Consider the following 288,358-nt stretch of genomic DNA (forward strand, 5'->3'; position numbering starts at 1 on the left):
TTGACGGCTGCTTTTCCGGTCCCATACAGTAAGGAACTTCACTCTCTATAGGACCTCCACTGTCGTTTTACCTTGTTCGTTCAGAATATTTAACGTTTCATGTCGCGTATTGTTCATTTACTGTTAAATCGTCACTGTCAAAAGACTCATGAAATAAGAAAGTCTTCAGTTTCCGCTTGAAAGCCTTAATGTCTTCAATCATTCGAATGTTTCGTGGGAGCTTATTATATAGTCTCGGGGCTGCATATTTAAAGGCTCTGGAGCCTAAAGCAGACATATATCTAGGTTCCAATAGTTTGAAACCATCTGTAACTATTCTCGTGTCGACACGATTTTGTAAATAAAACAACAAAGTTATTCTAACGTTACATTAGGACTCCCTCCTTACCACTTGCATGGGACAGGTAAGGTCTGTTGCAAGTTTTCCCTCCTCTTTTATCCGTTTCGTATCCTGACTTATTGTGTAGTTTACGCATGCCAGAGCATTGAAAGGTTTTATAGATTCATTAATCTGTATTAAAGTGTGAAAACTCATAAAAGTCACTTCCTAATCAAGGTATGATATAATAATATACCTCCAGGTAAAAAAAAATGGGAAAACAATCCTAGCAATGTTTACCTTCTAAGCAATGTGACGTCATCGCGTCTTCATCATCTTCTTCTCCGCAGGATGTTACGATGCGAGAATCCGGGTGCTGATCACCCACGTCACCTGTCTCCTGCAGGTGAGCGTGGACCTGCTGGAGATGTATGAGGAGTCTGTCTTGGAGTATCTCACTATGGAACATGTCCCTCCCTCTGAGTAAGTTGAATCTCTCTCTCTCTCTCTCTCTCTCTCTCTCTCTCTCTCTCTCTCTCTCTCTCTCTCTCTCTCTCTCTAACAGTTTACAATTATATATGTTCTTAAAGAGATTTAAAGTCCCTAGCTCATCTCTCTCTCTCTCTCTCTCTCTCTCTCTCTCTCTCTCTCTCTCTCTCTCTCTCAAACAGATTACAATTATCTATGTTCTTAAGAGATGTTAAAGTCCTGAGCGCTCTCTCTCTCTCTCTCTCTCTCTCTCTCTCTCTCTCTCTCTCTCTCTCTCTCTCTCTCTCTCTCTCTCTCTCTCTCTCTCTCTAACAGATTACAATTATCTACGTCCCGAGTATTTTGGATTGAGACAACAACGATATCTTTAAATTGGCCTTTTTTTTCATTATAAAATCTTAGTAGTTAAGAAAGCGTCATGTGTAATTCTTGAATTTACTATCAAAATATACTACACTATAACTCATCTTTGAATGTATTTAGGCAAATAGGTAATTTCTTTGGCGACGTTTGAAAAACAGCATTTTCATATCCATCTTTTCAAACTTTCATGAATTTTAAACCTAAGGGAATCTCATAACTGAGTGGACGTTTGTGCTTGTTTTCATATATTTGATCATAAAATTATTATTATTATTATTATTTCCAGGGAGGAGGAGTTAGAACAGTCCAAGCGTAATCGCTTCAAGAAAATCAGGCGTTACACGGCTATTGGTCTGGCTACCTTGGGAGGAGGTGCTGTCCTTGGATTGACTGGGGGTCTTGCAGCCCCGTTCATTGGTGCTGGATTAGGAACAATCATTGGGGCAGGTAGGTGTTCCATTTAAACAGCAAATGAATTATAAGTGGAAATTGATATCCTCTTTTTAGTGGACCTATCTAAATGGGTAGAGCATGAGGATTTCTGCGATGGAAAAGTGCTGCGAGAGATACAATATGTGGAGATTTATATCCGTTCCTTTATTGAGGAGAAATTGAAAGGGTCGTAGATTTAGCCTCACATTAAAACAGTCACTGAAGATCTTTTATTTTTTCTTTTATAAAAATAACTAGAAATTACCCCATTTTACTATATACTGTGAAGAGGACCAATGTGTATTGGTTGAGATATAGTGACTTATTTCCATTTTTTGTTTCTTTTATGGGCCTTTTTGAAGAAATATGTATATATATATATATATATATATATATATATATTTATATATATATATATATATATATATATATATATATATATATATATGTATATATATATATATATATATATATATATATTTATATATATATATATATATATATATATATATATATATATATATATATGTATGCATATATATACAGTATATATATAAATTATATATATATATATATATATATATATATATATATATATATGATTTATATATATACACTATATAATTTATATATATATATATATATATAATTTATATATATATATATATATATATATATATATATATATATATATATATATATATACAGTATATATATATGGAAATCTGAATTTTCTTTCATTCACGTAGGGGTAAACCAAGGGATCCAGAGAAACTTACTTACTTATCAAAATGTCTCAGTCTGATGTATTTGATTAATTTTCAAGACAATTAAATAGTACGTGTTTTGTTATACCGTTTTATACATTTCATATGCTGTTATGCACTGTTTTTGTAGGGCCTTATAAGCTATTATTTGCTGATCATGATATATGCATAAAAATTCTGTTGTCAGTAACTCTTAGAACTACAAATTATAAACAATCTGTGATGCCCTTATATGCATTACTGTATATGGTAGTATATTAGCCTCTAAATTATCAATGTATTTGCTAATTGTTCATTACTCTTGGATTTCATAAAACCATTGAACAATAACATATAAAATTTGCAATATTGAAATTAATCCCCATAAACACATACTTTACCATCTTTGGTATTCCAGGGGGTGCTGCTGCCATCTCTTCAACGGCTGGGATAGCGGTAGTTGGGTCCATGTTCGGTGTGGCTGGTGCTGGACTTACAGGTAAGAACTCTGTGTAAGGCTAATGTATTGCACAACCTAGATTATGGGGAGTTTAACTGTACTGAATACTATAGTGTATTTTCGTTATTAGATAGGGCGCAGTAAGCTACAATTATTATTGACGAATATTATTAGTAGTAGCTAAGCTACAACCCTAGTTGGAGAAGCAGGAGGATATAAGCCTAAGGGCTCCAACAAGGAAAATTAGCCCAGTGAGGAAAGGAAATAAGGAAGAAAATAATTATATGAGATGTAATGAACAATTAAAATGAAATATGTTAAAAACAATAACAACATTAAAACATCTTTCATATATATCCTGTTCAACATAAAAACATTTACTGCAATTTGAACTTTTGAAGTTCTACCGATTCAACTACCCGATAAGGAAGATCATTCCACAACATGTTCATAGCTGAAATAGAACTTCTAAAATACAGTGCAGTATTGAGCCTCATGATGGAGAAAGCCTGACTATTAGAATTAACTACATGCCTAATATTACAAACAGGACGGAACGGAAATGGGAATGATCAGTCGTGAAAGCTCCCTAAGTAAGCAATGATTTATTCATCTTGGCCTGTACTGTGTTTGTGGATTACACAACTTAATTGGGAATCCAAAGTTCATGTTATCAGAATAAAAAAATTTTTGCACTAGGCCATTAAAAATTATGTCACTGAATAATGTGGAAGGTGAAATGTTTCTTTGGGTCAATCTTGGGATAATTTTGTAAACTTTATATTCTAACAGATGAACAACTCTGATATAATTTCTTAGCATCTTTTGAATGATCAAATGAAAGGCCTATGGTAGTCTTTTTTTTTTTCTTTTTGTCTTGGACTAATCAATCCAATGTAATAAATACTATAATGGAATAAGGCTTTTAAGATTTTTTGAGGCTGAGAGATAATTATACCAAAGGCTAGCGTAGTTGAAAGTGTTTTTCACAAATCTGTATGCTAAGTTGTTGGGTTTGATTGACTGAGCCATCTATTTTGAAAATTGATAAGGGAAGAAACATTTTCAGCTGGTTTTCCAATTTATGTACTGTAGTTGAATTCTTACTACAAGTTTCCAAATAATTTATATTAGATAGATATATGGTGATATTGTTCATTAGATATATCATAGTCTATTTTAACTGCATGTTTTGTTCTCATAATCTTTTGGAAATAGGATATTTTAATGAGATTTGTCGTGTACAATAATTGTAAAATGGCATTTGCTATTCATGAAAACCAAGGTTTTGTGTTGGTGAAGGGTCTATATCTTAGCCACTAAACCATAGAAATCCCCAATACTAGATGCGTTTGTATCCATGGATTATTAAAACTACGAAAAAAGCACCCACAAAAATCAACCGCACTGTAGCCACCAGCTGCGTTCAAAGGAATGAGAAGCGGGAGCGTATAGGAGCACTGGAAGGTGATAGGATGTGTAACGGCTCCTTGCTTATCCTACCCCTCAGTGGACTAGACTGGGTAAGGTCTGTTTGGGGTGCAGATGGCTATGGTTATCTGAGGATACGTCCCTGATTATACACGATATCTTCGGATAGTCGTTTCCAGGGGTTGGAACCCAGTGATACCTGATGGTAATTCTCTTGTAATATCAATCGCAGAAATATTATACTGTAGAAGTTGCCAGAAGGAACTTCCATCAGGTCGACATGGCTCGAGCCCAAAAATAGATTTTTCCTATGTAAAAATCCCATAATGTTGCTTTTTATTGACTTCCTATAATGTCGGCGACTTTCCTCTATCAGATTTAAAAGTGCCCATATACTTAAATCATTACCTATATTTGATCTAGAGGAAGTACCTCAGATAAAAACAAAATGCATTTCAAGAATGGGTTCTGAAAATTGAATTGCCCCACATGATTAGACAAGGTATCCAGTCCCTAACCCCCCCCCCCCCCCCATCTAGCTCCTAAAGCCCTCTCCCATTTTCTAACCCCCTTTTTCTTCTCAGTCAGGGTGATCTCACTATATTTATTGAGGTAGCTTATGTACGTAACAAGAATTCCTAAAGCTATTTGTAAATAATGAAATGCTCTTGTTAAAAAGATTCATTTGATTCGTATTTTGCTTTCCTGTTATTTAGATCATTGTACCTTTCTGTTTGTATAAGTAATACAGTACTTGAAGTAGTATTATTTTATATCTGTACAATTGAATTGTTCTCTTCGTTTCGTGCTTTGCTAAACTTACCTTGTCTGTAGTATTTGTCTTCCTTTCCCATTACATTTTACATTATTCATTTTATATTTTGCATAAAGATTAGACCTTATGCCATTGTAATTTTGAAAATTTACAAGTACAGCCCACTCAAGGTTAGTAAAGAGGATTATAGATTATATCCTAAATCATAGCAGTGTAGTACATCGTTAAAACCTAAATATTTGGAAGTTTGAGGCATCAGAAACTGTTTTGTGCTTTCTCAGTTTTCTTCTTCTTCTTCTCCTAGGGTTTAAAATGCAAAAACGCATTGGTGATATTGAGGAGTTTGCATTTGAAAGTTTGTCGGATGGAAGCCACTTGCACATAACAATTGCTATCAGCGGATGGTTAACGAAAGAGGACCCTGCCGAATTTATGGAGCCTTGGCGAACACTCCATCATTCTCGGGAACAGGTGAGATTGTAATGTTACAAAAGTAATCTTTTTATTGGATGGGGAATTTTAACTCTTTTAGTATGTTTATTTGTATTTTATATCTGTGCATTTAGTCACAGAAGTTCCTTGCAAGTATAAAACATGATAACAACAGATCATTTTTAGGTGTACAGGAACAGCTAGTCAGTAATTTTTTTCAGCTTGGCAATTCTTTGTAATTTTGTATCACCACCGTGACTTTTAATTTGCTATTTAAGAGCTTTAAGAGATGCCAGAATTGTTACCCAAATAAGAGAAAATTCTTAGAATTGTAAATTTTAAATAAACATAAAAGTAGCATATTGTTGTATCACGATGTTCTTCATTTTCTGGTAGTGGAGGAAGAAAGAGATCAAAATGACTACAGTTTTTCAGTACCCTGTTGTTATTCCTGAGAATATGCAATACAAAATTTTTAATATTGTATCATTTTAAACTTTTATTACTTATTAACAAAACCAGAGTGCCCTTTGCTTTCTTACCATGTAACCCTCAACATTTAGGAATGTGTTTCTTTATCATGAGGAACAAAGGAGGTAGGGGTGTTTTCGGTGTTTTGCTCTGATTAGTCAGCTACACTTCTCTGAGGTTTATCTGTTCAGGTTTGCAATTATAAGAACAAATATTTATTATATACAGTGCAGTACTTTATTCAATTAGGATTGTGTAACCCATTATAATTTTACAAGTACTGTACATGAATTTACTTGAAGATGAACTTTGTAGTTTTCAATATTAAACTTACCCGATAATCATGTAGCTGTCAACTCCGTTGCCCGACAGAATTCTATGGAGGGATACGCCAGCTATCACAATACTAGAAGGGGGTGTACTTACCAGCGCCACCTGTGGCCAGGTACTCAATCATTTGTTGTTTACACCTCCTCAATTATTCCTCTGTCGTGCTTCCGGCTAGACGTTCTGGGATACGCTCATGGTCTTCGAGTTTATTCATGGATATTTGGTGAAGTATTCTCTTAGATTAACGGCTGTCGCATACTGGAATCCTTTTTATATTAGCTAGTTAGCTTTTATATAAACTCTGATTAACGGTTAATGAATTTTTGCTTGTTTTTTGGATCACCCTTTGACTTACTCTTTGAAACAAGATGTCTGACGTTTCGCAAGCTCCCTCCCATAGACGATGTAGGTCTTGCAATAGGCGTATTCCGAAGGTCTCGGTAGATCCTCACACCGCTTGTTCTGACTGTAGGGACAGGCCCTGTCTATTAGAAAATCGGTGTGAGGAGTGCGCCGGACTTTCGGAATTGGATTTTGTACGTCTTTTAAAATATTCATCCAAGTTAGAGAGAACTAGAGCTAGGAGAAGTTCTTCTCACTCTTCTATGTTTTCCTCACCTCATGATCCCCTACCTTTTCCTACCCCTGTAGTGGCTACCCCCGAACCTACTGTGTGCCCTCCGCCTGATATGTCAACTGTTTTGCGTGCTATTCAGGCTTTAGGAGACAAGGTAGAATCAGTGGTAAGTGACCATAAGTCTCTGATGGCCGAGGTTAAAGAACTGAAGGTCAAGAGTGCAGTGGGTGGAAATAGTGCCAGTGCTGTGACAAGTGCTAGTGTCTGTGCAGTGCCAAGTGCTAGTGGTGCCAGTGTGGTGCGTGAGGATTTTTCTGTGCGAGCCAGTCGTCCTCCCAGTCCGGGACCTCTTGCAAGCTCCCATGCCCAGGGGAGAAGCAATGTCGAAGGGCTTAAGGGTTCGACAGGCCTTGTTAGGCGCACAGAATTATCCTCGGTGGTTGCGGGCGTGTCTTCCTTAGACCGTCACTCCCACCTGCAGACGATTGAGCCCGTCTTCTCGTCCGCTGATCTTCATGCAGGGAAGAAACGTTGGTCTCAGGTCTCGAGACCACTTAAACGTAGAGTTCAGGCAGCGAGTGCTCAGCCAGGTTGCAGTCATTGGCTCAGCTCCGACTCGCCTCTGTCATCGGTCGACTGTACTCCGCCCAAGAGGAGTAAGGTTCTGCCTATACAGACCCCGACTGTGACTTTACCTCAGTCTTTTATCGCTTCTGCCGACCCCAAGTGGACCCTGCTTCAGTCCATGCAAGTTCAGCTTTCGGACTTGATGCGTGAATGTCGGGCTGAGAGTATTGCACCTCCTGCACTCCCTCCACCTGTTCTCGCTGCACCTGTGCTCGCCCAGCCTGCACCTGCTCCGCCTGTGCTCGCCCAGCCTGCACCTGCTCCGCCTGGTCGCAGCACCATCTGCCAGGCGTACGATGTTGAACCACTTTCGGAGTTTGCTGTTCACAGTGTTGTTCAGCCTCAGCCTTCTTTAAGGCAACCTTTGCTTGGCGATCAGGAGAGTTACACTCTTCCTCCTCCTCCCCTTGCTGCTCCACCAGTGGTGCAACTCTCGGTTGGGGTACAACAACCTCTCCCCTCCGTGAGCCTGTCTGCTGCACCAGCGCTGCACCGAGTTCAACCCTCATCTAGGCAAGCTCATCTACACCATGCACTTGCGCCTCAGGAGCCTCAGCTTGCTAGAACTTTACCTTGTTCTGCGCAGCCTCAACCTTCTCATGCTCCACTCATCTCTCAGGAACAGGAACGGACTACTCCGCCTCCGTCCTCCGCTCAGCTGGTGCATTCCTTGGGTGCAACTCTTGCTAGGAGTCAACCTCCTTCACCCTTGCACCTGCCTTCTGCTCCGACTGTTGTTCAACCTATGCAGTCTGAACCTCAGGTTTTCCCTCAAGTTGAGGAAACCTCTGCTGTTGTTCCTACCCGTTCTGACTCTGCGGTTCAGCATTCTGGTCCTTTTGCTTCGCTACCTTCTGCTGATGAAGTGTCGGATGATGAGGAGGCACATCTTGATCCCTCATCAGACGTGGAGGAGTCTAAGCTTTCTCCTTTGTCTGTTGATTTTAGAAAGGTCTTGGCTCTACTCAGGGAGCTTTACCCTGACCACTTCGTCTCTGCTGTTCCCCGCTCTCCTCCATCTGAGTTTTCGCTAGGCGTGCAACAAGCTAAGTCGTGCTATACTAAGCTTGTCCTAGCTAGATCCTCCAAGAGGGCCTTAAGGATCTTAGGGGATTGGCTTCAGTCTAAACAACACCTGGGCAAGACTTCCTTCATGTTCCCTCCAACGAAGCTCGCATCGAAAGGTTGCGTTTGGTATGCCACAGGGGAAGCACCAGGCTTGGGAGTTCCTGCCTCTGCCCAGGCTGACTTCTCAAGTCTGGTGGACTCGCCTAGGAGGACTGCGATGAGACGCTCGAAGGTTTGTTGGACCTTCTCAGACCTGGATCATCTTCTGAAAGGGTTGTTCAGAGCTTTCGAAATGTTCAATTTTCTCGACTGGTGCCTGGGAGCCCTCAGCAAGAAAACATCTCCTGCGGACAAAGACTCTGCCATGTTAATTATGTCCTGCATGGATAAGGCTATCAGGGATGGATCGGGTGAGCTAGCGTCGTTATTTGTATCAGGGGTGTTGAAGAAAAGAGAACAACTGTGTTCCTTCCTCTCAGCCAGCATTACACCGTGCCAGCGGTCACAGCTCCTTTTTGCTCCACTCTCAAAGTTCCTCTTTCCCGAGGAGCTAGTTAAGGACTTGTCGGCTGCCCTGATACAGAAGGACACGCACGATCTTGTAGCTTCATCGGCTCGTAAGTCTAAGGTTACCACCTCTGTCCCCAAGACTTATCGCTCTCCAGTGGCTGATACCCCGGCCACTAGGTTCATACCGCCCTTTCGTGGTAGAGCCCCCAGCCGAGGAAGCTCCCGTCCAGACTCTCACAGGGGCAAGTCTAAGAAAGGACCCAGGACATCTAAGGGAAAGCACTGACTCTCAGATTCTCCAGACAACAGTAGGTGCCAGGCTCAAGATCTTCTGGCAAGCCTGGGAGAAGAGAGGTGCAGACGCACAGTCTGTCAGTTGGCTGAGGTACGGTTACAGGATTCCATTCTGCCTCAAACCGCCTCTGACCACATCGCCCATCAACCTCTCTCCCAACTACAAAGAAGAGGACAAGAGGCTAGCATTGCAACAGGAGGTGTCGCTACTTGTGCGGAAGAAGGCAGTGGTTATAGTCCGGGACCATCAATCCCCGGGCTTCTACAACCGTCTCTTTCTTGTGGCCAAAAAGACAGGAGGTTGGAGACCGGTGCTGGACGTCAGCTCTCTCAACGAGTATGTCACCAAGCAGACGTTCACAATGGAGACGACCAAGTCGGTCTTAGCAGCGGTCAGACAGGAGGACTGGATGGTCTCGTTGGACTTGAAAGATGCATACTTTCACGTTCCCATTCATCCAGACTCCCAACCTTTCCTGAGATTCGTTTTCGGAAAGGTTGTCTATCAGTTCCAAGCCCTGTGTTTTGGCCTAAGCACAGCTCCTATGGTCTTTACTCATCTGATGAGGAATGTAGCGAAATTCCTGCACTTATCGAACATCAGAGCCTCCCTCTACCTAGACGACTGGCTGTTGAGAGCCTCCACGAGTCGTCGTTGTCTGGAGAACCTCTCTTGGACTTTAGATCTAATCAGAGACCTAGGTCTATTAGTCAATATAGAGAAATCTCAACTCATTCCCTCCCAATCCATTGTGTACCTGGGAATGGAGATTCAGAGTCGGGATTTTCGGGCTTTTCCATCGGCCCCCAGGATAAACCAAGCCCTACAGTGCATCATGAGCATGCTGAAGAGGAGCAATTGCTCAGTGAGACAGTGGATGAGTCTCACAGGGACCCTCTCATCTCTGGCCCTGTTTGTCGAGCTGGGGAGACTCCACCTCCGCCCTCTTCAATTCCATCTTGCAGCTCATTGGGACAAGGGCTCGACTCTAGAAGCAGTCTCTATCCCTATCAACCAAGAGATGAAGACCACTCTCCGGTGGTGGAAGCACAATCTTCTTCTCAAGGAGGGTCTATCATTGGCCATCCAGACCCCCCATCTTCATCTCTTCTCGGATGCATCGGACTCGGGCTGGGGTGCGACCTTGGACGGACGGGAATGCTCAGGAGTGTGGAACAAGGAACAAGGATTACTCCACATCAATTGCAAGGAACTGTTAGCAGTCCATCTTGCCCTGTTGAACTTCAAGTCCCTCCTGCTAGGCAAAGTGGTGGAGGTGAATTCAGACAACACCACAGCCTTGGCTTACATCTCCAAGCAAGGAGGGACCCATTCGAGGAGCCTTTACGAGATCGCAAGGGACCTCCTCATTTGGTCAAGAGGTCTAAACCTCACTCTGGTCACGAGGTTCATCCAGGGCGATATGAATGTTTCAGCGGATCGCCTCAGCAGAAGGAATCAGGTCATTCCCACGGAATGGACCCTCCACAAGAGTGTGTGCAACAGACTTTGGACGTTGTGGGGTCAACCTACCATAGACCTGTTTGCCACCTCCATCACCAAGAGACTTCCGCTTTATTGTTCCCCTGTTCCAGACCCTGCAGCGGTTCATGTAGATGCTTTTCTTCTGAACTGGTCCCATCTCGACCTGTACGCATTCCCTCCGTTCAAGATTATAAACAAAGTTCTGCAGAAATTCGTCTCGCACGAAGGGACACGGCTGACGCTGGTTGCTCCCCTTTGGCCTGCAAGAGAATGGTACACAGAGGTACGTCAATGGCTAGTCGACTTCCCCAGGACTCTACCTCTAAGAGTGGACCTTCTACGTCAACCACACGTAGACAGGTTGCACCCAAACCTCCACGCTCTTCGACTGACTGCCTTCAGACTGTCGAAAGATTCGCTAGAGCTAGAGGCTTTTCGAAGGAGGCAGCCAGTGCGATTGCCAGAGCTAGAAGAATTTCCACTCGTAGAGTCTACCAGTCTAAGTGGGAGGTCTTCCGAAGCTGGTGTAGAGCCAATTCAATATCCTCTACCAATACCTCTGTGATCCAAATAGCTGACTTCCTTATTCATCTTAGGAATGAGAGATCCCTTTCAACTTCTACAATTAAAGGGTATAGGAGCATGTTGGCCTCAGTCCTCCGCCACAGGGGTTTGGACCTGTCTTCCAACAAGGACCTTCAAGACATTCTCAAGTCTTTTGAGACGTCTAAAGAACGTCGTCTTTCCACTCCAGGCTGGAATCTGGACGTAGTCTTAAGGTTCCTTATGACATCTAGGTTCGAACCTCTCCAGTCAGCTTCCTTCAAGGATCTTACCCTCAAGACTGCTTTTCTCGTTTGCCTTGCAACAGCTAAGAGAGTCAGTGAGGTTCATGCCTTCAGCAAGAACATTGGTTTCACAACCGAATCAGCTACATGTTCTTTTCAGCTTGGATTCCTAGCAAAGAACGAACTTCCTTCACGTCCTTGGCCTAGATCGTTCGAAATACCTAGCCTCTCCAACATGGTAGGTAACGAACTAGAGAGAGTTCTTTGCCCTGTCAGAGCTCTCAAATATTATCTGAAGAGGTCTAAACCTATTCGAGGACAGTCAGAAGCCTTATGGTGTGCCATCAAGAAACCCTCGAGACCCATGTCCAAGAATGGGCTTTCGTACTATATAAGGCTTCTGATCAGAGAAGCACATTCTCACTTAAAGGAGGAAGACCTTGCGTTGCTGAAGGTAAGGACCCACGAAGTAAGAGCTGTTGCTACTTCGTTGGCCTTTAATAAAAACCGTTCTCTGCAGAGCATTATGGATGCAACCTATTGGAGGAGCAAGTCAGTGTTTGCATCATTTTATCTGAAAGATGTCCAGTCTCTTTACGAGAACTGCTACACCCTGGGACCATTCGTAGCAGCGAGTGCAGTAGTAGGTGAGGGCTCAGCCACTACATTCCCATAATCCCATAACCTTTTTAACCTTTCTCTTGAATACTTTTATTGTTGTTTTTATGGTTGTTACGGTAGGCTAAGAAGCCTTCCGCATCCTTGGATTTGGCGGGTGGTCTATTCATTCTTGAGAAGCGCCTGGGTTAAAGGTTTGGTAGAGGTCCTTTAGTAGGGTTGCAACCCCTTGTACTTTGGCACCTTTGGGTTGATTCAGCCTCCAAGAGGAACGCTGCGCTCAGTAAGGAAGACGAACTTTAAATAAAAGGCAGAGTAACGGTTCTATTCGACTTCCTTACCAGGTACTTATTATTTCATTGTTATTTGAGATAACTGTTATATGAAATTTTGGGATACTTAGCTATCCTTTAATCATGTACACTGGTTTTCACCCACCTCCCTGGGTGTGAATCAGCTACATGATTATCGGGTAAGTTTAATATTGAAAAATGTTATTTTTATTAATAAAATAAATTTTTGAATATACTTACCCGATAATCATGATTTAATCGACCCTCCCTTTCCTCCCCAGAGAGAACCAGTGGACCGAGGAATAATTGAGGAGGTGTAAACAACAAATGATTGAGTACCTGGCCACAGGTGGCGCTGGTAAGTACACCCCCTTCTAGTATTGTGATAGCTGGCGTATCCCTCCATAGAATTCTGTCGGGCAACGGAGTTGACAGCTACATGATTATCGGGTAAGTATATTCAAAAATTTATTTTATTAATAAAAATAACATTCTTACTTGATGTTGAAAACCAATTTAAAAATACTGGTAGTTGCTAATTACAGTATTTTCATTGATAAAAATCTTCAATTTTTCTGGTTCAACGAATTTATTACAAGGCTTTGTTTTCCTGTATATTAGGTGTTAAACAGAAGATTATACTACTGATGGGGGTCTTTTTTTTTTTTTTCTTTACAGTACGTTCTTCGTTACGAATCTACCTATTTACTAGAGCTGGGCCAGGCCATGGATTACCTTCTTCAGTTTGCTCTTTCAATGGCTGTTCAGGAAACTCTAAAATACACCATCCTTGCTGGTAAGGTCAATCTGGATTGCTTCTTCTTAGTGTAATTAACCCTTTCAGCACCAACCCCTCTCCAAATTATCCAGCATTCAAGTCCCAGTCTCTATTTTTTGGACAATTTACTCAACTCATCTTAGCACCAAAACTACAAGATAAAACTTTACAACTTTCAGTATCGTATAGTTGAGTAAATTTCCTATCCATTGATAAATAATGTTACATATTTGTAAAATTTTCATATGCAATACATAAATAATAAAAGAACTGGCCATAAATTACGACATATGGCGCCAAAAGGAGTACTGTACTGTAGTTTTTACCAAATTTAAATTACCGGTACATCTAATGGTACTGAAAGGGTTAATGTCAGTCTCTTTAACTTGTGTTCAATAAGAGGATTTCATGAATAATTTAATGCCTTTTCAAGAGGATTTTGATGCAATCTGATAGATTTTTAGTGACAATGCATATGATAGATATGGCAAAGCATTTATTAATAACACCTGTCTCTGGATTAAATGTCCCAATTAATTAAATTAATTTTTCACATTATAATAATTAATGAAAAAATTTCTGAGATCTAGACATTTGAAAATAGTGGAACACTTGGAATTCATATGATCATTTAGAGCTACTGTACTTACCTTTTTCATTTACCGGGTATTAAAATAGTAGGTTCATAGAAAATATATAATTTTCCGAGCAAGTTGTTGCCCATTTGAACTTTTATCTTTGAATTATTTTATTATAAATTTCACAGGAATCATATCTGCTATCACCTGGCCTACATCACTCCTCACATTGGCCTCGATCATTGACAACCCTTGGGGCGTTTGCTGCCGAAGGTCTGCGGAAGTCGGCAGACAGCTGGCAGAAGTGCTTGTGCAAAGGCAGCATGGCAAGCGACCCGTCACCCTGATAGGCTTCTCCCTTGGGGCTAGAGTTATATATTATTGTCTTGAGGTATAACAAGTATTTTAGATAACCTTTTCGTTCCATTGCTCGTAGATGGGTTAATGATATTTTTCTGGTGTAATCTGATATTTTGCTCTTGAAACTGATGGAGGAAAAAGAAATACTTGTAGGCAGATTGTTTAAAATGTATTTATTAGTTTTTTAAAAAGTGGTTGGAGTAAGATTTTAGTTCAGAGTGCATGGGGAATTAAGACTTTATCAGTTTATACTCAACGCAAGCATCAATTTCAGGAACTGGGTCGTCGAAAGGGAAGTGCAGGTGTCGTGCAGGATGCCATATTTCTCGGTGCACCAGTACCTGGGCACTGGAAAGACTGGAAGGAATTTCGTAAGCCAACGTTGTTCTCATTTTACAATTGAATTAACTCTTTCATTTGCCATACAGGAGAAGCTCACCAAAGAAGGGTTACTTTCCTATTCGACAGTCAGTGCTAATGTACCGTAATTATTCTCCTGAAGAATTCTTGAGCATTAAATATTGATAATTAGTAATTATATGACTACAGTATTTTGCTTTTTAGAAATTAATTCATTGCTCCAGGTGTCTGAAAGGCAATATAAACAAATTATTTGACTGCCATCTTTCAGTTCTCTAAATCTATAACAGTGATGATTGCATATGCTAAGACAAACAGAATTGGGATGATCTGTAGTGAATGAAAGGTAAATTCTTCCCTGAGCTTTGTAGCACTGTATATGCTTTTTCTTGCAATATGCACTTGCTTATACAGAAAGTCATCAACTTACAAAGTTAATAGGTTCTAAAAAGTTATTTGAAAGTTGAATTTTGTTAAAAATTGGCCCAAGGTAGGCTTCCTCTAACTCACATACCTATGATTTTTGGCTGGAAAAGTCAACAAATAGTACTGTTTCATATTGCTAATGTCGTCATGCTTACGGCATGTATTTCATTATGAACTTTTGATACAATATCTGAGATTTATAATTTCAGCTAGATTTATGCTTGTATCTCCAAACGTTAGTAAGTTGAAGAACTACAGTATTTTATTTCAAGATAAGTGTAATCAAAAGACTGAGGATTATAGATTTTTTTAGAATTTGAATGTAGTTTGACTTAATCGTCTTGATTTTACGTTTATTCAGGTCACGTCGTGTCTGGACGCATTATCAATGGCTACTGCTCAGGAGACTGGCTGCTTCGTTTCTTATACAGATCATCTACTGGCACGATGCGCATCGCGGGACTCTCGCCCGTTGACTGGCAAGATCGAAGGATGTTCAATTTTGACCTCTCTGATATTGTAACAGGTAAATCATATTCCTCTTTATAATAGCAGATGTTTTAAGGTAGTATGTAAATCATACAGTACTAATTTGTGTGCTACAGTAGAGTATTACTGTATAAAGTCAGTCCTCCATTTTCGGGAGTGTTAGGTAGCAGGGACAGGCGCGAATATTGAGAATTCACGAATGCCTGCTACTTTAACAACTTTATATTCTGTATAAAAAGTGTAGTACTGTACGTACAATACACGGTAAGGTAACTCATCGCCATACTTGTACTGTAATATCGAGGGCTGACTGTAATGTAATTCAAGACCACTGAGTTACCTAATATTCAGATTATTATAGGACTTTTCCAAAGGCTTTTTTTTCAAAATAAAAGTTGAAGAAAAGGAAAATTCATTCTAGATTGCATAACAATAAAACTCTTGAGTCTTTTACTGCATTTGGATACACATGAGACTTTCCCAAAGGATCCTGGAATGAATGTCATGTTAAGAAATTCCAAATTGAAATGCAGAGTTATAGTTTTTGCAATTTAACTTAACCTTGATAATATCTAAATAACCTTGATAATATCTAATTCTAGGTCACATGGACTATGCCAAGAAAATGGATGTCATTCTGCGGCTGTTAGGTATCAGAACACGAGACCCGATCAACGACCTAGATCCAAGGGTAAAGAAAAGTGCTTCCGATTATCCAGGCTTTATGTCTATGCATGGGAAAATGGTTAGTATTTGCTTCTTATTAAATGTCTATAGAACCTCTAAGTGGCAAAAGCAAAGAGAGGACCAAAGGAAAAATTTGCTTACGAACTCTGTGCGTTCATGCTGTATTGAACGAGGATGAACAAGCATGGCATAGTTTGAAATTTGGGCCGATTCTCATCAAGTATCTAGAAAGAAAACTGATAGAGAGAATTTTTTATCAATAATGCTGATTATTTTGCATAAGTGTTTCTTCATACAAGCATACGAGACTGGTTACAGGCAAGGTATGAATGCTTGGTGGGATTTGGAAAAGGATTTTAGGATGTATGTATTTTGTGAGGTTCTCCATTATTGCATCCAGTTTGTAAATCCATGAAAAGTAAATAATTTTAATTATCAAGTCATAAGACAATTTTAGGAGGTATAATAGGCTACCGTAGATTTTTACGTGGGAATCACAAATCATTTTTGGTCTTTGCCTCATTCAAGCATTTCTTAGCGAGTTAAACCGGAATTCACTTTGGGATTGATGAAAAGCACGGTATATTGTATTGTGGATTATGAGATAATATTTTGGGCATAATATCTCCATTGCAGTACTTCTTATTCACTTGCATTTTTAGTCATTTTTAAATTTATCACCACTTGGGTATAATTTGGCTTTCTCAACTCAGTACTAGTCAAAACATAACTGTAAACAGTAGGATGTTCTTATATATGTTAATAGATATTGAAAACCTTTGAATAATGTTGCTTATGGTAGCTGGTCAATTATCATATTCTTTCAAAATAGAAAAAAAGAAACTGGAATAAAGTTATTGAATATATAGTTATGAAAAGATTGTAAAAGCATCACTTGCAAAACTGAAAGGTTCAGTTACTGAGGAACTGTTTCACTGGAAAACAAAAGTAGCCCAGTTTCAGATAGTTTTCAAACCTCTATTTATAAGTCATACTTGAATGTCTGACATGCAGACTCTGATGATCAGGCAGGATAATGTAGCTCGAGTTCTCTGGCCTGACTAGGAAAGGGATGTTAGATGAAACAGAGAGAAAGGAATGGAAAAATGGAAGTACTTTACTCTACAGTGCAGAAGAAGAAAAAGAAGAGCAACGAGGGCCAAATACTTGCACGTTATTTTTATCATTGATCAGTGTCCTAGTTATTCAAGCCTGTTTGGCCGATTGGTATTTTTATTTCCCAAGCTTCTAGAATAGTCTAATCTCAAAGCTTCTTGAGGGACGATAACATTAATGCATGTTGAATTGATGCCTATTTGACAATGGTTATGTAATTCATAATTATTTGATTTTAAAGGACATTAGTGAAACGGAATGGTGGAGGCTTTTACTAATACTCTGAGGAAGAGGTGTAATTCTATTTTATGTCTTGTCAGTTTTTCTCTCTTTTGAACTATGGAGGTGGCTTCTTTTAATCATTTTTGGTAATTTTGACAGTTTTTCTGCAGTGGAAATTATTTTGTCTTCTCGATCTTTTGATTAGCGTCTAGGGGAATGATATCATTCCTTGTCTCTTTGTTCTTTCCATTGCTCAGTAGTAGAGCAAAGTTATATACTGTACTTATTTTCTGCTTTGTAGATATATTTTATTGTGTTTAATTTTAACATGGTTAAATGTTCTATAAAAGCTTTCATAATTAAAATTTTTATTGTTGATTGCAGGAGTGGAAAATAACAGTTTGATAACCTAATCAGGAATTACTTTAGCATGTTTGTAGTTTCTTAGTTAGATATTCAAGTTGAGTTGTTTTTTTTATTAACAACAGACTGACCTTGAAAGGAAAGTTAAGATGACAAAGGAGTCAAAATGAAATGCATTGTACAGTAAGTAGTCTGTGTAGAGTTTGGACTATTAACATCTGTATTGGTAGACTATTAATAGGTAACTACTAACCCCAAAGATAACTAGACTCCTTTGCTTTACAGGAGAAACCTAGCCTTCGAACTTCAACTTCCGATAGTTTCCTCCTCTGCGGACGGGATGCTCCTCTCACTCGCTCATATTCCACAGATGACATTCTCATGGCAGCTTCTGATGATAATCTCAGTAAGAAGATTTCAGAAGACACCAGAAGCAGAGCTCGATCGTCTTCCGACCTCATGCAGAAGAGCATCGCAGATGTTGGACGTCGGGGATCGGTATTGCAGCAGACTCTGAAGACCAGAGAATCTTTAGAGGCACTGAATTGCAGCAGCCCACAGCTCAGTGAAAGAGAACCAGACAGTAAAGAAAGCCAGAAGTCAAAACCTTTCTTTAGCGATTTATTTTCCAAGAAGCCTGCGCCACCAACCAATAGTGAGGAACAACCTAAAACACAACCGGCATTTGCTCAAGAAAGATTCAAGCGAAGAACTGTTTCTTCTAGTAATCTTTTCCTGCCGAGAACTAGCTCAGTCGGCAAGAGAGAATTTCTCCGTTCAAGCTCTCAGGATCAGGGCAAGGGCTCCTTTTTCCAGTTCTTTTCCCGCAAGCAGGAACCAATAGAGGAAGACCCGTAAGGAAAGGCTTTTATAGTCAATGACCACTTTCAGCTTCCATTCATCGAGGAAAGGATGAAATAGTTTTTGATAGTGCGACTGTATATTGCTCTAATGAAAACCGTAACTGTAAACCTCGACAAATAGGGCTGCACTCGTATTTCGGTGGGTGGAGATGGTTGTGAACCAGAAATTAAAATCACTGAAATATTACAATGATAGCTTTTTAACTTAGTCTTAGTCCTTCCAAGACTAAGAGAGTACCATGAAGTCAGGGACATTATATCAGAGATACAGCAATATTTTCTTAATTGTGCGTATCATGTTTACAGTGATATATCCTATATGAACAGTATAAAGACTATATTTGTATATGATAGAATATTTATGTAATCAAATGTTATATGAATATCATCTTTTATAATGTAATTTTTATTCATTCTCAAGTAACTATGATTCTTTTCCCAGTTGTTTGTACATTTTTATAGTGAGTTCCTTCAAAGTTACGACGAGGGACCTCTTTTCCAATTGTTGTACCGTTTGATATAGATTTATATTGTTTTTGGTTATTAGTGGCCAAAGGTTTCCTTTCAATAGAAGGTGCTCACTTTAGACCTCAAAGTCTCAACTTTGAGTTCTGATTGCCAATTGGTTCTGAACCATTACCTTAGAGTATTGTTATACCGTAGTATACGCTATAGAATAGCTGATAATGATACAGAATTATGCCCAATTGTAATGCATGATACATTGTAGTGTACTATCAGTTGTATGTTGCAAAAAACTTGCCTTGCCTAGAGAGAGCTTAGCACGCATACGCTATAGTCTATAAGAAGCACAAGTATGTACATGTAAACATTAAAGATGTCTCTATATCCATAAAGGTAGCAAGCATGCCTCTATCCAAACTCATTGTTGCGTGAAATATGAAACACTGATACAGGACTTCTTTAACCCATCCTTAGCTAACCCGTAGATGAATAGATGGTTGTTAAACTAGTTCCTACTCGTGCTGTAATCTAACGTCCAGCAGCGGCAGTGTTTGTTACCGTCATATCTAGCTCCTCACTGCACATTTACGAGTATGATTTTGTAGATTTTTGCGTCCACAATTCAATGGTCAGAGAGGGAGGGACACTGTGATAAGTAGCGGAATCAACATATGCTACAAATTTTGTACCATTGGATGTTCTGTCGTGTTATGAAATATCATTTGTCAATTTTCATTATAGTATTTGATTTTGATTTGACATCATTACTACTGAATGGCAAAGCACCAGATATGAAGTTTGGTAGGCATTTTCTAGTTCATTTAGCTCAACCTGATGATGTCATGATCTTCTGGCCGAACCATCATTTACACACGTTAAATGTTGGTTTGTTATCCTCTAGCTAAACTGGGTTTATTTTCATTATATACTGTAGTATAGTATGTATCTCATTTGATTACAGTACCATACTTGATAGTATTGTACAGTTTTCAGCGTGATATCTCTTACCAAACTTTAGAGGTCATAATTACTGCTCAACTCCCTAATTACTAAAGTTGGATGACTGCCATTCATAGGTAATGTATTGTTATTCAATTATAGTGGATTTTGGCTATGATAAATCCTGGCCAGATATGCACTACCCTTACCGTTCCCAAGCTATGATTTTTCAGTGAGAATCATTTATAAATATAATGTAGTTTTTTGAATGAGCTGAAAAAAACCTTTCATTGATTCATGTTTACTTTAAATAAGATTTACTCAGATAGTGAGCACTGCTTCATGTATAAAATCATTTCGGAAATATGTTACAACGGATGAGTCAAACCTTATGAACGTTATATACCTTCATAAGGAAAAGAAAATGTTAAGGCAAGATAAAACTTGGATTATTTCAGTCCCATACGACTTTTGTGTCACATGGCCTGGAGTCGATAATGCGTACTGGTTATTGATGTGCACAAGTAACTTATCTACAGAATTATGAATTGGTTAGCTAAGGACTTATTTCACTGGTTTTTGTCAGTCATTATCAACAAAACTAAACAAAATTCATATATTATTCATAAGAAAATACTGATATACTGTTATATAAATGCACAAGTCATTGTAAAAGAAAAAAAAATAAGTAAGATTGATCGTGGAATGGGGATATGATTTTCAGTTCATAGACTTAATTTTTGGAATAAACTTCGACCGCAACAAAATGATAGAGGTATCGTCTGAGAAAATCATAGCTTGCTCTTGGAACAGTGAGGGTGTAAAAGCACTGAGTGTCCTTATATATGTAAGATAAATCAACATGTTAAATTTGTAAAATGTAGGGTACAGTTGATTTTCATTTGAGTAAGTAGATGATTTTTTTGTTATGCACACTTAGTGGATTGCCAATGAATAATATTCACGTATTGAATCATTAGGTGCTTTTAAACCTGTTTCAAGAAGTCCGCTTTGTGGATAGGGGTTATTTGAAGTGGAGGAAATGTGTTGAGGGTTTCATGATGTTGTCAGACTTCTAGCAATTACCTGTTCGACATTCTTTCTTGTATTTTACTCTGTATTGCACTTACATCTTATTCATGTTTTACTTTTTTTTTTTTTAGAAAGGAAAACACTTGCTTTTACTTACTCTATTCACAAAAAAATATAGTTTTTTAGTTTTGCATAAATTGTAGGCTAGTTGCTTTTCCATTAGTGATATTTTATTTTGATTACTCTTACTGTATATATTTTATCCATGAGGTTTGTAAGACTGTGACTTTTACTGAATGCACTGAATGGATTAAGATTTTACCTGAGAGATACAAAGAATATTTTGCATATAAGATTGTAGATTAGTTTTACATAACCTACAGTGAAGCTGGTGTACATATTCAGATATTAAGTATTATTCATTGTTCCTCCCACGCACCGGAGCGGGTTGACTAAATGCCGTCATATGTACAATATGGTGGGTTATAATTTGTGCTGTAGTCAATGAGTACTTGTTGTCATTTGCCTCTACGACAAGTGACGTAGATACAATGAGACTTTGATGCCTGTTTGGAATAGCTTATAGTGTAGTTACACGAGACATGGCACTAGTGCCGTGAGAAACTGTTGACTCGACAATGTTACAAATGCAGAAGCAAATTAATATCCCCTAGGATCCTTTCGTTAGTGGAATGCTTTGTGTGGTGCAGGGGAATTAGCACAATTGCTCGGCTCTTTTTGCTATTTAAGAAGTGGGAAGCTTAATCACATTGTATCCAGGTATTTTTCCCATATCATCATCCCTCCACATTTGTCATTTGAAATAGGTTTTAGTATGTATATTGCAGCGCATTATTATTGTTTGATATAGTAATGAGCATCTCAATGTATGAGTTATTCAGTTACATATATTGTTATTGTGAATAGAATATTTTTATTGGTACAGATTTATTTTAAGCAAATCCTGGAGATGTGATGACAATTGCGTGATAGTCAGGTATGCGAGTCCAATAGAGAGGTTTGGTGAATGGGCCGAGACTGATCTTGTTTTGGTTGTGTTTCAGACTACTTAACGTTATAGTGATTTCTAACAAACATCAGACAGTTCTGATGTTTAGAGTTATTTATTTTAGCCTTTTGTTTGGTTAAACTTAGCTTTTCACAGATATCTAGCTATTTATTTGAAGTTCTGAATATGTTATATTGTTTTACTTTATTTTTCATTTCTTCTTATTACAGGACTGAGTTTGGCCCCTTGGTATGTTTCAAGGAAGTTTGGCTAATGAGGTGATTGTGAATGAATATGAGGTTAGAATGTAGGCAAAGTAACTCATGTGTATACTGTACACGTGTTGTGGAAATTCTATTTTATAGTGGCAGAAAATCTAATGAAAGTAAGTACAATAGGAAAGTTTGTTTTGGTTCTGATTTTTAATGTTATTTGGCTATTGTTGCACAATATTTAAGCTGTGCTGAGTACTATAATTTAATATACCATAGTTTTTCTCTAACTTAAATACAAATATTAGTAACCAGATTTTTAAGTTTTCAATATTAAACTTACCCGATAATCATGTAGCTGTCAACTCCGTTGCCCGACAGAATTCTACGGGAGGGATACGCCAGCTATCACAATACTAGAAGGGGGTGTACTCACCAGCGCCACCTGTGGCCAGGTACTACAGTACTTCTTGTTGACACCTCCTCAATTTTTCCTCTGTCGTGCTTCCGGCAAGACGTTCTGGGATACGCTTATGATCTTGGAGTATTTTCACGGCTTTTGGTGAAGTATTTCTCTCAGATTTCGGCTGTCGCTTTACTGGAAAACTTCTATATTAGCTTAGATAGCTATTATTTAGTTCTGATTAATGGTTAACGATCTTTTTGCTTGATTTGGAATCCCCTTGGCTAACTCTTTGATTCAAGATGTCTGACATTTCACAAGCCCCACCCCATAGACGATGTAGGTCTTGTAATAGGCGTATTCCGAAGGCCTCGGTAGATCCTCACACCGCTTGTTCTGACTGTAGGGAAACTCCCTGTCAGTTGGAAGATCGATGTGAGGAATGCGCCGGACTTTCGGAACTTGATTTTGTCCGATTTCTTAAGTATTCAACCAAGTTAGAGAGAGAGAGAGTTAGGAGAAGTTCTTCTCGCTCTTCACTTTTTTCCTCACCTCATGATCCCCTACCTTTTCCTCCCCCTGTAGTGGCTACCCCCGAACCTACTATTTGCCCTCAACCTGATATGTCTGTTGTTTTGCGTGCCATTCAGGCTTTAGGTGACAAAGTGGAGTCGGTGGTTAGTGATCATAAGTCTCTTATGGACGAAGTCAAGGAACTTAAGGTCAAGAGTGCAGTGGGTGGTGATAGTGCCAGTGCTGTGACGAGTGCTAGTGTCAGTGCAGTGCCAAGTGCTAGTGTCAGTGTCAGTGTGGTGCGTGAGGGTACTTCTGTGCGTGCCAGTCGTCCTCCCAGTCCGGGACCTCTTGCAAGCTCCCAAGCCCAGGGGAGAAGCAATGTCGAAGGGCAAAAGGGTTCGGCAGGCCTTGATCGGCGCACAGAAGTATCCTCGGTGGTTGCGGGCGTGTCTTCCAGAGACCGTCACTCCCACCCGCAGACGATTGAGCCCGTCTTTTGCTCGTCTGCTGAAGAATTGTCAGGGAGGAAACGTTGGACTCAGGTCTCAAGACCTCTCAAACGCAGAGTCCAAACCTCAAGAGCTCTACAACCTGGCTGCAGTCATTGGATCAGCTCTGACTCGCCGCAGTCATCAGTTGAAGGCACTCCTCCTAAGAGGAGTAAGGTGCTGCCACAACAGATCTCTTCTGTTAAGGCTTTGCCTCAGCAGACCTTAGTATCTGCCGACCCCAAGTTGACTCTACTGCAGTCCATGCAGTCACAACTTGCGGTCTTGATGCGTGAGTGTCAGGCTGAGAAGGTTACACCTCCTCCTGCGATCGCTCCGCCTAACCGCAGTCCTGCCTGCCAGGCGTACGATGTTGAGGCTCCTCAGGATACTTTACCACGTTCTGAGTTTCCAGTTTCCGGTGGTGTGCAGCTTCCTCCGCCTTCCTTAAGGCAACCTCAGCAATGGGAACAGGAAGCTTATACCTTACTTCCTCCGCTTCCACCTGCGGTTCCACCAGTGAGGCAACACTCTCTTGAGGTACAACAACCTCTCCCATCCATGAGGCAGACACCTCAGCTCTCGCTGCAGCGACCTCAACACCTTAGCCTTGCGCCTCAGGAACCTCAACTCGCGAGACAAGTTATGCGTTCTGCGCAGCCTCTACCCCAACTCTTGCAGCTCACATCTCAGGAACCTCAACTCGTTCCTCAGGAACTTGCTACTGCGCATCCGCTCACCTTACAGCAAGCGCAACCCTTGAGGCAAGCCACTCATGCCAGGACTCAGCCTCCTCCACCCATGCGCCTACCTTCTGCTACTGCTTTTGACCAGCCTTTGCAACCTGAGCCTCAGGTGTTCCCTCAACAGAGACTTGAGGAGGAAACCACAAGCGTTTTTGCTCCAGCCCGTGCTGATTCTGCTGTTCAGCATACCTTACCTCTCACTTCGCTACACTCTGGTGATGAGGTTTCTGATGATGAGGCTGCACACCTGGACCCCTCATCAGACGTGGATGAATCCAAGTCTTCTCCGCCTCCTATTGACTTTCGCAAGGTCTTGGCTCTTTTCAGAGAGGTATACCCAGACCATTTTGTCTCTGCTACCCCCCGCTCTCCGCCATCTGAGTTTTCACTGGGAATGCAGCCAGCCAAGTCATCTTATACCAAGCTCGTCTTTGCGAGGTCCTCTAAGAGAGCGTTAAGAATTTTAGGGGAGTGGTTGCAGTCTAAGCAACAACTAGGAAAGACTTCCTTTATGTTTCCTCCGACTAAGCTCACTTCCAAAGCGGGCGTTTGGTATGCCACAGGAGAGGAACCAGGCTTGGGAGTACCTGCCTCTGCCCAGGCCGACTTCTCAAGCTTGGTAGACTCTCCTCGCAGAACAGCAATGAGGCGCTCTAAGGTTTGCTGGACCTTCTCCGATCTTGATCACTTCCTAAAGGGTGTCTTTAGAGCATTTGAGATGTTCAATTTCCTAGACTGGTGCCTGGGGGCCCTTAGCAAGAAGACCTCCCCTGCGGACAAGGACTCAGCCATGCTCTTAATGTCCTGCATGGATAAGGCTATTAGGGACGGATCTGGCGAGCTTGCTTCGATGTTTGTGTCAGGAGTGCTTAAGAAAAGGGAGCAGCTTTGTTCATTCCTTTCCTCCAGCATCACACCTTGTCAAAGGTCCCAACTCCTTTTCGCTCCGCTCTCCAAGTTCCTGTTTCCCGAAGAGCTTGTTAAGGACTTGTCTGCGGCCCTGATACAAAAGGACACCCATGATCTTGTGGCTTCATCGGCTCGTAAGACTAAGGTTGCTACCTCAGTCCCCAGGACTTATCGCACCCCAGTGGCTGATACTCCTGCTACGAGGTTTATTCCGCCCTTTCGTGGTAGAGCCCCCAGCCGTGGAAGCTCCCGTCCAGACTCTTCCAGGAGCAAGTCTAGGAAAGGTTCCAAGGCTTCTAAAGGCAAAAACTGACTCTCCTCCTCTCCAGACAGCAGTAGGCGCCAGACTCAAGATCTTCTGGCAAGCCTGGGAAAAGAGAGGTGCAGACGCACAGTCTGTCAGTTGGCTGAGGGAGGGTTACAGGATACCATTCTGCCGCAAACCCCCTCTGACCACATCTCCCATCAACCTCTCTCCCAACTACAAAAAAAAGGACAAGAGGCTAGCGTTGCACCAGGAGGTATCGCTTCTGTTACAGAAGAAGGCAGTGGTTATAGTCCGGGACCATCTATCCCCGGGCTTCTACAACCGTCTCTTTCTGGTGGCCAAAAAGACAGGAGGTTGGAGACCGGTGCTGGACGTCAGCGCGCTCAATGCTTATGTCACCAAGCAGACGTTCACGATGGAGACGACGAAGTCGGTCCTAGCAGCGGTCAGGCAGGAGGACTGGATGGTCTCGTTGGACCTGAAAGATGCTTACTTTCACGTTCCTATTCATCCAGACTCCCAACCTTTCCTGAGATTCGTTTTTGGAAAGGTTGTCTACCAATTCCAAGCCCTGTGTTTTGGCCTAAGCACAGCTCCTATGGTGTTTACGCATCTGATGAGGAATATAGCAAAATTCCTCCACTTATCGGACATCAGAGCCTCCCTTTACTTAGACGACTGGCTGTTGAGAGCCTCCACGAGTCGTCGCTGTCTGGAGAGTCTCAAATGGACTTTAGACTTGACCAAAGAACTGGGTCTGTTAGTCAATCTAGAAAAGTCCCAACTCATTCCCTCCCAATCCATTGTGTACCTGGGAATGGAGATTCGGAGTCAGGATTTTCGGGCTTTTCCATCGGCCCCAAGGATAAGCCAAGCCCTAGATTGCATCCTGAGCATGCTGAAGAGGAACAGTTGCTCGGTGAGACAGTGGATGAGTCTCACAGGGACCCTTTCATCGTTGGCCCTGTTCGTCGAGCTAGGGAGACTCCACCTCCGCCCTCTTCAATTCCATCTTGCAGCTCATTGGGACAAGGGTTTGACTCTCGAAGCAGTCTCTATCCCAGTCACCGAAGAGATGAAGACCACTCTCTTGTGGTGGAAGACCAATCTCCTTCTCAGGGAGGGCCTATCGTTGGCGATTCAGACCCCCAATCTTCGTCTCTTCTCGGATGCATCGGACTCGGGCTGGGGCGCGACCTTGAACGGACGGGAGTGCTCGGGAACGTGGAACGAGGAACAGGAAACGCTCCACATCAACTGCAAGGAACTACTAGCAGTTCATTTAGCCCTATTGAACTTCAAGTCCCTCCTGCTAGGCAAGGTGGTGGAGGTGAACTCCGACAACACCACAGCCTTGGCTTACATCTCCAAACAAGGAGGGACCCATTCGAGGAGCCTATACGAGATAGCAAGGGACCTCCTCATTTGGTCAAGAGGTCTAAACATCACCCTAGTTACGAGGTTCATTCAGGGCAACATGAACGTCTCAGCAGATCGCCTAAGCAGAAGGGATCAGGTCATCCCCACGGAATGGACCCTCCACAAGAGCGTGTGCAACAGACTTTGGACCTTGTGGGGTCAGCCGACAATAGATCTGTTTGCCACCTCCATGACCAAGAGACTTCCTTTGTACTGTTCCCCAGTTCCAGACCCAGCAGCAGTTCATGTGGATGCTTTTCTGCTGAACTGGTCCCATCTCGACCTTTACGCATTCCCACCGTTCAAGATCATAAACAAAGTCCTTCAGAAGTTCATCTCGCACGAAGGGACACGGCTGACGCTGGTTGCTCCCCTTTGGCCTGCAAGAGAATGGTTCACAGAGGTACTACAATGGCTGGTCGACGTCCCCAGGACTCTCCCTCTAAGAGTGGACCTTCTACGTCAACCTCACGTAGACAGGTTGCACCCAAACCTCCACGCTCTTCGACTGACTGCCTTCAGACTGTCGAAAGATTCGCTAGAGCTAGAGGCTTTTCGAAGGAGGCAGCCAGTGCGATTGCCAGAGCAAGAAGGGTATCCACTCGTAGAGTCTACCAATCCAAGTGGGAAGTCTTCCGGAGCTGGTGTAGAGCCAATGCTGTTTCCTCCACTAATACCTCTGTGACCCAAATAGCTGACTTCCTATTACATCTTAGGAATGAGAGATCCCTTTCAGCTCCTACGATTAAAGGGTACAGGAGTATGTTGGCTTCAGTTCTCCGCCACAGAGGTTTGGACCTTTCTTCCAACAAGGACCTTCAAGACATCCTTAAGTCTTTTGAGACTACTAAAGAACGTCGTCTTCCCACTCCAGGCTGGAATCTAGACGTAGTCTTAAGGTTCCTTATGTCACCTAGGTTCGAACCTCTCCAGTCAGCTTCCTTCAAGGACCTTACCCTCAAGACTCTTTTTCTCGTCTGCCTTGCAACAGCTAAGAGAGTCAGTGAGGTTCATGCCTTCAGCAAGAACATTGGGTTCACATCCGAATCTGCAACATGTTCTTTACAGCTTGGTTTCTTAGCTAAGAATGAACTTCCTTCACGTCCTTGGCCTAGATCGTTTGAGATACCTAGCCTCTCCAACATGGTAGGTAACGAGCTAGAAAGAGTTCTTTGCCCTGTCAGAGCTCTGAAATTTTATCTTAATAGGTCAAAACCTATTCGAGGACAATCAGAAGCCTTATGGTGTGCAATCAAGAACCCTTCGAGGCCCATGTCCAAGAATGGGGTTTCGTATTATATAAGGCTTCTGATTAGAGAAGCCCATTCTCACTTAAAGGAGGAAGACCTTGCTTTGCTGAAGGTAAGGACCCACGAAGTGAGAGCCGTAGCTACTTCGATGGCCTTTAATAAAAACCGTTCTCTGCAGAGCATAATGGATGCAACCTATTAGAGGAGCAAGTCAGTGTTTGCATCATTTTATCTTAAAGATGTCCAGTCTCTTTACGAGAACTGCTACACCCTGGGACCATTCGTAGCAGCGAGTGCAGTAGTAGGTGAGGGCTCAGCCACTACATTCCCTTAATCCCATAACCTTTTTTAACCTTTCTCTTGAATGCTTTTATTGTTGTTTTTATGGTTGTTACGGTAGGCTAAGAAGCCTTCCGCATCCTTTTGATTTGGCGGGTGGTCAATTCATTCTTGAGAAGCGCCTGGGTTAGAGGTTGTGTAGAGGTCCTTTAGTAGGGGTTGCAGCCCTATATACTTTAGCACCTTTGAGTTGATTCAGCCTCCTAAGAGGAACGCTGCGCTCAGTAAGGAAGACGAACTTAAAAAAAGGCAGAGTAACGGTTCAAGTCGACTTCCTTACCAGGTACTTATTATTTCATTGTTATTTTGAGATAACTGATTATATGAAATACGGGATACTTAGCTATCCTTTAATCTTGTACACTGGTTTTCACCCACCCCCCTGGGTGTGAATCAGCTACATGATTATCGGGTAAGTTTAATATTGAAAAATGTTATTTTTATTAGTAAAATAAATTTTTGAATATACTTACCCGATAATCATGATTTAATTGACCCTCCCTTCCTCCCCATAGAGAACCAGTGGACCGAGGAAAAATTGAGGAGGTGTCAACAAGAAGTACTGTAGTACCTGGCCACAGGTGGCGCTGGTGAGTACACCCCCTTCTAGTATTGTGATAGCTGGCGTATCCCTCCCGTAGAATTCTGTCGGGCAACGGAGTTGACAGCTACATGATTATCGGGTAAGTATATTCAAAAATTTATTTTACTAATAAAAATAACATATTACTAATACAAAAGATATTAGTAACCAAAGTGTTAAGATTACAAATACAAAAGATATTAGTTTCCCAATTGTTAAGATTACAACTACAAAAGATATTAGTAACCAGAGGCGTTAAGATTACTGAAATGATTTTTCCCAGTGAATGATGTAAGCTTCCTATGAATATAGATAGGATGTGTATTTTTTTATTGTCAAACCATAAAAATTGTTGCATGGCAGAAGAAAATTATCATTTCAAAGATGAAGTTACGGCCGGTAGGCAGTTGTTTTTGTTTGCAAATCAATGCCTTGAATAAGGGAAAGAAATGGTGAAAAAAATAATTTTCTTCTTTTATGGTGGAAATTCTCAACAGTTTGATCCAGAGAGAATGGCATTGGTGGTCTTGACACTGTGGCAAAGAGGAAACTCAAACATTGCTATAACAGTTCTTGAACAGATTTTTTTCTGTAGTTTTTAGTACAGTACAGTACACTCTTCACTATGAAACAGTGCTCACACATATTGAGATTATTAATGAAGGTTTTAACATTTTTAACTGATATGGTATTATTTATTAGAGCCTGTTGTACCTACCTCCCCATTCAAGGTTGACATCTGCCCTAAAAACTGAAGTCAGCCTAGGTTCATGTAGACTTGGATAGTCATAAAAAAATTTGCCTTTGCACCTAAAGATGCTTTGATGTGAACAATAATTTTACAGATCCCTGAGATCCCAATCTCTCATCTGTAACTTATTCTATAACATTATTTTCTTCTTCACTTTCCTTAATACATTCTGAAATAGTGGAGGTAATGCAAAAGAGATAGATGTCTTTTTGTGTTCGGCCAAATCTCATAAGATTCAAATGTTCTTTTTTTAAAGTGTGCTCCTTTGGCAAAGATACTTCTCCTCACCAAAAGATAGAGAGAGTCTGCAATTCCTGCATACAGTATTTCCATATACTTTTTCAATACTTGTGAGAGAAAGAAAGCCTCAATATATATATCAAAGTTTGCTTTTTTGGCCAAGATAGTTCTCGCCAGGAGATAGAGAAAGCAGATTCTCACGCTCAGTATATCATGTACTTTTCCAGTACGTACTTGTGAGGAAAGTAATCTTCAGTTTTCACTTGGACATAAAAGGGTTTTGTTGAGAATATTAGCTTGATAAAAGGGAGGCTACTTCATGATGCAAAGAAGGATGTATCTGCAGAACATATTTTAGCTGATGGAAGTCTTAATTTTAAGATAACAAAAGCATTATGGCTTCACTCCATGATAGGGAACCATCGTTATATATTGCATTCTAAGAGAGAATGAACTGAAAGCTTTTAGAGATATGCCAAGAATATTTGAAAAAACTAATTCCAATATCTATTAATTTAGGTGAAGATTAGAATTTTTTATATTTTTGTGGTTGTCACAAGCGCTGCTTCCACATCATTCAAAATTATTTTGACTTGGAAAATAGTCATTGTGGTACAGTGTTAGAATTGTTGGATATTTGTAACATTCAACAGTACTGTACATATACGTATTGTATTATAAGACTATATGATAATAATGTCTAATAAAAGCTGTTCATTATTATACCGTACAGTTTAGTATCATAAGTGTGGGATATTGATAATCCTTACCAATATATGATGCAAAAGACTGGACGGGTAAAATTTGCTGATTGAAATAGTGTGAAAAAAAATTCTACAGTCCAGCATTAAAAAAAAGTAATTTTAAACAGAATTATTTTGGTAACCTTTCTTATTTTAGCTAAAATACTGAGAATTTATGTGAAGCCAGAAATAAGTTGCTATATTAACTGTAGAAGCTTTAAAAGAATCTTATAACTATTCAACTTTGAAACATTGTTGGGAAAAATAGGCTTGAAATTTAGTTTAACTAAAAGCACAGTAAAGGGCTTCCTCATTTCAAAGGAAAAATTGAGAAGTAGTATTGCAAACTTCCTAGGAAATTCATTAATGTATTGCACAGTGGTCCTCTGGTTGGTGATTTGTTAAACATTCTACTACCCTATTGGGGTTATTCATCAAAATGTCTCCTCTAATCTTTGTGATCTATTTGTAATAATGTGTGTAGACAAAGCTTATGTTCTGTTAATACTGGCCAAGCTACAAAGTTAGAAGAGTAGAATGCTCCAAGTATAAGTGCCCCAAAAAGGAAAGCAGCTCGATGCCAAAAATTGTTCAATGTGAAGTTGCCGAAGATTTTGTTGCTAACAATGAATTATTTTATTGTTACTTATGATGCCATAGACACTAATAAAAAAACAGAATAGACCCAATGAAGTCTCTAATAACTACAGTAGTACTTTGTCTGACATGTAATTATTTTATTGAGTTCAACTGTATCCAAAACATCAGATTAATACTATCCTTGTTTGCAGTGTTTCGTCACATAAGAAAAGCACCAATATCTTTTCTAGATTTTTTATGAATTATTAACATGCCAAGCCAGATATTCATTGGAATTTGACTCTTGGAAGTTTCCAATACCATGTAAAAGCTACAGTGATTTAATATATCCAAACAATACTGGATTTCTTAAATTGCATCTTTTGTTGAGAATATGTTGCTATAAGTCTCTCTCTCAAATGAACAGGTCCTTGCTCAGTACATAAAGTTGCACATGGGTTTGACCTCTTGGTTCATGTGTCTTTGAAATGCTAAAACAGTACTCTGCTCAAGTTTTAGAATTGAGTTGTTTTTCACTGTATTTTCCTCATGTGCAAAGGCATGGAGATGTGAAACATTATGCAAATTCTTAGTATTAGAAATTCTTAGACTGGTTATGTTGAGCAGACACTACTGACTTTTAGTCCAAAATGCATTCATGTCTTTGCATTGGTGACTCTCCATTTGACCAAGGCAAACAGTTGTACCAGAAGGTGTTTGGTCTTATTAATTACTGAAGACACAGTTCATCAGACGTTTGCTGTGAAAAACTTTCTATATCTAATATTGTAATAAATAGGGCATATATACTTTCTATTTTTTAAATTCACTGGTTGAATCTACTTAATTTTTCTCCACTTTTTGGTAGCATTGAGAGTTGACATGTGTGAATGATGCTGTGTTGTTTTTTAGAAGATTGTTTCAAACTGAACGGTAATTTATCAGAGAAATTACTCAAAATGTGATCAATTACAGTATGTCATCATACTAGACTCTGATAATGAAAAAAATATTTGCTGTGATTCACCAAAAAGCTTGAAACATTAAAAAGTTAAAGGGTTGAAATAACTTTCTGCAGGTTCAACATTAAATTTAATCAATATTAATTTGTTTACCTTCTGTGACATAATTGTATGAAAAACTACTTACACACTAGAGGAAAACATAACTTCTTTAGTCATAGATTATCCTGGTGTTGATTCAAATTCCAAACATGTACAGTAATTTGATTTCAAAACAAAATAGTTTGGATATCGTTTGAAAAATTGTGGCCAATTCATGTAATCTATTAAATCCATCACTTATTTATTTTGTGATGTCGGCCTTGGAATTGAAGTGTAAATGATATTTGTTTATTTTAATCTTTTTAAGCAAATTATATTTTTCCCCAAGCAAATTGCTTTAGATTGCCACATGGCCTCAATAAAAAGTAAGTAAATATCATCTGAGTAAATTTTAAAAACAGCACACAGACTAATGCTGCATTATTTCTAATAATAAGGAAGACCCTTACTGGAACATTAGGTCCCCAGTTATTTTTGTAGTAATTTGTAAAATGTTTAAACTGGTTGCCATGCAAAAGGAAAACGCAGTGTACATTATTCTTCTTTCTCACAAGGAACAACATGTGGTTTGTTGAAATATTTATGTTAATAAGGTACAATAATAATATTTGTGCAGTGTTTGTACCTTGTATGCAATGTCTTTTGTCAATTTCAGAAAATAAATGCTAAGCTATAGTTTGTTGGCAGTTAGCATACAGTTTAAAGCAGATCCTATTAAGCCTACTCAGCGACAAAACTAATAGAAAATAAGTGAAATTTCACATAGAAATCTTCCCCTTGTGATGGCTTCACAACTCACTTTAAATGAAGTACATATGTGTATTCAATTGTGAGTGCTTTGCATAGATGATATTTCAATTTGATCAAAATGTATCTGTAAGGAAGAAATTTTAAACTTGATGTTTACAGGAACATTAATTATTTTGTAAAAAGAATCTTAAGTTGCTAAAACCCTTCCTTTTGATCTGAAATATTTCATGAAATTTTACCATAGAAATATTATATGAAGGCTTGTTAACATTGTAGTAGTGATTTTATGCAATTGTTATTGTCATTTGATACAGTGGGAAAGTAACGGAGCTTACCAAAATAGGTTGATCGTAATTCTCATTCCTAACAGGTCGCCCTTTCCTGAGGTTTTATTTACTTTAATCAGAGAGCGTGAAGCTCTCTCATCAAGTATAGTAACTCTATTATAACTTTGCTTTGTTGAAAAATGCGAAGCATCAAAACGCCTCGCCAACCTTTCCAGGAGGATATCCTGGGTAGTAGCCCCTATGCTTCTCCCCAAAGGTTATTGCTTTCCCTCCATTTTCATTGGTCTCCTTGTCCCACCAAAATGTCAAGACTTATTTTACTTTGTTTAATTCCAGTTTAATAACAAATCATTTAAACCAGCCATAGGAATCTAGATGTTTGATTTAGTGGTGGGACTCAACCACATGATAATAAACTGTTTGATTATAATCCATGGAGACATGTTTCTGCCTCTTACTAAATACAATTACCTGCCCCTCTTTCTCTTGTTCTTCTGACTTGACCCAGCAATTGTCAACATTCTTTCCCTCAAAAAATATCTCCCAATACACATCCATTCTGTGCCTCTTTTACCTTCAGCATATCTAAAACTGTCTAATATAGTAATGGTCTCAAGATATAGCTTGAACTGTTTTCATAACTTTCTGAACAGACCTTAGACTTTTTATATCTTCATATTCCAGCTGCATATCTTGAGCTATTTCATATCTTCATAATCCTACTACTCAACATATCTTAGACTCTTTCATATCTTTACATTTCAAAAACATATTATAAGCCGTTTCATTTGTGCTCCTACGACATATCCTACTGCCTCCTGTCTTCAGTTTATGAAAATATTTATATCATGGCCTTTGCATATTTAGATTTTACTGTTTAAAAACTATGTAACCCAAGGATTTCTTATGTGATAAATTCAATTATGTATTTTATACATTATAATTTATTATTAGAATCAACAGATTTTAATGCATTCGTTAAAATATCCTTCATAATAAATACGTCTTGCAAAATTGAGCTGTGTCACAGTCAATTTAGCAACATTGTATCATCTTAAACTTTTTATTACTTGCAGTTTATGTATTATTGATTCAGTTGGCTTTCAATGCATTTCTTTTTTTAATAAAAATTATTTTCAACATAATACAAACTCCAATTAAATTTAAAGTAAATCCTATTAACAAATATAAATTTGCAAAATTATTTCGGCAAAGGTTTTCCAAATATATCAGAAACATATTGTACCAAATGCACCCCATCTTGACTTTCAAATCATACATTCAAGCAGATGATTTAACTAAATCCAGTAATGTGTTGTTGTCTAATTTTTTTATTTATTTTTATATTTATATACAGTACATCCTTCTGTAACACCCTCATGATGTACATTAAGTTATGTAAGTCTCCTTAATGCTTTTCATGTAATTTCAACAGATTCCAAAAGTTTGGTACAGTATATTAAGATGGATTCAATGGTTGGTTGTTTTGAGTTTAAGAACATTGGAGTATTCGAACAATCGAAGGAAGAAACTCTTGCTAAGTTGATGGTGAAAAGAAACTGAAGGTGTCTATTGTAGTTAAGCTAAGGTTTACTATCACATCATGTTTTATTTCTCACTTGTAAAGATTATATTTTAATGTGCTGTTGTTGAAATATATTTATTACCAGTATAGAACGAATGTAATATGCACATGTACAAGACAAAGGCACCAATAATTTATTTTCAAATCTCTCTTGTGTATGTATTCTTAAAGCATCCTTGAGTAGGATTCGTCTTTCTATTTTTATTTGAAGGTTAAAGTTAGTGCATCATCTTGGCAGAAACCGAGAGAAATCCGGAACCAAACAAATAGTACAGAAAAATAAAAGAACCTGACAAATGTTATGGAAAATTAACAGGGTACAGAAATTAATTATGATCTGTTACATCCAAAGGACATACTAAGGGTAAGTAAACTTTTGCACCCAGTGTGATCTGTACTGAAAATGAGAAGGGACATTTTGATATGCTGAGTGTTGAAAGAAAATTAACTTTTAGCTATAGTCTGGGCTGTTTGCCAACTCCCTATCCGAGGAGTAAATGACGTTCTTATTAATGTTGATAACTAGTTTAATCAGACCATAGATTTTACATTCTCAACTCATTAATATGGGTTGGAGAGCTCATTCCTAATGAATGCATTAGAACTTTAATATGACAAAACTTCATAAAAATTTACTAAATTCAAAATGTAAGGCTCTAACAAAATTGTAATCCAACAATTTGTTTATTTTGTTATAAGATATGGTCTTGCATTGGTCTATTTTATTTACCATGGCACTTCCATCAATTTTGGGAGGTAGCCAACAAAAAAAGGGGGTTATTTTTCTTCTCATTGTTCCTCTTCGCCTGATGAGGGACTCAGCCATGTTTGGGTGGTACTGCATTAGTGGAACCAAGAATATCAAAATCTAGGATTCTTGAGAAAAGGAAACCTACAACACAATACATACATACATATACCAAAGTCACTTCCCCCAATTTTGGGGGGTAGCCGACATCAACAAGAAACAAAACAAAAAAGGGGACCTCTACTCTCTACGTTCCTCCAGCCTAACCAGGGACTCAGCCGAGTTCAGCTGGTACTGCTAGGGTGCCACAGCCCAACCTCCCACATTTCCACCACAGATGAAGCTTCATACTGCTGAGTCCCCTACTGCTGCTACCTCCGCGGTCATCTAAGGCACCGGAGGAAGCAGCAGGGCCTACTGGAACTGCGTCACAATCGCTCGCCATTCATTCCTATTTCTAGCACGCTCTCTTGCCTCTCTCACATCTATCCTCCTATCACCCAGAGCTTTCTTCACACCATCCATCCACCCAAACCTTGGCCTTCCTCTTGTACTTCTCCCATCAACTCTTGCATTCATCACCTTCTTTAGCAGACAGCCATTTTCCATTCTCTCAACATGGCCAAACCACCTCAACACATTCATATCCACTCTAGCCGCTAACTCATTTCTTACACCCGTTCTCACCCTCACCACTTCGTTCCTAACCCTATCTACTCGAGATACACCAGCCATACTCCTCAGACACTTCATCTCAAACACATTCAATTTCTGTCTCTCCATCACTTTCATTCCCCACAACTCCGATCCATACATCACAGTTGGTACAATCACTTTCTCATATAGAACTCTCTTTACATTCATGCCCAACCCTCTATTTTTTACTACTCCCTTAACTGCCCCCAACACTTTGCAACCTTCATTGACTCTCTGACGTACATCTGCTTCCACTCCACCATTTGCTGCAACAACAGACCCCAAGTACTTAAACTGATCCACCTCCTCAAGTAACTCTCCATTCAACATGACATTCAACCTTGCACCACCTTCCCTTCTCGTACATCTCATAACCTTACTCTTACCCACATTAACTCTCAACTTCCTTCTCTCACACACCCTTCCAAATTCTGTCACTAGTCGGTCAAGCTTCTCTTCTGTGTCTGCTACCAGAACAGTATCATCCGCAAAAAACAACTGATTTACCTCCCATTCATGGTCATTCTCGCCTACCAGTTTTAATCCTCGTCCAAGCACTCGAGCATTCACCTCTCTCACCACTCCATCAACATACAAGTTAAACAACCACGGCTACATCACACATCCCTGTCTCAGCCCCACTCTCACCGGAAACCAATCGCTCACTTCATTTCCTATTCTAACACATGCTTTACTACCTTTGTAGAAACTTTTCACTGCTTGCAACAACCTTCCACCAACTCCATATAACCTCATCACATTCCACATTGCTTCCCTATCAACTCTATCATATGCTTTCTCCAGATCCATAAACGCAACATACACCTCCTTACCTTTTGCTAAATATTTCTCGCATATCTGCCTGACTGTAAAAATCTGATTCATACAACCCCTACCTCTTCTAAAACCACCCTGTACTTCCAAGATTGCATTCTCTGTTTTATCCTTAATCCTATTAATCAGTACTCTACCATACACTTTTCCAACTACACTCAACAAACTAATACCTCTTGAATTACAACACTCATGCACATCTCCCTTACCCTTATATAGTGGTACAATACATGCACAGACCCAATCTACTGGTACCATTGACAACACAAAACACACATTAAACAATCTCACCAACCATTCAAGTACAGTCACACCCCCTTCCTTCAACATCTCAGCTTTCACACCATCCATACCAGATGCTTTTCCTACTCTCGTTTCATCTAGTGCTCTCCTCACTTCCTCTATTGTAATATCTCTCTCATTCTCATCTCCCATCACTGGCACCTCAACACCTGGAACAGCAATTACATCTGCCTCCCTATCATCCTCAACATTCAGCAAACTTTCAAAATATTCCGCCCACCTTTTCCTTGCCTCCTCTCCTTTTAACAACCTTCCATTTCCATCTTTCACTGTCTCTTCAATTCTTGCGCCGCCCTTCCTTACTCTCTTCACTTCTTTCCAAAACTTCTTCTTATTCTCTTCATATGACTGACCCAGTCCCTGACCCCACCTCAGGTCAGCTGCCCTCTTTGCCTCACGTACCTTGCGCTTTACTTCCACCTTTTTCTCTCTATATTTTTCATACTTCTCTATACTATTACTCTGCAGCCATTCTTCAAAAGCCCTCTTTTTCTCTTCCACTTTTACCTTCACTCCTTCACAATACTCCAGAATATTTAAGAAAACAGTTAGAGTAACTTGTTCAAGGAAATGTGTATGAATTTACAGCCACCACATCAGCAGCAGCAGCAGTAGGGAACCACACTCAGTAGAAGACTGGATGGTAGAAGTGTTATTGAAGCAAGTTCGTCTCCCTCAATATCTAGGAAATGTTGAGGTGAATAAATTACACAACTGAATGTTCTAGAAAGATCGAGTCAACATGCTAATGGCAAGCTTTACATTGTGAATGGTCATTGTACATATCAAAGACCATTCAGTGTTAGGCTCCCATATTTTGAGCTGCTTGCTGGGCCTTCCACAATTAGATTTAAGGATTCTACTATTATTTTAGTCTTTAATCCCTTATTAGGTCCTTCAACCACTTCCGCTTCTACTTAACATATTTCTCTTCCATTTTTATTTGAGCTTCTAGTTCCAAAAGTTCATCTGTCAGCTTTTCATGACATACTACAAGTAGTTCAAGAAAGCATTTTCTACTAATTCTTATTCTAGCATTTTGCTCAGGATTATGAAGTCATTGAAGACCACTTTTTATTTCTCCTCGTCTTTTTATAACACAATTCAGTAAATCATACATATATGAATAGTGGCAATGCACATATCCTTCAGAAGAAAATGAATTCTTCTCAAACACCTTATATCAATTGCACAAGGAAACAGACTTCATGTCCATGTAGAGTATGCTGCTATACATATGAGTGAGTCTAAAGTTGTACCAAGTGATGGAAGATGAACAGGAGTTGTAAATCTTCCTGGAAAATAAAGATATTGTAAGGACAGTGAGACAAGCGTCACCAAGATCAACTGATACTTTATTTGAATGCGCACGGAAATACATAACAAGGTGCGGACGGAAACGTAGGATTACATTGGCGCCAAGTTAGATTGAAGTGCCCGCCAAAATATGTGTGTTTTCTTACACTTAGAAATATATGAATTATGGGTTAACAAAAACATGTCATGAAACGATACATATATCAAAATGTAGCTCTGGTAGAGCGGAATATATATACATAGGACACCACAGTGTGGCGAAGAGAGAATTTAAATAAATAAGTAGTTTGTCGATTTTCTGGACGACGAAGGGATCGGTGTCCTTACAAGTACTCCCCCCCAAGACATCGGGCGGCGTAGAGGGCTGATGATCAATCTTCGTATCTCTTCGGGCGTCGGAGGGTTCCTCTTGTTTTTGAACGGAGGGGCGCGCTGGCGGTCGGTGTAAGGATCTCTTCATCTTGACGTCGTTTGATGATTTTTCCTTCGTTGGGCGGCTTGTTTTGTGGCGGAACTCTGGGTCTGCCAGGTCCAGTGGAGGCGGTGTCGCTTCCTTCGAGAAACGCTGGTTTCACGCGGTCTATAGAGACCCAGTCCTCTTGGCCATGGACGTCGAGAAGGAAGGCTTTCGTTGTCTTTTTAATAACCCGGTAGGGACCTCGATAAGGTCTAGTCAGTGGTTGTCGATGAGCGTCGACACGGACGAAAACGTACTCGCAGTCATCCAGGCTTTTTGGCTTGAAGTGCTTGGTTCTGTCCTGGTAAGTTTTGAGACACGGCCTGAACTTCCTGGCAATATCCCTTAGGTGATCCAGCTGCGTGTCGTCGGTTGATGAGGGAAAGAATTCGCCAGGAACTGCGAGCGCTTCTCCGTAAACTTTTTCGGAGGGCGAAGGTTTGCCGTCTGCGCGAGGGGCGGTGCGAAGGCCGAGGAGTACCCAAGGAAGTCGTGATTTCCAGTCCCCGTCGGTGCAGCTCGCCATCAGGGACGCCTTGAGGGCGCGGTGCGTTCGTTCGACCATGCCGTTTGCCGCGGGGTTGTATGCCGTGGTGCTGTGGAGCGTCGTCCCCATCAGGTTCGCCAAAGCCAGCCATATTTCTGAGAGGAAAGCGGGGCCTCTGTCAGTCGTGATGTCGTCAGGAACGCCAAACCTGCTCACCCAGCTTGACAGGAGAGCTTCGGCACATGCTTGAGTCGTAGCTTCGGTCATCGGCGATGCCTCCAACCACCTCGTGGAGCGATCGATGATCGTAAGTAGGTAGCGAGCGGATCCAGAAGGGGGCAATGGTCCCACGACGTCGATGTGTATATGTCCGAAACGTCTTTTTGGCTGGGGAAAATCGCCCACCCCCGATTCGGTGTGACGGCTGACCTTGCTTGACTGGCAGTTGATGCATGACCTCGCCCATTCCTGGGCGTCCTTTTTTATCCCTGGCCAGACAAACTTTTCAGACAGAAGGCGAGCGGTGGTGCGTCCTGAGGGGTGCGAAAGTCCATGGATGATATCGAATATTTTCCTTCTGCAGGAGGCTGGTACCCAGGGACGAGGGCGGCCCGTGCTGGTGTCGCAAAGAATAGTTACTCCTGCTGGTCCGAGGGGAACCGCACTTATCTTGAGCGCGGATGGCTCCGTCAGGTGAACCTGTGCTTCTCGGTCGGTGCGTTGTTCGGTTGCGAGATTGGCGTAGTCGATTCCCAGGTGGATCGCGTCAATTTCAATCCTTGAAAGGGCGTCCGCGACTGGGTTTTTCTTTCCTGGGACGTAACGTATGGTGCACCCGAATTCGGCGATTGATGCGAGATGACGTTGTTGTCGGGATGACCATGCGTCCGTTGATTTCGTGAAGGCGTGGACGAGGGGTTGATGATCCGTTGCAATCGTGAAGGGGGTACCCTCTAAGATGTGCCTGAAGTGGCGGACGGCGAGGTAGACAGCGAGGAGTTCCCTATCGAAGGTGCTGTATCTTGTTTCGGCGGGTTTCAATTTCTTGCTGAAGAATGCCAGCGGTCGAGGAGAACCATCGACGAGTTGCTCAAGCACAGCCCCGCAGGCGACGTTGCTGGCGTCGGTCGTTAGTCGCAGGGGCGCGTTGTCGTCGAAATGAGCCAGGGTGGTGGCATTCGCAAGAGCATCCTTCGTCCGAGCGAATGCCTGTTGCTGGGGCAAGCCCCACTCGAGTTTTTTTGCTTTTCCTTTCAGGACGTCGTCGAGGGGTGACAGGGTTTGTGCGATGTTGGGGATGAAGCGCCTGTAGTAATTGACCATTCCCAAGAACTCCTGAAGTTGGCGAATGGTCGTAGGTATTGGGAACTTCCTGATGGCGTCGACTTTGGTTGTCATGGGTTTTACCCCGCGCGAGGATACACGGTGACCAAGGAAATCCACTCCCTCCGCACCGAACGTACATTTGTCGAAGCGTACGACTAGGCCGTTCTCCTGTAGGCGCTTTAGGACGGTGCGGACGTGTCCCCGGTGTTCCTCCTTGGTTTTCGAGAATATCAGGATGTCGTCGACGTAGCAGACGCAGAAAGGTAGGTCACCCAGAATGCTATCCATTAGTCGTTGGAAGGTTGCCCCGGCGTTGCGTAGACCGAAGGTTGAGTATGCGAAGGTGTAGGATCCGAACGGCGTTACAATGGCAGTTTTCAGGATATCTTCCGGGAATACGGGGACCTGGAAGTAAGACTTGAGAAGGTCCATCTTGGTAAAAAACCTTGCGCCGTGCAACGCGTTCGTTAGGTCCTGCATGTTGGGCAGTGGGTAGTGATCGGGCGTTGTGATGAGGTTGAGGCGCCTGTAGTCGCCGCAAGGTCTCCAGGACCCGTCCGGCTTTTTAACCATGTGCAGGGGTGATGCCCAGGGGCTCGATGCTTTCTTACAGATACCCATGCGTTCCATGTCCTCGAAGGCGCGTTTGGCATCCTTCAGTTTCTGAGGTGGGAGGCGGCGGAATTTGGCGTGAGTGGGAGGTCCTGTCGTTGTGATGTGGTGGTAGATGCCATGCTTGGACAGGGAACCTGGCGAGTGTCGGAGCTCGGGCTTGAAAACCTCGGGAAACTCTCGTAGGAGGTCGGCGTAGGGGTGCGTTGTTACGGCGGATACGGACATTGTTGCAGGGCCATGTTCTAGGGCGCGAGACTGGCAGGTCCCCGTGTCGATGAGACGTCTGTTAGCGACATCGACGAGGAGTCCGTGGTGGGCGAGGAAATCCGCACCGAGGAGGGGGCGATTGACGTCGGCGATAGCGAAGGGCCAAGAATACGAACGGCCCATGATAGATATCTTGAGGGTCCTGATTCCATAGCACCGTATGGGAGATCCGTTGGCGCCGATGAGTGAGGGAGCGTTTTTGTCGGGACCATGGTCTAGGTCGGAATTCGAAGGAGGGAACGTTGACTGCATTGCGCCGGTGTCCACCATGAGTCTACGGTTGGAAATGGTATCGAGGATACAGAAACCAATCTTGTTATGGTTAACTGCGGCCGCGATGGTGGCAGGTGGATGCTTCTGGCGTCGTCTTCTAGGGAAACTGCATGGTGCTCTACATTTCTTGGCGTCACTGCCGAACTGTTGGTGGTAGAAGCACCATGCTGGGTTAGGCCTAGGGCTTGGTCGCGTCGGTTGCGGTGGTTTCTTTCTTGATAGAATGTTGATCTCGTCGTCCTCGAGGGCCATTGCCGAGGAGTCTATGGAAGAGCAGCTGCTGAAGGAGGAGAACGGAGGCGGTGTTGACGATGATGCTCCGAGGCGAGATGCTTTGGAGGCCTCGTGGAGCTTCTGAGCCTTCGACAGGAGTTCGTTCATCGGGAGCGTGTCGGCGTCTGTCAATTGGGCCCGTACGTCCTGTGGTAGGCGTCGAAGAAAGATCTCGCGAGATAAGCTAATCTCACATCGTCGGCCGTTGCTGTCTGTTTCGGGGAGCATGAGCAGGCCGGTTAGCTCGTCCCACGCCTCGACAGGAGAGGTGTCACCCATGGGCTTGCCGGCGAGGTCCAGTACTTTCTGTGCCCTTGCTGAGACGGAGAGGGAGTAGATACCGATGAGTTTCGTTCTCAGGTCGTCGTATGAAACTTGGCCGGCCTGGGCGTCGAGCCATGGGGAAATCTTGTCGAATACTTCTTCAGGTATGGAGGTGAGAACGATGTCAGCCTTGGCGCAGGAGTCGCTGAGTCTAGCGACGCGGAAGAGTACGTCCGCTCTCAGGAACCAGGAAGCGGTGTTGTGTTGAGAAAAGGGCGGCAGTTTGACTTTGGGCGTGGAGGCGAGGCCGTTGGGTGCGATGGGCGTGTTGCTTCCTACATCGTGGCCAGACGACGAGTCGGCGAAGAGGTGAGAGGTTGATATGTCGGTTAAGCTCATCCTACTGCCTTACGTTCACCGAAGTGTGGGAGAACCAAAAGCAGGTTCTTGCCTAAGGTAATGGAGTATGTAGAAGATAGCACGGCCGTAATAAGTCCGTTAATGGCAAAGCCAAAACCGCTGATGCTACTTTCAACTCCGGGGTCACCAGTTGTAAGGACAGTGAGACAAGCGTCACCAAGATCAACTGATACTTTATTTGAATGCGCACGGAAATACATAACAAGGTGCGGACGGAAACGTAGGATTACATTGGCGCCAAGTTAGATTGATGTGCCCGCCAAAATATATGTGTTTTCTTACACTTAGAAATATATGAATTATGGGTTAACAAAAACATGTCATGAAACGATACATATATCAAAATGTAGCTCTGGTAGAGCGGAATATATATACATAGGACACCACAGTGTGGCGAAGAGAGAATTTAAATAAATAAGTAGTTTGTCGATTTTCTGGACGACGAAGGGATCGGTGTCCTTACAATATTATTTTCCACAACAAAATTTTTCATTTGTAGTTTATTTCTATTCCTCACTGGGCCATTTTCCCTGTTGGAGCCTTTGGGGTTGTAGCATCCTGTTTTTCCAAGGATGGTTGTAGCATGGCAAGTAATAATAACAACAATAATAATAATAATAATTATTATTATTATTATTATTATTATCATTTATTATTAATTATTATCATTATTATTATTACTACTATTACTACTATTATTATTATTACTATTTTTGGGCTCAAGCCATGGCGTCCTGATGGAAGGTTCCTTTTTGGTAGCTTCCTTGGGTATAAAACTACTAAGATATTCCCAGAGAATTTAACCACAGGTTATCACAGAATTCTAACTTCTGGAGCGAGTATCCCAAAGGTTTCCCTTTAAGACATCGTATATCAACAGGGGACGCATGTCTGAACGCGCCACATAGCTATCTTCACCCCGAACAGAGTTAATGCTTCGGTGTGTAAGGGTTGAGAATAGCTGGGAGCCGCTCCACAGCCAATCTCACTCGTGGCTACTACTGATACTCGAGACGTAAACAAACGGGCGCCATTGCTCAAATGACGTCACGCCCGTCTTCATCCTTTGTTTAGTAGCTGCCCTACTTAGACGGATTTTCCCTGTGCTTCATTTATCGATTTGCATCTACGTTATGTCGCTACCTTCAGCCTCACCATCTTCTGGAAAGTTGAGTACAAGGTTCCAGTATTGTTTAGTTAAGCTCTGGCCGTAAAGTAAATATTACTTTCCGAGATAATTGCTGTTTTGTGGCAGAGCTGTGCCTCTACCGGACCTGCCATTTTATGGCGTCGTTGTTGTTATGCATGCCTTATTTAGTTAGCCACAACAACGCTTCCGGCCTTATTTACTAATCGAATACATTAGTTTATTTAGTCTTCATAGCTAGGAACTTTTATATCGTGTTTCGACGCTTTTTATCGGTCATCGATTGACCTCATACCAGTCGGCTACTATAGCCCCCAGGCCAGAGCGCCTGTACATAAGTGTTCATGCATGATTTTATTGGTGATCCTAGGCTAAGTTATGAAGATAGTGGCATTATTTTACAATACTTTCGACCGTGATGCAATGTTTTTTCGCCTTCAGGGACCATATAGGGGATAGGTTAGTTAGTGTCTCTTTCTAACCTAACCTACTTGTAGGACCCCTATATGCTTCCTTCATCCCCTGCCTTGGCATTCCCTCTAATTAGCCTTGATTCCCTTTCTGAGTAAAGGGATCAAGTGTCTAATGGAGTATTTATCGCCTCTCATTCCTCCCTATGGGAATGAACCCCCCTTAGGGTTGCGTCCGAGAGTGAGGTTAGGCTAGCCCTACCTCTATGGCTAGGATTAGTCTATGACTATCCTGCGATAGCGATATGTCTTCTACCTTTCCTAGTTCAGGACTATTAGCCCTGATCTAGGTTAGGTTAGGAAGGTTTCTCTGTTCTCTGCTGAAACTGTACCCATGCACCGTTTCAGCCGGTCTGCCTTATCTTAGGTTAGGGAGTGTCCTCCCTTTCCCTAGTGGCCGCTCTGGTACAGAAACCCTTCCTTGGAAGACTTCTCTCTACTCCCCTCCCCACCTATCTCTTGTATAGCCTAGCCTATGCTTAGGTTAGTCTATACCCATCTGTCCCCTGTCCTACAACTCCTCCTTAGGGTGGAGTAGTAGGGCTACCCGAGCTTCCCTGTGCAGTCCGCTCTGGTACATATACCCTTCATAGTGTCCTATGGGGTTAGTCTCTAGATGTGTTCTGCATATGGGGGGCTCCCCTCTTTGGGTGTCCCCTAGCCCTCCCTTGGGCTACCTAGCTCCCGGTCCTCAGTGACCCCTGCTCCTGGATGATAGAGCCTGTCTCTATCATGGGTACACCCTCTCAGGGGGGGGATGTCCGGAGTCCATGACTGAACTTCCTGCATCCCTCCCCCCCCCCCCCCCCCCCCTGTCTCTCTCACTATCCGGGTGCTGGTCTCTTGCCGCCTCCACTGTCGGCGATACCCGCCTCCTACCTTGGTGACTCTCCCTACCCTTGCCGACAGCCCCCTGTGTGCCGGGGGACTGCCGACTGCCGCCGGCTCCTACCGGCGGCTCTCCTCCCTCCTAGCTTGTCGTCCGCTCGCCGGTCGGCCGCCGGAGTGCCGGCATCTATTGCCGGCAACCCGGTTCCGCTATAACATTGTCCCAGTCACCAAACCGGCATCCTCCGACTGCCGGAGCCGCCGCTCCCCTGCCGGCGTGCCGCCGTTGTACCGGCGGCCGCCACCCTGGTATACCCTTGACTTACATATTGTCTGTCTTAATGCCAGAAACTCTGTCGGAGCGACCTCCGGCATGCCGGCGGCTTGCCGGAAACCTCCGGAGGCGTCAAGAATACTTGCACCCCCTTCTTCTAGCTATCATATGATACTGATAGCCCTATACCGCAAACAGATGGGCTGTTTCCACTATTAAGATCAATACCTTGGTACTGTTCTGTTAGGGATCATGCTGTCTCTTTGCATTCTTCTAAATTCCAGCATGCTGCGTGCATCTTAGCACGGCTGGTTGCCGGAAGCAGTTACCTTAAAAGGAGGCCCTCTAGCCCCTAGTTTGGGACCGAATGATCTCGGTCCCAATCTTACCCTTGGTTTTTCCACGGAATTCCATTGCCCTATGGAACTCTAAGGAATACTATCCGGTGCCTTCGGTCTCTCGGATTATCCAAGGACAAAGCTTACGGTAACCAGCCGGGCGAGATGCATGGAGTATGTTCTCCTTTACTATTCAATCTCTATGCATCACACCCTTCATTAAGTTAAAATTAATAATTAATATTAACTTAGTTTAAGAGCCATTCTTATGACTCCCCCATACTCATTTTCTCTTTCTTCCACAGGAGGAGCAGATGAAGTGTGACTTCGCCTTCTGCGCTGTGAAACGCCCGCAGTTTTACGGGCATACGGCTTGCAGGACTCACGCCCCTTGTGCCGACAAGAAAGGGGATCTGAAGTTTTGGAATCCACTGAACTGTACGGTCTGCCAGGCTCACCTAGTTGAAGCCTTCCATAACCCTCCCTCAGCGGAGGTCAGAGACATTTCTCGTGAAAAGCTACGCAAGTGGGTGCGTGGCTTCCAGAAAAATGCCACCGGACCTTACCTGGCCACCGAAGAATTGAGGTCACTCCTGTTCCCTAAGGCCTCCCCTGATTCAGTGGTACCCAAAGACGTGATTCCCATTGTCCAACTTACAGTGGAACCTGATGTTGTCATGGCTCAGTCCATGCATGAGTGCCGCCTGGATTCCGAAGATGACGAACAGATGTCGGATGTCTCGGAAGACACGGAGAAGACGCTTATGGCTCAAGGAGCCGAAGATGACGAAGACAAGGTGGAATACGCCGAGTCGGAGCAAGAGGTCGCTCCTCCTTCCATCCCCGCTCCTACTCCTACACCGACGGAAGTGTCTATTCCGTCTACCTCCTCGACCCCGGATCCCTCTTCTTCCACTCAAGAAATGATCCGACTGATTAGAGCCGTCATGGACGACAGGTTGAAGGAGAATCAGGAGTTCATCAGGTCCATGATGGGATCCAGAGAACCGAAGAGGATTTCGGTTAAGGATCTCCCCGCTTGCTCACATGCCAACCCGTGGAGGTATGCTGAGCATATGGTTATCGCGACCGGCAGGATCTTCGTCAGCGATAAGATCGGCACGGACCCCTTGGAAGACGTGGAGTTCTTCCCAAACTTTGAGGCCTACCCGGACTGTTACGTCCGTCTGCGTTCTGAACCTGCCTCGAAGGAAGAGACCGAACCGAAGGAAGAGATAGTGTTCGATCTCGCAAAGGCCCAGGCTATGCTAGCCACCACATTCAAGAGTAGGGGCTTTACCTGCTCTAAGCTTCCGGCCCTGAGCAAGAAGCACCCTACTTATGTCGCACCTGAAAGTGCGATTCTTCCATTCCTGGAAAAGGCCTTAGCTGCGTGCCTTAAAGCTGCGGAAGAGGGGAAAGCCTGCCCTGCACTGGAGGAGTGCAGACCCTTCTCCATAGTAACTCCCCCTGACGCTCGACACTGGAAGGATGTCCAGCATACTTTCGTCGTGGGAAAGCTAGATCCTGACGTCGCCGGACGTCAGTTTAATGAAGACCTCCCTAAGCTCAACGATCACCTCCTTCGTCGGGAACAAGATACGAAGGAGAGGCTCGCAGCATCCTTATCTCATCAAGTCCAACTTGAAATTATGGCCTGTGACACCAGAGTACCAGACCACTACATGGTACTCTCCAAATCCCACCTGATGACCGTGATGAAGGACTTGTACCACTTCATAAAGGCTCGGAGAGCCTGTCGTGAATTCGTGTTTGCAGGTGCCACCGTGAAACACGAACCCCGGAGGCTGATTTCCTCCAACATCTGGGGTAAACACCTCTTTCCTTCTGACCTCGTGAAGGAAATCACCGACAGAGCCGCCACGGAGAATAGGAACCTTCTCCACAAGTGGGGCATGTCCAGGAAAAGGAAACCCTCTCAGGACGACGGACCTCAACCTAAGAGGAAATCCCAAAAACAAAAACCCCAGCAACGTCAACAAAGACGTCAGTTTCCGGGACCCGCTACCTCCCAAGTGGTTGCCCAACCACAACAGACCTTTCAATTGGTCCCCCAACCGGTGTTGTCACAGTCACCGGTCTTCACCCCTGCTTTCGAGCAACAGTCAACTACCTTTCGTCCCAAAGGTAGAGGCTCATACAGAGGTGCAAGCAAAGACGCTTCTCGCCGTCCCTCCAGAGGCAGAGGAGGAAAGGGAGCTAGCGGCCGAGGCAGCAAGCCCTCGGGACACCAGAAGCAATGAAGTGCTTCCGGTGGGAGGAAGACTCCGCCAATTCCAGGATCGTTGGACCTTCGATCCCTGGGCACACAGCATCGTCAAGAAGGGTCTAGGCTGGAGTTGGACTCAACCACCCCCAATCTTCCAGCAATTCTTCCAACAATCAACCCCTCTTCTGGAAGAATATGTCCTAGATCTCTTGAACAAGAAGGTGATAAGGAAGGTAAAGTCCACCAGGTTCCAAGGGAGACTGTTTTGTGTCCCCAAGAAAGACTCAGACAAACTCAGAGTCATTCTGGACTTATCCCCCCTCAACAAGTTCATAGCGAACGACAAGTTCAAGATGCTGACTCTTCAACAGATAAGGACCCTTCTGCCTCGAGGTTCCTACACGGTCTCCATAGACCTGGCGGATGCCTACTGGCACGTTCCAATGAACCATCACGCTTCCTCCTACCTAGGATTTCGACTCCAAAGGAAAAGCTACGCCTTCCGGGCCATGCCCTTCGGCCTCAACGTGGCCCCTCGGATCTTCACAAAACTGGCGGATGCCATAGTACAACAGCTCCGCCTACGAAACGTCCAGGTGATGGCCTACCTCGACGACTGGCTAGTCTGGGCTCCATCGCCCGAAGATTGTGTAAAATCTTGCAACAAAGTCACCCAGTACCTAGAACACCTGGGATTCAAGATCAACGAGAAAAAATCTCGCCTCTCTCCAGCTCAGAAGTTCCAGTGGTTGGGAATCCACTGGAACCTTCAGTCACACCGCCTTTCCATCCCCCAGAAGAAAAGGAAGGAAATAGCAGGGTCTGTCAAGCGACTGCTGAAATCCAAACGCATTTCAAGACGCCAGCAGGAACGAGTTCTAGGCTCTCTACAGTTCGCCTCAGTGACAAACCCAGTGCTTCGCGCACAGCTAAAGGATGCCGCGGGAGTCTGGAGACGTTCGGCATCCATCGCTCGAAGAGACCTCAAGAGACGGCTTCCAAACAGACTGCGACTTCTCCTAAAGCCGTGGTCAGAAGCAAAGGCCCTGAAAAGGTCCATTCCTCTCCAACACCCTCCTCCATCACTCAACATCCACACGGACGCTTCGCTGGAGGGTTGGGGAGGTCACTCCCACCAAAAACAGGCTCAAGGCACCTGGTCTCCCCTGTTCAAGACGTTCCACATAAACATCTTGGAGGCCATGGCGGTCCTTCTAACCCTAAAGAAGTTATCCCCGCCGCCCTCGATCCACATCCGTCTAACCCTAGACAACTCGGTGGTAGTTCGTTGTCTCAATCGCCAAGGCTCAAGATCGCCCCAGATAAATCAGGTGCTTCTCCCAATCTTCCGTCTGGCAGAGAAGAAGAAGTGGCACCTGTCTGCAGTTCACCTACAAGGATTCCGCAACGTGACAGCGGATGCTCTATCTCGGACAAACCCGATAGAGTCGGAATGGTCTCTAGACGCAAGATCGTTCTCCTTCATCTCTCACCAAGTCCCAGAACTTCAGATAGATCTCTTTGCAACGAGCGACAACAATCAACTTCCTCGGTATGTGGCCCCGTACGAGGACCCCAAAGCAGAAGCAGTGGATGCCATGTCACTGGATTGGAACAGATGGTCCAAGATCTACCTGTTCCCCCCCACCAACCTTCTGTTGAAAGTCCTCTCCAAACTGAGAACCTTCAAAGGGACAGCGGCCCTAGTGGCTCCCAAGTGGCCTCGGAGCAACTGGTACCCCCTGGTCCTGGAGCTGCAGCCCAAGCTGATCCCTCTCCCGGGCCCAGTTCTCTCTCAACAAGTACAGAAGTCGACTGTCTTCGCTTCATCATCGAAAATCAAGGACCTTCATCTCATGATTTTCTCTCCCTAGCCGCAAAGAAGAGGTTTGGGATCTCGAAGAAAAGTCTGGACTTCCTAGAGGAATACAAGACCGAATCCACAAGACGGCAATATGAATCATCCTGGAGGAAATGGGTCTCCTTCGTCAAGACAAAAAATCCTAAAGAAATCACGATTGATTTCTGCATGTCCTTCTTTATTCACCTTCATGGACAGGGATTAGCAGCCAATACGATATCAACCTGCAAATCGGCCTTGACCAGACCAATTCTATATGCTTTCCAAATTGATCTGTCCAGCGACATCTTCAACAAACTACCGAAAGCATGTGCTCGCCTACGCCCAGCACCCCCACCGAAACCGATCTCCTGGTCACTAGACAAGGTGCTCCATTTCGCCTCCAACTTGGACAATGATTCATGCCCTCTCAAGGATCTGACTCAGAAAGTTATATTTCTCTTTGCTCTCGCTTCAGGAGCTCGAGTCAGCGAAATAGTGGCATTATCAAGAGAGGATGGACACATCCTGTTTACCGATACAGGAGAAGTTACCCTCTCCCCTGATCCGACGTTTCTCGCCAAAAATGAATTACCCACCAAAAGATGGGGCCCTTGGAGAATATGCCCCCTGAAGGAGGATGCCTCTGTATGTCCAGTAGAGAGCCTCAAGGTCTATCTTCGCAGAACTTCAAACTTTGGTGGAGGCCAACTCTTCAAAGGAGAAACATCGGGCAGCGACCTGTCACTGAAACAATTAAGAGCGAAAATCACCTACTTCATTCGCAGAGCGGATCCTAACAGTACACCCGCTGGTCATGATCCTAGAAAAGTGGCATCATCTCTGAATTTCTTTCAGAGTATGGACTTTGAAAGCCTTAAAAACTTCACGGGTTGGAAGTCCTCGCGAGTTTTCTTTAAACATTATGCGAAACAAGTGCACGAAGTCAAACATTTTGTGGTAGCCGCAGGTAGTGTTATGAAACCTGCACCTAACTCTGCGTAGAACAGTGAGTTACTTGGGACTCTAACTCTTCGGGTGCCTATGTTGACCCTCGAGCGATTCATAGTGATGTCGAAAACACTTAGTGCTTTTATAACTGTTCTTATCCCAGGTGAAATGTCATAGTTGTCACACAAGTGCCGTATGCCCTGAGCATGATGTGTTTTTTAATCAAAGACTTGCGTTCCTCGAGAACGAGTGCCTACTAATAAATTTGAAATTCCTTTTCAGATTCAAGAGCAAGTCTTTATTACTATGTACATTATAATTACTGTAAATGAACTTTACTTATTGCTGTAAATTATTTAATTTCTGCATTTGTGAAATAAAATTTCTATTTTATTACCTGTGCGTCTCAATCAGCTCCTACTTACTATGAAATACATGCCTGTCATAGTTTTATTATCCCCCCTTTTCCTTATGGTTATGAAGAAATTAAGATGCTAACTCTTAATTTATATTCACTCTGATTATGTAAGGTTCCAACACGAATACTTACTTTTAATACCCGGGAGATGAACCATCACTCTCAATACACAGTGCCCAACCACCACTGGTCTAATTTTCAGAATGTTCCTATACAAATACCAAACATTCGGCTTCATCTCCAAGTTCTTCAAGTTCTTCTATCAGGATGAATAGCCCTTCAATACCACTTTGACGTCGGCATGGCCCATGGGAACTTCACTGCCAAGGGGGGCAGGATGCTTCTTCCCTATGGTCCTTTATCAAAGATTACTATGCTGTTTTGTCAATGTCTTGGCACTTACTATTAGGGGAAAATCTACCACGATACATTGATTCTCTGGTATTCTTCCATCAGGACGCCATGGCTTGAGCCCAAAAAACGGATTTTGAGCGAAGCGAAAAATCTATTTTTGGGTGAGATAGCCATGGCGTCCTGATGGACCCTCCCTGCTACTTCGTCCAGTTTTAGATCCCACCCTGTTCTACTGTATCATGGTGATGGGCAAGCAACTGGCTTCAGGATGAAGACGGGCGTGACGTCATTTGAGCAATGGCGCCCGTTTGTTTACGTCTCGAGTATCAGTAGTAGCCATGAGTGAGATTGGCTGTGGAGCGGCTCCCAGCTATTCTCAACCCTTACACACCGAAGCATTAACTCTGTTCGGGGTGAAGATAGCTATGTGGCGCGTTCAGACATGCGTCCCCTGTTGATATACGATGTCTTAAAGGGAAACCTTTGGGATACTCGCTCCAGAAGTTAGAATTCTGTGATAACCTGTGGTTAAATTCTCTGGGAATATCTTAGTAGTTTTATACCCAAGGAAGCTACCAAAAAGGAACCTTCCATCAGGACGCCATGGCTATCTCACCCAAAAATAGATTTTTCGCTTCGCTCAAAATCCGTTTATTATTATTTATTGTTATTGTTATTATCATTACTACTATCATTACTCTGTGTAGTTAGACTTACATTTCCACAGATTCCCCATTTCCAAGCTGCCCACTCCTCAAAATACTTGCTTCTCTATTGTTTTTCATAGAACAACTAGAGGGAGTTTCTCCAACCTGTCTTCGTCAGTGAAGGGTGTAAATTTTAGAAGTTAAATCATATATTTCAACTTGCTTTCAAACCCTGGTAGTCCATTTCACAGTATTTAGAGGAATAGCCATGTCATGAATAATAGAATATTGTTTTTTTAATATCAACACACTCCTGTTTTAATTAAAAGGAAACAATAAATAATGTTATTAAAGAAAATAATTGTCTATGATCATTTCATAGCATAAATGATATTAATTGAAGACATTTTATCTAACATTTTTTGCCAGCTTTAATTTAGTTATGAGTATTTCGTAGAGCATAAAAGTGTTCAAAACTAAACCAAAGATGGCAATCGCCCCTTAATGTATTGGTAACGATGGGAAAGAAGAAGATAGTGTAGAACATAAAAGTGACATTTTCTTTTAAAATGTTCATTTAAGCTGAAATATTGATTCAGTCTTCATAGACTCTAGTTCCTCATTTAATATTCGTTGTTTTTCAACTAAAACTGTCGAAAAATTTAAATAAAAAAGGAAAGCTATAATTGAATTCTACGCCAGTGACTGCAGTGAACAGTTCCTGTCAACTCCAGTACAGTCTGTCTCTGTGATGCAGTGCTGAATCTAATTACTGTATCCATAAAAAGCCCATGATTTCTTTAAAGGCCCACATTTAAGACTTTACATTGAACAATCTATTACAAAATAACAGGTAAGTTGTATACCATGGAAAAACTCAGTAGGAATATTAGTTTACCTGAGAATAGTTAGATTTAAAGTTATTGGATCAGTGATCTAGTCCTACATAACAAGTGGTAAATACATGTTATTTTAATTTATAGCCTACCAACCCATGAACCATATTCTAATCAACTGATTATCTGGGGTTATCTCAATTTCTGACCATGAAAATTGATGAAAACCACCTATTCATGGGTTTCACTACCAGTCCCCCGTAATAAAACTATTAAGGGGATGTGAGTGGGAAACCAGGATTTTTGGATGGGGAAACACCAAATAGAAAGTGATTCGCTGAAATATTAGGTAAAATTATAGAATAGTACAATAACCAGTATGTAGGAAATAAGACTTTTATGTAATTTGCAGTGTTTTGAACATTTATATTTTGGGTGACTAGTTGGGGTGAATGTAGTTCGTTGGGACAGGGTAAGATAGGGTAGTCTAAGGGGTGTCCCCGGGGGATTAGCCGCCCCTGTGAGTAAATATAGAAGAATATGGCTCATAGTTTAGGAGGAGAACAGTAAGGTAAGGTTAGGTTAGGTTAGGTAGGGAACATTAGGTTAGGTGATGTTCTTATCTCTGTTTGTAAAATGTGGGTTTTCACTCTGTCCCAACAAACTACAAAGGCTCCTTATATTGATTTCAGGTGGAAACGCATAGTTTTTTTGGTAATTTTGTATATTATTACATCTAGTGACTACGCACAAGAAATATATGATTACCTATAGCAAATAACGAGATTTAACAGGTTTTGATATCCATTTCAATCGCAAACAAACAGATCAACCAATTCGGTTAGTTATAAGTTGACGAATTGGTTGTGATGTTATTACGGATGAAATGAATGAGAAAACCAGTTAAACCACGATATCTACTATAAGAAATCATATATTTCCTGTACGAAATCACACAATGAAATACAATACAAATGAACCATATAAATATTAACACATATACTGAGTTAAAATATATAAACAACAGATGACGGGGACGATAACATAAGCAACGTTACCAATGATTGACAGGACTACCAACGATGCCGAATGGTACACAGTGTTACCAACGGCACGATGTCATTACTAGAGGTAGAAATAAATTTTTCCATACGTAAACTAAATAATACTACCATAAAAATATTACACAATAAATAAAGAGTACCAAAAGGCCACAGAACCTAACAAACCCACCTAACCTTGCCTAGAAGTACCCCGGTCACAAAACATATATAATAAGAATGAGGGAATGACTTACCTTGATACACAGTACTACCAACGGAGACGAATGGTACACAGAACTACCAACGACACGATGTCATTACTAGAGCTAGAACTGCTAAATATCTCCTCATCTCCATATAACTGGTACGAAATATATAAAAAGTACAGAAAGGCCACAGAACCTAACAAACCCACCTAACCTTGCCTAGAAGTACCCCGGTCACAAAACACGAATAATGACTATTGAGGAATGACTTACTTTTATGAAGGAAACGTCGAAACTTGGTGGACTCGGAAGGAAGAGGATGACGGATTAACTTCTATGACTGGGATGTGGATGGTTGGGGGTCATCGGGGTCTTGAGGGTAGGGGGGGTCGATTGGCTGATGTTGTAAAGGAGGGTAGAGGCGACTGGCAGTAATGAAAAAGTGGTGCAGCAACGAATGACGGGGATAGTAGTGGGTGAAAAAGAACCTGGAAAAATATTGCTTGAAATGTCCAGGTATGATTCCAGGCCTCTGAACCCACTCCTTCACTTCTCTCCAGAGACGTTCTATATTTTGAGTATGGATGGTTGGGTCTAGGGGGTCAACGAAATTCTCCGAATGATTAATCGACTTATGAACGTAACCAATTTCCGATAAAGAGTTGTATGCAGCCCACTTATCACTGATAATAATACTACCACGTTTAATATACTTCTGGATGAGGGGAATTAGAGTAGCAGCATCTCGTTTAGTAGAAAGGGGGGGAACTAAAGGGATAATGAAAAATTTCTTGGTCACACGTTCAATACCCCCAAAGACCCATATGGCACTTAACGGTCTACCACGGTTGTATTTACATTTACCAAAATGAGTTTCGTCTATTTCAACAGTAACTCCATCACCACCAATCGCCTCTTGGTTATCGAAGAAGTATTCGGTAACCTCCGAACAGAAACTTCTCCAATCCACACTAGTCTTTGAAGATATGTCTATACCTTCCATGAGGGTCTCATGGTCCGAATGTTTATGCAAAAACTGGTTCGCACATAATATTATCTTCCATGGGGGTAGCCGACTTTGGTCCAAAAAAGTACCTTTATAGGCCGAAACAGTATACCCACAACGACGTTTCTTCTTAGTTTTACGGATGGTGGTTACAGTAGAGCAATAAAACCCGTGAATGTCTGCCCTATAAGATAAAAGCGAATGACACTTGGGGCAGTTTAAACTTTGAGGGATAACATTGTGAGATTTAAGAAAATGATCAACATAACCTGAATTATCACCAAAATCACCATGGAATTGAGCAACTGCTTTTAGATACGGAATGCTGCAACCGGTACAAGTTTCTATATGTTCCATCTCAAAATACGGGAAAAAAAACGCACTAGTAACGAAGGACGAGTAACTAGGTCAAAGGTTAAAACGGGAAAGGCAGGGGAACAATGGGTCGGAAACCAGCGCATACAGAGATAAAGGAATGGGGGGGTAGGGAGATATCTCAATAGGCCTAGAGAGATGATTGGTTAAGGGAAAAACAACGAACAAAAGAGAAAACATGTATGAACTAAATACGGAAACAAGACGAAAGAAAAGTTTTATAAGACAGAGAGAAAAGGAACTAACCAACAAAAATAATTACAAACAATATAGGAAGATAAAATGGAATGAACGATAAATAATAGTGAATGGGAATATAAAATGAGGAGATCATACCGAGAATTAACAGGATAAAAAAACTAGCCCAGGGTAAGAATTTATGTGAAACCGGGAAGGGATAAAGAAATAACCCAACAAATAAAACCAATATAGGAAGGTAAAATGGAATAATATTGAATGGGAATAAAAAATGAAAAAATAACACTAATAAAAAGAGTAAAAGGGGGAGTGGAAACTCCTGCGCAGGGGGCGGGGGGATATATGCGCAGATCGGAAACTGATGAAACGAACGTATGTACAAATGGGAAAGGAATTAACAAAACACAAACCCAATATAGGAAGGTAAAATGGAATGTATGATAAATTATATTGAATGGGAATATAAAATGAGAAAATAATACGGTAATAAAAAGAGTAATAATGGAGAGAAACGAAGGACGGAAGGTGGGGCGAACGAACAAACGAACAAATGGGTGCTAATGTTAGTATGAAACGCTAACATTTGATCTACATCAGGTATGGAATGCTAACATTTAATCTACATCAGGCGTTGGCAGCACTGGTTACTGTATTACTACAAGAAATAACCTTTGAAACGGCTCCTCCCAAATATATCCAGGTATACTGATTTGACTTTTCCTACGGTTATAATAAATACCAGAAAGAAACGTATAGAGAAGAAAAGGACTGAATTACGGTTATATATCGATTCCCCAGTATGTTTTCCCCACCCAAAACCCCGAGTTCCCACTGGGGGTCCCCCATTATCGGCGGATATAGATGTATATATATTTCTGTAACTATTCATTTGCGACGGGAACGAGTGTTATTTTCGAAGGGAGCGTAATTTTTCCTATAAGAAAAAGTAGTTGGAATACCAGGATACATTGAGATGTATTAATATACAATGAAACCGTTTTTTTTAGTTATTGTGGGTTGAATACCATAATTGGAAACCTCTGGCCTTGCGCGAGTTATCATCATCAATTACGTTCGAAAAGTTTTTAAGATATAGGCCTACTGTATACCAGTCTAATTGTATGATATTTAAATTACGAACATTTTTAAACTTTGTTGCTTCTGTCAGTCATTATCATAAAAAAAATGTCATCGTAATAAAAAATAAAATCAGTAATAGTAGTGAAACACGGTCAAAACACTGGAGCTTTCGTTTCCCAGGACTTCCGGACGCATAGGAAAAGTGATTTTTCATCCCATCTTTTACGAAGTCGTTTGTAGCAGTGTCCATCATATTTCATATACCTCCTTATTTAATTTAGTTAATCATTTATTGGTTTTTGCTCTGCTATAGGTATTAGGTTGGCCAGGGCACCAGCCACCCAATGGGATATTACTGTTAGAGAGTTATTGAGTCCTTTGACTGGTCAGACAGTACTACATAACATCCTCTTCTCTGGCTACGGTTCATTTTCCCTTTGCTTACACATACACCGAATAGTTTGGACTATTTACTTATTCTCCTCTGTCCTCATACACCTGACAACACTGAGATTACCAAACAATTCTTCTTTACTCAGTGTAGTTGTTCGGTGGCTACTTTTCTCTTGGTAAGAGTAGACGAGACTCTTTAGCCATGGTAAGCAGCTCTTGTAGGGGAAGGACACTCCAAGATCAAACCATTGTTCTCTAGTAGTGCCATAGCCTCTGTACCTTGGTCTTCCACTGTCTTGGGTTAGAGTTCTCTTGCTTGAGGGTACACTCGGGCACACTATTCTATCATATTTCTATTCCTCTAATTTCATTGAAGTTTTTATAGTTTATACATGAAACATTTATCTTAATTGTTACTTTTGTTAAATATTTTATTTTAATTGTCAATTAATTCTCTTATATCCTTGTTTTCTTTCCTCACTGGGCTATTTTTCCTGTTGGAGGCCCTGGGTTTATAGCATCATGCTTTTCCAACTAGGGTTGTAGCCTATCAAGTAATAATAATAATAATATAGGTCACTTTGCTCGCAATTGAACATTATCTCATTGCTCCTATGTTCTGGCAAGCAGTACATGCTTCGCTACTTGTGTTAGTCCCATTGGCTAGTATTTTGCCGTTAATTATCAGTTATACAAACTTAACAAAGTGGTAACTTAAAGCTTTGCGCTCCAGCCTCTCTTCAAATGTGGACCCGGCTTCTCTTTCCAATTATCAGACTAGATATATCAAACACATTTCTATCCAAACCTTTCCTTATTACCATGATAAGTAAATTAAGAGCTATAATTATGTTGTAAATTCCAATAATAAAAACAAATAACAAATATGTTTTGAATATAAAATGTTGGGCCCTTTATTCTGTTCGATCAAGTAACTTACGACAGAAGCACAACCTGTCATTGATTTTCTGAACTACTGGGAACAAAAGGAACAAAATTGGAATTTTGTTTTCATTAAAATGTGTAACTTTTATAATATAGGTTTCTGCCTGTAGTATATTGGCTTAAAAAAAAGTGTATTCTACAGAAATCTATTCAACTATGCGAGTTCCAATGTCCTAACTAATATTGAATTGTTCTATAATAAAACCAAATATTAATGGTATAAAATGCATAATAAACACTAATAACTGGCATTAAAAAAAAAATTAGTTTTGTTGTTTTATACTTTCTGCAAAAGTAAACTTTTGAGTACCACCATCCTACATAACCTCCAACAGATGGATGAGCCCTAGGTAGGAATCGGGGTTTGTGGTAGGATAAAAGGAAAAGTGATGAATTACAGGATGTAACAGCAGAAAAAAAAAACTTAACAATAAAGGGTTTTTCATGCAAAAATAATATGTTGAAATAACATCTAAAGACTAACTCCCCACCTAACATAACCTAGCAGCCATATCCTTACCTAGTGGGAGGGCATAGACAGCCATATCCTTAGTTTATACTGAGACTTAAGTCTGTGTTGTCTTACTTTGATAGTCAGAGTCTGAGTAATTCGAACCAGTGGAGTTGGAATGTTTCTAGCAACCTTACAATGTTATCAGAATACCACTCTTTCCTTAATTCTGGTCATAGCCAAATAGCAACTAAATCCATTAAAATTATTGGTTTGTATAGGTAGGAAAAATAAAAATTAGTTAAAATTTGGAGTACTATATTATTAAAGGATATCAACAGCTTATTAGGAATAAATAATAATGCCGAGACAATTTTTATTTATTTTAATGTATGAATATCACAATAACCTCGTAGGATTAATATATCATACATGACAACCTCTAATAGAGAAACAACTACCACTATATCAATCTCATATGCAGTTTATGAATGAAACAGGATAAAAACTAAGAAAATGCAGCCATTAGATTTCCTAATTGAACTGTCATTTATGTAAACACCAGGTTTCTGCTGCAAATACACCTGGCAGGCTATAATATACCAAATTGGTAAGAAAATTTTGGAAATTGCTCCCAAATTGTACTGTTACAATTAATTCACAGTGACATATGTTTCTGTTAACAGGACTCAAGAAGTTGATGAACAAATATAGTAAAAATATCAGCAATGTTTCAAGATGCAGTTGTATTTGCAACAAGACTTATCATCAAGAGACCATTGACTTGAAATAAAGGCAATGTTACATCAGTTGTAGGTTTATAATGAATATGCAGTACTGGATAGTCCAAATAACTATATGCTTAAAGTATAAAAACAAGATTACCTGAATGCTAGGAACTTTTTTATATACAGTATATTGCTATTTTCCCTGTTGAAGCCCTTGGGCTTATAGCACCCTGCTTTTCCAACTAGGGTTATAGCTTAGCTAGTAGTAGTAATAATAATAATAATAATAATAATAATAATAATAATAATGATAATAATAATAATATATCTAGAGCTTCCTGCCTGCTTACTTAGTCCTCTTTCTATTCCTCACCAACATATGAAAGTGAATCACAATGTTTACTTATGGTCTAGTGTTTTAAGTTTCAAACTTGTGACTAGCAATCAAAACTAAAAGTGCAAGGCCTACAAATGATAAGGATCATAATGTAGTTTACCAATGAGCTAAAATTCATAGCTCTCATGCCTCCCCAGGGCCTAAGCAAGGAGCTCCCCATCAGCAATAATATACCCAAGCGAATCTTTATTATACTGTAAGTGTCATAAAGTAATTTAAATAGATGAAAGAGTCACATTTCCAGACCTGAAATGGATTTGATGACTATTCAGAGACAAAGAAACACAGTGAGCTGAGCAAGAGTGGATTCCTGAAGGTAGTACTCCAATAGCGAGTCTGCCAACCTTGGCAGTAGTGATAAGAAAATAATTAACTGTGCACTCTGAACACAAGAATGAGCAGATGTCTATAGAAAATGTACCTTTAATATTGTACAGTGCAGAAGGTCCCCCACTTAAAAACATTCGGAGATACAATCATAAATCCTACAAGGAATAACAAAGATAAGATTAATACTTTAATAAAACAATATTGTATCCCTTTTACCCCCAAAGGACGTACTGGTACGTTTCACAAAACTCATCCCTTTACCCCCATGGACTTACTGGTACGTCATTGCAAAAAACTGCTATTTACATTTTTTTTTTTTTTTTTTTTGCATATTTTTGATAATTTTTTGAGAAACCTCAGGCATTTTCCAAGAGAATGGGACCAACCTGACCTCTCTATGACAAAAATTAGAGCAATTTAAAAAAATATACTGCAAAATGTGCTTGAAAAAAAAATAACCCTGGGGTTTAAGGGTTGGAAAGTTCCAAATAGCCTGGGGGGTAAAAGGGATATCATATAATACAGTAAGCAAAACAACTTTTGTAATGACCAGGTGTTTATTTCATATGAAACACAACTATTTATTGACTTGTAGCTGGACTTCATTGGCATGGATTTCAGATTAGGTTATTTTAGGCCAAAATTTAACAAAACTACTTAAAAACAGCTTCTAAGAACCTCTTAAGTTTGTAATTTTCAATATTAAACTTACCCGATGATCATATAGCTGTCAGCTCTGCTGCCCGACAGAAAAAACCTACGGGCGGAATACGCCAGCGATCGCTATACAGGTGGGGGTGTACATCAACAGCGCCATCTGTCGAGTAGGTACTCAAGTACTCTATGTCAACACAGAACCAATTTTCTCTCTGTCGTGCCACCGGCAAGACCTACTGAATACGCTCTTGTTTTCTGGATTGAATTTCACGTTATTTGGTGAAGTATTCATCTCTAGTTATTAGCTATCGCTGTGCAGAAGTTATCTTCAATACTTCCTTGCATTCTTTTTTTGGATTTGGATTATTTGTTGACGACTTGGATAGATTTTGAATTCCCCCCTTTGACTAATTCAAGATGTCTGACCCTTCTCAAGTCCCCAAGTACAGGAAATGTAGCGCTAGGGACTGTTCAAGGCGTCTTCCCAAGGCCTCTATCGATCCGCACACCGTTTGTTCCAATTGTAGGGGTAAAGCCTGTCAATTGGAAGATCGATGTGAGGATTGCGATGGGCTTTCGGAATTCGGGTTTCAAGAATACCTGAAATATGCACGTAGGCTAGAGAAGGATAGGCTCAGGAGGAGTTCGTCTCGCTCTATTGATCTTTCCTCTCCCCATGCCCCTCAACCTATTCCTTCCCCTGTAGTGGTTGCACCCGACCCCCCTGCTAGCTCTCATCAACCTTCAATGGCGGATATGATGCGTGCCATTCAGGCTCTAGGTGAGAGAGTCGAGTCATTGGCTAATGACCGCAATCAACTCATGGCTGATGTCAGAGAGTTGAAAGGTAAAAGTGCAGTGGGAAGTGAAGTGAGTGTCAGTGCAGTGAAAAGTGTCAGTGTTACGCATGAGGGTGCGTCTGTTCGTGCCTGTCGTCCTCCCAGTCCGGGACCTCTTGCAAGCTCCCAAGCCCAGGGGAGAAGCAATGTCGTACGACCAAAGGGTTCGACAGGCTTTAATCAGCGTACAGACGTACCCTCCGTGGTTTCGGACGTATCTTACCGAGATCGTCCCACCCACAAGAAGACGAGTGAGCCCATTTTGTCCTCGTCTGCGGAAGAGGTTTCTAGACAGAAACGATGGACCAAGGTCTCACGGCCTCTTAAGCGTAAGGTCCCTTCCGAGCTAGTCCAACGGCCCAGGTGTAGCCACTGGGTCAGTTCGGACTCGCTGCAGTCCTCCGACGACTGCACACCTCCCAAGAGAGGCAAAGTGGTACCGCAACAGGCAGTAACTCCGTCTGTTGCCGCACCCGCTGTTTTCGACCCTCAGTCTCAACGGACAGTAGCTCCGTCTGTTACCACTTTTGTAGACCCTAAGTGGTCTTTACTGCAGTCTATGCAGACTCAGTTAGCTGCGGTTATGCAGGAGTTTCGTGCGGAGAAGGTTGACACTGCTCCCGTTAGCCTACAACCTGCCACGGTTGTGCGCCCAGCTCACGCTGAGGCTGCCTGCTCCCACACTCCGGCTACGGAGAAGGTTCACGCTGCACCCGTTAACCTACAACCTGCCACGGTTGTGCGCACAGCAGACGCTGAGGCTGCCTGCTCCCACACTCCGGCTGTGAGAGCTCCTCCACCCATGCGCAGTCGACCCTGCCAGACGCATGCTGACTCCCACAGACGCACGGAGCACTCCGTTGCCGTGCGTGAGCTACCACAACAACAGGAGGGTGGAGTTAGGCTGCCGTGTTTTGACGCGGTGCGTCAGCCTCCGCAACCCACGGTGGTCTCCGCTATCCTTCCACAGTCGGGTGTAGACTCTTTGCGCACCCACTCAGCTTTGGTTGTTGCCAGTTCTCAGACTGACCAACAGTGGCATGATGTTGGGTCCAGTGCAGCCACGCATGCACCCGTGCTGCCGGACTCAGCCATCCAGCCCACTCCGTTGTCTCTTCCTCCTCAACATTCAGACGATGGTATCTCTGATGATGACGAAGCTGCACATCTTGACGACCAACACTACGACATCGAAGAACCCAAGACCACGCCTCCCTCCTTAGACTTTAGGAAAGTGCTTGCGCTCTTTAAGGATTTGTATCCAGACCAGTTTGTGTCTGCAGCACCACGCTCACCTCCCTCTGAGTTCGCTTTAGGCATGCAGTCAGCAGCTCCTGCCTTTACGAAGCTCGTACTCGCTCGCTCGTCCAAGAGAGCTTTAAGGGTACTGGGAGAGTGGTTGCAGTCTAAGAAGCAGTTGGGAAAGACTTCCTTCATGTTTCCCCCGGTCAAGCTTGCTTCCAGATCTAGCGTCTGGTATGCCACGGGAGAAGTTCTCGGCTTGGGAGTTCCTGCCTCTGCCCAGGGCGACTTCTCAAGTCTAGTAGACTCTCCCCGCAGGCTGGCTATGAGACGCTCCAAGATTTGCTGGACCCCTTCGGACATGGACCATCTTATGAAGGGAGTTTTCCGCGCTTTCGAGGTCTTTAACTTCCTGGACTGGTGTTTGGGAGCATTGAGCAGGAAGACCTCCCCTTTGGATAAGGAAACTTCCATGCTCATCATGTCCTGCATGGACAAAGCCATTCGGGATGGGTCTAGTGAGCTTGCGGCTTCTTTCGTGTCTGGGGTACTCAAGAAGCGAGATCACCTTTGCTCCTTCTTATCAGCTGGAGTCACCCCATGTCAAAAGTCGGAGCTGATGTTCGCTCCACTCTCTAAGTGTCTCTTCCCTGAAGAGTTGATCAAGGAGATTGCTGCCTCCTTGATCCAGAAAGACACCCATGACCTGGTGGCTTCTTCCGCACGCAAAGTCACACCTTTGCCCTCCGTACCTAGACCTAGGATGGACACGCCAGCTTCAAGGTTCATCCCGCCCTTTCGTGGCAGAGCCTCCAGCAGAGGAGGTGCTCGTGCCGGAAGTCAAAGTGGGAGCAAAAAGAAGGGTTCCAAGTCCTCTAGAGGCAGAGTCTGACTGCCATCCTCTTCAGACAGCAGTGGGAGCCAGGCTCAAGAACTACTGGCAGGCCTGGGAGAACAGGGGCGCAGACGTACAGTCTGTGAAGTTACTCAGAGAGGGGTACAAGATTCCATTCTTACGCAAGCCGCCTCTAGCAACGACTCCCATCAACCTCTCTCCCAGGTACAGAGAGGAGGAAAAGAGGCTAGCTTTACAGCAAGAGGTGTCTCTCTTACTACAAAAGGGAGCGGTAGTCATAGTCCGGGACCATCAATCCCCGGGCTTCTACAACCGCCTCTTCTTAGTGCCGAAGAAGACAGGAGGGTGGAGACCGGTGCTAGACGTCAGTTCTCTGAATGTCTTTGTCACAAAGCAGACGTTCACCATGGAGACGACAAAGTCGGTTCTAGCATCGGTCAGGAAGGAAGACTGGATGGTCTCGTTAGACCTAAAGGACGCGTACTTTCACGTCCCCATCCACCCAGATTCCCAACCTTTTCTAAGGTTCGTTTTCAGGAAGGTCGTCTACCAGTTCCAAGCCCTGTGCTTTGGCCTAAGCACGGCACCTCTAGTTTTTACCAAACTGATGAGGAATATTGCCAAATTCCTTCACTTAGCAAACATCAGAGCCTCCCTCTATTTGGACGACTGGCTTTTAAGAGCTGCGTCAAGTCGTCGCTGTCTGGAGAATCTACAGTGGACTCTAGATCTGACCAAGGAATTGGGTCTCCTGGTCAACATAGAAAAGTCCCAACTCGTCCCATCCCAAACTATAGTTTACCTAGGCATGGAGATTCAGAGTCAAGCTTTTCGGGCTTTTCCGTCGGCCCCCAGAATCAATCAAGCCCAAGAATGCATCCAGTCCATGCTGAAGAAGGACCGGTGTTCTGTCAGACAGTGGATGAGTCTGATAGGGACGCTTTCATCACTGGACCAGTTCATCGCGTTAGGGAGACTTCACCTTCGCCCCCTTCAATTTCACTTAACTGCTCACTGGAGAAAGGACAAGACGCTAGAAGCGGTCTCAGTTCCTGTTTCCGAGAAGATGAAGTCGTCACTGACTTGGTGGAAGAACATCATTCTCCTCAGGGAAGGTCTGCCACTGGCTGTTCAGACCCCCGACCACCTTCTCTTCTCGGACGCATCGGACACGGGCTGGGGTGCGACGTTGGACGGTCGGGAATGCTCGGGCACGTGGAATGCGGTTCAAAGCGAGTTACACATCAACTGCAAGGAGCTACTGGCAGTTCATCTGGCCTTGAGAAGCTTCAAGTCCCTCCTTCTGGGCAAGGTGGTGGAGGTGAACTCCGACAACACCACAGCACTGGCGTACATCTCCAAGCAAGGAGGGACTCATTCGATGAAGTTGTACGAGATCGCAAGGGACCTCCTCACCTGGTCAAGAGATCGAAACATATCCCTTGTAACGAGGTTCATTCAAGGCGACATGAATGTCATGGCAGACCGCCTCAGCCGGAAGGGTCAAATCATCCCAACAGAGTGGACCCTTCACAAGAATGTATGCAACAAACTATGGGCATTGTGGGGCCAACCCACCATAGATCTGTTTGCAACCTCGATGACCAAGAGGCTCCCAAATTATTGCTCACCGATTCCGGACCCAGCAGCTGTTCACATAGATGCCTTTCTTCTGGATTGGTCCCATCTAGACCTTTATGCGTTCCCCCCGTTCAAGATTGTCAACAGAGTACTGCAGAAGTTCGCCTCTCACGAAGGGACAAGGTTGACGTTGGTTGCTCCCCTCTGGCCCGCGAGAGAATGGTTCACCGAGGTACTGCAATGGCTAGTAGACGTTCCCAGAACACTTCCTCTAAGAGTGGACCTTCTGCGTCAGCCGCATGTAAAGAAGGTACACCTAAGCCTCCACGCTCTTCGTCTGACTGCCTTCAGACTATCGAAAGACTCTCGAGAGCTAGAGGCTTTTCGAAGGAGGCAGCCAGAGCGATTGCTAGAGCTAGGAGGACATCCACTCTCAAAGTCTACCAGTCGAAGTGGGAAGTCTTCCGAAGTTGGTGCAAGTCCAAATCAGTATCCTCAACCAGTACCTCTGTAACTCAGATAGCTGACTTCCTGTTATACCTAAGGAAGGAAAGATCCCTTTCAGCTCCCACGATCAAGGGTTACAGAAGCATGTTAGCAGCAGTCTTCCGTCACAGAGGCTTAGATCTGTCCAACAACAAGGATCTACAAGACCTCCTTAAGTCTTTTGAGACAACGAAAGAGCGTCGGTTGGCCACACCAGGTTGGAACTTAGACGTGGTACTAAGATTCCTTATGTCAGCAAGGTTCGAGCCACTTCAATCAGCCTCTTTTAAAGATCTCACTTTGAAAACTCTTTTTCTCGTCTGCTTAGCAACAGCTAAAAGAGTCAGTGAAATACACGCCTTCAGCAGGAACATTGGATTTACATCTGAAACGGCTACATGTTCCTTACAGCTTGGTTTTTTAGCCAAAAACGAACTTCCTTCTCGTCCTTGGCCGAAATCGTTCGAAATTCCAAGCCTTGCTAGTTTGGTTGGAAATGAACAAGAAAGAGTACTGTGCCCAGTAAGAGCTCTTAAGTACTATTTGAAACGGACTAAGCCATTACGTGGACAATCAGAAGCTTTATGGTGTGCCATTAAGAAACCTTCTTTACCAATGTCGAAGAATGCAGTTTCTTATTATATCAGACTTTTAATTCGAGAAGCTCATTCCCATCATGATGAGGAGGACCATGCTTTGCTGAAGGTAAGGACACATGAAGTTAGAGCTGTCGCAACTTCAGTGGCCTTCAAACAAAACAGATCTCTGCAGAGTGTAATGGATGCAACCTATTGGAGAAGCAAGTCAGTGTTTGCATCATTTTACCTTAAAGATGTCCAGTCTCTTTACGAGAACTGCTACACCCTGGGACCATTCGTAGCAGCGAGTGCAGTAGTGGGTGAGGGCTCAGCCACTACATTCCCATAATCCCATAACCTTTTTTAATCTTTCTCTTGAAATGCTTTTTATTGTTGTTTTTTGGGTTGTCCGGAAGGCTAAGAAGCCTTTCGCATCCTGGTTGATTTGGCGGGTGGTCAAATTCTTTCTTGAGAAGCGCCTAGATTAGAGGTTGTGATGAGGTCCTTTAGTATGGGTTGCAGCCCTTCATACTTCAGCTCCTAGGAGTCGCTCAGCATCCTATGAGGATCGCGAGGCTCAGTAAGGAAGACGTACTTAAAAAGGCAGAGTAATTGTTCAAGTCGACTTCCTTACCAGGTACTTATTAATTTTATGTTTGTTATTTTGAATAACTGCTAAAATGAAATACGGAATACTTAGCTCTTAAGGTTAACATATATGCTGGTCTCTACCCACCCCCCTGGGTGTGAATCAGCTATATGATCATCGGGTAAGTTTAATATTGAAAAATGTTATTTTCATTAGTAAAATAAATTTTTGAATATACTTACCCGATGATCATAAATTAAAGGACCCACCCTTCCTCCCCAATAGAGACCCAGTGGACCGAGGAGAAAATTGGTTCTGTGTTGACATAGAGTACTTGAGTACCTACTCGACAGATGGCGCTGTTGATGTACACCCCCACCTGTATAGCGATCGCTGGCGTATTCCGCCCGTAGGTTTTTTCTGTCGGGCAGCAGAGCTGACAGCTATATGATCATCGGGTAAGTATATTCAAAAATTTATTTTACTAATGAAAATAACATGTTGAGGAGCTTCTGTACTGTAACTACTCTTCACATGTTAGGAAATACAGCGATGATTTTAAGTACTTTTTTGTGTTTTTTTTATAATCTTATTTAAAAAATTTTTTAATTAAATTATTTTGCTTAATCGACTGAACTATACATATTTATTTTAGGTAAGGGTCTGATAATAACAGGTTGAATATGAATATAATAAACAATATAGAATAGACACTAGTAGTGTTTTTTCAGGTAAAATGCTTAATGAACTACTTAAAAAATTAGACAAGAAGTTGATAATATTAAAATGATGATTAATTCACAGCACCTAAGTTTTAAAAGGTAATTGTACTAATTTTCAGAATGTTAACTTTTTTTTTTTTTACCCACACCTTAGTACTTTATTTTAATTGTTTCAAGAAAAGGTTTTAAATCTTAAAGTAAAACTTCTTGCTTCATAACAAGACACAAAATTAAACTTACAATGGATCTACTGTTATGTATAAAAAGTTAATTAAACTTTATCTTATAGAAAGAGAGCTGTACTATAAAGTAAGGCACTGGTATGTTTTGTCTTAATCTTGAAATAAAAGCATAATTGAATCAACATTTGTGAACCGTCTATTATAACAAAGTTCATGTCCAAGACAGTGTTCAATGATGTAGGCTACAGTTCAGTATCTATTTCAAATTCAATTTGCTTAACAGGTGATCAAATTGAACACTTCTCCATTAACATTACAGTAACAGTTGATAGTTCAAACCATACAAAGTGTTATTCAATGCTAGAAAAGGATACTTTTAATATCTGGAATAGTGACCAAATAATCCCAGTTTTTTGTACTAACTTCAATAGGAATAATACAAAACTGGACATTTATAAATGTAAAAAAATTAAAGTTTCCTTTTACTAATTGCATCTCACCTTTTAGTGACCAAATAATCCTGGTTTTTGTACTAACTTCGATAGGAATAATACGTAACTGGACTTTTATAAATGTAAAAAATTTAAAGTTTCCTTTTACTAATTGCATTTCACCTTAAGCTGAACTGATAACACAGTTAATCACAGACTTGAAAGACAAGAATTGGCCATATGATCACTTAGAGAAATAGAATAAGTACTATTTTATACTATCGTCAACTTCACCCAACACACATACTCTTAACTAAAGCTTCGTAGTGTATGTTTCCTGTCTAAATCAGATAACTAAATATCAAGAATATAAACAGAATAGCACAGGACTATTGTCAATTTTTTTTAGTGAGTCAGATTTGCACCTACTCGCTGGGGTGCCCTTTTAGCTCAGAAAAAGTTTCTTAATAGCTGATTGGTCGGAAGTATTTTTGTCTGAATACTTTCTACCAATCGGCTATTAGGAAACTTTTCCGAGCTAAAAGGACACCCTTGCGAGTCGGTGCAAATCTGCTTCACTAAAAAAAATTGACTATAGGTACATTACATGCAGTGATAATACTTTAAAATACTGTCCTAAATGTTTATATATAGTAATTAAATGGCTAAAGTAATGGTATGTTTCAGTCATGAATACATTTTTTTCTCCATCAAACTCAGCATTCTAAAATTGACCGGTACTATATGACCGTTATGCTGATTTCAGAATTTTTTGAGTTTTCTTTATACACACAGCAGGATTTTCAAAGCTATCGTGTTATTTAAATTGATATATGGTGCATGGAACCTTTTGATATTGGTTACAACTCAAAGCCACAAATAAGTACAGTACTTAAAAAAAAAACTTAAAGTTTTTTTTGTCATTTATAGCTACATAATAACTTGCCCTTCAAGGACTCTTAAATCTCTACATATAAAAATAACAAATGCTAAATTAGATAACAAAATTAAGTATACCACCAATTTTAAAATGATTATCACAGCAAGTCTGAATGCCCCCCAACATGACTTGGTTAGAGAACTTACCTAAAGTTCCAACATTTACTCTATACAACCCAGCTTCTTGATTATCTTAATATAGGAGGATGATTGAACTATAAGAATGCTTAAAAGAACACTTTCATACAGTATTCAACATCCAACAATCCTCTGGAACATTAAAATGTTGACTCCCCTTCAGAGCGTAGTTCTGCAAATGGGACGTGCTTATCTTTGATGACCCAAACTTGGTCAATTACTTTTCCCTCCTGCAAATGGAAATAGAGAAGAGAATATGTATGTAAGATATCAACAAACAGCTTTACTAATAAGTGAAAAATGACTGTTCTGAATTTTCCCTCTCAAAATATAAGTATAGTTGCTAAAACTAAAAGAACTACTGAACAACATAATTTTAATCATAGAAATTTTCATAAACACATTAATGATAATTGTGGAATAATTGAAGTAAAGTCAGTGGCTTTATCCTGTATAGAGAATATGTTTGGTTAAAGTGATAAAAGACATAAGTTAATCTAATCTAAGAAATCAAAATCACTCGCAGAGAAGCTGATCTTGGAAGAATTAGAATATATATCTTACTGTGGACTATGAACTTCATACAGTGCTGAGAGGGAAGGAAGAAAAGACTAACATCAGTTTGAATGATGAAGGAGAAATTTTTGACAAAATTTAAAGATTTTTAAAAGAATGATGTGCAAGAATACTATATTCCAAAAGTAGCCATATAAAAGAATCTATGATACATAGCCTAATAGTGCAGGGACATCAGCACAGAAAAATCTATTGGAGGAAATCTTTAAAGAAATCAACTGTAGAATGAAGTTTCATATGTGGATATCATATAAGAACCCTGCAGAGATTTGGTGTTCAGCAGTTGGAAGCTAGAGGTGAAGTCTTAAAGAAACAGATGGTTTGAACATATAGAGGCAAAGTGAGAAGCAAGAACATGGAACCAGTTGGAACATGACCTGTAGAAATTAAATCAGAAGAGAATACAGGCACATAATGAGCAAGTTGGAAGAGTGAAATTGTCCCATTCTATGCCTAATCTTATACTGTACATATAATTACTGTACCTAACTTGTACTATTCTGTAATAGGATAATTTATAAAACTGCTTGGCAATAATTGTGTAGAAGTCTATAAGCATACATAAAACATCGACAACAAAGTCTTAAATACTGCGCTGAAGTACTTCAAGGCAAAATACTAATTAAAAATAATTAAAATATGGAAATATTGTATTTATAATATCTTTCAGCATTCCTAGCTTTGTTAAATAGCAGATGGTGATATCTTTTCAATGTCCTATTGTGTACCTTAACAAAATTACCCTGCAATTTCATAAAAATAATAATGACCACTCTCTTTAAACAAACGCTAATTACAGCCCTAAACAAAAACAATAAACTGTAAAAATCAAAACTTATTTTTTCTCTTGTACTTACCTGGTCATCAGAGACTTGTTCAAAGTACAGGTGTGTGGCATTATGAGCCGTGAGGCGAGTGTATCCGTAATCACTGTTACGGAAGGCAGACCAGTAAGGCTTCTCGGGTGTAAAGTGATCGTGTCGTTCTTGACAACCAGCCGAGCCAGTGATGATGTGTATAGGAGCCCTGGAAAGCAATTTTTTATGACATTGTGAGGGATGAAGTTAAACACTAATGGAATTCAAAGTATGATTGCTATTAGGTATAGAACATTGCATCTATCCCCTCCAGAGCTTTCAATGACAATGTTTCTTTAGCTAGATGAAACTCATTTCAAATTCTAGGCCTAACTACTCTTGACTGCAAAACGGATTTTGAGCGAAGCGAAAAATCTATTTTTGGGTGAGATAGCCATGGCGTCCTGATGGAAGGTTCCTGTTTGGTAGCTTCCTTGGGTATAAGACTACTAAGATATTCCCAGAGAATTTAACCACAGGTTATCACAGAATTCTAACTTCTGGAGCGAGTATCTCAAAGGTTTCCCTTTAAGACATCGTAATACAACAGGGGACACGCATGTCTGGTCGTGCCACATAGCTATCTCCACCCCGAACAGAGTTAACGCTTCGGTGTGTAAGGGCTGAGAATAGCTGGGAGCCGTTCCACAGCTAATCTCACTCGTGGCTACTACTGATACTCGAGACGTAAACAAACGGACGCCATTGCTCTAATGACGTCACGCGCGTCTTTATCCTGGCGCCAGTTGCTGCCCATCACCATGATACAATTGTGTAGGGTGGGAACAAACTGAACGAAGTAGTAGGGAGGGTCCATCAGGACGCCATGGCTATCTCACCCAAAAATAGATTTTTCGCTTCGCTCAAAATCCGTTTTTTGGGCTCAAGCCATGGCGTCCTGATGGAAGAGTACCAGAGAATCAATGTATCGTGGTAGATTTTCCCCCAGAGTTAAGTGCCTAGGCATTGACAAAATAGCAAAGTAATCTTAGGTAAGAACCATCGGAACGAAGTATCCTGCCCCCCATTGGTAGGAAGTTCCCATGGGCTATGCCGACGTCAAAGTGGTATTGAAGGGCTATTCATCTTGACAGAAGAACTTTTAAGAGCTTAGAGATGAAGCAGAATGTTTAATATTTGTATAGGAACATTCTGAAGTAGGCCAGTGGTGGTTGGGCACTGTGTGTAGAGTTCATCTCCTGATTATCAGAAGTAAGTATTCGTGTAGGAACCTTACTGAGACAAGGTGAATATAATTTAGGAATAGACATCTTAAATTCTTCATGACCATAAGAAAGGAGGAATAAATAAAACTATGACAGTATGTATTTCATAGTAAGTAGGAGCTGAAAGAGACGCATAAGTAATAAAATAGAAATTTTATTTCACAATGCAGAAATTAAATAATTTACAGCAAAAGTAAAGTTCATTTACAGTAATAATAATGTACATAGAAATAAAGGCATGCTCTTGAATCTGAAAGGGAATTTCAGGATTAGTAGGTACTCGTTCTCGAGGAACGCAAGTCTTTAAATAACACATCATGCTCAAGGCATGCGGCACTTGTGTGACACTATGACATTTCACCTGGGATAAGAACAGTTATAAAAGCACTAAGTGTTTTTAGACATCACTATGAATCACTCGAGGGTCAACATAGGCACCCGAAGAGTTAGAGTCCCAAGTAACTCACTGTTCTACGCAGAGTTAGGTGCAGGTTTCATAACACTACCTGCGGCTACCACAAAATGTTTGATTTCGTGCACTTGTTTCGCATAATGTTTAAAGAAAACTCGCGAGGACTTCCAGCCCGTAAAGTTCTTAAGGCTCTCGAAGTCCATGCTCTGAAAGAAGTTCAGAGAAGATGCCACTTTTCTAGGATCATGACCAGCGGGTGTACTGTTCGGATCCGCTCTGCGAATGAAGTAGGTGATTTTCGCTCTTAATTGTTTCAGTGACAGGTCGCTGCCCGATGTTTCTCCTTTGAAGAGTTGGCCTCCACCAAAGTTTGAAGTTCTGCGAAGATAGACCTTGAGACTCTCTACTGGACATAGAGAGACATCCTCCTTCAGGGGGCATATTCTCCAAGGGCCCCATCTTTTGGTGGGTAATTCATTTTTGGCGAGAAACGTCGGATCAGGGGAGAGGGTCACTTCTCCTGAATCAGCAAACAGGATGTGTCCCTCTTCTCTTGATAATGCCACTATTTCGCTGACTCGAGCTCCCGAGGCGAGAGCAAATAAAAATATAACTTTCTGAGTCAGATCCTTGAGGGGGCATGAATCATTGTCCAAGTTGGAGGCGAAATGGAGCACCTTGTCTAGTGACCAGGAGATCGGTTTCGGAGGGGGTGCTGGGCGTAGGCGAGCACATGCTTTCGGCAGTTTGTTAAAGATGTCGTTGGACAGATCAATTTGGAAAGCATATAGAATTGGTCTAGTCAAAGCCGATTTGCAGGTTGAAATCGTATTGGCTGCTAATCCTTGTCCATGAAGGTGAATGAAGAAGGACATACAGAAATCAATGGTGATTTCTTTAGGATTTTTTGCTTTAACAAAGGAGACCCATTTCCTCCAGGATGATTCATATTGCCGTCTCGTGGATTCGGTCTTGTATTCCTCTAGGAAGTCTAGACTTTTCTTCGAGATCCCAAACCTCTTCTTTGCGGCAAGGGAGAGAAAATCATGAGATGAAGGTCCTTGATTTTCGATGATGAAGCGAAGACAGTCGACTTCTGTACTTGTTGAGAGAGAACTGGGCCCGGGAGAGGGATCAGCTTGGGCTGCAGCTCCAGGACCAGGGGGTACCAGTTGCTCCGGGGCCACTTGGGAGCCACTAGGGCCGCTGTCCCTTTGAAGGTTCTCAGTTTGGAGAGGACTTTCAACAGAAGGTTGGTGGGAGGGAACAGGTATATCTTCGACCATCTGTTCCAGTCCAGTGACATGGCGTCCACCGCTTCTGCTTTGGGGTCCTCGTACGGGGCTACGTACAGAGGAAGTTGATTGTTGTCGCTCGTTGCAAAGAGATCTATCTGAAGTTCTGGGACTTGATGAGAGATGAAGGAGAATGATCTTGCGTCTAGAGACCATTCCGACTCTATCGGGTTTGTCCGAGATAGAGCATCCGCTGTCACGTTGCGGAATCCTTGTAGGTGAACTGCAGACAGGTGCCACTTCTTCTTCTCCGCCAGACGGAAGATTGGGAGAAGCACCTGATTTATCTGGGGCGATCTTGAGCCCTGGCGATTGAGACAACGAACTACCACCGAGTTGTCTAGGGTTAGACGGATGTGGATCGAGGGCGGCGGGGATAGCTTCTTCAGAGTAAGAAGGACCGCCATGGCCTCCAAGATGTTTATGTGGAACGTCTTGAATAGTGGAGACCAGGTCCCTTGAGCTTGTTTCAGGTGGGAGTGACCTCCCCAGCCCTCCAGTGAGGCATCCGTGTGGATGTTGAGTGATGGAGGAGGGTGTTGGAGAGGAATGGACCTTTTTAGGGCCATTGCTTCCGACCACGGCTTTAGGAGGCGTCGAAGTCTGTTTGGAAGCCGTCTCTTGAGGTCTCTTCGAGCGATGGATGCCGATCGTCTCCAGACTCCCGCGGCATCCTTTAGCTGTGCACGAAGCACTGGGTTTGTCACTGAGGCGAATTGTAGAGAGCCTAGAACTCGTTCCTGCTGTCGTCTTGAAATGCGTTTGGATTTCAGTAGTCGCTTGACAGACCCTGCTATTTCCTTCCTTTTCTTCTGGGGGATGGAAAGGCGGTGTGACTGAAGATTCCAGTGGATTCCCAGCCACTGAAACTTCTGAGCCGGAGAGAGGCGAGATTTCTTCTCGTTGATCTTGAATCCCAGGTGTTCTAGGTACTGGGTAACTTCGTCGCAAGACTTTGTACACTCTTCGGGCGATGGAGCCCAGACTAGCCAGTCGTCGAGGTAGGCCATCACCTGGACGTTTCTTAGGCGGAGCTGTTGTACTATGGCATCCGCCAGCTTTGTGAAGATCCGAGGGGCCACATTGAGGCCGAATGGCATGGCCCGGAAGGCGTAGCTTTTTCTCTGGAGTCGAAATCCTAGGTAGGAGGAAGCGTGATGGTTCATTGGAATGTGCCAATAGGCATCCGCCAGGTCTATAGAGACCGTGTAGGAACCTTGAGGCAGAAGGGTCCTTATTTGTTGAAGCGTCAGCATCTTGAATTTGTTGTTCTCTATGAACTTGTTGAGGGGGGATAAGTCCAGAATGACTCTGAGCTTGTCTGAGTCCTTCTTGGGAACGCAAAACAGTCTCCCTTGGAACCTGGTGGACTTTACCTTCCTTATCACCTTCTTGTTCAAGAGGTCTAGAACATATTCTTCCAGAATGGGGGTTGATTGTTGAAAGAACCGCTGGAAGATTGGGGGTGGTTGCACCCAACTCCAGCCTAGACCGTTCTTGATGATGCTGTGTGCCCAAGGATCGAAGGTCCAACGATCCTGGAATTGGCGGAGTCTTCCTCCCACCGGAAGCACTTCATTGCTTCTGGTGTCCCGAGGACTTGTTGCCTCGGCGGCTAGCTCCCTTTCCTCCTCTACCTCTGGAGGGACGACGAGAGGCGTCTCTGCTTGCACCCCTGGACGAGCCTCTACCTCTGGCATGAAAGGTAGTGGATGGCTGCTCAAAGGCAGGGGTGAAGACCGGTGACTGTGACAACACCGGTTGGGGGACCAATTGAAAGGTCTGTTGTGGTTGGGCAACCACTTGGGAGGTAGCGGGTCCCGGAAACTGACGTCGTTGTTGACGTTGCTGGGGTTTCGGCTTCTGAGGTTTCCTCTTAGGCTGAGGTCCATCGTCCTGAGAGGTTTTCCTTTTTCTGGACATGCCCCACTTGTGGAGAAGGTTCCTATTCTCCGTGGCGGCTCTGTCAGTTATTTCCTTGACAAGGTCAGAAGGAAACAGGTGCTTTCCCCAGATGTTGGAGGAAATCAGCCTCCGGGGTTCGTGTTTCACGGTGGCACCGACAAACACGAATTCACGACAGGCTCTACGAGCCTTTATGAAATGGTACAAGTCCTTCATTACCGTGAGTAAGTGGGATTTGGCCAGTACCATGTAGTGATCAGGTACTGCTGTGTCACAGGCCATAACTTCAAGTTGGACTTGATGAGAAAGAGATGCCGCAAGCCTCTCCTTCGTGTCTTGTTCCCGGCGAAGGAGGTGATCATTGAGCTTAGGGAGGTCTTCATTAAACTGACGTCCGGCGACGTCAGGATCGAGCCTACCCACGACGAAAGTATGTTGGACATCTTTCCATTGTCTAGTGTCAGGGGGTGTCACGATGGAGAAGGGTCTGCACTCCTCCAGTGCAGGGCAGGGTTTTCCTTCTTCCGCCGCTTTAAGGCATGCAGCTAAGGCCTTTTCCAAAAATGGAAGAATCGCAGTGTCAGGTGCGACATATGTAGGATGCTTCTTGCTCAAGGCAGGAAGCTTAGAGCAGGTAAAGCCCCTGCTCTTAAATGCGGAGGCTAGCATAGCCTGGGCCTTTGCGAGATCGAACACTATCTCTTCTTTAGGTTCGGTCTCCTCCTTCGAGGCAGGTTCGGAACGAAGTCGGACGTAACAGTCCGGGTAGGCCTCGAAGCTTGGGAAGAACTCCACATCTTCCAACGGGACCGTGCCGATCTTGTCACTAACAAAGATCCTGCCGGTCGCAATAACCATATGCTCTGCATACCTCCACGGGTTGGCATGAGAGCAAGCTGGGAGATCCTTGACCGAGATCTTCTTCGTGTCTCTGGATCCAATCATAGACCTGATGGACTCCTGGTTCTCCTTCAGTCTGTCGTCCATGACAGCTCTAATCAGTCGGATCAGTTCTTGGGTAGAAGAGGAAGGATCCGGGGTCGAGGAGGTAGACGGAAGGGACATTTCCGTCGGTGTAGGAGTAGGCGGAGGGATGGACGAGGGAGTAGCTCCAATCTCCGACTCGGTGTATTCCACCTTGTCTTCGTCCTCTTCGGCTCCTTGAGCCATAAGCGTCTTCTCCGTGTCTTCCGAGACGTCAGAGATCTGTTCATCATCCTCGGAATCCAAACGACACTCGTGCATGGACTGAGCCATGACCACATCAGGTTCCACCGTAATTTGGACAGTGGGGATTGCTTCCTTTGGAACCACTGAGTCAGGGGAGGCCTTAGGGAACAACAGGGACCTCAGTTCTTCGGTGGCCAGGTACGGTCCAGTAGCATTTCTCTGAAAACCACGCACCCACTTGCGCAGTTTTTCACGAGCAATGTCTCTAACCTCCGCTGAGGGAGGGTTATGGAAGGCCTCAACTAGGTAGGCCTGGCAGACCGTACATTCCAGTGGATTCCAGAACTTCCAATCCCCTTTCTTGTCTGAGCAAGGGGCGTGAGTCCTGCACGCCGTATGTCCGTAAAACTGCGAGCGTTTCACAGCACAGTAGGCGAAATCGCACTTCATCTGCTCCTCCTGTGGAAGAAAGAGAAAATGAGTATGGGGGAGTCATAGGAATGGCTCTTAAATTAAGTTAATATTAATCATTAATTTTAACTTAAGGAAGGTGTGATGCATAGAGAATGAAACAGTAAAGGAGAACACGCTCCATGCATCTCGCCCGGCTGGTTACCATAGGCTTGGTCCTGGGATAATCCAAATGACCAAGATCATTGGATATAGTTTCCTAGGATTCCCATTATATTGGAACTCCATGGAAAGCCAAGGACAAGGTTGGGATCGAATTCATTCGGTTCCCAGATAAGAGCCAGAAGGCCTCATTAAGGGTAACTGCTTCTGGCAACCAGCCGCGCTAAGATGCACATAGCATGCTGGAAATAGAAGAATGCAAAGAGACAGCATGATCACTGATAGAGCAGTACTAGGTACTGATCTTAGAAGCAAAGCAGCTTATCTATTTGCAAGGTAGGGCTATCTTAGTCTTATGATAGCTACAGAGAGGGGGTGCAAGTATTCTTGACGCCTCCGGGGCATCCGGCAAGCCGCCGGCACGCCGGAGCTCGCTCCAGCATAGATTCTGGCACTAGAACAGACAATTTTCAAAGTCAGTTAGATACCAGGATGGCGGCCGCCGGCACAACGGCGGCACGCCGGCAGGGAGCGGCGGCTCCGGCAGCCGGAGGATGCCGGATTGGTGACTGGGGTAAGGATGGTACAGGTAGAATCGGGTTGCCGGCAGTATATGCCGGCACTCCGGAGATCGACCGGCAAGCGGACGATTAGATAGGAGTAGGAGAGCTGCCGGTAGTAGCCGGCGGCAGCCGGCAGTCCCTCGGTACACGGGGGGCTGGCGGCAAGGGTAGGGAAGTCACCAAGAGGGAGGCAGGTATTGCCGGCAGTAGAGGCGGCAAGAGACCGGCACCCGGATAGATAGAGAGACAGGGGGAGGGGGGAAAGGATGCAGGAAGTACCGTCAGGGTTCCAGACATCCCTCCCCCTCCCTGAGGGGGTGTACCCATGATAGAGACAGGCTCTAGCATCCATAAGCAGGGGTCACTAGGGACCGGGAGCAGGTAGCCCAAGGGAGGACTAGGGAACACCCAAGAGGGGGGGGGGGGGAGACTCCCCTATGCAGAGCTACACTAGTAACTAACCTTATAGGACACTATGAAGGTATATGTACCAGAGCGGACAGCACAGGGAAGCTCGGGTAGCCCTACTCATCCACCCTAAGGAGGATTTGTAGGACAGGGGACAGATGAGTATAAACTAACCTAAGCATAGGCTAGGCTATACAAGAGATAGGTGGGGAGGGAGAAGAGAGGGGTCTTCCCAGGAAGGGTTTCTGTACCAGAGCGGCCACAAAGGGAAGGGAGGACACTCCCTAACCTAAGATTAGGCTGATCGGCTAAAACGGTGCAAGAGTACAGTTTCAGCATGGAACAGAGAAACCTTCCTAACCCGGCCTAGATCAGGGCTAAAAGTCCTGAACTAGGCAAGGAAGAAGACGTATCGCTATCGCAGGAAAGTCGTAGACTATCCTAGCCATAGAGGTAGGCTAGCCTAACCTCACTCTCAGACGCAATCCTAAAGGGGGTTCATTCCTTTAGGGAGGACTGAGAGGCGATATAATACTCTATTAGACAATAAATCCCTTTACTCAGAAAAGGGATCAAGGCTAAATAGAGGGAGTGCCAAGGCAGGGGATGAAGGAAGCATATAGGGGTCCTAAGGTTAGGTTAGGCTAGAAAGAATCACTGACTAGCCTATCCCCTATATGGTCCCTGAAGGCGAAAACATTTGCATCACTAGTCAAAAGTATTGTAAAATAATAATGCCACTATCTTCATAACTTAGTCTAGGATCACTGATAAATCATGCATGAACACTTGTATATAGGCTCCTGGCCTGGGGGCTATAGTAGCCGACTGGTATGAGGTCAATCGATGACCGATAAAAAGCGTCTAAACACGATATAAAAGTTCCTAGCTATGAAGACTAAATAAACTAATGTATTCGATTAGTATATAATGCCGGAAGCGTTGTTGTGGCTAACTAAATAAGACATGCAAAACAACAACGACGCCATAAAATGGCGGGTCCGGTAGAGGCACAGCTCTGCCACAAAACATCAATTATTTCGCGAAATAATATTTACTTTACGGCCAGAGCTTAATTAAACAATACTGGAACCTTGTACTCAACTTTCCAGAAGAAGGCGAGGCTGAAGGTAACGACATAGCGAAGATGCAAAGCGATAAAGTTCACACAAGGGAAAATCCGTCTAAGTAGGGCAGCTACTAAACAAAGGATAAAGACGCGCGTGACGTCATTAGAGCAATGGCGTCCGTTTGTTTACGTCTCGAGTATCAGTAGTAGCCACGAGTGAGATTAGCTGTGGAACGGCTCCCAGCTATTCTCAGCCCTTACACACCGAAGCGTTAACTCTGTTCGGGGTGGAGATAGCTATGTGGCACGACCAGACATGCGTGTCCCCTGTTGTATTACGATGTCTTAAAGGGAAACCTTTGAGATACTCGCTCCAGAAGTTAGAATTCTGTGATAACCTGTGGTTAAATTCTCTGGGAATATCTTAGTAGTCTTATACCCAAGGAAGCTACCAAACAGGAACCTTCCATCAGGACGCCATGGCTTGAGCCCAAAAACTAATTTTTGAGAAACTATTATTTATTACCTTTTTTTAGGATCTGTCTACGAGGAAATATTTTCATTATTTTATTTTTCCTGTTTTGAACTGTTCATCCTGAACTAAAGCAGCTTGTCTCTCACCTTAAGTTGAACAAAATCTTGTGTTGAATGCCACTGCATACCAATTACTTTAGCTTGCTGTGCATCACATATAAGGCTTATATAATACAGGAGCTGACCATTCTTTTCATTAAGATCTTCCCTGACTATACCATCCACTGAATAGTACTAAGTGAACATTTCTAATTGTCTTGCCTTTTCTTTTATAAGACTAAATATCTATAAGTTTCCTAGTAGTTTTAGTCTGGCTAAGTCAAATGGTGGAGCAGTTTTCCTAATCAAATTGGTAGAACTTCAAATGTTCAAACTTAGTGGCCAGCCTTCTTTGATTAGCAGGTTAACACAAGTCTTGTTTTATATTTTATCCCTTATTTATTTAACATATTTGTATTAATTTATTGGATATTGTGATTTTTATGTTCTATTATTTATTTTTTACTGTACTGTACAGTACTTAAATTTACTTTTCCATTTCATCTCCGCACTCAATTGCATTTTTTTTATTGTGTGACTAATACTGTAGTTTTTAGAAGACTGAAAATCACCTTAGTCAAAATATACATGGGTACACAATCCATTGGTAAATAAAAAGTAAAAAGTAGTTTACAAAAACTAGTTTAAAAGTTTAAAGGTAACTCATGAATGGCAGAGGCAAGGGATTGTGACAATGACCTAGAGACTGACCATATATAAATATGATCAACACCCAAGTACTATTGTACTGAAGAATATCATAGATGATAGTGGAGTAGTTCATATAAATACTGCTCTCACCTTGGGTTGGTGTAAGGTTCCTCCATTGATCCATTGTAAACAGTGTAGTTGTACGTAGGCCACATTCGTTCGTAGGAGTGCTCATGCGCCCACACTGCTATGTCAACTCCATACTTGTCAAGAAGAGCTTCCATTCCATATCTATGAATAAAACAGTTAAAAATTAATTGTCAGCTGGAGAAGGGAGGTTACTCCTTTAATGGAAAGATACAGATGAGATTTCTTCCCCATTTTTATGCTCGTCCAAGGCCATATAAAAAAGCTTAAAGCCCCCTTTGTTGTAAAGTAAATGATTGAAGATTACAACAGTTACTGTCCATCTTGTGTAGCAATGGGTCAAAATAAGGGAAGGATCCAATGAAGAAGAGTAAATAGAGTGATACTTCACCAGTACTGCTTGACAAAAGAAGAAATATTCATTTCACCCCATGCATTCTATACCCCTCATGATTTAATGTTAGCAAACTGCTATTCTTAATGTTTTTAATTTTACTCTTGCCTTCATAATAGTTACGAGCCTGCATAACGAATCAGATTTTAAGGTTTTATAAAACAAAACCCAGTGATGAGCTACAAAGACCATGCGTGAAACGTATTAAATGAAAAAAAAAAAAAGCAAAATCTAAATTGGACTCTTTTAAAGGAAGAACTATTATAGCATTTCTCATGTTCAATTATTTTATAACAATAGTGAGATAAAATAAACTACACACTAGCCTCTCTAGTCAGCCTTGCATGACAAAGAAAACAAAAGAGAGAATGATCCACTTCGTACACTTACACATTCAAAAGAGAAATCCCAACTCTTGTCAGACAGTTTACACTGCGACAGTCATCGTGGTCACTGTTCGAACAGTACATTGGTCGGTGTCCATACAGTATGATCCATGGTTGTTGTGCTCTTGCTTCAGGCTTTGCTGCTTCCTAGAAGAGAAATTGTACTGATTATCATTATTGTAAGGACAGTGAAACAAGCGTCACCAAGATCAACTGATACTTTATTCAAACGTGCACGGGAGTATATTACAAGGTGCGGACGGAAAGGTAGGATGGCGCTGGCGCCAAATCAGATTGAAGTGCCCGCCAAAATATATGTGTTTCTTACACTTACAAATATACGAATTATGAGTTAACAGAAACATGTAATGAAATGATACATATGTCAAAATGTAGCTCTGATAGAGCGGAATACATATACATGGGAAACCACGGTGTGGCGAAAGGAGAATTCAAATAAATAAATAGTTTGTCGATTTCCTGGACGACGAAGGGAGCGGTGTCCTTACATTATTAATGCATGTATTTTGTGAATCAAGAAATAAGAAAAAGCCTCATGGATGGTCTAAAATTTATGTACCCTTTCACAAATGTAATAAATAACCAAAAATTCATAAATGCAAATTTACATATTGACCACTGATAATAGATATATATATTTCAATAAGTAATTCTTTATAAGAAGAAAAAAGTAAGTAATAACCAAGTGCAGTATGACAGTAGTAATTATTATCTAGTTAATTTCTAAATCTGGTTTGTCACAATAGCCAGAAGTTGAATTGGTGTATATATATATATATATATATATATATATATATATATATATATATATATATATATATATATATATATATATATATATATATCATTAGCTATAGTTAATCAGCTGTAAGGCAAAGTCCTTGGACATGTTCTTCCCTTTGCATGTTTTTTTTTTGGTCTTTTTTTAATACTACACACCCGCAAACTTTCTTAGTTCGTAAATCCATTGTCTTCTATTCTTTCCCCTGCTACTTTTGCCATCTCAAGGATTCCATTCTGTTATTCTTAATGTCCATATATTATCTGTCATTCTCATTATGTGTTCTGCTCATGTCCAATTCCCTCTATCTATCTATCTATCTATATATATATATATATATATATATATATATATATATATATATATATATATATATATATATAAATTTCTACCTCATACTTGGGATCGAACGCTAGCCCCTTCTAATGAAAGGCCAGGTCGAAACCAACCATGCCACGAGAGCCTCCTCTCGTGGCATGGTTGGTTTCGACCTGGCCTTTCATTAGAAGGGGCTAGCGTTCGATCCCAAGTATGAGGTAGAAATTTATTTCTATTTGAACACGATGTTGTGTTGATATTTATCCATATATATATATATATATATATATATATATATATATATATATATATTTATATATATATATATATATATATATATATATATATATATATATTTATATATATATATATATATATATATATATATATATATATATATATATATATATATATATATATATATATATACATATATATATATATATATATATATATATATATATATATATATATATATATATATATATATATATATATATATATATATATACATATATACGTGTGTGTGTGTGTGTGTATGTGAGGATTTCATCTATCAAATTCCAGAATTCAATCCAATGCAGTTGAGTATGGATGACCTCGACTCTGGTTCAAGGTCTATAGATTGGAAACGTGAAACGGTGTTACACTAAATGAAATTAACATCAAGTGATCAGAAACAGAAATTTCTTTATATAATTGTGCACATATTTATATAAATAAATTAATCTTGTAACCCTTGTCGTTAGTGAATAACAACAAAAATCTAATACACATTTAGGTTTGAATCTACCGGCACACGAACTCACGGTTCCGAACGCCGCCGCAACGGTAAAAAGTAAACAAAGTCCGTTCTCCAAAGACCAGCGATTAAGTTTCGTCTATTTTCAAATGCTGTATCGTATAATCGTAATCATTCTTCCAAGTTCATACTTCCATCATAGATATAACTGTTAAAGATGGAGGATAAGGTTAAGCCAATTCTCAAGAAAGTCGATACAGTGAAAAGAAGGAAGAGACTTTCGTTCGCAGCCGGTTTACAAGGAAGTCCATCCAAGAGTCGGGTAAGTCATAACAAACCGAATTGATTGTGTCACTAAACTTCAATAAAGATTGAGATATTGCTGAGAATTATGCTTAAATTTGTATTCTTGACTCGGTCTAGCAATAAATCAAGATATTTCTTTGAATTAATAATCTTGGGGGTGTATGTAAGATAACGGTTGACTAAAAAAAAAAGTTAGGCAGTGTAAGGGGGGGGGGGGGGTAGGGTATTTTTGTAGTGAATTACATGGCAATGTAACCTAGGAAAAAAACTAGTGTTTCTTATAGAAAAAATTACGATCTCTTAAAAAATTACACTCGTTTCCGGCGCAAATGTATAGTTTCAGAAATATATATACATCTATATCCTCCGATAATGGGGACCCCCAGTGGGAACTCAGGGTTTTGGGTGGGGAAAACATACTGGGGAAACGAAATATAATAGTTTTCCTATAGTAAATAACGTGAATTTGATGTTCATTTCAATCGGAAACAAACGGATCAACCAATTTGGATAACTTTGAGATGCACGGTGTCACTTCTCTTACGAACGAACGATAACATTAGCAACGTTACCAATAATACACAGTGTTACCAACGTTGACGTATGGTACAGTTACCAACGTCACGTTGACATTACTAAAGATAGTAATGATAGATATTTCCATATATTAAATAATTTCTCCATATAAGTTTTACTCAATATATAAAATGTACAAAAAGGGCACCGAACCTAACAAACCCACCTAACCTAGCCTAGTAGTATGACAGGTCACAAAATAACGTTTGATCTACATCGGACGTTGGCAGCACTGGTTACTGTATTTTCTCATGACACAATCTTTGTAACGGCGCCTCCAAAGTTTATCCAGATATACTGTTTTGTATTTTCCTCCGGTTATTATAATTTCAAGAAGGTAATGTATAGAGAAGAAAAGGCTTGTTTTACGTTTATATATCGATTCCCCAGTATGTGTTCCCCACCCAAAACCCCGAGTTCCCACTGGGGGTCCCCCATTATTGGAGGATATAGATGTATATATATTTCTGAAACTTAATTTACGACGGGAACGAGTGTCATTTTCGAAGAGAGCGTAATTTTTTCTATTAGAAACAGTAGTTTTTTTCCTAGGTTACATTGCCATGTAATTCACTAACAATGAAACCGGGGGTAGCAGGGTCACGTTAGCCCCCACCCCCTGTTAGGTTAGTATGTAAGGACACTGCTTGTAGGTTAGGCAAGGGGTATAAGTTTAGGTTAGTTGGTGTCCATATTTTATACACGCTAGAGGAACTGGCCATTGATATACAAAGGCTCCTAATCTTGACTTCAGCTACCTTACCTACTGTTATCCTAATCTTAACCTATAGTAGGCTATGCCATCCTATGCTGAATAGGATTATAGCATAACGAGCAATTAAGACTCATTAAAACTCTACGGTTGTATGTAGGTCTTACCTAAATTTGCCGAGTTATACTATACATAATTTAGTACACTATTTGGATTGCTTTAATTGTTGTAAATATATATTTTAAATTAGTAAATATCTCCAAAAATACTAGTTTCAGTAGTTAAGCTGTTTGGGAAGCCAAGATGGGTTTACGACTTAATCTTAGGTCAAGCTTAAGCATGTGGCAGTCTAAGTAGGTATCGCAGAGCTGTCAACCGGTAGGTAAGTATACGCCTCCTAGGTTAGGTTAGGTGGGGCCTCTATATGTTTGTTTCCCTTTTTTAATTTTTAAATCTGGTTTTTCTTTCATAACTTTTATAATTTCAAAACATCAATAATTTTATAATTATAGATTAGTTCCAAGTGTTTACATAAAAAATTTCAAGGTTTCTTTAAATATGCTATCAATTAGGAATATTTTATTACAGTAAATCTTTACTGATTTGTAGAAAGTTCATCTATTTCATCCTATATCCCTCGGTTTTATTATAGTTACGGACGGAAAAAGCTTTTCTACTAAACAACAGGAGTTGCTTATAGAAAAACACCTGTTTTCTTTGAAAATGATGCTTATTTATACAGCAAATAAAAACTTGGTGAAATATATATAAATATATATCCGCTGATAATGGGGTACACCCAGTTAGAACCGGGAGTTTTGGATGGGGAAAATATACTGGGAAAATGGTAAAATAAACCTTTTCTTTTCTATAATTATTTTCTGGGATGCATAATAAATCCATGGAAAACTGCATATCACCCTTGATAGAGGATTGTATGAATTAAAAAGTTTGTGTATAAGAGGACAGTATATCTAATGAGTCTCACATAATGGACAATTTTTTTTTTTTAACTAACCAATACTCTGAAACTATTAACCCAGATACTGTACTTAATTTGGTAATGTCGGTATAGTACAGTAACCTTAATTTTGAAAATGTGTTCTTGCTTTATTTAAAATTTATATTCTGATAAAAATATTTGGCAGAAATCTGTATTTTTTAAATTTAAATGTTTTGAAATTCTAGCATTTATAACTAGAAAAAAGTATTTCTAAAAGGGGGAATGAAACACAATGTATGACCTAATCTAACCTAGGAATGGTATCCACACCTATAGGAAACCCCTTTAAGACCTCCACCCCTTTAGCTTATCGTAAGGCAAGTCATAACACAGTTTTCACTTGCACAACTGCTTTCCTTCTGAAACTGTTTTTGATCATTCAGAGTACAAACCATCATCCTTTAAAAGGAGTATGTCTTCATTGCAGCTGGAATGAAGTAAACATAGTTGCTGGCTGGTAGAGTGTAGGACCTGCACTACTGCCAGATGGAGAAACCCTCACTTTGACTTCGGCCGCAATTCAATAGACATACTTCTCTGCTTCCTTGAACTTTGGCCGTGCAAACTGTTCTTGTTTTCCCCATTTTAGAGTGTTTGATGGCACCTCCACAGGCAGACATATGCCTTTGCTTTGGTAAACCAGGTTGTAACTGTGGCCGATACATGAGCCAGCTTGAGACGGGATCCCCTTTCAACTGTGTATCTTTTGCAAAGAGCATGATCGACCAGTCATCTCTCTTCAGTGGGTGGAGTTTGAAAAGAATTGGGATTCTTCAGCATCTGAATTAACATCACCTAAGATGATGCCGAAGAAGCTCTATCGCTCCTTCTTTTCTGAGGGTTTTAAGTCTGCTATCTCAATCGGGTTCCTTTGGAGGAATTTGTAAGGGGAAGGGCGACTACGCCTTTCCTTTGGATAGCGCTTTTGAAGGAGGAGGAATTGGCACCACAATCTCTCAAAATATTCCCATTGCTGTGCTTTTTTGATGGACCTGGGTCTGGGAAAGTTGTGGCCTTTCTTAGGGGGTTGAGCCATGGAGATACTACTTGGGGTGTTGGCAGATGTCAAGACTCTGAAGTCTTCCCTTGTTGTACCCTCTTCCTCGGTTTTACAACCTCCAAAGGGAACATCGTAAAGTGGTGCCCCCTCGGTGAGCCCTTGCCAGCAGCAGCGGAGGATCCTGTTTCTCTGCCTGCCGCTGGCCCAGAAATCCTTAATGTCAGTGAAGAGAAGCGGTCACCAAAGCCCAGGAGGACTGATCAGGTAGTCTCTTGAGACGTTGACTGATCTCTTCCCCTTTTCGTGTGGGAGAAGCAATGCTGGACCGAAACTCGACCCAACTAGGGAAGATGATTTTGTACAAGGTAGAGGAACTCATGCTTCTGTTACCAGTGCTTAGTCTCATCAAGTACTGCTGATCATTGGCCGCTGCCCTGTTTCCCCTTTTATTCCTGGACGTCCATTAGACTTAAGATACGCTTAATAAAAAAACTGCCCTCAAGAACCTGTCAGTAGTACAAGGCTTGAAGGCAGTATTCGGGATATGCTAGACAACCTTTACTGCCCTCTACTGTCCTTGGATACCTTTCCCTTTGGTGTGGTAGCTACTCATCAGGTTGTGTCGTGAGCCTTGGCCTCAGGAAAACCTGTAGGCTAGTTGCATGTAATTTCCTGGGTCACAATTAAATTGAAAGATGGAAGAATGTCTCCGTCTCCTTCACAATTACTTTGGAGTTTGTAGCCAAGACCCAGAACCCAGCCATTCACAACCCCATGTTTGCAATCTTATCTATTTCTATGCCCTGTGAGGGAAGTACAGCAATACCTGAAGATGGCTGAGAGCTTTAAGCCAGAGGAACAGACAGAGACACTTTCTCAGTACCTGAAGGGTGAAGAATAAGATTTCCAAGAACACAGTTTCATTCTGGCTTCATGAGACCATAATATTCACCTATCCCACAACTCGCGAGGTGGTGGAAGGCCCATCTAGGGCTTGATCTCGTAGTCAGTGGCATTGGATCCACCCAAGCATTCAAGATGAACCTGTCAGTGGTGCAGGTCTTAAATGCAGGAATCTTTAAACATCCTTTGGGATGCATTTACCCTTGGTCCAGTGGAAGCTGCTCTTCAGATTGTGTAACAAACCTAGCTTGTTCACAAGACAAAAAACATGTTGTCCAAGAGGTATAAATCTAGAATTAGGGGAAGAATGACTTGCCTTTCCTTCCCTTGGAGGTGCAGCAGTCGTGCCTTTGTTTGCTGGAGTGGACGTAAGATGCAGGTAAGCCTCATGATCGAGAAACTTTTATTTTCAAACAAGTTTTGTCAAGAAGTAACTCATACAAGGATGATGGGGGATAGAATGTATACAAACCCATTTCTCATAATAATTGTACATTCAAACAACATATCCATCACTCAAATATACTGAAGGTTCGATCATGACTTCCTACAAGCCACCTTGTAGGAGCCTACCCAAATACCTGTGACATGCTCATGCTCAGTTTATTAGGAAGTTGACATGAGCCATCACTCCCGCTCCTAAAAGGACCAAGTGCCCAGACAGTTCCCAGGAAAGTTAACCAGTCATTTTGTTTCATATGGACATCCTCCTTCCTAAGAATAAAACTATTAAAGGAGAACAGTTTGTATTCGTATCGGAACAAATTACAAACTTTTCAAAGACCCAGTAACCATCGGTCTCAAACGCCAGTTCTGAACCTTCTCAGTCCTATCCCTTCATGGAAGTTGATACGAAAATGTCTTGGGGTAGTTTGTAGCGCTACGGCCAAGCGAACTAATTTGCTTATTATCGCTCGTACTGTTATCTTGTATAGAATAAAAACGTTTGGAAATGGTCTACGGATCTTAAATATGTTGTGTAAGGGGGGGTCCGGGAGGGCTTTTAGCATAGGTTAGGTGGGTTTTTTAAGTTAGCTTCTCCCGTCATACTCGTAGTTAAGGAAACTGTTGTGTAAGGGGGGGGGGGCGAAGTCCCTCTGGGTAAGGATACGGCTTTTAGCATAGGTTAGGTGGGTTTTTTAAGTTAGCTTCTCCCGCCAAAATCGTTTTTAGAACGACGGCCACAGTTCAGAATATTCCCGTTTTCTACGGGATCTGGCCGTCACCCTACAAAGGCTCCATGTCTTGTCATATCAAAGCCTTGCAGTGGTGCTTGAGGAGGACTCAACACCACCCATGAGTTTTGGAGCTTTCGCGCTAGCCCAGTATGAACCAGAAAGAAGAGTCATAACATTTCTTTTTGACTTGGTGAGGTTGTGTGCTTGTAAACAAATGTTACTTTGATAAGTGTGTACCTTTGCCATCACAAGGAAGAACTCCAAAACCTAACCCTGTCAGAAGCCTTCTGGTTTACCTATTGGCGTACTTGGAGCTAAAGGTTCAGACCATCTTTTCCTCTCTATACCTTACAGAACTTCCTTACAGGCCTTTGGATCCCTTTGCTTGGGTCTTGAAAAGTGTAACAGTCCCTGCTCCCTCATGGTACTTAGTACTGTATGCATCTCATCCAAAGTAACATATCTGGTATAAGTTTCAGGGATAGAATATCGACTTTTATCTTCTTCTTCTTCTTCTTCTTCTTCTTCTTCTTCTTCTTCTTCTTCTTCTCCCTCCTAATGGGATGCAGCAACTGCAACCATTATACTCTGGTCAGACATCTGATGCTGTCGAGTTACATGATGTAACATCTTTCTACCGGAACACACCTACCGGGAAATAACTCCTCTATCCTCCTGAGCAGAGGAGTCGGTGTCTTTCCAAACAATTCTCTCAATGTGTATGGTTTGAGACTGAAACCAGGAGATTGGTGTTCCGTGATCTACAGTAGTACAGGCCTCCTTTTAAGCCAGTACTGACTGAGGCCTTGACATCTCCTACATCATAAAGATTACCTTTTTGGAGGTTGTTGAAGTCTCCTTACTTTTTCTCATATGGTAACAGAAAGGATGACCATGTCCAGAAAAGACTCTGGGGTACTTCCCACCAATTAGTGAGTCTCCCTACTTTAAAGGGTGAAGTGTTAGTAGTCACAGGAAGAAATATAAAATTTCAAAAGGAATCTATATATTCACAAAGAACAGAAGTGACTTCTGTGACAGGCGATGGTCGGGGCTTCCCTCTTGAACCACCTGTCATTACCAACTAACGATTTAATGGCGGTTCCAGCGCAGCTGAAGACATCCTCCTATTTTAAAGGACAGGTTTTATAGATATGAAATATATAAATAAATTTTAAATCTTTATTTTTAATTTTTCTATTTGAGAATCTACTATTAAATCCAGTTTAAATGCATTGCTAAGTCATAAGTACTCTACTCCTCAGTTTATTAAACAAAAATTACCCTAAAGGTAATTTCATATGCTCTACTTTCAATCATATGCAAGTTGTAGCCTTTTTGGTAACAGAAATTAAGGAAATGTCCTAAAATGTATAATTTAACTCTAATTACTGTCTTGTTCTAACCTTACATGTAATCAGTACTAATGCCTAGAAAAAGCTTCCCTACATTTAAAATAATTGACTACCTACAGAAAAAAACTTTATTAAAGCCTTAAAAAGTTAAGTCTTATTTATACCATATTCAGCAAAGGTTTTAACACAGAAGGTCTCCTTTCTTTTTTTAACAGGATTCTACGGATAGTTCAGGCTCAGATGATAACGTATTGCAAGTCAGACCACAGGAGCTTAACTATTCTGAATCGGCAGACAGCATAAATGAAACCCAGGCTGAGAATGTTCATGTGTCCACATATCATAAAAATATAACAGTTACTAATGTGGGAGTATGTTATGTGCCATCACCCCCAATTCCTAAACAGTATGGGCCTGATATGCCAATAATACCAATGAAAGACAACAGGAGAAATATTTTTGTAACAGCACTGAAGAGCAAATCCTCTGCCAAAGTTTTGGTAAGTATCTTTATGAAGTTTGGTTTTAATTCAACTGCGATACAAGTGCAACAGCATTAAATATTTTAGTCCCTAATTTATGACCTAATTTTGTGTGTGTGAAAGTCAGATGTGGGTCCAAATTGAAATTGCACCAGATCGTACTGTTGTTTTACTTTTTAATTCTTACAAAATTTTGCAGCCAGGACTGTTCATAAGATTTTATGATTACAGCTTCATTCATCTTTCAAACGACTGTTTAACCGTGCTAGGCAGTATATCTTAGCAATCCATGTTTGCCAATAGTTATAGTTGTATGAGCGGATGAACAACTTGGTGGAGTAACGAGAGCTTTGGGTGGGGAGGAAATGCCCCTCAAAATCTCGATGAAGTCACTGGCAGAAGGGTGACGGATTGGGTTTAAGGCAATGGACAAACTGTCTCTTATGCTTTTATTCCTGATGCCTGGCAGTTGATCTTACTAGAATTAGTATGGACCGACAGGGGTCACTTGCCGTAGTTAAATAGGCACTGCACATCACAAGGAATGGCTATCCTTTGATTTATCTAGTCAATGAATTCTTTCTATGGATTTAGTCGGTCATGGATAGAGAAGATGAAAGAATGGCCCCCCCAGTCCCGGGCGTAGCAAGGTGCTAAGAATCTCCCGGTTTATAAATACTAAGGGAAAATTGAAAATAGGTAATTGGAATGTTAGAAACATGAATCAGATTGGGAAGTTACAGCAAGTGGAGAGTGAATTTATGAAATATAGTTTGGATATCTTAGCCCTAGGTGGAACACGTTGTAAGGGGATTGTTAAGGAAACTTTAAGACCAAGGCAATATATATATCTACTCAGGAAGATCAGATGGAGTCAGAAGAGAAGGGATAGGAATGGTGATGACACCAAGAGCAGAAAAGGCATTAACCGAGTGGAAAGCTGTAAAGAGTAGATTGTTACTAGCAAAGTTCAAATCAAAGCAGTGTAATGTGAGTATTAATAGTTTGCTATGCCCAACAAATGAATCCCCTGAAAAAAGGGAAAGATGAATACTATGAAGAACTGCAGAGGGTAATAGATGAGATCCCTGAGAGAGATTTGAAGATTGATTGGCAACTTCAATGCTAAAGTTGGAAGGAATAATCAAAGGGATAGAGAATGTGATGGGTACCTCACTCCTAAGAGTAAGTCACCCCTATAAATAGCGGAGGGTTTGTATTTGCTCCAGAATAAATAACAAATCTGGAAGTAATTTGTATTTTTCAATATTTAACTTAGCCGGTGATTATATAAGCTGCAGCTCTGCTGCTCGACAGAAAACTCTACGGAAAAAATTCGCCAGCGATCGCTATGCAGGTAGGGGGTGTACTTCAACAGCGCCATCTGTCGTGCAGGTACTCAGTACTCATTGTAAACAAAGAACTCAATTTTCTCTCTGTCGTGCTACCGGCAAGACCTACTAATTCGCTGTTGCTAACTGGATTTGTTTTCACAACTATTTGGTGAAGTACACTATTCTAGTTTTGAGCTTTCGCTGTGCAGGCTTTCTCTTCAATAAATCCTTGCATTCTTTTTTTGATATCGGATTATTTGTTGATGACTTTGGATAGTTTTTGAATTCCCCTTTGACCAATTCAAAATGGCTGACCCTTCTCAAGTCCCAAAATTCAGGAAGTGTAATGCTAGGGACTGTTCAAGGTGTCTTCCGAAGGCCTCTATCGATCCTCACACCGTTTGTTCCAATTGTCGGGATAAAACCTGTCAATTGGAAGATCGATGTGAGGAATGCGTTGGGCTTTCGGAATTCGGTTTTATCGAATTCCAAAAATATACACGTAGGCTAGAGAGAGATAGAGTCAGGAGAAGTTCATCTCGTTCTGTTGATTTTTCCTCTCCTCATGCCCCACAACCTATTCCTTCCCCTGTAGTGGTTGCTCCTGATCCCCCTTCTGGCACTCAGGAACCTTCGATGGCTGACATGATGCGTGCCATCCAAGCTCTGGGTGAGAGAGTTGAGTCCCTGGCTAGTGACCGTAACCAGCTCATGGCGGACGTCAAGGAGCTGAAGTGTAAAAGTGCAGTGGGAAGTGGTAAAGTGAGTGATAGTGTTGTGGATAGTGTTGCGCTTGAGGGTTCGTCTGTTCGTGCCTGTCGTCCTCCTAGTCCGGGACCTCTTGCAAGCTCCCAAGTCCAGGGGAGAAGCAATGTCGTACGACCAATGGGTTCGAGAGGCTTTAATCAGCGAACAGACGTTCCCTCCGTGGTTTCGGGCGTATCTACCCAAGATCGCCCCACCCACACAAAGACGAGAGAGCCCATTTATTCCTCGTCTGCGGAAGAGGTTTCTCGTAAGAAACCATGGACCAAGGTCTCACGACCTCTTAAGCGCAAGTCGGTCCCTTCCGCGCAAGTCCAACGGCCCAGTTGTAGCCACTGGGTCAGTTCGGACTCGCTGCAGTCTTCCGATGACTGCTCACCTCCTAAGAGAGGCAAAGCGGTACCGCCTCAGGCTGTTACACCGTCTGTCGCCGCACCTGCTCCTGCAGACCCTAAGTGGTCTTTGCTGCAGACCATGCAGTACCAATTAACGTCTCTGATGCAGGACTTTCGTGCGGAGAAGGTTGCTGCTGCACCAACCTCTTGCCTACAACCAACCACGGTTGTGCGTCCTGTGGACGCTGAGGCGACCTTCTTGCGCACTCCAGCTGAGAGAGTCCCGCCACCCATGCGTTCCAGTGTACCCTGCCAGCCGCATGTTGACGTTCAGCGACGCACGGAACCTTCCGTTGACGTTCGCGAGGTACAACAACCGTCAGAGTTGTTTTGTTTTGACGCGGTGCGTCAACCTCCGCAACCCAGTGTGGTTGCCTCTGCTCGCCCACATCAGACTAGACAGTCTGGAGTAGACGCTGTGCGTCCCCGCGCTGCTATGGTTGTTGCCAGCTCACAGACTGGGCAACAGTTCCATGACGTTGCGTCCGGCTCAGTCACGCGTGCGACCGGACTCAGCTAACCAGCCGATACCTACTCCATTGCCGCTTCCTCCTCAATACTCAGATGATGGACTCTCTGATGATGACGATGCGGCACACGTTGATGAACCACATTCGGACCTTGACGAGCCCAAGTCCACGCAACCCTCTTTGGACTTTAGAAAAGTTCTTGCTCTGTTCAAAGAGATGTTTCCGGACCAGTTTGTGTCTGTGGCTCCGCGCTCTCCTCCGTCAGAGTTTGCTTTAGGTACGCAGTCATCCTCGCCTGCCTTTACTAGACTCGTCCTCGCACGCTCGTCCAAGAGAGCTTTACGAGTCATAGGAGAGTGGATGCAGTCCAAAAAGAGTCTAGGGAAGACAGCCTTTACGTTTCCCCCTGCTAAACTCTCTTCCAGATCGAGCGTCTGGTATGCCACGGGAGAAGTTCTCGGCTTGGGAGTTCCTGCCTCTGCCCAGGGCGACTTCTCAAGTCTTGTAGACTCTCCCCGCAGGCTAGCCATGAGACGCTCTAAGATATGTTGGTCACCTTCGGACCTAGACCATCTGTTGAAAGGGATATTTAGAGCCTTCGAGGTCTTCAACTTTTTAGACTGGTGTCTGGGAGCTTTGAGCAGGAAGATCTCCCCGACTGAGAAGGAATCTTCCTTGCTCATCATGTCCTGCATGGACAAGGCCATACGTGACGGATCTAGTGAGCTTGCTGCATCGTTCGTATCCGGAGTCCTCAAGAAGCGTGAGAACCTTTGCTCTTTCCTGTCAGCTGGAGTGACACCGTGTCAAAGATCAGAACTTCTGTTTGCTCCTCTCTCTAAGTGCCTTTTTCCAGAGGACTTGATTAAGGAAATTGCTGCTTCTTTGATACAGAAGGACACCCATGACCTGGTTGCGTCCTCTGCCCGCAAAGCCACCCCTTTGCCTACCTTGTCAGCTAGACCAAGGATGGACACTCCAGCGTCCCGATTTATTCCGCCCTTTCGTGGCAGAGCCTCCAGCAGAGGAGGTGCTCGTGCCGAAGGGAGACGTGGGAAGAAGAAAGGAACCAAGTCCTTTAAAGGCAGAGTCTGACTGCCAGCTTCTTCAGACAGCAGTGGGAGCCAGACTCAAGAACTTCTGGCAGACCTGGGAGAAGAGAGGCGCAGATGCACAATCTGTGAAGTGGCTCAGAGAGGGGTACAAGATCCCGTTTGTACGAAAACCCCCTCTAGCAACGTCTCCCATCGATCTCTCTCCCAGGTACAGAGAGGAAGACAAGAGACGAGCATTGAAACAGGAGGTGTCTCTCTTACTAGAAAAGGGAGCGGTAGTCAAAGTCCTGGACCATCAAGCCCCGGGCTTCTACAACCGTCTCTTCTTAGTGGCAAAGAAGACAGGAGGGTGGAGGCCGGTGCTGGACGTCAGTGGGCTGAATGTCTTTGTCACAAAGCAGACGTTCTCCATGGAGACCACAAAGTCCGTTCTAGCAGCGGTCAGAAGGGAAGACTGGATGGTCTCTTTAGACCTAAGGGACGCATACTTTCACGTCCCCATCCACCCAGACTCCCAACCTTTTCTGAGATTTGTTTACGAAAAGGTTGTCTACCAGTTTCAAGCCCTGTGCTTTGGCCTAAGCACAGCTCCTCTTGTGTTTACGAGGCTGATGAGGAATGTAGCCAAATTCCTTCATTTAGCGGACATCAGAGCCTCCCTCTACTTGGACGACTGGCTTCTAAGAGCTTCTTCCAGTCGTCGCTGTCTGAAGGATCTAAAGTGGACTCTAGATCTGACCAAGGAATTGGGTCTCCTGGTCAATATGGAAAAGTCTCAAGTGGTCCCATCCCAAACTATTGTGTATTTAGGGATGGAGATTCACAGTCTAGCTTTTCGGGCTTTTCCGTCGGCCCCCATAACAAGTCAAGCCCAGGTATGCATCCAGAACATGCTGAAGAAGGAACGATGTTCAGTCAGGCAGTGGATGAGTCTGATAGGGACGCTATCATCCCTGGAACAGTTCGTATCGTTAGGGAGACTACACCTCCGTCCTCTTCAATATCACCTAGCTGTTTACTGGAAAAAGGACAAGACGCTAGAAGCGGTCTCGATCCCCATTTCCGAGAAGATGAAGTCTTCCCTGACTTGGTGGAAGGACAGTATCAGCCTCAGAGAGGGTCTGCCCCTGGCTGTTCAGACTCCCAACCACGTTCTCTTCTCGGACGCATCGGACACGGGCTGGGGCGCGACATTAGACGGTCGGGAATGCTCGGGAACTTGGAACTCGAGTCAAAGGACAATGCATATCAACTGCAAGGAGCTACTGGCAGTTCATCTGGCCTTGAAAAGCTTCAAGTCTCTCCTTCAAGGCAAAGTGGTGGAGGTGAACTCGGACAACACCACGGCTTTGGCATACATCTCCAAGCAAGGAGGGACCCACTCTATGACGTTGTACGAGATCGCAAGGGACCTCCTCACCTGGTCAAAAGATCTAAACATTTCACTAGTAACGAGGTTCATCCAAGGCAACTTGAATGTCATGGCAGATTGCCTCAGTCGGAAGGGACAAATCATTCCAACAGAATGGACCCTACACAAGGATGTGTGCAAGAGACTGTGGGCCACATGGGGCCAGCCTACCATAGATCTCTTCGCAACCTCGATGACCAAGAGGCTCCCAATATATTGCTCACCAATCCCGGACCCAGCAGCAGTTCATATAGATGCCTTTCTCCTAGATTGGTCACATCTAGACCTATATGCATTCCCCCCGTTCAAGATTGTCAACAAGGTACTGCAGAAGTTCGCCTCTCACATAGGGACAAGGTTGACGTTAGTTGCTCCCCTCTGGCCCGCGAGAGAATGGTTCACCGAGGTACTTCGATGGCTAGTGGACGTTCCCAGAACTCTTCCTCTAAGGGTGGACCTTCTACGTCAGCCACACGTAAAGAAGGTACACCAAGACCTCCACGCTCTTCGTCTGACTGCCTTCAGACTATCGAAAGACTCTCGAGAGCTAGAGGCTTTTCGAAGGAGGCAGCCAGGGCGATTGCTAGAGCAAGGAGGACATCCACCCTTAGAGTCTACCAATCGAAGTGGGAAGTCTTCCGAAACTGGTGCAAGTCAGTATCAGTATCCTCGACCAGTACCTCTGTAACTCAAATAGCTGATTTCCTTTTATACCTGAGGAAAGAAAGATCTCTTTCAGCTCCCACTATCAAGGGTTACAGAAGTATGTTGGCATCAGTCTTCCGTCACAGAGGCTTAGATCTTTCCAACAACAAAGATCTACAGGACCTCCTTAAGTCTTTTGAGACCACGAAGGAGCGTCGTTTGGCTACACCTGGTTGGAATTTAGACGTGGTACTAAGATTCCTCATGTCAGAAAGGTTCGAGCCGCTACAATCAGCCTCCTTTAAAGATCTCACTTTAAAGACTCTTTTCCTGGTTTGCTTAGCCACAGCTAAAAGAGTCAGTGAGATTCACGCCTTCAGCAGGAACATCGGATTTTCATCTGAAACGGCTACATGTTCTTTACAACTTGGTTTTCTAGCCAAAAACGAGCTACCTTCTCGTCCTTGGCCGAAATCGTTCGATATTCCAAGCCTATCAAATATGGTTGGAAATGAACTAGAAAGAGTCTTATGCCCTGTGAGAGCTCTTAAGTTCTATTTAAGACGAACTAAACCTTTACGAGGACGGTCAGAAGCTTTATGGTGTTCAGTTAAGAAACCATCTTTGCCTATGTCAAAGAATGCTTTATCCTATTTTATCAGACTGTTAATACGAGAAGCTCATTCCCATCTGAGTGAGGAAGACCAAGCTTTGCTGAAGGTAAGGACACATGAAGTTAGAGCTGTCGCAACTTCAGTGGCCTTTAAACAAAATAGATCTCTGCGAAGTATAATGGACGCAACCTATTGGAGAAGCAAGTCAGTGTTCGCTTCTTTTTATCTAAAGGATGTCCAGTCTCTTTACGAGGACTGCTACACCCTGGGACCATTCGTAGCAGCGAGTGCAGTAGTGGGTGAGGGCTCAACCACTACAATCCCCTAATTCCATAACCTTTTTAATCTTTCTCTTGAAATGTTTTTATTGTTGTTTTTGGGTTGTCCGGAAGGCTAAGAAGCCTTTCGCATCCTGGTTGATTTGGCGGGTGGTCAAATTCTTTTCTTGAGAAGCGCCTAGATTAGAGGTTTTGATGAGGTCCTGTGGTATGGGTTGCAACCCTTCATACTTCAGATCCTAGGGGTCGCTCAGCATCCTAAGAGGATCGCGAGGCTCCGTAAGGAAGACGTACTTAAAAAGGCAGAGTAATTGTTCAAGTCGACTTCCTTACCAGGTACTTATTTATTTTATGTTTGTTATTTTGATAACTTCTAAAATGAAATAAAAAATCCTTAGCTCATAATAATGTAAACATTTATTGCTGGTCTCTACCCACCCCCCTGGGTGTGAATTAGCTTATATAATCACCGGCTAAGTTAAATATTGAAAAATGTTATTTTGATAATAAAATAAATTTTTGAATATACTTACCCGGTGATTATATATTAAAGGACCCTCCCTTCCTCCCCAATAGAGACGCAGTGGACCGAGGAGAAAATTGAGTTCTTTGTTTACAATGAGTACTGAGTACCTGCACGACAGATGGCGCTGTTGAAGTACACCCCCTACCTGCATAGCGATCGCTGGCGGATTTTTTCCGTTGAGTTTTCTGTCGAGCAGCAGAGCTGCAGCTTATATAATCACCGGGTAAGTATATTCAAAAATTTATTTTGTTATCAAAATAACATTTTTCCTAGTATACAAACCTGAAGCTATTTATACAATTTGGCCAACCACCCTCTCCCCCGAGAAGTCCTGCCATAAAGCAAAGTGGTTACTCAGCCGAGAGGTGCGAGTGAGCAGGGTAGTTATCCCTCACTAAAGATTATCATAGCTCGTCCTTCAGCTATGCCAAAAGTAATACCCCTATAAATAGCTTCAGGTTTTTATGCTAGGAAAAATACAAATTACTTCCAAATTTGTTTTATCAGTATTTTCAATGCAGGACATTTTTTCACTCTGAAGAATGCCACAATCCAACGTTGGCTTTAATCTGTTTTAATTTTTTACATTTAGATTATTCTATAATTTATGATTTAAGCAATTTTTATGCCAGTACCATAATTACTGCAAATAGTATGAGTTAACCAACCAATATGAATTATACTTCCTCCTGTTCACCAGCTAGATGACATTTTTTGTTGCTGATCATAACAGTATAAAAATGAATGGACATTCTAAGCTTGAGATGCTTTTGAAATTTCTCTTGCTTTCACTTCTATAATATCACACTACCTGTACATATCAAAACTTCAGTTGTAATAAGAAGCTGTACCAGTTTAATACTTTAAAAATGTATATTGCATCTTGGTTATCACTGGTCAGGCTGAGAATATCACCAAGAAATTATAATGTCCGAGTTAAGTCTTAATACCTTGAAAAATTCTCCTTCGCAGATTAGTGGACATCAGTGTGAGGGTGTTAATATAAAAGAAAAGTTACTGGAATTGCAAGACAGTATAAAAGATAAGGGGAGCTTGAAATGGGAACAATCATTAGACATGTAAGTATTTATTGTTTTTCTCTTTATTGAACGTAGAGTGTATGACAGTTACACAGTACGTAGTACCTCAGGTTAAAAGTAACTTTGGATATGAGCATACAAATTTAAATTGGGTAACAAGTATTGCATCGTCCTGCGAGAAAATATATTGTGTCATTCAGCTGATGATAACGTCTGAGAGCTAAAGAAAAATTTTCCAAATCTTAATTTGTTTGCAGTTCAGTGTGATGCATGGACTAAAAACCCCCAATAGCTGAAATGGACTCCTTCTTTCAGAAAAGGAGTTCAGTCCTGGATAGTAAAGCTTCATAAAAAGATTTTCCTGTTCAATTATTATATATCCTGCCAAAGCAAGTACTGTGCTCCTAAGATTATGATACATTTTAATTCTGGCAAAGAAAATATGATCATATCATGTATGCAAGTTCTATTCCCAAAAAAGGGAATGCCAAGTTTAATAGCATCTAAACTAGTTTTATTACTGACCCATTGCTTACTAGTACCAGTGAAGATAAATAATCCTTTAAGTTGATAAGGTTATTTGTGGACTGTCATTGAAACCTAAAATAGGCAGATTTGAGGGCCTGTAGAAACCCTTGCCTCTGAGGATGCTGGTATGTTACAGTCTCCATGCAGTTCATTGTACCATACTGTACTAGAGTTTGCAATACCCCACTCTTGAAAGAGGTTGCTCGAGAAGAATGGTTGCACGGTAATCTCCTCGGTTAGTCCAACAACAGAGCCCATAGACCTGACAATTACTCTGAGGCAGAAAAGGGGCCACCAGCATCACAATGCTATTCATTAAAACAATATAATCCAAACCTATCTTCCTGGATTAGTTTATGACTTGTTGAATCGTGACAATCTTTGAAAATGTACTGACCTGGATTTGACCAGTTCTGTAATAAACTGTAATTACAAAATTACATACAATACGAAGGAGGAAGTTTATCCCCTCCAATAAGTCCATTTCTGATCTGGATAATAATCTCTAGCAGCATCATCCAGGTAGTTCTTTATGCATGTTGCATAAGGTTTTTTAGAACCAACCATTATTTACATTCAGATCTTTTATCAAACTTGCAGCAAAAGTTTTTAGGTTCAATAGGTTGACATGAGTCTCATAGTTTATATAGGACATTTATTTTAACATTTATTCCTACACAGATACAAACTTCCGAGTCATTTATGTGGGTTACTGCTAGTCCTTTTTTCTATGACCAGTCAGTGAAAGAAAGATGGTTTGATTGCACCATGCTTCGTCACTGCTGGTCTTGAAGTGAAGAGGTTATTCTCTCACTTACCCTCTACAATTAAGCTTCTTGCATTCAACTCGCTTACCCTTTAGTATTTAGTGCTTGTGACTTATGTGTCTTTTCTTTATTCACAGTCGCTTCCATTCGTAATCATTATCTGTGAGTTATGAGTGAGTGGTTTATGTCTAGTAAATAACGAAATTTACGTTCTTGGCCAGGACGGGATAGCAACCACTGGAAATCTCATGAGCCCGGCAGACGTAGATCCACATCCTTTTTGTCTCTCTTGCTTAGATGAGATGTTCAATGGAATCACCATGTAACTCCTGTAGGGAGTGAACATCCTCCCAATGGGAGAGAGATTCACGTCGCCGAAACTTTAAGAGATTTTTATCCTCTACGTCTTGTCCCAACGGGCTAGAGAAGAATTTCCTTGTCTGCGACGAAAGCCTCCCTTTAGGATTTCATGTTGTGAATTCCTTGAAACTTTAATTACAATAGACGACACCCATAGTAATCTGGATAGTGTTAACTATAGGCTACACAGCAAGACCTTGAGTAGGCACTTGTGTAAGATTCTTGCCTTAAGCTAGATCTCAGTACAATAACCATGATTTCAAAGAGAAAACATGTTTGTTCAGAAAAAAAAAAACTTATCGTTATTAGAAACATCCAATTCAAGCGTGGAAAACTCACTTACATTTCTGTTGGGGGGGGGGACTAGAGTTGAGACAGCTTTTCCCTTAGTCATGAAGCAACCTTTTTTTGGAAGACAAATTTTTGCAATCTCCAACACGTTCTCACGAACTAGATTTACGTTGTAATTATAAGGGTCCTAAGCTTAGGTCTCCTCTACTGTCTTAAGAACTCATTTAGTGGCTTATGATAAGGGTGGTTGGACTGCTTCGGCTGAGTTCCCACCCCAAAGCATACCGAATCCACTCATTTCTTTCAATTTTTCCTCCCCCTTCCAAGCCTTTTGGACTTGGGAGATCAAGTAGGATAAAAGCAGACGCTACCGCGTTTCATAATTCAACCAGACGAAGCTGTAAGCACCCTTTTCACTGTGCGTGATGACATCACCACACGTGCCGCCATCTCTGCGGGTGATGAAATTTCTTCACACGCAGGACAACATAAACTAAAAATCAGTTCCTGATTATTCTGTTTTGCCAAGATCTCCCTCCCCCAATACTTATGTGTTAACGGTAGATCCATATATGTTTCGATTATAAAGACAAGATCTTTCTGCTCTTGGAAGTATCTCCAATTAGAGCTGTGAAAGCATCTCTGCAGTCCCATCAGAGCCTGCCATTTCCCCCCATACTGAAGCAGCCATATTGAAAGACCCTTATTACCAGTCTCCAGCTCGAAGTAACAAGCGAGGCTTGCCTCATATGCCCAGGGGTCCTAGTTTGAGTTTTCCTCATAATGATTCCCAGACTGCTTTGGCTGTGTACACCCAACAAGACTTTGCATTACCAGGTTGCTCTATGTATCCTAAGCCTAATAATGCTTATTGCCTTATTCCTTATTCTATGTTTGGGCTCCCCCAGGTCCCTCAGTGTGAGGCACCTCGTATATCCACCAGAGAGTTGCTAATGCATATTCCGGTGTATTTTGCATCTTCCAGTCTTGGATGGTCTGGGATGCATCTTAGGTATTTATCGAGCTTATTCTTAAACACATCTATGCTCACTCCTGATATGTTTCTTATATGAGCTGGCAGCACATTAAATAGTCGCTGCATTATAAATGCTGGTGCGTAGTGGATTAATCTCCTGTGTGCCTTCCTTCGTTTTCCTGGTATAGTTTTTGGCATTATTAATCTACCTCGGCTTGCTCTTTCTGCTTTACCCAAAATTTTAGCAACGTCATTAGCAATTCAGCCAGGCTAAACATTCAGAATAACAAGCCTGAACGTGTCGCTGTATCTACGCGTGACGACATCACTGTACACACCACCATCCCAACACATGAGGTAACTCCTCCGTATCTCAGGCAGGCCAAGAACCCCTCACGGGTTGTTACTCCTAAATATTACTGTATGACATCACAAAACGGGCTGGCATTTTGACGTGTTAGAGTATTCCTCCGTAACTTAGTAATGCTAAAGCTCAACATGTACCTGCCAGAACCCCAAAAGCTAGTTTAAGGTCAACACACCCCAGAGGGGATGGTAGATCTACACCCCCATTACAGTACTTCAAAGTTCCCCCAGAGTTTTAAAGACTTCTTGCTAGGACAGAATGACAAAGACTTGACTTATGCTGATAGCATCCTTTTGTCTCTGATAATGGCAAATCTATTAATCAACATGGTCAGCCATGCACTTAGCTCCTGGCCTAATGCTTATAATTCTAAAATCATGAGCTCTACAGAACACTATTTTATTTCATGTAGATAATACCTTGCAGGTACAGAAAACAGATAAGGGGTGAGGAAGGTTTTCCCCCTTCCCACAAGTTGCTCCCTCATCTGACACAAATGAGGCGACTTTTGCTAGACGACGTAGACATGGCCCTTGCCGTAGGCGTTCTATGTGGCAGAATTTTGATAACCCGCTCTCGCCTCGTAAACCGAGCTTAGAGAGATTTAAATTTTCCCGCCACACACTCAGTTGCTAGAGAAGAACGTTCTTATAACAGGAATGAGCTGGACTCCCTCCCATTTCTTCTCCGCCTCTTATTCCCGTCAGAATATAAATGACGTAAGGTAAAGGAAGGATGTCCGAGGAAGAATTAAGAACTCTGTTACCGTTAAAATGGAACAATCAAATTATGACATTATCACAAATAATGACTCTCCCAAGAACCTCAATGCGCGTAAGTACTACCTCTACCTCAAAGCCTCAGACACAGGTTCGATGTGGCGCTTCCAACTAGACTAGAAATACGTTAGACTTTCTAAATGCAGAAGTCTGAGCGTCAGAAAACTCTCTTAAGGCTGGAAGGTCCTCGAAGCTACCACCTTTACTTTTGACATGCCAGAGATGTTTTTATGTTAGCATAGATTATGAATCCACTAACTATTTTGATGAGGATTGCAATCCAATGCAAATAAGCCCACATTTTTAGACCTCTTTCACAGGAGTATCCAAATACCAGCTGGGGGCAGGGAAGATCTATGGTTTCCAAATTCTTTTTTTAGGAAACTCCTACTATAGTCGATTCTTTTTATTAAGGCAGATTTGCACCGACTCGTCAGGGTGCCCTTTTAGCTCGGAAAAGTTTCCTGATCGCCGATGGGTTAAACAAGATAATTCTAACCAATCAGATAGTAGGAAACTTTTTCCGAGCTAAAAAGGCATTGCTGCGAGTCGGTGCAAATGTGCCTCATTAAAAAAAAAATTGAGTATAGGAGTTCTTACTGAGGTAAGAAAAAAAAAATGTGTCAAGTAGCATGTAATGGAGAAGACTGAATCAGGTTGATTTAGCCACCAGATGTTACCCTATTGGAAAAAACTCTTGAAGGGAAGAGGACAGGAAATATAAAATATTTTCTGGGGGGTAATGTGGATACCAAGTCTGCTTCGGGGACTAAGAAATATGAACATCAGGTGAGTATAGGAATAATAGAATGTCAGAAAGGTATATTTTAATGTATATTTTAATGTCAGTGTCAAAGCATATTAATTGTCTGGTGTTAAGAGTTCTGCACTTTCTTTTTGCTCATTTTCAGAGTTGTGGAAGAATCACTCTCAGTTGATTCCATTATTAGTGCTGATTATTTCATATTTCTGGTGCATCTTTACCACATGGACAGGTTAGTTTTTATTAAAAACTTTATATTTCAAAATATTATCAGTTACATTCTATGATCATTCCATGTATTATATTTAGTACACAGACAGTAACAGTATAATTTATTTGATATATATATATATATATATATATATATATATATATATATATATATATATATATATATATATATATATATATATATATATATAGACATATATATATATATATATATATATATATATATATATATATATATACTGTATATATTTTCTTTAAATTATTATTTGTAAACTTTAGCAGTATTATTTTTTTATGAGATTTTAGTGTTCTTTAATTTTATCCCCAAATATTAAATAGTCAAAAGAATCCGAAGCAGCATCGCGTCTCGCAGTCAAGCCAAAAAGCCTTTTGTGAATTACTTTAACCTTATTTTTTATGTTCTATGGAGTAAAAGTCTTAAATTATACCTTTAATGCAATTACAACTTGGTGTTACTCAATATATTTTGGGCTGACTACTACCTTAATGGCTAATCCAGTAATTACCTTATGAATTTAGGGTATTATTGATGATGTAAAAAATATAAAATGTCATTAACGGAGTAGTTCCCTTGTTTGATCAAAGAAGAAACACTACATACAGAAGTAAATGTCATTGAACATAGTTTAAGAATCAAAAGCACTTGACTAGATTTTTGAAATATGAAACCTAGCAGCATTTCAGGAATAATATGTTTTTAAGGAGTCTAGTGAAGATAATAAATTACCTTTCACCTTTTCAGCATTAAATTGCTGAAAGAAAAGCTTACTCTGGTCGAGTCTCATGCAATACCTTCCATTAAGGGGACCATCTTATTTTTAACTCGTCAAGCAGGAATGATACAGAATGTTATCTCGTATGACAATGTGAGTGAGTTCTTGGATAAGCATCACATTTACTACATTCAGTGGGTAAGTAGATGATTGTACAAGTTCTTTTATAGTTTCTGTCCAACTCTTAAATAAATTACTTTTTACTCTTTAACCTCCATCTGTTACATTTACCCTTTCCCCTCTTATACAGCTTTTTTGTTAGTCTCCATATTGTTTGAATTTGTTTCCCATAATTGTCCCAGGTTTTCAACAAAACCTGATTCTCGTTTCAAGTTGAAGAACCAAATCTTCAACTGTGTGCCCTTTGAGAGTTTGAACCACCTCATACCCAGTGAAACACGTCCATTTTTCTTTTGATCCCCTAGCTTTAATATTTTTTTAGTAAAAGCTCACTGTGATCTCTCATTCTCATTCCTTCCAAAGATATTGTAAGAGATACGTGTATGTTAGTAACAGGAGGCATATGTTGTGTAGGTTTAGAATATCCCTATTCATTATTGTGCTTTTGGTTTAGGAAACCTGTAGTCTCCGAAAATTGGATGATAATCTGGAAGTGAGTTTAATGTCACATGATATACCAAATAAATAATGTTTTCTCTTTAGGGCCAGTGTAACGACATGCAAGCATGGATTCTGTGTATAAGAGAAACCCATGGGGATCTAGGCTCTCTTAGAAAGCACTCATAGCCCCTCTAATTTTATGTACATCTGTTAGCAGACAATATGTCACTCACAGATCACTGGGAAGACAGTAGCATCACCTGGGTGTCTGTTTACCACGAGAATCCATCATCCTTTTGATATATCTAAAGAACATGTAGGTCACTTTTTTTTTTTTTCCTAACAAAAATTTTAAAAAATTTCCTTATGAACTGTATTCTCCCCTCCCAAACCACCATTCTCCGGACAGAATCCACGCCTGGTGGTTCAGAAACTCTCCTTGCCCCTTGGGTTTTCTCAGTACTGTATGTCAGTTAGTGGAGAACATAAAACTTAATTCTGTGTTGATATATTTCTTTCAAGAGTAATTATGTTTGTTTCTTTTGGGTCTCCTGCTATGTGTATGTATTATTTTCAGTATAATAGCTAATTTTGGTTCATGTATCCCCTCTTCATGCTTACTGTGTAGGGGCAGTGGTTTCAGAAATTTAATATCAAGGTTTTGTTTTCCCTTTGTATTCAGATAGGTGGACCACAGAATTATATTAAAGGGCTTAATTACTGCACATAGATTAGCACAATTCCAGAATTTGCAAATACATTATGTCAGGTTCTGCATTTCCATCTGCCCCAGAGACAGACCATTGTCTTATGTCATGGCTAAACGGAGTTATGTCATGATAACAGCTAGAGAAACTATAGGGCTGTAGTTTTTTGTCAAGATAAATATAATTTTCTTGCAATGTCTAGTGGGAAAAATATAGTTCAGATATGTCTCTTGGTCATACTTTTTCCTTACAAGTGACTTTTATTTTCAACCCAAAGTAAATAATGCTTTTTTATCCTTAGCATAGTACTGTACTTGGTATTTTAATTACCAGATGTCATACTTTCTGGTGCTCAGATTGGACACAGTAGGTTATTTGCCTAGAGTGTAGCTACAACATAGCCTTAGCTTTTTTTTTTTTTTTTTTTTTTTTTTTTTGCTTTCCTTGTTCATGTTAGTAGAGCCTTCCTATTGCTGCTATATGTTTTTTTTTTTTTTTTATTAATTCTGCAAGAATTCCTTTTTTACCTTTAGTATTAATAAATGACATAGTTTGGTTCCATTGTGGTGTTCAGTGGAAAGAAAAGGACGGGAGATAATCTAGAGGTATATAATGAATAAACCATATACAGTTGTATGAAATTTGTAATCATTACTTTCTTTATAATTAAATTTGCATTTACATATACACCCACTTATATTTATTTTATGATTTGAATAGACCAAATATTATTACCTGGCTTTTCAATAACTACTCTATGGGTTGATCCTTTTAAAAAGGCTTCCTGTGTAGCTCTGGGTATCCTGTTTTTTCCTCTCTCTTCCCTTGGGTTGGGATGGACTCGGTTGATTTTGGAGCTTAGCTCCAGACACTCGAGGCTCCCCCTTCACCAGGGTCCCAATTACCCTTGAGGTTGTCAAATGGAAGGGATTAGTTCCTTTTCCACATTAATTGGGTTAATTGAACCCTGTCAAGTTTGCCTTCACAGTGTCTCATAAACCTTCCCCTGGGTGGGTAGGTGGTTAAATAGATGAACTTTTTTTTCCCCCCAGAAGAAAGGAGAGGCAATATTTCCCTCCGCCCATATTCTGGTTGGATAGATGGTGGTATAATAATATGATTGAACATTTTGTTGTTTTTCCTGAATAAATGAGTGAATCAAAGCTTAACTGTAGCCAGCTGGGATCTAATAACACTGCCAATCTTGGGTGCTCCTACTCTTTAGCAACAACGGGGTCACTCAGGGCAGGGTGTAGAAGCCTGTAAATTGCCCTGTATGCATGCAGTAGGTTCAGGCTGCCAAAACAGGATCACAATTGTCAAGTTTGAAAGATTAAGCCCTTTTCAACCTCTTTACATGGGTGAAGTTTATCCAAGAATTCACTTCAAGGATTACTAGCCTTACGATGAACTCGAGGATTTTCATCTGCCATAAAGCATGAGATTTGGTCATAGAATTGTAATGAACAAGGGCCATGCATAAAAGTCAAAGATATTTTGGTTTGAAAATTATCTGGACCACCTCCTTGGCCCTTGGATTTCAGTTATCTTGTGACCTTTTCCTTCACTGTATAGGTAGTTGAAGCTTTAGTCTGCTTCCCTTTTTGACAATTCTATCCAGGAACTCACCAGCCCCTTAAGAGTTCCTGTTCCTCCCTGTACTCACCATCTGGTTTATGCAGTGCCTGGGTCTTTGAGTGTGCAAACTATGAAGGGAATTTGGTGTACTTTGGGAACAGATTTGGTGGAATGGAAGGAATTGGTGGGAGCAGCTTCTTCTGTGGGGGTATTCTTTTGGTAGTGCCTATTCAATAAACTTTCAAGTGTTTTCCTATGCAGAGGTTTGGAGATGCCCTGTAAATAAGTAGAATTTGATATCAATACCTTCTCCCACTCACACTAGCACATGGACAGGTGGTCAAATCAGTGACTCCCCAGTCCACACTACGGAAGTATTGTTGATGCTGCCCATGAAAGCTAATAATTTTCTGGCAGAGATAATTGTAGCTGTTGGGGATCTTTTCTCGACCACAGCCTTCCTGATGTGTCTGGAGTTAGGATGACTGTTTCAGGTCTAAAAACAGTTTAAATGGAGATTCTGGCCTCCCCAGAGAAAGCACTGTCTTTATAAGGGTTTACTCTAAGGGGATTGAAGGTTTCATTGCAATGCAATGGTTCCATTATGATGGATACACGTTCACTTGGAGATGGTTTTCTTCTACTTTCAGAAGTGACTAGGACAACTGAATTTAATATGAACCACGTCCTTTTTTCCACTAGCTTATTTTTGCCTGCTCTGTTTGGAAGTTGGAGTTTCCTCCACTGGATTGCAAAATGTCTATATAGGCCTAGCAAATTTATTGAATATGCCTTTCTTAGAGGCTTCTTAGAACTTTGCCAAGATTAAATTTGAACGTAAGCCATCAGTTTTTAAATATAAAACTTACCCGCTGGTTATATAAAGAGCTGAAGTCCCCTGACGCCCTGGCAGAAATTCAAATTCTCGCGCTATCGAAGATACGGCAGGTGTATACCCGCACCCTAGCGGTAGCTCAGGTGGAACAACACACCACCTCCAGTTCTTCTTCTGCCCGCCTAGCTGGCTGTCATATTGAAGTTCGCTCTCGTGGTTTTACTCTTTTGGGAAGTTGTTTGGTGATGTACAACGTTCTTTTCTGAGTTTAAGCTATCGTTAATTGTTTTCTCTTTATTCTAATCTTGAAATCTTTTTGTTTGAGGTTATCTTTATTAATATTTCCCTTATTTTTTGCTCGTCGGTCTTTCACGTAACCATTCAAAATGGCCGACTCCTCCCCTGCTTTACGTAGGTGTGTTAGTGAAGGGTGTCGTACTCGACTTCCTAAAGGATCTATTGATCCTCATAATATTTGTGTGAAATGTAGGGGTAAATTTTGTTCATTTGATGATAGATGTAATGAGTGTCTTTCTTTAACGGATGATGATTTTGTAACATACGAACGTTATGTTAGGAGACTAGAGAGGGATAGAGTTAGGCGTAGTTCTTCACGATCTGTGGATAGAGCCTTACCTAATGTTAATGTTCCTAATCCTATTCCTTCCCCCGTGGTGGTAGATCAGGAACCTACTATGAAAGCCATGTTTACCGCTATTTTGACTCTAGGTGAGAAAGTTGAGTCCTTAGCGGCAGATAGAAATACGATTTTTTCTGAGTTAAAGGTACTGAAAAACCGTGATTCTGTCGGAACTGTGGAAAGTTTTTCGGTGTCTGAAGTTAGCGTACCGAAAAGTCGTGAATCTCTCGGTAATGTGAAAAGTGTTACTAATGTGTTTAGTGTCGCGGAGGGTGCGTCTGCACGATCTTGTCGTTCACCTAGCCTAAGACTTCTTTCGAGCTCTCGAACCCATGGGAGAAGTAATGTCGAACGGCTTAAGGGAACGAGAAGCGTTATCAGTCGTGCAGACGTCCCTCGAACGTTCCTGTTGCCGTAACTCAGGCCGTTCACCCTCATCGTAGGAAAGGTGAGGTTCATGCGTTATCCCCGTCTTCCGATGAAGGGTCGGGTAGTGAGATCTGGCGTCGCGTGTCAAGACCGCTTAAACGGACGCATAAAGTTCTTCAGCGTCAGGAATCGCCTGTGCGTCCAGGATGTAGTTCGTGGGACTCACCGGAACGTTTCCGTTCTCCCATCGCTTGCACTCCGGCTAAGCGTCCAGATCACCGTGTTCGTGTTGATAAGATTCCTTCCGATTCAGACCTTGTTACGATTCATGCTCCCCCTCTTCCTTCAGATTGGCTTTCTTCTCCCGAAATACGTGGTGACGTTGGAACGAATATTCCTTTAAGGAGTTCTGTAGATCCTAAATGGTCTATGCTTGTGACTATGAAAGAACAACTCTCGTCGTTTATGGATTCTTTTCAACCAGGTGTTGGCAGTATGTCTGGGCGTCAGGCGTCAGACCAGTTATCGCACAGGTTTTCGATGGTCTCTGGTGCTGACGAGTTATCGCTTAGGCGGTCTCCCATTCATAGTGTTCAACACCAGGTTGATTTTGATGAGTCACGTCAGAGAAGTTTGGTTGAACGGTTTTCGTCTTCTGGTCGTGAGGAAGAATATTGGCGTCGACAAGTGGACGCGACGCGTCAATGTTTTGAAGTAGTGGATCGCCCGCGTCAACAACTAGTGGACTCTTCGCGTCAAAACATCGATTCTCAGGGTCAACATCTTGACAGCTTTGATCGTTCGCGTCAACAGTTTTCGGACTCTACGCGTCCACTCAGCGATCTTCGGCAGTTGCCTTCCGAGTCCAAGCGTCAATCTGGTCAACAGCAGTCGGACTCTAAGCGGTCTCGGCAGTTGTTAGTTGACGAAGAACGTCTACCCATCCATGTTTCACGTCAATCAACTTCGACCTCTCCCCGTCAGTTGGATGCAGATATTGGCTTTGACAGGCAATCTCATCCAGACTTTGTTCCTTCAGTTCAGGCTGCAGCAGTTGCTGCACTGCCAGAAGACAAACTTGAGGAAAAGTTGGATGTGGACGAGCCTATAGAGGAAGTTTCTGAGAATGAGGAAGAGAAGCATTATTAACATGCTGTTGATCTTCGTAAGTTTATGTTGATTCTTACTGGAATTTTTCCGAATCAGTTTACTCCTGTGGCCCCTCGTTCTCCGCCTTCTGAGTTCATCTTAGGTAAAGCAACCAAAGTTCCAGTTTATACCAAGATGGTCCTCTAAACGGGCCTTGAAATTAATGGGTTCCTGGTTGGACTCTTAAGAAATCTTTTGGCAAAACGGCCTTTGCCTTTCCACCCGCAAGGTTGGCTTCTAAATCTAGTGTGTGGTACGAGACTGGTGAAGTGTTGGGCTTGAGTTTTCCTTCGTCTGCCCAAGTGGATTTCTCAAGTTTAGTGGATGCGTCTCGTCGTCTTGCCTTAAGGAAAACAAAGATTTGGTGGTCTATTCCAGAGTTCGATCATTTGCTTAAGGGTCTTTTCAGGGCCTTTGAAGTGTTTAATTTCTTAGACTGGGCTCTGGGAGCTTTGAGTAAGAGGGTCTCAGATATGAAGGACACGGACACTAGTGGACTGGTTCATTTGATGTCCTGCTTGGACAAAGGTGTGAGGGATGGCTCCAACGAGTTAGCTGCCTTGTTCATGGCTGGAATCCTCAAGAAAAGGGCCACCATGTGCTCTTTTCTCTCTGCAGGAGTGTCTCCCTACCAGAAAACGGGCCTTCTTTTCGCTCCTTTGGCTAATACCTTATTTCCGCAAGAGTTGGTAGGCGAAGTTGCCACTGCTCTCACGCAGAAGGCCACGCATGACTTAGTTACCAATACGACAAGAAAAGTTTTGCCTTCGACGTTTTCCTCTCGTAAGCCTAAGGAATCCTCTTCTGGTTTTCGACCTTCTCAGTCCTTTCATGGGAAATCCTCTGGAAGGGGCTCTTTCAAACCAGAAGGAAGGAAACCTAGAGGCAGAGGAGGCAAGTCCGGCCGAGGTAAAGTCTGGCTGCCCTTCCCTTCAGACAGCAGTGGGTGCCAGGTTGACTCACTTCTGGGAGGCTTGGGAGAGGAATGGAGCGGACCCCTGGTCCGTCCAAGTGTTAAAGGAGGGTTACAAGATCCCCTTCCTGGCAAATCCTCCTTTAGTCACAGATCCGGTGGATCTTTCGCCCAAATACAGAGAGGGTCCGAAGAAGCAAGCCATGCGTCTTCAGACGTCTCTTTTATTGGAGAAGCAAGCAATAGAGGAAGTGCAGGATGTAACTTCTCCGGGGTTTTACAACCGCCTTTTCTTAGTACCCAAGAGTTCAGGGGAGTGGAGACCGGTTCTGGACGTAAGTGTTCTAAATGGTTACGTCCAAAATTCGACGTTCACTATGGAAACTCAGAAGACAGTTCTGGCGGGCGGCTGTGAGGAAGGACGATTGGATGGTCTCTATAGATCTTCAGGACGCCTATTTCCACCTTCCGATTCATCCCAGCTGCAGACGTTATCTGAGGTTCATGGACGGAAACAAGGTCTTCCAATTCAGGGCTCTTTGTTTAGGACTCTGCACAGCTCCTCTATTGTTTACCAAGATCATGCTGAATGTAGCAAGCATGCTGCATTCGAGGGGAATCAGAGCCTCTCTGTATCTGGACGATTGGCTGATAAGAGCCTCCTCAGCCGATTGTTGTTTGAAGGACCTAAAAATGACTTTGGATCTAACCAGAGAACTGGGTGAGCTCGAAAAAATCGCAACTGACTCCATCCCAGGAGATTCTTTATTTGGGGATGGAGATTCACAGTCGGAGTTTTCGGGCTTTTCCGTCGTCGGTGAGAATTCAGGCAGCCCTCCTAAAAGTCCAAACTTTCCTGAAGAGGGAACTTTGCTCCGTAAGAGATTGGATGAGCCTTCTGGGGACTCTCTCATCATTAGAGAAGTTCGTGACCCTGGGGAGGTTGCACTTGCGTCCTCTTCAGTTTCATCTCAATCGCCATTGGAAGGAAGCGGACAACCTCGACAGGGATTGCGTTCCCATCTTTGTTTCCATCAAGTCTCATCTTCAATGGTGGTACAACGAGCCCAGACTGAAAGAAGGCTTGTCTTTACTTCAGAAGAGCCCAGACCTCGTGTTGTGTTCCGACGCCTCAAACTCGGGGTGGGGAGCCACTCTAGAGAAGGAGCAGCTTTCGGGGACTTGGACTGTGGAGCAAACTTCTCTCCACATCAACCAAAATGAGCTTTTGGCTATTCATCTGGCTCTCATAGGCTTCGAGAAGCAGATCAGGGGCAAAGTAGTCCAAATCAATGCGGACAGCACGACAGCTCTGGCCTATATTGTGAAACAAGGCGGGGCCCACTCTTGGTCTCTGTACGAGATTGCAAGACTTCTTCTCATTTGGGCAGAGGAAAGGAAGGTGACTCTTTTGACTCGATTCATCCAGGGGGTCAACAATGTGAGCGCAGACAGACTCAGCAGGAAAGGTCAGGTTCTCTCCACAGAATGGATTTTACACCAGGACGTCTGCAAGAGTCTGTGGCGGTTATGAGGTCATCCTCTCGTGGATCTCTTTGCCACCGCAAAGACGAAAAGGCTGGAGTGTTTCTGCTCTCTGGTTCCGGATCCCGAAGCCTTGCACATAGACGCCTTTCTAATGAGCTGGTCACACATGGAGGTTTATGCTTTCCCTCCATTCAAGATTCTATACAAAGTGATTCAGAAGTTCATTTCCCACGAAGAGACCAGAATGACACTGATAGCTCCGTTCTAGCCGTCAAGGAGCTGGTTTCCAGAGGTACTGGAATGGATGGTAGATTTCCCGAGAAGCCTTCCCATAAGACCCGATCTTCTCAGACAACCTCACTTGGCCCGAAATCATCAAAACCTCCGAGCTCTACGTCTGACTGCCTTCAGACTATCGAAAAACTCGCTAAAGCTAGAGGATTTTCGAAGAAGGCAGCCAAGGCAATTGCGAGGGCAAGGAGATCTTCAACCATCAAGGTGTATCAGTCCAAGTGTGAGTTATTCAGAGAGTGGTGTAGGACTAACGCGATTTCCTCTTCCAGTACCTCTCTAACCCAGATAGCGGATTTTTTCTTAGACCTTGAATTTAAACATAACTTCTCGTCATCTACTATTAAAGGTTACAGGAGTATGTTGGCAACGGTATTTAGACACAGGAACTTAGACCTTTCTAATAATAAGGATCTACAAGATTTGCTTAGGTCTTTTGATACAACCAAGAAGATTCAAACAGCTCCCCTTGCCTGGAATTTGGATGTTGTCCTTAAATTTCTCATGAGTGACAGATTTGAGCCTTTACACTCTGCTTCATTTAAGGATTTAACCTTGAAAACTCTGTTTCTGGTTAGCCTTGCCACTGCTAAAAGAGTTAGCGAGGTACACGCTTTAAGCAGGAACATTGGTTTTCGGAATGGAAAAGCCATTTGTTCTTTGCAACTGGGGTTTCTGGCCAAGAATGAAAACCCTACTCGGCCATGGCCCAAATCCTTCGAGATTTCTAACCTTTCTGATTTGGCGGGAGATGAATTAGAAAGGGTACTCTGTCCAGTTAGAGCGTTACGACTTTATGTGGACAGGACTAAGAATCTGAGGGGTAACTCAGACGCTCTGTGGTGTGCAGTTCGGAAACCCTCGATGCCCATGTCTAAGAATGCCTTGTCTTTTTTCATTAGATTGTTGATTCGAGAAGCTCATGCTCAATGTGATGAGTCAGATCAGAGGCTTCTCAAAGTAAAGACACATGAAGTCAGAGCGGTAGCGACTTCAGTGGCCTTTAAACAGAACCGTTCTCTGAAAAGTCTGATGGATACGACCTTTTGGAGAAGTAAGTCTGTTTTTGCATCCCATTATTTGAGAAATGTTCAGACTCTCTATGAGGACTGTTTTACGTTGGGTCCTTTTGTAGCGGCGAATGCGATAGTAGGTGAATGATCTACTACTACGTTCCCTTTTTCCTAATACCCCTTTTCTATTTCTTGGAACTCGTTTGTTATGGTTGTTTGTGGAGATTGGTCGTCAGTCTTCAGCAATCTTTGATTTGGTTAGGTGGTCAATTTGTTCCTAGAGTGCACCCGGAACAAGGGTATTAGTTGAGGTTCTGTCATGTTATAGGCGGCCGTACCGTTTGACAGCTCCTAGAGATTTTCAGCCCGAGTGGATCACTGGATCTCTTAAGGATAGCGGACGAAATGAGGCAGAGTATCATTGCTGTCAGCTTCCTTATCAGGTGAGAACCACTTAAGTTTGTTGTATGTAACCCTTAAGTGAATTTTTCAATATGTTGCTGTCTCTTGACCCGCCACCAATGGGTGTCAATCAGCTCTTTATATAACCAGCGGGTAAGTTTTATATTTAAAAATGATATTTTCATAATAAAATAAATTTTTGAATATACTTACCCGCTGGTTATATAAATTTAACACCCACCCTCCTCCCCTCTAGAGATTACCTGTGGTATTGCTATGAGGCATGGAAGAACTGAAGGTGGTGTGTTGTTCCACCTGAGCTACCGCTAGGGTGCGGGTATACACCTGCCGTATCTTCGATAGCGCGAGAATTTGAATTTCTGCCAGGGCGTCGGGGGATTTCAGCTCTTTATATAACCAGCGGGTAAGTATATTAAAAAATTTATTTTATTATGAAAATATAATTTTCAGCCGCTTGCGTGAAAAAGACAATATAAAGGAGTCGCTTTATAGCACTCTCTATAAGGATCTGTTCCCTCAATCTTTAGGTGGTTTGTCTGTTAGCATTTAGGTGACAACAACCTTCTTTGGTGGTATTCACATTCTTTGGGATACTTCTGTTGGAATAAAGTAAAAAAGTAGAACAAGGGAGGTCATGGTTCTGGTCCCTTTGAGAACAACAGAATAAGGTACCCCAAACCATATATGATTTCCAGTTGGGGTAAGCCTTCATCACTACCAAAAATTATGTACCTCCTCTTGTGGGCCTTATTCTTGTAAGGTCTGCAGCAGTCATGGAAAATAAATCCCCTCCACATATTCTTAAAACTCAAAACTCCAGAACTCTGTCGGCAAAATACTGAAGGGATGTTTCTAAAATTCAAGGGCCAACTTTTTAGTGCTTTCAAGGACTCAACCAAGAGAAAATTACCGAGACATCCTTATTACTCCTCACTTTTGTCCTTCACTAGTGTTTTAACTTGCCCTTCCGCCTCATTTTAGCTCTCAGGATTTTTACAAAATTAGCAAAAGCAGTGATCCAAGTTCCTGCAATTGTTGGGAGCACAGGTCATTGTTTATTTGTATTACTGGCTGGTATGGGCTGAGGGTAAATACTGTAATTGTCTTATGTACACCAATTATGTCCTTCAAGCTCTCCCGTCCTTCTTGAGACGAGTGTTTAAATTAGTTCTTTCCAGTTACATCGTGTAAGATTGGCTGTTCCTTCACTTGGTGTTATATAAGTAATTTGACCCTTGTGGTTCATGAGTCTACCATTTTATTGTCAATAGTTCTCGGGGATTACACACTTCCCAACCTAAAAACGTTTTTAAAAAGGTAAAACTATTTTATTGGGGAATAAGAACACTTACGCTAGTAAACTAACCCCCCCAGGTTGTGTTGCTGTCTTACTGGTGACTAGTAGTGCTTCTCAATAGGTGACTTGTCATCTGCTCACTTATGAATATAGCATTGAAGTTGCTATGATAAGTTTCTAGAGAGCCTGGAACTTGTGGTTCGCCCTTACATACACTAAGTCCATGCTTGCATCTTGATACACTGGCCCAAAGGAAGATGATATTTATTTGAAATATACTAAGTGTCACCCCTCTTCATGTTGGTTCAATATACACCTGTTACGAATTTACATCGGTCGTCCTCAAGTATTAAATACAAAAATAAAATTGGATTACTTCGATTTCTGAATCATAAAATAATGAATACATGCTATTATTATTATTGTTATTACTAGCCAGGCTACAACCCTAGTAGGAAAAGCAAGATGCCATAAGCCCAAGTGCTCCAACAAGGAAAAATAGCCCAGTGAGGAAAAGAAACAAGGAAATAAATAAATGGTATAAGAAGTAATGAAACATTAAAATAAAATATTTAAAAAAACATTAACAACATTATGTCAGACTATTCAACATAAAAACATTTGCTGCAACTTTGAACTTATGAAGTTCTACTGATTCAACTACCTGATCAGGGAGATCATTCCATAACTTGGTCACAGCTGGAATAAAACTTCTAGAATACTGTGTATTATTGAGCCTCATGATGGAGAAGGCCTGACTATTAGAATTAACTGCATGCCCAGTATTACGAACATGATGGAACTGTCCAGAAGATCTAAATGTAAAGGATGGTCAGAGTTATGAAATACAGTATTTCATGTGAACTTAATAATGTAGGTATCTGGTTTTATAAAATGAATGCAGGTTGTAGGTACTTTTACGTGTATAGTATGTTTAGAGGGAACACGTTACTTTACAGGGCGAATATCTGACGGACGTCAAATGTTGCCTCACATCAAGTTTTGGAAACAATTAAAGATGAAGGGCAGGGTACTACTGTTAGGCTAGAACAGGAAATTCCAGCCTAACAGTACTACCCTGCCCTTTGTCTTTACAGTAATTGTTTCCGAGACCTGATCTGAGGCAACTTTTGACGTCCGTCAAATATTCACCCTATAAAGTTCCATGTGCTATTATTTTTTCTAGCCTAACAGGAAAGTCCTTGGAGACAACACCGTACTTCCCATAGTTTTATTCCATTATCAAAACCCTTTATCTTATACTATTGGTAGAGTTCCATTGTCATCTAAAACTGGTCTTAACCTAACCTTAAGTACGTTACAATGATGGTAAATGTTGACATTAATGATTGATAAGGAATATTTCAATCTATTACTATACTTTTTAGGTTGTGCTATATTCAGTATCATATTTATATTGCTCAAGCTACTCACAAACTTTATATTGAAAGACAATATGTAATTTAATTAAAAAATAAATAAATCTGATTAAACTTTTTTTTCTCTCTCTTTCTCTTTTAGACCAACCCCCATCGTGAAAATTACTTGAAACTGCTTAATAACATCCATGAGAGCACAGGGTTATATTCAGGAGTATCATTACTGACCAAGTCAATACTTCGGTGGAATGATAAGTACATTAAAGAGTAAGTTACTGTTCCTACGAACTATTTCCAATTTATATTTCTTTTGTAAGAAAATTTTTTATTTTTTTGTATTCTATTTCTGCTGTTAGCATTAAAACTGTAAGATATCCTTTTTTATACTAGTATTGGTATTTTATTGATTAAATCTTACAGTATAGAAATTTATTGATCAGTTCTGTATTATTTTATACATGATCACTTCTGATATATAATAAATTTTGTTAAATGATTTCTTTTATTAATGAATTACCTGACACGCTAATGGTAGGAAATCTAAAACATCCTTTATCACAATAAATGTGTTCAGGACAAATTCAATTTGGCTGGCCTTTCCCATCTAACTTTAAGGCAACTTGTCTCAATAGTTGTGATACTGGCAGATATGTAAATTTCCATAAACTCTTAAAAGATGGTTGACCAATATTTCAAATTAAGGCTTGATCAGCCTCCATATATCTTTTCCAATGAAATCTTTTAGAGAATCCCTTATCTTGACCTTTCTACCCTCCCTCTCTTTGAATTTATCTTCAAAATCACAATTTCATTTTTTTTTAAGGCCCGGTTCTTGTAATTAGTTTAGAGTATATTGTAACTTTTTTCTTCTACCACCATCCAAACTATGGTTACACAAAAATCCTAAGGTGACTAGAATAAAGTCGAGAACAAGCGTACGCTTACAGTATTTACGATATAACAGACACCTGCCTAAGGGTCTTTTGCCCAAATTTGGACATACTGTGCTTGGTATGATCTGTCAATGTAACTTTTACTCCATTTACATTATGTAAACTGAATCTATCTTTCCCCAAAAATTGTCATGGGTACTCACAAATTCTATCTCCTCAGCCAGAAATCCTGCTATGCTTTTGTATAACTTGTGTACTGTACTGTATTAGCAACCACAAAAATACACCTTCAAATGAACAACAATATGATAGTAAATACTTACCTCCTATGGGAAAATAAACGTGATTTCATTATTCGATAAAAACTTGCCTCTAAATCCTTGATGAGCCATTGAAACTGGCGTGAAAGCGGTTTCAGTCCATACTCCATGAAATAATAGGCCTCTGTACTGACAGCAATAAAATGTACTGGACCCATGTTCCAGCTGAAGAAGAGATTTTCTGTGTCTTCATGATTTGGCATAGTGAAACGAGCTCTGTAGTTGCTAAAGTTGCTGTGATGAAATGAAAATAACCACAAAGGAGTAAACTCAGAATTGTTAATGAAATTATCAAATGCTGATGAAGTAAATACAGAAAAATACAAATGTCTGGAGTATTCAAATAAATATACAAAGGCTTGATCAATCATTTATATAAGTTTGTGTTTCTTTACATAAATCTTAATAAATCCAAAGATATGAGATCATGAAATGTAATACTGTATAAAATGTATGATCGTATACTATAAAAATTTTACATTACAATGGCCCCAGTATTTGTTCCTACACGAATACAATCCATCGTCCTTTAATAGGAATATGACTTCAGCGAAGCTAAATCAGCCATTTAAACTATCAATGAGGTATAAAAAGTTGCATGTCAGCTGGTATGTAGCCGCCCCCCCCCCCCCTGACTTTAGCTCCAGTTCATTACTGACATACTCCTCACAACTGATACTTGAAACTCAGTGCTTTCCCTGTGTAGCAAATTAACCAAACAAATACTGTAGTACTGTATACAGTAGGGTCCCAAATTATGCAAGACTTTGGTCGATCATTGGCAGTGCATAAAAGGAAAATCGCATACAGTATTTCGAAACACAACAGGAATACAGTAATTCCATTAGGGCCATGGCAAACGGAAAGTTACCTATTCAAAGGTTTTTCTTACCCATTTTCAATACTTCCTATATACTATACTGTATTTTCTTAATATTAAATTGTTAATGTGAATAAATAAAACATTTGAAATGTTTTAAAGTTTTAATAACTTGAAAAAGGTTAAAATTACAACCAGGAAGGGTGTAAATACCATATATTTCCCTTTATAACACAACCTAAAATCAAGAAAAATGGTAATGATTTTAAGTCATATCTTGTATAAGATGACTGGTGAATAGCTGAATCATCACTGTATAGAATAGCTTTTGTTGTATCGTTGAAAATCCAAAATTAACAAAATAAAGGAGATTTTATTTTATGCGTTTCCTATACAAGCCAAAAACCACACCATCTAAATGGAAAACATTTACACACATCTGTGTTTAGTTTTTGCAGCAACAGCTATCTTACCAAGTATTTATTATATACTGATTTTATTATTACTCATGTTGTTTTACATACTTTTTCTTATAACTTCAAAATAAATTAAATGAATGCGCTTTATATAATGTCTTTTCCTTAACACGCCGCCTAAAACGAAAACTTTCCGTTTGTTTACTGTACGCTCCCTCGTCGATCATAGTGAACAAACGAATGCATTAAACACAAATGATCAAAATGATGACTAATGATATTGAGCTTTTAGTAAATATGTTATTACAAATATTTTACTTACCATATCCATACAAATTCATTCATACGTAGCAAAACAGGAAAGCCATTTTGTTTACATTTAATCAATAATAGCTAATTTCGATAACGACTATGATAATTTACGATAATTCTAAACTGTTACGAAGGATAATCTTCCACTCTATATCCATAATAATTAACATAACTTCAGTTATAAGTAATTTTGATAAGGTATTTTCTGGGGCGGCCTGTGACGGCCGGTGAAAAGTCCTTCTTTGTACCTTTTCTAATATAAATCTTCCAAATATACTAGAGAAAGATAAAAGCATGGAATGCAGAGGTTACAACCCTCGCGCGAACACCTTGTAGGTGTCGTGTATTTAACAAAGGCGTGCGAAAACTACTATTCACAGGCTGTCTTCCATTTAGATAATCCCTTCATCAATGGGGAGGGACGTGACAGGCCCTAGAGAACACAGCTGGACTACCCCACCGACACCTACCACGCACGCTCTCTAGGACATCCTTCTGTTTTGGACTTGCCCGCAAAGTTGATAATTTTTTGCTCAGTGTTTTTCGAAGTGTTTGTCGTTAATTCAACATGACTGACGTTGCTACTTCACCTTTACCAATGTTAAGTACCATAGTTTGTTTTGACAGTTTATTGCAGTACCGAGCATTTGTTCTGTTTCCAGTATTGTGAATTTTAGTTTTGGAAGCGATTGGCCTGCCTCAGTATCGGCAGCCATTTTGGGTTGTGTTCGCTTCGGTAAATTACTCGAGCTAATAAAGAAAACGAGAGAAGGGGTAACTCGTATCTGTAGAACAGAAAACGAGCACTCTATGCTCTCGCTCTCAAGGTTACATAATAAAAAACCAACATCACACAATATTATAAGAAAAATAATAAAATTGATTGCTTTTTTCTTAGTAATTGTAATAACCAAGAACGAAGAATAACGACAACATAAAAAATAAACAAAGATATAGTCTAAATCGAGCACCTTCCTGAGGCGAGTACAAAACTATAACAAAGACTAAATCGCTATTCTTCGTAGGTCCAAATTGGACTTGCTAGCAAATAAATACCATAGTAAAAACAATAATAAAATAATGATAATAATAATGGTCATAAAACGTAAGTGATATAACCTAGATGACAGAGTACCAGATGGGCAATATTAACTTGAAATACTAGCGAAGCGAACAAAGCCAACATGGCTGCCGACACCGAGGAAGGCCAATCCACTCCCAAAATTAAAATCCACATTAATGGAAAAGCACAAATGCCCGGTACTGAAAAAATCTGTCAAAACAAACTATGGTACTTAACATTGGTAAAGGTGAAGTAGCAGCGTCAGTCATGATGAATTAACGCCCAACACGGGAAAAACACCGAAAGCACAAACAATACGACTATGTAGGCAAGTCCAAAACAGAAGGATGACCTAGAGGGCGCTCGTGTTGGGTGACGGTGGCGTGGTCCAAGTGTGGTTTCTGGGGTCTTTGTTACGGCCCTCCCCTTTGATGAAGGGATTATCTAAATGGAAGACAGCCTATGAATAGTGGTTTTCACACGCCCCTGATGTATACACGACACCCACGAGGTGCTCGTGCGAGGGTAGTAACCTCTGCATTCAATGCTTTTATCTTTCTCTGGTATATTTGGAAGATTTAAATCAGAAAAGTGTAAAGAAGGACTCTTTTCACCAGCCGTCACAGGTCGACCCAGAAAGGGCTATTTATTATGAAATTATGTAAATAAAATGTAAAGTAAATATCGTCTGGTTACATTTATTATCAGGCACCGTAACCTAGGCCTACCAATGTACTTGAAAAGACAATAGATTTGATATGTTTTGTGGTGCTTGACTCGCACACTTTGATCAGCTTCGCAGATACAAAAAATTTATTTTTGAAAACTAGCGATAACAATGTGGAATCCCACAATTCGAACACACATAATTCGGGACCGTACTGTAGTATTAAATCAAGATGCCATAAAAACTTAAAAGAATTTAGTTAAAACTTAGTTAACCAATAAAAATCATACGATATGCCACAACAACCGTACAGTATAAGTAATATAAGACTAATAAGAAGTTCTTATTTTAGTATCAGAATAACCTGCTCGGTCTTTTGCCTCCCAATCTAGCTGTGTTTTAAGGCAACAAAAATTGTGTAATTAAAGGGGTTAGCAGCAGAAGAAACTAAAACGAAGTACAGATTTTGAGGCTTTTGAATCTGGAGAGCACAGAGTATTTTCAGAACCAATACAGAATGAAATCCTATTAATATTAGATCTCCTTACTTGGCAACTGTCTCTAAAACTTGTATAATAGGGAATCGCGACTCTTCAGGACCCAGTTGGCCCACTAGTTAGCAGCAAGTGTGTCAAGAATTCCATCATCCTTACATCAGTAAGGATAAGTTCTTGAAAACTTTCAGACAACAAGTCTGGGGCAATCAGTATATATAAAAGGTAAAATGAATGCTGGAAATAACAGCAAAATATGTACGAAGAGCATTAATTACGACTTAACTGAAAAGGGAAGACATGCATGAACATAACAACACTGGCTGAGCCAGTGACCCACCTAACACAGGTAAAGAACCGCCCAATTAATGAATGTCGGTGCTCAATAAAGCAAGCATTATATTCATTAAAGAAGGCATGAAAGAATTTGGATTAACTTAATAATGTTCTTGAAAGCAAACCAGACACACTGCTAGAAAAAACGCTGCTAAAGTAACCCAGAAGAAAACTGCTTGCTTTGACCTAAACCTAGGACTTACGGGATGGTTGAGGCAGCCCAAGTATAAGAGGTCTCAGGTTTTTATAGTTACGAAAAATATAAATTACTTTTAAAATTTGTGATTTGTTCCTACACATAATACAAAACTTTTGGCCTTTAACAGGTGACTCAGTCTAAGGAAGGAAGTCCCTAAAACCAATATGAATGGTTTTGTGACGGAGCCGAGAGAGGGTTGTGAACTCAAAGGCAGGATGCAATCAACTGAGTTGTTTATTAAGGAACACTCTCCTTTATATACAAAACCTCAAGGCAACAGGACATAACCTGTTCGAGAGACAGACAATGTTACAGAGCAAAACGGAGACATGATCATTCAGGTTCTTTTTAGTGCGAGGGAAGAGCGCAGATACAAGCATAATATATACAAAATAATTATGTACAATTGTGTGACACACGGTTGGTACATGGCTCCCCCCCTAAAAATGACATACTGTACATGTTAAATAGGGCGCCCTGATCTAGAGAGGCGAACTGTAGGCGGGTCATCTGGCAGAAGATAAGCAGGTTTTAGACGATCAATGGAGACCCAGTCTTCTTTGCCCTGAATGTTTAGGAGGAATGCTTTCGGACTGCGTTGGATCACAAGGAAAGGGCCCGTGTAAGGGGGCGTTAGTGGTGGCTTGCTGGTGTCGTTGCGCAGGAAGACATGCGTTGCAGAGTGCAAGTCCGTTGGTATGTGATGCTTCGCTGGGGGCTTGTAAGTCTGGCGGCACGGAGTAAATTTTCCCACGACGTGACGTATGCGCTGGAGATCATCGGAGGAGGTTGTAGAAGGAAAAAATTTGGCAGGGACGACCAACGGGTCGCCATACACCATTTCAGCTGCCGAGACGTCGAGGGCGTCTTTAGGAGTGGTCCTTAGTCCCAGGAGGACCCAGGGAAGCTGAGTAAACCAGTTGCAATCCTTGCAGCGGGACATCAAAGCTGCTTTGAGGGTGCGATGAAAACGTTCAACCATTCCATTGGCAGCGGGGTTGTAGGCCGTTGTCTGATGTAGGGTGATGCCCAGGAGATTCGCTAATGACGTCCACAATTGAGAGGTGAAAGTGGTTCCCCTGTCAGAAGTAATATGCTCAGGGATACCGAATCTTGAAATCCATCCAGAGAGTAAGGCAGATGTACATGAGGCGGACGTTGCAGTTTCCATGGGAATGGCTTCAGGCCAACGAGTGGAGCGGTCGATGACGGTAAACAGGTAACGATGTCCTTGTGATGTGGGTAGGAGGCCTACAACGTCGACGTGAATGTGTGCGAAACGACGCTGAGGTTGAGGAAAAGTGCCCACTCCTGAATCCGTGTGTCGATGTACTTTGGAAGTTTGGCAAGAAGTACAGGCACAGACCCAATCCTTAGCATCCTTAGAAATGCCGTGCCAAATGAAGTTTGCCTTCAGCAGCTGTGCAGTAGAACGGCACGAGGGATGTGAAAGGCCGTGAATGAAATCAAACACCTGTCGGCGCATGGGAGCAGGAATCCAAGGTCGCGGTCTACCAGTACTGACGTCACAGAGGAGGGTGGTGTTGGAGTCTTCGAGGGGAAAGTCTTCCCAATGGAGGGACGTGCAGGATGTCCTACAAGCTTGATACTCTGGATCCTGTCGTTGGGCTTCAGCCAGGGCGTTGTAATCCAATCCCAGTTGAACGGCAGCCAACGTGTTTCTTGACAGGGCATCGGCAAAGGGATTCATTTTCCCAGGGACGTATTGGAGGGTGCAATTGTATTCAGCCACGGCGGAGAGATGTCGGCGTTGACGGGCGGACCAGGCGTCAGACTGTCGAGTGAAGGCGTGCACCAGAGGCATGTGGTCTGTACGAATGACGAAGGGCGTACCTTCTAAGAAATGGCGAAAGTGACGGACAGCCAAGTGCACCGCCAGCAATTCTCGATCGAAGGTAGAATAACCCGATTCTACCTTGGACAGTTTTCTGCTGAAGAAGGCCAATGGGCGGGGTGAGCCTTTGACCACCTGCTCGAGTACTGCACCAATAGCGATGTCGCTGGCATCGGTGGAGAGAAGGAGGGGGGCGTATGGGATAGGAAAAGTGAGAGCCGCAGCAGTTGATAGGGCCTTCTTTGCATTGCAGAAGGCTGCTTCTTGAAGGGGACCCCACTTCAGGTCCTTTGGCTTGCCCTTGAGGGAGGCGTAGAGGGGAGCAAGAGTGGCGGCAATGGCTGGCAGAAAACGGAGATAATAGTTGATCATGCCCAAGAATTCCTGCAGAGCTTTGACGGTCGAGGGCGCGGGGAAGTTCTGAACGGCTGCTACCTTCTCAGGGAGGGGATGGACTCCTTCAGGAGTGATACGGTGCCCTAAGAACGACACTTCGTTGGCGCCAAAGGTACACTTGTCGTACCGGACTACAAGGCCGTTTTGTTGCAGGCGGTTGAGCACGATGCGCAAGTGACGGAGGTGTTCCTCTTTTGAGGAGGAGAACACAAGTATGTCGTCCACATAACATACACAGAAAGGGAGGTCCCCTAAGATGCCATCCATGAGACGTTGAAACGTTGCCCCAGCATTACGAAGGCCAAAACAGGAGTAATTGAAGGTGTATGTACCAAACGGAGTGGTGAAGGCGGTCTTGGGGATGTCTTCTGGGTTCATAGGCACCTGATAATACCCCTTCAGGAGGTCGAGCGTAGAGAAAACCTTCGCTTTGTGCAGGTAGGAGGTCACGTCGGCAATGTTTGGGAGGGGGTAGTGATCCGGTTCTGTTTGCATGTTCAGGCGCCTGTAATCCCCGCACAGAGGGAGCCGTCTTTCTTCAGAACGATGTGTAAGGGTGACGACCATGGGCTGGAGGCCTTTTGGCAAAGGCCCATTTCCTCCATTTCGGCGAACGTCTGTTTGGCGGCTGCCAATCGTTCCGGTGCCAGACGTCTGAATTTTGCGAAGACTGGGGGTCCCGTCGTCTTGATATGGTGATAAATACCGTGCTTGGCAGGAACCGTGGGCGTTTGGCGAAGTTCTGGACGGAAAACTTCCGGGTACGACGTGAGGAGGTGGGCGTAGGCATCCGTGGGTGCGCTGATGTGGAGAGCGAGGTTAGAGGGGGCGGGTTGAAGAGGTGTCGACAAGTACGAGTCGGCGTTGACCAATCGTCGGTGGGCGACATCGACCAGAAGGTGGAAATGAGAGAGGAAATCCGCACCGAGGATTGGCATTGTGACGTCAGCAACGAGAAACTTCCAATTGAATTTACTGTTTCCGAACGATAATGTGAGGTTCTCGTAACCGTAGGTGGGTATCGCAGATCCGTTGGCAGCTACCAAGCGGACGTCGCCAGATGTAGACAGACTACGTCGTGCCTTGAAGAGTTTCCTTGGCAAAAGAGAACGAAAAGCACCCGTGTCTACCAAAAATCGCACGCCCGTTCCTGCATCCCGTAGAAAGAAAAGATTAGAAACACGGGAGGCCACCGCCACAAGCGATGGCCTACTTACACGTTTTTTGGCCACTGACAATCCTTGGCACATTTCTTCGCGGTTGCCCCGAATCTGAAGTGGTAGTAGCAAAACTGCGGCGGATGGGAGGTAGTAAGTGGCTGTAGAAGTCGTTCGTTGGGGCGCGAGCGATTGGTGGGTGGTGGGCGGCTTTGTCGCCGCTTCGGCACGTCACGGGGTAGGCGTGTATGTCCTACGGCATTCATGTCAGCTTCGGTTGACGTTGAATAGGCATCCTCGTCGTCAGGGGTGGAGGCGTTGTGGAGGTCTTGAAGTGGCTGTCTATAAGGGCGTCGGCTTTGGTCATCAAGTCCTTTATGGGTAAACTATCGACATCGGGTATGGCAGCGCGTACAGGTTCGGGTAAACGGCGTATCCAAAGGGCACGAAGTAGGTTCACTTCACGAGGAGAGCCGTCTGCGGCACGTTGAAGGCGAGCGATACTGGTCATTTCCCTGAGGGCAAGCGAAGCCCTTTGGTCCCCCAACGGTTGTTGCGAGAGCTGAAAAAGCTTTGCTATACGGGCGGCTGGCGACGGCGAGTACTGCTGCAGAAGGTATGTTTTGAGGGCGTCATACGCTATTGGGGTGTCTCCTTGTTCACAAAGCCAGTCGGATATATCTGGGAAGGTGTCCTCGGGTATCGCCGCGAGAACATAATCCGCTTAGGTGGTTGAGCGAGTCACGCCCGATACGAAACTGGACTTCTGCGCGCTGAAACCAAGCAAACGCCTCTCCGCTGGCAAACGATGAAAGTTTGAAGGGAGCGGCCGCAGCACCAACTGCCGTAGAGTCCGTCATAGTACCAACGATGAAGGGGCGAGGGGGTGGAAGGCGGTGGGAGCGAGTCGACTTCCGGGGTCACCAATGTGACAGAGCCGAGAGAGGGTTGTGAACTCAAAGGCAGGATGCAATCAACTGAGTTGTTTATTAAGGAACAATCTCCTTTATATACAAAACCTCAAGGCAACAGGACATAACCTGTTCGAGAGACAGACAATGTTACAGAGCAAAACGGAGACATGATCATTCAGGTTCTTTTTAGTGCGAGGGAAGAGCGCAGATACAAGCATAATGTAATATATACAAAATAATTATGTACAATTGTGTGACACACGGTTGGTACAGTTTAGTGACCTGGGAAATAGCAATGCACTTTGGTCTTGAAGTGCAAAAGTGATGACTACTATCATCCTAACAACCTGAGCATGGAGATATTGCTGGGTTAGATTGTCCCTACCAGGAGACTGGTAGGTGGTCGTGTAAGAACCTATATCCATAAGGATGTGATGTTTAAATGTATGGTCATTATGAGAAATAGGTTGAATATATTTCATCCATCTTCCTCCTCACCTGGGAAGATTCCTAATTACAAAACTGCATTAAAGAAAAATTACTTAGTTGTGAGGCTCGCCTGCATCTAGCATCTGATCAGGCATATAATGGATCGACTGTTTCGCTTCAACCACTATCTTAGACGAGATGCTACCGCAGGAACAAGGATAAGATTTTCTAGGGACCTGTGGTACACTACCGTGGGTAGTGGGCAATAAGTTACTAGTACAAGCATTGTAGAGACACATTCTAAAGTAATATTTAAAAATTTTAAAAACTGAAAACACAGAGCACTGTTCAACACGTCCAATCGCAAGAAACTAAACGAGTCTATATGGAATCTGAATTATGGACCAGGCTTCTTGCCAGACATCAGCATCTACTAAATAGTAAACTAGGTGGTATTGGCTATAGATGAAGTGAGGAAAAACAAGTCATTTTTAAAAGATGTTGATGCAAGGGTGCCTTTTCGAGGATAAATTCATATGAACCTCAGGTGTGTTTCGTAGAAATAAAATTTCAGTAGACTAGTTAAGCCAGCTTATAAATGCAAATCCTAATCATTTAATTCATTTTATAACTCTAAATTTCTTTCACTTCTTGAAACATATAAACAAATAATCACTTTAAAAAATACCAGTAGCTTAGCTGTACCGCCAGCATTTGTTACAAAGAATGTATGACAAAAACAATAATCGATACACATTTAGATACTTACTACATGAATTCATGATTCCCGACACAAGTCATGTACGGCACATAGGCAGCAATTGGTTGAATCTGCCTCATGAACTCATCACCAACTCTGGCATCATCCTGTAAGTGAATACAGATGAAAATACCTGCTATACAAGGATTTCACAATCATCTTTTATCTGATTAAGGATTCAAAAAGATAATAACTTTACTTTGAAAAATTTCTCAAAACAAAACCCAATCATGCTACAAAGTTTCAGAAAACATTATAGAGAAAATCATAACAGTATATGAGATAAAAATTTAAGTCATTATATACAATTACTTTCTAATAACAAAAAAATTAAAAATGAAGTCAACAGGATAAATATCATTGAGGTTCCTTCATTCTTACTTCTCTTTATTATGATAAACAAAATTCGAGTACTACTCACAGTGTCCATATTGTACGCAAAGTCTCCTACATGAATAACAGCATCATACAGCCCAAGCTGGGTTTCCTCCTGTAGCCTGCAATGCATGTATCGTTTGTAATAAATTTCAATCTCTTAAGTCATTAATATTTGCTCAGAAGCCTGAAGAGCTGCATAACACTGAAAATGAAGTCCCCCAAAAATACTATGGAAAGCTTAAAAAATAGTGTGAGAAGTATTAGCTGAAAAGGGATAGACACAGCAACCAGTCCTTTTAGGGCTGAACTTTAAAACTGAGAAACTAGACATTTACAGTGAAGTTTTATCAACTCTCTGTTGAAGCACTTAAAAGTCTTTAAGGAGATTTACTTTTTTTGTCTTATCGAGTTTTTGAAATGTTATAATTTCAGCAGCTATAAATGGTAAAAGAAATGGGTGAACTCTTTCACCTACCTTGGGAGAGACTGAGGATTGACTGCCCCCATGTCGCCAAACATAACCACTCGGGCAGGCCAATCGGTACCATTTTTCCACGTAGTGAATGAAAATTCTTCTGACCATCCAAGGGGACTGCCACAATGGTAAACTAGAACAGGAAGAATGTAACTTTTATAATTTTATTATCTAACACAGCATTTTGGCTCTCAAAATACTTTAATCACTTATCCTAATCGGGTATAAGGTCAGTTTACAAGAATTAAAAATCAACAGCAAAATGGGTACTTCCCTTCAGGTTTATGTCAGCCACATTATAAAAATGGTAATGTCCTAATTTAGTAAAAATAAAATTTAATTGACCTAATGGTAATATGCAATATCAACTCATGTGACTACCAAGTAAATATTCCCGCATAAAAATATGACTTTCACAGCATAAAATACCGAAAAGGTGCCACATGCTGATTTAATTCTCTATTTCCTGTACTGTACATGTACCTGTTATTGAAAATATCATCATCACCATCTCCTCCCACGCCATTTGACGCAAAGGGCCTCAGTTAGATTTTGCCAGTCATCTCTATCTTGAGCTTTTAAATCAATACTTCTCCATTCATCATCTCATATTTCACACTTCATAGTCCTCAGCCATGTAAGCCTGGGTCTTCCAACTCTTCTAGTGCCTTGTGGAGCCCAGTTGAAAGTTTGGGAACTAATCTCTCTTGGGGAGTGTGAAGAGCATGTCCAAACCATCTCCACCTACCCCTCATCATGGTCTCATACACATATGGCACTTGAGTAATCTCATAGTTTCCTTTCCAATCTTGTCCTGCCATTTAATTCCCAATAATATTCTGAGGGCTTTGTTCTCAAATCTACAAAATCTGCTGGATTTTGTTTCATTGTCATACCATGACTCATGTCCATACAGTAACACCGATCTCACTAAACTGATATATAGCCTGATTTTTATATGTAATTTCAGGCAATTTGATTTCCAAATTTTACTTAATCTAGCCATTGTCTGATTTGCTTTATCCAATCATTCATTAAACTAATCCTAAAGATCATGTATTAGCGATCATAGTTATTATTATTATTATAATTATTATTATTATCATTATTATTATTACTAGCTAAGCTAAGACCCTAGTTGGAAGAGCAAGATGATATAAGTCCAAGGGCTCCCACAGGGAAAAATAGCCCAGTGAGGAAAGAAAATAAGAAAATAAATAAAGAATATAAAAAGTAATAAAAAATGAAAATAAAATATTTTTAAAACCTTAACAACATTAAAATATATTTGATATATAAACTATAAAAGGATTTGTGTAAGCCTGTTTAACGTAAAAACATTTGCTGCGAGATTGAACTTTTGAAGTTCTACTGATTCAACTACCCGATTAGGAAGATCATTCCACAACTTTGTCACAGCTGGAATAAAACTTCTAGAGTACTGTGTAGTATTGAACCTCATGATGGAGAAGGCCTGACTATTAGAATTAATTGCATACCTTTTATTATGAACAGGATGGAACTGTCCCGGAAAATCTGAATGTAAAGGATGGTCCGAATTCTAAAAAAATCTTATGCAACATGCATAATGAACTAATTGAACGACGGTGCCAAAGATTAATATCTAGATCAGGAAAATGTTATTTTCATTAGTAAAATAAATTTTTGAATATACTTACCCGATGATCATGTAGCTGTCAACTCCGTTGCCCGACAGAAATCTACGGTCGGGATACGCCAGCGATCGCTATCCAGGTGGGGGTGTACTCAACAGCGCCATCTGTGGTCAGGTACTCAAGTACTTCTTGTCAACAAGAACTCAATTTTCTCCTCGGTCCACTGGTTCTCTATGGGGAGGAAGGGCGGGTTCTTTAATTCATGATCATCGGGTAAGTATATTCAAAAATTTATTTTACTAATGAAAATAACATTTTTCAATATTAATCTTACCCGATGATCATGTAGCTGATTCACACCCAGGGTGGTGGGTGGAGACCAGCATACATGTTAACAAAGAAGCTAAGTATCCCGTATTTCATTTTATTAGTTATTCAAGATAACATAAAATAAATAAGTACCTGGTAAGGAAGTCGACTTGAACCATTACTCTGCCTTTATTAAGTACGTCTTCCTTACTGAGCGTAGCGGTCCTCTTAGGATGCTGAACGACTCTTAGGTGCTGAAGTATAAAGGGCTGCAACCCATACTAAAGGACCTCATCACAACCTCTAACCTAGGCGCTTCTCAAGAAAGAATTGACCACCCGCCAAATCAACAAGGATGCGGAAGGCTTCTTAGCCGACCGTACAACCCAAAAACAACAATAAAAAGTATTCAAGAGAAAGGTTAAAAAGGTTATGGGATTATGGGAATGTAGTGGCTGAGCCCTCACCTACTACTGCACTCGCTGCTACGAATGGTCCCAGGGTGTAGCAGTTCTCGTAAAGAGACTGGACATCTTTGAGATAGAATGATGCGAACACTGACTTGCTTCTCCAATAGGTTGCATCCATAACACTCTGCAGAGAACGGTTCTGTTTGAAGGCCACTGAAGTAGCCACAGCTCTCACTTCATGTGTCCTTACCTTCAGCAAAGCAAGGTCTTCTTCCTTCAGATGAGAATGTGCTTCTCTAATCAGAAGCCTGATGTAGTAAGAAACTGCGTTCTTAGACATTGGTAGAGAAGGCTTCTTGATAGCACACCATAAGGCTTCTGATTGTCCTCGTAAAGGTTTTGACCTTTTTAGATAGTACCTAAGAGCTCTAACTGGGCAAAGTACTCTCTCCAGTTCGTTCCCCACCAAGTTGGACAGGCTTGGGATCTCGAACGACTTAGGCCAAGGACGTGAAGGAAGCTCGTTTTTAGCCAAAAAACCGAGCTGCAAGGAACATGTAGCCGTTTCAGATGTGAAACCTATGTTCCTGCTGAAGGCGTGGATCTCACTTACTCTTTTAGCTGTTGCAAGCACACGAGGAAAAGAGTTTTTAATGTGAGGTCCTTAAAAGAGGCTGATTGGAGAGGTTCAAATCTTGATGACATAAGGAACCTTAGGACCACGTCTAGATTCCAGCCTGGAGTGGACAACCGACGTTCCTTTGAGGTCTCAAAAGACCTAAGGAGGTCCTGTAGATCTTTGTTGGTGGAAAGATCCAAGCCTCTGTGGCGGAAAACCGCTGCCAACATACTTCTGTAACCCTTGATCGTAGGAGCTGAAAGGGATCTTACGTTCCTTAGATGTAACAGGAAGTCAGCAATCTGGGTTACAGTGGTACTGGTTGAGGAAACTGCATTGGCCTTGCACCAGCTTCGGAAGACTTCCCATTTAGACTGATAGACTCTGAGAGTGGATGTCCTCCTTGCTCTGGCAATCGCTCTGGCTGCCTCCTTCGAAAAGCCTCTAGCTCTTGAGAGTCTTTCGATAGTCTGAAGGCAGTCAGACGAAGAGCGTGGAGGTTTGGGTGTACCTTCTTTACGTGAGGTTGACGTAGAAGGTCCACTCTTAGAGGAAGAGTCCTGAGAACGTCGACCAGCCATTGCAGTACCTCTGTGAACCATTCTCTCGCGGGCCAGAGGGGAGCAACCAACGTCAGCCGTGTCCCTTTGTGAGAGGCGAACTTTTGAAGTACCCTGTTGACAATCTTGAACGGCGGGAATGCATACAGGTCGAGATGGGACCAATCCAGCAGAAAAGCATCCACGTGAACTGCTGCTGGGTCTGGAATCGGAGAACAATACAACGGGAGCCTCTTGGTCATCGAGGTAGCGAACAGATCTATGGTTGGCTGACCCCACAGGGCCCAAAGTCTGCTGCAAACATTCTTGTGAAGGGTCCACTCTGTGGGGATGACTTGACCCTTCCGGCTGAGGCGATCTGCCATGACATTCATATCGCCCTGAATGAACCTCGTTACCAGCGTGAGCTTTCGATCTTTTGACCAGATGAGGAGGTCCCTTGCGATCTCGAACAACTTCCTCGAATGAGTCCCTCCCTGCTTGGAGATGTAAGCCAAGGCTGTGGTGTTGTCGGAGTTCACCTCCACCACCTTGTTTAGCTGGAGGGACTTGAAGTTTATCATGGCCAGATGAACCGCCAACAACTCCTTGCAATTGATGTGAAGTGTCCTTTGCTCCTGATTCCATGTTCCCGAGCATTCCTGTCCGTCCAATGTCGCACCCCAGCCCGTGTCTGATGCGTCCGAGAAGAGACGGTGGTCGGGGGTCTGAACAGCCAAAGGTAGACCTTCCTTGAGAAGAATGCTGTTCTTCCACCACGTTAGAGTAGACCTCATCTCTTCGGAAACAGGAACTGAGACCGTCTCTAGCGTCATGTCCTTTATCCAGTGAGCAGCTAGATGATACTGAAGGGGGCGGAGGTGGAGTCTCCCTAACTCGATGAACAGGGCCAGCGATGAAAGTGTCCCTGTTAGACTCATCCACTGCCTGACTGAGCATCGGTTCCTTCTCAGCATGCTCTGGATGCATTCTAGGGCTTGGTTGATCCTTGGGGCCGACGGAAAAGCCCGAAAAGCTCGACTCTGAATCTCCATACCCAGGTAGACAATGGTCTGGGATGGGACGAGCTGGGACTTCTCTAAATTGACCAGGAGGCCCAGTTCCTTGGTCAGATCCATAGTCCATCTGAGATTCTCCAGACAGCGACGACTTGTGGGAGCTCTTAAAAGCCAGTCGTCTAAATAGAGGGAGGCTCTGATGTCTGCCAAGTGAAGGAATTTCGCAATATTCCTCATCAGTCTGGTAAACACAAGAGGTGCCGTGCTTAGGCCAAAGCACAGGGCTTGGAACTGGTACACAACCTTTCCAAAGACGAATCTCAGGAAAGGTTGGGAGTCTGGATGGATGGGGACGTGAAAGTATGCGTCTTTCAGGTCTAACGAGACCATCCAGTCCTCCTGCCTGACCGCTGCTAGGACCGACTTCGTCGTCTCCATCGTGAACGTCTGCTTGGTGACAAAAGCATTGAGAGCACTGACGTCCAGCACCGGTCTCCAACCTCCTGTCTTCTTGGCTACCAGGAAGAGACGGTTGTAAAAGCCCGGGGATTGATGATCCCGGACTATGACCACTGCTTCCTTTTGTAGCAAGAGCGACACCTCTTGTTGCAACGCTAGCCTCTTGTCCTTCTCCTTGTAGTTGGGAGAGAGGTTGATGGGAGATGTAGCTAGAGGGGGATTGCGGCAGAACGGAATTCTGTATCCCTCCCTTAGCCACTTCACAGACTGAGCGTCTGCACCTCTGCTCTCCCAAGCTTGCCAGAAGGTCTTGAGTCTGGCTCCTACTGCTGTCTGGAGAGGAAGGCAGTCAAAACTTGCCTTTTGCGGACTTGGAACCCTTCTTGGACTTGCCACGGTGACTGTCTGCACGGGTACCTCCTCTGCTGGAGGTTCTGCCACGAAAGGGCGGGATGAACCTAGAAGCAGGTGTATCAACTGCTGCAGGGCGGAAGGGTCTAGGCACGGAAGGTAAGGTTTTAGCCTTACGTGCAGAAGAAGCCATCAGATCATGAGTATCCTTTTGGATAAGTGAGGCAGCCATCCCCTTAATCAACTCCTCCGGAAACAGACACTTGGAGAGAGGAGCAAACAACAACTCTGACTTCTGGCAAGGAGTGATACCAGCAGATAAGAAGGAGCAAAGATGTTCTCTCTTCTTGAGGACTCCTGATACATATGAAGCCGCAAGTTCACCAGACCCATCCCGAATTGCCTTGTCCATGCTAGACATGATCAGCATGGCCGAGTCCTTATCTGAAGGGGAAGTCTTCCTGCTTAAGGCTCCCCAAACACCAATCGGGGAAGTTGAATATCTCGAAGGCACGAAAGACTCCCTTCAACAGATGATCAAGATCTGAAAAGGACCAGCAGATCTTCGAACGTCTCATAGCCAACCTGCGGGGAGAGTCAACCAGACTTGAGAAGTCGGCCTGGGCAGAGGCAGGAACCCCCAAGCCAGGTTCCTCTCCCGTGGCATACCAGACGCTCGACTTAGAAGCAAGCTTGGGAGGAGGAAACACAAAAGAGGTCCTTCCCAGTTGCTTCTTGGAATGCAACCAGTCCCCCATAACCCTCAAAGCTCTCCTAAATGATCTGGCGAGAACAAGCTTGGTGAAGGCAGGCGCAGCAGACTGCATGCCCAGAGCAAACTCGGAGGGAGGAGAACGAGGGGTTGCAGACACAAAATGTTCAGGATACAAGTCCCTGAACAAAGCAAGGACCTTGCGAAAGTCTAAGGAGGGTGGCGAAGACTTGTGTCCTTCAACATCAGAGTGAGGTTCATCCAGATGAGCAGCTTCATCATCCGATACATCATCATCCGAAAGTTGAGTTGTGAGTGGCAAAGGTAGAGCAGCAAGCTGACCGGCTGAATCCTGCAGAACGGGTGCATGCGTACCTGCGGATCCAACATCATGCCTCTGCTGGACAGTCTGCGAGCTGGCAACCACAAAAGCAGAGGGCTGGTGTGAGGGAGGGTCTGCGGTGGGCTGAGGAGCATGCGGTATGGTATGCAGAGCATGCTGTAAGGTATGCGGCTCATGCTGCATGGTATGCGGAGCATGCTGTAAGGTCTGCAGAGCATGCTGCATGGGCTGAGGAGAATGCCGCATAGTGCTGGAACCCGGCAACTCCTGATGCGGCAGCTCACGCATGTTAGCAGATGGTGCAGCAAGAACATGCGTCTGGCAGGGAGGAGCTCTCACAGGTGGGGTGTGGGAGCAGGCAGCCGCAGTATCTGCTGAGCGCACAACCTCTGCGGGTTGTAGGCTAACAGGAGGGGTGCTAACCTTCTCGGCATGATACTCCTGCATGAATGCCGCAAGCTGAGACTGCATAGTCTGCAGCATGGACCACTTAGGGTCTACTGTGGTTGGAGCAACAACAGACGGAGCAGTAGCCTGTTGAAGGACCACTCTACCTCTCTTGGGAGGTGTGCAGTCATCAGATGACTGTGGCGAGTCCGAACTGACCCAGTGGCTACACCTGGGCCGTTGGACAAGCTCGGAAGGGACCTTACGTTTGAGCGGTCGTGAGACCTTGGTCCACCGTTTCCTCCTGGAAACCTCTTCCACAGACGAGGAATGTAAGGGCTCATTCGTCTGTATGTGGATGGGACGATCCTTAACAGATACGTCCGCAACCACTAAGGATACATCCGTGCGCCGATCAAGGCCTGCTGAACCCTTTGGTCCTTCGACATTGCTTCTCCCCTGGGCTTGGGAGCTTGCAAGAGGTCCCGGACTGGGAGGACGACTGGCACGCACAGATGTACCCTCATGCGCAACACTGACACTGACACTATGCACATCACTAGCACTAACACTTCCCACTGCACTCTTCGCTTTCAGCTCTCTGACATCTGCCAAGAGCTGATTGCGGTCACTAACCAACGACTCCACCTTATCACCGAGAGCCTGAATGGCACGCAACATATCAGCCATTGCAGGCTGAGCACTCGTAGCAGGTTCGGGAGTCACCACCACAGGGGAAGGAAAAGGTTGAGGGGCATGGGGAGAGGAAAAATCCACAGAGCGAGAAGAACTCCTCCTATCTCTCTCCTTCTCTAACCTACGTGCATATCTGAGGAATTCATTAAAATCGAATTCCGAAAGCCCAGCACATTCCCCACATCGATCTTCCAATTGACAGGATTTACCCCTACAATTGGAACATACGGTGTGAGGATCTATAGAGGCCTTCGGAAGACGCCTAGTACAAGTCCTAACACTACACTGCCTGTATTTAGGAACTTGGGAATGGTCAGACATCTTGAATTTAGAAGTAGTCAAGGGGGAATTCCAAAATTAAGCAAAGTTCGTTAACCAATGAATCAAATTAATTCCAAAAGCTTGCTAAGCTAAGGATAAAGCTTCCTGAACAGCGAAGGCTAAACTTTAGAGCAAATACATCACCAAATCGTGAACAAAAGACCCCAAAATCAACAGCGTATCCAAGTAGGTCTTGCCGGCGGCACGACAGAGGAAAAATTGAGTTCTTGTTGACAAGAAGTACTTGAGTACCTGACCACAGATGGCGCTGTTGAGTACACCCCCACCTGGATAGCGATCGCTGGCGTATCCCGACCGTAGATTTCTGTCGGGCAACGGAGTTGACAGCTACATGATCATCGGGTAAGATTAATATTGAAAAAAGAAATTTAATAGACCGTAAGTTCCTTTCCAACAAATTAAGATGAGAGTCAGAAGCTGAAGACCAGACAGGGGAACAATACTTGAAACATGGTAAAATGAAAGAATTAAAACCCTCCTTCAGAATAGATTGATCACCAAAAATCTTGAAAGACTTTCTCAATAAGCCAATTTTTGTGCAATTGAAGAAGACACAGACCTAATGTGTTTCTAAAAAGTAAATTTGCTGTTGAGAATCACACCTAAAATTTCAAAAGAGTAATAAAAAGTTCAAGAAACAATATCAATCCTGAGATCCAGGTGTTGAGGAGCCACGGTCCTTGACCTACTTACAATCATACTTTGAGTTTTGTTAGGATTCAACTTCATACCCCATAATTTGCACCATGCACTAATTTTAGCTAGATCTCTATCAAGGGATTCAGCAACCCCAGATCTACATTCAGGAGGTGGAATTGATGCAAAGAGAGTAACATCATCTGCTTATGCAAGCTTGTTTTCTAGACCAAACCACATGTCAAGTGTATATAGTATGAAAAGTAATGGGCCAAGAACACTACCCTGAGGAACACCAGATATCACATTCCTTTACTCACTATGGTGCCCATCAACAACTCTTCGCGATCTATAACTTAAAAATTCAATAATGATGCTAAGAAACAACCAACTCACTCCCAACTGTTTGAGTTTGAAGACAAGGGCCTCATGATTAACATGGTCAAAGGCATAACTAAAATCAAGGCCAATCATATGAACTTCCTGACCACAATCGAGGGCTTTCTGTACAGCATTGGAGATTGTTAGAAGGGCATCACATGCACCAAGGCCTTTACGAAAATCAAATTGCAAACTAGGAAACAGATGATTACCTTCAGTAAACCTCTCGAGACGTTTGGCAAAATCACGTTAAAAAAAAAAAAAATATTTAGTTCCTCAATAATTAAATGATTCCACCTCATTAATCCTCTCTCCACCCAATGATATTTCATCTTCCATTGCATATTCCGTTCTCATCATCTCTGTATTTCTTCTATTCATCTTGAGCACAACTTCACGTGATATTTCATGCATACTAGTAAGCAAGCTTTGCAAGTCACTGAAAATATACTCTTAAAAAAATTTAGAGATGTAACCTTGCTATACAGTGGAACTTCCTTTATTATTATTGCAGTATTATGAATAGGCATAATGAGACACCAGTCTCATTTCTAAACTCTCAAAGAGCTTACACAAAAGGCTTAGTTTCGTAAAGAGAAGATTAGTTGGTGAAAAAAATTCTTAAAAGTATAAGGCAGATAATACCACAGCTGGGAAGTAAGGGATGTTACTAAGAACCTGTAGTACCATTTATAGGTCTGACTTCAATAAAATGGACTAGTTTTATAGCATGAAAAGCAGATTGAAATCTGTAACTGATCTAAAAGAGATGGTAAACTTAAATCCTACATAAAACAATGATTCATACATCACACAAATGATCATGAAGAATGACAGGCATTAGAATAGAAAAATAACATCCTACTTCATGTTAGTTTAAGAGCTTTTTTTTTTCTGGGAGTGAGCATGCAATCCAAAATACTAATAAACCAAAATAATTTCACCCATAAGAAATAAAGGATATGCATTTGATGCATTCCTCCCATCCATAAATAGACATACAAACTCAATTATAAAGGTTTGTAATATAATTGGTTGAACAAATTCTAGCCCTTAACATCAGAAATGAATACAAATTAATAATTCACAAAAAATACGTAATGACAAATTAACTTGAAACTTCAACTTTGAGGAAAGTCATAATAGTTTGTGGCAAGGATAACCTTTTTCCCTTGTGAGTTGGTAGAAAGGCTTCTTTTGTACTTGGTGATTTCAATGCTCACCATAAGGAGTGGTTAAACCTGTTTCTCCTGTTTGCCATGGCTTAAGAGCTTAGGACTTTGCCTTTGAGTCACTGCGAGCAAATCATAAGTAAAGCTACTCACAGGGCAGCTTGTCTGTAATGTTTCCTACTCATGTAAGGAAAGGAAGTAATGATCCTTGGGCAGTTAAGTCTAATTGAAGCCATAGTTGTAGACCCTAGCGAAGTGGTCCGAACATCAACAGAAGTGGTAGGGGAATTCTGGGACATAACCTGAGAATTATCAGAAAGAGAGCAAGGCGGAAGACCTCTGGGGGTACGAGGCAAGCCAGTCTCATGAGAACAATAGGGAAAAAATGGGTTTTTTAACAAGACTGCCTCAGTGCGTGTCAAAAGGGCACTCTTAACTCACAAATATGTCGTTCGTGTGTGGGAACAAGGGAAGACTTTCAACGCTTTCATGGATAATACCTCAACAAGTGAAGTTATCCAGTAGAGACTCTGCCAAAAAGGGCTCACCACTCAGCATGCTAGTGGAAGGGAAAGGGAGATCTGTGCATATCAGAGTAATTAGGCACTAAGGACAATGACTCATAATCACTCAGCCGATGGAGCAATAACATATAGTAAAGTACATGTATTCACAAAATTATAATCAATAATTACAAATTATTCAAGAATATCTATTACTCTCTCTTACAAAGAGAACAATGTTAGAAACCCAAGACATATGACATATTTGGAAGTAATTTATAGGGATTTACTTTCGGCAAAGCTGGAAGACTAGCCATAAAGACTTTTAAGCGAGGCATAACTGCCGACCCGCTAGTTAGTGGGGCATAGTGAGGGTAGCCAGCTACTCCGTTCACTCACACACCAGTGTGTCTTTCTTTCGATTGAAGGAAGGATTTTCTAAGGGAACAGGTGAAGGCAGGACAATTTGTATAAATAGCTACAGGTTTGTACCTTTAGGAAAAATACAAATTACTTCCAAGTTTGTCATTTGTTCCGACACTAAATACAAACACTTTGCAATTTATAAAGATGACTCACCCATTAGGAGGGTGGAAGTCCAAACCAACTGGCTTAGCATTTGACCCAGGGTTTTCCCATACAAACTTTGCACGTAACTGAGAGAAACACCTTGCTAAAATTTTGTTCGACGCACGGATAGCGGCCTCAGCAACCTGTTTGCTTGTGATACTAGCAATAAGACTGGTCTGGTAAGAGTTTTCTGAGAAAAATAAGAATTTTAGAATCAACCATAGACATTACCCAATCCCACTTCGCAAGGGGTATGGGGACGTAACAAGTTATTATTTCTATGCTAGGTTACACAAGGGAAATGGTGCAACATGTTCCCCAAGAGAGGGGAAGATGAAAGAAAGAACCAGTCATTCTAAACATTCACCCCACACTAATACCGGGTAACCTATGCCTTCAATCATCTGCTACTTGTCCATCAAAGAGCCTGAGGCATTTTAAACCACTTGTTGTGCAGTCACCACAGGACCAATGGAAAACGTCTCCATATTCCTATGGTCACATCTTGCAGGCAGAAGGCAGTGAAGTTCGTCTAATGCTTTCACACGCCCGCTTGTAGGACCTGTGTCACAGATTAGTTTCTTTTGAATGCTAGGGACATACCAACACCCTTAACGTCATGAGCTCTAGGCCGACGAGCAAGAGGAACGTCGGGATTCAATGCACAGTCTATGACCCTGCAAATCCAATTACAAAAGGTGTTCTTCATGACCCTCCTCTTGACCTTCCTGGTGCTGACGAGGAGTGCAGACACTTAGGGGCAAGCTGCTGCTGTATGTTTAAGGTAATACCTCAAGTTCCTCACTGGGCAAAGTAACAGTTAATCTCATTGCCAATTCTGTAAACCCAAGATGACACAAGGGCAAACACCCTTGTGAATACCAGTGGTGCTGTGGAAAGATCGAAGCAGAGCACCTTGAACTGGTATTGTCTGTTTTCGTGTATGATCCGGAGATGCTTCCTTGAAGACAGATGGACTGGGACCTGGAAGTATGCGTATTTGAGAGTCAGTGTACACATGAAGTCCTGTGGTCTTACCACTTGTCTGACCGTGTCTGCTGTCTCCATGCTGAACGGAATCTGTGGAAAAAACTTGTTCAGAGCTGAGAGATCGATGACTGGTCTCCAGCCTCCAGATGCCGTTTTCACTAGAAGGAGTCAACTGTAAAAACCTGGGGAGCCATCAAGAACCTCTTGGAGAGCGCCTTTCTCCAACATGGTCTGGACTTCGGCCTAGAGGGCCAGCTCCTCTGCGGATCCCTCCGCGTAGGAGCTCAATAGGACTGGATCCTGAGTCAGTGGAGGGATATATTGAATGAACGGGATGTGATACCCTGTACGAATTACGGAGACAGTCCAGGATTTGGTACCACGCTACAGCCACCTCTGCCAGTGGCGTTGCAGGCATCACCCCATTGGCAGCGAAGTGGGAGTATTGCCCTCCCTAGTGAGAGCAACCTCGACTGCTCCCTTTGCTACCGTTTCCACTTCTGAAGGATTTGGAGCCCTTTGGATCTTTTGCAGGAAAGGGCTTCCTGGACATCTTTTTTGAGGACCCTGCTGTCATACTGGTTGAGGGTTTGGTGACTTGCAGCTGTTTCTTTGGTGGCAGTGAGGCCTTACCATAGGACCAGGATGTTAAGGCCCTATGGAGAAGGGAATCCTGATTGGACTTCCTCCAACGGTCAGCCGCTCTCTCGACTTCTTTTGGCTTGAATAAGGAAGAGCTGCCCAAGGTTGAGTTCCTGAACTTAGAGACCTCAGCCTACTGGACCTGTCTGTGGAATCTTTCGATCAACGCATTCGCTCACAGGTTAATCACCTGGTGAGCGAGGAATTCAATGGTCCGAGTGCCTGATAAAATGAAGGTTTCATAGACTTCCTCGTAAAATCTTTGGATCAATCCTTAGTTCTGATGAGGTGGCCCACAGATCCTATCCACAGATCCAGCCACAAAGTAGCCTGCATGGTGTACTTCGCTACCTTCTCCATGTTTAGGATCTGGGTCACCGGAAAGGAGGCTGAGAGGCCAGAAAACCTCTTAAATGAGACTTCCCACGAGAGAGCTTCTACACAGGAGTACAAAGGCAAAGCTGAAAGAGGCATACCAGAGACCTGATAATATCTCCTCTGCTGTACAAATGGTAGAGGGAGGAGCTTTAAGGACAAGTCTGCTCGGAGCAAACTAGAGGAGCTGGCGATCTAAGAGAACACCTTCTTCCTGACCGCCTTCAACCTCTTCGACCAGGGCAAAGCTATACTGGCCTTAGGAGGTCATTGGGTGCCATATACATGGTCAAGGACAGGGTCCTTGCCCTCCTGAGGGGCTGTCTCCAGGTCAGCTAACCCATTAATGGCCCTCCTGCAGGCTAGAACCTGCCAGAAGACGTATTCTGACTCCTTCTGCTCCACCTCAGAGTTGAACTTTGGACTGGCAGCCCTGGGGAAGTAGTCATTACTGGGGCCCAGTTCATTTTCCACCTCCGAGCTCTCACCCATAGGAGCCCGGGGCGGGTCAAACTGAATGTACGTCGCTTGCAGACATCCCTAGGGAAGAATTTTTGGCTGCCCTTCCTATATATTAACTAATTCTCTATTAGCTTTAAAAACATTCACATGCTTATGTCTTCCCTTTTCAAATTCTAAAATAAAAAAAATTTTCATAATTCACTACTTCATTGAGACTAGGTAATACTTCTACTTTTCTTTATTTTTCTGTACTGTCATCATTTCTCACTCTCTCTCTTCTTCTCTAGTGTTTTCTTATAATCATTCTTTACATAATGTGAATAAAATTCTAACGTTACAATATTAGAACCTGAGTTGGAGCCGTCTGTACCAAGGTCCATGTTTGTATTTTCCAAGTTATCAACAAAGGGGTTGGTTTATATAGAAGAAGCAAGCCAGGTTATCCACCTTTTATCAGAGGATGCCAGTCCTCCTATCACATGTGGCCCAACATGAGAAGAGGCTTCAGCGGAGACCAGTCCTCTATTAAAGAGGGGCTGCCTCTCTTTAGGTGGGCGTACACTGGTCAGTGGGGGTAGTTAGCCCCTCCCACCGATAACTCCAATGCCTGGCGTCACCCATTACCCACAAATATGGATGACTTAAAACCGAATCACTAGAGCCCAACTCTTAACAGACATGATCTGCACCCAATGGGATCTGCCAGAGGGTGATGGCATCTAAATGGTACAGGTTGAAATGGCATGCCGTCCATCCCACACCGTGCCAAATCCGAAGAAGCAGCCAAAGTACAATAAAAAAAACCAAAGTTGTCAACAAGTTCATGCCCAAGAGGAAGAGATGAGAGAATAAAAGAAATAACCAAAAGGAAAATAGAAAGTGCTGACTAATTTAGTTAGATCCACAAATGGGCACCAAGGTCCAATCCCCACCAGCTTCAGCATCTGGGGGGCCAAGCTGGTGAAGATCCCTGAGGAGCGTCCTTAAGGTCCTGGACAGGTCTGCATGATGGACAGTTGGAAGAAGCAACACGCACATCTGAAAAGAAAAAGAAGAGAAGAAGTAATCAAAAAGGAAAATCTGTTGGGAGGCAGAGAGCGGTAATGTCTGTTCTCGGCGGAGCCAAATAAGAAACTGAGTCAGCCCCTGCCCCCCCCCCCAACTAACAAGCAGTTATACCTCACTTAAAAGTCTTTAAGGCTAGTCTTCTAGTGTCACCAAAAGTAAATCCCTATACAGTAAATAGTGAGGGTGTAAAACACCGGAGAGGGGTTCACTCCCTCAGCTAAAGTTCCAAGTTATTGGCGCTAAGGTCTTGAAACTTGTGTCTTCTATAATTACATATATTGAACAGTAAAGTGTACTGTAACTTATATATCGGACAAGGTTTTAGCTGCAAACAAAAAGGGAGCTCGTCAATAAAGAAAATACAGCAATGTTACAGGATTGCATTAATTGCAATAGAGTTCACTACAATAAATAAAAGACTTACATCTTTTCCAATGCCAAGTCTATTTCAGGTTCAGTTCAAGTGAATATTCACAAATGGTGCCATTAATCTCCTGCGAGTGATTAGTTGTCAAGCCAAATGGAGAGAGACACTCCTAGATCACCGCGTCAGTCAACACAGCAAGGCGAGCGAAGAGATGCTCACACCATGGCGGACAACCATGCACTGCCAAGGTCCGGGCCATAATGCCACTCCGTCTGGCGCGAGATGCCCCTCTAAGCTGACTAATCATGGAGCTAGAACATCGCTATCCCCATATAAGGTTATGCTTTCGGCACCTGGAGTTGGTCCTGGAGTACGTAATAAGGGAAACTAAATTAATCTTCATAGGTTAACAAAGAACACAATAATTTCTTGGAAATACGTTATGGCGTATCTTTCAGAAGGGTTTGTATCTAGTGTCGGAACTAATTATAATTTCATTATATGTGTATGAGACTCGTATGTCCGAGTGAGGAAAAGCAGGAACCTTTCAACGTGGCTGCCTCAGTACGGGGTTAAACGAGAGTCTTAACTGAAGCGTGGTGTTTTCGGGTGAAAACAAAGGAAGACTTTCGACACTTACAACAGACACATATCCGAAGAAAATAATCATCCTTCTCCTGGAACTTCTGACACAAAGATACATGTGAAATCACAAAAGAATCTATACAGATCAAAGCATCAGGTAATCAGGCTTGAGAAATTATGACTGTACAGCAGTAAGATAAGAGATCCTCCTCTTCTCTTAACCAGGAGAGAAGCAAAGCTCGACTTGCAGAAGCTTGTAGCACTGCCCAATAGTAGAGCTGCATAGTAGCCTATTATATACAGTAGTTGCAAGTTTGGCACCTTTTTCTTTCCTGCTGGTCGTAGAGGTTTGGCATAGGAGTAAACCCATATAAATGACTCCAAAGTTTGTATCCACATTGGAATAAAAAGATTACAGATGAAGAATTTTACCTAATAGGCAGTAAAGAAAGACAAAGTAAAGGACAGAAGAGAGTGGAGAGAATATTTTTCATGTCTGACACTGTAAAGGGAAAACCTGATATGAGGTTTGTCGGTAATGACAATGATTTGAAAGTTTTGGGAAATTACTTTTTTTTAATAATGAACAAGTAGTGATCTCATTTACATGACATAAGAACATCTATGAGAATAAACATTACTCAGAATAAAAAAAACATTACATACTATATTTGGTGTTAGGAGATAAATTCTTAAGTGCAACACGATGGATCCACATTATTCTGTGCTGCCTGCCCCCATCCATAAATTTATGTAATACGCCTTGCACTCTATTATCCATCCTTTCGACGCCATATTTGACAACAGAAGAAGGTGTTTCGCTTGGTGTAAGCCATGTGACCACAACAGTATCACTGGTGTCTGTAAAAGGGGAAACTTTAGCACGTATGGTATCTCGATCACTGGTGACATATTACGTTACTTAATCAGGAATGGTATCAAAACATCGAACAAGCACTTTTTTTATATAAAGTAAAACTTGATATGGTCTAAGCAGGAAAATAAAAAATTTCATCAATATCAAGAAGGAAGGAAACAAAAAGAACAAGTGACGCTTCTTTTAAAAAAAAACATTTATGAAGAACAATATACATAAAATATTAAACTAAAACCAAAATAATGTTACATTCAATACAGTCCTTTAAAACTCGTGGAGGATTACAAATACATCAGAAAATGTCAACTCCTTACCTCCTATTGAAAGATGAATCTGCTGTGGCTGGAAATCCTCTATTGTCAAGGCATTATTAATACTGCTAATCACCACGGGTGAAGACCAACTGATATGTAAAATGCTGCAGAAAATAATCCACAGTAACATGATGTCAAGTTTCCCTGTTGAAACAAAAGGAATTGATTTATCAAAAGTAGAAACTAACTATCTTGAGTATCTCAGTATTAAAAGCCTTTTATTATATTACCGTACAGGTAAGACATAAAACTTAAAATGCAAAAGTGACTTGTGATTTGGCATAACACACAAGTCATCCTGAATCTATTAATATTGATGGGTTTAGCAATCATGTAATATGGTTGTTAGTACTGTAGTTCCATTAGATCCTAAAACAGATTTGCTAGTCTAAAATGACTAAATTTTGTAACTTGCAAAGCTAAAATCCCTCTATTACACCCATTGAGAGCTGAGATACTACCACTATTATTACTATTATTATTAGAACCTCATAAACCTCTCAAGGACCCCATTACATTGTGGATAGGAATCTTTTTATTGTTATCACCATTAAAAAGAATGGCTGTTATTTTAGTTTCATTTAGTCTAAGTCTTTCTACCTTGTTATAGATAATTTTTTTGTATTGTCCTCCTTTGAGTATATCATTACGTTGATCTATTAGTATTACTGTGTAATTCTTACTTTCCTTTGCAATTAATCCTAAGGTTTCAGAAGGATGTTTTTTAAATAGAGGAGTCTAGGCTCATTGATTATAGAGAGAATGGTGACACTTATTTTTCTTCAGGTTTTGTTTTTACTACAGCCTGTGCAATTAGTTCTTGTTAAACTGTATTAGGATTTTAAGGGCAATAACTTATTATAGGGTAGCTCAGAAATTCATTTAGTTCTCGGTTCAGTGTGTCATTACAGGCCTAGCCTAACTTTTCAAACCCTAACCTAACTCCTCAAGTGGGAACTAGGGGCTTTAATGCACTTTTTAGTAAATTCTAGTGATACAGTACATGGTATCTACCATATCTGAGTTATTATCACAGGCCCTCGATTCTATATTTACTTTGCCCGTCAACACAGATAACATCGGTCTCCCACTTTTCTAACCAATCTTTCAACTAGAATTTGCAGGGCATAAACAGAGATGGTAACCTTGATCCCCTATTTCTCTCCTCTTGATATCATAAATATTTCCAATATTGATATGTTAGCTAGATAATTTACTACTCATCTTGTGAAAGAAAACTTTACATATCATTCCCACAGTTTGCCATGACTCAGCACGTGTTAAGTTAAGGATTCCTACGAAAAGCACGATGAGGTTAATAGCTCTTTTCTAACCACGGGAGGAATAATTCACAGATTGGCCCATTTAATTTCTTATGAAAAGAAAGTTTAATTTCTGGCATTAATTCTAATATCTATTCCATGTATTGCTTCTGAATTTGAACATTTGATCTCATAACTAAAATGTTTTTCTTATTGGCATTAGCTTCAGCTACACATAAGTGAGCTACAAAAGCTATCTGTCAAAGCAATCTTCAGTGAACACAGGATGATTTTGTCCCCATCTTCTTTCAGAGCTAAAAAATCATTTTAAATCTAGAATTCGACTCCATCTTTTCACATACCTTTTCTGAAAATGGATGAAGTATTTTTGCAGAAATAGGTTCATTTTGTCCAGTAAGAGCAGTTCTGTATTATTTGGACAAAAATTAATTTATCATATGTAGCCTCCTTATTGTGTTTTGTAGGATTATGGGTCACTAATCAATCTTTGACCAAAAATGCAAAATCATTCATAATTTGAAGTTTGGTCAGAATAGCACACAAAGAATTTAATATAAATCTAATAATAGTAAAGGTAAATTATTAGACATAATGACAAAAACACATCATGTTTAGGAGTATTAAACTGCTTTGAACAGAAAATGTCTCCGGATTTTGTCTTAGGAATCTTGTCACCTTTATCTTGGAACAGTGTGCCAATGAAGTTATATAACACAATTTCTTTTGTTATTATAGTTATGGAAGGGGAAAGCTTACGACTGAAACCCCACATTATAAAAGGGAAACAAACACAAGAACAGCACATTACCTAAGGTTCCCCACCTAACCAAAATTCCCGTATCCTTACCTACTGGGGTGTAGCGACCCCATTAGACTGCCATATTCTTAGCTTACCTTAAACCTAAGTCTCAACCCTGCGTTTCCTTCCCAACTGGCTTTATTATTGGTATTTCGAAAACCATAAAACTAGCTTCACATTATCGTATTTAAGACCAAAATAAAAAATAAATTTCTCCTTAAAAAGATTTTTTTCCGGGGTGTATGTATGATAACGCCCGACTACAAATACGGCATTGAAACGGCATTGAAAAGGGAGTCGCAGGGAGGCATTGGTCCCCAATTAGGTAAGTAGGTAAGGACACAGCTTGTAGGTTAGGTTAGGGGTTGGGGAAGTTTACATTAGTTAGTGTCCATCCTTAATGAACGCGGGAGGAACTGGCCCCTGATATACAAAGGCCCCGTACAATTAATTTACAACTGTCCCACCGAACTATATTCACCCCATATATATATATATATATATATATATATATATATATATATATATATATATATATATATATATATATATATATATATACTGTATATATAATGTAGGTCTACCTGTACTCACGGAAACGGAAATGTCATGTGACCGTAACTCACGATTGCAGAAGCGTTACTATTTTCTAACTGCGCACGTCTTATTTTGTCACTGTCAGTACAGGAGCACCAATTACTTAACAGTAATCACCATAACACAAATACAACTGACCCACTGATGAACTGAATTCTCTTATCTTTAGTTATAGAAGTGGTAATCTGTGATAATTTTGATAAACAAACTAACAAATGCTGGCACACTACAATCTCTAGCGAGCAATGTTGGGAGCGTTTACTTCATATGAAAAGTTTAACTCTTGTTGTAAGATTTAAAAAAAGAATCTTTACAGCTCAAAAGCACAGTTATGCTACAAAGATAAATATTTAGACTAAGATATAATTATAGAATAAATAATGTAGACAAGTTATTTACATTTTTGTTGTGTTCTTTCTATCATTATAGGTTCAATGCTTTAGAAAATAGTGCGTATCTTATCAGATGCGTTACAAAGGTAAACAAACAAGTAATTTCCTCAAAAGCCATTTTATTATTATTATTATTATTATTATTATTATTACCTAATCTACAACTCTAGTTAGAAAAGTTAAGATGCTATAAGCCCAAGGGTTCCAACAGCGAAAAATAGCCCAGTGAGGAAAGGAAACCAGGAAATAAATAAAGAAGTAATGAAAATTAGAATAAAAGAATTCAAGAACAGTAACAACATTAAAATAAATTTTTCATATATAAACTATAAACACTTAAAAAAACACGAGGAAGAGAAATTATATAGAATAGTGTACCCTCAAGCATAAGAAATCTATCCCAAAGACATTGGAAGCCCATGTTACAAAGGCTACGGCACTACCCATGAACTAGAGAACAAAGGTTTGATTTTGGAGTGTCCTCCAAGAAGACCAGCTTACCATAGCTAAAGAGTCTCTTCCACCCTTAGCAAGAGGAAAGAAGTCGCTGAACAATTATAGTGCAAGAAGAGATGTTTGGTAACCTCAGTGTTGTCAAGTGTGAGGAAAGAAGAGAATTGTTTTTTGAAATGTTTATAGTTTATATGTGAATGGTCTAATTTAATGTTGTTACTGTTCTTGAAATATTTCCTTTTGATTGTTTATTCTTCTCTCGTAGTTTATTTATTTCATTGTTTCCTGTCCTCAATGGGCTATTTTCCCTATTGCAGCCCATGGGCTTATAACATCCTACTTTAATTAACAATACTTAGCATAACTTTCTGGCTGAAATTATGCGTAGCCTAAATGCCTGGCTGAAATTATGCTTGTCTTCAATGCCTGGCCATGGTCGCTGAAAGAAATGGCATATACTGTAAACAGTTAACCATAAACCTGATAATTGATATGCAAATAGAATCGAAAAGGAAAATAAAGGGCAAAATTTATATCATTCTTTGGTGTATTCCTTATCTAGCTAAAAGACAAAACTTCTATGATCTAGCTGTCGTACGATGCAGTTATTCAGCTATTAGGAAGCGCAGAGGCAATATAAATCAATGATGAGGAACCATGATAGAAAATTTATCTTAGTAATATATTGTTATCTTACATATTCCAATAACTTGGTAATAATAAATAAGAATCATATTGTATTTGGTAAAGTAGATATTTTTTTCGATTAATAAGCGCTGCAATTTGAAGTGAACAGCCCCATCTAAAGGTAAACAAACAATTGTGACGTCACGTCATCCATATCAGTGGGTGGGTTTTTTAGTATAATTCTTGGAAAATAAAGAAAATAACATTTGAAAACGTTCTTTATACATAAAAAACTGTGCGTCAGGATTTTTTTTATTCATCTATAAAGAAATGTCTTAAAATAAATTCTAAACGTATGTGTAACTGCACCAAAGCCAAAACAGCCACATGTTCTGATATATGTCGTAATCCATATGCATTTTTGTAATGCTTAATCAAGATGCATTTGTTCCCACCTTATTGTAGGCCTATCCTTTTAGGCCTAGCTCTGTTTGTGGATGCCGTCAGACATGAAGGTAAGATTGACTAGAGTATTCTGTAATAGCTGTTAAGGCTGAAAAGGACTAAAAGTTTGTTGGTAATATAATGACAGTGGTTTGTGCTGTATGAATTATTATTATTATTATTATTATTATTATTATTACTTGCTAAAGTACAACCCTAGTTGGAAAAGCAGGATGCTACAATTGCTGGGCCCCAACAGGGAAAAATAGCCCCAGGGAGGAAAGGAAACAACGAAAAATAAAACATTAAGAACAGAAACAACATTGAAATAAATATTTCCTATATAAACTATAAAAACTTCAACAAAACAAAAGGAATAGAAATTAGATAGAATAGTGTGCCTGAGTGTACCCTCAAGTAAGAAAACTACCCCAAGATCATGGTACTGAGACTATGGCACTACCCAAGACTAGAGAATAATGGTGTGACTTTGGAGTGTCATTCTCCTAGAAGAGCGGCTTACCATAACTAAAGTCTCTTCTATTCCTTACCATGAGGAGAGTAGCCACTGAACAATTACAGTGCAGTAGTTAACACCTAGGGTAAAGAAGAATTGTTTGGTGATCTCAGTGTTGTCAGATGTATAAAGACAGAGGAGAATCTGTAAAGAATATACCAGACTATTCGGTGTCTGTGTAGGCAAAGGGAAAATGAACAGTAAACAGAGAGAAGGATAAAATGTAGTACTGTCTGACCAGTCAAAGGACCTCATAACTCACTAGTGGTAGTATCTCAACAGGTGGCTGGTGCATTGGCCAACCTACTACCTTAAGAACTTGAGATTTCCAGATAACAGTTCAGTTTTGTAAATCATAGGAGGAATTGCAAAAAATTATAAAAGATTTGAATAGAGGAAACAATAAATTATTATGAGTAAAACTTAGTAAATGTTTAATGAAAATGCAGACAAGAAATAAGTTGACATACTTAGCACAGTGGTAACGTGTTCGCCTAGCATTCGTATGGCAGCAGATCGATCCCCGCCCAGGACCGTGAGCTTAAGCTGTTTAGTGGGGAGGCCACTGCTGTGGTTGGGCACCACAGTGGGGCGGTTGGGCTTGCCCGGTGTGACGGTCTGAACGATCCCTCGGTCTCAGAATTCTCCTTGACATTGTATAATGGTTATTTTCCGCCATTAGCTCGCTTCGCTCGCATGGAAATAAAACCTCAAGCTCGTATGTACTGGCAAGCGGTAATGTTGACCTGCGCACGCTAACATTACAGGAAAATAAAACATCAACCTCGTATGTACTGGCAAACGGTAATGTTCGCTCATGCGCAGATTATCAAGGAGAATTCTGAGACCGGGGATCGTTCAGACCGTCACACCGGCTGACGTTCTGGTGACCATCCATTCTGATGAAGCTGGAACTGAAACCAGACACCTTTAACAGTTAGCTTTTACTCAGAATATGAGACATATAAAAAGGATAAGCATATGATGGTAAATAAGATAAGATTATGGAAAGTAAAATGTCACTTTCTCTAAAAAATAAAAGATTATTTAATCAGATTATCCTATGCTTATGCAGTAGAAACTTGTAGCCTTACTAAAGCCTTAGAAAATAAGTTAGTTACAACTCTTGTGTTTTATCCATATCTGACGATAAATATTGGGCATGCCACCCCTTAGCTAGTTTTCCTAACCCCTATTATGAAAACAATTGGTAAAATTATAGTTTCAACCAAACTTCGATATCTGATATAAAAATATATGGTAATATTTTGGTAGAATCCCACCCACCGCTATTACTGCTTGCCTGTACATAGGAGCTTGATTTTTTTTTTTTTCGCAAGCGAAGTGAGCGCACGGGGGAGAAAAAACTATTAGGCTATCAAAATATTACTGAAATCTAATGGTTTTTGCTACGCTGTGCGCTCACCTCACGAAAAAAGCAAAACATCACGCTCCTATGTACTGGCAGGAGATACTGGACCCTCTTAATAACTACAGTGCTATGATGTGGTTCCACAGTGGGAAATTGTGATTTTGGGATTTGATAATACAGAAAACAGTATTATTATAGCTTCAACCAAATTTGGTAATCTATAAATTTTTTAACTCTTAGCATATTTTTTTTTAGATGATTCATACTCAAAAGTAATTACGGAAATATTTGCCGATGAAGTTTGTATAATTGATATTTAACACCGTAATACTAGCCTACTTGGCTAACATACGTAGTAAAACATGCTCCACTTGCCAGAACATAGGAGCAGTGAGATAATGTTTTCTTGCGAGCATACAGCAGAGCAAAAACCCATGAATAATTAGTTCATTTTAGTAGCGAGGTATTTGTAATGATATTTTGATTAAGACTGCTACGATCGACACGACTCCATAGAAAATTGGATGGAAAGTCACGTTTTCTATGCATCCGGAAGTCTGGCCTACAAATCTTTTCGTGTTTTGACCTTGTTCCATTACTATTATTTGATTTTGATTACGGTAACTTTTTTTTTTTATTACGATGATTGGTGTTTTCAGGTTAGACAGCTTCTCTTACTGTACTCGTTTTCTGGGTTTTGTTATAGAACAGTTTAATATTAGTTAGGACATTGGAACTCAGATAATTGAGTAGATCATTGCAGGACCACTATCTTGAATCCCATATACTACTGGCGAAAACCTCTAATAACAAAGTTACAGATTTTAATGAAAAATTTCCTGTTTTGCTCCTCTTGTCATTACCACAGGCCACAGGAGCTTCCTTCCATCCGGTAGTTCATAAAAGCCCTGATAGGACTAGAGCACACGATGTCAGGTGTACTGTATTGGCTCTACTCTTGCCTTCAGCAGAAACCTGTTAGTAGGCCAGGTCTTGAAGGCCTGGGTCTGGAAAAGGTAGGCAACCTTCATGACCATTTACTTTTGAGAGGATAACCACAAGTCCTCTGATACCTTTCTATTTGGACCTGTTGTGGCTGCACAAGCCATTGTGTAACCAGCCCAGCTCCCACATGGAGCAACGATACATCTCGTCAGCGGTAAAAAGTCGATTTAGGTCTGAAATGAGCTGTAGTATGACCTTTTCTTCATTCTTCTGTTCCCCTTCTCATGACCAAGCAGTCAAAGCATTACATGCTGAGTCGTTCCAGATGCTGGTAAGTTACTCTTCAGATCTCCATTCTTTAGGTCTAAAGAAGTATCTCTCTCATATCCCCTTAACTAAGTGGGGTGATGGTATATCTTATACCAACGCATTGATCATCATACAAGGTGTATACTGTGCAGTATATCCAACTGGCATCTCCTTTGAAGGAAGGATATTTCTAATTTCATCAGATACATGCTGTATGTACAGGCCTGGTCCTATCAGCCTTTTGTCCCTAAATTCAGGTAGGAGGTTACTGGGGTCATCGCTTTGCTTTTGCACTGATCAAGCAGTGATCACATCTAGGAAAGAAAATGAGCTATTTAGTTTTGGTTCCAAGGGGACTTCCAATTCACCAAGCAGTGAGTCTCTCTAATCAAAGGAGGAAGTTTTGTGTGCCTCTCAGGAACAAATCACAAATTTGAAAAGTAAACTTCCTTCCTCAATCATCCCTCTCAATCCAGGGCCGAAAGGTCAAAAGTGAAGGCTCCTCGGCTGTAAAGGGGGCGGGGCTCCTTGTCCTGAACATTATTAAAAGACTTAGGTTTGTATGTCTAGGAAAAATACAATTTTCAATATTTAACTTAGCCGGTGATTATAATAGCTGCAACTCTGTTGCTCGACAGAAAAACTCTACGGAAAAATTCGCCAGCGATCGCTACACAGGTAGGGGGTGTACTCAACAGCGCCATCTGTCGTTCAGATACCCAGTACTCATTGTAAACAAAGAACTCAATTTTCTCTCTGTCGGGCTACCGGCAAGACCTACTAATTCGCTGTTGCTAACTGGATTTGTTTTCACAACTATTTGGTGAAGTACACTATTCTAGTTTTGAGCTTTCGCTATGCAGGTGTTTTATCTTCATCTTAAAACTTGAACTCGTTTTGGATAGATTTAATTATGGTGACAAAGAGAGTATGGACTTTCTTTCACTTTTAAATGGCCGACCCTTCCCTTAGACGGAAGTGTGTTTAGGCTTTTAGTAATTATCTTATCACGTTATAGATTTTCCCCTATATATTTTATATCTCTCCGCCTTTATTAGGCCTCTTCGATTAACTTTCCATTTTTTATAAACATATAAAAATAAATTTTAATGCTTTGTTTATATAGACCTTTCCTGAGAGTAGGCGGTCCTAACTTGGAAACCGAAGTTAATCAACGTTGAGCCCTTTATATCGTCTTTAGCTTTTAAAGAGCTAAGGATTTAAAACTTTTTAAATGTAATTTTTTATGAAAGAATTTCTTTGATAGTCTTCGTACTGTTTTCAAAGATGAACTAACGTTTAGTTTTTTATGCTACGCAGTTGTTGACGTTCAGGACGTTCAACATGCGCTCTATCGTTACGATAGAGAGAGAGTGTATCACGGTTTCACTTTGCAGTAAGAGTAAATCGATTCTGACGTTTTGTTCATTCTTTCTTAGCTTAAATGTTTTAAATTCTAATTTAAAGGAACTTTTTATTTGAAAAACCTTTCAGTTTTTTCCTTTAGTCAAATAACATGTTTTTTTGACGATATATAATTGGGCTCTTCTCTTAGGTGCGAAATCAAGAGAGAAAGAGAGAGAGAGATAGAGACGGAGGGAGAGAGATTAGAGAAAACGTTCCGTTCAAGCGGGTAACGTTGTTCTCGTGTTACTCACGTCCCTAGTCGCTGTACGGGGAGGAAGGATAAAACGTTTTTAGGTTTTTATTCTCGTCCCCAGGCTATGTGCGGTGAGAGATTGAAAACGTAGTTATATGAACTAGTGTTTAGTCTCTTTCCCAGCCACTGATTTTTCTTTTTATCTTAAAATATGTTTTCTGTTTTTTGCTGGTATTATGAGCTTGCATTATACGACTAATTTTGCAATTACTACCTTTTAATGAAGGGTAGAATTGCGTGTTTCAGGTAGAAATAAGTGCAAAACAGAAAATCGAAGTGATAAAGTGATATGCGCAAAGTGTTACAGTGTTGCGTCCGAGGCGCAAAGTGTTACAGTGTTGCGTCCGAGGGTTCGTCTGTTCGTGCCTGTCGTTCACCTAGTCCGGGACCTCTTACATGCTCCCAAGCCCAGGGGAGAAGTAATGTCAAACGACTTATGGGTTCGAGAGGCCTTGACCAACGAACAGACGTTTTCCCTCTATGGTATCGGGTGTATCTTACCAAGATCTCCCCTACCATAAGACGGGAGAGACGTTGTTTCTCCTCGCCATCCGTAGGCTTTTCGCATAAGAAACCTGTCACAAGGTTTCGAAGCCCTTATGCGAAAGTCAGTCCTTTCAGGAGAGGTCCAGCGTCCTGGTTACAGCCATTAGGACAGCTCTGACCCTATGCAGTCATCGGATAACTGCTCGCCGCCTAACAAAAGCGTAACACAGACTCCGAGAGTCTTTTTTTGTAGGCAAAGTGTTGCGGTCACAGACGTTACCCTCGTCTATTACCACAACCATTTCCGTTGATCCTTAAGGGGTTGTATGGCAAAACATGCAGTATATGCTTGCCTCCCTTATGGAAGACTATTCTGCCGATTAGTCCGTTGAGTCTAGCCGTTTATCTCATCGATATCCTGGCTTTCAGCCAACCTAACGTTCCTTTGTGCTTACTGTTGACGTTGGCGTAGCTTAGTCACGTCAGTCAGGTTGTTTAGAACCACACTCGATGCGGTCTCGTGTGGTTTTTCCGCCGCATTTGGACGTGAGGCCACTGGCTGATGCTCCTGTTGACGTTCAAGACGTTCACTAACAATCGGAGTTGACTTGTTTTGACGCTGTGCGTCAACCTCCGCATTCTAGAGTTGTTTTGACTGCTCAGTCTAGGCAGTCAAAGCAGTCTCGAGTGGACGCTGTGCGTCCTCACGCACCTGTTGTGGTTGACAGTTCAGTTGTTGACAGTTCACAGACTGTCAAGCAGTTACATGACGTTGCGTTCTGGTCCGCTACTAATGCACCAGTGAGAGACTCAGCTTTTATCGGACAAGGTTCCTGTAGATGAGGAAGTTGCTGTTCTCCCTCCTACTGATATTCCCTTGAGGACTCTGTCAGATGGAGAGGAGCCTAAAGCTGCTTAGCCTCCTATGGACTTTAATTAAATCATGATGATTTTTTTTAAGGATCTTCGTCCGGATCTTTTTGTTACTGCTGCTCCTCGTTCGCCTAAACGTCAGAGCTTACACTAGGCCTAGCTACTTCGAAGCCGTTGTTTTTAAGCTAGTGCTCTCTCGCTCTCCTAGAGAGCGTTACGTTGGCTAGGCGACTGGTTTTTCACCAGGAGGAGTTTGGGGGATACAGCCTTTGCTTTCCCTTCTTTTAAACTGGTTTATAGAGCGAGAGTCTGATATGACACGAGAGAAGTTCTCGGCTTGGGAGTTCATGCCTCTGCCCAGATAGACTTCTCAATTCTGGTAGACTCTCCCTGGCGCCTAGCCAGGAGACGCTCCAAGTTGTTTACAGGTCAACTTCACAGCTGTTGTCGAGCCTTTGAAGTTTTGCTGTACTATTATGTCACGCATAACAAGGCTTTCAGGGATGGTAAACGGTTCCGCCTCAGTCGCTAACCCCGTCTGTTGCCACACCTGCTCCCGTAGACCCTAAATGGGCTTTGCTGCAAGACATGCAGTCCAAGCTTGCGTCCTTGATAGAGGACTTAAATGCGGAGAAGAACCTTCTGGCCAACAACCTTCCAACCGGTCGGTTGTGCGCCCTGTTGACGCTGAGGTAACCTACTCGCGTCTGCCAGTTGAGGTGGTTCCTCCACCGATGCGACCCAGTGTGGGTTGCCAGCCGCACGTTGACGTTAAGCGACGCTCGGAGGTGGTTGTTGACGTTCAGGACGTTCAACAACCAGCAGAGGTGACTTGTTTTGACGCAGTGCGTCAACCTCAGCAACCCGGTAGGGTGTTGACTGCACAACCCAGAAGGTCTAGACAGTCTCGGGTTGACGCTGTGCTTCCTCGCGCACCCATGGTTGTTGACAGTTCACAGACTGTGCAGCAGTTCCATGATATTGCGTCCGGCTCCGTCACGCATCCACCAGTGCGACCGGATTCAGCGAGCCAGACGTTGCCCACTCCGTTGCCGTTTCCTCATCAGTTTCGGATGAGGAACCCTCTGATGAGGACGTTGCTGAACAACAAGACGATCAGCCCCCAGCCCTGCTATCCATCCAGAAGATGCTGAAGAAGGAACGCTGCTCAGTCAGGCTGTGGATGAGTCTGGTAGGGACGCTGTCATCCGTGGATCAATTTGTGTCACTAGGAAGACTACACCTCCGTCCTCTTCAATACCATCTAGCTTTTCACTGGAAAAAGGACAAGACGCTAGAAGCGGTCTCGATCCCGGTTTCCGAAAAGATAAAGTCTTGTCTGACTTGGTGAAAGGACAATATCAACCTAAGAGAGGGTCTTCCCCTGGCTGTTCAGACTCCCAACCACGTTCTCTTCTCGGACGCATCGGACGTAGGCTGGGGTGCGACATTAGACGGTCGGGAATGCTCGGGAATATGGAACTCGAGTCAAAGGACAATGCATTTCAACTGCAAGGAGCTACTGGCAGTACGTCTGGCCTGGAAAAGCTTCAGGTCTCTCCTTCAAGGCAAAGTGGTGGAGGTGAACTCGGACAACACCACGGCTTTGGCGTACATCTCCAAGCAAGGAGGGACCTACTCTCTGACGTTGTACGAGATCGCAAGGGACCTCCTCACCTGGTCAAAAGGTCTAAACATATCACTAGTAACGAGGTTCATCCAAGGCAACTTGAATGTCATGGCAGATTGTCTCAGTCGGAAGGGACAAATAATTCCAACAGAATGGACCCTCCACAAGGATGTATGCAAGAGACTTTGGGCCACCTGGGGCCAGCCAACCATAGATCTCTTCGCAACCTCGATGACCAAGAGGCTCCCAATATTTTGCTCACCAATCCCGGACCCAGCAGCAGTTCATATAGATGCCTTTCTCCTAGATTGGTAACATCTAGATCTATATGCATTCCCTCCGTTCAAGATTGTCAACAAGGTACTGCAGAAGTTCGCCTCTCACGAAGGGACAAGGTTGACGCTAGTTGCTCCCCTCTGGCCCGCGAGAGAATGGTTCACCGAGGTACTTCGATGGCTAGTAGACGTTCCCAGAACACTTCCCCTAAGGGTGGACCTTCTACGTCAGCCACACGTAAAGAAGGTACACCAAGGCCTCCACGCTCTTCGTCTGACTGCCTTCAAACTATCGAAAGACTCTCGAGAGCTAGAGGCTTTTCGAAGGAGGCAGCCAGAGCGATTGCTAGAGCAAGGAGAACATCCACCCTTAGAGTCTACCAATCGAAGTGGGAAATCTTCCGAAACTGGTGCAAGTCAGTATCCGTATCCTCGACCAGTACCTCTGTAACTCAAATAGCTGACTTCCTCTTATATCTGAGGAAAGAACGATCTCTTTCAGCTCCCACTATCAAGGGTTACAGAAGCATGTTGGCATCAGTCTTCCGTCACAGAGGCTTAGATCTTTCCAACAATAAAGATCTACAGGACCTCCTTAAGTCTTTTGAGACCACGAAGGAGCGTCGTTTGGTTACACCTGGTTGGAATTTAGACGTGGTACTAAGATTCCTTATGTCAGACAGGTTCGAGCCACTACAATCAGCCTCCCTGAAAGATCTCACCTTAAAGACTCTTTTCCTGGTATGCTTAGCCACAGCTAAAAGAGTCAGTGAGATTCATGCCTTCAGCAAGAACATCGGATTCTCATCTGAAACGGCTACATGTTCTCTACAACTTGGTTTTCTAGCCAAAAACGAGCTGCCTTCTCGACCTTGGCCAAAATCTTTCGATATTCCAAGCTTATCGTATGGTTGGAAATGAACTAGAAAGAGTCTTATGCCCTGTAAGAGCTCTTAAGTTCTATTTAAAACGAACTAAACCTTTACGAGGCCCGTCTGAAGCTTTATGGTGTTCAGTTAAGAAACCATCTTTGCCTATGTCAAAGAATGCTTTATCCTATTTTATCAGACTGTTAATACGAGAAGCTCATTCCCATCTGAATGAGGAAGACCAAACTTTGCTGAAGGTAAGGACACACGAAGTTAGAGCTGTCGCAACTTCCGTGGCCTTTAAACAAAATAGATCTCTGCGAAGTATAATCGACGCAACCTATTGGAAAAGCAAGTCAGTGTTCGCGTCTTTTTATCTTAAGGATGTCCAGTCTCTTTACGAGAACTGCTACACTCTGGGACCATTCGTAGCAGCGAGTGCAGTAGTGGGTGAGGGCTCAACCACTACAATTCCCTAATTCCATAACCTTTTTAATCTTTCTCTTGAAATGTTTTTTTTGTTGTTTTTGGGTTGTCCGGAAGGCTAAGAAGCCTTTCGCATCCTAGTTGATTTGGCGGGTGGTCAAAGTCATTTCTTGAGAAGCGCCTAGATTAGAGGTTTTGATGAGGTCCTGTTGTATGGGTTGCAACCCTTGATACTTCAGCTCCTAGGGGTCGCTCAGCATCCTAAGAGGATCGCGAGGCTCCGTAAGGAAGACGTACTTAAAAAGGCAGAGTAATTGTTCAAGTCGACTTCCTTACCAGGTACCTATTTATTTTGTTTAGTTATTTTGATAACTTCTAAAATGAAATAAAAATTCTTAGCTCATATGATATAAACATATTTTGCTGGTCTCTACCCACCCCCCTGGGTGTGAATCAGCTATTATAATCACCGGCTAAGTTAAATATTGAAAAATGTTATTTTGATTATGAAATAAATTTTTGAATATACTGTACTTACCCGGTGATTATAAATTAAAGGACCCTCCCTTCCTCCCCAATAGAGACACAGTGGACCGAGGAGAAAATTGAGTTCTTTGTTTACAATGAGTACTGGGTATCTGAACGACAGATGGCGCTGTTGAGTACACCCCCTACCTGTGTAGCGATCGCTGGCGAATTTTTCCGTAGAGTTTTTCTGTCGAGCAACAGAGTTGCAGCTATTATAATCACCGGGTAAGTATATTCAAAAATTTATTTTATAATCAAAATAACATTACTTAAAATATTTGTGATTAATTTTAAGGTTGCTGCTTTTAAAGAACATCTTGAGATGAAGATTTTACTTATTTTCAACAGGTGTAGCCATTGGAAAATTGTGTACCACTGTGGAGGACTGTGATTTAAATCATGAAGGTAGCATTGACTGTATTGATGGCTTATGTCAATGTAAACCTGGCATAGATGTGTACTATGACTTTAGGATGAATCCATACTGTTATAGCAGTAAGTATAGTGAGCTTTTAATATTTTGTTGATGGAATACTATATTAAACATTATCTCGTTTATCAACATCATCACTATACTGTACCATACATAGTTTCAAACTTAATTTTTCAATATTAAACTTACCCGATAATCATGTAGCTGTCAACTCCGTTGCCCGACAGAATTCTACGGGAGGGATACGCCAGCTATCACTATACTAGAAGGGGGTGTACTCACAAGCACCACCTGTGGCCAGGTACTACAGTACTTGTTGTTGTCGCCACCTCACTTTTTCCTCTGTCGTGCTTCCGGCTAGACGTTCTTGGATACGCTTATGATTTTGGAGTATTGTTCACGGTTTGGTGAAGTATTTCTCTAAATTTGCAGCTATTCGCTATACTGGAAACTTCTATGTTAGCTTAGCTAGCGTTTGGAATTAATTTAATTTTTATGGTGACGAAGAGAGTATGAACTCTCTTTCACCTTTAAATGGCCGACCCTTCCCTTAGACGGAAGTGTTGGTGTCTAAGAGAGTATAGACTCTCTTTCTTAGTTTTGTTATAGATTTATTTTATATCTCTCCGCCTTTTATAGGCCTCTTCGATTAACTTACTTTTATTATAAACTTATTAAAATTAATTTTTATATTTGTTTATATTCGACCTTTCCTAATAGTAGGCGGTCTTTTCTTGGTACCGAAGTTAATTAACATTGAGCCCGTCATTTCGGTTTTACCTGTTAACATATTATGCTATTTTAATGTCTTTGAAAGAATTTCTTTGATAGTCTCGTACTGTTTTCAAAGTTGAACTAACGTTTTGTTTTGTCTCTGCAGTTGTTGACGTTCAGAACGTTCAACTTGCGCTCTATCGTTACGATAGAGAAAGAATTTTCACGGTGTCACGTTGCAGTAAGAGTAACCGTGTCTAGCGTTTTGTTCATTCTTTCTTAACTTAATGGTTTTAATTCTCATAAAGGAACTTTTCATTTTGGGAAATATTTCAGTTTTTTCCTTTAACAATAATATGTTTTAACGATATATATGATTGGGCTCTTCTCTCAGGTTCTAAGTTAAGAGAGAGAGAGAGAGAGAGAGAGATAGAGACGGAGGGAGAAAGAGGAGGATAAACGTTTCATTCAAGCGAGTAACGTTGTTATCGTTTTTGCTCTTCTCCCTAGTCTCTTTAGGGGAAGAAGGTAAACGTTTCTAGAGTGATCTAGTGTTTAGTCTCTTTCCAGCCACTGAATTATTTATCTTTCATTAGATTTTTCTGTTACATTGTAATTCTGTTTTCGCAATTACTAACTTTTGAGAAAGGATAGAATTGCGTGTTTCAGGTACAAACCACTTAAAGTTTCGAGTTCAGTGAAATAAGTGCAAACAGAAAATCAAAGTGATAAGTGATTAGCGCAAAGTGTGTCAGTGTTGTGCGTGAGGGTACTTCTGTGCGTGTCAGTCGTCCTCCCAGTCCGGGACCTCTTGCAAGCTCCCAAGCCCAGGGGAGAAGCAATGTCGAAGGGCAAAAGGGTTCGGCAGGCCTTGATCGGCGCACAGAAGTATCCTCGGTGGTTGCGGGCGTGTCTTACAGAGACCGTCACTCCCACCCGCAGACGATTGAGCCCTTATTTTCTCGTCTGCAGAAGAAATTTAGGGGAGAAAACGCTGGTCTCAGGTCTCAAGACCTCTTAAACGTAAAGTCCAGACCTATGCCAGACGTACGAAGTTAGAGTTCAACAACCCGGATGCAATCATTGGGTTAGCTCTGACTCGCCGCAGTCATCAGTTGAATGCACTCCGCCTAAGAGGAGTAAGGTTCTGCCGCAACAGATCTCTGCTGTTAAGGCTTTACCTCAGCAGACCTTAGTGTCTGCCGACCCCAAGTTGACTCTACTGCAGTCCATGCAGTCACAACTTTCGGTCTTGATGCGTGAGTGTTGGGCTGAGAAGGTTGCGCCTCCGCCTGCGCTCGCTCCGCCTGACCGCAGTACCGCCTGCCAGGCGTACGATGTTGAGCCACGTTATGAGTTTACTGATCCCAGTGGTGTGCAGCTCCCTCCGCCTTCCTTAAGGCAACCTCAGCAATGGGAACAGGAGGCTTATACCTCTCTTCCTCCGCTTCCACTTGCTGTTCCACCAGTGAGGCAACACTCGCTTGAGGTACAACAACCTCTCCCATCCATGAGTCAGTCTCCTCAGCTCTCGCTGCAGCGAGCTCAACCCTCCTCAAGGCAAGCACCTTAGCCTTGCGCCTCAGGAGCCTCAACTTGCGAGACATTTACTGCGTTCTGCGCAGCCACTACCTCATCGCTCTCAGCTCACACCGCAGGAACCTCAACTCGTTCCTCAGGAACTTGCTACTGCGCATCCGCCAACCACTCAGCAAGCGCAACCCTTGAGTTCAGCCACTCATGCCAGGAGTCAGCCTCCTCCACCCATGCGCCTACCTTCTGCTACTTCTTTGGTGTTCCCTCAACAGAGTCTTGAAGAGGAAACCACAACTATTGTTGTTCCAGCTCGTTCTGACTCTGCTGTTCAGCATACCTTACCTCCATTTTCAAACATTATGATAATGGAGGTTATTTGTATTACTTATTTAAAAATATATTTGTATTCCTTGCAATATATTTATAACAAATCGCAAAATATGGCAAAAATCATGAGTTATGAATGTAAGGTAATATTATGTTGATATTAAACCCCTTGCAAGCATGCATGTAGTAATGCAGTGTTGCCAACAGGGCGAGTTTCCCTTTCCGGAGGTGAAGTAGATTATAGTACATTTAGTGTAGCTTAATTCTACGATTATCATGCCGGCTATCAAATTCATCAACAAAACAGTCTAAATCAATTCCCTCGGCACGTGCACTTTCAATGGACGGTAATGCGATATTACTCACTCTAGCACTGGTCATGGAATTTCTGAGAAATGTTACACGCCATGCAACACGCTCTGCTTACCTTACAGCATGTTCTACATACAGCATGCTCTGCATACAGCATGCTCTGCTTACAGCATGCTCTGCATACAACAGGCTCTGCATACCTTACCGCATGCTTCTCAGTCACACATCTTTGGTTGTTGCCAACTCACTAGACTGTCAAGCAGTTTCTTAACGTTGCCTTCTAGTCTGCTGCGTTTGCACAGTGTAACCCTCACTGAGAGAACTTAGCTTTTCTCGGATATGGTCCCTGTAGATGAGAAAGTGCTTTTCTCCCTCCTTCTGATATTCTCTTGAGGACTCTGTCATTTGGAGAGGAGCCTTTAGCTGCGTAGCCTCCTATGGACTTTTATTTAAGCATAACATGCTTCCAGGGAAGGTAATGGTCCCACTTCAGTCGCTAATCCCGTCTGTTACCACACCTGCTCCCATAGTCCTTGAGCTGTGTTGCAAGACATGCAGTCCAAACTTAGTCCTTGTTAGAGGATTTTTTGTTTACGGAGTCAGTGTGTCACTGGGAAGACGTTCAACAACCAGCAGGAGTGACTTGTTGTGACGCAGTACGGCAACCTTAGCAACCCGATAAGGAGTTGTCTGTACGACCCAGACAGTCTAGACAGCTTCGGGTTGTCACTGTACTTCCTCGCTTCCCCATGGTTGACAGTTCACAGACTGTGCAGCAGTACCATGATCTTGTGTCCGGCTCCGTCAGACGACTGGCTTTTAAGAGCTCCCACAAGTCGTCGCTGTCTGGAGATTCTCAAATGGACTATGGATCTGACCAAGGAACTGGGCCTCCTGGTCAATTTTGAGGAGTCTCAGCTCGTCCCATCCCAGACCATTGTCTCCCTGGGTATGGATCTTCAGAGTCGAGCTTTTCGGGCTTTTCCGTCGGCCCCAAGGATCTTCCAAGCCCTAGAATGCATCCAGAGCATGCTGAGAAGGAACCGATGCTCAGTCAGGTAGTGGATGAGTCTAACAGGGACACTTTCATCGCTGGCCCTGTTCATCGTGTTAGGGAGACTCCACCTCCCCCCCCTTCAGTATCATCTAGCTGCTCACTGGATAAAGGACATGACGCTAGAGACGGTCTCAGTTCCTGTTTCCGAAGAGAGAAGGTCTTCTCTCGCGTGGTGTAAGAACAGCTTTCTTCTCAAGGAAGTCTACCTTTGGCTGTTCAGAAACCCGACTGCCGTCTCCTCTCGGACGCATCAGACACGGGCTGGGGTGCGACTTTGGACGGATAAGAATGCTCGGGAACATGGAATCAGGAGCAAAGGACACTTCACATCAATTGCAAGGAGTTGTTGGCGGTTATTCTGGCCTTGATAAACTTCAAGTCCCTCCAGCTTAACAAAGTGGTGGAGGTGGACTCTGACAACACCACAGCCCTGGCTTACATCTTCAAGCAGGGAGGGACTCTTTCGTGGAAGTTGTTCTAGATCGCAAGGGACCTCCTCATCTGGTCTAAAGATCGAAAGCTCACGCTGGTAACGAGGTTCATTCAGGGCGGTATGAATGTCATGGCAGATCACCTCAGCCGCAAGGGTCAGATCATCCCCACAGAGTGGACCCTTCACAAGAATGTTTGCAGCAGACTTTGGGCCCTGTGGGGTCAGCCAACCATAGATCTGTTCGCTACCTCGATAACCTAGAGACTCCTGTTGTATTGTTCTCCGATTCCAGACCCAGCAGCAGTTCACGTGGATGCTTTTCTGCTGGATTGGTTCCATCTCGACCTGTATACATTCCCGCCGTTCAAGATTGTCAACAGGGTACTTCAAAAGTTCTCCTCTCGCAAGGGACACGGCTGACGTTGGTTGGCTCCGCTCTGGCCCGCGAGAGAATGGTTCTTAGAGGTACTGCAATGGCTGGTCAACATTCCCAGGACTCTTCCTCTAGGAGTGAACCTTCTACGTCAACCTCACGTAAAGAAGGTACACCCAAACCTACACGCTCTTCGTCTGACTGCCTTCAAACTTTCGAAAGACTCTCAAGAGCTAGGGGCTTTTCGAAGGAGGCAGCCAGAGCGATTGCCAGAGCAAGGAGAACATCCACTCTCAGAGTCTATCAGTCTCAAGGGGAAGTCTTCCGTAGCTGGTACAAGACCAATGCAGTTTCCTCAACCAGTACCACTGTAACCCAGATTGCTGACTTCCTGTTATATCTAAGGAAAGTAAGATCCCTTTCAGCTCCTACGATCAAGGGTTACAGAAGTATGTTGGCAGCGGTTTTCCGCCACAGAGGCTTGGATCTTTCCACCAACAAAGATCTACAGGACCTCCCTAGGTCTTTTGAGACCTCAAAGGAACGTCGGTTGTCCACTCCAGGCTGGAATCTAGACGTGGTCCTAAGGTTCCTTATGTCATCAAGATTTGAACCTCTCCAATCAGCCTCTTTTTAGGACCTCACGTTAAAAACTCTTTTCCTCGTGTGCTTGACAACAGCTAAAAGAGTAAGTGAGATCCACGCCTTCAGCAGGATCATTGTTTTCACATCTGAAACGGCTACATGTTCCTTGCAGCTCGGTTTTGCTAAACGAGCTTCCTTCACGTCCTTGGCCTAAGTCGTTCGAGATCCCAAGCCTGTCCAACTTGGTGGGGATTGAACTGGAGAGAGTACTTTGCCCAGTTAGAGCTCTTAGGTACTTTCTAAAAAGGTCTTAACCTTTACGAGGACTATCAGAAGCCTTATAGTGTGCTATCAAGAAACCTTCTTTTCCAAGTTCTAAGAACTCAGTTTCTTACTATTCAGGCTTCTGATTAGAGAAACACATTCTCATCTGAAGGAAGAAGACCTTGCTTTGCTGAAGGTAAGGACACATGAAGTGGGAGCTGTGGCTACTTCTGTGGCCTTCAAACAGAGCCATTCTCTGCAGAGTGTTATGGATGCAACCTATTGGAGAAGCAAGTCAGTGTTCGCATCATTCTATCTCAAAGATGTCCAGTCTCTTTACGAGTACTGCTACACCCTGGGACCATTCGTAGCAACGAATGCAGTAGTAGGCGAGGGCTCAGCCACTACATTCCCATAATCCCATAACCTTTTAACCTTTCTCTTGAATACTTTTTATGGGTTGTACGGTCGGCTAAGAAGCCTTCCACATCCTTGTTGATTTGGCGGGTGGTCAATTCTTTCTTGAGAAGCGCCGAGGTTAAAGGTTGTGATGAGGTCCTTTAGTATGGGTTGCAGCCCTTGATACTTTAGCACCTTTGAGTTGATTCAGCCTTCCAAGAGGAACGCTGCGCTCAGTAAGGAAGACGATCTTATTAAAGGCAGAGTAACGGTTCAAGTCGACTTCCTTACCAGGTACTTATTATTTCATTGTTATTGTGGATAACTGATTATATGAAATACGGGATACTTAGCTATCCTTTAGTCTTGTACACTGGTTTTTCACCCACCCCCCTGGGTGTGAATCAGCTACATGATTATCGGGTAAGTTTAATATTGAAAAATGTTATTTTCATTAGTAAAATAAATTTTTGAATATACTTACCCGATAATCATGATTTAATTGACCCACCCTTCCTCCCCATAGAGAACCAGTGGACCGAGGAAAAAGTGAGGTGGCGACAACAACAAGTACTGTAGTACCTGGCCACAGGTGGCGCTTGTGAGTACACCCCCTTCTAGTATAGTGATAGCTGGCGTATCCCTCCCGTAGAATTCTGTCGGGCAACGGAGTTGACAGCTACATGATTATCGGGTAAGTATATTCAAAAATTTATTTTACTAATGAAAATAACATTTCATTATAATAATTGTAGAACTGTTCTACTGTGTGACTTAAAATCACATTATGCCCATATTCACAGTTTTTAAAGATCTTGTCACATAGATTGTTGTCTTCCAGACAGAAGAAGAGCTATCACTAATAGAAACACTTCCTGGATCTACTACTATCAGGAAGCAACCTTCACCTTTACTATTTTTTATCTATTGCTGTTGACAGCTCGGCCAGAATTTCTCTGGATTTTGCATGGAAGTCTGACCAGTTTGTAGCATTTGCTAATCATTTCTTATACCTTTTTTTATTACTAACCATAATTCAACCTTTTCACTTTTTCCTGTAAATAAAAGTAAATGACTAGTGCTGCATTGAGATATAGTCAATACTAACTCCACCTATACAAACTACTTTCATTTTCATAACTCAGGTATTTTCTAGTGTTTGTCCTTTATTCTGGTAGTGTTTTCAGATAGGACGTGCATGAAAATTTCTTTGGTTCGAGGGAAAAAAAAGTGTCATGGCTAATATGTTTAATGTACGGTACATAAAAAAAAAACTATTTTTTATTGCAAAAATACCTTTGTTCCTACATGACTACAAACCATTTGCTCCTTATTATCAATATAGATGTTAGTACTAGCTAGAAAACAGCTATAAAACTTTAAACGTTGTGTCAACAACCATACAGTACCGGTTGTTACCAGTGGTAGCGGTGGGAGGAGGAGTACCGCCACCTTGCTCACATATACCATCTTCACTTTGATCTTAGCTGTGGTAGGAGAAGGATCCTTCCACATTCACTGGCTATGGCAAATGAAAATTTACTCTTTAAGATTTGTTCCCGTTAACGCTTGCTCCACAGGGATTTTTTGTCTGTGTTAGACAGGTGAGCAACTGTAGCCAAGAGCTTACCTTTTCCACTTTGGATTTAGACTTCTCTGAAGTCTTAGGATGAGAAATCTCTAGAAAGGAAGTCACTTCCATCTGTTTGCTGATCCGTGGGCGGATACATGCAAGCAACTTGCGTCCCTGGGGTTTGGAGTCCAACCTTGCATATTGGAAGCTTATTGGAGCCAAGATAATTCAAAGGCTGTATTTATTTGAGGATGATGATACCTGATGGAGATAAAATTGATTATAAATTTTTTTTTTCCTTCTACTATTTCAGTGAGATATTCTACTTCCATATATAATACTGTATCACATTTTGATATTGATGATATGTTCAGAGATTATTATGATGTAACCAGTTGTTATAAGAATCAAGTGAATGATATAAAGCACACTGTTGTTAAATCTGCAATAGGTAGAATGGAAAGTTGATTGTTATTTTACATTAAACACTTATTTTATCATTTAATTTTTTATATATAATTTTATCATTTAATTTTTTATATATATTGGACATCAAAACCACTTGATAATATTGGTCAAGAAAAGATTGATCACCTGGTTAAAATGAAAAATCTGGTCCCTTCATTTTCAGGTAGTCAGAAAGAAATTGGTGTTTGTTTGTTTGCATCTGCAGTGGTATAGATGAAGACAAGTTTAGATTTCAGTCCTTGAAAAGTATTTTGTTTGAGGACTAAGGTCATAGTTTTTTAAAGAAAGGGTGTGTCTTGTATCTTACATGAGAAAAACTCTTGAATCCTTTATGATATTGATTGAAGGTTATAGATATATTGTTAGGTTTCAAAGAATAAAACCAAAAAAGAGATTGTCCTCCTACAAAGCAAGTAATGTCACAAAGCTTGTACATTTATAATCAGCTACCTTGTCTGAGGAAAGGATCGTGATGTTTATCTTGCATTATGCCATTAAAACTACAAAACATATGCCAGTTATGATGATCCTGATTGTGTTATGTGTTCAACTGTGGATAAATGAAGCATCTCATCCTCTGTTTTATGACCTTTACAAGTTAATTTAATTTCTAATAATAACATCAGTTTACAGACATGGACACTGTTTAGTTCACTCTCACGTTACTGTACTCAAGTCTTTTGTTACTGTCAATAGACTTCATAGAATGGGCAGAATCAATTGCAGAAATTATCTTACACTTCAAGGGACAGTCGAAGACCATCGAAGCTAGTACTTTGTTAATCATTCCCCACTGACCTTGCGATGTTGAGGTCTGATAGAAAGACATTAGAAAACCTGGTTTATTTAATGCAAACTCTTCAATATACCTTTATAACTCAAGATAAAGATAGATAATTCACAAAGATAAATCCATACACTTTTATTTTAGCTCTGCAGGTTTGCTTAATCTGGCTGGGCTACTCCATTACTGTACAATACTTCCATTTTGATCTTGAGAGCACCTCGTAAAATTCCATCACCTTCACATCCCAGACTTAGGTACTAAATGGTAAAAACCTGAATACATTACATTGTATTGAAGTTCCCTATACCCTGAACACTTTTTTGACACCTTCACAACCTTTTTAGGACCTATGGAGATCCATTACCTTCAGCTCGCTCACAACCCACCCAGCTAGATTACTTATCAATTTTGACTCATATTTCTTATTGTTAATAATTTCTGCAGTGCATTGATATATTTTAACCTCTCTACAGTCACTGTTGCTCTCTCTGTTCTTATTGTTGCATCCTTGCACTGTTCACTGTGTTGTTATCTCTAGAGCTCATCTAGTCAATTTGTTACTGTACATTGATTGTAAAGTTTTCTTCGGTTGTACTGAGAACAGGAAGGGAAGGACGAATCATCTCTTGACTTTAGTAACTTGATAGAGCTTAGTGCCACTGCATTGGAATCCCACCAATGATTGTACTGTACTGTGCAGTATATCACATAAGACTTTCGGGGTAAAAGGTTTTTCCTGTATTGTTCTATTTACGGAAGTTATTGCTATTTCAGTGAAACTCCCTTGATGATCATATTGCTTCTTCTCCAGAAGTTCGGTTTAATTAGCACTTGTAAGATTTAGAAAATTAAAAATTTTTCCCATTTTCCTTCGCTTCAACCAATACGGCTCCTTAACCAAGAAATAGAGCCTGGTAGTGGTAAGTGGTAGGGGGCCCAGATTGTCGCATTAGGAAATATAGTTTTTAGTTTACTCCGTCGACTGGCTGTGACTGAACACACACTCATTGTTTACATACTGCATTTTAAGATGTGTTCCCTTTGTTTGGTTTACAAGTATTGCTGTGTTTCCCTGTTTTAGTTTACAGTTATTGCCTGGAATATGCACGGGAATTATTTCTTGGAGATCATGTTCCGCATTCCCTTGTATCATGTTGGGGGCATTTCTGTGATTTGAATAATCGTTAAGAGTGTGTTTCCCTCTCGGTACCTCTAATGTATGTGTTAGTGATTGACGATCAAGTTAATAGTTCTTGCAAGCCATGAAAGACTAGGCTAGATAATTGTAGTGGGATGACAATGACACTGCCACCTATAGACAATGCACAAGTTCAACCATTTTTCAGTAGTGATGAGTCTCACAAGCTCTTGACATCACTTGTTTGTTTTGTTTAAACTTCAGAAGTTCAGTGAATCCTCCCTTACTCTTGGTCCTTCTTATCCCATTGTTAATCCTAACCCAACCGGCCATAGTCATTCCGAATTAATAGCATTTCATTCACTAAGGGCTCTAAACGTACTGTACTGGAGATTCAGGTTAATGTTTGGTGCTTGGACCCTCAATATCCCAGACGTGGTAATTGATATAAGGCTAATCAATTAACTGACCTCTTCTAGAGTTTAGTTAACTGTCTTGACCCAATCGTTGTGCCTCCTAAAAGAAAATTTCTAAATTCAGATTATGCATTAAATGGTTATCACTTTCAATTAAAATGACTATGTGGTTTAAGATTTTATAAAACTGTTCAATAAATTTTAACTAAACTTAATCATTTGTATGTGTAAGAATGATTAGTTACCTAACTTTGTTACAGAATATAGTTACACTTATAAAGGAAAATTGCTATTGAATGGTTTGCCAGACAATTGGTTCATGGCTCTTACGATAAACTAACTTATGTTTTTAAGTTACGTTCTGATACGATTTTTCCTCAAAGTGTGTGAAGATAACTTTTTCAACTCTATAGCTTATTCCTCTCAATTCCTTAATTTCCTGATGATTAAGACCAATAAATTGTTTTAGGGAACTCAGAAATCAACTTAGGTCTAGATTCAGAGTAATATTTCAGGACTAATCTTCCAAGTTTCACCCTTAACCTAAATGCTCAGGAATTGTTAAATAGGAGCCTATCTACACCATTCGGTAAAGGCTAGCGTTCTGTTGCCTTCATCCTCGCCTAAATGCATAAGGGAATTACAAGCGTTGGAGATCGCTAGAATGTTGTATTCCTTTGTTAAGGGCATGAATTGGGTGTAGCAAAGGAAAATGGGATCATTTTTCAAATTTTATGCATGTGAGAAAAAGCAGTATGAACATCAAGTGTTTATAGAAGGAAGAAATTTGATTAAAATTCTAATTTTATTTACATAAATGCAATATTTTATTCTGTTGTCTTTAGGTTATTGTCCACAATGTAAGTTTTACTTTTGTTTTATATGTAACATATTTTTCTTTTTGAATTTGCAGAATTTAATTTACTTAAGAGTACATGCAGCAAAAATACTTGCGGGGAAAATGAAGTTTGTCGTCGTTCAGGGGCATCTGAAACTAATGAAAAATACTGCTTCTGCAGAAAGAGATACTTGCACATAGAAGGGAAATGTGAAAAAGGTATGTTTTTTAATTATATCCTTATTTTGTTTCGTTATGTAACTTTTGTTTTACTTTAAATGGTACAGTACGTTGAATTAGTATTCCAGTACAGTATTATTATTCTAGTGTGGTTAATATTAGTAGTGCTTGTAGTTTAGTTAAAGCTTTTTTGTACAACCATTTGGCCCATTAATAAAATTTCATCTGTTCCCCTTGGTTTCTCTCCACTAGCTAATGGTGTTCATTTAAGAATAACTTGAAGCAAACCCTTTTAGGGCTTTGAGTTTTGAATCAAGGGTTGATGTCATCAGTTGATGGCACACAGTAGGCATTATAAAGATGCTTTATAGCATCCCTTGGCCAGCCCATAACTCCACCCAGTTTTCAACCTCCATCTACAGGTCAAACCTCTTTTCTCCCAGTTGTGCATGTGCTGGCTTTAGTGCCAAGCTAGTTCTTTTGCTTAAGGGTACACTCAAAGACACTAATCTATCTTATTTCTCTTCCTCTTATTTTGTTAAAGTTTTTGTAGTTTATGTAGGAGATATTTATTTTATTGTTGTTACTCTTCTTAGAATATTTCATTTTACTTTTTCCTTTCCTCACTGGGCTATTTTCCCTGTTGGAACCCTTGGCCTTATACCATCCTGCTTTTCCAACTAGGGTTGTAGCTTAGCAAGTAATAATAATATATGGCCCAAAATTTATAAATCAGTCATTGAGCTACTTTTTATTGTAATTGAATAGATATCTGCATTGTTGTTGACATTTTCCTCCTTTATTTTTTTAAACTGCTACTTTTACAGTAATTGGATGAATATCTGTATTGTTATTTACATTTTCATCTTTTATTTTTGTAAACTGCTTTTGAATTTGGGGATGTTAGTGCCTCACAGTTCCATGGCTTGTTAGCCTCAAATAATCAATATCTCAAGCAATTAAAACCATATTTTAGATTTATTTGCTTTTGTATGACATAAAAATTCTTGGTGCATCTTTTTGATAGTGTACTGTATATGTAGCTGGAATACAAACACATCCTTTTATAGGAATATGATATCTATGAAGATGGAAACTCGCTGTTAAAATTCATAACAAGATGTTGGAGAGTCATCCTCCGAAAATGTTACTGTTTACGGAAATGTTACTGTTTACGGAAATGTTACTGTTTACGGATGCATCAAAGGAAGGATGGGGCTTACATCTGAGGAAGCAGATTGCTGCAGAGTGCTAGTCCAAGGAACAGGAGAGCCTGCACATCAATCAGCCGGAGTTGAAAGCAACACTTGGCACTGTAAGCATGCCATCAGCATTTTTGAGCAATAATATTACCATGGTGGCTTAACATCAACAAAAAAAGAGGTACTGTATTGTTTCACAGTACCTCTGTGAGTTGGCAAAGCAGGTACACACTTGGTCACTAGACAATGCAGTGGAGCTGTCAGCAAGTTTCTTTCCAGACAAGAGGAATGTAATCAAGGTCAAGCTCAGTCGCCATGGACAAATAGTAGGAGCAGAGTGGTCCATGGTCCATTCATCTTCGGGTGGTGAAGAACATTTTGACTTTATGGATTACCCCAGTGAGAGAAATATTGGCTATGAGGCTCAGTAAGAAGCTGCCTGTACTCTTTCTACCAGTCCCAGACCAATCAGCAGCCATAGAGATGCTTTTCAACATCCAAGGCACAACCTCAACTTATATGCCTTTTTGCCATTTTGTCTGATTCGAAGGGTAGTCAACAGGGTACTGACTACTTGAAACCTCAAAATAACTTTGATGGTTCCCAAATGGAAACAAGCCGAATGGTACCCAAACCTTCTGATGCTCTTGACAGCAGTCTACCAGGCAAAGTGGGCCATCTTCTCTGATTGGTGTTGTAAAAGGGATACTTCTCAAAGCACAGTCTCTATACAACTGATAGCATCCTTTCTAAATTACCTTCCACGAGAGAAGTTCCTCCTAGTGTCAGCCTTGAGCTAAGTCTTCAGACTGAAGGGCTTAGACATTTCCTTTTTGTGGGAATTGTCAATACTCAGTGAGGGGCTTCGAGCAATCCTGCCCTCCAAGAGAGTTAAAACCACAATTGTAGAATGTCATTAGAGTTCTCAGGTCTCAAAAGAGGGCTACATATGAAGATTTAAAGCAAGCTTTGGAGAAGGATCTGATACTTATAACTGATTTCTTGCTTATACTTAATTTCTTGCTTACCATGGCCTTGTCAAAGTGAGTAAGCAAACTTCACAGCATTTCACATATTAGTCATACTGAGGGATGGAGAAAGGTCTCCCTTTTACTTCATCCCTGAGTTTGTCGCTAAAACTTAGAACCTGCCTGTGGACGACCCAAGATTTGAGACCTCCATCTCTTCACTCAGGGAGGTGACCGATGATTCGGATGATTTGTTACTTTGCCTTATGGGGGAGCTAAGATGCAACATGAAGCAAACTCAGCCCTTCAGACTCCAGCTCCAAAACCTGTTCATTAGCTCAAGTAAGTGTTAAAAGAAGATATTCAAGAATACCATCTCCTTCTGACTTTGGAAAACAATAAGAATGCAAAATCAATTGACAGAACTGGAAGAACATATGCATGCACGCACTTACAAAGTCAGAAGATCAGGTGTCAACACAGCCATTGGGAAGAACCTGGAAGTTGGGCAAGACTTGAAGGCAGGAGTCTAGAAATGCAAATGACATTCATAGCCCTTTAACTTGTTTTCTTTAGGACCTGTGCTAGCTGTTCAGTAGGTTATGCAGTGTACCTAGTTCCTTCGCAGGACAAGAACCATCTCGTCTAAGATGGCAGTCCTGACTTTAGTCTAGGATGAGAGGTAAGAATGTCTTACCCTTTTTTTTTTTTTCCTTTCCCTTCCTTGAAGTGCAGTGGTTATGCCCTTGTCGTGAAACCAAACTGTGATGCAGGTAAGCTACCATACCGAGCAAATATACTATCTAGATTAAGGTAGAAGTTTTTCCCCCACCCTCCTTGCAATGGGGAGGATGGACAGAAATGTAAACTCATCACTTTCAAATTAGCAACTCATTTCAGATGTTGTACCCCATTTCGGATATAGATTCCTCCACAACTGTGTCTCCTGACTGAAACCTAGCCTGGCACGTGATATTCTCAATCATGTCGCTAGGAGGTGGATTGGAGTCAAAATTCTTACACCTCTTTAGGTCCTAGTCTGCTGACATCCAGGTATTTTGAATCAGCCAGTATGGTCATAAGTACTTCTTTCCTCCTTTGGATAAGTCTCCTATTAAAGGGCAGGGTGGAAACTACAATTTTTTAAAAGTAATTCGTAAACCTGAGTCATTTAATTACTCTTACCACCTCATGCACCTCTAGTTGTAGGTGAAGGTGTAAGTTGTTACTCATCAGTGAGCTAACAGAGGGCAGGGCATCCCCGTCACGTGCAAGTATCTACTGAAACTTAGTTATAAATTTTAACAGCCAGGTTTCCAGCCTTTCTAAAATAATTTTCCTGCTAAAGGAGTCAAGTTTATATAGTTAGGAAAAATACTAATCACTTAAAAAAATGTTGATATTTTCTGGAAACTATAAACTCATAAGCAATGGTGTATGTACCATTTAACAATATCGTATAAGTAATATCAGTAATTGACTTTGTGCCATCACTAAGTGTCTTACAATTATCTAAAATTTCAAGTAATTGTGATATTACGAACACTAGTTCAACAAGACCACAGAGGCATTAATTCTTAGTAACTTTTGTAAGACTTGTTTGGGTTTTCCGTGTTATTTTGTTGTCCAAATGAGCTTCCTTCAGGCATGTGAGAATTCTAATGTTTCTTTTGTAACGAGTAAATGATCTGTAGCCCACTACTTTAGTGTAACCATAATAACTATCAGCTGCTACTGAATGAGCTGTGGGAACCTTTTAATCATTTGATATAGTAACATTTATTCTAATGAGAGTAGGAATGTCAAAAAAAATGCAAACAAACTAAATGTTAGATTTATTCTGAATATGTTTAGCTAGTTTCAAGTTAAGATAGTCTTGAGCCAGCTATGAGTTAGAAAAAGCAAATGTAATTTAAATATTAAAAGTCAATAGTGCCAGGTAATTTATACAATTCTATCTAGTTTCAGTAACTTGCTTGCTTTCCCCTGCAGTAGCGTTATCATTGTAAGAAATATTCAACATCTCAATGTAGTTTTTTTTCTGGTTAGGTGCTATTCGTATACCATTATTTGGTTAATTTAGTATATGCAGTATTACTGTATATCAGAGAAATAGTTCTATATTCTTTCACAGGATGGCATGGGCTGGTTGAAAAGACTTATCTAGATAAGATCTGTAGTTGAGGGTTGTTATGTTTATTTTTTCACTCAATTGTGCCATTTTAGTTCAATTTTTTTGTTAGGGAAGTCGAGATGAAGGCATTTTTTTGGTTTCTCTTAGTACAGGTTAGAGGAGAGTGTACTAATTTCAATTTCCAGAACCATTTAAAGTTTGTGAACGTGTAGAGTATTCCAAATGCATTTCTATTAATATGTTTTGCAACAATGGTCTCTTACCATTGCTAGATGCAATTGTGTGTTATATGAAATTAATGAAATTATGTTTTTGCATCCCCAACAGCATCCTTGCAAAGTCCCCTTTCATCTTGCAGTACTAGTTTACACTCAGTTGTATACGCCTGTGATATAAATAAGCATTCGATCTGCTACCAAGCTCGCTGCATTTGTTTAGAGTAGGTAACTCTTATATTTTTATTATGGATTTTACAATACACATAATTAAGTACAAGGTGTAATTTTGACTTGTTCCGACACTAAATACAAACCCTTTCACTCTTTATTAGGGATATACATTCGGCGAAGCTGAAATACTAGCCATAAGACTTTTAGCGAGGTGTAGCTATCCCACCGCTAGTTAGTGGGACAAGCAGGTCTCACACACGCTGGTGTTGTCTCGTCACTTTTTCTTTTGGCTTGGCCGAGAGCGGAGGTTGTCTCTTTCCGCCTCCTGACTTTGTTGACTGCCATTTGACTACTTATTTGCTTTTTTCTCATTTCAGGTGTGACTGTTTCTTTTGCTGTTCATTATGCTAACCTTTCCAGGATCTGAGGGGCGCTCATGTGGCACCTTCATGTCCTCAGTTGAGACCGAACCCCACCCATTGTGTCCAGCCTGCAGAAAATGGCCTTGTACGCAGGATGACACCTGTGAGTAATGATGTGAGTTGTCTTCCACCCAATGGGAGAAATATGGGTGGTGGCGTAAAGAGAAGTCTAAGAGGGACTCTTTGCCTTCGGAGTCTTCCTTAAAGTCGAAGAAATCTCAGACTTTTTTGACCCCCGATCACTTCCCGAAGCTCCTGCTCACTCAGTTTCCTCCGGGGACCATTCGAATAGAAGTGTTGACCAATTAATGCCAGGTCAACCCGTGGTTCAAAGGATGCTGTTGCTTTCCCTAGTGAAGTGGCGCTACCCTTCCCCTCGGGGGGGAGCCTTTTCTTTTGATATCTTACAGATTTCACCTTCACTGGGTGTTACAGGTCCCCCGTTGAAGGAACGCCTTATGTCTGGATACTTATGAAGACATTCGACTTCAGTCTATGAGGTCAAGTGGGCTGTCTTCTGTGGTTGGTGTTGTGGAATGGGTATCTTTCTCCTTGATGCCACTACAGTATTCCAGCAATAGCGAAGTTCCTCGTATACCTTCGGCAGGAATAGCCCATCTCGGTCTCAACGGTGAAAGGCTACCGCTCAGCCTTGAGTCTTGCCTTTAGGCTGAAAGGAGTTAATATTTCTTTTGTTGGAGTTGTCTCTACTCATAAGGAGTTTCGAGCTTATCTGCCATTAGTCGGAAGCTAGGACCCCATGGAACGTGGTTCGTGTCCTTCACTCCCTGAATTGTGCTCCCTTCGACCTATTACGCCAGGCAACAGATCACCACCTCATTCTGAAGACGGTTTTCCAACTCACTTTGGCTTCGGCCAAGAGAGTCGGCGAACTCAGTGTTCTTTAATATGATTTCTCCCATTCAAGGGGATTGGGGGGTGTAACGCTTGCCTTTGTCCCTGAGTTTATCGCCAAGTTTCAAAATCCGGTAGTAGTGGATCCTAGATTCGGTCTCTTCCAAATGGGGAGTTTTCATCACGAAACCGATGGTCCAGATCAACTGTTACTTTACCAGGGATGAGTTTGAGCTACTACCTCAAGAGAATAGCAGCAGCTTGCCCCCAAGTGTCAGCTCGGGGAAGGTCAAGAACTTCATCTCCGCTTGGATTTGCAAGGTCATAGATTTAGCACTAAATCCTGATCATCCTCCGACAAGACGATCCAGAGCTCATGACTACTGTACACTGTGACGCTGCTCTTACAAGCAAGCGTGTAGAAGCGTCAAATGACCTTCACCACCCACTAACTGCAAGACCCAGAGGAGCATGGAGATGTTCTCCATTTGCCCTGTGGTAGCTGCACAACAAGTGGTTTAAATACCTCAGGCTCCTTGATGGACAAGTAGCAGATGGTTGAGGTCGAAGGTTACCCGGGATTAGTCTGGGATGAATGTTAAGAATGACTGGCTCCTTTTTCCTTTCATCTTTCCCTCTCTCGGGGAACACCACCTACAGTCCTCTGTAAGCTGGCCACCTCTGTTTGCAGGTAAAACTATTTCCCTTGTATAACATAATATAAAAATAATACTTGTTGCATCTGCATACCCACTGGCGAGGTGGGATTGGGTACGTCTATGGTTGACTCAAAGATTCCTACATTTCTGAGAATTTTTACCTAGAGTAGTCACACTGCAAGTATCACATATTCACACATATTGCTCAGGCCACTAACCGTGCGTTGCATGGAATTTATCAAGGTGATAGAGTTTTTTCCTTTTACATGCGGAGCACGTATGGGAAAAGCCCGGGTCAAAAACCAGCCAGTTGGTTCGGACTTCCACCCTCCTCAGGGTGAGTCATGCCTAATAAAGAGCAAAAGCTTTTGTATTTACTGTAGTGTAAGAACAAATGACAAATTTTAAAGTAATTTGTATTTTTTTAATGATACTAACCTTGAGCTCTTCATACAAATTTGGCCCGCCATCATCTGCAAGTCCTGCATGCAATCAAAAGTAATGAGACAACACCAGTGTGTGTGAGAGGGATAGCCTGCTATCCTCCTAGCCCCCGCTAACTAGCAGTGATGTAGTTACACCTCACTAATAGTTTTATGGCTAGTCTTTCAGCTTTGCAGAAAGTATATCCCTAATAAAGAGCTCATGGTTTGTATTGTTAGGAGAAATACAAATTACTTTCAAATTTGTTATTTTGTTACCAGTTTAAAATCTTGGTTTTCATGGGAACCAGGACAGAATTCATGCATCTAAGTTGAGTCATAACTAAAGAAAACCCATTAACTGCTCCTGTGATTCCGATTATTTGTACACTGTTATGCAATTTGCGTCCCAATATGTTTTAAATTTAGGTGTTAGGTGACACTTCGCTGTCAAACTTATTGTCTATCAGCCACTGAATGGTCTTAGCCAGAAGGCTATATCCAGTAAGTCAAAATTAATTGGATAATGATGGGGAGTAGGTTGACCTCTGCTAACTCCTCTTTCTGCAAACCCTTCATCCCTAGCTCAAAGGAAGTGAAAAGTCATGGGCCTATGAAAATCAAGCCTTAGTGAGGCTTGATCTCTGGATCAACTGAGTTCAAGTTGTTGGTAGTCCTTCTAAGCAAGCATTTACTGTAAAGGGGAAGTATCAATCAGGTGTCTTTTCCATACCTTTGAGTAAGTGTTTCCCCTTTATTTTTTTTGTAGTTTTCCTTATCTTTCCCCATCCCTGTATAAATGATATCTGCATTTATTATTCTACTTTTATGATGGTTTTGATAGTAGTATAGAGTACGGTACTCTGATTGTGGCTAAACCATTTCAAAAGAGAATTGGCTACTGAATTACTGCAACCCTTTTAAGTTATTCAGTCTGTTTTGTTTGTATTATTATTGTTAATATTATTTGATCTACGGTATTAGGGTAGTTTTAAAACATCAAATCCGACTGTCAATTGTGAAGTAATTTTTATTATTTAAATTATTTAAATGGGTTGCAGTGTTCATGGTGTAGCCTAAAGTAGGGCAATAAAATTCTTGCTTCATCCTCTGAATAAATATTATAGCTTTGCTGAAAATTCAAAGATATTTTGTTTATGTCATATAGCTTATAAGAATTATTTTATTGTTTATAATTCCCCTTTTCTGCTTTTGATTAAAGCTCAGTACAGTACTGTATACAGTATTCAGCCTTTGAAGCCAAGAGCTTGTGCATGTTACCTATTAAGGCATCTAAAAATACCCCTGTGGGTTATGAAGGATTTTGAAATTCAGTGTTTTCAAACTTAGTTGCTATTTAAATTTTGCAGGAAAAATAGATATCTAACATCATTTAAACCAATTTTATGATTAGATAATAATCTTGGTATCGACTGTTTCAGGACATACGTTCCAAACAAGACGAGCGGTGAATGTGAACCCGTAGCAAATTATTTGAAAGCTCATAGTTTGAGTGGTAAGTGTTTTGTTTGTCAAGTCTTTCCACCTCAGACTATTTACTTCTTTCTCACTCGTTTTAGCAATGTGTTTTTGAAAGCTGCTGTATTTTAAAGGTATTTAAACCAGATCAACCACCAATTAATTTTGGTTTACTATAGTAGAAGAATTGTGTTAATCTACAAGAGTTTGCCCATTCCAACTTACCAATGGTTTGTCATATGTCATGTATGTTTACTTGACTTCTATTTTCATAGGCCCACTCTCCTAAGAAAGAATAATTTGTACTGCATACAGTATAGTATACCTTTACGAAGTCTTTTCCTTTTTGCAGAATACCGTGTTAAGCCTTACGAGTACTGTGTACAGGATTCCCACTGCATTGAGGGATTGGTATGCAAAAATTTAATGTGCAACTGTCCTGTGTAAGTACTTTCTTGCATTGGAATGCTTATTAACTAGGTAAGTTTTTAAGGTCTAATGTTTTAGACATTTGCCCTCTTTTTGATAAGGTCTCGGCAATTTTGTTCATGAGCTTTAGGTAATATTCTCATTTAGACTTGTCTGGTAAAATTATTTTTACAAATCAAAGAGTATGTTTTACATCATGTATTGTCAGCAAATACAGTCAGACCTCATTAATCGCGGTTTCTTGCTTTGCGGTTTCGGCTTTGTGCGGCCAAGGAGAAGAGGGAAAGAAAAAAAAAACTTTGTGATGATTGTTTACCCAACATTAAGAATTTGATTTCTAATACAGTAGTTGGCAACAGCATTGGGATGGCCAAGAACACTGCAATACCTATTATATGAAAATTCTCATAAAAATTCCTATAAGATTTAACTGGGCGAAGATTTCAAATAGCCCGCGCGCCTTTACACTGGGAGCACTGCACTCCACTACCTATCTCTACACCCAGCTGGTCCTAGCTCTCTCTGTACAGTGTGTATCCATTTACTGTAGTAAAGAAATACAGCTATATTTGAAATAAAACTGGATTTTTATTAAACTGGTGTTTCACTTAATTGTATCCAATAATAATGCATGTAATATTCACATTTTAGTATGTATTTATAATAAAAAACAGCTAATTATAATCTCATGCATTGTTTACCTTCAAATTAGCTGATCAAATCTACGTAGTCCGTCGTCAACCGATATTCATTTTCACAGAATTACCTCACTGATATAACCTATCATGCTTATTAGTATGATATCTCCTTCACATTATTATTGTCCTTCACTTATTATATCCTTAATCTTTTTCCCAATTCCTTCCTAAATCCCTTTCGTACATTTACTTTGCTCTCCCACCCACACATCTACAATGTATCTTTCCAACTTTTGATTCTCATTATTTTTGTGATTTCATTCATCTTCTCTTTTCTAGCATTCATTCGTCATTTTCAGCTCATTAATAATTTTAAACCCCTTTGTTAGCCCTCATTTCACGTATTCTCATTCCTATTTTTCATTCCTTCTCACATTTCCCAAATTCATTGATTTCGCTAATTTATTTGAATTAGCATAGATTTGACGGAGGTAATGTGCAAGGAGAAGGAACTTTGCTACCACCTCCCCCTGTGTCGTCTCTTTATCATATTGTTTCGTCTTTCTCTCTCCCTGGTGTTTCACTCAACTTTATCCAATGATAATGCATGTAATATTCACATTTTAGTATCGTATTTATAATAAAAAACATAGCGAATTATAATCTTATGCATTGTTTATATTCAAATCGGCTGATTAACCATGCCTAATTCGTTGTCAACCTCAACTTTTGGATCAAATAACTCCCTTAGTACTGTACTAAGGCATGCTACCAAAGGATATTTCATATTCACATAAAGAAACAATTATTACTTGGTTTATCATTTTCCAATTCGCTTCGGTAGTTTTTATTTACAGTGATACCTCGGTAGTCAAACGACTCTAAATTCGAACAAATCGGAGTTCAACCAAAAAATTAGAGTATTTTTTGCTGCTGTGTTCGAACAAAAAATTGGAACTCGAATAGCTGAACGCGTGGCCGAGTGAGATGAGCAGCCATCTCGGCTACTCTCGCTTGGTCGGGTAGCATCATTTCAAGAGAGAGCGTCAGTCCGACAGCACGTGTTGAGGATTTATTGTGATTTAGTGCATTTTATTGTCTTTTTTTGCCGATAATAATGGGCCCCAAGAAAGTTAGTGATAAGGGGAAGGATAAGAGGAAAACAGTGAGAACAACGATCAAGTTGAAGAAGGAAATTATTGTGAAATACGAGAATGGTGTACGATTGTCTGATCTAGCCTTACAGTATGGCATGGCGAAGTCGACCATTTCGACCTTTTTGAAAAATAAGGAAGTGATAAAGAAAGCTAATGTTGCACAGGGAGTGACGGCAATTAGTAAGCAGAGGCCACAAGTAATTGAGGAAATGGAAAAGTTGCTCCTTATATTTATTCAAGAAAAGCAGTTGGCCGGGGAAAGTATAAGTGAAGCTTTCATTTGCGAGAAAGCTCTTCATATTTATGAAGAATTGGTGAAGAAAAGTGCCAGTACTAGTGAAAGTGATTCGTCATTTACTTTTAAAGCAAGCTGGGGCTGGTTTGAGAAATTCCGGAACAGAACTGGTATTCACCGTGTGACTACTATAGGTTTCACAGACAGTGCAAGTGCGATTTTTTGCAATTATTCTGTAACGAACAGTCGTATCAATACGAGATGTTGCTATAGGGTATTACACCCAGTGAGGAAATTTATAGGGGTATAATGAATCGTTAATTATTAATTATAAAGACACTTGCCCCCATGCCAAAGGGCAAAATCTCAATCATCCAGTCACAAAACCGAACAATAATATACAGAACCTCTACCTCCACCCCCTCCCTCCCTCTTCTTTCATCCCTCACCTGCTCTCCCCCTGCTTCAAGCTATCTCTCTCCACCTCCACGCCATCCATCCCTCTCCGTTCTTTCCCTTCCCTTCATGCTCTCTTTCTGAGAAGGTAGCTTAAGTTGCAACTTATTTTGTATGATTTTTTTTTATATCAAGCACTCTATCTATCTATCTATCTTATCTAATTATAATATTTATTGTTGTAGATATGGAACAATTCAATCGGTTGTTACCTATCAGATGACTGACTGCTTTATTCACTGGTTTGCTAATCTCTCTCTCTCTCTCTCTCTCTCTCTCTCTCTCTCTCTCTCTCTCTCTCTCTCTCTCTCTCTCTCTCTCTCTCTATGGTATTGGTTATGTAAATAATTATTAGATTGATAGAAAAAAAAATCGTAAAAAAATATGTTTAAATCAAAGCAACATTCAAAGAGAGAGAAAGAGAGAAGGAAAGACGTAGGGCAGGTGAGGGAAGAAAGGAGAGGGGAGGAAGAAAATGGGGGTTGGAGGTGAAGGGGGTTGTAGGCAGGCAGAGCTCTTCCAACCTGGTGTTCGTTTTCTTGCTTGGCTAATGAGTTTTGCTTCTTGGTATAGGTACAAAAGTCTTTATTATTTACAATAAATGATTCATGATACTCCTGTAAATTTCCTTACTGGGTGTAATACACTATAGTAAAATCTCGTACTGATACGAGTGTTCGTTACAGAATAATTGCAAAAAATCGCACTTGCACTGTCTGTGAAACCCATAGTAGGCATGGGGAGGCAGCCAGTTCGGATCAGGCAGCAGCTGAAAAATACGTTGTTGAATTCGACCGATACATTAAGGAACAAAATTTGATCCCGCAGCAAGTCTTCAATTGCGATGAGACCGGGTTATTTTGGAAGAAAATGCCGGCCAATACCTACATTAATGATAATGTTATGTCTCACTTTAGAAGAATAGTGCAGAAGAGAAAGAAGCAGCTGACAATTGACATGTTTTTCATAAAAGAAAAGAGAGCTGCTACATCCCAGCCTAATTCCCCTCCAAAGAAGAGAAACAGAAGAGAAAAAACCCCTGAATGAGATTTGCCCGACCTTTTACTAGAAAGAGAAAGAACCCCTGAAGGAGAACTACCTAGCCACTTCATGGAAGGGGACTCTCCTTCCAAGCAGTAACCTCCCCCTTCCATCCTCTCCACATCCATTCCTGTATGCCATCGAACCGCTGCTTAAAGGTATGTACAGTAAATGGTTTAAAATTGTTTTCTGGGGCGACCTGTGACGGCCGGTGAAAGAAGTCCTTCTTTACACTTTTCTAATATAAATCTTCCAAATATACTAGAGAAAGATCAAAGCATGGAATGCAGAGGTTACTACCCTCGCGCGATCACCTTGTGGGTGTCGTGTATACAACAGGGGCGTGTGAAAACCACTATTCACAGGCTGTCTTCCATTTAGATAATCCCTTCATCAAATGGGAGGGCCGTGACAGGCCCTAGAGAACACAGTTGGACTACCCCACCGACACCTACTACGCGCGCCCTCCAGATCATCCTTCTGTTTTGGACTTGCCCGCTAAGTCGTAAATTGTTTTGTTCGGTGTTTTCGCAAGTGATTGTCGTTAATTCAACATGACTGATGCTGCTACTTCACCTTTACCAATGTTAAGTACCATAGTTTGTTTTAACAGTTTATTTCAGTACCGGGCATTTGTTCTTTTTCCAGTAATGTGGATTTTAGTTTGGGAAGCGGTTGGCCTGCCTCGGTATCGGCAGCCATTTTGGTTTTGTTCGCTTCGGTAGTTTTTCAAGTTAATATTGCCCATCTGGTACTCTGTCATCTAGGTTATATCACTTACGTTTTATGACCAATATTATTATCATTATTTATTATTGTTTTTACTATGGTAATTATTTGCTAGCAAGTCCCATTTAGACCAACGAAGAATATCGATCTAGTCTTTGTTATAGTTATGTACACGCCTCAGGAAGGTGCTCGTTTTAGACTATATCTTTATGTTTATTTGTTACATTGTCGTTATTCTTCGTTCTTGGTTATTACAATTTTATCATTATTTTTATCATATTATTGTGTGATTTTGGTTCTTTATTATGTAACCATGAGAGCGTGAGCATAGAGTGCTCGTTTTCTGTTACTACAGTTACGAGTTACCCGTTCTCTCGTTTTCTTTATTAAGCTCGAGTAGGGGAGGTGGATTTCCCGTTTTATACAATCACGAGTTATTCCTGCCTCCTCTTCTTCTCCGGGTTAATGATATTACGTTTGATGATATTCACGTTTTATTGATATGGTTACTGTTAATATAGCTAGCACTATTAATAGGTTCCATTAGTGTATGAGTCATTATTTTGGGATCGCTTTATGGCGACACCCGTAGCTCCGCCTTGAGTTATACTCCGCTATAATGGATACTCATTGGGTGAGAACTAGTCAAATGTTTGGAGTGCAACGGTGAAATCCGGTACTCAGACTCCGGCCGAGGCCTTTTGCACACGAACCTTTGTCATGATTAATCACAATTACATTATTACGGTCCTTTTTTCATCGAATCTCCGGCTTCACTGGAGATAACACAGACATTCAGCATTGAGGTTAATATTATCTTACCGCTGAGGTTCACGATTTCACGATGACGGACCTTTGTTACCGGATCTCCGGTACAAACAGAGATCAATCAGACGATCAGAACCGGAGTTAACAATTTTTTACCGATGAGGTTTATAGTTACATGTTACGTGGTTGTTAATATATTAATTTGTTAGCTAATATATTACTCAGACATAATTAAATTTATTTGTTTCTGTTGATTCATCTGTTCACTGACCAGAGTCTCAAGGAACATCCAGACTTATGTCTTCTTTCTTTTACAGAAAGTCCGCTGCGCTGCCAAGGGCTGCTCCGCTGCCTTTACTGATCCCCTGGGCCATGATCTATGCCGGTCCCATGCACATGCGCCATATCCTTCTCTCGGGAACCGGGACAAGCCCCCTACATTGTATGGTTCCCGGAGTCTTGCACGCTCTGCTACGAGCTGTCATCCCTACTCCTGAGCGAGGATGTAAGTTGGTTCTAGTTTGTTCCTGTTAATATCCTTTGCGATGAATTAATTGGTCTTTATATATTTACATCGATTATTGCTTCATCATTAATCCCCTCACCTCTTTCAGGCTGATGATGAATCTCTCCGGGAGGCAAGAGCTACTCTCCGTCCGTGGGTGTCAGGTTTTGGGAGGAATGCGCCGTCTGGCGCACCCTATCTCTTTGATGGAGACATGGCTTCTCGCCTATTCCCGGGCTCTACTACTGCAGCAGTTCCACCGGAGACAGCGGCCCCGTTAATTGAGGTGGTTAGAGCAACCATTCCAACAGAGGAAGAAGTTTTATTGACGGAGGACGCGACCTTTCTAGATCTGGACGACGAACCCATGGATGAGCAGGTAGGTGGGGATGAGTTGGTGGACCCCCTTTCATCTCTCACTCCTTCCTCTACTGCTTCCTTTCACGGCTTTGATAAGCCTACGGCTTCTCCTCGGGATCCCTCCGTTCCTGTACGACCCAAGGTGAAGCCACTACGTACCTTTAAGCCTTCAGCTTTGCCATTATCAGTGTCACCGGTCCCGGGACCCTCAAAGGATCCTGATGTTCATATTACTTTACCTAAAACCGGGACTACTAAAAAGACGAAGTATGCTAAGTCCAGGGCTTCGTCAGCGGATCGGGCTCGGGAGCCCGCCTTATCCGCCGCCATGGTCAGGGATATTGTGAAAGAGCAGATACAACAGCATCTACAACAACATTCTAGGGCAAACCCAGGAGCTATGACGGAGCTCAAAGATATGGTGGCGAATCTGATCCGTTCAGGAACTCAGATGCCTCCTCCTTCAGCCCCAGACTCATCAAAGTTACCCCCCTTCGATAAAAACAACCCTTGGAGGTTTGCCTTACATGCTCCATATATAGATGGTGCAATAACTCTGGAGGGCATAGGCACCCGCCCTCTAGAGGACCTAGAATTTTACCCTCCGGGACTAGAATTCCCATTCAACGGCTTCATCCGATTGAAAGAACATGCCTTGGTTAGGTTAGACAAGGTACCGAAGGAAACGGTAATATTTCCTAAAGAGCAGGCCCAAGCTCTCTGGGCCAGGACGTTGTCGGACTGGGGGTGCACTAATTCCAAGCTCACCCCACACAAAGGAGCCTACACCATATTTACAGCTTCTCCCATTATTACCTTACCTATTACAGATAAAGTGGCAGGTCTTACTTTTCAAGCTATCAAAGAAGGTTCTGCCATGCCGGCTCTTAAAGAGACAGACTCCACCTCCATGCTCATCCCGAGTACTGCTACTATCTGGGACGATGCCCCCTCTACTTTCACAGTAGGGAAGTTAGACCCAGACTGCGCCTCTAATCTGTTTTCCGAGAAGCTTCCCAAATTACTGGAAAATCTTCTCAAGACCGAGTTTGAGGCACGGAATAGGTTAGCTAGGTCTCTCCACTCCATTATCTCCGTGGAGTCTCTAGCCTCGCTTTATCCGACTGAGACCTTGTTCCGGGTATTCACAAAGAACCTGTCTCTGTCCTTCCAAATCGACCTACACGAGTTTTGTTCGGCTCGGGTTACTTGCAGGAAATACGTTCTATCTGAGGCCTCGATCAGACATGAACCGAAGAGGCTGATAGCTTCCCCCTGCTGGGGTAAGAACCTTTTTCCTCAGGAGGAGGTGAACAAGGTTATACAAGACGCTGCGAGAGCAAACCAAAACTTGCAAGCGAGGTGGGGCCTCACTGCCAAAAGGAAGGTTGAAGCCCAAAAGCAAACAGAGATTTGCCCCTTACAAGACGAACCGAGGTCACTACCATCAATCGTCTGTTACCCACTCGTTATCACAGTCTCCCGCTGCTTCGTCGACTCTACAACCGAATCCCCCTCAACAGGTGGTCTACCTCACTGCCCCCCCAGGTACACAACCCAACCCCGTTTGGATGCCCTCACCCGCATACAACCCTAACTACAAACCCTCAGGTCCCTTTCGTGGACACCAGAGAGGTAGCTACAGGGGTAGAGGACAGTTCCGTCAACGAAGCGGACCTAGGACAATGGGTGCTCGAGGAGGGAAAGGACCTAGATTCACTCCCTCGCAATGATATAGTCCCAGTAGGGGGGAGACTTTACCACTTTCGAGACCATTGTACCTTCAGTCCGTGGGCTCACAGCATAGTCTCCAAAGGTTTGGGGTGGAAATGGTCACAAGGTTCTCCTCCTCCACCAGTGGCCTTCTTCCAGAAACCCACTACCATACTGAGAGAGTACACCACAGAGTTACTCAAGAAAAAAGCAATCAAACGGGTTCGATCGCTGAAGTTCCAAGGCCGCCTGTTCACAGTTCCGAAGAAAGGCTCGTCGGCATTGAGAGTGGTTCTGGACTTGTCAAAGCTAAATTCTTACATCCTCTGCGACAAGTTCCGGATGTTGACTATCTCTCGGGTATGGACCTTACTTCCCCGTGGGGCCTTCACCACCTCTATCGATCTTACCGACGCCTATTATCACGTACCAATAGCTCGAAACTTCTCTCCTTACCTAGGTTTCCGTCTAGGCAGGAAAGCCTTTGCGTTCAAAGTCATGCCCTTCGGCCTCAACATTGCACCCAGGATATTCACGAAACTGGGAGAGACAGTGTTAGAACAACTCAGGAACCAAGGGATTCAGATTGTTGCTTATCTGGAGGATTGGCTCATTTGGGCTCGGTCGGCCCTGGAATGCAACAGAGCTATGAAGAAAGTACTTCGTTTTCTCGCCAACCTGGGATTTCGGGTCAATCTCCAAAAATCCCGCCTACTACCATCAGACCACTTCGAATGGTTAGGCATTCAGTGGGACCTTTCAAAGCACAAGCTGTCTCTACCTCCCAAAAAGGTAAGAGAAATAGCTTCCAAGATCAAGAATTTTCTCAAACACAAACGGGTGTCCAGAAGAGCCTTAGAAAGAATCCTCGGCCTTCTTCAATTCGCTTCAGTAACAGATCGACTATTGAAAGCCAAACTCAAAGACATCAATCGAGTTTGGAGAAAGAGAGCCACAGTACCTTTAAGAGACAAGGTCTCGAAGATCCCCTCTGTCTTGAAAATGAGGCTACAGCCATGGTCCGAACCGAAGAACCTCTCCAAATCGGTTCCTCTTCAATTCCCACCTCCACAAGTGACAATTCATACAGACGCGTCTCTGAGTGGATGGGGGGTTTACTACGAACATTAGATGTTTCAGGGCTCTTGGGCCCCCGCCATGAAACACTTCCATATCAATGTTCTCGAAGCCATGGCAGTGTTCTTGACCCTGAAGAGACTCTCTCCTCCGAGGTCGACCCACATCAGAGTAGTGTCAGACAGCACAGCCGTAGTACACTGCATCAACAGAGGAGGATCCAAGTCGCCCAACCTGAATCAGATCCTGGTCACTATCTTCGCCTTGGCAACAGAAAAGAACTGGTTCTTGTCAGCAACTCACCTAGCGGGAGTCCAGAATGTGATAGCGGACTCACTATCCAGGACGAAACCACTGGAATCAGAATGGTCTCTGGACATAATTTCATTCCGGTGGATACTCAGACTGGTTCCGGGCCTCCAGGTAGATCTATTCGCAACTCAGATGAATCACAAACTTCCGTGTTATGTGACACCAAACATGGACCCTCAGGCTTATGCCATAGATGTATTAACCCTGGATTGGAACCATTGGAGGAAGATTTACCTATTTCCACCAGTGACTCTTCTAATTTAAAGGTTTAAAGGTCGCTCATGAATGGCAGAGGCAAGGGACAGTGGCATTGCCCTAGCAAGCAGGACAATGCCCTAGAGACTGACCATATTTTATATGATCAGCGCCCAAGCCCCCTCTCCACCCAAGCTAGGACCAGGGAGGGCCAGGCAAATGGCTGCTGATGACTCAACAGATAGACCTATAGGCTCCCCCAACCCCCCCAACCTTAGCTCACAAGGATGGTAAGGTTGCAAACACTAATGGCACTAACGAGACTGAGCGGGACTCGAACCCCCGACTGGCAAACACCAGGCAGAGACGTTACCAATCAGGGGGCAGTGGCTTTAGTAGCACCTCACTGGCCAAAGAGCAGTTGGTTTCCTCTCCTCCTCGAGTTGAAACTCCGACCCTTGCGGATTCCATTCCCCAAACTGACCCAAGTAATCCAAACACAGACTGTCAGATTCCTCAAGGATAGCCAAAACCCTAACTTTGTGGACTTCATGAAGTTTGCAGCTCGTAAAGACGCAAACATTGACCCGGAAAACGTTCTCTTCATCGAAGCAGACAAAAGGGACTCGACAATTTGTCAATATGATTCGGCTGTTAAGAAATTAGCAGTTTTCAATATTAATCTTACCCGATGATCATGTAGCTGTCAACTCTGTTGCCCGACAGAAATCTACGGTCGGGATACGCCAGCGATCGCTATACAGGTGGGGGTGTACACAACAGCGCCATCTGTGAGCAGGTACTCAAGTACTTCTTGTCAACAAGAACTCAATTTTTCCTCTGTCGTGCCACCGGCTAGACCTACTTGGATACGCTGTTGATTCTGGAGTTATTGTTCACGATTTGGTGATGTATTTGCTCTAGAGTTTAGCCTTCGCTATTCAGGAAGCTTTATCATTAGCTTAGCAAGCTTTTGGAATTAATTTGTTTTAATTATGGTGACGAAGAGAGTATGGACTCTCTTTCACTTTTAAATGGCCGACCCTTCCCTTAGACGGAAGTGTTGGTGTCGAAGAGAGTATAGACTCTCTTTCTCTTTTTATACCCACCCTTCCCTTAGACGGAAGTGTGTTTAGGTTTTTGGTAATTTTGCTTAACAAAGTTATAGATTTATTTTATATCTCTCCGCCTTTTATAGGCCTCTTCGATTAACTTCCATTTATTATAAACTTATAAAAATTAATTTTTATGTTTGTTTATATGCGACCTTTCCTAATAGTAGGCGGTCCTTACTTGGAACCGAAGTTAATTAACATTGAGCCCGTCATATCGTTTTTCCTGTTAAGAATTTATGCTATTTTAATTTTAATGTTTTTGAAAGAATTTCTTTGATAGTCTCGTACTGTTTTCAAAGTTGAACTAACGTTTTGTTTAGTCTCCGCAGTTGTTGACGTTCAGAACGTTCAACTTGCGCTCTATCGTTACGATAGAGAGAGAGAGTATTTCACGGTTTCACGTTGCAGTAAGAGTAAACCGATTCTAGCGTTTTGTTCATTCTTTCTTAGCTTAAATGGTTTTAATTCTAATAAAGGAACTTTTTATTTGGGAAACCTTTCAGTTTTTTTCCTTTAACAAATAATATGTTTTAACGATATATATAATTGGGCTCATCTCTCAGGTTCTAAGTCAAGAGGAGAGAGAGAGAGATAGAGACGGAGGGAGAGAGAGGAGGATAAACGTTTCATTCAAGCGGGTAACGTTGTTCTCGTTTTTTGCTCTTCTCCCTAGTCGCTATAGGGGAAGAAGGTAAAACGTTTCTAGAGTTTTATTCTTGTTCCCAGGCTTTATGCGGTGAGAGATTTTAAACGTAGTTTATTTGATCTAGTGTTTAGTCTCTTTTCCAGCCACTGAATTCTTTATCTTTCATTATGTTTTTCTGTTACATTGTAATACTGTTTTCGCAATTACTACCTTTTAATGAAGGATAGGATTGCGTGTTTCAGGTACAAACCACTTAAAGTTTCGAGTTCAGTGAAATAAGTGCAAACAGAAAATCAAAAGTGATAAAGTGATATGCGCAAAGTGTTACAGTGTTGCGTTCGAGGGTTCGTCTGTTCGTGCCAGTTGTTCACCTAGTCCGATACCTCTTACAAGCTCCCAAGGCCAGGGGAGAAGTAATGTCGAAGGACTTATGGGTTCCACAGGCCTTGATCAACGAACAGACGTTTCCCTCCGTGGTTTCGGGTGTATCTACACACGTTGCCGACGTGATCACCCCACCCACACAAAGACGAGAGAGCCCATTTATTCCTCGTCTGCGGAAGAGGTTTCTCGCAGAAACCATGGACCAAATCTTGCAGCTTTTAAGTGCAAGTCGGTCCCTTCCGCGCAAGTCCAACGGCCTAGGTGTAGCCACTGGGTCAGTTCGGACTTGCTGCAGTACGACAACTGCACACCTCCCAGAGAGGCAAGGTGGTACCGCAACAGGCAGTAACTCCGTCTGTTGCCGCACCAGCGGTTTTAGACCCTCAGTCACAACGGACAGTAGCTCCGTTTGTTGTTGTCTTTCATAGACCCTAGTGGTCCATGCTGCAGACTATACAGTCTCAGCTTGCTCCTTCATGCAGGAGTATCATGCTGGAAGGTTGACAATGCACCTGTTAACCTACAACCCGCCGAGGTTGTGCGCTCAGCAGATACTGCGGCTGCCTGCTCCCACCCTCCACCTGTGAGAGCTCCACCACCAATGCGCAGTCCACCCTGCCAGACGCATGATCTTGCTGCACCATCTGCTAACATGCGTGAGCTACCGCATCAGCAGTGGGAAGGTTCTGTAGAGCTGCCGGGTTCCAGCACTATGCGGCATTCTCCGCAGCCCATGCAGCATGCTCTGCATACCTTACAGCATGCTCCGCATACCATGCAGCATGCTCTGCAGACCTTACAGCATGCTCCGCATACCATGCAGCATGAGCCGCATACCTTACAGCATGCTCCGCATACCATACCGCATGCTCCTCAACCCACCGCAGCCCCTCCCACGCTCCAGCACTCTGCTTTTGTTGTTGCCAGCTCCCACACGCCGACTGCGGAGAAGGTTGACGATGCACCCGTGGGCCTACACCTCCCACGGTTGTGCGCCCGGCATGGCTTCTTGCTCTCACACTCTTGTTGTGAGAGCTCCTCCACCCATGCACTAGTCAACCCTGCCAGATGTATGATGACTCCCACACAAAGAGCACTCCGTTGCCGTGCGTGAGCTACCACAAGCTGCCGTGTTTTGACACGGTGTGTCAGCCTCCGCAACACACTGTGGTTACCGCCACTCGCCAGCAGCAAACTAGTCAGTCAGGAGTTGAGGCTTCCCCACACAACTTTGGTTGTTGCCAACTCACAAACTGTCATACAGTTACATGACGTTGCCTTCTGGTCTGCTACTTATTCACCAGTGCTGTATGTCCTCACGCTCCTGTTGTGGTTGACAGTTCAGTTTTTGACAGTTCACAGACTGTCAAGCAGTTTCATAACGTTGCCTTCTGGTCTGCTGCTTTTGCACCAGTGAAACCCTCACTGAGAGAAGGTTCCTGTAGATGAGAAAGTGCTGTTCTCCCTCCTTCTGATATTCCCTTGAGGACTCTGTCATTTGGAGAGGAGCCTTAAGCTGCTTAGCCTCCTATGGACTTTTAATTAAGCATAACATGCTTCCAGGGAGGGTAAATGGTTCCGCTTCAGTCGCTAACCCCGTCTGTTGCCACACCTGCTCCCATAGACCTTGGGCTTTGTTGCAAGACATGCAGTCCAAGCTTAGTCCTTGATAGAGGATTTTTTACGGAGTCAGTGTGTCACTGGGAAGACGTTCAACAACCAGCAGAGGTGACTTGTTGTGACGCAGTGCGGCAACCTCAGCAACCCGATAAGGAGTTGTCTGTACTACCCAGACAGTCTAGACAGTTTCGGGTTGTCGCTGTACTTCCTCGCTTCCCCATGGTTGTCAGTTCACAGACTGTGCAGCAGTACCATGATCTTGTGTCCGGCTCCGTCACGCATCCACCAGTGCGACCGGATTCAGCGAGTCAGACGTTGCCCACTCCGTTGCCGTTTCCTCATCAGTTTCGGATGAGGAACCCTCTGATGAGGACATGGCTGAACGAGAAGATCAATCCCCAGCCCTGCTATCCATCCAGAAGATGCTGAAGAAGGAATACGGCCCTGTCAGGCTGTGGATGAGTCTGGTTAGGACACTGTCATCCGTGGTGCATTTGGTGTCACTTGGAAGACTACACCTCCGTCCTCTTCGGTTTCATCTAGCTCTTCACTGGAAAAGGACAAGACGCTACAAGCAGTCTCGATCCCGGTTTCCGGAAGATAAGTCTGGTCTAACCTGAGGAAAGGACTTTATCAACCTTTTATAGGGTCTTCCCCTGACTGTTCAGACTCCCAACCACGTTCTCTTCTCAGACGCATCGGGCGTAGGCTGGGGTGCGACCTTAGGCGGTAGGGAATGCTCGGGATTATGGAACTCGCGTCAAAGGACAATGCATTTTAACTGCAAGAAGCTTCTGGCAGTAAGTCTGACCTGGAAAAGCTTCAGGTCTCTCCTTCAAGACAAAGTAATGGAGGTCAACACGGACAACTCCCTGCTTTGATGTTCATCTCCTAGCAAGGAGGGACCTACTCTCTGACATGGTGCGAGTTCGCTAGTGACCTCCTCTCCTGTTCAACAGGTCTTGACTTTTCACTAGTAACAAGTTTCTTCCAAGGCAACTTGAATGTCTTAGCAGTTTGTCTCAGTAGGAAGGGACAATAATTCCAACATATTGGACCCTCCACAGAGATGTATGCAAGAGACTTTGGGTCACTTGGGGCCATCCAACCATGGATCTCTTCGCAACCTCGATGTCCAAGAGGCTCTCAACAGACCCAGCAGTGGTTCTTTGAGATGCCTTTCTACTAGATTACTCTCATCTAGATCTATATGCATTCCCTCCGTTCTAGTTTGTCAACAAGGTACTGCAGAAGTTCGCCTCTCACGTTGGGACAAAGTTGACACTAGTTGCTTCCCTCTGGCCCGCGAGAGAATAACTTACCGAGGTACTTCGATGGCTAGTAGACGTTCCCAGAACTCTTCCCCTAAGGGTGGACCTGCTACGTCTGCCACGCGTAAGAAGGTACTCCAAGGCCTCCACGCTCTTCGTCTCACTGCCTTCAGAGTATCGAAAGACTCTCGAGAACTAGAGGTTTTTCGAAGGAGGCAACCAGAGCGATTGTTAGAGCAAGGAGAACATCCACCCTTAGAGTCTACCAATCGAAGTGGGGAATCTTCCTAAACTGGTGCAAGTCAGTATCCGTATCCTCGACCAGTACCTCTGTAACTCAAATAGCTGACTTCCTCTTATATCTGAGAAAAGAGCGATCTCTTTCAGCTCCCACTTTCAAGGGTTACAGAAGCTTGTTGGCATCAGTCTTCCGTCACAGAGGCTTAGATCTTTTTGACAATAAAGATCTACAGGACCTCCTTAAGTCTTTTGAGACCACGGAGGAGCGTCGTTTGGTTACACCTGGTTGGAATTTAGACGTGGTTCTAAGATTCCTTATGTTAGACAGGTTCGAACCACTTCAATCAGCCTCCCTGAAAGATCTCACCTTTAAGACTCTTTTCCTGATATGCTTTACCAGCTAAAAGAGTCAGTGAGATTCATGCCTTCAGCAAGAACATCGGATTTTCATCCGAAACGGCTACATGTTCTACATCTTGGTTTTCTAGCCAAACACGAGCTGCCTTCTCGGCCTTGACCAATATCGTTCGTTATTCCAAACTTATCGATATGGTTGGAAAGGAACTAGAAAGAGTATTATGTCCTGTAGAGCTCTTAAGTTTTTTTTTTTTAAAAACCTTTATGAGGCCCGTCTGAAGCTTTATGGTGTTCAGTTAAGAATTCATCTTTGCCTATGTCAGAGAATTCTTTATCCTATTATTTTCAGACTGTTAATACGAGAAGCTCATTCCCTTCTGAATGAGGAAGACCAAGCTTGGCTGAAGGTAAGGACACACGAAGTTAGAGCTATCACAACTTCCGTGACCTTTTAATAAAATAGATCTCTGCAAAATATTTTCGACGCAACCTTTTGGAAAAGCTAATCAGTGTTCGCGTCTTTTATCTTAACAATGTCCAGTCTCTTTACGAGAACTGCTACACTCTGGGACCATTCGTAGCAACGAGTGCAGTAGTGGTGGGGGCTCCACCACTACAATTCCCTAATTCCAGAACCTTTTTAATCTTTCTCTTGAAATATTTTTGGGTTGTCCGGAAGGCTAAGAAGCCTTCCGCATCCTGGTTGATTTGGCGGGTGGTCAAATTCTTTCTTGAGAAGCGCCTAGATTAGAGGTTGTGATGAGGTCCTTTAGTATGGGTTGCAGCCCTTAATACTTCAGCACCTAGGATTCGCTCAGCATCCTAAGAGGATCGCTAGGCTCAGTAAGGAAGACGTACTTAAAAAGGCAGAGTAACGGTTCAAGTCGACTTCCTTACCAGGTACTTATTTATTTTATGTTTGTTATTTTGAATAACGGCTAAAATAAGATACGGGATACTTAGCTTCTTTGTTAACATGTATGCTGGTCTCCACCCACCACCCTGGGTGTGAATCAGCTACATGATCATCGGGTAAGATTAATATTGAAAAATGTTATTTTCATTAGTAAAATAAATTTTTGAATATACTTACCCGATGATCATGAATTTAAGGACCCGCCCTTCCTCCCCATAGAGAACCAGTGGACCGAGGAGAAAATTGAGTTCTTGTTGACAAGAAGTACTTGAGTACCTGCTCACAGATGGCGCTGTTGTGTACACCCCCACCTGTATAGCGATCGCTGGCGTATCCCGACCGTAGATTTCTGTCGGGCAACAGAGTTGACAGCTACATGATCATCGGGTAAGTATATTCAAAAATTTATTTTACTAATGAAAATAACATATTTCCTAAAGAATTCAGACCATACTCGTATGACTCCGAATTTAGCCATCTTGTTCTTTAGGTTCCTATTTGACAAGGGCCTGGCAGCTAGCACTAAAACCACCATCAAGTCAGCTTTGAAGAAGATCTTCCTTGTTGGGTTTAACATTAACCTAGCTGATTCCTATTTCTCATCTATTCCAAAAGCGTGTGCTAGGCTTCGACCTTTGGATCGGCCACAAAAAGTCTCTTGGTCTCTGAACGATGTCCTCAAACTTGCGTCAGACACGGACAATGAGTCCTGCTCTTATACCACTCTGCTTAGGAAGACTCTATTTCTAACAGCTATGGCCTCAGGTGCTAGAATCTCAGAACTAGCAGCTCTCTCACGTAACCCGGAAAACATAGATTTCCTCCCTACAGTACTGCTTTCTCCAGACAGAGCTTTCCTTGCTAAAAATGAGGACCCGCAAAATAGGTGGTCCCCTTGGAAGATTATCTCTTCCCCTGGATCCTTCGCTGTGTCCAGTCACTACTCTCAGGGCCTTTTTAGCTAGATCTGCCACCCGCTCGTCTGGCCCCTTATTTATCAGGGAACAAGGGGGTACTATGACCATTCAAGGTATCAGACAACAAATCCTCTACTTCATTAAACATGCTAACCCGGAATCATTTCCCCATGCTCATGATATACGGTCAATAGCTGCCTCCACCAATTATTTCCAGAACAGGGACTTTGATGACCTTAAAAAATATACGGGTTGGAAATCTCCTATGGTTTTCAAACGCCACTATCTAAAGAACTTACAGGCCCTTAAATACCCTACGGTTGCAGCGGGGAGTCTTATCTCTCCCCATTAATCTCTGATTATTCCTTTATTCCATCTCTTCTCTCGTCCCTCCTACCCGCCACTCACACCACGTCGCCACTCTCCTGGGTGGTTCGTTAGCCCTAAGTTATTTACCATGTTTAATTCCTATGATTTAACTGTTATTGTATTTACCATTCCTTTAATGTTTAGATATGCTTAGACATGTAAGATTGTTACCTTTTGCGACTAGACACTCAGATGATTCCTAGTCTTCATAATTATTTTAGCCTTACGTCCCCTATGTCTTTTGGCTAGTTTGTAATTTTATGTTTACTTACAGTATTATATTATTGGCTTACATGGTGTTTGTTTTCTCCTTATTATGTTATTATTGTATTGGGCTTGGAAGGCATTCTCTGGTACATTTTCACCGGCCGTCACAGGTCGCCACAGAAAAGGGATTTTGATGAAGGAAAAATCTATTTCTGGGAAGAGACCTGTGACGCCCGGTGAAACCCTTCCCGGTTGTTTTGTACGGACCCACCCCCTTTTTTCCTTGCCAAGCCATATGTTCTTGCAGAAGGATGACCTGGAGGGCGCGCGTAGTAGGTGTCGGTGGGGTAGTCCAACTGTGTTCTCTAGGGCCTGTCACGGCCCTCCCCTTTGATGAAGGGATTATCTAAATGGAAGACAGCCTGTGAATAGTGGTTTTCACACGCCCCTGTTGTATACACGACACCCACAAGGTGATCGCGCGAGGGTAGTAACCTCTGCATTCCATGCTTTGATCTTTCTCTAGTATATTTGGAAGATTTATATTAGAAAAGTGTAAAGAAGGACTTCTTTCACCGGGGGTCACAGGTCTCTTCCCAGAAATAGATTTTTCCTTCGTCAAAATCCCTTTTATATAGTTTTCCGACCAATTTCGTACACATTTAAATAATTATTGTTGTTTAGGTACACGTTTTATTAATATTTTGGGCATTTTGTAGTGCGTAGAAACGTATAAAAATAAATACCATTATTTCTTATGGGAAAAAAGGTTTCGGTACTCGAACAAATTGGAGGTCGAACACTGATCCCGAACGGATTATGGTCAAGTACCGAGGTATCACTGTACTTGTACTGTAAGTTGAATAGCATAACGTAAACCGAAGTTTTATTCGTTGCCGATGCACGATTTTTATAATTTTTAGCTCTGTGGTGCTGGATTATAAAACCTCAATAAAGATTTAGCAAAGAATCAAAAATTTCATTCTCTCTCTCTCTCTCTCTCTCTCTCTCTCTCTCTCTCTCTCTCTCTCTCTCTCCTCTCTCTCTCTCTCTCTCTCTCTCTCTCTCTCTCTCTTCTCATTATTGCATTCTAGAAAATTACAATTATTCAAATAGTTAATTGAGCTTCAATAAAACATTTATCAATCTGTTTTGGGTGCCGTGATCACCCCCAAAATACTTAGATTGATAAAGCGCCCCCAAAATTCAAAACAAAAGTACACAAATGTTTTATTGAAGCTCAATTAACTATTTGAATAATTGTAATTTTCTAGAATGCAACAATGAAAGAGAGAGAGAGAGAGAGAGAGAGAGAGAGAGAGAGAGAGAGAGAGAGAGAGAGAGAGAGAGAGAGAGAGAGAGAGAAATATCAGCTGTTGAAAAGTAATCGAATGCATAGTTTTTGATTATTTATTGAAATGAAACAATTACTATCGAGATACTGTATTTAAGTTTTTAGTTTATAAAATAAGCTGTATTTTTGTTTACAAAAGTATAGATAACATATTGAGCAAGAGAAAACACAAGAAGTGAGATATCAACTGTTGAAAAGTTATCAAATGCACAGTTTTGTTTATTTATCTAAAAGAAACCATTATTATTGAAATATTCAAGTTTTTAGTTTATAAAATGAGCTGTATTTCTCTTTACCAAAGTATAGACAACATACTACGTAAGAGACAACACATAAGAAGTTGCGTCATGCTTCTAGAGTAGCGGCGTAGGCTACGAGTCTTGATACGAAAACACCGAACACTTAAAATAAGTACAGTTAAGCTGTATTGTAGTAATATTACCGTATATATATTACAGTAATATTCACTACAGTATCAGTGAGTATTAGGTTACAGTACAGTATTATTAAATAGGAACAACTTTTGTTATACAGAACAGTAAGGGAATGATGATGATGACTCTAAACTTAGCACAGTACTGTACTGTAACCTTATTGTGTCCAGTACATGTGTGCAAATGTACTGTACATTGTACATATGATTATAAACTGTTGTAGAAACCAAATTACAACAATTTGTTCCGTAACCGAAATACAAACCACGCTATTTACAAAGGTTTACTTTTAGCGCAGCTGAAATGACGAGCCAATAGTTTTTAACGAGGGTTAATTACCCCCGCGCTAGTTAGCGGGGGGTGGGGAAGGGTAGCTTGCTACCCCTCCCCCCTCCACACACCGGTGACTTGCTTCACTTCACTTTTGGCTCGGCGGTGATCAGACGTGTCTGTTCATCGCCTTCGCTGACAGCCTTTAATTTTCTTCTTTTTCTTTACAGCTTGTGTGATTGGTTGGAAGTTGACCTTCAGTTATTTTCTTTTATTTAATATGCGGACATGCCCTGGAGTTGCCGGTCGTCCTTGTGGGACTTTCATGTCGGACGTGAGTACGGATCCTCACACCCTCTGCCCTCAATGTCGGGGCCGACGGTGCGACCAGGATAACATGTGCCGTGAGTGTAGGGAGTGGTCTGCCTCCCAGTGGGAGAGGTTTGGCCGTCGGCGTAAGAAGAAGTCCAAGAGAGACCGTTCTCCTCCGGGGTTAGCCTTGAAGGAGGAAGGTTCTCGGGACTCTTCTTCCGCCGCCCAAACCTCCTCCGAAGCTCCCCCTCGTCCGCCTCCTAAGGAGAGTCGTCCGAGTGGGAGCGCAGGCCCTTGTTCTGTTTCCCTACCTTCGGTGGGGGGAGAGGGCGTCGCCTCCCATAGCGAGGCGGTTCCCCCTCCTCCTCCGGGGGAGGTTATTGATAATAATTCTTTATCCAGTGATGATCTGTTGCAGATTTGGTCGTCCCTGGGGCTTAAGGGCTTGCCCTCCAGGGTCGCTCTTATTGACCTTGTCTCGTTGGGGGCCGCTGTTAAACAGTCGCCGGTGGTAGCGGAGGTAGACCCTCTGTCTATTGTCGACGTCGTGGTGACAGAGGCCTCCGACGTGGCTGGGCCTTCCGACGCAGGTGCTGTTGCTGGTGATGGTGCTCTAGGCTCTCCTCCTCCTTCCGTGCATCCTTCGAAGGGGGAAGTGAGTCCTTCGGTCTCGACTGCTGCCCAGCTTCCTTCTGAGGGAAGTGTTTTGAAGGAGACTCCCCTTCGGAGGACCGATGGTCCCGACGATCTCCCCCGAGGCCGCCTCCGCCGTAAGGCTCACCGCCCTCTACGCCACAAGGGCCTCCCTTCCCCTTACAGGGGGACTAAGAGGCGCCTTTTTGGGTCTTCGTCCTCCGGGGGGGACTCTCCTCGTCAGCCTCAACCGACTACTCCGCCCTCCTTGAACCTCTCTGCGGACCGCTCTCCATCTCCTGCCGGATCTTCGCCTTCTGGAGAACTCGTCACCCGACGGGCAACGGTCCCTTCGGGGCTAAGGGATTCTTCCCTTACGCGAGCAGGGCCAGCGCACAAGCGCTCTCCTGCTCGCCAGCGATCTCCTGCTCGTCGACGATCTCCTGCTCGCCAGCGATCTCCTGCTCGTCGACGATCTCCTGCTCGCCAAGACTCTCCTGCTCGCCGACGCTCACCTGCTCGTCGGCTCTCTCCTGAGGTTCGCCCCCCTCGCCAGCGCTCTCCTGCTCGTCAGCTCTCTTCCGAGCGTCAGCGCTCATTTGAGGACCATCGCCCTGCGGTCTCTGACCACCCTTTAGTTCCTGCTGAACTCCCTGCTCACCATCGTGTGTCAGAAACACATGTTCGCCAACGCGCCAGCGATCTTCCCGTTCCTGCTCGTGAACCTATCCTCTCACAGGACACGCGTCGACCTTCTGCTCGCCAGCGATCACCAGCTCGCCAGCGATCACCAGCTCGCCAGCGATCACCAGCTCGCCAGCGATCACCAGCTCGCCAGCGATCACCAGTTCGCCAGCGATCACCTTCACATGCTGCCCGCCATCGCACGAACCTGCATGATCGCCCGCTTACGCATGCTGCTCCTCATCGCAATACCCTGAACGATCGCCCTCCTGCGGATGCTGATCACCATCGCACAACCCTGCACGATCGCCCGCTTACGCATGCTGCTCGCCATCGCACAACCCTGCACGATCGCCCGCTTTCGCATGCTGCTCCTCATCGCAATACCCTGAACGATCGCCCTCCTGCGGATGCTGATCACCATCGCACCCTTTCACGCGATCATTCACCTACGCATGCTGCTCGCCATCGCACAACCCTGAACGATCGCCCGCTTACGCATGCTGCTCCTCATCGCTCAACCCTGAACGACCGCCCTCTTGCGCGCAATCATTCACCTTCACATGCTGCTCGCCATCGCTTACCATCACGTGATCATTATCGCCAGCGATCTTCTTCACCTACGCGGCAGCACGATCCCTCGCCGTCGCGCCATCGCTTGCGTTCGTCGCCTCGGACACGTGTTCCTTTACCTGCCCACCCTCACGCCCACTCGCCTGCGCGCCCGCGCGATCGCTCGCCTGCGCACCCGCGCGATCGCTCGCCTGCGCGCCCGCGCGATCGCTCGCCTGCGCGCCCGCGCGATCGCTCGCCTGCGCGCCCGCGCGACCGCTCGCCTGCGCGCCCGCGCGACCGCTCGCCTGCGCGCCCGCGCGACCGCTCGCCTGTACGCCCGCGCAACCATTCGCCTTTGCGCGACCGTTCACCCTCGCGCGACCATAGTTCGCGGCGAATTCCACAGCCGGTGGTAGCAGCAGGGACGCGTGCTCCTAGACGGCACTCGGGATCACCTCCATCCAAGCACAGGTTGGTATTGCAGGACGAGGACAGGTCATTACAACATTCTTCCCCACCTTCTTTTCAGGCAGGTACCGTCGTGTCCACTCCAAAGGATCGCCCGATCCCTTTCACCTTAGCGAGGATTTCGGACTCTGTGTCCTTTGAGCAGCAGACTTGGTTTGGTCCGCTGGCACGGGCGTTAGTGAGGGTTATGAAACCAGCACTCGCCGGCCAGGGTAACAAACCAGCGGCTGTCTCTCCTTCGCTGAAGAGAAAGAGAGGAGTGGACTTCGTGGTGACTTCCCCCAGGGCGAAGTTGGTTCCCAAGAGGTCGGTCTCGAGGGTCCCCTCTCCTGCACGAGTACTCTCTCCTTCTCCCGTGGACGAGGCCTTTCCGTCCTCAGGTGAGTCCAGTGGACCGGTAGTCTTCCCCCCGGCACCAGGGGGGGAGACTTCGCTTCAGGCAGGAGAATTGTCTCGTGAGGAAGGGGCCCCTCGAACCTCGTTGTTGGGATCCTGTATCCCTCCTAGGAGGGAGCCCAAGGATTCCAAGACCATCCCTAAATCCTCTGCAAGGATTCGACAGGAACCCATGACTACCCAGGGGAATGTCCACGTATCACCCCAGGAAGAGATTCCTGGGGCAGGAGACTTAGCTGCCAGCCCACAGGGAGGAGAACAGCAAGAGTCCGAACATGCCTTCTGGCAGGTCCTAAGCCTGATAAGGCAACTTAACAGTCTTACGGATCCAGTCATCCCCCCCCGTGAAGGCAAAGACACAATTCTGGATGAAGTGTTCGACGTTCGGAAGGCCCCTAAGACCAGTGCAGCTCTGCCCTGGTCTCGGGGGCTGAAGAGTGCCAGAGCTAGGGCCAATGCTCAGCTCGCACTTCTTGCCTCCTCCAGTCGTTCCACTGCCGGGAACAAACTCATCCCTCCTCCTCGCCTTCAGCAGAGGAGGTATTTCGAGATCCTGGGTGAGCACAACCTCGCTCTTCCGCTCCATCACTCTGTGGAGGAGCTGGCGAAGGGAGTTCCCTTGGAGAAACTCTCTGCCCGGCAGGTGTCGTTCTCGGCGGCAGAGATCCTTAACCACGAGAAGGTCGCTAAGTGTGCCATGCAGGCCACTTCGTGGCTGGACTTCTGGTTAGGATCTCTGGGCATCCTATTGCGATCTGAGGACTTGTCCAAGGAGACCAATAGGAAGGCCCTAGAGACCTTCTTGCTCTCGGGCACCCGCTCCATCGAGTTCTTGGCGCACCAGGTTACCACCCTGTGGGCCAACTCGGTGTTGAAGCGTCGCGATGCTGTGTCCGAGAGATTCCATCCGAAGGTCCCCGCCGTAGATGTGTGTAGGCTCCGACATGCCTCCCTCCTGGGGGAGAGCCTGTTTGAGCCTCAAGACTTGGAGCGAACGGCTGAGAGGTGGAGGAAATCCAGCACGGACTCCCTCCTCCACAGGGCCCTTACAACTCGGCCCTATAAGCCTCCAGCCCCGCCACAACAGCAGCAACAGCCTCGTAAGGCTCCAAAACAGGCACCGGCAGCTAAGAAAGTGGTGTCTAAGCCCCAGCCCTTTCCAGCCAAGGTCAAGAGGGGTGGTAAGTCCTCCAGGGGAGGCAAGACTTCTAGGGGTGGCGGCCGCGGCCGCAAGCCCTAGGGGTGGCAGTCCCCCTGCGTGTCCACCTGTGGGGGGATGCCTTCAGCGTTGCGTCCGCAGGTGGCAACATCTCGGGGCCGATGCTTGGACGATCTCGGTGATCGGCCAAGGTTATCGCGTCCCGTTCACGTCATCTCAACCTCCCCTGACAGCGAATCCAGTGTCGTTGAGCTCCTATGCCATGGGATCGGCAAAGGGGCTGGCCCTTCAGGCCGAAGTCAAGACCATGTTCGAGAAGGGTGCTCTCCAGGAGGTCGTGGACGGCTCTCCAGGCTTCTTCAGTCGACTCTTTCTTGTAAAGAAGGCTACTGGAGACTGGAGACCCGTCGTCGATCTCTCGGCTCTGAACAGGTTTGTCAAACAAACCCGGTTCAGCATGGAGACAGCAGACACAGTCAGACTTGCGGTGAGACCACAAGACTTCATGTGTACACTGGATCTAAAGGACGCGTACTTCCAGATCCCAATCCATCCGTCTTCCAGGAAGTACCTGAGATTCTGCCTAGACAACAAGATCTACCAGTTCAAGGTGCTGTGTTTCGGTCTCTCCACAGCTCCTCAGGTGTTCACCAGAGTGTTCACCCTGATTTCGACTTGGGCGCACAGGAACGGCATTCGTCTCCTTCGTTACCTAGACGATTGGCTGATCCTAGCAGACTCGGAGTCGACCCTTCTTCGACACCGAGACAGGCTTCTAGATCTTTGCCAGGATCTGGGGATCGTGGTAAACCTCGAGAAGTCCTCTCTGCAGCCGTCCCAGCGACTGGTTTATCTAGGCATGCTAATAGACACCAATCTCCACAAAGCCTTTCCATCAGACGACCGGATAGCAAGGCTGAGGAGGGTGGCGGAACCTTTCCTCAGGCGAAAAGAACTCCCCGCCCAATCGTGGTTGCGTCTCTTGGGCCACCTATCCTCCCTGGCCCGTCTGGTTCCAAACAGCCGCCTCAGGATGAGATCCCTTCAATGGCGGCTCAAGTCCCGGTGGAATCAAGGATCCGATTCCCCGGACACTCTGATCCCAATGGGGTCTCTGGAACAGACGGACTTGCGGTGGTGGCTGGCCGACGAGAACTTGCGAAAGGGAGTGAGTCTTCTCGTCCTCCCCCCGGAATTGACTCTGTTTTCGGACGCGTCAAAAGAAGGGTGGGGGGCGCACGTTCTGAACCAGAGGGCCTCAGGCCTTTGGTCAGAATCAGAAAAGTGCCTACACATCAACCTGCTAGAATTGAAGGCCGTCTTTCTGGCCCTTCAACAGTTCCAACGGTTCCTGGCGGGTCACTCCGTGGTGGTGATGAGCGACAACACCACGGTAGTGGCTTATATCAACAAGCAGGGAGGTACTTTTTCGCAACAGCTATCCCATCTTGCAGTAGAGACTCTGAGGTGGACCGAAACCCACTCGATAACACTATCAGCTCGCTTCATTCCTGGCAAGAGGAATGTGCTCGCCGACAGTCTGAGCAGGGCTTCGCAGATAGTGAGTACCGAGTGGTCTTTGGATCCTCAGATAGCCAACAAAGTCCTGACTTTGTGGGGTTCCCCGACGGTGGACTTGTTCGCGACAGCCTTGAACTTCAAGCTGCCCCTGTACTGCTCACCAGTCCCGGACCCCAAGGCACTCTGGCAAGATGCTTTCCAGCAACGGTGGGACAACATCGACGTGTACGCCTTCCCACCATTCTGTCTGATGAGAAGGGTGCTCAACAGGACCAGACTATCGGTCAACTGTTCCATGACTCTAGTAGCTCCGCTATGGCATCACGCGGAATGGTTTCCGGACCTTCTGCAACTCCTGACGGAACTCCCAAGGGAGCTTCCTCCACGACACGAGCTTCTCAGACAACCCCACTCCGGTGTCCCTCACAGGGCCGTAGCCTCGCTTCGGCTTCACGCCTGGAGACTATCCAGCGTCTCCTCGCGGAGAGAGGCTTTTCGCAACAGGTTGCGGAGAGAATGTCTCGGCACCTGCGAAGGTCCTCTGAGGGAGTCTACCAAGCGAAGTGGAGAGTCTTTTGTGGTTGGTGTCGTGGAAGGGGTATCTCTCCACTCGATGCCACTATTCCAGCAATAGCGGACTTCCTTGTGTATCTGCGAGAAGAAATGCGCCTTTCTGTCTCGGCAGTGAAAGGCTATCGCTCAGCCTTAAGCTTGGCCTTCAGATTGAAGGGCGTGGATATTTCTTCATCGCTAGAACTCTCTTTACTCATACGTAGCTATGAGCTTACCTGCCCCCAGTCGGAAGTGAGACCCCCTCCTTGGAACGTGGTTCGAGTTCTCAGGTCTCTCAAGAGACCTCCCTTCGAGCCATTACGCCAGGCCTCCGATCGCCACCTGTCTTGGAAGACGGCTTTCCTACTCGCCTTGGCCTCGGCCAAGCGAGTTAGTGAACTTCATGGTCTCTCGTACGACATCGCCCATTCAAGGGGATGGGGGGAGGTAACGTTCAGGTTCGTCCCTGAGTTTGTGGCCAAGACTCAGAATCCTGGAGTGCCGGATCCTCGGTTCGACTCTTTCAGGATCGCGAGTCTCCGTTCTGTAACAAACGACCCAGACCAGCTGCTACTATGCCCAGTGAGGTGTCTGAGGTACTACTTGAAGAGAACGGCTGCAGTCCGTCCTCATGTGCGAGCTTTGTTTGTGAGCACAGGCAGGACAAAGAGGAGGGTCACAAGGAACACCATCTCTGCTTGGATTCGTAGGGTTATCCACCATGCCCTGAATCCTGACCCTCCTCCGTCACGTCGCCCTCGGGCCCACGATGTCAGGGGTATTGCTACATCCCTGGCCTTCAAGAGAAACTTCTCTGTGACGCAGGTACTTCAAGCGGGGGTCTGGAAGCGTCAAACGACCTTCACAGCCCACTACCTGCAAGACGTGACCCACAGGAGCCTCGATACGTTCTCTATCGGCCCTGTGGTGGCTGCACAACAGCTGGTCTAACCTCAGGCTCCTTTTTGGACAAGTAGCAGTAGGTTGAGGGCGTTGTTACCCGGTCTTAGTCTGTGTGAATGAAAGAGTATGTCTGACCCTTACTTCTTTCTTCATTCTCCCCTCTCTTGGGGAAGCAGCATCCTGGTCCTCGCATAGCTGACCTCGACCTCTGCAGGTAACCCATGCTTCTTTGTGCTCCTAGTATTAAGCTTAATACTGTTGCGTCTCCCATACCCTGACGAGGTGGTATGGGGAACGTCCTATCCTAGAATTCCTATCTGAAGGTCTCAAGGTCAACTTCATAGGACGAGTCACACTCTCCTCCTCACACTACTTATGTAGGCCACTCGTTCCTAGCGATGCTAGGAACCTGTGAGGTACAGGGGCTCCCTCTCTCTAGTGCTGCTCACTAAGGGATCGAGCCCCCGGGCAAGCCGAAGTCAGTAAGGCTGGGGACTTTCCACCCTTCCTAAGGGGTAAGTCACCCTTTGTAAATAGCGTGGTTTGTATTTCGGTTACGGAACAAATGACAAATTCGAAGATAATTTGTATTTTTCCTAACCATACAAACCTTAGCTATTTACACATATGTGCCCGCCATCCCTGACCCCCAAGTCAAGTCCTACCTCTAAGTGAAGTGAAGCAAGTCACCGGTGTGTGGAGGGGGGAGGGGTAGCAAGCTACCCTTCCCCACCCCCCGCTAACTAGCGCGGGGGTAATTAACCCTCGTTAAAAACTATTGGCTCGTCATTTCAGCTGCGCTAAAAGTAAACCTTTGTAAATAGCTAAGGTTTGTATGGTTAGGAAAAATACAAATTATCTTCGAATTTGTCATATTAGGCAGTATTTACTGTGTTAATCATCATCTTGGGCACCCGTTCATGGCAAGGGGCAGTAACTTTTTAGGTCGGGAGTAGGCCCACCCTAGTGTAGTATTTATTTGCAAATATTCGCTTATCGCGCCTGTGTCTGTAACCTAACTATCGTGAATAACGAGGCTTGACTGTATTAAGTGACTTGTTGGTCTATACATTCCTTAATTATTTACTTACCAGTATTACTGTATAGCCTATTAATTTTCAGGCCTTGCATATATATAAGAGATGAAGAAGTTTGTTACTGCGGAAAGTACAAGATAAAAGCCAAGGAAGGCCCAATTGTACTTGGCATTTGTTTAGGAATTGCAATATTGACATTTTGGGCTCTTCGGATAAGGAGGACATTTGAGAAGTAAGTACTAATTATGATGTGAATTTTAATATCTATCTTATTTTTTTTTTTTTTTTTTTTTTTTTAATTACTGTAATTGCTTATGACTCATTAACAAAGTCTTTTCGAGGATTCATTAGCCATGTCTTTTTGGCAAAAATTGAGATTCGATTTGTGTAACTATATTTGCTTAAAAAATAAACGTTGACTGCCATTTGTTGACGGTGATAACTATGAAATACCATTTACAGTACTATGTTTTCCAAATTCCTTTCGAGACAAATATGTCATTTTTTTTAATTGTATTGATACCTTTATGTAATTTTGTAATGTCAAAAACTTTCTCAGGGTTCTTAGAAAGAAAAGAGGTCCATTGAGTTGCGAACCATCAGCAGAGAGTTCTGAACATTATGGAGATGTCATTCATAACCATGAAACTACAAGTGAAATAACTAGCAATGATCATCCAATAGAATTCATAGTTCATTCAAACAGAACTGACCAACGTATCAAAACATCCTGTGGCTTACCTCCACGCCAGCCAGAAAACGATACACTCGATGATCATCGTCTGCCACAGACGTCCATTAATGTGCTCCCTGATCATCATGGAGTAGCCTTCAATCCTCTCTTTGCCCCTCAAGATTCATCTCTAAGTTTTAATTCTTCTCGTCCTCCTACACCTTCCGCTCCTTTCTTACCCGCTGAGAATTCCAGTTCCTTAGATCTTCCTCCAGCTTACCATTCTCTGTTTCCTGAACCAACAGATGTTAGTGCACCATCTTCACCATACCCATTGAAATAAAATAATTGGTGGCATTCTAAGAAACAAAGAAATTAAGTATACCGGTGCTGTAGAATATAAGAACAGGATAGAACTAGTAAGCAAGAGATGAATAAGGTTATGATTTTTTATTTATTCTTAAAAGTAGCAAATAATATATTAGAGATATAAAGATAGGAGAGTCACAGGAAAGGGATTTTGATGAAGGAAAAATCTATTTCTGAGCTCAACCTGTGTCGCTCCGTGAAATGCTCCTTAAAGCACCATTTCAAAGGTATAAATACTGCTAAATATACCAGAGAAAAAAGTTGCATGGAATGCTAAGAATATATCCAGCTCGCTCACTCCTAAAGTGTCGGTATTAAAACTGGGGCGAGTGATACCACTACCAGAGATCCCTTTCCAATTAAGCTTCTCCCTTTTCAAAATCCCCTGTTACTACAAGGTGTCGTTCACGACAGCTACTCCCCCTCCCCCCCCTCCCACCACCACCACCACCACCACCACCACCACCACCACCACCACCACCACCACCACCACCACTACCTAACCTTCTCCCATCATTCCTTGTCAGCACCCGTGAACGTTCATACGTGTTTTTCGTAGCTCTGTGTTATTTTGTGTTTATGAAGATGTCACAGCTTGAACAACTGGATGACTTACAGGTAATCTGGTGTTTTCTTTGGGTTTAAGAACTACTTCGCTTTTACTGTTTAGGTCTCAATTATCTTTGGCTAAATATTTTAATTCGTTCAAAATGTATTTACAGTATTAAAATGATGTTTGAAATTGGTTTGGAGAGCACCTGAGACAGGACCAAAGATAATTCAATGTAGCTTAGGGTTGAAAGATTAACTGTACTGTTACGTGTGAATGATCTGTATGTAAAATTTTTAGCTTTCTTCAAGTACAAAGTTCAGATTGTTTCCTATATTGTCCACATTTTGTAATGATATTGGGAAAGTGTGTGTCACAGAATGAACTGAGAGATTAAATTTATTGAGAACACTTATAGAGAAATATCGTAATTTGGCAAATAATATCTCTGAATATTGTAGGAAGAAATTTGATACAGTAATATCTTTAATGTATACTGTACATAGCATAAAACTCCGTTCAGAAATAGCTGGATGTATTTATTTTATTTAGCTTTAGAATATAAAAAGAAATATTCAAGTTTGGTTATTGTCAGAGTTTATTTGAGAGCAAGATTTACTTCATTATTTTTATGAATCTCCTGTGATGTTCATATTACTTCTTCTCCAGAAGCCCAGTTTAATCAACTTATCCTCATAAGATTTTTTTTATAACCTTAACAAATAAATGCCCTCTATCATAAGTGGTAGGAAACCAAGGTTATTGATTTAAGGAAAAATAGCTTTCAGTTTCTTCATTTTTCTGGTAGCGATCGTACACGCTGTCAGATTTCAGATTTTTACATGGTTCGGTGGTTTAAGATGTCTTCCACAATTATTGCTGTGAATGTGCACGGGCATTGTTTAAAGATTTAAAGGCCGCTCATGAATGCCAGATGCAAGGGACAGTGACAGTGTTCTATTAAGCAGGACAATGTCCTAGAGACCGACCACATTACATAAGATCTGCACCCAAGCTAGGACCAAGGAGGGCTAGGCAATGGCTTCTGATGACTCAGCAGATAGAACCCCCCATCCTTAGCTCACAATGATGGTGAGGTTGCAGCGACCAACGAAACTAACGAGTTTGAGCGGGACTCGAACCCCAGTCTGGCAATCACCAGGCAAGGATGCTATCACCAGGTCACCACAAGGAGATCTATTTCTGCATTCTCTTGTATCATGTCAGGAGATATTCTGTGATTTCATTATCTCTGTGAAGACGTGGTCTTACCCTTAGAACTACTAATGGGAAAATGTTTAAATAATTAATGATAAGGTTAACATTTCCTCAAGCAGAGGAAGACTAGATTAGTTGATTGTAGTCGGATGACAACTATTGACAAGCCTTTACCTTCCTACAACACACAAGTTCATCCTTTTGTTGATAGTGATAAGCTTCGCCAGCTATGGACATCACTATTTCCTTTTGTGTAAACTAAAGAATTCTGGTGTATTATCTCTTACTATTGGTAAATTTGGTCCTCCTCAACCTATTGTCAAACCTAACCCAATCTCCCATAGTCATTATAAGTTAATAATGTTTTACTCAGGGCTCTGAGCATACGCTGCACTCCACAGATTTGAGTGCCTCACAAAGCCTCAAAGTGTTTACATAATTTAATTTTTCTGCTGCTAAACTCTTGCTTCTTCAATTTTAGTCACTAAAATGCCAAGTTAGACTGTGATGCAGAAGACCGAATAAGTTGTTGTTCTGACCCTAGTATCACCTCCTCTTGCTAATATTCTACATAGCTGATTTTGTACATGAGGGTGTACCAATTAGGTGTTTGCAAAACATTATCTTTAAAAAACTTATCCACGGTACTTGTAGTTTTGTATTTTTAATTACTTTAGTAAACAATCTGGAGTCTCATTTTTCAAACCCTAATTTAAACTGTTTATTGAAGTAATTTAGACCAGGTTTGTAACCTTAACCTTGTTGCTTTGATTGTACAATACTAAAATTTATTCTCCTCTTTTCTTTAATTGTCCCCCACCTCCAACAGAATGTGGGAGTCAGCAATATGAACATCAAGGGGAGATGAAGAGAAATAATTAGAATTTTAATAATAAAATTTCTTATTTCTATACATACTCACCTGATGTTTCTATACATGCCCACCCTCCCCGCTGACTCATAATATCAAGAGGATGGTTAACATCAACTTCAAAACTGAAAGCTATATTTCCCAAGGCAACAATCTTGGCTTCCTACCACTTACGGTAGAGGTAGAGAGCTCAGTTCCTCTATTAAGGGCATGTGTTGTTTTAGGACAAAGAAAATAGGAATGTTTTCAAATTTTACAATAATGTGTTGATAAACTGTGCTTCTAGAGAAGAAGCATTATGGACTGCAGCTGATCTTAAAAGTAAGAAATTTTATTTAAATTCTAATTTTGCTTCATCCTAACAAAACTCAAAGTTTGATTGTAAGTAGATCAAGGACAGTGGCTCCTCAACATCTAGATCTCAACATTAATAATGTTTCTTCAACTTTGTATGACTTTTAGAATTTTATGTGTGATTCTCGACAGCCAATTTACTTTCGAGAAACACATTAAGTCTGTGTCTTCTTCAATTGCACTAAAAATTGGCATATTGAGAAAGTCCTCTTAAGGTTTTTGGTAATCAGTCTTTTGTGAAGAAGTGTTTTAATTCTTTCATTCTACCTTTTTTTGAGTATTGTTCTCCTGTTTGGTCTTCAGCTGCAGATTCTCTTCTTAATTTGTTGGACAGGAACTTACGGTCTATTAAATTTCTTATTCCTGATCTAGATATTAATCTTTGGAACTGTTGTTCAATTAGTTCATTATGCATGTAGCATAAGATTTTTCATAATTCTTCTTGGACAGTTCCATCCTGTTCGTAATATTAGGCATGCAGTTAATTCTAATAGTCAGGCCTTCTCCATCATGAGGCTCAATACTACACAGTATTCTAGAAGTTTTGTTCCAGCTGTGACCAAGTTGTGGAATGATCTTCCCAATCGGGTAGTTGAATCAGTAGAACTTCAAAAGTTCAAAGTTGCAGCAAATGTTTTTATTTTTATGTTGAACAGACTGACATAAGTCTTTTTATAGTCTATGTATAAATATATCTGTCTTAATGCTGTCAATGTTTTTTTAAAATAATTTATTTTAATTGTTCATTACTTCTTATATCAATTTATTCTATTTCCTCACTGGGCTATTTTTCGAACTAGGGTTGTAGCTTGGCTAATAATAATAATAATTGATATGCCATTAAGCTCTCACTCTCTTCATATTAAGGATTTGTTTATTTTATTAAACATAGTTGTTCCATATTATTATTAAAGTAGGACTTTATTTCCAAGGTAATGGCTGGCTTGTGACTATGGAATTGGAGGTCCTGTTTACAGAACCTATAAAGAATAATTTAACCTGCATTTATTTACATTATAGTGGCATACTGGAAGCATCCCTGCCTGGCAATCGCAGGATTGGGTTTCAAGTCCTGCTCAAACTCGATAGTTTCTTTAGTGTCTGCAACCTCACAATCCTTGTGAGTTAAGGATGGGGTGATTCGGAGGAGCCTATAGGTCTACCTGTTGAGTAATCAGCATCCAATGAAAAAAACGTCTAATCCGTCGATGGCGCTATGGAGGAATAAAGGTAAGGGGGTGGGGAGGTGTATGGGTGAGGGGAGGATAGTCGTAGTAGAGGCAGCAGTCGGATGTTGTTCCAGGGGATGTTGATGAAGGAGAGGTCTAATTGGTGAGGGACCTATGGTCGTGGTTCAATCACGCCCCAGTATCTATACCGACACTCATTGAGTGAGCGAGCTGGGTTAATTCCTGGCATTCCATGCATTCCTTTTTTCTCTGGTATATTTTATGCCTTAGAAATGGTGCTTTAAGGAGCATTTCACGGAGCGACACAGGTCGAGCCCAGAAATGGAAGACTTATTAAGTTTAAAGTACACAATGTCTATACATATCAAATAGATCCATAATATTTTAAAATACTCATAAGAAATATTAAATGGGTGTGTTTTTTAATCAGCCCTCCATATTGTTAATAATTAAAGATATATTTTCATAGAAATATAAGTACTATATTTATTAACTATATTTGAACTACTTTTTGTTATTGAATAGAATATAAATACATTTAATATAATAGTATTAACTGTTAATTTCAATAACAATTAGTCTACTATATCTTTTAGTGGTTATACTGTAATGTCGATATATATTTTTGTATGATTAAATGAGGCCACAATAGACTGAATAGTATCTTCATTTAGTTAAGATGTATAAAGTGTACTCAATTCAATGTACAGTAGTTACCATAATATTCACTACATAAACAGTATTAATAGCTTCTAACACTGATTTAAATAATTTTTAAGGATCCAATTATAATACTTTTTTTATTTGTCTTCTCCTCTGTTTAAGAACAGTATGATATTTGAACAGTCCGTATGGTACACTCAACGCAGTCCATTGTAGGCCTTACTTAAAAATCCTCTTGTGATACGGTAATGCACTTTAGTGTCATCTGTTTATTTAGTTCTTTAATGTAATTTTCAGTTTCTTTCTATTTTTAATCCTTCATTAGCTACGGTACAGAACGTCAGCATAGGTAGGTTGATGTGAGGTCGTTACTCACTACAGAAGAAGTTTGCCCCTAGTCAAAAGTCATGAACCTTATAGTGATTTTGTCTCATCCAGGGTCACCAGAGGGTTAATGTCATTTGGAGCATTTCTTCCATCCCTAGGTGAACTCACTTTTTAAGTTTTGTTGTTGCATGTAATTGCAAAGCACTACTTTTATAAAGCAATACCTGTACAGTACTGCACTTTAAATTAAAAGGTACAAAATCTTATTTTATACAGTCCGCCTCCACATTACGCGATATCATTCTTCATGATTTCACTCGATTGCGACAAAGAGAACCGTAAAGCCTATTAAATAAAGAATTAGATAATCGCAAGAAGTACTCTTGCAGCGGGACGTTTTCAAGCAGCCGGTGCTCCCTTGCACTTGTGAGCTTCGGCTGACTGTACGTACTCGTATATTGTGCTGTATAAACAATGGCCACAAATCTGTTTTTATGAGTTATTTTTTTTTAAATGAAATAGTATATTTAAAAAGAGTTTTATTTATCCTATCTGTATTCTCACCATGCTTTGCAAATGAAGGAACAGTGAACTAAGTACAAAATGACTTACTGTGTCATTTGTCTTGACTGGAAAGACTCGCTTGGTAAAGGGTACAACCTTTCCATTAAAAGTGAACAAAGTGGATTGTGAGACTGACATATACAGGCCAGTCAAGTCTACAACTTCTGTGGCATAGTATTTTTATAAATTCCAAAATGTACCTGCAACTCCACATTCGATGTTAAAGCATCTTCAGTTGGTACTATCTCCTCAAAACCCAGGTGTTTTAATATCTAATATTATAAGTCGATCTAATTGCCACTAATGTACAAAGATTTAACTCATAAGATGAGATAAATCCAGTTAATTAAGTTGAAGAAATAATTTTTCAATATTAAACTTAGCCGGTGATCATATAGCTGTCAGCTCTGCTGCCCGACAGAAAAACCTAAGGACAAAATACGCCAGCGATCGCTATACAGGTGGGGGTGTACATCAACTGCGCCATCTGTCGAGCAGGTACTCAAGTACTCCATGTCAACACAGAACCAATTTTCTCTCTGTCGTGCCACTGGCAAGACCTACTAAATACGCTGTTACTAACTGGATTTGTTTTCACAACTATTTGGTGAAGTACACTATTCCAGTTTTGAGCTTTCGCTATGCAGGGGTTTTATCTTCATCTCAAAACTTGAACTCGTTTTGGATAGATTTAATTATGGTGACAAAGAGAGTATGGACTCTCTTTCACTTTTAAATGGCCGACCCTTCCCTTAGACGGAAGTGTGTTTAGGTTTTTAGTAATTTTGCTTAACACGTTATAGATCTATATATTTTATATCTCTCCGCCTTTATTAGGCCTCTTCGATTAACTTTCCATTTTTTATAAACATATAAAAATAAATTTTTATGTTCTGTTTATATGCGACCTTTCCTGATAGTAGGCGGTCCTAACTTGGAACCGAAGTTAATCAACGTTGGCCCGTTATATCGTATTTAGCCTTTAAAGAATTTAAAACCTTTTAAATTTAATGTTTTATGAAAGAATTTCTTTGACAGTCTCGTACTGTTTTCAAAGATGAACTAACGTTTAGTTTTTTAGACTACGCAGTTGTTGACGTTCAGGACGTTCAACATGCGCTCTATCGTTACGATAGAGAGAGAGTGTATCACGGTTTCACTTTGCAGTAAGAGTAAATCGATTCTGACGTTTCGTTCATTCTTTCTTAGCTTAAATGGTTTAAATTCTAAATTAAAGGAACTTTTTATTTGGAAAACCTTTTTAGTTTTTTTCCTTTAGCCAAATAACATGTTTTGACGATATATAATTGGGCTCTTCTCTCAGGTGCGAAATCAAGAGAGAAAGAGAGAGAGAGATAGAGACGGAGGGAGAGAGAGGAGAAAAAACGTTCCGTTCAAGCGGGTAAGGTTGTTCTCGCGTTACTCTCCTCCCTAGTCGCTGTACGGGGAAGAAGGTAAAACGTTTCTAGGGTTTTATTCTTGTCCCCAGGCTATGTGCGGTGAGAGATTGTAAACGTAGTTTATTTGAACTAGTGTTTAGTCTCTTTCCCAGCCACTGAATTCTTTATCTTTATATATGTTTTCTGTTTTTGCTAGTATTAATGAGCTGCATTATACGACTGTTTTCGCAATTACTACCTTTTAATGAAGGGTAGAATTGCGTGTTTCAGGTAGAAATCAGTAAAAGTTTCGATTTCAGTGAAATAAGTGCAAAACAGAAAATCTAAGTGATAAAGTGATATGCGCAAAGTGATACAGTGTTGCGTCCGAGGGTTCGTCTGTTCGTGCCTGTCGTTCACCTAGTCCGGGACCTCTTGCAAGCTCCCAAGCCCAGGGGAAAAGTAATGTCGAACGACTTATGGGTTCGTCAGGCCTTGATCAACGAACAGACGTTTCCCTCCGTGGTTTCGGGCGTATCTACCCAAGATCGCCCCACCCACACAAAGACGAGAGAGCCCATTTACTTCTCGTCTGCGGAAGAGGTTTCTCGTAAGAAACCATGGACCAAGGTCTCGCAGCTTATTAAGCGCAAGTCGGTCCCTTCCGCGCAAGTCCAACGGCCCAGTTGTAGCCACTGGGTCAGTTCGGATTCGCTGCAGTCTTCCGACGACTGCTCACCTCCTAAGAGAGGCAAAGCGGTACCGCAACAGGCATTAACACCGTCTGTTGCCGCACCTGCTGCTGTAGACCCTAAGTGGTCTTTGCTACAGTCTATGCAGACACAGTTAGCATCTTTTATGCAGGAGTATCGTGCGGAGAAGGTTGACACTGCACCCGTTAGCCTACAACCAACCACGGTTGTGCGTACAGCAGACGCTGACGCTACCTGCTCCCGCACTCCGGCTGTGAGAGTTCCACCTCCCATGCGCAGTGTACCCTGCCAGCCGCACGTTGATGTTCACAGACGCACGGAACCCTCCGTTGACGTTCGCGAGTTACAACAACAACCTAAGTTGTTTTGTTTTGACGCGGTGCGTCAACCTCCGCATTCTAGAGTTGTTTTGAATGCTCAGTATAGACAGTCAAAGCAGTCTCGAGTGAACACTGTATGTCCTCACGCACCTGTTGTGGTTGACAGTTCAGTTGTTGACAGTTCACAGACTGTCAAGCAGTTACATGACGTTGCCTTCTGGTCTGCTACTAATGCACCAGTGCTGTATGTCCTCACGCACCTGTTGTGGTTGACAGTTCAGTTTTTGACAGTTAACAGACTGTCAAGCAGTTACATAACGTTGCCTTCTGGTCTGCTGCTAATGCACCAGTGAGACCCTCACTGAGATAACCTAGCTTTTCTCGGACAAGGTTCCTGTAGATGAGAAAGTGCTGTTCTCCCTCCTACTGATATTCCTTTGAGGACTCTGTCATTTGGAGAGGAGCCTTAAGCTGCTTAGCCTCCTATGGACTTTAATTAAATCATGATGATTTTTTAAGGATCTTCGTCCGGATCTTGTAACTGCTGCTCCTCGTTCGCCTAACGTCAGAACTTACACTAGGCCTAGCTACTTCGAAGCCGTTGTTGTTAAGCTAGTGCTCTCTCGCTCTCCTAGAGAGCGTTACGTTGGCTAGGCGACTGGTTTTTGCACCAGAAGGAGTTTTAGGGATACAGCCTTTGATTTCCCTTCTTTTAAACTGGCTTATAGAGCGAGAGTCTGATAGGACACGAGAGAAGTTCTCGGCTTGGGAGTTCATGCCTCTGCCCAGATAGACTTCTCAATTCTGGTAGACTCGCCCTGGCGCCTAGCCAGGAGACGCTCCAAGTTGTTTACAGGTCAACTTCTCAAGTTTTGTCAAGCCTTTGAAGTTTTGCTGTACTATTATGTCACACATAACAAGCCTTCCAGGGATGGTAAATGGTTCCGCCTCAGTCGCTAACCCCGTCTGTTGCCACACCTGCTCCCGTAGACCCTAAATGGGCTTTGCTGCAAGACATGCAGTCCAAGCTTGTGTCCTTGATAGAGGACTTAAATACGGAGAAGAACCTTCTGGCCAACAACCTTCCAACCGGTTGGTTGTGCGCCCTGTTGACGCTGAGGTATCCTACTCGCGTCTGCCAGTTGAGGTGGTTCCTCCACCGATGCGACCCAGTGTGGGTTGCCAGTCGCACGTTGACGTTAAGCGACGCTCGGAGGTGGTTGTTGACGTTCAGTGTGTCACTAGGAAGACGTTCAACAACCAGCAGAGGTGACTTGTTGTGACGCAGTGCGTCAACCTCAGCAACCCGGTAGGGTGTTGACTGCACAACCCAGACAGTCTAGACAGTTTCGGGTTGACGCTGTACTTCCTCGCGCACCCATGGTTGTTGACAGTTCACAGACTGTGCAGCAGTGCCATGATATTGCGTCCGGCTCCGTCACGCATCCACCAGTGCGACCGGATTCAGCGAGTCAGACGTTGCCCACTCCGTTGCCGTTTCCTCATCAGTTTCGGATGAGGAACCCTCTGATGAGGACGTTGCTGAACAAGACGATCAACCTCCAGCCCTGCTATCCATCCAGAAGATGCTGAAGAAGGAACGCTGCCCAGTCAGGCTGTGGATGAGTCTGGTAGGGACACTGTCATCCGTGGATCAATTTGTGTCACTAGGAAGACTACACCTCCGTCCTCTTCTATACCATCTAGCTTTTCACTGGAAAAAGGACAGGACGCTAGAAGCGGTCTCGATCCCGGTTTCCGGAAAGATAAAGTCTGGTCTGACTTGGTGAAAGGACTATATCAACCTTAGAGAGGGTCTTCCCCTGACTGTTCAGACTCCCAACCACGTTCTCTTCTCGGACGCATCGGACGTAGGCTGGGGTGCGACATTAGACGGTAGGGAATGCTCGGGATTATGGAACTCGAGTCAAAGGACAATGCATTTCAACTGCAAGAAGCTACTGGCAGTACGTCTGACCTGGAAAAGCTTCAGGTCTCTCCTTCAAGGCAAAGTGGTGGAGGTGAACTCGGACAACACCACGGCTTTGGCGTACATCTCCAAGCAAGGAGGGACCTACTCTCTGACATAGTACGAGATCGCAAGGGACCTCCTCACCTGGTCAAAAGGTCTAGACATTTCACTAGTAACGAGGTTCATCCAAGGCAACTTGAATGTCATGGCAGATTGTCTCAGTCGGAAGGGACAAATAATTCCAACAGAATGGACCCTCCACAAGGATGTATGCAAGAGACTTTGGGCCACCTGGGGCCAGCCAACCATAGATCTCTTCGCAACCTCGATGACCAAGAGGCTCCCAATATTTTGCTCACCAATCCCGGACCCAGCAGCAGTTCATATAGATGCCTTTCTACTAGATTGGTCACATCTAGATCTATATGCATTCCCTCCGTTCAAGATTGTCAACAAGGTACTGCAGAAGTTCGCCTCTCACGAAGGGACAAGGTTGACGCTAGTTGCTTCCCTCTGGCCCGCGAGAGAATGGCTCACCGAGGTACTTCGATGGCTAGTAGACGTTCCCAGAACACTTCCCCTAAGGGTGGACCTTCTACGTCAGCCACGCGTAAAGAAGGTACACCAAGGCCTCCACGCTCTTCGTCTGACTGCCTTCAGACTATCGAAAGACTCTCGAGAGCTAGAGGTTTTTCGAAGGAGGCAACCAGAGTGATTGCTACAGCAAGGAGAACATCCACCCTTAGACTCTACCAATCGAAGTGGGAAATCTTCCGAAACTGGTGCAAGTCAGTATCCGTATCCTCGACCAGTACCTCTGTAACTCAAATAGCTGACTTTCTCTTATATCTGAGGAAAGAACGATCTCTTTCAGCTCCCACTATCAAGGGTTACAGAAGCATGTTGGCATCAGTCTTCCGTCACAGAGGCTTAGATCTTTCCAACAATAAAGATCTACAGGACCTCCTTAAGTCTTTTGAGACCACGAAGGAGCGTCGTTTGGTTACACCTGGTTGGAATTTAGACGTGGTACTAAGATTCCTTATGTCAGACAGGTTCGAACCGCTACATCAGCCTCCCTGAAAGATCTCACCTTTAAGACTCTTTTCCTGATATGCTTAGCCACAGCTAAAAGAGTCAGTGAGATTCATACCTTTAGCAAGAACATCGGATTCTCATCCGAAACGGCTACATGTTCTACAACTTGGTTTTCTAGCCAAACACGAGCTGCCTTCTCGGCCTTGACCAATATCGTTCGATATTCCAAACTTATCGTATGGTTGGAAATGAACTAGAAAGAGTCTTATGTCCTGTAAGAGCTCTTAAGTTCTATTTAAAAACCTTTACGAGGCCCGTCTGAAGCTTTATGGTGTTCAGTTAAGAATCCATCTTTGCCTATGTCAAAGAATGCTTTATCCTATTTTATCAGACTGTTAATACGAGAAGCTCATTCCCATCTGAATGAGGAAGACCAAGTTTTGCTGAAGGTAAGGACACACGAAGTTAGAGCTGTCGCAACTTCCGTGGCCTTTAAACAAATTAGATCTCTGCAAAGTATATTCGACGCAACCTATTGGAAAAGCAAATCAGTGTTCGCGTCTTTTTATCTTAAGAATGTCCAGTCTCTTTACAAGAACTGCTACACTCTGGGACCATTCGTAGCAACGAGTGCAGTAGTGGGTGAGGGCTCAACCACTACAATTCCCTAATTCCATAACCTTTTTTAATCTTTCTCTTGAAATGTTTTATTATTGTTTTTGGGTTGTCCGGAAGGCTAAGAAGCCTTTCGCATCCTACTTGATTTGGCGGGTGGTCAAAGTCATTTCTTGAGAAGCGCCTAGATTAGAGGTTTTGATGAGGTCCTTTAGTATGGGTTGCAACCCTTCATACTTCAGCTCCTAGGAGTCGCTCAGCATCCTATGAGGATTGCGAGGCTCAGTAAGGAAGACGTACTTAAAAAGGCAGAGTAATTGTTCAAGTCGACTTCCTTACCAGGTACTTATTTATTTTATGTTTGTTATTTTGAATAACTGCTAAATGAAATACAAAATACTTAGCTCATAATAATGTCAACATATATGCTGGTCTCTACCCACCCCCCTGGGTGTGAATCAGCTATATGATCACCGGCTAAGTTTAATATTGAAAAATGTTATTTTCATTAGTAAAATAAATTTTTGAATATACTTACCCGGTGATCATAAATTAAAGGACCCACCCTTCCTCCCCAATAGAGACCCAGTGGGCCGAGGAGAAAATTGGTTCTGTGTTGACATGGAGTACTTGAGTACCTGCTCGACAGATGGCGCAGTTGATGTACACCCCCACCTGTATAGCGATCGCTGGCGTATTTTGTCCTTAGGTTTTTCTGTCGGGCAGCAGAGCTGACAGCTATATGATCACCGGGTAAGTATATTCAAAAATTTATTTTACTAATGAAAATAACATTTTTTTGTTCATTTACTTAATTTCATGGTGCCTTGCGTACATTGTTAAGCTGCATAGCTTGATTCCTTTCGAGACAAGTCGAATATTATTTTTTAGACTGTCATCTAGTTATTGTACTTTTTACTTGCAAAAATATTCTAGGGATGTAGCTCAAAACCAGAACACTCTAAAGAACATTGAAGTAAATTAATATGAGAAAGCCAATAATACTATCGAAAATGGAAAAAGTACAAAATTTGGCATACTGTTGAAAAAATATAATTGACTCAAAATGTAGTAGAATCCTAGAAGAAGAAAACTAATTTGTGATAGGCAGTCCAGAAAAATGACTGCTTTTGTGAATAGTAGATATCATTATGAACTCTGCAGATCCAGGTGTCTTGAAGAATATACAGTACTGTAAGAAAACTAGGGGGTCGCTCAGTAGAGAGCATGCCTTCGCCACACCATACAGTCTTCTTTTGCTCTTAGCTCCACTATGTACTTGTACTTTGATGTATTTTCTTCAAAATCTACTGGCTTTGTCCTTGGGGTCATATCCGACATGTCCACTAAATTTTGTTGAAATCAGTACTGGAGTTTTTGCGTAAAGTTTAAAAACAACAAATTAACGTGGTTATTTTTAAAGTACTGGTGCATACTTGTACTTTGATATACTGTACTTTATCCAAAATGTTACAGATTCATCCTTGAGTTTTACCCAACATGACTATCACTATCAAGTTTAATCAAGATTAGTACTGTGGTTTTTGTGTAAAGTTGCACACAAACAAACAAATAAATAAACTAATCCGAAATGTTACAAATTCATTTTTGTATCATACCCAACATAGCTACCAAGTTTGGTCAAAATCAGTATACAGTAGCAGTTTTTTTGTAAAAAGTTGCTCACAAACAAACACGAGTGAATACATGCCTCTTCTAAAATCTTCAATTTTGGTGAAGGCAATAATGCTGTTTCATAACGTCATAGGGTTGTAGTGGTTTATTGGAAACAGCTATTATTATTATTACTATTATTAAATGCTAAGCTACAACCCTAGTTGGAAAAGCAGGATGCTATAAGCCCAGGGGCCCCAACAGGGAAAATAGCTCAGTGAGGAAAGGAAACAAGGAAAAATAAAATATTTCAAGAATAGTAACAACATTTAAATAAATATTTCCTATATAAACAATAAAAACTTCAACAAAACAAGAGAAAGAGAAACTAGATACAATAGTGTGCCTGAGTGTACCCTCAAGCAAGAGAACTCTAACCCAAGACAGTGGAAGGCCATGGTACAGAGGCTATAGCACTACCCAAGACTAGAGAACAATGGTTTGATTTTGGAGTGTCCTTCTCCTAGAAGAGCTGCTTACCATAGCTAAAGAGTCTCTTCTACCCTTACCAAGAGGAAAGTAGCCACTGAACAATTACATTGCCGTAGTTAACCCCTTGGGTGAAGAAGAATTGTTTAGTAATCTCAGTGTTGTCAGGTGTATGAGGACAGAGGAGAATCTGTAAAGAATAGGCCAGACTATTCGGTGTCTGTGTAGGCAAAGGGAAAGAACCGTAACCAGAGAGAAGGATCCAATATGGTACTGTCTGGCCAGTCAAAGGACCCCCTAACTCTCTAGCGGTAGTATCTCAACGGGCGGCTGGTGCCCTGGCCAACCTACGTTCTGTTGGACTCTGGTTTGAGACGCGCTCAAGCTTGACATATTCTTGTTACTTGCGAGTAGTCTTCAAGGCCCGATTCTGCTGCTGGTGCAGCACTCTGCCTCCCTCGTTCATATTTCCGTTAGCGTCTATATTCTTGTCTGATGCATTTTTCACTCAAGTTGTAGCATTCAGCGAATAAGTGAGTTTTTAATTTCTTAAAACCCAGCAGATTTTCACTGTTCTTTAGATTTTCAGGCAGCTTGTTATAGAGTCTTGTTGCTCACGATCCAAGAGCTCTAAAACCCATATTTAAATTACATCTCGGCTCATTCAATCTATGCGGACCTACACTATCTTAGTCATAGAAGTGTTAATATGAATGGCATTTAATAATTCATTTATATAATTTGGTTTCCCAAATTGTAGTGCTTGGTAAGTCATAAGATATATCTAGTAAATACTCCTTGCCTTTACTGCCAGCCAATTTAAATCAATTAACACTGGTGTAATCCTTTCTCATCGAGGTAAACCTTTGATTAATCTGGCAGCTCTGTTCATAACATTTTGGAGATTTTCAATAAATAGTTGGGTAGTCCGTAGTATAGCGAGTAAGCGAGTTGCAATAATCCAGCTTGGAGATAACATAATTTTGGACAAGTATTTTTTATAGTTTTCTCACCCAAATATTTCATAATGAAAGCAATATTCTTGAGATACCTAGTTGCCCTTACTACATTAGTGATCTGATCATGAAAAGACAGATGACAATCAATTAAGGGGTTCCATGCATTTGTAGAGTTGTAGTTGGAAGTCTCCTTATATCATTCCTCTTCTCTATAAGTAAACATTCTGATTTGTCTTCATTCAGCTTTGAACATCTCTTATTATTTCATCTAGATTTCCTTCAGTGTCTCCCACATTACACAAGAACATATAGAACCGAGTATTATCTACAAACAATTTAAACTCAACTCTGTCTTCACAGCAGATGTGAGAGTACAATAGTATAAATGCAAAATAAAACTGGACCTAATACACTTCCTTGGTGTATTCCTCTTGTCAGGGGTTTAGTACATGAGAATGACTTCCCAATCTGCACCCAGTAAAGCTCTATTTTCAAGATAACTCTTTTAGTAAATCAATGCATCCCCATCTACGCCAATTTTGCAATCCTCAAACAGGAGGTTGTGTACCACAGTATCAAAGGCAGCTCTCAGATCTAACAAGATAAGAATACCACACTTCCCTGCATCCATTAATAGGAGCAATTATTCACCACTGAACACAGAGCGGTTTCTGTCCAATACAGTCGCTTATAGGCAGACTGATTATCTGGAAGGGTTTCAACCCTTGGCAAATGTTCAAGCAACTGATCCCAGATTACATATTCCATAATCTTGGATTGAAATGTTAAGTTAGGCACTGGTCTATAAGAACTTTAGCATTGGGAGTCTAGTTTGCCCTTATCCATGGGCTTCACAACTGCTAGCTTTTCAGTACTGTAAATGGAAAGACTTTAGTCTCAATGCTGACGTTAACATAATCTAGAAACACTTGTAAGATTCTACTGAAGTCGCTTTTGATAATATCAGATATTGGCATAGGATCATTGTCACAATATGTTAACCTCACATTACTGATGATAGACTTTATCTCGCCCAAAGCTTGGTAAGGTTTCTTCCGAAGGTAGGTCTCATAAATGGAACAAATCTTGTGGAGCCAACATGCTGAAAATTTTAACTATATTTTGAATTTTGTCAAAATGAGTTAAAAATTTGTTAGGAACCTCACCATCCTTGTGAGCAAAGGTTGGCTGGTTTGGGGGAGCTTATAGGTCTACTTTCTAAGTTATCAGCAGCCATACTCTGGTCCTTGATCCTAGCTTAAATGGAGAGGGGCTGGGGCACTGATCATATGTCTAAGGTATTGTCCTGCTATGGCATTATCAGTGTCCCTTGCCTTTGCCATTCATGAGTGGCTTTTAAATCTTAAAATAGATTAATCAGTGGGATAACTGACGATTAATTGTAGAAAATTAGTAGAGCAGCAGTGCTGAAGAAATTTATAGTAAATATAGAATACTGAAATTATGAAAAGAAAGGGATGAAAAAAATATGAGATTCATTGAAGGACATGGCTCATAGCCTAAATTATATTGATAATAAAAATCTCCCAATAATGAAAATATATAAATGATTTTTGCGACCTGTGGAAGGAAAATGACGCAGAACGTTTATTTTCTTGGCCAAAATGAAGAACAACAAGAGAACAAGGTATGCGATTCAATATGTTGCAAAAATCCTAGCAGAGAGCTGATGGAATACATGAATATGAAAGAAGAATTTAGAACCCCACTAGGATGCCGAACCTGATAAGGTATTATCTCAACTAATTTCTAGGTATAATTGGATACAAATTAAAACTTCAGATTTCCATTTGGACTTGTTTCTGGTTACAGGATTCTTAGTAAGTACAATCGCGAGTAAAGGCTAAGGAGTTATGCACGTATCTGATAATTGAGAAGTTAGGAACCTGGATCTGTAAGATTGTTAAAATACCATCATACGTTGCCAAAATAGACAATTATGTATCATCTCTACCTAATTTTAAAGTGGAAATGGATAAGAGTAAAACTGAAGGCTTTCACCACGAGTGTTACAAGGAAATATTCTGAAGCTAAATTTTTATAATAACAACAGTGTAATGATGACCCTATTGGCAAAGGGTGAATATTCTTTGGAAAATTATTCGTCAAAATTCCAGATAAAAAGGTTGGAATATCTAGCATTATAAACAAGTTATCAACAATCCTCATAGTTGCCATTAACATTCTTCTTCTATAAAAAAAATGGGCAATTTAAGTGGTAGAGAGAAAATCAAGACTGGGTAGGCTAAAGGCACATAAAGATGTATTATTGTAATTTTTTTCTTTGTGCAATTAAACCCAGAAAATAGAGCTGCAAAAGAACCACTATTTTTTAAACATATTTATGTTTCCGTGTAGCAATTTAGATATGAAAAATAAAATAATAGGCAACTGTCATAACATTATTATGCCCGAGCGCCCCGAGGACTAGCGACATCTGGCTGAGGGCTCGGTCCAAGGTCTTTAAAGTACCTATAGAACTTGGCTCGGTTAGTCGGTCTGGCAGACACCCAAGTAACCCAAACTCCCAAAGCCAGTTTATTGTTCTTTCCAGTTTCAAGCTTCCATTGTTTTCCTGTCCTTCGTCATTGCTTGCAGAAAACCCCGCGGATTGCTTGTGGGTATCTCGTAAGTACATTGCAATATTTTTTCACATCAAATTTTCCTTTGGATGTTTGATCTACTTTAATCAACTGAATTGAGATAAACAGAAAAGATATATTTGAGGAAAAATGCGTCTCAAAACTCTCTTGGAATTGTTGAGTCCTGCGTTGTGCTGTGATTGTAAGTGTGAAAACAGGTTTATTTCTCATTGGGATGTGTCAATATCATAGTTTTTTGTCAACCAAATCACGAAAATTATTCAACTTAAGGAGTCCGTGTTGTTATAATTCCCTTGTAAGAATATGGCTCACACAGCGTTGTTAGTTCACAGCAAGACAAAGTCACCAGTCATGTCCTTCCACTCTTGTCTGTGTATGACCCAAATAGACTATTCGAAATTAGTGTGAATCATGCAATAGGAGGAAGAACGTTCAGTTATGCTGCACCGAGACTCTTTAACGACCTTCCACTCGATGTCAATAATAGCAATAATGTGGCAGCTTTCAAGAAAAACCTGAAGACTTATCTTTTTAGAAAGTGTTATAATAGTGACCTGAAAACTATTAAGCCTGAATACAAATGCTAGCGAAATAACTGATAAGATACAGAGCAAAATATTAACTGGAAAAAAATTATTTTTTCACACACCAAGGCCCGCCTGAACAGACCTTTAGTGTCTGATGGAGGGCAAGAAATAAACCCGTAAAAGTAAAAGTAAGTAAAGTATGATCTTTCTGTACCAGTTTATTCCCGCAAATTTTCTTAGCTCGTCAATCCATCGTTTTCTCTTCCTTCCTTTGTTTCGTTTGGAAATTCCATGGAACTATTCTAATATTCTTCTTGTCCATCTATTATCTGTTATTCTCATTATAGGATATCCTCTACTTTGCTTTGATCTCGTATCCATGTTGCTCTTTTTCCCCTAGTGTTATTCCCATCATTATTCTTTCCATTGCTCTTTGAGTTGTAGGCCTAACTAGCTTATGTTAAAAGTTTCTGATGCATAAGTTATTACTGGTAAGACCTTCGAATTAAATATTTTTCTTTTTGTAAAAAGTGGCATTTTAATTTTTATAGTCTAATTTTGTTTACCAAAAGCTCTCCATCCTATGCTTATCCTTTTTTTTTTTTTTTTTTTTTTTTTTTTTTTTTTTTTTTGTCCCGCATAAACTCTTGCTGTCTGTCCTAAGTATGCATAGGCCTACTCATTAAAAATCACAAGAGGTTTGTCCATAACCCTTATTTGTTGTCTGCATTTTCATTGAAAATTACTTCAGTTATACTGATAATTTTCAGTCCTAAATTTCTGCTTTCTCTATTCAAATTTTCTATCATATTTTACAATTTCTCCCATGATTCACTTAAAAGGACTATGTCATCTGCAAATCTGATATTGTGAAGGTATTCTCCATTAATGTGAATTCCTACATTTTCCCAATCTAATTTCTTAAAAACTTCTAGGCATGCCATGAATAATGTAAGAGAGATGGTGTCTCTCTTTATAACTCCTTTCTCAATTGAAATTATCTTACTGTATGCAGTTTTAGGAGGGTTGCCCTTATCGTGTATATATATATATATATATATATATATATATATATATATATATATATATATATATATATATATATATATATATATATATATATATATATATATTAGAGTGATCTAACATAAGATTCATATATTCATTGTTTTTTAAAGGATTTCATTACTGCTGAAGTAGTGACAGAATCCAAGGCTTTCTCATTGTCCATAAATGTAATGCATAGTGATATGTCATACTCTGTTGATTTTTCCATCATGTGGTTAATTCATGAATATGGTCAAATGTTGAATACCCACTTCTGAATCCTGCCTATTCTTATGGTTAACGTCTAGCTATCTTTCTATTCGGCCTAATATCTTTGTTAATGTTTTATATATTACTGAGACTAAACTTAGGCGGTAATTTTTCAGATCTTTTGCGCTTCCCTTTTTATGAATTTGTATAATTATAAAAATTCTCCAAGATGTAGGTATAGAGCACGCTTGCAGACATTTTGTGTAAAGTTTACAAAGTTTTACAAGTATGAAATATCGTCCATCTATTGTTAAATCAAATGTTAGGCCATCTTCTTCTGCTGCTTTGGCTCTTTTCTTGCCTTTTAATGCTTTCTTTACTTCTCCTACTGTTACTTTTGGTCCCAGCTTATATGTTTTATTATTTTGATTGGCAAAATTATTTCTTATATCACTATTGCATTGCATTGTACAGAAATCTTCGGCAATTTTTATGATTCCATCCATTTTTTTTATGATAACTCAATTTTTATCCTTTAATAAAAAAACATCTGTTCCAAGTTTTTCTCATCAACTTGATGCGTCTTCCTTAATTTAGTGTTTCCTCAATTTTGGTCTGATTGTGTTCACGAATTTCTTGAGCTTGTATTTTGTTTACTGGTTTAGATAGTTCTGCTGTTTCTATTCAATCTCTTGAATTTTGCTCTCATTTCCAATCTTTTTTTTTATTAGGTTTTTGGCTTTTTCTGATAGTTTTCCTTGATCTTGTTTAGGAACATTTCCACCTATCTTTTGTCCCTATTCCAATACAAGTTCTGTAAAATTCCTGTTAATGTATTTCTTTACTCAATTCCATTTCATCGTGTAGCTTGGAGTAGCTACTTTGTATTGCTAAACTAAACTCATCAGATTTATTCTTGTCTTAAGATTGGTTTTTCTCTTTCTTCAGTTACCACCATTCTATGATAACTTAACTTTAACTTATTTAATACTGTTACATCTTTAACAAAATAAATTTTTTTCAGTGAGAACTCCGTGTCCATTTTCTATATAATGCTACATTATCCAATAATGCCTTTAAGCCTCAACAAATCAAATTGTTATTGTAAAGTATATCTCCCGTTTTATTTTAATGAGAAACATTTTGATTTCCATTTAGCTTCTGGAAAATCTAACGCTGATGTTTCCGAAAGCTTAATTTAGAATAAATCTTACAAAGGAATGTTTAATTCTGTCCATAGGCACACATCGACGACCATGGATAAATGGATAAACTGCTGCTTTCTACTAGCCATCTTGGTTGCGTTCAGCGCAGAAGTTACGGGAATTTCTGCCGGTTTGGAGTCTCTTCCATTGGACAAATGTAAGTACAGTACTGCATGAATTATGAGAAAGAGAGAGAGAGAGAGAGAGAGAGAGAGAGAGAGAGAGAGAGAGAGAGAGAGAGAGAGAGAGAGAGAGAGAGAGAGAGAGAGAGAGAGAATATGATCGTATACGCTATAAAACTTTAGAAGTTCATCATCATTTAAAAGGTAACTGACCACCCAATAACTGTGGGTCCTTGGACTGGCCAGATAGTACTACATTCTACCCTTCTCTTTCCTCATACAGTTGACAACACTGAAATTACTAAACAATTCTTCTCTCAAGGGGTTAACTACTGCACTGTAATTGTTCAGTATCTACTTTCCTCTTGCTAAGGGTAGAAGAGACTCTTTAGCTATGATAAGCAGTTCCTCTAGGAGAAGGACACTCCAAATTCAAACCATTGTTCTCTGGTCTTGGGTAGTGCCATAGCCTCTGTACCATGGTCTTCCACTGTCTTGGGTTAGAGATATCTTGCTTGAGGGGCACAGTCGAGCACACTATTCTATCTTGTTTCTCTTATTGTTATTTTAAAGTTTTTATCTTCTTGTTATTTACAAGTTTTTATAGTTTATATATAAAAGAATTATTTTGGTATTATTTCTCTTAAACTACTCTTGTAGTTTTTCCTTATTTCCTTTCCTTACAGGACTATTTTTCCTGTTGGAGCCCTTTGGCTTATAGGATCCTGTTTTTCCAACTAGGGTTGTAACTTAGCAAGTGATAATAATGATAATAGTAATTCATAGTCAACTAGAAGGGCAATTGGTAGACCGTCTGTCTTTGCCACACCCAGCAGTCTTAATTTCCTTTAAACTCCACTGCGTATTTATACTTCAATGTATTTTCTTAAAAATCTTATGAATTTGTCCACCAAGTTTCTTTGAAATTGATCCTGTAGTTTTGGGGTAATGTTGTTCACAAAAAAAAAACATCTAACTAACAAAATATTTGCCATTTACTTAACATTGCGATTATTTTCAAAGTACTGCTGCGCATTTGTACTGTGATGTACTCTAGCCAAAATGTTATAGATTCATCCTTGGGTAATACCCAGCCTGAGTACCAGGTTTGGTCAAAATTGGTATTGTAGTGTTTGTGTAAAGTTGCTCACAAATAAATAAATATAGATATGATAGGGTTAAATACATGCTCTTCGCAAAGCCTTTGATTTTGGCAAAGGCAATAAATAAGATGTACTGATATAAAAGGGACCTTCACCTTATTATTGTAATGAGTCATTTGTTCTTACAAGACATACAAACCGTCGTCCTTTAACATGGGGATTGTTTCAGTGCGAGCTGGAGACAGACAGTTAAACAGCTGTTTGGAGGACAAGGGTGAGAAACTCCACCATCCCCACTAGTTTGAAAGATTCACATTTATTTCAGCCATTGACAAATACGAATGTACTGTAAGCTTAATCAGTCTTTTCCATTTTCTTTTTCTTTGCAGGAAGTGAATGTTGGTTGTAGATTTGTGGAATGGAAGTTTAGCAAGACATTCGTACTTACCGGTTTTATGACTTAACCGGCTGTAGATCGACACTCTATATGATGTCGTGGCCTCCTGTGCAGTGGCAAGCATATGTCCTGAAGGGAAAGACTCAAGCCACCTGTGGCTCAGTCTCCGGCAAGTATGCACCAGGAGCAAGAAATCCTCAAATCTGTATCGGCAAGCTTTTCAGGATTGGTGATGTGTGGTGCACCTTCAGTGTTCACTGCATCCTTTTGGAAGCTGGAAGCTCTTTACCTGTCTCTGTGTTGACTTCTGACGACGAGTTTAACCTTAGGAAGTCATGAACTTCCTCAGATCTTTCAGCCAGGCCATCCTTAACTTTGTTGAGGAGCTTTTAACTAAGTCCACTTCTCCCTCTGTGTTCCTATTGATGCCATTGGGGAAAGGCGCATGGTGCCTCCAGTATCAGGGACTCTGGTGGTAACACCTAAGGTCAAACAGTCTCAGAAAGTAACACCTGTGTCTGCTAAAATAGTACCAGCACTGTGAAGTCTGGAGCCCAGAGTTTGGGCGTAAGTCAGCCTCAGGGATGAGAGTGTGTGTTGCCTTGATGCCCAGACTTTGTACTGCTCCCGAGGTGTTCACTCAGGTGTTCTCCTTGGTAGCCACTTGGCCCCATTTGAAAGTGATATTTCTGCTAATATATTTCGATGTTTGGTTGTTCCTGACCTACTAGGTGAGCCAGTTGCTACAGGATCAGGATCAGATTCTTTCATTTTGTCACGATCTTGGGAGTGTGGTAAACTGGGAGAAGTTGAATCTCATACCCAATTAGAGGCTGAAGTACTTGGGTATGCTGATAGACACTGCTGCAGTGAGAGTCTTTCCATTAGATGATTGCATGAGGAGGCTCAAGGAGGATGCACGACCATTTCTGTTCAAGACGAAAGTACCAACTATGCATTGGCAAAGTCTTCTCGGCTACTTCTCCTCACTGGAGAAGTTCACTCATCATGGGCATCTCCACCAGAAACCCGTTTAGTGGTGTCCGAAGTGTCGCTGGTCAGCCGACTGGGATGCCCCATGGTGTCCTCTTCTGGTGGGTCAGAAGGCTTGGGCTAATCTTAATGGTGGCAGGACAAGGAAAATCTTACTAGGAGAGTCCCCCCTTGCCCCTTGGCCTCTGGACATGCAACTGTTCTCAGAGCATCAAAAGAGGGTTGTGGTGCTTACCTAGACAATCTGGTTATCCCGGGTGTTTGGTCTCGAGAAGAAATGCTTCTGCATATCAACATCCTAGGAATGCAAGCAGCCTTCCTAGCACTGGAAAACACTCAGTAGTGTTGATGAGTGACAGCACCACCATAGATGTCAAGAAGCAGTCGGCCATAATCTCATACTCTCTGCAAGCTCACAAAGTGCATGCACATCTGGGTAACATTCTATGTTGTAGAGTTGTCAGCCTGATACATTCTGAGTAAGAGGAATATACTACCAGACACGCTCAGTCACCAGGGGCAGGTTATGCGTACACCTTTCCTCCGTTTAGCTGATCCAATTGTTAATCAATTGGTGTTGATTACGCCAGGACTCAGAATGACCCTGCTTCCCCTTCTAACTGAGGTCCCAATAGAACTACCCCAGAAGTCCTCGTTTCTCTGTCAGCCACACCTTCGGAGGTACCACTACCACCAGTCCATGAAGTCCTTGGATCTTTGCGGGTGAACCCTATCTAGCATCTTGGAGCAAAAGTCTTTTCTTGAGGCACTGCACAGGAGGTATCTGGATACCTGTGTTGGCCCTCCGCAGCTGTCAACTATGGGAAGTGGGTCATCTTCTGCGAATGATGTTGTAGAAGGGATACTTCTCATGGATTAACTTGTCTTCCTTCACCAAGAGAAGCATCTCTCAGTCACGTTTATCAAAGGCTACCACCCAGCTTAAAGCTTGGTATATCAATTGAAGAGTATAGACCTCTCCATCTCAAGAGCAGTCTTGCCAACCCCGGGACATCAGGCCCCCAGAGCGGGACATGGCTCTTTTCCTCAAAACTCTTACATGTACCCTGTATGAACCTTTGAGGAGGTCGTCAGACAAGAGATCTGACTCTCAAGACTGTTTGTCTGCTAGCCTTAGTATTGGAAAAAAAAGAGTAGAAGAGTTGCACAGACTCTCTTTTAGTCACCCATGTTGAGGGATGGAAGACGGTCTCCTTCAGTTTTGTTCCAGAGTCCATAGCTAAAAGGTAGAACTCAACTCAGCTGCACATGACCCAGGTTCGAAGCTTTCATTCCCTCTCTGCATGAAGCGTTGGATGGTGATTTAGAGGAGGTCGATTTTGTGTCCTTGGGGGCTCAGTGGTGTTTTTTTTAAAAGGACCTGACACCTTAGGCCTGAGTGTCAGCAACTTTCATTCCTACCAGTAGAATCAAGAAAAAGTGTCAAGGAATACAATCTTTTTGTGGCTTCATAAGACAATCCATACAGCGTACGCTTTGACTGCTAAGAGGGTCGAAGTACCAGCTAGGATCAGGACTCAAAGTCAGGGGTATAATCTCCACCCTAGCATTCAGAAGAAACCCGACAGTAGAACAAGGGATGAAGGCCAGAGTCTGGAAACGAAAAACCATCTTCACAGCCTTTTACTTACAGGAATATACCAACAAGCCCATTGACACCTTTGTGCTTGATCTTGTGGTGGCGCTCAATTATTTATATAACCAGTCCAACTCCTAGATGGGACAGGAAGCAAGATGTCTATTGTAACATGTAGATATAAGTCTGGAATGAGTGACAGAATGACTGGCTCTTCTTCATTTTGCCGTCCCCCTTCTTGGGGACAAAGCGGTCGTAATGTTACGTGCTGGTAAGTTACTCTTCAGAGCTGTATTCTTTGCCCATATAGAGGTATCTTCCTCACCCATCCTTCCTAAGCAAAGGGAAGAATGGTGAAATCTATACCAACCCACGGATCATCATGCAAGTATATTGTTCTAAACTTATTTCCCCTTCGGGGGATGGGTTTCTTCGTTTGACCAAGTACATGTCTCCATGTGCAAGCCAGGTCCTATCAGTCTTCTCATCCTTATGGAACACAGGAGGTTTAGCTCCCTTGCAGGACCAAGCAGCTTGACACGTGTAGGGGGAAAAAAACTTCCTATTCGGTTTGTAGGGGACTTCCATCCCTCTAAGCAGTGAGTCTTATTAAAAGACAATGTTTGATATATCACAAGAACAAAATTTTTAAAGTTATTTGTATCTTTCCTAGGCATACAAATCTAAGCCAAGTCCTTTGATCTGACCTCCCTACTCAACCATCCTTTTCAGTCCTGGACCAAAAAGTCAAAAGTGAAGCTTTCAAACTGGTGCCAGGAGCCAGGGCTTCTTGTCCGCACCTTCCACCAGCTTTTTAACTCTTAATGACCATCTCGAGCTCACGCTGAAGCACTCCATATTAAAGGACTTAGGCTTGTATAGCTATGAGAAATATACATTACTTTTTTTAAAGAATTATGCTTTTTTATCATACCACATTTCTCAGCTTCAGATGGAATGGTCCGTTATATAGAAAACTCAAGATTTCGTGTCAAACGCCAGCTGGACTTCTCACCGGAAGAGACGTTCAACAAGAAACCGGATATTCAATCAGTTATATTTGGTATAGAGTCAGGTGACTGCATTGGGTTGTGTAAGAGCCGGTCAGGTGGCGGATCTTGCGAATTGGATGAAGGTTGCTGCGCTAGACAATTTGAAGAGGAAGAATATTCTCAGTGCATTATGGGTTGAAGTTTATGCAAATATATCCTATGTCAAAAGTATGTGCTTAATATGATCTGTAAAACAAGGTAATGGTATTTTTTTTTCCTAAGTTTAATTTTTCAGTATAATTTAACTTACAGATATAATATAGGCTACTGCATTTTATCACTCACTTACTTATCATGCTAGAGAGTTATTGGGTCCTTTGACTGGCCAGACAGTACCACATTGGATCCCTCTCTCTAGTTACGGCTCATTTCATCTTTGCTGACACATACGCACAAAAGGTCTGGCCTATTCTTTACACATTCTCCTTTTTCCTCATTTCCTCATACACTTGACAACTCTAAAATTACCAAATAATTCTTCTCTCAAGAGGTTAACCACTGCACTGTAATTATTCAGTGGCTACTTTCCACTTGGTAAGGGTAAAAAGACTTTAGCTATGGTGAGCAGCTCTTCTAGGAAAAGGACAATCCAAAATCAAACTATTGTTCTCTAGTCTTCAGTAGTGCCATAGCCTCTGTACCATGGTCTTCCACTGTCTTGGGTTAGAGATTTCTTGCTTGAGGGTACACTCGGCCACGCCATTCTATCTTGTTTCTCTTCCTCTTGTTATTTTCAAGTTTTTATATGAAAAATTTATTTTAATGTTATTATTGTTCTTAAATTTCTCTTGTAGTTTTTCTTTATTTTCTTTCCTCTCTGGGCTATTTTCCCTGTTGGAGACCTTGGGCTTATAGCATCCGGCGTTTCCAAATAGGGTTGTAGCTTAGCAAGTAATGATAATAATAATATTAATCTTATATTCAATACGTTATCTGTAGGACGAATTTCACATTTATGCTGTATGAATTATTCTGTTTTTTCTATCAAAATTTTAAATTGCATGATTGAAACATTGTCATAAACATAGACCTTAGTTTTAATAATATTAAAGTTTTCCAATGGTGTCTTTCTCTCTTTGTTTAACTTCCTTACTTTTGAAAGTCTAAGAAATTATGAATTCATGAGCATGTTTTCTACAATTTTAAATGTCATTCTTGTCTTATGACACAGAATCAGCTCAAGGATAAGACCATCTCCCTTGTACAGCCAATCTTAAACTGTTGCATCAGCTAGCTTTATCTTCGAGTGAAGCATAGTACAGTACGTTGGCCTCAATTACATTATTCCAGAAGCAAACTTCAGTAATTTGCAACAGTATTAATTGTGTATGTTAATATCCATGCCATCTCATTCAAAGGTTTAAAGGCCGCTAATGAATGGTAGCAGCAATGGACAGTGACATTGCCCTAGCAGGCAGGACAATGCCTAAAGCCCTGTCCACACAATCGAGCATGCACGACGGGCAAACAGTGATACCAGACCACAATAGTTAGTAAGAATGAGGGTTAATGACGTCAGAAGCGGGAAAACCACAGACAGGGATCTGGCATCATACAGTGTTGCCAGATCCCTGCCTTTAGTTTTCCCGCTTCTGACGTCATCAACCTTCATTTTCACTTAACTATTGTGGCCTGGTATCACTGTTAGCCTGTCGGGCATGCTCGACCATGTAGACAGGGCTTTAGAGATTGACCATATATACATATGATCAATGTTCAAGCCCCCTCTCCACCCAAACTAGGACCTAGGAGGGTCAGGCAATAGCTGCTGATGACTCAGCAGGTAGGCTTAGACCTATAGGCTTTCCCACATCCCCCATCCATAGCTCAGAAGGATGGTGAGGTTGCAGACATTAAAGGAACTAACTCATGTTATTGTGGTAACCTATTGGAAACATCCCTGCATGGAAATCTGTTTGTTTGGGGTTTAAGATACACTCAAGCACAAAAGTTTCTTGCATTGCAACCTCGCCATCCCTTTGAGCTAATGGAGAGGGGTTTGGGGGGGAGCAAATAGACCTGTTGAGTCATCAGCAGCCATTGCCTGGCCCTCCATGCTCCTGGCTTGGGTGGAAAGGGGATTGAAAGATGATCCTATGTATGTACGGTCAGTCTAGAGCATTGTCACTTTCACTTTCCTCTGCCATTCTTGAGTGACCTTTAAACCTCTCAATGTTTTATTTAGACATATCTTCCTTTCTATTTTTTAGTGAATTATCTATTTTCTATCGCTAATTTTGATTGAATAAACATTTTATAGATGACTCATGTATTAAATTTAAAGAAAATTATTCCAATTTTAAGAGGAGGTGTATGAAATAAATTTGCGATTGGCTATGTTAAATATGTTAGTCCACCTCTTCAATATTCTGTTACTACGGTTGCAATTTACTATGAAATATAAGTCAAGATAAGTTATTATCCCAACTGATTTCAAAGTAGAATGGGATAAATATTAAAGTTTAAGATTCCAATTGATAATGTTATTTATGGAGCAAAAAAAAAGAAAAAAAAAACTCAATTATAGTAATAGCAGGAGCACTCAATAGAGTGCAGACCTCCGCCGCGGCAGCTTATTTATCGACCTTTAACCTTAACATGTATTGGCATTGATTTTCATACACTCAAATATGAACCAAATTTGAAGTCTCTGTGATAAGGATGTCCAAACTTATGGCTGATTACGTCATACGGACGTTTTGTTCATCCATGACCTTGACCTGTAACCTTCCAAAATTTAATAATTTCCAGCTCTACCTAAGTTTAAAATCCCTGAAAGTTTCATTACTCTACGATTAAAAATGTGTCCGTATGATTGATAACCAGAGTTTGACCTTTTGCTTGACCTTGACCATTGACTCAACCTTGACCTTCAACCTTAACATGTATAAATTGGCGTGGATTTCCATACACTCAATTACTGTATGAACCAAGTTTGAAGTCTCTGTGACAATGATGTACAAACTTATAGCTGATTACGTGAATTGGACATTTTGCTTGACCGTGATCTTGACCTTGACCCTTCAAAATTTAATAATTTCCAGCCTTTTACATAACAGTTAATCCCTGCAAGTTTCATTACTCTACGATGAGAATTGTGAACAGGAAGGTGTTCACTAACACACACAAACAGGGGGTAAAACAAAACCTCCTTCCAACTTCGTTGGCGGAGGTAATTATAACCTTGGAAGCTTTTACACAGAGTGCCCGCAAACATATTTTGCGGAGTGAGCGTAATCATGGAATCGCCATTTGTTAATTTTAATTTCATTAACTAAATTCTAAGTCATCAAGGTATTGGGTTAGTGGTGTAAGAAATTTATTCCCTGGAAATGCAGTAATTAAGAAGGGCCAGAAGTAAAGTAATTGAAATTCTAAAAGAAGTGACTAGAAATTTGCGATTATCGTGAAAAGTTGTAGTTCGAATCTAGCTGATGCTATTATTAAAAATGACAGCAGCCATATTCAAGGTTACACCTGGAAATACTTGCTTCATGAAATGAAACATCCTAAACCGTATTTTTTTCTTTTTAATTATATTCAAAGATTTCAGAGGTTAAATTTATTTAGCAATACTTCAAGTTTGCATAGTTAACTTAAATTTTCTTCTATGAGATAACAGACGGAGATTTAAGTGGTAGAGAGAAAATCCAGACTGGGTATGCCAAAAATTATCAACGCAAATAGAAATACAATATTAATTTTTTATTACGTTTCCTTTAGTGTAAGTTAATCCAAAGGTATAAATAAAAAGAATACTAGCTTTTAAAACATATTAAACGCACTTTTTTATCCTTAAATATATACGTCTATGTATATATAAAAGATTTAAAGGAAAGCTGGCAACTTAACACCCTGACCTCCACTCGGTAACACCCAATTGGCCTAAAGGCCGCTTCTTAGTTAGCTTCCAAGCTTCTGCAGTGTGTGTCCCTTCTCATCATTTCTTGCAGAAAACAAAACGAATTTCTTCTAAATTTCTCGTAAGTATATTTTTTTTTAATTTGATCATCTGCTGTCAACTGAATTGTTAAAAAAATATATTTTGTGAGAAATACGTCTTAATAATTGCGTCGTGTTATAATTATAGGTGTGAAAATAAACTTGTTTCTTTACGATATCTAAAATTGTATATGTCAGTATCAAAGATTTTCATTTACCAAAGCATGAAAATGATGTAACATGAAGATTTTGGGTTGTTATAATTCCCGTATATATATATATATATATATATATATATATATATATATATATATATATATATATATATATATTACATCAATAAAGCACCTAAGTATTGGACCCGGAGTTCAGCTAGTGAAACACAAGAAGAGGATACGCATTTCAAGGACACAAACTCGCCATTCCAGTTTTTCTGGATTTTTCTTTTTTGTATTATCATTCCTATGAGGTAGGCTCTCTCTCTCTCTCTCTCTCTCTCTCTCTCTCTCTCTCTCTCTCTCTTTTCTGATACTTTAATCCAAACTTGACTACAAATAGATTTTTTGCAATCAATTTCATATTCGAATTAAAATAAAATTCTTCCCATAAATCATTTTGCTGTTAATTTATTCAAATAAAAATCTTAAATTCAATCTAACTTCTGGAAAATCTAACACTAAGGGGTTTGAAGAATTAATTTAGAAAGACAATTAATAGCAATGTTTTATTCTACCCATAGTCCCACATCGACGACAATGGATAAACGGATAAAATGCTGCACTGTTCTGGCCATCTTGGCTGTGTTCAGCACAGAAGTTACGGCCAGTTTGGAATCGCTTCCATTGGACAAATGTAAGTAATGTATTTAATGAGAGAGAGAGAGAGAGAGAGAGAGAGAGAGAGAGAGAGAGAGAGAATAGTATACGTGCAAATTGTAAAACTAATGCCTAACTAATCACTAATTAATTTAGTATGAGAGAGAGAGAGAGAGAGAGAGAGAGAGAGAGAGAGAGAGAGAATAGTATACGTGCAAATTGTAAAACTAATGCGTAACCAATCACTAATTAATTTGGTATGAGAGAGAGAGAGAGAGAGAGAGAGAGAGAGAGAGAGAATAGTAGCCGAGCAAATTGTAAAACTAATGCGTAACTAATCACTAATCAATTTGGTATGAGAGAGAGAGAGAGAGAGAGAGAGAGAGAGAGAGAGAGAGAATAGTAGCCGAGCAAATTGTAAAACTAATGCGTAACTAATCACTAATTAATTTGGTATGAGAGAGAGAGAGAGAGAGAGAGAGAGAGAGAGAGAGAATAGTATACGTGCAAATTGTAAAACTAATGCCTAACTAATCACTAATTAATTTGGTATGAGAGAGAGAGAGAGAGAGAGAGAGAGAGAGAGAGAGAGAGAATATTATCCGTGCAAATTATAAAGCTTTAATGAGTAACTAATTACTTATTAGTATAGTCAATACATAAAATGCATATCAGTGAAATATTAACATTATCATAATAAAGAGTAATTTTCTTACCCAATTACCATATTATTTTCAGCTTCAGATGGAATGATCCGTTACATAGAAAACTCAAGATTTCGTGTCAAACGCCAACTGGATTTCTCACCAGGAACCAGTCACCAGCTTGACATAGACCTAGTGCAATCAGCTAGTGATGCAGTGCACTTTGCGCCTGATCCAGCTGCATTTAATATAGAATCAAGTGACTGCACTGGTTTGTGTAAGAGTCGGTCAGATGGGGGATCTTGTGAATTGGATGCCGGTTGCTGTGCCACCCAATTTCAAGGGCCGGAATATTTGAGGTGCATTATCGGTTGACCACGTGCTAATCAACATATATCTGGGATTTTGATTTGCCCCTTTTCAGTTTACTTTAAGTTATAGATACAATAAACCACAAATATAATTGTACTGTACTTTAGACTAGGCATATCTTAACACTTTACATGTAGGTCTAATCCAAATGTTATATTGAAGAGGAATTTCCTTCATTTATTATACAAAACATTCCGATTTTTTTATCAAAATTCTAAATTGCTTGACTAGAAAATTGTCATAAACATAGAGCTTAGTACTAATGATATTAAATTTGCTTAAATAAACCTTTATTTGTGTGACTTCCCCTCATCAAAAAGTTTAAGAAATGCTAAGAATTTATTTGCATATGTTTTATACAATTCAAGACTTTATTGTCAATATATGGCAAATAATATATTCCAAGATAAAGCGGAAATATATTCTATTTTCTGAAACTACATTTGAGGAAGATATTTACTTTGGTACTGTCCAACAGTTCGACTTATAGCTGTTAGAATACCGCCTCTCTCTCTCTCTCTCTCTCTCTCTCTCTCTCTCTCTCTCTCTCTCACTAAGTGTATTTTTAAAGCCAAGAAGTGGAATGGACTTTAGACTGCCACATACACAACAACAACAAATCCAGCAGTTTCTAGTCCAGTGCTGGACAACGGCCTTAGACAAGTCCATATTCATGTCTGGGGTTTGGCCAGTTTTCATCACCACGCTAACCACTACGGATTGGTGATGGTGAGAGACTGGTCTAATCCCTCACAGCAAACCAACTTAGTATGTGTGGCCATGACTAGTATACACACACACACACACACACATATATATATATATATATATATATGGTGTATGGTTTCACCAAATAAGATATAATTCTGTCGAATATAGTGTAGTGTAGCAGGTGACATGAAATATCACACCAGGCTTAGTGACGTCATAACTGGTTTAGTGACGTCATAAATATCTGACCAATCAGGTGCTCCGTCCCAACTTAAGCGTTATCAGATGTACGATAACTATCATACATATACACCAAGTTTAACTTTTCTACAACCTACGACCCAGTGTTGTACTACCTACGACATTTCAGTCAAATATGCATATTTGTACGATATTTTGTCAATTTGTACGACCATAAATAAGAAAATATATGTATTTATTGTTTCAGTTAGTTGATTAATTTTTTTTCATTTGCTACAAAGCACAGGACACAAATATCATGATCATCATTATCATTACTACTCTTGTCATTACTAATACATTATACACGTTTTTGTTGTTGTTTTAAAGCATCGTGGATAAATAGAAACAGGTACGAGATTTTCATGGTATTGTACGACATTTTTTAGCTCTTTGCTATACAACAATTGGATCCAAATTTGGTATCTGGCAATACTGGTCCCAAGCTGTGTCAAACTTACGTCACTTTTCTTCATCAAAACATTACTGTGCAAGGCAAGGGTTGCTCCTAATCCGCCTGTAAGTATTCTCTTATCTTCTGAAATTTTGTCACGTTTTTATACATATTTGAGGTCTCATCAAGGAATCGTAGTCAATTTTATGCGAGATTATTATTGATTTGACAGGAATTATAGGAAAATTCTGGTTTGTATCCATGTATAGTCACAAGATTGAAGGTTGAATATAGAACACTTAAATTTTGAAGTGTCCTCATTCATTATTATTATTATTATTGCTATTACTAGCTAAGCTACAATCCTAGTTGGAAGAGCAAGATGCAGAATTTGTGACGTAACAGGAGATATAAGTTGATAATGGGTGATTTAGAGGAAAATTGGAGGGTATACAAGTAGTAAACGTGTAAGGCTAGTCTAATGCTAGGCTAGCCTGACATGTGCTCAGTTGCCCTAAGGTAGTTTAGGCGCTGAAAGTTCTCGCTGCCCCTATTATACGGCCGAGTTTTTATATATTTTAACGTAACCTACCTTGTATGTTATGTAAATTAGGAAATATCTAGTGTAGGTCAATTTTCCTAATAAGTGTTCCTGTAGTATATATGTACTTCGATGTGGTGCAAATATTTGGGGGAAATCCGTATTTAAAAGGTGAAAGGTGTCTGGTTTCAGTTCCAGTTTCATCAGAATAGATGATCACCAGAACGTCAGTCTGTCAAGCCCAACCCCCCACTGTGTTGCCTAAGCACAGCAGTGGCCCCCCCAGTAAACAGCTCAAACTCACGGTCCCGGGGTGGGATCGATCTGCAGCCATGCGAATGGTAGGCAAACATGTACAACTGTACTAGCCAGGAGGCTAGTACAAATTATAGACATTTGGAGTTTACAATAACTGAAAAACCATTTATTACTAAAAGAATCGCAAGAACACCACATAACCCAAGGTTCCCTGACCTAATCTAACCTAGGAGCCATATCTTACCTATTTACCTCCGGGGGGGTTGTGGGCGATGCCTCCCTGCGACCACCCTCCCCTTAGACTATCGTGTTTATAGCTTACCCTGTCCCAGCAGACTAAATTCACCCCGAAACTAACTTAAAAGTACCAACTAACCTAACAAAAGAGGTGTATCCTTACTTACTTTCTTAACTTGGGGTCTATGGCCCCCTTCAAACCGGCCCAGGACCACCATATCCCTCGCGTACCCTAAGACCAAGTCTCAACCCAACTGACTTCACTCCCAAAACTGGGTTTTATAGATGTATCTCCTAGTTTCTCCCGTCTGTAAGATGTGAAAAATACTTTTTTTCTGATGATTAAAAACAAACCATTCAAAATACTTGTAAACACACAAGTAACACTCTTTATTGCTTCCATAAAGGAAATTATCATTTCTTTTGGATGCCGTTGGTACAGACATCTTTCTCGAATGCAAATTAAAGAAGAGTTGTTTCAAATATGACAGTTTGTGGAGGGAGGAGTTTGTATATGAAGAAGTGTAGCTTGTATAGAAAGTGGAGGTAGGAGATTGGCCGAGAGAAAGTCACGACAGTAAAAACAACTGTGATTGGCGATTACAAATGTTTTAAAGTACAGATACAGTAATACTGGATATTAGAAATCAAAGTTTAAACAGAACCATCTTATGGAAATTTCATGAAGTTTTCTGGGTCATTTTGTCATGCCGACCAAAGCAAACACCAAAAAAGGGGAATTATTACGAAAGTGAGTATATAAGTTTTTCTTAAACACCCAATGAGGATATAGGGGTTCACACTAGTGTATAAGTAGGGGGATATTCAATTATATTGGTTAAAAGTTTATGAATATTGTGCTACAGTAAAATAAAATTGATAAATGTATACCATATTATATTACTGATGGTAGTACTGTACAATCTCTATTTATTTAATGGTAATTTGAATAATATTGAAGATGGTATTTAGCTGAAATAAAAATATAATTAAACAATACCTTAGGATAATTTATTTAGCACAGAATCCTAATAACCTTCCCAATTATTTACCATATTGGCAACCCTGATACCTCGTGTTCTGTCCTGCCGTTGGTAACACTGACAGCTGAACTGTAAACTCGCTCACCTTTGTATGCATTTGCTGTGGAGCAACCGGTCAAATAACAACCATTCTTTCCTTTAGAATTTCAATATGTAAGACATTAAAGCTGCTTTCATAGTTTCAGATTTTGTATTATCAGACAAGAATTTCCTTTATATAATCTCTCTAGTAATCTAGTCTGTGGTATTGACAGAGTATGGCTGGTCATGGGCGACGAATCCAGGCATCTGAGGAGCGACGCAGTGTTTTGCCCCTCTCCCTCACTGGTCGCTTTCATTCCAACAGTTGGCGTCAAGTGTTCACATCTCTCCGACCGTTCGTAGCACAGACAGGTCAGCGTACCTTGAATACCTTTGCTCGAAGGTAAGCAAATCAAAAATATGTAACATTAAGATGGATATTTGATTACAGTACAATTTTTTTTTTTTTTACTAGTATAAATATAGATTTTCTTTGAATAGTCTTATATGAAAAAAAAAATTAATGGCAAATATTATTATTTTGAAAATATAATTCTTTCACAGGGAACAAACCTAACTTTTATGCGCTTAGAAGTGGTTGCTTTCATAAAATGAAAGACCAAGGGAGTGTTTTGAAGAAAATTATCAAAAATGGCAATTTAAATAGGTTGATTAAAGTCAAAAAGATATGTTAAACCCATCATCTTCCACAGGCTGCACCAAAGACACACAGATGGCCAGACACAAAACTCCTCCTTGGAAAGTGTACCTTTGGGGAATGATCCAGCAGGAGAGGCAAGGAATCTGTGGCAATACCAACACAGCCATCTTCCGTCAGGATTGCGAGTTGACAATGGCCAGCAACAAGACCCTGGGGGCGGACAGAATGTGGTCATTGACATTGAATCCAGCTCTAGAGGATCCAATCTTCTGCTAAACCCCACAAGCATTCCAGTGCACCAGGAAACAGAAAATAATGCTGCATTCGCATCTTTGGGAAATACCTCGCACTCCTCGCAAGATTCAACGAATGAAAGTGACGAAAACGATGCTGTTGCACATTCCCTACGTCCCTTAATATCCCGTGAAGTTGCAAATACAAGTTTAAGTGAAAGGGACAACGCCAACCACTCAGACTCTTCAAGCGACGATGGTGCAACTTCCGGGAATAACAATAGGTAGGGTATTATTTTACAAGTATTATTAACAGTTGCACATTATTTATTGTTTGCTGCAGATATGAGGAATTGTCCTAAAATTGATAAAAAATACAATTATTCATACAACAATATAAACCATTGTTCCTTAGTATGAGCATGACATCGGTGAAGCTGGGAGGTCCATTAAAACTTGAAGTACTTATAACTACTTACAAGTGTGGGTAGCCGTGCCTGCCTGCCAGTCATCCCGACTAGCACTTTTGACTGGCTGCAAGTAGTATGGATGTGTTCTTTGCTGTCTCAAAATTACAGCTATTAATTCTTTCTTTGTTCGGTAACCGAAATACAAACCACGCTATTTACATTGGGTTTACTTTCGGCGTAGCTGAAATTGACGAGCCAATAGATTTTAACGAGGGTTAACTACCCCTGCGCTAGTTAGGGGGGGGGTAGGGGAAGGGGTAGCTTGCTCTCCCCCCCCCACACACACACCGGTGATTTGTCTCACTTCACTTTTGGCTCGGACGATGTGCAGACGTGTCTGTCTATTGTCCTCGTTGACAGCCTTAATCTTTTTCTTTGCTTTTCCTCACCTGTGTGTTTGGAAGTTGGTATTCATCATGCGCAAGTGCCCTGGAATCGCCGCCCGCCCCTGCGGTACCTTCATGTCGGCGGTGGATACCGATCCTCACACCCTTTGCCCGCAGTGTCGAGGCCAACGGTGTGACAGGGAAAATTCGTGCAGTGAGTGTAGGGAGTGGTCTGCCTCCCAGTGGGAGAGGTTTGCCCGCCGGCGTAAGAAGAAGTCCAAGAGAGACCGTTCTCCTTCAGGGGTTGCCTTGAAGGAGGAAGGCTCCAGGGACTCTTCTTCTGCCGCCCAAACCTCCTCCGAAGCTCCCACTTGACCGGCCTCTAGTGAGAGGCCTCCGAGTGGTAGCGCAGACCCTTGTTCTGTTTCCCGAATTCGTGGTGCGGGGGAGGGCGTCGCCTCCCATAGTGGGGCGGCTCCCCCTCCTCCCCCGGGGGAGGATTTTGATAACGTTGATAACTCTGTTTCTAACGATGATCTTTTTCAGCTTTGGGCTTCCTTGGGGCTTAAGGGCCTGCCCTCCAAGGAAGCCCTGTTTGACCTTATCCAGTTTGGGGGCCGTTGTCAAGCAGATGCCGGTGATAGCAGAGGTAGATCCTCTGTCTATTGTCGACGTTGTGGTGACAGAGGCTTCCGACTGGTCTGGTCAAACCTCTGCGGCTCCTGATGTTGCGGACGTTGCTGAAGTCTCTCCTACCCCTTCCGAACATCCTTCGAAGGGGAAGGTGGGTCCCACGGTCTCTCCTGCGGCTACGTCTCCCCCTCGGGGAACATTCTGACTGAGACTCCTCTTCGGAGGACCGACGATCCTGATGACCTCCCTCGTGGCCGCCTTCGCCGTAAGGCTCTTTGTCCTCTTCGTCGCAGGGGCCTCCCGTCTCCCTATAAGGGAGTCAAGAGGCGCCTCTTCGAGTCGTCTCCTCCTCCGTCCTCCGATGAGGATCCTCCTTGCCGGGAGCAGACTGTAGCAGCCACATCCTTGAACCTCTCCGGTGATCGTTCGCGATCTCCTACGCCTGCCAGACCTTCCACCTCCTGCGCAGTTGGCCAGCAGACTCCTGAACTCGTCAGCCGACGGGCATCGGTCCCTTCTGGGCATAGGGATGTCTCCCATGGTGTGGGGGCTTCCCTTGCGCGTCAGGGTTCCCGTGCGCGCCCTCCTAACACGCAGTAGCGCGTAAGCGCTCTCCATCTTTGCAGTCTCCTGACTCACCTCGCCAGCGCTTTCCTGCTCGCCAGCGCTCTCCTGATGGTCAACGCCCCCCTGCTCGCCAGCACTCTCCTGTGGACAACATACAACTTCCTGTTCCTGTTACGCGCCCAGCGCGCCAATGGTCACCTGAACGCACAAGATCTCCTGCTCGTCAGCGCGCACCTGCGCATCCAGTTCCTGACACGCTCCCACGCTCCAGATCTGGACGCGGGCAAGGATTTAACTCCTCCTCGCCCATGCGTTCCTGCTCATTATCCTTCTCCTGCGCAGCAACACACACAGTCTCCTGCGCGTACATCCAGAGTTCCGGCACGCCCATGCGCCTTCTCTTCCTGAGCCCGTTCGCAAGCATTCGTCTTTGCGCGTCGTGCCACCTGCTCCTGCGCAGCAGTCTACGTATCGTCTTCCTGCGCGCCAGCGATCTCCAGCACGTCAGCGATCTCCAACGCGTCAACGATCTCCAGCATGTCAGCGATCTCCTGCGCGTCAGCGCTCCCCTGAGTCCCGACGATCTCCTGACCGCCCGCGCGATCTATCGCCTGCGCGCAAGCGCTCTCCTACGCGTCAGCACCACCTGGATCTTGACAGACATAGGTCTCCTGCGACCAGCTCGCCCACGTGCGGTCGTTCGCCTGCACGTTCTACGGGCCATCGCTCTCCAATGCGCCATCGCTCGCCAGCGCGCCAGCGTTCACCAGCGCGCCAGCGTTCACCAGCGCGCTATTGTTCGCCGACTCGCCATCGCTTGCCCACGTGTCACAGGTCTCCAGAACACCATCGTTCTCCTGCGCCGTACCTTTCTCCTGGCTTTCAGCGATCTCCTGTGCGCCCGCGCGTTCCTTCGCCCACGCGCCAACGCCTCGCCCGCGCTCGTTTATCTCCGTGCGACTATGCGCCCGCGCTCCAGCAGCCCCTCGTGCACGATCTTTTGGGAACTCCCCCGCGTGAGCACCAGCGCGACCCCCATTCTCGTCGGGTTCCGCAGCTCGTGGTGGCAGCAGGGACGCGTGTTTCCAGGTCGCAGTCAGGATCACCTCCGCTCAAGCGCAGGTCCCTCTCGCAGGACAAGGAAGAATCGTCGGAGAGGTCAAGGCAACTTTCTTCCCCTTCTTTTTTGCAGGTAGGCCCAGTTGCATCCACTCCGAAGGGTCAGGCGATCCCCTTCCCTCCAGCGGTAATTACGGACTCTGTGTCCGTATCTCGGCAGTCCTGGTTTAGTCCTCTGATGCGTGCGTTAGTGAAGGCTATGAAGCCGGCACTCGCCGATCTAGGACTCAAGCCAACGACGGCCTCGCCCCCGCGGAAGAGAAGGAGAGGAGTGGACTTCGTGGTGACTTCTCCCAGGGAGAAGTTGGTTCCTAAGAGGTCCGTCAGGAAGGCTCCATCCCCTTCGCAGTCGTTTTCTCCTTCTCCTGTGGACGAGGCGGCGGTCTCTCCTTCGGCACCAAGGGGGGAGTCTCCTCCTCGTGGAGGGGAATCGTCTCACGTGGAAGGTACCTTCCTGACCTCTTTGCTGAAGTCTTGTATCCCGCCCAAGAGGGAACCCAAGGACTCCAAGACGATTCCGAATTCCTCTTCGCGAATTCATCAGGAACCAGCCAGACCCCGGGAGAACGTCCACGTGTCTCCCCAGGAAGAGCTTCCGGGGACAGGAGACTTGGCTGCCAGTCCGCAGGGAGGTGAGTAGCACGAGTCTGAGCATGCCTTCTGGCAGGTCTTGAGCCTGATGAGGCAGCTCAACAGGTTCAAGGACCCGGAGATCGCCCCTCGTGAGGGCAAGGACACGGTCCTGGATCAGGTCTATGGAACTCAGAAGCCCCCAAAGGCCAGTGCGGCCCTGCCCTGGTCCCAGGGGGTGAAGAGTGCCAGAGACAGGGTTAACGCTCAGCTCGCAGACCTTGCCTCCTCCAGTCGTTCCTCTGCCAGGAACAGACTCCTCCCACCTCCTCGTTTACAGCAAAGGAGGTATTTTGAGATCATGGGGGAGTCTAGCCTCGCTCTTCCCCTCCACCATTCTGTGGAAGAGCTTACTAGAGGAGTTCCACTTGAGAAGCTCTCCGCCCGGCAGGTGACATTCTCGGCGTCGGAGATCCTGAGCCAGGAGAAGGTCGCGAAGTGCGCCATGCAGGCCACTTCGTGGCTGGATGTCTGGCTGGGTTCCCTGGGCATCTTATTGCGCTCCGAAGATCTGTCTAAGGAGAGCAATAGGAAGGCCCTGGAGACCTTCCTCCTCTCGGGCACTCGCTCCATCGAGTTCCTGGCCCACCAGGTTACCAACCTGTGGGCCAACTCGATCTTAAAGCGACGCGATGCGGTGACCGAGAAGTTCCATCCGAAGGTCCCCGCCGTGGATGTCTGCAGGCTCAGACACTCCTCCATCCTTGGGGGAAGTTTGTTTGAGCCCCAGGATATGGAACGCACAGCTGAGAGGTGGAGGAAGTCTAGCCAGGACTCGCTCCTCCAAAGGGCCCTTGCATCTCGGCCCTACAAGCCTCCAGCTCCGCAGCAACATCAGCAGCAGCCTCGCAGGACACCGAAGCAGGCGCTGGCAGCTAAGAAAGTGGTGTCTAAGCCCCAGCTCCGCAGCAACATCAGCAGCAGCCTCGCAGGACACCGAAGCAGGCGCCGGCAGCTAAGAAAGTGGTGTCTAAGCCCCAGCCCTTTCCTGTTAAGGACAAGAGGGGCGGTAAGTCCTCCAGGGGAGGCAAGACTCCTAGAGGGAGCGGCCGCAGCCGTAAACGCTAGGAGTGGCAGTCCCCCCGCGTGTCTACCTGTGGGGGGATGCCTTCAAAGTTGCGTGCACAGGTGGCAGCAACATGGGGCCGATTCTTGGACGGTCTCCGTGATCGACCAAGGTTATCGCGTCCCATTCACGACATCTCAACCTCCCCTGACAGCGAATCCAGTGTCGTTGAGCTCCTATGCCATGGGATCGGCAAAGGGGCTAGCCCTTCGGGCAGAAGTCGAGACCATGCTCAAGAAGGATGCTCTCCAGGAGGTCGTCGACGGCTCCCCAGTCTTCTTCAGTCGACTCTTTCTTGTAAAGAAGGCGTCTGGAGGCTGGAGACTTGTCATCGACCTCTCAGCTCTGAACAAGTTTGTCAAGCAAACTCTGTTCAGCATGGAGACAGCGGACACCGTCAGACTTGCGGTGAGACCACAAGACTTCATGTGCACACTGGATCTGAAGGACGCGTACTTCCAGATCCCAATCCATCCGTCTTCCAGGAAGTACTTGAGATTCAGCCTAGACAGCAAGACCTACCAGTTCAAGGTGCTGTGCTTCGGTCTCTCCACAGCACCTCAGGTGTTCACCAGAGTGTTTACCCTGATTTCGTCTTGGGCGCACAGGAACGGCATCCGTCTCCTCCGATATCTGGACGACTGGCTGATGCTGGCGGACTCGGAGTCAACCCTTCTTTGACACCGAGACAGGCTCCTGCGACTTTGCCAAGATCTGGGGATCTTGGTAAATCTCGAGAAGTCCTCTCTGCAGCCGTCCCAACGACTGGTTTATCTAGGCATGTTATTAGACACCAATCTCCACAAAGCCTTTCCATCAGACGACAGGATAGCAAGGCTGAGGAGGGTGGCAGAACCCTTCCTCAGGCGGGAAGAGCTTCCAGCCCAATTGTGGTTGCGTCTTTTAGGTCACCTAGCCTCCCTGGCCCGTCTGGTTCCGAACGGCCGTCTCAGGATGAGATCCATGCAATGGCGGCTCAAGTCCTGGTGGAGTCAAGGATCCGATTCCCCGGACTTTCTGGTCCCGATAGGACCCTCGGAACAGGCGGACCTGCGGTGGTGGCTGGTCGACGAGAACCTGCGAAAGGGAGTGGATCTTCTCGTCCTTCCCCCGGAATTGACGCTGTTCTCGGACGCGTCAAAAGAAGGGTGGGGGGCCCACATTCTGAACCAGAGGACCTCAGGCCTTTTGTCAGAATCAGAAAAGTACCTGCACATTAACCTGCTAGAGATGAAGGCCGTATTCCTGGCTCTTCAACAGTTCCAACGGACCCTGGCGGGTCACTCCGTGGTGGTTATGAGCGACAACACCACGGTTGTGGCTTATATCAACTAGTAGGCAGGTACTTTTTCACATCAGCTATCCTATCTTGCAGTAGAGATTCTGAGGTGGACCGAAGTCCACTCGATAACACTATCAGCTCGCTTCATTCCTGGCAAGAAGAATGTGCTCGCCGACAGTGTGAGCAGGGCTTCGCAGATAGTGAGTACCGAGTGGTCTTTGAATCCTCAGATAGCCAACAAAGTCCTGACTTTGTGGGGTTCCCCGACGGTGGATCTGTTCGCGACTGCCTTGAATTTCAAGCTGCCCCTGTACTGCTCCCCAGTCTCGGACCCCAAGGCTCTCTGGCAAGATGCTTTCCAACAACGGTGGGACAACATCGACATGTACGCCTTCCCACCATTCTGTCTGATGAGAAGGGTGCTGAACAGGACCAGACTATCGGTCAACCTGTCTATGACTGATAGCTCCGCTATGGCATCACGCCTGGAGACTACCCAGCATCTCCTCACGGAGAGAGGCTTTTCGCAACAGGTTGCGGAGAGAATGTCGCGGCACCTGCAAAAGTCCTCTGCGGGAGTCTACCAGGCGAAGTGGAGAGTCTTCTGTGGTTGGTGTCGTGGGAGAGGTATCTCTCCACTCGATGCCACTATTCCAGCAATAGCGGAGTTTCTCGTTTATTTGCGGGAGGAAATGCACCTTTCGGTCTCGGCGGTGAAAGGCTATCGCTCAGCCTTAAGCCTGGCTTTTAGGCTGAAACAAGTGGACATTTCTTCCTCGCTAGAACTCTCTCTACTCATACGTAGCTATGAGCTTACCTGCCCTCAGTCGGAAGTGAGACCTCCTCCATGGAACGTGGTTCGGGTTCTCAGGGCTCTTAAGAGACCTCCCTTCGAACCATTACGCCAGGCCTCTGATCGCCACCTGACTTGGAAAACGGCTTTCCTACTCGCGTTGGCCTCTGCCAAACGAGTTAGTAAACTTCATGGTCTCTGGTACAACATCGCCCATTCAAGGTGATGAGGGGAGGTAACGTTCAGGTTCGTCCCTGAGTTTGTTGCCAAGACTCAGAACCTTGGAGTGCCGGACCCACGGTTCGACTCTTTCAGGGTCACGAGTCTCCGTTCTGTAACAAGCGACCCAGACCATCTGCTATTATGCCCAGTGAGGAGTCGTTGGCGTTACTTGAAGAGGACAGCTGCAGTTCGTCCCCGCGTGCAAGCGTTGTTTGTTAGCACAGGCAGGACGAAGAGGAGGGTCACCAAGAACACCATCTCGGCGTGAATTCGAAGGGTCATCCACCACGCCTTGAATCCGGACCCTCCTCCGTCACGTCGCCCTAGGGCACACGACGTCAAGGGCATCGCTACGTCCCTGGCCTTCAAGAGAAACTTCTCTGTGACGCAGGTGCTTCAAGCTGGGGTCTGGAAGCGTCAAACGACCTTCACAGCCCACTACCTGCAGGACGTGACCCACAGGAGCCTCGATACGTTTTCTATCGGCCCTGTGGTGGCTGCACAACAGCTGTAACCTCAGGCTCCTTAATGGACAAGTAGCAGAAGATTGAGGGCGTTGTTACCCGGTTTTAGTCTGCGTGAATGAAAGAGTATGTGTGGCCCTTACTTCTTTCTTCATCCTCCCCTCTCTTGGGGAAAGCAGCATCCTGGTCTCCGCATAGCTAACCTCAACCTCTGCAGGTAAACTATGCTCCCTTGTGTTCCTAGTATTGAATTAATACTGTCGCGGCCCCCATACCCTGACGAGGTGGTATTGGGAACGTCCTAGCCTAGATTCCTATCTAAAGGACTTCAGGTCAACTTCCTGGGACGAGTCACTCTATATTCCTCCACACACAACTTACGTAGGCCACACGTTCCTTGCGGAGCAATGAACTTGTGAGGCGCAGGGACTCCTTTTCTCGAATGCTACTCACTCGGAGTCTGAGTCCCCGGGTAAAGCCAAAGCCAGTAAGGCTGGGGACTTTCCACCCTTCCTAAGGGGTAAGTCACCCAATGTAAATAGCGTGGTTTGTATTTCGGTTACGGAACAAATTACAAATTCGGAGATAATTTGTATTTTTCCTAACCATACAAACCTTAGCTATTTACACATATTTGCCTGCCAGCCCTGTCCCCCAAGTCAAGTCCTACCTCTAAGTGAAGTGAGACAAATCACTGGTGTGTGAGGGGGAGGGGTAGCAAGCTACCCCTTCCCCTACCCCCGCTAACTAGCGCGGGGGGGTAGTTAACTCTCGTTAAAATCTATTGGCTCGTCAATTTCAGCTACGCCGAAAGTAAAACCAATGTAAATAGCTAAGGTTTGCATGTTTAGGAAAAATACAAATTATCTCCGAATTTGTCATTTTTAAATATTTAACTTAGCCGGTGAATATATAATAGCTGAGCCTCCGGCGGCTCGACAGAAAAACACACAAAAACTCGCGAGCGATCGCTATGAAGGTTGCGGGTGTGCCCACTAGCGCCAACTATCGGCCAGATACCGCATATACATGTAAACAGACCCAATTTTTCTCTGTCGGCCTTAACGACAAGACGTATCAATACTCGCTGTATAACCTGGAATTTTCTCAACATATTTGGTGAAGTACTTCCTTTTGGTTTGAGCTTTCGCAGTGCAGGTGTTTTATCTTCAACTTAAATTTTGAACTCGTTTTTGGATAGATTTAATTTTTGATGACTTTGGATTGTTTTTTGGACTTTCTTTGACTTTTAAATGGCCGACCCTTCCCTTAGTACGGAAGTGTGTTTTAGGCTTTTAGCAATTATCTTATCACGTTATAAATTGTTGTTGTTAACTATATATTTTATATCTCAACCGCCTTTATTAGGCCTCTTCGATTAGCTTTCCATTTATAATAAACATCAAGATAAATTTTAATGATTTGTTTATATGCGACCTTTCCTATTCCTCCTCTAATCCGAGAGTAGGCGGTCCTAACTTGGAAACCGAAGTTAAACAACGTTGAGCCCTTTCAATCGTAAATAACTTTTACAGAGCAAATGATTTAAAACTTATTAAATAAATATTTTTTAGTAAATATTTTATGAAAGATTTTCTTTGAATAGTCTTCGTACTGTTTCAAAGATGAACTAACGTTTAGTTTATTTATGCTACGCAGTTTGCGCTCTATCGTTACGATAGAGAGAGAGAGAATCACGGTTTCACTTTGCAGAAAGAGTAAATCGATTCTGACGTTTTGTTCATTCTTCTTTCAAACTTAAATGTTTTAAATACTATTTTAAAGGAACTTGTTAATTGAAAAACCTTTCAGTTTTTTCCTTTGGTCAAATAACCTGTTTATTGACGAAAGGTAAGTGGGCTCTTCTCTTCGGTGCGAAATCAAGAGAGAGAGAGAGAGAGAGACGGAGAGAGAGAGAGGAAGAGAGAACGTTCCGATCTTTATTCTCGTCCCAAGCGAGTAACGTTGTTCTCGAGTCAGTTTTTTACTCTCGTCCCTAGTCTCTGTACTGGGAGAAAGGATAAAACGTTTTTAGTTTTTATTCTCGTCCCAAGGCACTGTACGGTGAGAGATTGAAAACGTAGTTTTGAATGAACTAGTGTTTAGTCTCCTTCCTAGCCACTGATCTTTTTATCTTAATATATGTTTACTGTTTTTTGCTTGTATTAATGTGCTTACATTATACGACTGATTTCGCAATTATAACCTTTTGATGAGGGTAGAATTGCGTGCTTCAGGTAGAAATCAGTTTTATTCATACCTAATGTGAATTGTTGTAAAATTCGATTTCAGTGAAGTAAGTGCAAAACAGAAAATCGTAGTGATAAAGTAATAATTGCGCAAAGTGTTATCAGTGTTGCGACCGAGGGTTCGTCTGTTCGTGCCTGTCGTTCACCTAGTCCGAGACCTCTTGCAAGCTCCCAAGCCCAGGGGAGAAGTAATGTCGTACGACTTATGGGTTCGAGAGGACTTGATCAGCGAACAGACGTTCCCTCTATGGTTTCAGGCGTGTCTCATCAACACCGCCCCTACCATAAGACGAGCGAGACGATTTTCTCCTCGTCATCCGAAGGCTTTTCGCATAAGAAACCGTGGAACAAGGTTTCGAGGCCCTTTAAGCGAAAGTCAGTCCTTTCAGGACAGGTCCAGCGTCCTAGTTGTAACCATTAGGACAGCTCTGACCCTATGCAGTCATCGGAAGACTGCTCGCCGCCTAAACAAAAGCGTAACACAGGCTCCGAGAGTCTTTTTGAAGGCAAGGTTTTGCAGTCAGACGTTACCCTCGTCTCTTACCGCAACCATTCCCGTTGATCCTAAATGGGTTGTACGGCAAGACATGCAGAATAAGCTTGCCTCTCTTATGGAGGACTATCCTGTTGAGCAGGTTCACGATGATCCTCGCCGCTTAGCTGATCGAGATCTTGGCCGTCAGCCGCCCTAACGAGCCTTTGCTCGTCCTGTTGACATTGACGTTACAAAGTCAGGTCAATCGTGTTTTGTAGAGCCTCACTCGATGCAGTCCCGTGTTGACTCTCAGCCGCTTGTGGACGTTCAGCCGCTGCCGCTTGCTCTTGTTGACGTTCAGGACGTTCACCAACCAGCAGAGTTGACTTGTTTTGACGTTGAGCGTCAAGCACCGCAGTCAAGAGTTGTTTTGACTGCTCAGTCTAAGCAGTCAAGGCAGTCTCGAGTTGACGTCGAACGTCCTCCCGCACCTGTTGTTGTTGTTACTGGTCAGTCCTTTAAGCAGTTACATGACATAGCGTCCTTGACTGCTACTGATTGCTCCTTTGCGTGTGGACTCTGCTTGTCAAGCATTGCCACCACGGCAGGTCTCTCCCTTGCTTGAGACTCGGCTATTGTCGGACAAGGTTCCTTCAGATGAGGAAGTTGCTGATCCCCCTCCTACTGATATTCCCTTGAGGACTCTGTCAGACGGAGAGGAGCCTAAAGCTGCTCAGCCCTCTATGGACTTTAAATAAATCATGCTGATTTTTAAGGATCTTTGTCCGGATCTTTTTGTAACTGCTGCTCCTCGTTCGCCTAAACGTCAGAGTTTACACTAGGCCTAGCTACTTCGAAGCCGTTGTTTTATAAGCTAGTGCTCTCTCGCTCTTCTAAGAGAGCTTTACGTTTGCTAGGCGACTGGTTAATCACCAGGAGGAGTTTGGGGGAGACAGCCTTTTGCTTTCCCTACTTTTAAGCTGGCTTTTAGAGCGAGAGTCTGATATGACACGGGAGAAGTTCTCGGCTTGGGAGTTCCTGCCTCTGCCCAGATAGACTTCTCAAACCTCATAGACTCTCCCTGGCGCCTGGCCATGAGACGCTCCAAGATTTTATGGTCGACTTCAGAGCTAGACCATCTCCTGTTAGGAGTTTTTTTTTTTCGAGCGTTTGAAGTTTTGCTGTACAATTATGTCATGCATAAACAAGGCTTTCAGGGATGGCTCCAATGATCTGACAGCCACGTTCTCTGCAGGAACAAGTCCCTCAGGGATGGCTCCAATGATCTGGCAGCCATGTTCACTGCAGGAGTACGTAAGAGGCAAGTGCGCTCAATGTATTCATTGTCAAGACAAACTTCACGATGAAGTCTACCAGGCTGTCTTGACAGCATTAATGGAAGGCGACTGGATGGTCTCTCTCGACCTTCAGGAGGCATACTTCCACATTCCTATACACCCGGATTCCCAACCGTTTCTGAGGTTTGTTTACAGGAATGTGGGGTACCAGTTTCGAGCCCTGTGCTTTGGCCTCAGTCCTGCTCCTCTCGTGTTTACGGGGCTCATGAGGAATGTGGCAAAATCCCTCCATCTATCGGGGATCCGAGCCTCCCTGTACTTGTACGACTGGCTTCTCAGAGCATCGTCCAGTCTTCGCTGTCTGCAGGATCTACATTGGACGTTGAGTCTGGCCAGGGAGTTGGGACTTTTGGTCAACCTAAAAGTCCCAACTGATCCCATCCCAGATTATTCTATATTTGGGGATGGAGATTCGCAGTCCAGTTTTTTTTTTTTCGGGCTTTTCCGTCTGCCACCCGAATAGAACAAGCCCTGCTCGAAGTCTAACTAATGCTGAAAAGAGAACGTTTGTTCAGTCAGGAGTTGGAACAGTCTCGTAGGGACTCTCTCATCCCTGGAGCAGTTTGTCTCACTAGGGAGACTACACCTTCTGCCTCTCCGGTTCCATCTAGCCTCTCACTGGAACTAGGACAAGACGTTAGAGACGGTATCATTCCCAGTCTCCGAACCAGTAAAGGCATGCCTTAAATGGTGGGACAGCAATATCAGTCTGAGAGAGGGACTATCCCTAGCAGTCAAGAACCCAAACCACGTGTTGTTCTCAGACGCGTCGGATTTGGGTTGGGGTGCGACCCTGGACGGTCGGGAATGCTCGGGTCTGTGGACCTCAAGTCAGAAGAGCATGCACATCAACGGCAAGGAGCTATTAGCAGTCCACTTGGCCTTGATGATATTCGGAAGCTTCTTCGAAACTAAGTGGTAGAGGTCAACTCAGACAACACCACAGCTTTGGCGTACATCTCCAAGCAAGGAGGCACACACTCCTTCACGCTGCTCGAGATCGCAAGGGACCTTCTCTTATGGTCAAGAAATCGAGGCATCTCCCTGTTGACGAGATTCATCCAGGGGGACTTGAACGTCTTGGCAGACTGTCTCAGTCGGAGGGGTCAGGTGATACCCACGGAATGGACCCTCCACAAGGACGTGGGCAAGAGTCTTTGGGCTACTTGGGGTCAACCCACCATAGACCTCTTTGCCTCCTCGTTGACCAAAAGGTTACCAATCTATTGCTCTCCAGTCCTCGATACAGAAGCAATCCACATAGACGCGTTTCTACTGGATTGGTCTCTTCTGGACTTATATGCATTCCCACCATTCAAGATAGTCAACAAGGTACTGCAGAAGTTCGCCTCTCACGAAGGGACAAGGTTGACGTTGGTTGCTACCCTCTGGCCCGCGAGAGAATGGTTCACCGAGGTACTTCAATGGCTGGTAGACTTTCCAAGAAGTCTTCATCTAAGGGTAGATCTGTTACGTCAGCCCCACGTAAAGAATGTCCATCAAAGCCTCCCCGCTCTTCGTCTGACTTCCTTCAGACTATCGAAAGGCTCTCAAGAGCTCGAGGCTTTTCGAAGGAGGCAGCCAGTGCGATTGCAAGAGCGAGGAGAGCTTCTACCATTAGAGTATACCAGTCGAAGTGGGAAGTCTTTCGAGACTGGTGCAAGTCAGCATCTGTGTCCTCGTCCAGTACCTCTGTAGCCCAAATCGCAGATTTTCTTTTACATCTGAGAAAGGTTCGCTCCCTTTCAGCTCCCACGATTAAGGGCTACAGGAGCATGTTGGCTTCGGTCTTTCGACATAGAGGCTTAGATCTTTCCAACAATAAAGATCTCCAAGATCTCCTTAAGTCTTTCGAGACCTCTAAGGAACGTCGTTTGGCAACTCCTGGATGGAACTTAGACGTGGTCCTAAGGTTCCTCATGTCAGACAGGTTTGAGCCATTACATTCAGCCTCCCTGAAGGATCTCACCCTCAAGACACTTTTCCTAGTGTGCTTGGCTTCGGCTTAAAGGGTCAGTGAACTTCATGCCTTCAGTAAGAACATCGGCTTTTCTACAGAAAAAGCCACTTGTTCACTTCAACTTGGTTTCCTGGCCAAAAATGAACTGCCTTCTCGTCCATGGCCTAAATCTTTTGATATTCCTTGCTTATCAGAGATCGTAGGCAACGAACTGGAAAGAGTATTATGTCCTGTTAGAGCTCTTAAGTTCTATTTAGCTCGTACTAAGTCATTACGAGGTAAATCTGAGGCATTATGGTGCTCAGTTAAGAAACCATCATTGCCTATGTCAAAGAATGCTTTGTCATATTTTATCAGATTTTTAATACGAGAAGCTCATTCTCACTTGAATGAGAAAGACCGATGTTTGCTTAAGGTTAAGACGCACGAAGTTAGAGCTATAGCAACCTCCGTGGCCTTCAAGCAAAATAAATCTCTGCAAAGTATTATGGACGCGACTTTTTGGAGAAACAAGTCAGTGTTCGCGTCATTTTTTGAATATACTTACCCGGTGAATATATAAATTAAAGGCCTCCCTTCCTCCCCGATAGAGACCCAGCGGGATGAGAAAAATTGGGTCTGTTTACATGTATATGCGGTATCTGGCCGATAGTTGGCGCTAGTGGGCACACCCGCAACCTTCATAGCGATCGCTCGCGAGTTTTTGTGCGTTTTTCTGTCGAGCCGCCGGAGGCTCAGCTATTATATATTCACCGGGTAAGTATATTCAAAAATTTATTCTATAATTAGAATATCATTTTTATCTTTATAGAATGAATGGAAAAGACTGACCATATAAAGCCAGTAAGAAGTGTTGCATGTTTATATCCAAAGCTGTCATTGATCCTTATCTTTATCCTTTTTGCAACAGACATAGGTGTTTGCAGTCCTACCCTTGTTACGAGGGCAGTGAGATTCTCCCATGGCTGTTGCTATCACAACCTGAACCCAAATGAATTGGCTTTCCTTGGGCATTGCTAGTGGGGTGAGAAGGTTTTGGCTGCTGCCAAGACTTCTTAAACTGCCCCTGTAGTGATTATCCTAATTCCTGCTAAATCTGTGGAGGCACTGGAGGACATGGTACCCACTGGTTTCGTCTCGACTGCTTTTGAATTGAAGAGGCCCGTGTGACCTCTTCCTCTGTGGGAGTATCCTTGTTGGTGGTAAAGATCTTGACACTGAAGTAAGCTGTCAAGTAGAAGAAGTGCATGTACTCCTACTTTTCCTCGTTCCTCTTTATCAGATTTTCCAACTGCTGCTGTTTAGAAGGCATCGCAGTAGTTTGGGAATACTGATCGACAGGAGTCCCATGAGATTCCAACCGATGTCTCTCCTTATGTGTAAGAGGGAGAGAGAGAGATAGTGACAGTATTTTACCAAGAACCAACCTAACCAGGCAAAGTATTTTAGCACTACAGTACAAGCCTATATGTTCCTGTTACCAGGGCTTGGTCTCATACGAGACTAATTACCCTCATTGTTGTTCAGGATGAAGGGTTTTGTCCTTGTCTTCCTTTTCTTGGACTTACGATAAACACCTCAGTCTCTCTCTCTCTGAAGACACCTCTGTATTGAAGGGAGAGAAGATGACTTGTGGTGAGGGTCCATCGCAATTGAGGTAGCGAACTTGGGGTGAGAGGAGAACTATTGAGTAGTCTCCTCACTTTTACGTCTGATGAAACATTTTTTCTTGTAAGTGGGATTGGAAATATGATTCTTGGTCTTCTCATGATCACACTTTTCGTGAATCTTGGGTCATTGGAGACACTTCAGTGGGCTAATCCTTATGAGGCCAGCGTAGCTCTCTTGGGACAAGAATCCTCATGTCCAAGATAACTATTTTGACATTAAGCCTAGAATAAAAGGTAGAATGACTGGCGTTCTACTCTTCTTTTTCCCCTTTCTTGTGGGTGACACAGTTGCTGCCGCTATGGGCTAAACCGTACGTTAAATACAGATGAGCTCCATAACTAAATAACATTTCTCTACAGACAGAGTTTGTTAAGAGGTATTTTCCTCTTCCTCCAAGACAAAGGGGAGTATGGATAAACTGTATTTGATCAAATTTCTCATAATGCTGTAGCTGCTGATACAGTCTGACAATGTAGGTTCTCCCGTGATGATTTACCATTTACATTTGGTATGGGCATTAATTAATGTCTGTAGCAGTGGCAGCTCATGGCTTAAATTAGAGTGGGGTGTTACTGCTCCAGAAAATTTGTAACCTCTCTTTTAATATTGTGTAAAAGGAAACAATCAGGTTTAAGAAAATTTGTTCAGACACTTGATAGATTCCTAAAAGAAGAAAATAAAAAAAAGTTTCTTACTCTAATATAAATTGTTACTGTTAAAGCTTGATCCATTCCTTTAAAAAAGAAATCCATTCTTCTTGTTTTAATTTGCGTGAAAAGGTCAATAATTTTCTCCTTGATCTCTGGATGATGAGCAAGGAAATTTTTCTCCATTGAAAGCACTGGAAGTGCATCTAGTCTCTCTGAATTCATAGTCCTTTGAAAAGTGTTTGCTTTCAGGCGTAGTCATGGAAATTGTGAAGGGAACAATATTTTAAAAAAATAGTAAAAAATTAATGAAATAGAATATCTAGAAGTAGGATAGTAATCTAATTCTACACTTTATCATATTCAAGAATGTATTACACAGATTTCTAACACAACACACATGTAGTATGACGTGTAAAAAAAATTCAAATTTCTTCCACCAACACGCCAAAGTCGTGTGGGAGTGACAGTGCTATATCTCCATCTGAAGCTTGTGTCCTGCTTCCTATGTGCACTTGCGCACAACAGCAAAATACCACACTGCTTGAACTGTGAAGTACGCAGTTCCATGCTAAGGTTTTTTTTTTTATTTCTTTCATTAATGGAAGGATGGTATATTGTGCAAATAGATAGAGCGAATTAAAGGAAAAATTATACTGACTGTTATTGATAATATCAAGGGAATATGAGGGTTGCTGCAGTTCCACAATGCCACTGGATCAGGTGCTTTTCCAATTCTCAGAAAAGCTGGTGCAGCCAGAAATTTGGTTCGTAGTGGCTTCCTTCTAAGGATGAGTCTCCTATTAAAGAACGATGATTTGTATAGTCAGGAAAAATGCAACTAATTTTTAAAAATTGTGACTTTTCAATCACTAAATCTTGAAATATGATAATGTTTGAGACTGTAAAAGTATATGTAACCTGTCTTGTTTTATTTTTGCGACTATAGTATAGTTTCCTCAGTATCTCCACCTCTTATATGATGTAAACGATGCTGATTACTGAAACATCGAAATTGTTATTTATTTACTGGGAGGGATGAATATTCAAGAAGGAAAGCTTAGTCTTTTGACGAAAGTTTTTCGTAAATATTTTGACTATGCAGCGCAGATTAACATTTTTTCCCACTAGGTCATCAGGAATGTTTAAATGGTTAATAGATTCAAAGTTGTTTTTAACAGCTTTGGTATGCGGTAGCTAATTGCAAGTCACTTGATGATGATGCAGTTTTAGCAAGTTTATGAAGGTTTTAAGTTCTCATGATGCCAGCTAGCCACTTTATTTCACAATCTCCACAGGAGCCCAAGTGATTCCTTGTTTGACCTCCTGAACCAGTTTCCTGAAGTACACAGCCTGTTGGTCGTTGCCTGGCATTACTGCATTTTCTTTTTGATTTTATTGGCCAAAGCATTCTTTGATCATTTCACAGGTAAGTTATTATTGATTTAGTCTTTAACCTTTTTTGGGGGAATTCAGTGTTTATGTTTGCATGAAATATTGTGACTGTGAATTTCAGTGATGACTTTGAAACCATCCCCAAGCATTCCCCACCACCCCTGCCTAGCTTTGACTCACTCTCATTCTTAAGTAAGTAATACCCAGTGTTGGTCGAAAGGTGTGCCACAGTTGCAACATAAACTGGTGTCGTATAGGAGCTCTCATGTTGAATTTAGTGGTGTTTTACTTACAGTATACACTGGAAAATGCTACCATTTTATCTGACAATATATGGCCACTGTATTGTTTTATGGATTTTGATTTGTAGTAATGACAGTAGAGGTAATTGGAGCTTTGGCCTGCCCTTTTAATATTTTTTTATTTGTATATACTGTACAGTAGTGATCCCATTACATAGGCATTGGGTGAGTTCCCAAGACATAGTTCTTCAATATAAATCATCTTATTTGTATGATGTCTATATGAAATGCACTTGATGCTCTAAATTTAGTTATTTAGGTATTTACATCTTTTTTTCTTGATGATTAAATACATTAATATCTTTGGATTCCTTCGGTCACATATCTGAGCTAGTAAATGATGGATGACTTGTTTAGCCCAAAAATATTAGGAAAACTTAAACTGCTAATAGTTGCATAAAGCATATTGTATAGCATGAGATTTTATGTAAATCTAATTTGAAAAGTTTAAACCAATTCAAACATAAAGTAATTATAGACAGTGACTTGCATTATCAGGAAACATGTAAATGTCATCAGAGCTTGAAGGAAACCTGCCTTTGGTATTTTACTGAAATATTTAGACACCATTAAAAACATGCTCTGGGTTGCATGTATATACCCAATTGTACAATATAACATCTTTGTTTGCTTATCCCAGATTTTTCTGTGTTTATATACTGTATTTGTCCCGGCACAGATACAAACCCTTCGCTATTTATAGGAGTATTAACTTTCGGCAACGCTGAAAACTAGCCAAGAAAATTTTAGTGAGGGATAACTACCTCATTCGCTAGTTAGCGGTTGGGGTAGACCGGCTACCTCACTCACTCACACCCGTCGACTTAGTAACCACTTTTGCCTTTGGCTCTCCCGTTAACTTATAAACTGCCTTGACTATTAGTATTGCTTTTGTTTTTTCTTTTGTGCAGGTGTGTGTGTGTGGTTGCTGTCCCGTTATGTGGACATGTCCTGGTCATGAGAGCCGCAGCTGCGGTATCTTCATGTCGTCCGTTGAGACGGACCCTCACCTCCTGTGCCCGGCTTGCCGGGGACATTGGTGTTTACGGGATTACACTGTGTTGAGTGTCAGGAGTGGCCTGCCTCCCAGTGGGAGAGGTTCATGCATAGGAAGAAGAATTCTAAGCACGATTCTTCACCTTCAGGGTCTTCCTCGAAATTGAAGAATTCACGGACTTCTGCTTCTTCCACTCCCAAATCTCTTTCCGAAGCTGCTCCTCTGCCGGGCCCTTCCAGGGTACAGTCGAGTGAATTGGCGCCTTCCCTTCCCCAGGAAGTGCCTGCCCTTTCTTTGATCTTGTATCCTTTTGGCCATCGCTGGACGTCGATGGTCCCCCTTCGAAGGAAGCTCTCTTCGAGCTCCTTCAGAGGGGAGCAGAGAGAAGGCGGTCATCTCCTTCCTCCGAGGAGGTTGATCCTCCTAGTGTGGATGCAGTTGCTGCAGCCCATCAGTTCCGGCCTTGAGTCTGCTTCTGACACAGAGGAGTTGGCTGATCCACCAGGGGCTGTGGCAGAGCTTTCTCGACCGCCTCAGGGTATTGGAGGTCCCCTTACGCTTATGGTTCTATTCCATAGGCAGAGCTAGAGCCTTGTCTTAAGCGACGTTCTCCTTCAGGAGAACTTTCCTCCCCTGCGGAGGAAGTTTCCTTAGAGCTGGACCAGTCTCCCCCTTGGGCGGAGTCTGCTCTGCGTTACTCTCCGGAGGATCGTAGGGTGGAAGGGTTTGTGACCCCCTCTCCATCCTGGATGTTCTCCTCAGTCTGTGAGGAGATGCCTTTTTTAACCTGCTGGCGTGATCGTGAGCCTTCAGGCTCTCGTCATGTTGATCCTGTGGGTACTCATGACCTTATGAGGCCTTCGGGCCTTCGTTGCGCTGGACTTTCGGGTTCACAAGACTTTGAACCTTCGGGTTTTAGTTACGCTGAGCCTTCGGGCTCTTGTGCCATCAGTGACGCTGAGCCCTTGGGCTCTCGTGCCTCTCGTCTCGCTGACACTTCGGTGTCTTGTGACAGGGAAACTTCGGTTTCCTATTGCGCTGACCCTTCGGAGTCTCGCAACACAGGTTACTCTGACCCTACGGGCTCTCATGCTTTAAGTCACGCTGACCCTTCATGTGCACTCAAGATCTGAAGGACGCATACTTCCAGATCCCAATCCATCCGTCTTCCAGGAAGTATCTAAGATTCATGCTCAACCAGAAGCATTACCAGTACAAGGTACTGTGTTTCGGTCTTTCCATAGCACCCCGGGTCTTCACGAGAGAGTTCACCCTAGTATCATCTTGGACTCATACACTTGGCATCCGTCTCCTAAGATACTTGGACGACTGGCTGATTCCGGCAGACTCAGAGGCGGAGAAGGACCTTCTCCGCCACCGAGACGAGATTCTAAGGTTTGCCAGGATCTGGGGATCTTGGTAAACCTTGAGAAGTCTCATTTGCCTCCCTCTCAAGAACTGGTATACTAGGCTAGGCATGCGCATAGACACCCTAAGGCACAAAGCTTTCCCATCAGTCAAAAGAATTCAGAGACTGAGGGAGATAGTACAGGTCTTCCTCAGACGGGAAGAGCTCCCACCGCAGTATTGTCTTCGCCTTCTCGGTCACCTTTCTTCTCTGACCCAACTGGTCCCCAACAGTCTCCTCAGGATGAGATTTCTGATTTCTCGTGGCGTATGAAATCCCAGTGGAATCAGACTACCGATTCCCGGGATCAGCTAGTCCGCACAGGACTAGAGGAAGAGTCGGATCTCAGATGGTGGCTACCAGAGCCGAACCTCTGCAAAGGGGTCGATCTTCTCGTCTCTCCCCCGGATTGATGCTCTTTTCAGATGCATCAAAAGAAGGTTGGAGGGCTAACATGCTGCACCATTACATCTCCGGCCAATTGTCTGAATCAGAAAGGTACCAGAACATATATCTCTTAGAGATAAGGGCAGCCTTTCTAGCCCTCAAACAGTTCCGCCAGATCCTGGCGGGGCACTCCGTGGTGTTGATGAGCGACAACATCACAGTAGTAGCTTATCTGAACAAATATGGCGGTACCTTTTCACAGGAGCTATGCCATCTTGCAGTAGAGATACTCAAATGGGCAGAAGATAACTCGGTGACTCTATCAGCTCGCTTCATTCCGGGCAAGCGGAATGTGCTAGGTAACAAGCTGAGCAGAGCGACTCAGATAGTTGTCACTGAGTGGTCTTTGAATCTTTTGATAGCCAACAAAGTGCTGACTTTGTGGGGTTCCCCGACTGTGGATCTGTTCGCAACGGTCCTGACTTTCAGGCTCACGTTATACTGCTCCCCAGTCTCGGATCTCCAAGCTCTTTGGCAAGGTACTTTTCAGTAACTGGATAAACCTGGATGCTTACGCGTTTCCCCCGTTCTGTCTGATGAGAAAAGTCCAACCAGGTACGAGCAAGCAACAACTTGCAAATAACTCTGATACCTCCGCTATGGCATCATGCAGAATGGTTCCCAGACCTTCTGCTACTCCTTACGAAGATCCCGAGGGAGCTCCCTCCACGACACGACCTCATCAAACAACTACATGCCAACATCTTCCACAAGGCCGTAGTTCGCTTCAGCTTCACGCCTGGAGACTGTCCAGCCACTCACACAGAGAGGCTTTTTGCAACCAGTTGCAAAAAGAATGGCTGGAGACCTCAGGAGATCCACAGAGGGAGTCTACCAAGCGAAGTGATCCGTTTTCTTTGGTTGGTGTCATGGGAGGGGAATCTCTCCTCTTGATGCCTGTTAGAACCATAGCAAAGTTCCTTGTACAGTGAACCCTCGCTACTTCGCGGTTCGACCATCGCGGATTCACCACTTCGCGGATTTTTTCCATAACCCATGTATATACAGTAATATATATATATATATGTATGCATGTATTTATGTATATATGTAGGTATGTATATGTGTATACATATAAATATATATATATACACACACACACACACATATATATATATATATATATATATATCTCTAAAGTAGGAAGATGTGATGTAGTTCTAAGGGAAAAGTATGGGAAATATGTCTGGGTAATAAGCAAAGCTCTACCTCCAGTTTGTTTCTACATTATGATCAGAGATAAATGTAAACAAAACATTGGTTGCCATTTTTTATCGTGCTTTTTAGCATGTTTAGGAAATGCATGATATAAAATCACCTTTAATATTTGTGCCTGTTTTAGTTTAGGGTACTGTAGTACATGCATTAAGTGTTCTGTACATTAAAGGGTAGTTTGTTAACAGTACTACGTACAAGGGAAGGTTTTAAAAGTCTGAATATACATGTTGAATAAATAGGTAAATATGGTGTCACTACTTCGCGGATTTTCACCTATCGCGGCCGCGACTGGAACCTATCTACCGCGATAAACGAGGGTTCACTGTATACCTTCGGGAAAAAATCCTTCTCTCGGTCTCGGCAATCAAAGGCTACCGCTCAGCCTTGAGTCTCGCCTTTAGACTGAAAGGAGTCGGTATTTCCTCCTCGTTGGAACTTTCTTTGCTCATACATAGTTACGAGCTTACTTATCCCCAGGTAGAGCTTAGACCGCCCTCTTGGAACGTGATTCGGGTCCTCAGGTCTCTGAAGGGCCCCCCCATATGAACCATTATGTCAGGGTTCCGATCTCCATCTCACATGGAAGACGGTGTTCCTGCTCGTGTTGGTTTTGGCCAAGAAAGTCAGCGAACTTCATGGTCTATCTGCTGACGTTTCCCACTCTAGGCGATGGGAAGAAGTAATCCTCAGTTACGTCTCTGAGTTCGTGGCTAAGACTCAAAGTACGGGTGTGCTGGACTCCAGGTTTGGCCCATTCCGGATAGAGCGTCTTCGTTCTGTAACCGAAGATCCAGACCAACTGTTTATATGTCCAGTAAGGAGTCTGAGGTGTTACTTGAAAAGAACAGCAACAGCTCGCCCCCGTGTGCAAGCGCTTTTCGTTAGCACAAGGAAGGTCAAGAGGAGGGTCACAAGGAACAGTATTTCCTCTGGATAAAGAGAGTGATTGAGAATGCTCTCAATCTAGACCCTCCTCTGTCCAATCAACCCAGAGCTCATGACGTTAGGGGCATTGCAACGTCCCTGGCGTTCAAGAAAAATTTTTCTGTGGCACAGGTAATGCAAGCGGGCGTGTGGAAGCGTCATACGACCTTCACCACCCATTACCTGAAAGATATAACCCACAGGAACGTGGAAACCTTTTCCATTGGTCCTGTGGTGGTTGCATAACAAGTGATTTAATGCCTCAAGTTCCTTGATGGACAGGTAGCAGAGGGTTGAGGACTAAGGTTATCCAGGTTAGTCTAGGGTGAATGAGAAAGAATGTCTGGCTCCTTTCTTCCTTTCACCTTCTTTCCCCCCCCCCCCCCCCCCCCCCCCCCCCCGAGGAAACAGCTCCGCAAGACCACAGCATAGCTGCCCTTCAACTCTCTGCAGGTACGATTCATTTCCCTTGTGCATCCTGAGTATTTGAATATACTTGGTCACGTCTCTAATACCTCTTGAGGGAGGGTATTGGGTATGTCTTAGAACTCTATGCTTATTTTCGAGTTCCTACGAACAGTATAGACAAGCCACTAGTCTCTCTCACACAAGCTTCTGCAGGCGGCTATCAGTGTGTTACCTTATATCTACAGTACTTTGATTTTAGCGAGGTTAGGGTTCCTACTAATTAGATCAAAGATCAATTTAGAGAGAACCTCGGGTCATAGCCGAGGCCAGTTTCTAGATGACTGACTGACACTAGCAGACTTGGTGGCAACCTTGCGTTAGCACCGGCACTTCTGAAATCTTTTTATTAAGATCAGGTGTTAATGGTAAACCTTTGGAAGTCTTCCCTACTTCCTTCTCTGAAGACTGGTATATCTGGGAATGATTCTAGACACCAATCTCCGCAAAACCTTCTCATCAAAGACAGGATAATAAGGTGTAGATAGGTCACAAGACCCTTTCTCAAGACGAGAAGAACTCCCAGACCAGAGTGACTATTTCTCCTCAGACACCTATCATCCCTGGCCTGTCTAGCTTCCAATGGTCGCCTCAGGATTCGTTCTCTCCAGTGGCGGCTTGAGTCCGATTGCAATCAGTTCTTTGATTTCCCGGACATTATGATCCCCACGGGACCAGAAGCTTGGACGAACCTCAAGGGATGGGTGTCGGTCGAGAATCTACGGAGTGGTGTAACTTTCCCCTCCTTCCCCACCCCTTGGACTTGATGCTGTGCTAAGACACATCAAAAGAAGGGAGGAGGGACCATAATTCTGCGCCACCCGACCTCAGGCCTCTGGACAGAGTCCAAAAGTACCTTCACTAAAATCTCTTAAGAGATGAAGGCCAACTTTCCGGTCCTTCAACAGCTTCATCTGTTCCTAATGGGCCAGTCAGTGGTGTAATGAGCAACAACACCACAAAGGGGCTCACATCAACAAGCAAGAAGGAACTTGCTCTCAGCCTCTTCCCATCTAACAGTATAAATGCTAAGATGGGCCAAAGTCCGCTCGGTACCACTATCAGCCCGCTTCATTCCGGACTAGAGGAATGTGCTCGCCGACAATCTGTGCACAGCATCTTAAATAAGGTGTACCGAATGATCTTTGGATCACCTCGTAGCCCACAAAGTCCTAACCTTACGGGGTTCTCCAACTATGAATCTGTTCGTAACGCCCCCTGAACCTCAGGCTTCCGCTGCTCCCCAGTCCTAGACCCCAAGGCTCTCTGGTAAGAAGCATGCCAACAACGGTGGGTACAACACCAATGTTTACGTCTTGTCCCTGTTTTTGTCTTAAGGAAAGGGTACTCAACAAGCCTCTCAAGGGCTCTCATAGCTCCGCTAGGGCATTACGCAGAACGGTTTCCAAACCCTCTGCAGCTCCTGATAGAGCCTCCAAGAGAACCCTCTTTACGTCACAGACAACCACACTTCGACATCTACCTCAAGCTATAGCTTCGCTATGATTGTACGCCTGTAGACTACCCAACTTCCTCTCTCGGAGAAGCTTTCGCAATAAGTTGCAAAGAGGTTGTCTTGATATCTGAGGAATTCCTCGGTATCAATCTACCAGGCAAAGTATAACGTCTTCTGTGGTTTGTGTCATGGGAAAGTGCATCTCTCCAATCGATACCTCTATTCCAGCAATAGCGGAATCCTCGAGTATATGCAGGAGAAAAGACCCCTTTTTAGTTTCAGCATGTAAAGGCGATCGCTCAACCTTGAGCCTCGCCTTCAAACCGAAATGAAGGGACATCCCCTCATCGCTAGATATTTCCTAACTCATGCGGACTTACAAAGTTGCTTTTTCCCAGTCGGAATTGAGACCTCCCTCTCGGAACATAGTTCGAGTTCTCCGGTCCCTAAGGAGACCTCCCTACGGTCCACTTCATCAGGCAACAAATTTTCACCTGGTTTAGAAGACAGTGTTCCTATACACTTTGACAGCGGCCAAACGAGTCAAGGAACTTCATGGTCTCTCTTTCGACATCGCCCATTCATGAGAAGGGTGAAAGGCAGCGTTCCATCCCTGAGTTTGTTGCCCGACACAGCCTCTAGAGGTGACGGATCCTGAACAACGTCTCCACTCAGTAACTGACGATCCAGATCATCTGTTGCTGTACCCTTGGTGAGGTTTGAGGTTCTACCTCAAGAGAACGGCAACAGTCCACCCAGGTGCCTTCTGTTGTTGTCAGCACAAGAGGAGGATCACCAAAACATCATCTCTGCTGGATTCACAGTGTCATCAATTACTCTGAAACCAGATCCTCATTCAACACGTCGACCCACAATGTCAAGGGCATAGGCCCTTCTAAGCAGATTACTCTGTGATGCAGGTTCTACAAGCAAGGATGTCAATGCTCCAGGTGAATTTCACAACCTTTCTCCTGCAAGATGTGACCCACAGGAACTCTATGCGATCTCTATCGGTCCTGTGGTGGCTGCACAACATCTGGTTGTACACCTCAAGCTCCTTTTTGGACAAGTAGCAGAAGGTTGAGGGCATTGTTACCCTGATTTAGTCTGTGTGAATGAAAAGGTTTGACCGACTCTTATTCTTTTCTTCATCCTTCCCTCTCTTGGGGAAAGCAGCATCCTGGGTTCTCTTCATAAGCTGACCTCAAACTACTGCAGGTAAACCATGCTCAATTGTGTACCTAGTGTTAAGCTAATACTGTTGCATTCCCATACCTTGGCGAGGTGGTATTGGGAAATTCTTGGTTACAACAGTTTTTCCTACAAAAAGACTTGGAATAACTGTACTTGGACAGTGACACTTGTAAATATCTCAACGCACAGCTTGCGTAGGCCGCACACCTTGTGTAGCAAGGTTTTAGCGAGGTGCAGGGACTCCTTATTTTGAGTACTAACATTCTCAGATAAGGAGCCCCCGGGTAAAGCCAAAATCCAGATTGCCAGGGACGTCCACCCTTCCCAATGTGTGAGTCGCCCCTAAGTAAATAGCATAGGTTTGTATTCCAGTTACGAAACAAACAACAAGTTCGTAGATAATTTGTATTTTTCCTAACGATACAAACCTCAGCTATTTATACAAAATTTGCCCCCAGCCCTATTCCCCATGAAGTCCTACCTCCAAGCAAAGTGAGCTAAATCACCGGTGTGTGAGCAGAAGCGGTAGCAAGCTACCCTCCCCTACCCCCGCTAACTAGCGGTATGGGGAGTTAACCCTCGCTGAATTTTAATGGCTTGTCATTTCAGCTTTGCCGAAAGTAATACCCCGAAATAAATAGCTAAGGTTTGTATCGTTAGGAAAAATACAAATTTTATACGAATTTGTCATATTTTGTGTCAAATACTTCTAAGCATTATATATTATGATTTAGAAAATCCTTTTCTTACAGGTCTCTTGGTCATATTATCCCTTGTAATTGGGTTCTTATGGAGTAACAACATTTTGAAGAAGTCCATCTCTCGTCTGGGACGGAGGTCCGTCAAGCCGTTGCTAGCACTTGTGGTTAGCATACCGTCTGGTGTGTTCTTGCTCTGTTACTGTTACAGCAGTGATAAGATTATCAACACGTAAGTATGTGGTGTAAGTTTTAAGGGGATGGCGATTTAAAGTAAATTTAAATAATTTTTGTGACTGCATGCAGTTTGTGTTTGTGACAACATTTTTTGCTCTAGGTAGCTGGATTTTTATGATTAACAAAATTAAAGCCCCTACTGTAATAGACAAATTCATCTTGGTAGGGAACAACCCTAAGTGTGGTCTGTATACCACACCAGTTACTTTATTTAGCAGGGAGAAGTAGTTATCTAGTGATGAGTTGATTATCCCTTTTTTCTTAAGTTTGTGTCTGGTTGGAACATTTCTCATTTCAGTTTGTGATTTCATTTCCTTGCTATTCCCTAATGCTTTTGTTATACTGAAGGGTAGACTATCCTTGATCTAGAGAAGAAATTTAAAGAGAAGGTCACCAAACATTGTGGTGTTTTATAAAGGTACAATCCCTACCCTTCTCCCACTCCTTATGTGGCTCACATTACTTATATGTTTTTACTTCTTTTTTACCACCACTACTACTACTACAGTATTCTATTAGTCTTTGAAATATACTGTACTTAGAAAACTTTTAATAAAAATAACATAGGAATTAAGTTCATAAAACTGGAATGGGTGATAAGATACAAAATCTACGTCATCTCTAACACGCTGTCAGAGCCAACCACATAAACAAAACAAAAACTATCAAAGGTGATCTTGAACAGTAAAGAAGTACCTCCATTATGTTGACACTACTGTATTACTAAAAACAGTGGATAACTTATTGCAACTGGATTTCTGTTAATTAAGAGCAGAGGAAGATTCTTCTTTAAATGGAATCTGACCAATAGACTTGTTTATGTCTTGGTGACCAGTATGAAGATGGAGTCTTGGCGTGAGTAGCATTGTCTCCAGTAGTATCATTGGTTCTCGGTAATGACATGTCATAGATTGCCCAGATGATTTCAACATTTGAGGTTCTCTTGGCCCCAAAGCAGGGGAGACAATATTTCTTTGGTAATTCTATGTCGTATTGGAATCTCTGAGGGTTTTAATCCTCTGTTCGAAACCCAAAGTGCTCTCAGCATAAACCAGAGTGACTCAGACCACCAAAGTGTAGGAATTCAAACTACAGGCAATGATATGTGTTTATTTAAATAAACAAAAGATAAACCGATTGATGGGATACATAACTTTAGCAGTGAGCATGGGAATTCTCCTAACGGTGTACAGCTTCACGGATGATGAAGGCGGCTTCCCAAGTAGATGAGCAGCAGTAGTTGAAATGGTAGGGCTAGCTCCCACCTGGGCTAGTATAACAAATAGGCAGGCCGCCATTCTAAAGGATTGATAGGACTGCGTGAGAACAACAAGGTAGGGATTCCAGCTTTAGGTTGACTTGGAAGAACAAAGACGTAGGTTCTGGTTTTGTGTGTGACTACCACGATGAAGTAGCAGCTTGCTGTTTGGCTTTCAACATCAATGGGGCAATGGGTTGGTCACTCTCTCACTGTTGCCTTATTTGCGTAATCCTTCAGGTGAGATAGCAAACAAGATACTAAAAGGCACTTAAAAAATTTGAGTGAGTGGGAGACTGGCAGTGGTGGGTGGCCATCCACCTCTGGCCCATGATTGGTAGAAAGTGGAGGTTTGCGGTGTTCTGATTGACTCCCGAAAAATCACGCGATGCAGCTGCCTTCCTATTGGTAGCGGCACTATTGACTATAGAGGTTTGAAGTTATAAAGTTTACGACAATTCAGGATCATATCCTTCACAGAATCCCTGTTCTAGCCTTTTACAGAAAAATCCCTGGCGATCACACAGCACATTAACTCCATAAATAGTTGCGAAAACAGAAAAAAAGCAAATGCTAGGTTAAGGTAGTTAAAAGGATCAAGTCTAGAGCTGCCACATTCTGAATAATTTTGGAGAAAAATAAGAATATTGTAGAGGGTGTGTTTATAAGCTTAGAGATGTGGATGGTGTGGATCAAGTCAGTTTTTATTAGTGTAGGAAAGAGTTCAACATAAATGTTCTACTGTAGTATTGGTGGATGTCAGTTCCCCAGCATATTCTTTATGTCTGACTTAAAATTTTATTCTATCATTTGTAGATAATGTTTCCTGACTAATTTGATTGTTTATCAACAAAATGGTGGATTGAGTAAGCCAAAGAGAGTAAATATTTTGAAAATTTGAAAAGTTTTTTACTATAGTATTTGTTATAAAGTACAGTAAATGACTTGTAATGTTAACTTTTAGAATTCAATGACATTTGATGTAAGTTATTTTAATAATTTTGTTTTTAACCTTGAGAAAGAATCACTTGGTTAATAAACTAATCTCTTTCCAGTGTCTTGCTCATCCCTGTAGATCGAGAGGGGTTCGGAGTCCTAGACCTCTTCTGGATGGTGATAGTTTCAGATTATATTGTGAAACTGGCAACAGTTTTAGTGAAAACATTTGTCACCATACTTCCTCAGTCCTTAATGCACTACCAAAACAGAGTGAGTATTATTATTATTATTACTACTACTAAGCTGCAACCTTAGTTGGAAAAGCAGGATGCTGTAAGTCCAATGCTTTGGGGATTGTTTTGTGTGATTGATATTAATGTTTATATCCAATTCCTTGCTTTATTGGGTGCTATATGACATTTATGGCATTGTTAGCTGATACTATAATAATATCATTTGAGGAAATTATGAACCTTGAAAATACCATAAATTTCTTTCTTTCAGGGGAGGTCCTTTTTGATTATAGAGTTGATTTCACAACTGCACCAATCTTTAATACCAATTCAGGTGTGGCTTTCATATCTGTTTGGATACTATGGACCAAAAATTATCATAGGTGTGATACTAACGGCGTCGTATTTGGTTTGTAAAGGATCAGATGTGGTTGTCAGGATGAAAAGTCTACACGAAGCTATTGACAAGTTCATACACAATGTTGTAAGTATTTTATTGATTTATCTTTCATTTTATCTGTCAGCTTCTTAGTGTAGTCATTGTTTACATGTGCATTTAGTTACTTTAGTATTGATTGGGAAGGGTTTAAGTTTATTTTCAAAAGACACATAAATTCCAAGGAATACAACTTAGAATCATTATTTATAGTAAGTTTTAAAACCCTCAATTTAGCAATGAAAAACTTGCTGCTATAATATTCATAACCCCAAAAAACAATGTCTCAAATTCCAACGTTTATTTGAGACGGATGCATTGAAGTAGTACAACTTATGCAAAAACCATTCATATAGTCAGGTTCCATTTACTTCACTAGTGTTAAGTCTTCACAAAACTGAAGCTTGTTCAATCAGTTTTGAGAAATGGTTAGGGGTAAGAAATTTTCCAACATATAGTATTTGAAATTACTATACATTATTTTTGTTTCACAGAAGCTATGATTTTTCCTAAAGTGTATTGTATTATTGTGATACTTTTCCCCACAGAATTTTAGCACACCCACCAAAGCCCAGTTAAAAGATGCTGGCGTGTGTCCGATATGTCACGATGACTTCCAGGTACCCACAATGCTTCAGTGTAACCACATATTTTGTGAGCAGTGTGTCGTCAAATGGTTAGATCAAGAGCCGACCTGCCCGATGTGCCGAACTCAAGTAACAGATGACCCTGCGTGGAGAGATGGAGGAACATCGCATTTCCTCCATCTTTACTAATGAAACTGTGATATACCTGGAGACAGAGGTATTACTGTACATTTTTAAGATTTTGAATATATTCGTACCAGTCTTTACGTTATGGCCTAGTTATCATTTGTAGTAGGGGGTTAGCTTACATTGACTGGCAGCTCTCTCTCTCTTTATTTCTTATTGTATTTTTATATTTTTATAATCATAAATACTCTAATAGAACATCATATGTTAGCACTAGGCAGCACTTGAGGTTTATTTTGCCGTTTCTCTTTCCCTCACTGGTAGGGATGGTTCCTGTCTTGATTTTCATTTGTCCCACCTTGACTCCTTTTGTATAAACTAGGGTTGGATTTAGAAGAATGTTTAGACCAGGAAAATAACTGTCTTATCTCCAAAATGGATTTGGCTAGAATTAAGGATGAGAAGAGGAAAGTTGCAGTCGGTTAATCGTGGGAAATATGTCGTATTAGGATGTTAAGTAAGGTGGGATGAAAGTCACAGGGACAAACGAACAAATGAAACGTAACCGATTCAGACGAAGACTGGTAAAACATGTGATAATTTAAAGGACGTTGGTCTATCCGTTCTTGCATTAATAATGATTACTTTTGCCTCATGTCCCACATTCCTGTTGGCTCTCTTGGTTTCCTCACTTTTTATTCAAACTGTACCATTTCATTTTGTTAGAAGGGGAATTATACATATAACTAGGAGGCACTTATTTAAATACTGATCACACCTGTGATTTGGACTTGTAAGAAAAGTACATAGTATGAATTGTGCAGTAGTACTGTACAGTGGATCTTATTCAAATCTTGATAAAGTAGTAAGAGTTCTTTGTATATAAGAACCTTTGTTGTAATGAAAGGTATTTTTTCTTCCAGTGCATTTTGCATTCAAGGATATTTAGGTTGAAATTTTACCAGATTTGATAAAATTTTTTCCTATTTTACGTTTACCATTCCTGTGATGTGGTGTTTCTTGATATATGTATCATGTACCTTCATTTAAGTTTTCAGTTTGTCTAGTCCGTGTCTTTCCAGGGGGCAAACCTCAGTATTTAAAAAGGGCTTTTGTCAGTTGTGCAGTAGTACTGTACACTATCTTATTCAAATCTTGATAAAGGAGTAAGAGTTCTTTGTATATAAGAAACTCCGTTGCAATGAAAGGTATATTTTCTTCCAATGCATTTTGCATTCAAGGATATTTAGATTTGATAAGGGAGTTTTTTCTTATTTTACATTTACCATTCCCGTGATGTGATGTTTCTTGATATATATGTATCATGTACCTTCATTTTAGAGTTTACAGTTTGTCTAGTCTTAGTTTCTTTCCAGGGGGCAAACCTCAGTATTCAAAAAGGGCTTTTATCTGCCAAAGGTATTTTTAGGAACATATATGAGAGCATTAATAATTGACCCTACCAGTAACAGTTTGGTGTATTTATTCAGTTACTTGTCTTTAGTGTTTGAATATTCCTCATCCCCTGCAGCGTCAGATCATTTAGAAACTGTTTTATTCAAATTTATATTTGCATTTTGAAGTAAGTTTTGCTGTCAAGCACGTAAAAGGAGTCTGCGATTTAGGCCAGATGAAAACTATAGAATCCATTATATATATAGCTGTTACTGCAATGGTAAGAACACTCGGCAGAGACCCTTAAATTTTGGTACTTTAGGTAGGTGTAATTTAATAGCCAAGTGAGGTTAGTAGTATCTCCAGTCATCTGTGGCAGATTATTTATGCTCGGCAAGATCTTGTACATATATTTGAATAATCTTCCATTGCCTTTGCCAGATAAAAACTTGATACGGCAGTTTCCTGTTAGGAGACCACATAAGAATTTTTTTTTATATTGTAAAATGACAGATGTACGCGCACTCGTTTACCAATAAAGTACACGAGTATTTACAGTGATAAATAAAAATAAAGTGTACTTAAATAATTAAAAGTTTATTTTCAGTCATATATATAAATTGTCACTATCAAAATTATGAAATAAAAAAATTTTGGTCAAATCCACATGTGATTAAAAAACAAACCAATATATAGTACCCAATGACAATACATGGCTTGAAGTCTCGATAATAGTCAGGCCTTGTTACCAATGTATTTAGAATAAAGTAAAGTCTTGTTTAAAACCTAAAAATAATGTTACACCTCAAAGAATACAGATTTAAAAGTTACTTTGGAAAGTAATTATTTTAAAAGAGCAAAGCTTTTTCCTAATACAACTGTTGCCATAATATGCCTTGAATACTGTGAAAATTCTCTACATCATTTGTTCGTTTACTAAAATTTTGTATCAATTTAGAAATTATATTTATGAGCCGGCAAGGATATATTCCCCCAACTGTAAACATTAAAGAGGGTTAAATAATAAGCAGTCACCAGAACTCCCACAGGTGTTGCAACCAACACCGTAGACTAAAGGAAAACTGATGCAATCATTACTTTGAAGTCTTGCAAAAATACTGTATCTGGCCAAAACACTAAAATAAAGGACAGCAGCACCAAATAAATCCACATTAAAGAGATCTGTGATTCTCAAGAATTAGTTTTATACTTGAAATGAAAGATTGTACTGTACAGTACTCCCTATCTACAATTAAAATCATTACTGGTCCAATAAATAATGTCAATAGAGGAATTAAGTACATATAAAAAATATTTTAAATACTGTATAGAATACTATAAACCACTTCAGAATTACCTAGCACCTTTAATCACACCATGCATCCATTCAATTAGGACAAAATTGAGCTAGTCTCGTGCCGATGGCAATATACAGAATCATTCCCAGCAGCATTGCGGCACAACTGTCCATTCTTGCAGGACGCAGCACACAACTTCTTGGGCGTCATGCTTCGAGATGGAGTTCCGCTGTTCAGGAAAACAATTGTAAAAGTAACATTGGATAAAAATAAACATTGTACACAGGCAAAATTAATTTTGAAATCGTACTGCCAAAAGCCCGGGAATACGGTAAACTACACAAAATTCTGGTCGGATGGGAGGAGATCCCAGATACTCCTAAGAAAGTAGTTCGAGGTAAGTACTGTTAGGAAAAATACAAATTACTTAAAATTTGTGATTTTACAGTATTGTTCACAGAGTCAAGCAAGACTCATTTCAATGGAAAAACTATCCATCCATAAAGAAATTGTTTGCACGATAGCAGATTGATTTTCCTCTATAAAGAAAAATCTGTCCTTGAAAAAATTGTAAATTTTATTGTTGCCAAAATGATGGTCATCAATATCATTACTGATACACTTAAATCTAAAATTCTCTTTAGTTGGGTGATACAAGAAGAAAAAGGCACATCAAACTGGACTTTTCAAGGCATCACATACCTCTCCCGAGCCTATTTGGAACATGTGCAGTGTGAATTGGTGTCTGGTCCATTTCAGGTTCACAATGCATACCAATTCAGGCTGCCCAAAACTTAAAAGTCCTCCTCTAATACTAGTAGGTATTCTCATTATCTTAAATAATTTATTAATTACTGCGCATAAAGGTTAACCTTTCAGAAGCTCTGATGCATCCCATTCCCTCTTAAACCTAGTGTCCTACTAGTACCCATAGGAAACCTGTTATGAACTTTGATAATGCTAAGGTGTCAAGTATTAACAACTAAGTTTTAAAATTCATAATAGAAAAATTATAATTATGTGGGAAAAGGATTCAAACCTACATAATTCTAGTGATCAAATATTGGATTCAGTATTGGCAAGCAATTAAATACCCCAACCACATAGAAATAAAGGTTACTTCAGCTTTTTGGTAACAATCATGCTAGAAGGAAGGTTATTGTTAAAAAGAATGACATGGAAAGAGTACCTGCGAGAGGAAGAGGGCGTGTCTCTCATTGGAGTGCTTCTGCGAGAGCTGCTGCGCAAAGAAAAGCTGCTGCTGTGTAAAGGAGGCCGAGAACTTTCCAGCTGCTCGAGGAGGTGTCGGCGAACAGAAGATATCGTTTTATCCTGGAGGAAATGGAAGTATAAACAATAATTTTTATACAGTATATGCAAAGGATTACTTTTTGTAAAATTTAACTTATAATGTATAGTTATCAATAAGACAACAAGACAACTGTTAAAATTCTTATATACAAGGTGATTGTAAAGTTACAACAGAGAAAAATGCCCCCAAAAATTAACTATCATACAATAACCACTCAACTAAAAACCCAAAATATAAAGTTTATGGTATTTACCTTCCCAGCTTTTGCCAATATATTTCTGCGGTTAAGAAAGCTGAATAGTTTCCAAGAACTTTCCCGTTAAATACTTAAAATGTGAAATCCAATACAACCAGATTATCAAAGAAATACCTTTCCCCTACTCTAAGGCTAGTTTATCAATGTGCGAAGCACAAACTCAGTGTGTATAGGAGAGACTTGCATGTTCAGGATCATAGGAAATTGCAACAGCACCTCGATAGCCGACCGTCGCCTGCTACGAATGACGTCATACGACAGTAGAACCATCCTTTCGGTTATTGCCATCATACTTACGTCATGACCAATTCTCAACCATCTTTTACGTTTCGTCGCTGCTGCTGTAGCTTCAAAATTTCTGGTTGTGTATTTTTATCACTTTCAAGAACTATATTAAGCACTCTCAATTAAAGGCCTCCCTTTCGTGCCTTAGTTAACAAACAATATTTCTTTGGTAATCAAGTCTTATTACATTCCCTGTTCTACCATATAACAGTTAAGTCCTTACAGACCACACAGCACCTCCACAAAAACCAGTTTTTCCTCTGTCAAAACTACTCTGATAAAGTATTGTATTAACATGTCAAATTTCTATACTCAAAACGGCTATCCTAACCCTGCATCAATAGTTTCTGGTTCCACATTTTTAAGTGATCTTAGGATTAATATATACATACATATACCAAGGCACTTCCCCCAATTTTGAGGGGTAGCCGACATCAACAAATGAAACAAAACAAAAAGGGGACCTTTACTCTCTACATTCCTCCCAGCCTGACAAGGGACTCAACCGAGTTCAGCTGGTACTGCTAGGGTGCCACAGCCCACCCTCCCCCGTTATCTACCACAGATGAAGCTTCATAATGCTGAATCCCCTACTGCTACTACCTACGCGGTCATCTAAGGCACCGGAGGAAGCAGCAGGGCCTACCGAAACTGCGTCACAATCGCTCGCCATTCATTCCTATTTCTAGCACGCTCTCTTGCCTCTCTCACATCTATCCTCCTATCACCCAGTGCTTTCTTCACTCCATCCATCCACCCAAACCTTGGCCTTCCTCTTGTACTAATCCCATCAACTCTTCCATTCATCACCTTCTTTAGCAGACAGCCATTTTCCATTCTCTCAACATGGCCAAACCACCTCAACACATTCATATCCACTCTAGCTGCTAACTCATTTCTTACACCCGTTCTCACCCTCACCACTTCGTTCCTAACCCTATCTACTCGAGATACACCAGCCATACTCCTTAGACACTTCATCTCAAACACATTCAATTTCTGTCTCTCCATCACTTAGGATTAATGGATAATTTATATTACGAATTCTTAAATATCTATTAAAAGATGCATAGTCAGATATAGAATCAAAGAATCTTATCGATTAGAGCTTAAAGATATACCACAAATCTTGTATTCAATTTTTACTTGTAATACCATGAAGAATCTTTATTACCATGGAAGTCTCAATAGGAGTGCTTCATAGAACATACACTGATACTAATATAAATATTTGAGCATAGCACAAACTATCATTGATGAACTAAAGTTCAACCTTGCAGCAAATATTTTTTATTGAACAGGGTGACTAAAGTACCTTTTTATAGTTTATTTATGAAAGATTATTTTAATTTTACTGATCTTGAGATATTTTATATTCATTATTTCTTACTTCTTATTAAGTGCTTTCCTTATTTCCTTTCGTGACTAGGCTATCTTTCCCAGCTGGACCCCTTGAGCTTATAGCATCCTGCTTTTCCGACTACGGTTGAAGCTTAGCTAGTAATAATATGAAATTACAGGCATCTAAAAACAAAACTTACTCTCTCTGAAGATTCCAACTGAACTTTAGAGCTGTTACTCTGACTGCCTAGAAGTGAGGCAACGCCATCTTTGTTTGCTATTGGCGACTCTAATTTACTCTTCTCCATACTGCCAAAGAGGCTGTTACCAAGGATCCTGTAAATGAGGATGAATTTATTTTCCCTACAATTTACGTAGCCATTGAAACAAGAGAGAAGCAGCCAATTATAAAAACATAGAACAAGCTGTATCGTAATGCTATAAACGTAACGTCATACAAGTTTGTGTGCTATTCACCCTATGGGGTTAAATGGGAACTACAGAATGTCCTCAACATACAAAATTACTGTTATAGGCTCCACAAAGCTGTTTGCAAGTCAAATTTTGTTAAATTTTGGCCTAGGGTAGGCAGGCCTTCCCATGCCCAATATTTCCAGCTCCAAAAAATCAGAAAATAGTCCCGTTTCATATGAAATAAAGATCAGGTTATTACAAATGTTTTTATTACTATAAAATGATATAACATTGTTTTATTACATTTTTTTCTTTATCACAGAATAAGAACTTTTGATACAATATCTGAGATTTATGATTTCAGTCAAATTTAATTGTATTTTTTAAGGTTTGCAAGTTGAGGACCTTCTGTGGACCGATTCCAATAAATTGGTCCCGTATGCATCTTGCTATGTACAGGACTCAACATTGAAAACTAAAAAAATATAAAATTCTTCCATTCATCTTGAGGGAAATTTACTCACCGCTTCCTTAGAAATCCATCGTGATTTTCTTTTGGGATGAACGTGAGTGGTTCCTCTTCGTCGCTCGAATAATCAGCATTGCTCGTATTAGAAGAGAGACTGCCATTACTCTGGTTACTTGGGGGCGTACTAGTAACGATTCTAAAAGAAAATCGGATAACTGTAATTCCAAAACTGGCCACTTGAAACACTCAAATACTTATCTATCTTAATAGAGTAATGAACTTTTTTTCCGAAATCTCAAGACTGCTATATCATGAATGGTTGCCTCAATCTATCTAGTCTTGGAGATTAGAAACTTCTCAATATGACTGTCTACCATCAGGAAGTAATTAACTGTACAGAAAAGCAATAGGATGATAAGTGATTTGATTACTCACTTCATACTTGAATGAAGATCATTTACACACAAGCTTCCATTGATTGAGGTTATAGAATTTGAAGGAGAACCCTTCAGCTCGTATTTCAGACAATGTAAAACCGCATCTTTGATGGAGGACTGTCCTTTCCTTTGTTGGCAGAATCCAGCAAGAAGAGAGGCCAGCAGGTTAACTGGAGAAATAAAAATATAAAAGAAAGGTGTTTTTGGAAAAGCACAAAGTAAAAAATAGAAAATATTTCAATCCGCTATAATCAAAGGCAAATAATTTAATCAATCCTTACTTAACACACACATAGCCAGAACCGTAGTCAGCGTAGAGAACTGCAAACTGCTCTCATGTTTTATTTCTGCCAAGGCATTCAGAGGAACCAACACAACTAGCACAACGCGAGTCAAATACGGTACCTGCAAAAGAAATCGTGCATATAAAGGATATCGAACCAACCTCATACTCTTAATTTCTAATCTGAAATTCAAAATAAAACTTCACACTTGACTTTCTCAAAGCATTATTCATGCTGTAACTGCATAAAATTCCTAATCATACTCAATAATAATAATAATAATAGAATAACTTAATATTTTAATTCATAGGTTTCTGAACTATACAATTCTGGACATGGCATAAACAAGACAGACAACAAAAAACTATCAACGTTATCACCTGAAGAAAACTTGCAGCCAACATGCCGATCAAAAAATATGCAAAGTGCAAAATACAGCTGTACACTTTTTGCACAGTATTGTCCGTGCCACCAACAAGTGTCGAAATCCACGACAACTTATCTTCAACTGCACCTCTTGTCGCTTGTAGGATATCCATTAGGTGGTGAACGGTGTTGTTCATATCCCGAAGATCTTGCGCTAGGCGGCTAAACCTTTGTATAGTTTCTTCGTGTTTGGTGAGAATATTTGAAGTACTCGCATCTGGTTAGAAATAGCAAACAATCAAGGTTTTATACGTGGCTTTGTAATTATTCTTCCTAAATCAGAGTCACTAGTTCTACATCTTACTTGAGAGCTATCAAACGCGAATTTTCCATATTTAATATTTATCTGTACAGTTAATAATTCTCCCAAAGTAGTGATAATTGATAAAAAAAAAATGTTAGCAATAACAAATATACAGGAAACGAAAAATAAGGTTTGAAGACATTTCTTGTTTTAATCTATTTCACAGAGTAATACTGTATAAAAAACTAATAAAACATCATAAAGAGGCTCAAGGCCATTCAGCTAAGAGTTAATTCAGTAGTAATAAACTTGATTTTTAAAAAATTCTAGTCAAAGTAGAGGGCAAGTCTTGTTAACTGCTAAAATTAAAAGCAATTTAGAGATATATTTTTTTTTTATTTACTCGAACGATGTTCATTTTTCTTCTACTTGAAGCTGTATCAAACTTTATGCCATAATGAAAAAGTTCTCTTTCCTTCAAAATACCTCCCCCTCTGGGGACCACCATTCCATCAGGCAGGTGAATCGGTGGATCTTCATTAGTTCAAACTTGCAGCGAATCTTCTTATGTTGTACAGGCTGATACAAGTCTTGTATAGTTTATTTATGACAGATCTATTTTAACGTTGTTACTAATCTTAGGATATTTTATATTCATTATTTGTTACTTTTCATGTAGTTTATTTCCTCATTTCCTCACAAGGCTATTTTTCCCTGTTAGAGCCCTTGGGTTTATAGCATCCTGCTTTTCTAACTAGGGTTGTAGCTTAGCTAGTAATAACAATAATAATAATAACTAGGATATGATCATTTACCTCCTTTTCAGTTCTTGAAGTTGTGAACTGATGATGTTACCATTCTTAAAATATTTTATTTCCATTGTTCATAACTGTACTTCTCATATAGTTTATCTATTTCCTTACCTCACTCTTACTATTTTTCCCTATTGGAGCCCTTGGACTTAGAGCATCCGGTTTTTTTAACTAGGGTTGTAGCCTAGCTAGTAGTAATAATAAGAATGATAATAATAATATTTTAGGTCATAAAAATCAGACCAATATTAAAAAGACAACAAAGAGTACATAATTAGATAGCCTATCACATAAATTAAAGACTAATCCTTATTAAGTGACATTTTGGACAAAGGACTCTGTATTGGGACTTGAGTAACCACATTGCCAAAATATTCTTTGAAAAAAATGCCACCGATGTAATAAAAATAAATAACTCTGGAAATTCAGTAAAAATAAGTTCAGTCTTGCATACATGTTAAATTTTAAAAATACACATTGTCATAATTAAATCAATACCTAGGCTAGACTGATGTAACCTTAGTTAATTTCTCAAAATAATTCAGAATCACCTTGTTGAATTATTCATAATTAAATAAATCCAAACCAATATGATGGTAAATTTCCTCCTAAAAAACTATGCAAAGATAATTTCAAATAAATTCCACTTTAATTCTCTTGTATTCAAAGATTTTATTTTGTTTACGATCGCCAATGCCAAAGAAATTTAACTATTTATGAACAAGGTTCGACCATTGATTATTCTACAGAATGTTTTAAAAACAAAACGGTTGTCTCCATACTCAGACATTTTATGAGAGCCCAGTGACAAGATAAACTAAAATGCAGGAGGATAATGGTCATGTCATCGATTATTGTAGTAAGTTGCCAAAAACTGGAGGAAGTTGTAAAGTTCCCAGAGGGGAAGAGATAGAGAATTTTTTATTTTGGGTAGACTTTGACACAACTTCGATTAGAGAATGTTTAATTTTGGGTTGACGTCAACACAACTAATGAGTAGAATCAATATGAATATTAAGGGAATTTCAAGTTTCCCACACAGTTAAAAATAGGTCTAACACACTCAAACTAGAAATATGAATTGGTAGACCAGTTACACATACAGTATCCTAATCAATTTACTTACATTCTCATCCCTAATTCCAAAGCATTTTTATACAGTAATATTTTTTTAAATATACAGTACTGCTAATTTTTTTTCATAGCAAAAGAACCAGCGGAATACTAACCAAGTTTTTCCCATACTCTGCGAGCATCGTCTTGTATTCCAGAAAGGTCTTGAAGAATGTGATTATGAACATCTCTCTGACTTTCCTCCTGTAATGTAAGTTGATTTTTGGCCTCATCTGATGGTAAAGAGAATCGTCCAAAATTATTACGATTCAAGAATATAATGTGGTAGAGAAGCTAAAGATTACTGCTAAAGAGGAAGGGTAATTATATTTATACTAAAGTTTTTTTTTTTAGTTACAATGTCTAAATTTGATACATACAAGAAAATTAATAGAGAGAATATATTCAGTAAAAAGAAGTTATGAGAATGCAGTGGAATTGTTTTGAGGGTGAACTCAGCACTTTATCTCATGGGACACTTGTAGTCCCGAGAGATACTATTCTAGTCCCACAAAATATAAATTTTGAATATTTGTATTTTGGCCAACCATACAAACCTAAAACCTACAACAAGAGTACGACTTCCGAGAAGGAATTGCCAATAAGATTTCAACGAGGTTAACACAGCTGCTAAGGTTGGTGGTGTAACTTCAAAGGTCTCAGGTTTGATAGTTACGAGAATTACAAACCGATTAAAAATTTTGTGATTTTTCTATACCTAATACAAACCATTGTCCTTTAACATGAGACTCATTCTTAGGAGGCAGGAAGTCCATTTGAACCAAACTGACTGGT

At 42.1% G+C, this 288,358-nt stretch overlaps 6 protein-coding genes and 2 long non-coding RNA genes across 15 annotated transcripts in view; 6 read left to right on the forward strand and 2 right to left on the reverse strand.

Annotated features, from left to right (window-relative positions):
• Positions 1 to 673: 673 nt before the first annotated feature.
• On the forward strand, positions 674 to 35,477 carry LOC137658775 (transmembrane and coiled-coil domain-containing protein 4-like). Of its 2 annotated transcripts, XR_011047428.1 has the most exons (11): positions 674 to 802; positions 1,458 to 1,618; positions 2,768 to 2,848; positions 5,320 to 5,486; positions 13,188 to 13,305; positions 14,054 to 14,256; positions 14,500 to 14,596; positions 15,373 to 15,537; positions 16,103 to 16,245; positions 18,174 to 22,581; positions 35,179 to 35,477. XR_011047428.1 is itself a non-coding variant. In XM_068393796.1 (10 exons), exons 1-10 carry the CDS (start codon positions 747 to 749, stop codon positions 18,744 to 18,746), a joined length of 1,764 nt encoding a protein of 587 aa, XP_068249897.1. In that variant the 5' UTR covers positions 674 to 746; the 3' UTR covers positions 18,747 to 22,748. The 2 variants fall into 2 exon arrangements, 1 of the variants encoding a protein (XP_068249897.1); XM_068393796.1 differs by lacking the exon at positions 35,179 to 35,477 and having other exon boundaries at positions 18,174 to 22,748.
• Positions 35,478 to 53,769: 18,292 nt separating this feature from the next.
• Positions 53,770 to 119,443, forward strand: LOC137658777 (uncharacterized). Of its 2 annotated transcripts, none has more exons than XM_068393803.1 (7): positions 53,770 to 53,958; positions 84,603 to 84,722; positions 91,649 to 91,933; positions 100,381 to 100,487; positions 105,428 to 105,511; positions 106,274 to 106,442; positions 119,090 to 119,443. In XM_068393803.1, exons 2-7 carry the CDS (start codon positions 84,618 to 84,620, stop codon positions 119,216 to 119,218), a joined length of 879 nt encoding a protein of 292 aa, XP_068249904.1. In that variant the 5' UTR covers positions 53,770 to 53,958; positions 84,603 to 84,617; the 3' UTR covers positions 119,219 to 119,443. The 2 variants fall into 2 exon arrangements, with proteins under 2 accessions (XP_068249904.1, XP_068249903.1); XM_068393802.1 differs by having other exon boundaries at positions 53,774 to 53,958; positions 84,440 to 84,722.
• LOC137658776 (acid phosphatase type 7-like) lies at positions 70,344 to 150,498 on the reverse strand. 5 transcript variants are annotated; one of them, XM_068393801.1, is made up of 11 exons: positions 150,393 to 150,498; positions 147,576 to 147,719; positions 147,051 to 147,245; positions 130,832 to 130,964; positions 130,400 to 130,475; positions 129,988 to 130,085; positions 120,211 to 120,394; positions 82,543 to 82,685; positions 81,762 to 81,902; positions 71,767 to 71,935; positions 70,344 to 70,563 (listed from the first exon to the last, which is right to left on the reverse strand). In XM_068393801.1, exons 2-11 carry the CDS (start codon positions 147,703 to 147,705, stop codon positions 70,474 to 70,476), a joined length of 1,359 nt encoding a protein of 452 aa, XP_068249902.1. In that variant the 5' UTR covers positions 147,706 to 147,719; positions 150,393 to 150,498; the 3' UTR covers positions 70,344 to 70,473. The 5 variants fall into 5 exon arrangements, with proteins under 5 accessions (XP_068249902.1, XP_068249900.1, XP_068249898.1 ...); XM_068393799.1 differs by having other exon boundaries at positions 150,284 to 150,435; XM_068393797.1 differs by lacking the exon at positions 150,393 to 150,498 and adding an exon at positions 150,252 to 150,386.
• Positions 150,499 to 151,151: 653 nt separating this feature from the next.
• On the forward strand, positions 151,152 to 211,833 carry LOC137658779 (uncharacterized). 2 transcript variants are annotated; one of them, XM_068393805.1, is made up of 8 exons: positions 151,152 to 151,246; positions 162,409 to 162,555; positions 173,789 to 173,932; positions 178,525 to 178,636; positions 182,387 to 182,460; positions 182,776 to 182,866; positions 210,444 to 210,590; positions 210,918 to 211,833. In XM_068393805.1, exons 1-8 carry the CDS (start codon positions 151,219 to 151,221, stop codon positions 211,372 to 211,374), a joined length of 1,200 nt encoding a protein of 399 aa, XP_068249906.1. In that variant the 5' UTR covers positions 151,152 to 151,218; the 3' UTR covers positions 211,375 to 211,833. The 2 variants fall into 2 exon arrangements, with proteins under 2 accessions (XP_068249906.1, XP_068249905.1); XM_068393804.1 differs by lacking the exon at positions 151,152 to 151,246 and adding an exon at positions 151,975 to 152,241.
• Positions 211,834 to 228,679: 16,846 nt separating this feature from the next.
• LOC137658362 (uncharacterized) lies at positions 228,680 to 237,315 on the forward strand. The gene is made up of 3 exons (XR_011047318.1): positions 228,680 to 228,885; positions 231,885 to 232,006; positions 237,008 to 237,315. It is a non-coding gene; the product is annotated as an uncharacterized lncRNA (long non-coding RNA).
• A 3,673-nt stretch (positions 237,316 to 240,988) lies between these two features.
• On the forward strand, positions 240,989 to 243,149 carry LOC137658363 (uncharacterized). The gene is made up of 3 exons (XR_011047319.1): positions 240,989 to 241,096; positions 241,795 to 241,907; positions 242,609 to 243,149. It is a non-coding gene; the product is annotated as an uncharacterized lncRNA (long non-coding RNA).
• A 1,136-nt stretch (positions 243,150 to 244,285) lies between these two features.
• LOC137658781 (RING finger and transmembrane domain-containing protein 2-like) lies at positions 244,286 to 277,771 on the forward strand. The gene is made up of 8 exons (XM_068393807.1): positions 244,286 to 244,356; positions 246,565 to 246,734; positions 247,045 to 247,509; positions 264,456 to 264,586; positions 273,716 to 273,893; positions 276,212 to 276,365; positions 276,600 to 276,812; positions 277,313 to 277,771. Exons 2-8 carry the CDS (start codon positions 246,568 to 246,570, stop codon positions 277,538 to 277,540), a joined length of 1,536 nt encoding a protein of 511 aa, XP_068249908.1. The 5' UTR covers positions 244,286 to 244,356; positions 246,565 to 246,567; the 3' UTR covers positions 277,541 to 277,771.
• A 1,679-nt stretch (positions 277,772 to 279,450) lies between these two features.
• Positions 279,451 to 288,358, reverse strand: part of LOC137658780 (protein brambleberry-like) — a 33,426-nt gene continuing 24,518 nt past the window's right edge. The window contains exons 6-13 of the mRNA XM_068393806.1: positions 287,680 to 287,796; positions 285,349 to 285,611; positions 284,966 to 285,089; positions 284,683 to 284,854; positions 284,303 to 284,443; positions 283,565 to 283,700; positions 281,360 to 281,502; positions 279,451 to 280,399 (exon numbers count right to left, since the gene is read on the reverse strand). Of these exons, the coding sequence (XP_068249907.1) occupies positions 280,264 to 280,399; positions 281,360 to 281,502; positions 283,565 to 283,700; positions 284,303 to 284,443; positions 284,683 to 284,854; positions 284,966 to 285,089; positions 285,349 to 285,611; positions 287,680 to 287,796 (1,232 nt within the window). The 3' untranslated portion in view covers positions 279,451 to 280,263. The remainder of the gene's footprint in view (positions 280,400 to 281,359; positions 281,503 to 283,564; positions 283,701 to 284,302; positions 284,444 to 284,682; positions 284,855 to 284,965; positions 285,090 to 285,348; positions 285,612 to 287,679; positions 287,797 to 288,358) is intronic.

This window comes from Palaemon carinicauda, chromosome 19 (assembly GCF_036898095.1).
Source record: "Palaemon carinicauda isolate YSFRI2023 chromosome 19, ASM3689809v2, whole genome shotgun sequence".
Lineage (NCBI taxonomy): Eukaryota > Metazoa > Arthropoda > Malacostraca > Decapoda > Palaemonidae > Palaemon > Palaemon carinicauda.

Coding starts and splice junctions, on each gene's coding strand:
- LOC137658775 (XM_068393796.1), top strand. CDS start 747: ATGTATGAGGAGTCTGTCTTGGAGTATCTCACTATGGAACATGTCCCT. Junction 803..1,457: donor GAACATGTCCCTCCCTCTGA/GTAAGTTGAATC, acceptor TATTATTTCCAG/GGAGGAGGAGTTAGAACAGT. Junction 14,257..14,499: donor TTATATATTATTGTCTTGAG/GTATAACAAGTA, acceptor CATCAATTTCAG/GAACTGGGTCGTCGAAAGGG.
- LOC137658777 (XM_068393803.1), top strand. CDS start 84,618: ATGGAGGATAAGGTTAAGCCAATTCTCAAGAAAGTCGATACAGTGAAA. Junction 84,723..91,648: donor GAAGTCCATCCAAGAGTCGG/GTAAGTCATAAC, acceptor TTTTTTTAACAG/GATTCTACGGATAGTTCAGG. Junction 100,488..105,427: donor TGGGAACAATCATTAGACAT/GTAAGTATTTAT, acceptor GCTCATTTTCAG/AGTTGTGGAAGAATCACTCT.
- LOC137658776 (XM_068393801.1), bottom strand. CDS start 147,705: ATGTTACTGTGGATTATTTTCTGCAGCATTTTACATATCAGTTGGTCT. Junction 81,903..82,542: donor GGGATTTCTCTTTTGAATGT/GTAAGTGTACGA, acceptor TTTTATTCATAG/ATATGGAATGGAAGCTCTTC. Junction 71,936..81,761: donor GAACCTTACACCAACCCAAG/GTGAGAGCAGTA, acceptor ATTGCTTTCCAG/GGCTCCTATACACATCATCA.
- LOC137658779 (XM_068393804.1), top strand. CDS start 152,166: ATGCATTTGTTCCCACCTTATTGTAGGCCTATCCTTTTAGGCCTAGCT. Junction 152,242..162,408: donor GGATGCCGTCAGACATGAAG/GTAAGATTGACT, acceptor TATTTTCAACAG/GTGTAGCCATTGGAAAATTG. Junction 162,556..173,788: donor GAATCCATACTGTTATAGCA/GTAAGTATAGTG, acceptor TTGAATTTGCAG/AATTTAATTTACTTAAGAGT.
- LOC137658781 (XM_068393807.1), top strand. CDS start 246,568: ATGGCTGGTCATGGGCGACGAATCCAGGCATCTGAGGAGCGACGCAGT. Junction 247,510..264,455: donor ACTTCCGGGAATAACAATAG/GTAGGGTATTAT, acceptor CAATCTCCACAG/GAGCCCAAGTGATTCCTTGT. Junction 276,813..277,312: donor ACAAGTTCATACACAATGTT/GTAAGTATTTTA, acceptor TTTTCCCCACAG/AATTTTAGCACACCCACCAA.